Source organism: Xiphophorus maculatus, chromosome 3 (assembly GCF_002775205.1).
Source record: "Xiphophorus maculatus strain JP 163 A chromosome 3, X_maculatus-5.0-male, whole genome shotgun sequence".
Lineage (NCBI taxonomy): Eukaryota > Metazoa > Chordata > Actinopteri > Cyprinodontiformes > Poeciliidae > Xiphophorus > Xiphophorus maculatus.
Window position 1 is genome coordinate 1143789 of NC_036445.1, and position 214899 is coordinate 1358687.

The window sequence follows — 214899 nt, forward strand, 5'->3', positions numbered from 1 at the left end:
GATCCCTGACGACCCTGTGTCATCATATTATGACGTCATCTAAGCCCCGCCCCCTCAGAACAGGAAGTGTCTTTTTTTTCCTTGGAAAGCTCCGTTTATGGCTCTCTTGACCTAATCAAGGTAATTCAGATGATGAGCTCTGTCAATGCTCGCTTCTGGCTGAACCGTGTGGGCGTGGCCAAATGGCGAATATCAGTCCCTCGCCATATGCATACGTTTGGCTCTTATTCACGCATGGATCATCCGATTGGCGCCAAACTGGATATGTATGACCTTTGTTCACCTCTAAAGAGCCCGACGGATTTGAGATGTAATTTGACTCCACTGCGCCCCCTAAGTTAATACATGGGCTGTATCTCCTCGACGCATGGACCGATCTGCACCAGATTTTTTGACAGTCGTCGGGGAGCGCCGCCGAACGCATTCACGCGTGTCGCCCGGTGGACGGGCGGAGAAAATGCGCGACAGCTACTGCGGCGGCTAGCGGGCGGCGGTGCTAGAAACTGCGGCAGAGCTTCTGCGGTGGGGAGTTGGCTGCGGCTCTGGAAAACGCGCGAGAGCTTCTGCGGTGGCCGGAACCCCCGCGGTGGCCAATAGGCCGGAGCGGCGCTTGCTGCGAGGGCCGCCCGAGGCTGCTTGCAGCTTTAATTAGGCCCGAGCAGCAAAGCGCTGCGAAGGCCTATTGTATCTGTGCTGTTTATTAGGCCCGAGCAGCAAAGCGCTGCGAAGGCCTATTGTATCTGTACTGTTTATTATTATTATTATTATTATTATTCTGCCCCCCCAAAGAGGAGCCTTTTTGGGGGCTTTATCATATTCAAAAACTCACCAAACTTGGCGGAAGCGACTAGGCGGTTTAAAAATTTTGAATTTTAAGGTCGCCGCAAAAATCGCAAAAAAAATTGCTCAACGGCAGCAACTAGCAATTTTCAACAGACCCATTGCTATTCACTTACTTCATCGTAGAGACTTGAAATTCGGTACAGTTGTAGAGCTCACTAAGACGCTCAGAATTTACAAGTAATGTCATAGTGCAACTATCACAGGAAGTCGGCCATTTTGTATTGAACGTCCATTTTTTTCCTCGATTTTGACGTTTACAGCCTTCGTATTTGATCGAACTCCTCCTAGGGATTTCGATTGATCGGCTTCAAACTCGGTCAGTCTGATCATAAGGCATGTCTGATTTAAAGTTATCAAATTGGTGAGTTTTGGAGCATGTTGAAGGGGGGTTAGCAGGGGTCAAAGTTCACCTACACGCCATGAAACAGAAAACTCTTATATTTCCTATACAAAAACACATAGAGGGACCAAACTTTCAGTGATTGGTCGTCATCGGGTGTCCTAAGATACCCTGTGGTGAAATTTTTTTTTTACGTAGGCCACGCCCCCTGAGAGCAGGAAGTGTAATGTTTTACTGTGAACGGTCGCTATCTTAGCCCTTTGACCTAATCAACATGAAACTGTGTCCAGAGACAGAAGACATGTTGGTGTGTTGTGGATTCCAACCCCGACCGGCTGCGATGAAGCAGGTGGGCGTGGCGGCGTTGCGAACGCCATCGAATTTCGTTTGGCTCTAAATTCCACAGTTTCGGGGTGAGCTGCTCCAAACTCACTAGGATGGATCCTTATCCATCCCCGAACAGGAATCCATAGCGATATTTGGTGGGCGTGGCCTAATTTTTCTATAGCGACCCCTAGAGTATTTTAAATGAACAGCCCCAAGCCATGCTTAAACCTAGAATTACGAAACTTGGTACACATGTGTATCATGTCAGGACGTACAAAAAAGTCTCTTGGAGCCATGCTCTAAACCCAACAGGAAGTCGGCCATTTTGTATTGAAGGTCCATTTTGGACCTCGAGTTTGACGTTTACAGCCTTTGCATTTGATCGAACTCCTCCTAGGGATTTCGATTGATCGACTTCAAACTCGGTCAGTCTGATCATAAGGCATGTCTGATTTAAAGTTATCAAATTGGTGACTGTATGAGCTTGCTGAAGGGGGGTTACCAGGGGTCAAAGTTCAGCTACTCGCCATGAAACACGAAACTCTTATATTTCCTATATAAAAACACATAGAGGGACCAAACGTTCAGTGATTGATCGTCATCGGGTGTCCTAAAATACCCTGTGGTGAAATTATTTTTTTAAGTAGGCCACGCCCCCTGAGAACAGGAAGTGTCATGTTTTACTGTGAACGGTCGCTATCTTAGCCCTTTGACCTAATCAACATGAAACTGTGTCCAGAGACAGAAGACATGTTGGTGTGTTGTGGATTCAAGCCCTGACCGGCTGCGATGAAGCAGCTGGGTGTGGCGGCGTGGCGAAGTGACCTGTAACGCCGATGCCATACGTTTGCTTCTAGATTCCACATGTTTCGACCGAGCTGCACCAAACTTGGCCTCAGTGATGCTGTTGTGATGCCTGACAATGCTATGTCATCATATTATGACGTCATCTAAGCCCCGCCCCCTCAGAATGAATTAGAGAGATCTTCTGTGTAATTACATAATAAACAGTACATGTTCGTCGTTTGTAGGGCAATGCTGCCCTCTGCTGGCCACTGAAATAGTTTCATTATTTCAGTAATTCGACACCAGAGGGCAGCATTGCCCTGCAGATGAAATTCTTCGATTTTGTAATACACAGGAAAAAATAAAAAATTGGTATTTCTAACACAAAAAGTCACAGAGACTCCAAACTTTCAGTGATTGATCGTCATCAGGTGGCCTACAATACCATATGGTCAAATGATGACATCACGTAGGCCACGCCCCCTGAGAACAGGAAGTGTCATGTTTTACTGTGAACGGTCGCTCTCTTAGCCCTTTGACCTAATCAACATGAACCTGTGTCCAGAGACAGAAGACATGTTGGTGTGTTGAGGTTTCCAACCCTGACCGGCTTTGAGATAGCAGCTGGTCGTGGCGGCGTGGCGAAGTGACCTGTAACGCCGATGCCATACTTTTGCTTCTAGATTCCACATGTTTCGACCGAGCTGCACCAAACTTGGCTTGAGTGATGCTGGTGTGATGTCTGAAAATTCTATGTCATCAGATTATGACGTCATCTAAGCCCCGCCCCCTCAGAACAGGAAGTGCTATTTTTTTCCTTGGAAACTTTCATCTATGGCTCTCTTGACCTAATCAAGGTGATTCTGTGTTGGATGACAGATAGGAAGTTGGTCTCGCTTGCTTTAAAGTGCCAAGAGTTTTCAATGGCGGCAACGCCGTTCGTATACGTTTGCCTCTACATTCCACATATTTTGACCGAGCTGCATCAAACTTGGCCTGAGTGATCCTGGAGGCTTGCCCGTCGATCCTACGTCATCACATTGTGACGTCATCTAAGCCCCGCCCCCTCGGAACCGGAAGTGCCTTTTTTTCCTTGGAAAGCTCTGTTTATGGCTCTCTTGACCTAATCAAGATGATTCAGATGATAAACTCTGTCAATGCCCACTGCTGGCTGAACCGTGTGGGCGTGGCCAAATGGCGAATATCAGTCCCTCGCCATATACATACGTTTGGCTCTAATTCACACATGGATCATCCGATTGGCGCCAAACTGGATATGTATGACCTTTGTTCTGCTCTAAAGAGCCCAACGGGTTTGAGATGTAATTTGGGGAAAATGCGCGACAGCTTCTGCAGCGGCTAGCGGGCGGCAGTGCTGGAAACTGCGGCAGAGCTTCTGCGGTGGGGAGCGGGCTGCGGCTCTGGAAAACGCGCGAGAGCTTCTGCGGTGGCCGGAACCCCCGCGGTGGCCAATAGGCCGGAGCGGCGCTTGCTGCGAGGGCCGCCCGAGGCTGCTTGCAGCTTTAATTATTATTAGGCCCGAGCAGCAAAGCGCTGCGAAGGCCTATTGTTTCTGTACTGTTTCTTATTATTATTATTATTATTACGATTCTGCCCCCCCAAAGAGGCGCCTTTTTGGGGGCTTTATCATATTCAAAAACTCACCAAACTTGGCGGTCGCGACTAGAAAATTTAAAAATTTTGAATTTTAAGGTTGTCGCAAAAATCGCAAAAAAAATTGCTCAACGGCGGCAACTAGCAATTTTCTGTTGACACAATGGTATGAACGTATTTCATCGTAGAGACATGAAATTTGGTACACTTGTAGAGCTCACCAAAAGACTCAGAACTTACATTTAATGTTATAAGCCAACTATCACAGGAAGTCGGCCATTTTGTATTGAACGTCCATTTTTTTCCTCGATTTTGACGTTTACAGCCTTCGTATTTGATCGAACTCCTCCTAGGGATTTCGATTGATCGACTTCAAACTCGGTCAGTCTGATCATAAGGCATGTTTGATTTAAAGTTATCAAATTGGTGAGTTTTGGAGTATGTTGAAGGGGGGTTAGCAGGGGTCAAAGTTCACCTACTCGCCATGAAACACGAAACTCTTATATTTCCTATAAAAAAACACATAGAGGGACCAAACTTTCAGTGATTGATCGGCATCGGATGTCCTAAAATACCCTGTGGTGAAATGATGACATCACTTAAGCCACGCCCCCTGAGAACAGGAAGTGTCATGTTTTACTGTGAGCGGTCGCTCTCTTAGCCCTTTGACCTAATCAACATGAAACTGTGTCCAGACACAGAAGACATGTTGGTGTGTTGAGGATTCCAACCCTGACCGGCTTTGAGATAGCAGCTGGGCGTGGCGGCGTGGCGAAGTGACCTGTAACGCCGATGCCATACGTTTGCTTCTAGATTCCACATGTTTCGACCGAGCTGCACCAAACTTGGCTTGAGTGATGCTGGTGTGATACCTGAAAATTCTATGTCATCAGATTATGACGTCATCTAAGCCCCGCCCCCTCAGAACAGGAAGTGCTATTTTTTTCCTTGGAAACTTTCATCTATGGCTCTCTTGACCTAATCAAGGTGATTCTGTGTTGGATGACAGATAGGAAGTTGATCTCGCTTGCTTTAAAGTGCCAATGGCGGCAACGCCGTTCGTATACGTTTGCCTCTACATTCCACATATTTTGACCGAGCTGCATCAAACTTGGCCTGAGTGATCCTGGAGGCTTGCCCGTCAATCCTACGTCATCACATTATGACGTCATCTAAGCCCCGCCCCCTCGGAACAGGAAGTGCCGTTTTTTTCCTTGGAAAGCTCCGTTTATGGCTCTCTTGACCTAATCAAGATGATTCGGATGATAAACTCTGTCAATGCTCGCTGCTGGCTGAACCGTGTGGGCGTGGCCAAATGGCGAATATCAGTCCCTCGCCATATGCATACGTTTGGCTCTAAATCACACATGGATCATCCGATTGGCGCCAAACTGGATCTGTATGACCTTTGTTCACCTCTAAAGAGCCCGACGGGTTTGAGATGTAATTTGACTCCACTGCGCCCCCTAAGGTAATACATCGGCTGTATCTCCTCGACGCATCGACCGATCTGCACCAGATTTTTCGACAGTCGTCGGGGAGCGCCGCCGAACGCATTCACGCGTGTCGCCCGGTGGACGGGCGGGGGAAATGCGCGACAGCTACTGCGGCGGCTGGCGGGCGGCGGTGCTGGAAACTGCGGCTGAGCTTCCGCGGTGGGGAGCGGGCTGCGGCTCTGGAAATTGTGCGAGACCTTCTGCGGTGGCTGGAACCCCCGCGGTGGCCAATAGGCCGGAGCGGCGCTTGCTGCGAGGGCCGCCCGAGGCTGCTTGCAGCTTTAATTATTCTTATTATTCTTCCACCCAAATGAATTGCCTTTTTGGGGGCTTTATCATATTCAAAAACTCACCAAACTTGGCGGTCGCATAAAACGAGTTTTAAATTTAAGTACTGTAAGGTCGTCGCAAAAATCGCAAAAAAAATTGCTCAACGGCAGCAACTAGCAATTTTCAAAAGACCCATTGCTATTCACTTACTTCATCGTAGAGACTTGAAATTCGGTACAGTTGTAGAGCTCACTAAGACGCTCAGAATTTACAAGTAATGTCATAGTGCAACTATCACAGGAAGTCGGCCATGTTGGATTGAAGGTCCATTTCGGACCCTGATTTGGCCGTTTACAGCCTTCGTATTTGATCGAACTCCTCCTAGGGATTTCGATTGATCGGCTTCAAACTCGGTCAGTCTGATCATAAGGCATGTCTGATTTAAAGTTATCAAATTGGTGAGTTTTGGAGCATGTTGAAGGGGGGTTACCAGGGGTCAAAGTTCACCTACACGCCATGAAACAAAAACCTCTTATATTTCCTATACAAAAACACATAGAGGGACCAAACTTTCAGTGATTGATCGGCATCGGGTGTCCTATAATACCCTGCAGTGAAATTTTTTTTTTACGTAGGCCACGCCCCCTGAGAGCAGGAAGTGTAATGTTTTACTGTGAACGGTCGCTATCTTAGCCCTTTGACCTAATCAACATGAAACTGTGTCCAGAGACAGAAGACATGTTGGTGTGTTGTGGATTCCAACCCCGACCGGCTGCGATGAAGCAGGTGGGCGTGGCGGCGTTGCGAACGCCATCGAATTTCGTTTGGCTCTGAATTCCACAGTTTCGGGGTGAGCTGCTCCAAACTCACTAGGATGGATCCTTATCCATCCCCGAACAGGAATCCATAGCGATATTTGGTGGGCGTGGCCTAATTTTTCTATAGCGACCCCTAGAGTATTTTAAATGAACAGCCCCAAGCCATGCTTAAACCTAGAATTACGAAACTTGGTACACATGTGTATCTTGTCGGGACGTACAAAAAAGTCTCTTAGAGCCATGCTCTAAACCCAACAGGAAGTCGGCCATTTTAGATTGAAGTTCATTTGACCTCCATTTTGACGTTTACAGCCTTTGCATTTGATCGAACTCCTCCTAGGGTTTTCGATTGATCGGCTTCAAACTCGGTCAGTCTGATCATAAGGCATGTCTGATTTAAAGTTATCAAATTGGTGACTGTATGAGCTTGCTGAAGGGGGGTTACCAGGGGTCAAAGTTCAGCTACTCGCCATGAAACACGAAACTCTTATATTTCCTATAAAAAAACACATAGAGGGACCAAACTTTCAGTGATTGATCGGCATCGGATGTCCTAAAATACCCTGTGGTGAAATGATGAGATCACTTAAGCCACGCCCCCTGAGAACAGGAAGTGTCATGTTTTACTGTGAACGGTCGCTATCTTAGCCCTTTGACCTAATCAACATGAAACTGTGTCCAGAGACAGAAGACATGTTGGTGTGTTGTGGATCCAAGCCCTGACCGGCTGCGATGAAGCAGCTGGGTGTGGCGGCGTGGCGAAGTGACCTGTAACGCCGATGCCATACGTTTGCTTCTAGATTCCACATGTTTCGACCGAGCTGCACCAAACTTGGCCTGACACATCCTGGTCTGATGCCTGACAATGCTATGTCATCATATTATGACGTCATCTAAGCCCCGCCCCCTCAGAATGAATTAGAGAGATCTTCTGTGTAATTACATAATAAACAGTCCATGTTCGTTGTTTGTAGGGCAATGCTGCCCTCTGCTGCCCACTGAAATAGTTTCATTATTTCAGTAATTCGACACCAGAGGGCAGCATTGCCCTACGGAATGACAGTTCAATGTTGTAATGGAGGAAAAAATTAAATAATTAGTAATTCTAACACAAAAACTCACAGAGGCACCAAACGTTCAGTGATTGATCATAATCGAGTGTCCAATAATATCCAATGGTCAAATGATGACATCACTTAGGCCCCGCCCCCTCGGAACAGGAAGTGCTATTTTTTTACTTGGAAAGCTCTGTTTATGGCTCTCTTGACCTAATCAAGATGATTCGGATGATAAACTCTGTCAATGCTCGCTGCTGGCTGAACCGTGTGGGCGTGGCCAAATGGCGAATATCAGTCCCTCGCCATATACATACGTTTGGCTCTTATTCAGGCATAGATCATCCGATTGGCGCCAAACTGGATATGTATGACCTTTGTTCACCTCTAAAGAGCCCGACGGGTTTGAAATGTAATTTGGCTCCACTGCGCCCCCTAAGTTAATACATGGGCTGTATCTCCTCGACGCATCGACCGATCTGCACCAGATTTTTTGACAGTCGTCGGGGAGCGCTGCCGAACGCATTCACGCGTGTCGCCTGGTGGATGGGTGTGGAAAATGCGCGACAGCTTCTGCGGTGGCTAGCGGGCGGCGGTGCTGGAAACTGCGGCGGAGCTTCTGCGGTGGGGAGTTGGCTGCGGCTCTGGAAATCGTGCGAGAGCTTCTGCGGTGGCTGGAACCCCCGCGGTGGCCAATAGGCCGGAGCGGCGCTTGCTGCGAGGGCCGCCCGAGGCTGCTTGCAGCTTTAATTAGGCCCGAGCAGCAAAGCGCTGCGAAGGCCTATTGTTTCTGTACTGTTTCTTATTATTATTATTATTATTACGATTCTGCCCCCCTAAAGAGGAGCCTTTTTGGGGGCTTTATCATATTCAAAAACTCACCAAACTTGGCGGTGGCGACTAGAAAATTTAAAAATTTTGAATTTTAAGGTTGTCGCAAAAATCGCAAAAAAAATTGCTGAACGGCGGCAACTAGCAATTTTCTGTTGACACAATGGTATGAACGTACTTCATCGTAGAGACATGAAATTTGGTACACTTGTAGAGCTCACCAAAAGACTCAGAACTTACATTTAATGTTATAAGCCAACTATCACAGGAAGTCGGCCATTTTGTATTGAACGTCCATTTTTTACCTCGATTTTGACGTTTACAGCCTTCGTATTTGATCGAACTCCTCCTAGGGATTTCGATTGATCGACTTCAAACTTGGTCAGTCTGATCATAAGGCATGTTTGATTTAAAGTTATCAAATTGGTGAGTTTTGGAGCATGTTGAAGGGGGGTTAGCAGGGGTCAAAGTTCACCTACTCGCCATGAAACACGAAACTCTTATATTTCCTATACAAAAGCACATAGAGGGACCAAACTTTCAGTGATTGATCGGCATCGGGTCCCCTACAATACCATATGGTCAAATGATGACATCACTTAGGCCACGCCCCCTGAGAACAGGAAGTGTCATGTTTTACTGTGAACGGTCGCTCTCTTAGCCCTTTGACCTAATCAACATGAAACTGTGTCCAGACACAGAAGACATGTTGGTGTGTTGAGGATTCCAACCCCGACCGGCTTTGAGATAGCAGCTGGGCGTGGCGGCGTGGCGAAGTGACCTGTAACGCCGATGCCATACGTTTGCTTCTAGATTCCACATGTTTCGACCGAGCTGCATCAAACTTGGCCTGAGTGATCCTGGAGGCTTGCCCGTCAATCCTACGTCATCACATTATGACGTCATCTAAGCCCCGCCCCCTGGGAACCGGAAGTGCCGTTTTTTTCCTTGGAAAGCTCTGTTTATGGCTCTCTTGACCTAATCAAGTTGATTCTGTGTTGGATGACAGATAGGAAGTTGATCTCGCTTGCTTTAAAGTGCCAAGAGTTTTCAATGGCGGCAACGCCGTTCGTATACGTTTGCCTCTACATTCCACATATTTTGACCGAGCTGCATCAAACTTTGCCTGAGTAATCCTGGTGGTATGCCCGTCGATCCTACGTCATCACATTATGACGTCATCTAAGCCCCGCCCCCTCACAACAGGAAGTGCCATTTTTTTCCTTGGAAAGCTCTGTTTATGGCTCTCTTGACCTAATCAAGATGATTCGGATGATAAACTCTGTCAATGCTCGCTGCTGGCTGAACCGTGTGGGCGTGGCCAAATGGCGAATATCAGTCCCTCGCCATATACATACGTTTGGCTCTTATTCAGGCATAGATCATCCGATTGGCGCCAAACTGGATATGTATGACCTTTGTTCACCTCTAAAGAGCCCGACGGGTTTGAAATGTAATTTGGCTCCACTGCGCCCCCTAAGTTAATACATGGGCTGTATCTCCTCGACGCATCGACCGATCTGCACCAGATTTTTTGACAGTCGTCGGGGAGCGCTGCCGAACGCATTCACGCGTGTCGCCTGGTGGATGGGTGTGGAAAATGCGCGACAGCTTCTGCGGTGGCTAGCGGGCGGCGGTGCTGGAAACTGCGGCGGAGCTTCTGCGGTGGGGAGTTGGCTGCGGCTCTGGAAATCGTGCGAGAGCTTCTGCGGTGGCTGGAACCCCCGCGGTGGCCAATAGGCCGGAGCGGCGCTTGCTGCGAGGGCCGCCCGAGGCTGCTTGCAGCTTTAATTATTATTATTATTATTCTTATTTTTCTGCCCCCCCAAAGAGGCGCCTTTTTGGAGGCTTTAGCATATTCAAAAACTCACCAAACTTGGCGGATGCATACGGGGAGTTTAAAAATTTCGTATTTTAAGGTCGCCGCAAAAATCGCAAACAAATTGGCTCAACGGCGCCACCTAGCAATTTTCAAAAGACCCATTGCTATTCACTTACTTCATCGTAGAGACTTGAAATTCGGTACAGTTGTAGAGCTCACTAACACGCTCAGAATTTACAAGTAATGTCATAGTGCAAGTATCACAGGAAGTCGGCCATTTTGTATTGAAGGTCCATTTTGGACCTCGAGTTTGACGTTTACAGCCTTCGTATTTGATCGAACTCCTCCTAGGGATTTCGATTGATCGGCTTCAAACTCGGTCAGTCTGATCATAAGGCATGTCTGATTTAAAGTTATCAAATTGGTGAGTTTTGGAGCATGTTGAAGGGGGGTTAGCAGGGGTCAAAGTTCACCTACACGCCATGAAACAAAAACCTCTTATATTTCCTATACAAAAACACATAGAGGGACCAAACTTTCAGTGATTGATCGACATCAGGTGTCCTAAAATACCCTGCAGTGAAATTTTTTTTTTATGTAGGCCACGCCCCCTGAGAGCAGGAAGTGTAATGTTTTACTGTGAACGGTCGCTATCTTAGCCCTTTGACCTAATCAACATGAAACTGTGTCCAGAGACAGAAGACATGTTGGTGTGTTGTGGATTCCAACCCCGACCGGCTGCGATGAAGCAGGTGGGCGTGGCGGCGTTGCGAACGCCATCGAATTTCGTTTGGCTCTGAATTCCACAGTTTCGGGGTGAGCTGCTCCAAACTCACTAGGATGGATCCTTATCCATCCCCGAACAGGAATCCATAGCGATATTTGGTGGGCGTGGCCTAATTTTTCTATAGCGACCCCTAGAGTATTTTAAATGAACAGCCCCAAGCCATGCTTTATCCTAGAATTACGAAACTTGGTACACATGTGTATCTTGTCGGGACGTACAAAAAAGTCTCTTGGAGCCATGCTCTAAACCCAACAGGAAGTCGGCCATTTTGTATTGAAGGTCCATTTTGGACCTCGAGTTTGACGTTTACAGCCTTTGCATTTGATCGAACTCCTCCTAGGGATTTCGATTGACCGGCTTCAAACTCGGTCAGTCTGATCATAAGGCATGTCTGATTTAAAGTTATCAAATTGGTGACTGTATGAGCTTGCTGAAGGGGGGTTACCAGGGGTCAAAGTTCAGCTACTCGCCATGAAACACGAAACTCTTATATTTCCTATATAAAAACACATAGAGGGACCAAACGTTCAGTCATTGATCGTCATCGGGTGTCCTAAAATACCCTGTGGTGAAATTATTTTTTTAAGTAGGCCACGCCCCCTGAGAACAGGAAGTGTCATGTTTTACTGTGAACGGTCGTTATCTTAGCCCTTTGACCTAATCAACATGAAACTGTGTCCAGAGACAGAAGACATGTTGGTGTGTTGTGGATTCCAACCCCGACCGGCTGCGATGAAGCAGGTGGGCGTGGCGGCGTTGCGAACGCCATCGAATTTCGTTTGGCTCTGAATTCCACAGTTTCGGGGTGAGCTGCTCCAAACTCACTAGGATGGATCCTTATCCATCCCCGAACAGGAATCCATAGCGAAATTTGGTGGGCGTGGCCTAATTTCTCTACATCTCCCCCTGGAATATTTTAAAAAATCAGCCCCAAGCCATGCTTTATCCTAGAATTACGAAACTTGGTACACATGTGTATCTTGTCGGGACGTACAAAAAAGTCTCTTAGAGCCATGCTCTAAACCCAACAGGAAGTCGGCCATTTTAGATTGAATTTCATTTGACCTCGATTTTGACTTTTACAGCCTTCGTATTTGATCGAACTCCTCCTAGGGATTTCGATTGATCGACTTCAAACTCGGTCAGTCTGATCATAAGGCATGTCTGATTCAAAGTTATCAATATGGTGACATTTGAACATGTGGAAGGGGGGTTAGCAAGGCTCAAAGTTCCCCTGTGATCGACTGTGTAATACAAAGGGCTTTGTCATGTGTAGGGCAATGCTGCCCTCTGGTGTCGAATAACTGAAATTACTGAAATAGTTTCATTATTTCAGTAATTCGACACCAGAGGGCAGCATTGCCCTACAGAGTTCAATTTTGTAATGTAGGAAAAAATTAAAAATTTGTAATTCTACTGTGAACGGTCGATAGCTTCTGCACCAAACTTTGCACGAGTGACCCTGGCGGGATCCCTGACGACCCTATGTCATCATATTATGACGTCATCTAAGCCCCGCCCCCTCGGAACCGGAAGTGCCGTTTTTTTCCTTGGAAAGCTCCGTTTATGGCTCTCTTGACCTAATCAAGATGATTCGGATGATGAGGTCTGTCATTGCTCGCTTCAGGCTGAACCATGTGGGCGTGGCCAAATGGCGAATATCAGTCCCTCGCCATATTCATACGTTTGGCTCTAATTCACACATGGATCATCCGATTGGCTCCAAACTGGATATGTATGACCTTTGTTCACCTCTAAAGAGCCCAACGGGATTGAGATGTAATTTGGTCCACTGCGCCCCCTAAGTTAATACATCGGCTGTATCTCCTCGACGCATCGACCGATCTGCACCAGATTTTTTGACAGTCGTCGGGGATCGCCGCCGAACGCATTCACGCGTGTCGCCCGGTGGCCGGGCGGGGAAAATGCGAGACAGCTTCTGCGGCGGCTGGCGGGCGGCGGTGCTGGAGACGGCGCCGGAGCTTCCGCGCTTGCGAGCGGGCTGCGGCTCTGGAAAACGCGCGAGAGCTTCTGCGGTGGCCGGAACCCCCGCGGTGGCCAATAGGCCGGAGCGGCGCTTGCTGCGAGGGCCGCCCGAGGCTGCTTGCAGCTTTAATTATTAGGCCCGAGCAGCAAAGCGCTGCGAAGGCCTATTGTTTCTGTACTGTTTCTTATTAGGCCCGAGCAGCAAAGCGCTGCGAAGGCCTATTGTTTCTGTACTGTTTCTTATTATTATTATTATTATTACGATTCTGCCCCCCCAAAGAGGCGCCTTTTTGGGGGCTTTATCATATTCAAAAACTCACCAAACTTGGCGGTCGCGACTAGAAAATTTAAAAATTTTGAATTTTAAGGTTGTCGCAAAAATCGCAAAAAAAATTGCTCAACGGCGGCAACTAGCAATTTTCTGTTGACACAATGGTATGAACGTATTTCATCGTAGAGACATGAAATTTGGTACACTTGTAGAGCTCACCAAAAGACTCAGAACTTACATTTAATGTTATTAGCCAACTATCACAGGAAGTCGGCCATTTTGTCTTGAACGTCCATTTTTTTCCTCGATTTTGACGTTTACAGCCTTCGTATTTGATCGAACTCCTCCTAGGAATTTCGATTGATCGACTTCAAACTCGGTCAGTCTGATCATAAGGCATGTTTGATTTAAAGTTATCAAATTGGTGAGTTTTGGAGTATGTTGAAGGGGGGTTAGCAGGGGTCAAAGTTCACCTACTCGCCATGAAACACGAAACTCTTATATTTCCTATAAAAAAACACATAGAGGGACCAAACTTTCAGTGATTGATCGGCATCGGATGTCCTAAAATACCCTGTGGTGAAATGATGACATCACTTAAGCCACGCCCCCTGAGAACAGGAAGTGTCATGTTTTACTGTGAGCGGTCGCTCTCTTAGCCCTTTGACCTAATCAACATGAAACTGTGTCCAGACACAGAAGACATGTTGGTGTGTTGAGGATTCCAACCCTGACCGGCTTTGAGATAGCAGCTGGGCGTGGCGGCGTGGCGAAGTGACCTGTAACGCCGATGCCATACGTTTGCTTCTAGATTCCACATGTTTCGACCGAGCTGCACCAAACTTGGCTTGAGTGATGCTGGTGTGATGCCTGAAAATTCTATGTCATCAGATTATGACGTCATCTAAGCCCCGCCCCCTCAGAACAGGAAGTGCTATTTTTTTCCTTGGAAACTTTCATCTATGGCTCTCTTGACCTAATCAAGGTGATTCTGTGTTGGATGACAGATAGGAAGTTGGTCTCGCTTGCTTTAAAGTGCCAAGAGTTTTCAATGGCGGCAACGCCGTTCGTATACGTTTGCCTCTACATTCCACATATTTTGACCGAGCTGCATCAAACTTGGCCTGAGTGATCCTGGAGGCTTGCCCGTCAATCCTACGTCATCACATTATGACGTCATCTAAGCCCCGCCCCCTCGGAACCGGAAGTGCCGTTTTTTTCCTTGGAAAGCTCTGTTTATGGCTCTCTTGACCTAATCAAGTTGATTCTGTGTTGGATGACAGATAGGAAGTTGATCTCGCTTGCTTTAAAGTGCCAAGAGTGTTCAATGGCGGCAACGCCGTTCGTATACGTTTGCCTCTACATTCCACATATTTTGACCGAGCTGCATCAAACTTGGCCTGAGTGATCCTGGAGGCTTGCCCGTCAATCCTACGTCATCACATTATGACGTCATCTAAGCCCCGCCCCCTCGGAACCGGAAGTGCCGTTTTTTTCCTTGGAAAGCTCTGTTTATGGCTCTTTTGACCTAATCAAGATGATTCGGATGATAAACTCTGTCAATGCTTGCTGCTGGCTGAACCGTGTAGGCGTGGCCAAATGGCGAATATCAGTCCCTCGCCATATGCATACGTTTGGCTCTTATTCACGCATAGATCATCCGATTGGCGCCAAACTGGATATGTATGACCTTTGTTCACCTCTAAAGAGCCCAACGAGGTTGAAATGTAATTTGGCTCCACTGCGCCCCCTAAGTTAATACATCGGCCGTATCTCCTCGACGCATCGACCGATCTGCACCAGATTTTTCGACAGTCGTCGGGGAGCGCCGCCGAACGCATTCACGCCTGTCGCCCGGTGGACGGGCGTGGAAAATGCGCGACAGCTTCTGCGGCGGCTGGCGGGCGGCGGTGCTGGAAACTGCGGCGGAGCTTCCGCGGTGGGGAGCGGGCTGCGGCTCTGGAAACCGCGCGAGAGCTTCTGCGGTGGCTGGAACCCCCGCGGTGGCCAATAGGCCGGAGCGGCGCTTGCTGCGAGGGCCGCCCGAGGCTGCTTGCAGCTTTAATTATTATTACGATTCTGCCCCCCTAAAGAGGAGCCTTTTTGGGGGCTTTATCATATTCAAAAACTCACCAAACTTGGCGGTGGCGACTAGAAAATTTAAAAATTTTGAATTTTAATGTTGTCGCAAAAATCGCAAAAAAAATTGCTGAACGGCAGCAACTAGCAATTTTCTGTTGACACAATGGTATGAACGTACTTCATCGTAGAGACATGAAATTTGGTACACATGTAGAGCTCACCAAAAGACTCAGAACTTACATTTAATGTTATAAGCCAACTATCACAGGAAGTCGGCCATTTTGTATTGAACGTCCATTTTTTACCTCGATTTTGACGTTTACAGCCTTCGTATTTGATCGAACTCCTCCTAGGGATTTCGATTGATCGACTTCAAACTCGGTCAGTCTGATCATAAGGCATGTTTGATTTAAAGTTATCAAATTGGTGAGTTTTGGAGCATGTTGAAGGGGGGTTAGCAGGGGTCAAAGTTCACCTACTCGCCATGAAACACGAAACTCTTATATTTCCTATACAAAAGCACATAGAGGGACCAAACTTTCAGTGATTGATCGACATCAGGTGGCTTACAATACCATATGGTCAAATGATGACATCACTTAGGCCACGCCCCCTGAGAACAGGAAGTGTCATGTTTTACTGTGAACGGTCGCTCTCTTAGCCCTTTGACCTAATCAACATGAAACTGTGTCCAGACACAGAAGACATGTTGGTGTGTTGAGGATTCCAACCCCGACCGGCTTTGAGATAGCAGCTGGGCGTGGCGGCGTGGCGAAGTGACCTGTAACGCCGATGCCATACGTTTGCTTCTAGATTCCACATGTTTCGACCGAGCTGCATCAAACTTGGCCTGAGTGATCCTGGAGGCTTGCCCGTCAATCCTAAGTCATCACATTATGACGTCATCTAAGCCCCGCCCCCTGGGAACCGGAAGTGCCGTTTTTTTCCTTGGAAAGCTCTGTTTATGGCTCTCTTGACCTAATCAAGTTGATTCTGTGTTGGATGACAGATAGGAAGTTGATCTCGCTTGCTTTAAAGTGCCAAGAGTTTTCAATGGCGGCAACGCCGTTCGTATACGTTTGCCTCTACATTCCACATATTTTGACCGAGCTGCATCAAACTTGGCCTGAGTGATCCTGGAGGCTTGCCCGTCAATCCTACGTCATCACATTATGACGTCATCTAAGCCCCGCCCCCTCGGAACCGGAAGTGCCGTTTTTTTCCTTGGAAAGCTCTGTTTATGGCTCTCTTGACCTAATCAAGTTGATTCTGTGTTGGATGACAGATAGGAAGTTGGTCTCGCTTGCTTTAAAGTCCCAAGTGTTTTCAATGGCGGCAACGCCGTTCGTATACGTTTGCCTCTACATTCCACATATTTTGACCGAGCTGCATCAAACTTTGCCTGAGTAATCCTGGTGGTATGCCCGTCGATCCTACGTCATCACATTATGACGTCATCTAAGCCCCGCCCCCTCACAACAGGAAGTGCCATTTTTTTCCTTGGAAAGCTCTGTTTATGGCTCTCTTGACCTAATCACGATGATTCAGATGATAAACTCTGTCAATGCTCGCTGCTGGCTGAACCGTGTGGGCGTGGCCAAATGGCGAATATCAGTCCCTCGCCATATGCATACGTTTGGCTCTTATTCAGGCATAGATCATCCGATTGGCGCCAAACTGGATCTGTATGACCTTTGTTCACCTCTAAAGAGCCCAACGGGTTTGAAATGTAATTTGGCTCCACTGCGCCCCCTAAGTTAATACATGGGTTGTATCTCCTCGACGCATCGACCGATCTGCGCCACATTTTTTGACAGTCGTCGGGGAGCGCTGCCGAACGCATTCACGCGTGTCGCCTGGTGGACGGGCGGGGAAAATGCGCGACAGCTTCTGCGGTGGCTAGCGGGCGGCGGTGCTGAAAACTGCGGCGGAGCTTCTGCGGTCGGGAGTTGGCTGCGGCTCTGGAAATCGTGCGAGACCTTCTGCGGTGGCTGGAACCCCCGCGGTGGCCAATAGGCCGGAGCGGCGCTTGCTGCGAGGGCCGCCCGAGGCTGCTTGCAGCTTTAATTAGGCCCGAGCAGCAAAGCGCTGCGAAGGCCTATTGTATCTGTACTGTTTATTATTATTATTACGATTCTTCCCACCTCTTCGTGTGCCTTTTTGGGGGCTTTATCATATTCAAAAACTCACCAAACTTGGCGGTGGCGACTAGAAAATTTAAAAATTTTGAATTTTAAGGTTGTCGCAAAAATCGCAAAAAAAATTGCTGAACGGCGGCAACTAGCAATTTTCTGTTGACACAATGGTATGAACGTACTTCATCGTAGAGACATGAAATTTGGTACACTTGTAGAGCTCACCCAAAGACTCAGAACTTACATTGAATGTTATAAGCCAACTATCACAGAAAGTCGGCCATTTTGTATTGAACGTCCATTTTTTACCTCGAGTTTGACGTTTACAGCCTTCGTATTTGATCGAACTCCTCCTAGGGATTTCGATTGATCGACTTCAAACTCGGTCAGTCTGATCATAAGGCATGTTTGATTTAAAGTTATCAAATTGGTGAGTTTTGGAGCATGCTGAAGGGGGGTTAGCAGGGGTCAAAGTTCACCTACTCGCCATGAAACACGAAACTCTTATATTTCCTATATAAAAACACATAGAGGGACCAAACTTTCACTGATTGATCGTCATCGGGTGTCCTAAAATACCCTGTGGTGAAATGATGACATCACTTAGGCCACGCCCCCTGAGAACAGGAAGTGTCATGTTTTACTGTGAACGGTCGCTATCTTAGCCCTTTGACCTCATCAACATGAAACTGTGTCCAGAGACAGAAGACATGTTGGTGTGTTGAGGATTCCAACCCCGACCGGCTTTGACATAGCAGGTGGGCGTGGCGGCGTGGCGAAGTGACCTGTAACGCCGTTGCCATACGTTTGGCTCTGAATTCCACAATTTCGGGCCCAGCTGCTCCAAACTCACTAGGATGGATCCTTATCCACCCACCGACAGGAATTCATAACAAAATTTGGTGGGCGTGGCCTAATTTCTCTATAGCGACCCCTAGAGTATTTTAAATGAACAGCCCCAAGCCATGCTTTATCCTAGAATTACGAAACTTGGTACATATGTGTATCTTGTCGGGACGTACAAAAAAGTCTCTTAGAGCCATGCTCTAAACCCAACAGGAAGTCGGCCATTTTGTATTGAAGGTCCATTGTGGACCTCGAGTTTGACGTTTACAGCCTTTGCATTTGATCGAACTCCTCCTAGGGATTTCGGTTGATCGGCTTCAAACTCGGTCAGTCTGATCATAAGGCATGTCTGATTTAAAGTTATCAAATTGGTGACTGTATGAGCTTGCTGAAGGGGGGTTACCAGGGGTCAAAGTTCACCTACTCGCCATGAAACACCAAACTCTTATATATCCTGCACAGAAACTCACAGAGACACCAAACTTTCAGTTATTGATCATCAATAGGTGTCCTAAAATACCCTGTGGTGAAATTATGACATCGCTTAGGCGACGCCCCCTGAGAACAGGAAGTGTCATGTTTTACTGTGAACGGTCGCTATCTTAGCCCTTTGACCTAATCAACATGAAACTGTGTGCAGAGACAGAAGACATGTTGGTGTGTTGTGGATTCAAGCCCTGACCGGCTGCGATGAAGCAGCTGTGTGCGGCGGCATGGCGAAGTGACCTGTAACGCCGATGCCATACGTTTGCTTCTAGATTCCACATGTTTCGACCGAGCTGCACTAAACTTGGCTTGAGTGATGCTGGTGTGATACCTGAAAATTCTATGTCATCAGATTATGACGTCATCTAAGCCCCGCCCCCTCAGAACAGGAAGTGCTATTTTTTTCCTTGGAAACATTCATCTATGGCTCTCTTGACCTAATCAAGGTGATTCTGTGTTGGATGACAGATAGGAAGTTGGTCTCGCTTGCTTTAAAGTCCCAACAGTTTTCAATGGCGGCAACGCCGTTCGTATACGTTTGCCTCTACCTTCCACATATTTTGACCGAGCTGCATCAAACTTGGCCTGAGTGATCCTGGAGGCTTGCCCGTCAATCCTACGTCATCACATTATGACGTCATCTAAGCCCCGCCCCCTCGGAACCGGAAGTGCCGTTTTTTTCCTTGGAAAGCTCTGTTTATGGCTCTCTTGACCTAATCAAGGTGATTCTGTGTTGGATGACAGATAGGACGTTGGTCTCGCTTGCTTTAAAGTGCCAAGAGTTTTCAATGGCGGCAACGCCGTTCGTATACGTTTGCCTCTACATTCCACATATTTTGACCGAGCCGCATCAAACTTGGCCTGAGTGATCCTGGTGGGAGGCCCGTCGATCCTACGTCATCATATTATGACGTCATCTAAGCCCCGCCCCCTCGGAACAGGAAGTGCCGTTTTTTTCCTTGGAAAGCTCGCCCTAAACCATGCGAGAGCTCCTGCGGTGGCCGGAACCCCCGCGGTGGCCAATAGGCCGGAGCGGCGCTTGCTGCGAGGGCCGCCCGAGGCTGCTTGCAGCTTTAATTCTTATTATTCTTCCACCCAAATGAATTGCCTTTTTGGGGGCTTTATCATATTCAAAAACTCACCAAACTTGGCGGTCGCATAAAACGAGTTTTAAATTTAAGTACTGTAAGGTCGTCGCAAAAATCGCAAAAAAAATTGCTCAACGGCAGCAACTAGCAATTTTCAAAAGACCCATTGCTATTCACTTACTTCATCGTAGAGACTTGAAATTCGGTACAGTTGTAGGGCTCACTAAGACGCTCAGAATTTACAAGTAATGTCATAGTGCAACTATCACAGAAAGTCGGCCATGTTGGATTGAAGGTCCATTTCGGACCCTATTTTGGCCGTTTACAGCCTTCGTATTTGATCGAACTCCTCCTAGGGATTTCGATTGATCGGCTTCAAACTCGGTCAGTCTGATCATAAGGCATGTCTGATTTAAAGTTATCAAATTGGTGAGTTTTGGAGCATGTTGAAGGGGGGTTAGCAGGGGTCAAAGTTCACCTACACGCCAGGAAACAAAAACCTCTTATATTTCCTATACAAAAACACATAGAGGGACCAAACTTTCAGTGATTGATCGTCATCGGGTGTCCTATAATACCCTGCAGTGAAATTTTTTTTTTACGTAGGCCACGCCCCCTGAGAGCAGGAAGTGTAATGTTTTACTGTGAACGGTCGCTATCTTAGCCCTTTGACCTAATCAACATGAAACTGTGTCCAGAGACAGAAGACATGTTGGTGTGTTGTGGATTCCAACCCCGACCGGCTGCGATGAAGCAGGTGGGCGTGGCGGCGTTGCGAACGCCATCGAATTTCGTTTGGCTCTGAATTCCACAGTTTCGGGGTGAGCTGCTCCAAACTCACTAGGATGGATCCTTATACACCCGCCAACAGGAATCCATAGCGAAATTTGGTGGGCGTGGCCTAATTTCTCTACATCTCCCCCTAGAATATTTTGAAAAATCAGCCCCAAGCCATGCTTAATCCTAGAATTACGAAACTTGGTACACATGTGTATCTTGTCAGGACGTACAAAAAAGTCTCTTGGAGCCATGCTCTAAACCCAACAGGAAGTCGGCCATTTTGGATTGAAGGTCCATTTTGGACCTCGAGTTTGACATTTACAGCCTTTGCATTTGATCGAACTCCTCCTAGGGATTTCGATTGATCGGCTTCAAACTCGGTCAGTCTGATCATAAGGCATGTCTGATTTAAAGTTATCAAATTGGTGACTGTATGAGCTTGCTGAAGGGGGGTTACCAGGGGTCAAAGTTCAGCTACTCGCCATGAAACACGAAACTCTTATATTTCCTATACAAAAACACAGAGAGGGACCAAACTTTCATTGATTGATCGTCATCGGGTGTCCTAAAATACCCTGTGGTGAAATTATTTTTTTAAGTAGGCCACGCCCCCTGAGAACAGGAAGTGTCATGTTTTACTGTGAACGGTCGCTATCTTAGCCCTTTGACCTAATCAACATGAAACTGTGTCCAGAGACAGAAGACATGTTGGTGTGTTGTGGATTAAAGCCTTGACCAGCTGCGATGAAGCAGCTGGGTGTGGCGGCGTGGCGAAGTGACCTGTAACGCCGATGCCATACGTTTGCTTCTAGATTCCACATGTTTCGACCGAGCTGCACCAAACTTGGCCTGACTCATCCTGGTGTGATACCTGACAATGCTATGTCATCATATTATGACGTCATCTAAGCCCCGCCCCCTCAGAATGAATTAGAGAGATCTTCTGTGTAATTACATAATAAACAGTCCATGTTCGTTGTTTGTAGGGCAATGCTGCCCTCTGCTGCCCACTGAAATAGTTTCATTATTTCAGTAATTCGACACCAGAGGGCAGCATTGCCCTACGGAATGACAGTTCACTGTTGTAATGGAGGAAAAAATTAAATAATTTGTAATTCTAACACAAAAACTCACAGAGACACCAAACGTTCAGTGATTGATCATAATCGAGTGTCCAATAATATCCAATGGTCAAATGATGACATCACTTAGGCCACGCCCCCTGAGAACAGGAAGTGTCATGTTTTACTGTGAACGGTCGCTATCTTAGCCCTTTGACATAATCAATATTAAACTGTGTCCAGAGACAGAAGACATGTTGGTGTGTTGAGGATTCAAGCCCTGACTGGCTGCGATGAAGGAGCTGGCTGTGGCGGCGTGGCGAAGTGACCTGTAAGGCCGATGCCATACGTTTGCTTCTAGATTCCACATATTTCGACCGAGCTGCACCAAACTTGGCCTGACTCATCCTGGTGTGATGCCTGACAATGCTATGTCATCATATTATGACGTCATCTAAGCCCCGCCCCCTCAGAATGAATTAGAGAGATCTTCTGTGTAATTACATAATAAACAGTCCATGTTCGTTGTTTGTAGGGCAATGCTGCCCTCTGCTGCCCACTGAAATAGTTTCATTATTTCAGTAATTCGACACCAGAGGGCAGCATTGCCCTACGGAATGAAAGTTCAATGTTGTAATGGAGGAAAAAATTAAATAATTAGTAATTCTAACACAAAAACTCACAGAGACACCAAACGTTCAGTGATTGATCATAATCGAGTGTCCAATAATATCCAATGGTCAAATGATGACATCACTTAGGCCCCGCCCCCTCGGAACAGGAAGTGCTATTTTTTTACTTGGAAAGCTCTGTTTATGGCTCTCTTGACCTAATCAAGATGATTCGGATGATAAACTCTGTCAATGCTCGCTGCTGGCTGAACCGTGTGGGCGTGGCCAAATGGCGAATATCAGTCCCTCGCCATATACATACGTTTGGCTCTTATTCAGGCATAGATCATCCGATTGGCGCCAAACTGGATATGTATGACCTTTGTTCACCTCTAAAGAGCCCGACGGGTTTGAAATGTAATTTGGCTCCACTGCGCCCCCTAAGTTAATACATGGGCTGTATCTCCTCGACGCATCGACCGATCTGCGCCAGATTTTTTGACAGTCGTCGGGGAGCGCTGCCGAACGCATTCACGCGTGTCGCCTGGTGGATGGGTGTGGAAAATGCGCGACAGCTTCTGCGGTGGCTGGCGGGCGGCGGTGCTGGAAACTGCGGCGGAGCTTCTGCGGTGGGGAGTTGGCTGCGGCTCTGGAAATCGTGCGAGAGCTTCTGCGGTGGCTGGAACCCCCGCGGTGGCCAATAGGCCGGAGCGGCGCTTGCTGCGAGGGCCGCCCGAGGCTGCTTGCAGCTTTAATTTTCTAATTTTTTTTTGTATTTTGTGTTTTGTTTTTACAAATCTCTGGTAGTTGTGCCAATAAATGTGAAGGTTGACTGAACAAGACATGGAGTAGCTGTCTAAAATTGAGAAGACTGTTCCCTGAGTTTTTGAAACTCAGAAATAATTTCATATAATCAGTTTCTTTTTAAAAAGGTTGAATAAACTGTTTGCCTCTGATTAGAATGAGGGAGGGTGAGCTGTTTGGTTGCTGGTTGTCTTTTAATTTATAATTTGCTACGTTTTGATCAAACGAATCGCCCTAACAGCGTTGAAGGAACTTTTATACTGTGGGAAAGTAGCCGATCTTTATGTTAGACCGGTGCGTTGGGTGTGCTCTGCTAAACCTGGACCACATCCTCTGTAAAAACAATTAAATGACAGAGCAGGGAAAAGTAGCAAACAGCTGTGAACTTCTGAACCAAAGGAAACCACAAGTGGTGCTGTACTGCTTTTAAAACTTCAAAACACATGTTGACAGGACTGACCAAAGCAATAAAAGAAAAAAACAACCTAAAACACCAGCATGACATCCAAACACAATTCAGACCATTTTAGTAAAAACCCTCTAAATACAGCTGTATATTTTTTCTCCAAACAGATACTTTAACTTTTTTTTTTCTTTTTACTTTTTTTATGGAGACAAATTATTGTGGTGAGCATAAAGGGGTTTTCTCCAAACCTTTTTTGGAGTCTTGGTGTCTTCGGTATGGTTTCATTTAAGTGGTTCCGACCCAAGACAGGATTCTGCTCTGGATGCACACACACTATAAAGGTGTTACACTTGGGATTGGCTCCAGCATCCTTTAATACAATGAAGCTGAGGTAGGAAATTAACGAGTTTGTGCATAAAACTTGAAATCTACACTCAGCATTCACAGAACATCCATATGTTATCAGCTTGTTTACTTACTCCAGGCTTTTCTTTAAGTACTTCCAATACTTCAGTGCCAACTCAGCACAAGCCAATGGACTTACTTGAGAGATTAACTGGCCATAGTTAAACTGCTGATGCACTGATCAGATTTTTGAGTCTGATTTGCAATCGTTTTTCTATTTTTTCTTTTTGTAAAGCTTTGATTTGCACATACGGCTTTTAGCCAAACCAATTTCTTCTTAAGAACCACAAGAACATAGAAAAACAGGATTCCTTGTTTTTGTTTTCTCACCTTCATGTTGCGTGTGGTCATTATTTATTAACATCAGTATGTTTGTAAGATCGATTTTTACTCATTTAAAACAAAGAACAAAATGATATATCATCAACATTTATATTAGCAATTTGCAAAGTTAGCATGGCTGTTGTAACTAAAACGTTAGTGTCCATGTTTATAAGGAATGCAGCTCCTATCTTTGAGTTTTCCAAAAAGTTGGCAACATTTAAAATCCAGTGTTTCTGTGACAGAGGACAATTTGAAGCGAAAGGGATAAAACAACAACAGGAGCAATAGGAAGGCTGTAATACATTTAACCTTCCTGTTATCTGCTGAATGTGTTGCTCTCTCTCACCCCATTCTCAGCCTGAACAATCATGTCAAAGCATGCTGTGGAAAACATTGTTTTCTGTTAAATAGCTTCTTGCATCAGTGTTCTTCAGACTTCATATAAACACCATTGACCCTGAAGGTAGCAAAGTTTTTGTTCTCTCCTACCATCTAATTGCGGTGACTGTGACAAGGGAGCACTTCGATATGATGTGTTCACTGATCGAAAAAACTCAGTTTTTTTAACACTGTAACATTAAAATATGTTCAAGGATATTCTGTCCAGTGTAACTCCAGCTATATTCATAGTTCAGTATTCGCAGATTTGTCTGTGGAATTTAACTCAAAACTATTTGAGGATTTTATGTTATAGACCATATCTAAATATTCTAAAGAAAATGCAGCTTGGAAGCTGGAATACCTCAACACAATGCTACTGGACACACTATTAGCTGGTGCTTGGAACCAATCAAGGATCATCATTCATTTTCATTTTGATCTGCACCAAAAATGTTCTGGGTTCAAATCTAGTCCAGGGACTTTCAGCACTAAGTTTGCATGTTCTCTCCAGTAACTTAGGTTTGAACACTGTGTTTTGGGTGTTTTAATAAGCTGATTTCCTAACTTCTTGTAGCAGCTACAGTGCTAACACTAGATTGTGTATAAACAGGACCAGCAATAAGAAATCTGGTGTTATTTGTGTTATTTTTGTGTGTCTGTCCTTTATCATAACATCAGGAACTTCATTCATGTTGTCATCTCCAATAAACATGCTGTTCTTAGCTGCTGCTGGTGTGAAGTTGCATTATAAAAATTAAATCACAAGGGGGAGGAGGTCTACAGCTTTGGCATCCTTCTCTTGTCTGTGCTTATGACTTAGCAATGAGAATGAAGAATAGATTTTAAGAAATCTTTTTTAGAAAGGACTAAAGAAATGATACCACTTCCTAATTTGCACAAATGCATCTTTTCCGTGATTGTAAATTTGTGTGGTTCACATGTCCATAGCTTATTGTGTTGTTGCTCTGCCCAACGCTTTTCTTCAAAGCTTTAAGACTTCTGTAGAATTGTGGCTCATAAGGATCAGCGACCACATTTATTGTATCATTCTTCTTTGTGAAAGTACTCAACCATCTTTGTGCCCTTTTCTGTCTCTCTGCAGCTTGTCCTGTGGGCTACTTCAAGTCTGAGTCTGGCTCCACTCCCTGCTCTGTGTGTCCGTCCAACAGCAGAACCAGCCAGGAGGGATCGAGTGTGTGCGAATGTCGCAGTGGCTTTTATCGTGCAGCCAACGATGCCAACTCTACCGCCTGCACAAGTGAGCCTTGTGTGTTTGTTTGTTTATGCCCAACTCTCTTGGAGATGTGCAAGGGGCCCCCCTGGAGTAACACTGTGGAAATAATCAAGTTACAATTACCAAATCCATCTTGTTTTATGGATTGCATCTACAAAAGACAAACCTGAGAAGTATTAAAGAGCTGTTCTCGCTTAAGAAATGCTTCACCGTCAAGCTATTTTATGACCCTCTTTCCATTACTTTTATACAGGAATAAATGGCTTTGCCAGCATGAAACCTTTCTTGTGTCATAAACTTTTCACCAGACGCTTCAGTCTAAGTATCCCCTGCTTATATTATACATGCCGAACCCTCCTGCTCTCTCTGGTTTTCCTCAGCTCCTCCTTCTGCTCCAGTATCTCTGACATGGGAGTATGAAAGCGGCGATGGAGGAGTCTCCTTAAGATGGCGTCCCCCAGTGGACATGGGAGGCCGCACTGAAGTGTGGTACGGGGTAGTTTGTCGCATTTGCCCTTCGCCCACCTTCAGCAACCCAACCGCATGTTCCTGGTGTGGAGAGGGAGTCACCTTCAGTCCATCACAGACCAACCTGAAACAGACTAAAGTCACCCTCAACAATCTGCTGACCAGGGTCACTTATCTCATACAGGTACTGGCCTCTTTAGTGATTCAAGATATATCATATTAAAAAAAAGCTTTCATTTATTAATGAATAGCCAATATTGGACAATTTTCTGCCCGGAGTATGATTCCTATCAAACAATGTAAACACACACTGATTTGTTTATATTTAAATAGTTTAAATTTTAGATGAAATCAAGACGACACAAAGATTTTAATTCAGATTGCATATCAGTGTTTGTTTTTCATTGCAGATCCTGTTTTTGGAACAAATATCAAGGGAAGGAAGAAAACAAAAAATGTTTCTTTTGTGTCTGAATGTGTGCCTTATTCAACTCTCACCAGCCATTATGGCTATTAAATTGTTGCTCAGCAGTAACACACACAGCACCGTCAGGAGCGCAGATCATAGCAAAAAATTTTATGAGCTGCATCTGTCAAAAATAAATACAAGAAAGATGGCAATATGATGGGGAAACAATAAGAACTGATTATGTGCTAATGTTCGCTTTGATCCCAAGCTAGTAGCACAGCTAGCTGCCATAGGAAGTTAGAAAATAAACAGATTTCGACTCATTGCTTTGAAAAAAACTGATTTTCTATGATCAGTTTATTAAATTTTTGCCAGGTTGAAAACATTTAGCCAGAAGAAAGAAGTTCTAATAACGTCATTTGTACGAGTGAGTCTCTGTCCTTTCTAGGTCAGTCTTAAGATGAAACCAACTTGTAGACACAATTCATATTAGTCACTTAAAACCTTTCAACCACCTGGAAGCTGTTGTTTCAGCCAGACAACCCAGTGACAAGAACTAGTCAGTATTTAGTTTTTAATCTTGTGTTAACTCTAGTCACAAGATTGACTCAAAACTCTTATGGTGTTAAAGCAACTCAGGTGCCATTTGATGCATATTCAACACACAGCAAGACTTGTAAAGGAAGTGCTTTGCTGCCACCTACTGGTCAGAGTGTGGTCTACATCTCATTGATATTAATTGTATTTAAAATATTGTGACGACGTTGTGATTGAAGACCAATAATTGCACATAAGCATATGTTGTAATTAACTTTCAAAGCGACGTTAGAGCATCACACACCTAAATTTTAGTTAGATTTTGTGGACTACATTCAAATGTGCAATCTTTATTAAATCCAACTTCTGCTTGGCAGAAAAAATACAAATAAATATAGTTTTTATATATCTATTTGTAGATCAACTCAGGAATTAAAAGGTTACATATTGAATTTTTTTCCAGTTTGAACAACATGCTCTATATGTGTGCTCAACTTTTTTCTGGCCTTCTCAAAAATCCTCGCTCATTCAGCATAAGCCTCTCCTCTCCTTCAAGCTGCACATGCTCTGATTACTGAGTTTTTCTTTTTCTGGCTCTCTCTCTTCCGACTGATCAATGAAACAAGTTGTAAATTGGGCTTTAAGACCTTCATGTGAGTGCTAAGGCCTTTTCAGTGTTCACATAAGGAAGATTTAGAGCTGAATTAATTTAAAAACCCCACATCATCAAATACACACATTTATTATTTAGTTCCACACAGCTCAGTTGGAATCATGGCCTATTTCTTATTCATTATGGGGAGATATTTCCCATTCACCAGGCTGTGTTGACTTGACATGGTGAATGCTCCGTGGCTGTCTTTGTTTCTCACGCATGTCGTAAATGTCAGCGTTGGCTCTGAATGTCACATCAGAGTGTGTGTTTTCTCCATATTGACAGGTGCAAGCAATGAATGAGGTTTCATCTTTGAGTCCTTTTCCGGCTCGATACACAAGCATCAATTTCACCACCAGCCAGTCAGGTGAGAACGGGACAGAGAGGATGAAAAAGATGAGATGAAAGAAAATGAGAAGCTCTGCGCGTGTGGAACCTGTCTGTGTGTGTCTGTGTGGGGGTCTCTCCCCCTCCTCTTTTATCTCTTTTGGTGCTTCAGCCCCATCTTTTCTGTTGCCGCTCTCTAGACGAGGGGTCGCTCAATGTTTCAGCGTGCTGTCAGATCTCATTATGATCTCCGAGTGGGAAGAAAGGGACGAATGAGAGATGGCAAGACAAAGAGACAGACAGAAAGAGAGATGAAAGCAAATGAGTTGGGGGACAAAGGGAAAGCTAAGCGCTGTACAGATCAAGTGCATGATTTTTGTAGCTTTCCAAGAAGCCAATTACGAGAAACTTGAACTTTAATTGATCTAAATTATCTAACAGCCCAGTGTAGGGGCCTCAAGAGATTATTGATTAAGTAAAAGGAAAGTTTTCTGTAGCTTGAGTCGCCTTGTCATCGCAGTGGCTGTAACAAGATCCTGCTTGACGCTCCATAAAACTCCACTTTTAGACGCTCTTGAACATCCCACACAGGTTAAGTAATACTGCCCCCTTGTGGTTACTAATCTTCGGTTAGAAGATAAGGATTAATTTAGCTACAATAAAATTTGATTAGGTTGAATCATTGTAAGCAAGATTATATACTTCAATTAACTTCAGTCCAGTTCAATTTAGATCAATTGACACCAAAACAAACCACTGCTGAATTGATCTGCACAAATACAGGTGTTTCCATAACATTTTTCCTAACTCATCCCCACTGTGCGACAAATGCCATATTGAAGAAGCCACACTTCTCCATTCTTACGTTTTGTGTATTAAATTAACCCCATTTTGGTTTTCAAAACTTTATCAGATATGTTCCATACAGAGCTGAGGCTGGACCCACTTCTGATTGTACTCAGAGTTTCTTTTCAACTTTCTCAATTTAATAAATGCCAACAACAATTATTATCTCATGCCGTTATCATAGAAAAAAAGCTAGTGTTGATGTTTTGGGAAAAAATCAGAGGTTCCATCTGTTAAGTTGTGGCATGAGGATCTGGTAAGGCTCTCTCCTTTGGAAAGAATACGGTTCTCATTAGCAAATAAATTAAAACGATTTAATAAAACTTGGCAACCTCTTCGGCAATATATTGATAACTCTATTTGAAAAGGATTTGATTTGAGCCTCGGTGCGATAAGATATAAGTCCTACGGAAAGGGAGGCGGGCGGGTCATGGGAATGTTCTTGGTTATTTATGTCACTTCTGTTTTGTTTTTGTATTGTCTTTCTTATGTTTTATGTTCACATAAGAAAAAAGAGGACAAATTTGTATTGTTGACGTTTCAATTTCCATGTCTGGTCGCTCAATAAAGCTGTTGACAATAACAAATACAGGTGTTTCTTAATTAATCTGATAAACACCAAAAACTTAATGTTAGTTTAATAACTTACAAAAGAAAAATTAAACACATATATGATATGGATTGACTATACTTACAGTGATATATTTGAGCATTTATGTCTGCTTATGTTGATAATTATGGTTTGCAGCGAGTGAAAACACAAAAATTTACATCTTAGACGATAGAATGTTATGTCAGAACAGCAAAATGAGGATTTTAAATCAGAAAGGTCATCTTTCTGAAAAGTATGTCAGAGTATATACAGTATATACAGTATATACACTCAATACTTGTTCAGGCCTCCTTTTGCATGAATTACTGCATCAGTGCAGTGTAGCAAGGGGGGGGCAGGCTGTGGCTCTGCTGAGGTGTTAGTGTTGCGTAAATATTAGCCTTCAGTTCGTCGTTTTGCTCTGCCGTCTCTTATCTTCCTGTTGACAATAACATATAGCTTCACTACTAGCCATTCAAACTATGATACCACTGTCATTAAAGAAAACATCAGTGTCCCCATAAAGCTTCTCAGCAGACCACAGAGTGTTTAAAACTTTAGCTTTGCTGTTTTTTTAGACTAATAAAACACAGTTGACCAACACCAGAAACTTCACAGAGCCTCTAAGTTGGATTCTCTGCTTTTCCATTCTTCTACAATTAGTTTCAATTTTGGATTACTAAGCAACAACCATATATTTTTTTCCTCTTCCTTAACACAAGTAAGACACTACTGATTTTTCCGATTCAGGGATGGCTTAACACCACAGATGCAATAGTTGTATCCCATGTTTTAAATGTGTCTGGCTCTTACAGCACTGACTCAGCAGCAGTCTATATTTTGTGAATTTCCTCTAAACTCTTGAATTAAAGAGTTGAATTGACTTTACAACCTTCTTAAGGCCTGAGAAATCTATTCTCTGTGCATTTTTTTCTGCTGCACTTTTTTTATTATACTCATCAGTACTCTCTAAACTTCCAGCTCTGACCTTTTGTGACTTACCCTCGCTATGTGGAGGGTGTTAGTGACTATATGTGGAGTAAAACATTTTTATAACTTTTTTATTGTCTGTCATTGACTTTTATGTTGTCTTTTGCTGTAAGCCATTATCATCACACCAGATATAAACATTTATACATGAGTGATCAGAGTTGTCTCGTCCACCACAGTTCCCAGTACAGTTCCCATGTTGCACCAGTTGAGCCGAGCCCCAGACTCCATCACGCTCTCGTGGCCCCAGCCGGACCGACCCAATGGAGACATCCTGGAGTACCAGCTACGATATTACGACAAGGCATGTTTGCAAACAAACCACATTTAATAACTTTCACATACGTTTTACTTGTCTAGAGAAAATGAACAGGACTTTATTCACCTGTGTACCTCAGGGTTCAGACGTGGACAGTGCCATGACGGTGTACAGCGAGACCAACACAGTGACCGTCAACTCCTTGATTCCCGGCTCTATCTACGCCTTCCAGATCCGAGCTCGAAATGAACGAGGCTACGGCCCATACAGCAACACCATCTACTTCACAACGCTGCCGCTTGGTACCTCAACTTGTTATCACAGTAAAAAATAATAAAAATAATTTGCTATATTTGTTGGATCTTAGCTGCTGGATATCGGCACCAGGCCCCCTAGCAAACCTGCAAGGAATAGTGTGTTAGATAATGGATGGATGGATAGTGGAATTTCCTAGGAAGGAAGTATAGTAAATGTAATAATAATTAGTATTATTATGGCAATGCAATATTTAGGATTAGATCATTTATTTTGCTGTTGTTAGTTGGTTTCGTACTGGGGTTTCTCATGTCCATAATAAAAAAAAATATCCTTTCCTTTTTTTAAAAAAATATTAATTTAAAAATTAATTTAAACTTTGAAAACTAGACGAGATAATTCCATTAAACATGCTTTTGTCAAATTGAAACAAGTTGCACATCATTTATTTTTATTGTACTATACAAAGCAACTTACGTAAACAACTTATAGGATAACTAAGCGCAGGTAAATTTCAAGGGCAAATTTTTTCAGATGGAAACGCTAAAACTGGTGCATTTAAATTCAATGCGTTCAACATCAGAGGTTTGGATCTGATCCTGAACTGTCCTGTTGTGTCTCCCACAGAGGAGCATTCACAGCAGATCCAGAACCGACTTCCTCTGCTCGTTGGCTCAGTGATGGGCGGGGCAGCGTTTCTCCTCGTGGTGGCAGCAATCATTGTCGTGGTTGTATTTCGCAGGTAAGTCTTTAAGAATATGCATTCATGCTTTTATGTTCTCATTGATCTTTTTTTTTTATTTATTTACTTTTTTTTAGAAATTGACATGCTTTTTATTCATTTTGCAGCAAGAGGAGAGAGAGTCCTTACAGTGACCGGCTTCAGAGGTACATCAGTAATCGTGGTGAGTGTATTTAGTTTACTAAAACTTTATTAGTTTTATTTATATATGCATAAATATATATATAAATATATTATATATATATATATATATAATGAGACACAGACATAATAGCAAAAGGTCCAGAAATATCACCAGAATGGTTTAAAACTTTTGTAATCCATCTACAGCTGAATATTTTTTCTGAATAAATGAAATGAATATTTATTTTTGTAAAGAGTAGATCAGTGATACTCTTAAAGATCATCCCATCATTGTGATCAGAAAATCTGTGTTGGAATTTGTGTCAATAAATGGCTAAAATCCCTGATTTCTTTTCTAAGATTTGGTTTGTATTTCCAGGTGGTGTTAAGTATTATGTGGACCCTTCTACTTATGAAGACCCCAGTGAGGCTGTTAAAGAATTTGCCCGTGAAATAGAGCCTTCTCACATCAAGATTGAGGAGGTGATTGGTGCAGGTTGGTTTGATATCCTCCTAAATTTCTCCGGTAAAGTTCTCAGCTCCGGCTAACTGGTTTGGCTCTGTCCCCATTCAGCCCAGTTTGGAGAAGTGTCTCGTGGACGTTACCGTCCTGTGGGCCGCAGGGAAGTGCTGGTGGCTGTGAAGACTCTTCGCTGGGGGGCGTCTGACAGAGAGAAGGGCATGTTTCTCAGTGAAGCGGGGGTCCTGGGACAATTTGATCATCCCAATGTGCTGAAGTTGGAGGGGGTTGTCACGCGGACTCCTCCGGAGAGGATCATCACAGAGTTTATGGAGAACGGACCACTGGATGGTTTCCTCAGGGTGAGAAAACATCTCTTTTTGTTACCATCAGACTCCATGTTACAACTCAGATTTTCTGCCCTGCTTCCTCTGCAGGAAAACGAAGGTCAGTTCAGTGTCCTCCAGCTAGTTGGGATGCTCAGGGGAGTTGGTGCGGGGATGCGGTATCTCTCTGAGAGAAACTTCGTTCACAGAGACCTGGCTGCCAGAAACGTGTTGGTCAACTCCAACCTAGTGTGCAAAGTTTCTGACTTCGGCCTCTCCAGACTCATGAGGGGTCTGGATCACAACATGCCCACATACACCGCCTCTCTGGTGCGCTCTGAGACCTTTGTTTTCATTTCATTTGACTTCCTGGATCAATGATTGTCAGTCTGACTGAGTGGATCTGTCATCTCTATCAGGGCAGTAAGATTCCAGTGAGGTGGACCGCACCAGAAGCTTTTCAACATCGAAAGTTCAGCACAGCCAGTGACGTCTGGAGCTTCGGCATACTGATGTGGGAAGTGATGTCCTACGGAGAGCGCCCGTACTGGGACATGAGCAACCAAGAGGTGAGGATGGGACCGTGACCTAAGCAAGAACTTAGTGATTGGTGAGCATCCTGCATACTCATTGCAGTCCAGAAGATCTCTCCAGAACCGTGCAGAACTGCTTTCCCCCTGAAAATGTAGACCCTCTCCAGAAGGCCTAAATTTATTACATTTAAACTCATAAAGAGTTTGCCGGAATAATTTTTGTATACGTTTCTATTTTTTGCTGGTTTTTGATATTACATATACATGCTGATACAGAATAAATGTGCTCCCTTTTTCCCTGCTTCTTGAATATTTTAGTAGTTCACAAAACACCAAAGCGCTAAAATCTCCATAGTGTGCCTCCAAATGCTCTTATAAGCACACATTGACCTTTTCTGGGAGCCTCTTCTCTCTTCATCCGTGTGTAACTTGTACATTCGGTGCCTGTGTCTGCAGGTGATGAAGGCAGTAGCAGATCAGTATCGGCTCCCTCCACCTCACAACTGCCCCCCTGCTCTCCACTCCCTGATGCTTCAGTGCTGGCAGGCAGAACGGGGAGAGCGGCCAGGCTTCGACCAGCTCCTCTCCTCTTTGGATCGGCTCATCAGGCACCCTGCCTCCCTCAAGGCCGAGCCAACTCGGTGAGACAGCAGCTTCGAAACACATGCCGGGCAATCTGCGTCAGCAATAATGCATCTCAATTTCTTGTTTTTGGCGTTCACAGGAGCTGCTCGCAACCGCTGCTCAGCCCCACGCCCACAGACTTAACGGCAGTGGTGACTGTCGGCGACTGGCTGAAAGCGCTGAGGATGGAGAGATATCAGGAGGAGTTTGATCGGGCAAACATAGACACATTAGACAGAGTCAGCATACTCACTATGGAGTAAGTTCAAGAGTCATTTCTAATTTTAGGTTGAAAAATATTCAGCAGTTCTTGTGAGAAGTTTGCATGCCCTCGTGATCTATCATAAGATCAAAAGGTACTATTTTCAAGAAGAATAAGTTCTTTAATTGTTATATTTTAGCAAAAAAACAGCAGCTTCAAAAATCAGTTCTGTTTTTCTCAATAATCCATGGAAAACCATTTCAGTGGGTATCACAGTAAACAAGCTCTTTTTATAATTGCTCACCAGCTTCTTTCATGTTTCCCTTGATATTTTTAATCATTCAACTTTGGTGATGAGGTTGGAAGATCTCATTGCCATCAAACTAATCTTCAGCTCCATCTACACATGCTTAGTAGGATGGTCTGAACAGGTCAAATGTCATTTGGGAAAAAAGTTTAGGGACAGAGATTAGACTTTTTTGAAGCAAACTTGGAATAATCAAAGTGAAGAATGTCATATGAACTGTAAAGCATGGTGGTGGAAGCATCATGATGAGACTCAGTGGAAGTGGTGCATCAAAGGGGATGGAATAATGATTAAGAAGGACTTCTGACTCAATTTTCAACTTAGAACAAAATCTAAATTCTGATGGTTTGCGCCGGGAGACCATTATGAGTTCCAACAAGACAATTATCAGAAACACACACCCAAACTAGATTTACAGAGCAGGCTGATAGTAAGCGTCTGAAATTGCCGACTTAAAGCCTGGACAATGACCCACCTGAACTGATTGGTGCATGTTGCTAACTGGACTGCCCTTCTCTCTATGTCTCCTTCAGAGATGTCCAGAACCTTGGTGTGAACCTGTTGGGCCATCAAAGGAAAATCTTCAGCGCAGCCCAGCAGCTCAGGGCCCACCTGACGCAGGGCCAGGTGGAGGTCTGAGACCGAAGCCAGAGCACAATCTGTCCCAGTTTCCACCTCCCCTCACTCTTCCTTTTTATTTCATGGGGAACTTTTTAAGCAGAAATGGAAAAAGAAGCGTCTCTCTGAACTGTATATTCTTATAAAACCTGATACACCACAGTAACCGAATGCCCTCCCACTGAAAAAACAGAAGACAGGTGCACCATGGGAGCTGAAGTCCAGGTCAAACTGAGGTTTGTAAAATTGCTGAAGAGGGCTTTAACGTTTCTTTTTTCCTGTGCTTTTCACTTCTTTTCTTCATCATTCTTTGCCCTTTCTCACTGAGATTCTATCCTATTTCAACCGTTCCAAATGAAGTAAAACTACAAAAAAAAAATCTTAATATAAAAGTCAAGGAAATCTTTCCTCACAAAGAATTGCGTGAAGACAATCAAAGGTTTTGTTATTTTTTTTAGTTATTTGTAAAGCTGTATCACTTCCTCTCTACTTAAATAACCAAACTACCTAACAGCTTACAGTAGCTGAATTTTGCTTTCAGAAAAACATAAAGTTTGTTTAGTGTTAAGCAAAAGTGCGATAAACCACCAAAGTCAGTAAGTCACTGGGAAAACTCAAATCAAAATGTTTTTGTATGAATACTCTAAGCCATGTTGTGTCCTTTAAGAAGGCATATCCAGGGTCTAAAAGAAGCTCCTCTCTTACGGTCCACGCTGTCTTCGGTGACACATTAAAATTTCTCCAGAACCGTGACAGAAACAGAAGCCAGCAGCACCGTATGTGTACATTTCACACTTCACCTCTGTTTCATTCGATTGCCTGAGTAAAAGACACCCCGTCACTGGAGCATGGTGAATGTGAGAAATGGGGAAGACGGAGAAAATCTGATCTGATTTACACCTGGAGGGAGCAAGATGCTTTGTGGCGGTTTGACAGAAGCACGTGTGTGTCTGCGTGTGTGTTGTAAGGAAGACTGTGCTGTTATGTCCACCAGGATTTTTGCTGTAACATAATTTTGTGTGTGAGTGCGTGGGGTGTGTGTGTGTGTGTGTGTGTGTGTGTGTGTGTGTGTGTGTGTGTGTGTGTGTGTGTGTGTGTGTGTGTGTGTGTGTGTGTGTGTGTGCGTGTGTGTGGGTGTGTGTGCGTGTGTGTGTGTATGCGTTAGAGATGAGTGTGTCAGGCTACACACACTTCTAGCAGTTTATTTGTATGAGGGTTCACCACTATTCTGTAATTGTGCAAATTTGTAAAATAAATATGATTTTATTTAAAAAAAACATTGTTTATTCTTTCCTTTCAGGTTGTCGTTTTTAATTAAATTAACATGGTAAGTTTTTCTGATAACTTTTCAGTGTTTTTAATAATCATATTGAAATAATTTAGAATTTTCTAATGATGTACAGATGATGTATTAAAGTTTTTTATAAGTCACAGTGCCTAAATAGAGGAAAAAGTAATGAGCTATTATTCAACCATTTTCCACTGTTTCAGCTATAATACATCTTCCAAAAGTGTTCTCACCCATAAACTTTAATATATTTTACAGCAATGTATTTTTTGGGTATTAAGCGACTGATCAACATAGCACAGTGCCTAATTGTGACATAAGAAGAAACTGGTTTTAAATCTTTTGACTAAATCTATGAATTGTGGCAGGTGTTTTTATTTGTGCTTTTATTTCTCTAAATGAAAAAAACGGTGCAAGAAATTAGGGGATCGTTGCCTGTCCACTGCATGCTTATGTAAAGAAAAACAACCATGCTTACACATACTCCTAATAGGAATTTTACAAAAATGAATCTCCTTCATGTTTTTTACAGTGGGAGGAAGCTGGAGTACCCAGAGATAAAATGCAAACTCTTTGAAAACAGATTCCAGGCCAGGATTCAAACTCAGGACCTCCTTACTGCAAGGCAACAGTTCTAGCAACAGCAACCTTTATTTAGCAAAATAAATTATTATCAATAGTCAGAATACTATGGCTAAGGAAATTATATCTTCATCTTTTTTTAAACTTTTCCATTTTACATTTTGGAAACAATTTTGCATAATTCATGCAATTTCTAAATGAGCCTGGCTCAGATGAAGTCTATTTAAACCTTTTGAAACATTTAATATCATGTGTTTGAGCAGTTTTCCATAAATACCTGGGTTTAAATAATGTTCAAAGTGTTCTATATCCTGAATACAACCATCTTTGTGAGAAAAACATGGTTCTTTCTCAGTATTACAGCCACCTTGTGACATGACCTTCACAGTGTTTCAGACTGAACTTGTTGTTCCTTTTGGTCCTCAGATCAGCAGTTTTTAGCAGAATCTCAGCTTAGGATCTGTTGGGATCAGCACCAGTCCCAATGCAGACTGGTAGCCCTCATATCCCCCAGCTGCTGATGGCAGAACAGATCTAAAATGAAACCAAGATTGCATACACATCATATTACTTCACCCGCATGTCCTATTTTCATTATACATCCGGCTGTAGGGCAGTCGGTGACCCCTCTGTTAACCATCACACTTATTTTAGCACCAGGTTATGATATAACCTAAAACAATTGTAGATAATTTTTGGTTTCATTGAAATTTGGTCCCAAATGGTTCGCAGACTATATTACTCTGCATTTATACCAAATAAAATCGATGTTTTTGAGAATAAAATCTTCAGTATATCAATTAAACTTTACTTAAAACATATTTGTTATAGACTGGTAACACAAAATGTATTCGGTGAAAGTATATTGTAAATTTGTGGAAACATTTCCCAAAACAAACCTGGGTATGGGTCTGACTTACTAAATGACATGTAGAAATGAGAACCTTTCTTTCTGCAAAGTAGTTTTAGGTGGAATGCAAAACTGTCTTCAGTTTCTTTTTATTAATAAATTTAGAATTCAGTTTTTATTTAAAACAAATGACGGGGGAATGTTTCAGTATTTTGATCTCCAGCTTCATCATATCAACAATTCCGTGTGATGCCTCCTGTAAACATTTACCAGTCTATGATATCTGTCTGAGGAGATTCTGACCCATTCCTCTGTCGGATGAGCGGGTTATGACCATTTCAAGTCATCCCAAATGATCATTGTCAATGAGATCAAGATCCAGGTTTTGGCTCGGCCCAGTATCTTTTATTTCTGTTTCCCAAGGGTTTAGTTGAGGCTGCTACAGGTTCCATAATTACATCTGCGGAGTTTTTGGATGTCTGGATCTTTCCTTTAGAGACTTGACGAGATGCTCGGTCATCCACGAGGGGATCAGAGTAGAGCCGCTGCTCTTCCGCATCAAAAAGAGCCAGTTGAGGAGGCTCTAGGATCTGGTTAGGATGCCTCCTGGTGACGTGTTCCCACCAGGATGAGACTCAGAGGAAGATCCAGGATACACTTGAGGGACTGTGTCTTTGCTGGTCTTGGGATTCCTGGGGGAAGTCTGTCCTCTCTGTTTAGGCTGTGGCCTCCATGACCTGGCCCCAGATTAAGCATAAGATAATAGATGTCTGAACTTGGAGAATCTTTTCATTCTTTAAATCCCTTACTGCACTCATGAACTGCCACAGTCTTTGGTCGGAGGGCTTCAGAATGCTGTTCACTCTTACTCCACCAAAGTAATAGTCTGAGGTTTCCCAGGAATGGATTGTAAACATTTTCAAACCATGCTCACCTGACATAATGCACATAATTTCAGCCATTTTAGGTAGGAATACATGTGAGGATGTCTTGCTTTATTCCCCACCAGAAATAGAATCTTTTATCATATTTTATAATTTTAGATCATCTTTTTTGTTCTACATTTCCAGGTATGTTAGAGACACTCAGATGGAGACTCCGATTACGTGGAATTTTCCGTCGGACCAAACAGTGTCATCGGGAGAAAGAATCATATTTCATTATGATATAAAGATGTTTAAATCTAACAATACACGAAACAATCAATATTTGAAACTTTAGTAGGTTTGTTTTTTTTATTTATTATATTGCGCCTCTTACATAATAATCATGTAAGGCTTTGAATGAGTGCCAGCTGTCTTAAATATACCAGCTACAGATATAATGAATGTTTTCGGTGGCGGCCCGACTCAAATTAATAAGGCCTGGGTCCTGAAACACTTGCATGAAAACCACAAAGTCATGTTTTTTATGGTGTTATTGTTTCCCTATAAAGACATTAACAGCGTGGAAGCCGCCGGTCTTTATGACAGTGCTTAAAAATCGGTGCTCCCTGTCTGGTAAACAGCTATTATCTCCACAATATGAAATGACGGCCATTTGCGCAGTCATCACCGGGGCCTCCTATAGTGTCTGCCTAAACCCTGTTTATCCTGCGGCTAACCTCTTCACCTGAATCACGAGCTATAAGTGATACAGGAAAATACTCTTACACTACAACCTGGGTGACCAGATTGATGTATAATTCTGCTGAATCAGTAGTTTATATGTGATGTAGCAGTTTTGGAATAAAACCTGTTAAATAAAAGCTCGATTTCTTTTTGCAAATGAAACTTTTTGTTTTGTTTTTATGCTCTGTGAGGAAAGTGACAAGGCCTTATTGGAGATGACGTTGCCTTCCTCTAAATGATCATTATGGTCTTTGAACTGCAGCAATTACCGTTTTTGTGATCGTTCCTGTTGACACATGAATGGTGCCCAACATGTTAAATCACTGTGAATGAAGCCATTTGCTAAGTGTTTGCTAGAGCAAGCTGCAACACGCAGAAAAATCACGTCGTCTTCTTCTTTTCTCCAGCAATTTCTCCAACTGTTAGAGCTATTGAAAAAGGTCCTGCAGCTTGGACCAGCATGGCTTGATGCGAGGTTTAGATTACAATCCTGCATTCAAGCAATTTCCAAACCGGTTTTCCTAACCGTTCACCCGAAGCGATGACCTTTATGTAAGGACAGTCATGAAGCAGCAGAATTTTTATAGCGGCCATGCAGGTTTTGTTGGTAACTGAGAGGAATGCAGATCGGCCTGGTTATGGCCTCTATAAAGTCCACACTCTCCTTTTTGAGATGTAAAAAAAGAAGACCATGATAAATAATTCTGACCCTGGCTCAAATTTTATCTTTCGAATCATTCCTGCACAATTTTAAATCAGACTTAGACTCAGACTTTCTATGATGCTGAAATATGAAATCCCTTTTCACGTTTAGGTTTCAAACAAAAACCTCAAAGTTTTGGATGAAAGCCAGCTCATATTTGGTCATAATTTAATTTCCCCTGATAAAAACAAACCTTAAAACTGCTGCATCTCCAGAAAAGCAGCCCCAGAGCATGAAACTGGATGTCTGGATTTATTCCTTATATTTGACATAAGGAACAGTGTTTGTTTGGTGAGGCTCAATGTTGATTCTTTATCAAATGTACTCGTTGGATAATTACCCAAACGTTTATGATTAGTTTTATCAGATTACGACAGAATCACAAACAAAATTTTTGCCAGATCTGGATGATTTCCTCCTGTAGAGCCTCTTGGCAGCTTCCCTGATGAGTGTCAGTCTTGTCAGTAATTTTGAAGAGTTTTATTGATTTGTCTGACATTTTACCCAACTTAACTCAGTGTCTCATGCATCTTTATCCTGACTGATACCTTTAAAAAATGACCTTTGTAATTTCTCTGTAAATGGCTTTAGCTGAAGGATGCAAATGAGGCAAAGTAAAGAGTATTCAGTTAAGACAGCTGAATTGTTATTATTCAAGGTTAATCCAATTCAGTATACTTCATGGGAAGCGTGAATGACTGACTGCTGAAAGGAATACTTTTTTGATGATGCTCAGAAACATTTTGGTTTAAGGGTGTGCAAACTTCTGTAACGAAATTATGGCATGCTTTTTAATTCGTTTTAATCTTACTGAAGCAAAATTATCTCATATGTGTGGAAAAGGTTTACATTTTTGCTTCACAAAAAACATCTTGACAGAAATGTGCACACTTTAGAGCCCTGGGAATGTTAGGGATTGGAACCAGCATCCCTTCAGTCTCATAGTAAGTGAACTTTACTGATAATTTCAAATCATCATGATGATGGTGTTCAAAGTCAACAAGTGGACCGAAGCTTCAAACACAACTTTCTCTGTGGTATTTCTGTAACCAGCAGGTAAAGTCTACCTGCTCATTACCACCTCACTGTCCCTGCCTCACCTGTCCGCTCTCCGCCCATTCATTCCCAGTCCCACCACATGTCTCCTCCTCTTCCATGCTGGGGTCATATATAATTGCAAAGCCACTGGGATTTCTACTCAGGGACATTTTCAAGGTGCTGAGCCCAAATCTAAAGGGTTATGACTGAGGAGTTGTAAAAGAAGAGAAGCAGCACTTTGCTCTGTGAGGGTAAGATGGCCTTTCACTTTCAAATTCCTAAAGAAATTGTTTCTGCTTTTAGAATTATTCACATTATTTGCAAATATAGACCTAAATCGGGTTATGTTGACCTGTAAATAACTAAAACCCTTGTATATCCCTTTTCCAGTTGAACATCAGGACTCAATGTCTCCGTCTCTGGCTAGATCTGCTCCCAGCGAGCTCAACCACTGGTGGACCCAGCTGAGGTTTCGCCTTCAGAACAAAAAAGGATGGAGCGAAATGCTGGATGAAACATTTCTCTACTACACCAAAAAGTACTATCATACCTGAAGCCTCTGCAACTGCTTTTTTTTTTCTTGGCCAGAATGCATTAAAAGTTTACATTTTGTGGCTTTCGTATTGTTTTGCAGCATAAATGACATTCCTCTCTTCTACGCGGCTAAAAACAACAGTGTTGGTTGCATAAAGAAGCTACTGAGCTGTTCTTCCACCAACATATTTGAGAGAGGTAGGAATAACACTAATAAAAATGAAACCTTTTTGTAGTGCATTATCATTTCGGTAACATTAAAATAATTCTTGTCACTCAGGATCCCTCGGAGAGACGGCTCTTCACGTTGCTGTGATGAACGATAACCTGGACGCTGCCGTGGCTCTGATGGACGGAGCTCCTGACCTCATCAATGAGCCCATGACCTCTGAGCTTTTTCAAGGTTCAAGAGTGTTAACACGCCTAAACTTAAACAGATGCACATTATTAAAATGTCAAAGTCTTACTGTTAAAGAAGATAAACGCAACTAGATGTGCAATAAATAGAGGAAAAAAGCAAATGAACAGCAGACAGACTCTAAGATTTAAAAAAAGACGATTCTGATTCAAAGTAACAAACATGTGAAACTAGATTTCATCAAATCTTTAGACAAAGCAAAATTCGCTGATCTAATTGAACAATAAATCATCCAGATCTTAGTCATTTTAGTTCAAAGCTTCACTTTACCTCAGGTGTCCCACTGCTGTTGTCCCACTGTTGGTTCTGAGATTTCTAACATGCTTTAGTGCACCAAAACTTTCTGACTTCTTAGAAATAATTTGATTTGCTCGCAGTGTTGGGAATTAGCTGCTTATGTCAAAAGATAGTTTCAGGGATGAAATGAGCAGTTTGATTGTTAAAGTGTTCTTGTTATTTTTATTAATTGTCTGGGGAAATGCTTACTGAGACATTTCCAGTTGCACGACTTTAAAATGCCTAAAATCTCCTCATTGGTTTCTGTATGCCTGCCTTGAGCAAAATCATCACTGTTTCTCAGTATTTACACAAAACATTAGAAGAAAAAAATTCCTGATCTATCTGTCATCTTAATACCTATAACATTTAATTAAATTACTAATTTGAATTTAAGCTAACATAAGCAGCATTTCATAAACTGCTTATTGATCAGGAAATTATACTTTTGTGTTTTTTCTGCTCTTTACAGTATAACTAAAATACTGTAAAATACTTCTCAGGTTATTTGCTTGCAGCTAGCCTGCAGTCAGCTGCTTAATAGAGATGTTACTTAATGCTTTTTATCACCAGTGGTGGGCAGGTTAGTGCTGGGCAACCTGGGAAAACTTTGATTGCTCCAGTACTTTCTCTGCCATCTCAATAAAATAATTTTAAACAGTGGAGACGGTACGATCAAATATTGTAGGGGTTCTGAAACTGTAGCTTTGGTAAATAAACTGAGAATGGGAAGTTGACCAGGCTTCTCTCTTCAACAGTGGACCATTATGACCTTTCTGAGTAAACTTTTTTTCTTTATTTAGAGACTTCATTTGAAAATACAATTTGGTCCAAATTCTTTTCAAATCAATTCGATTTATTGAAATCCAATCAAATCATTTAGTCAGACTCAAATCCAATTAGACAGAGCTCAATATAATCCAGTTTTTAATGCGGTTCTGTTGAATTCAGTTGATTATTTACTGCCAGTTAAAAAATATATATTTTGAAGTTAATAATCATTAATTCTGGGAATTAATCTCTTTCTTTTAAAATTAAAGTGACGCTAGATAAATAAATCTTTATAAACTAACATGTTGCCTTTTTTTAAGACTTACCAATTAAAAAAATTGCCGTAACGTTGTTTACCTGTGCCTCAGGTGTCACTCCTCTCCACATTGCTGTAGTGAACCAGAACCTCAACCTGGTTCGTCATCTGATCAGCCGTGGAGGAGACGCCATCAACCCGCGAGTCACTGGTCTGTATTTCAAGAAGAGGATGGGAGGACATTTGTACTTCGGTAAGTCAGCACAATCTCGCAATAACAACATACCAAGGATATTGATTTGTTTCTGGTATTTTTTGGTATTTTTGTAAAATAAACTTCTGTGTTGTTTTGCAATGTGATAAAAATAATGTGGTGTAATTTTTATGCATCTGTATTTGCTCTACAGGTGAGCACACCTTGTCTTTTGCTGCTTGTACCGGTAATGAGGACATCATCACCATGCTGATCGATGCTGGGGCCAGCACCAGGATCCAAGACTATCTAGGTTTGAAATCCCAATTCAAGAATTGGAAATTACATTTTTATATATAATTCGATTGACTAACATAAAAACATGACATGTGGTTCCAACTATAACAAGCAATTTATAAATAAACTCTGTTAATATGTCTTTATTTTATTTACCTTTTATTTACATGCATCTCATCTTCTAGGAAACACACTGCTTCACATTTTAGTCCTGCAGCCCAATAAGACCACAGCGTGCCAAGCCATTGACCTAATATTAACCCGTGATGCGGAGCTGGACCAGCCGGTGCCTCTTGACATGGTGCCCAACAACAGAGGCCTCACACCTTTCAAGCTGGCTGCCAAGGAGGGAAACATCGTGGTGAGTGTAGAGCACAGGAGGAAAAGAAAGCTGGGGCAGATTATTTCACTAATCCAGCTTTTCTCCCAGGTGTTTCAGCACCTGGTTAATAAAAGGCGCGTCCTCCAGTGGAGCCTGGGCCCCTTGAGCTCCCACCTGTACGACCTGACTGAAATCGACTCATGGGCTGACAACATGTCGGTGCTGGAAGTCATAGTGGGCAGCCAGAAGAGAGAGGTAGAGATCACCTAGGAGTTAAGATTTAATATTTGATTTGATTTATTGATTCATTTGGCACCATATAGAAAAAAGAAATAAAAGCATGTCATACTCTTTAATGGGTAATATATATATATATATACTTATATGGACAAATATATACAATAAAGATGCATACAGTACAGACAACACATCGTCTAGGTTATCCTGTTAATGTTTTATATATTACTACTGTAGTTAAGACAGAAACAAAAAATGCATGTAGCTGGAAAAGGATTGGGAAGAAAACAAATTTATTTACTCCCACTCTGTATCCACACAGAAACCGTGTGGTTGCCACTGTAATTTGAGATTTGGTCATTTGTGTTATGAATAAAATTATATTTACCAATTTGAAATATTAGCAGATATTTCAAATTAGTAAATATATTTTAGTATTTTAGTAAGTATGAAGATTATGGGGGAAAAATAATATTTTGGTTGTTTTTTTAAAGGCGAGGGGGATTCTGGAGGTGACTCCTGTGAAGCAGCTGGTCAGCATGAAGTGGAATCTGTATGGGAAACATTATCTCAGGTAGTTTCATCTGTGTGTGGAGTAAAAAATAATAAAATGTAGATGGATACATTGTGTTTTTAACTGCGTTTTTTCTCCACCTGTCCTACGTCAGATTGCTTCTGGCCCTGTATCTCCTGTACATACTGACCTTCACCGTGTGCTGTATGTGCCGCCCTCTAAAGGACGCTGAGAGGAACTACACCGACACGGACCTGGACAAAACCATCCGGGTTCAGAAGACCTTCAATGTGTGTTGCACTCATGAATTCATAGCATAAATTTGAAGTTGTAGGTTTACCACATACAATTAAAACTGTTTTTGAACATAAACAAATCTCAACAGTGCATTTAAATAATGTTCAAAGCTTACTTGAGTAGATTTAACTTCATCATATAATTTGTAATAAAAAGGTAAATAATAAATTTTGATTGCATTTATCAGAGATTTCTTTTTAGAAGCATACATTTTACATTCAGACTCAATTTGACAATTAAAATCTGAAGATACAATATGACATATTATTTGGTTGAATTATTATTATTAAGTTTCTTATACAAAATAATTTCCTATTTAACTACCTCTGCTTTAAGTTTAATGAATTTAAAGGGATTTCACATCAAACATTCATCTAATCAGATTTTATATTCAGTAATTTCTTTATACCTTGAACACAGTCTTTATACTTCTTTAAAAACCATCACTGGTGAATAAATAAACTTTATATTTCAATTGCATAATCTGGAATCTATCATTTAATTAGATTACATTTATTCTTTAGAGAAAACAAAATACCACAACAAAAGTAAAATTTTGTTTTAAAAAGCAGTAGTGCCACAACTCTTAAAAAAAATCTCATAAAGGAAATATGAAGATGTTTTATTTTTAAGTTTATAGTTCTGAGGATATAATTTCACATTATGAGAATTAAGTATTTCTTGAGTCATAATCATCCAGATTAACAGACGTAAACCCATTTAATACATAACTATGGGTCTAAAGAACTTATGCCATATAGTTTTCATTTTGGAAATGATTCACTGGTATTAATTAGCTGTTCAATGATATTCCCATTTATTGTGATACACATGTGTTTGCTTTCCTGTTCCTCTGAAGATCTATAAACAAGCTAATGCCCTGAGAAACTAACCAAGATGTTGATGAACTGGTGTGAAGGCTTGTTTCCTATAATGTTCCCTTTTTTAATTAACTCATCTTCAAACTATTCAGTCGACTAAGTTTAGAGGGTTTTTTATTCCACCACATGCATGTAAACATCAAACTGAAACTGGTTGTATTTTTCTGTTCCTGCTTCAGGAGAGTTATGTGACTTATGGGGACAGTCTGCGGCTGGCTGGAGAGGTCATCAGCGTCCTGGGAGCTATACTCATACTGCTGTTGGAGGTCAGCACATGACTCATGTCCTATCTTTAAGCTTTTATGAAGCAGCTGTGTGTGTTAAAACATCCTCCTCCATGTCATTTTACCAACAGATCCCTGATATACTGAGAGTCGGAGCAAAGCGTTACTTCGGCCAGACGGCATTGGGAGGACCCTTCCATGTCATACTGTAAATAGAAAAATTTTTACAGCAGAGACACAAGAGCAAAATTTGCAGACATGTTGTTTGATGCTTCTGTTGTTGTCTGTAATGTTTTATGCAGAATAAGCTACGCGGCCTTGGTGGTGCTGCTGTGTGTGTTCAGAGCATGTGAGGTGCACAGGGAAAGGGAAGTGATGGCGCTGTGTCTGGTTCTTGGCTGGTGCAACGTCATGTTCTTCGCTCGCGGGTTTGAAATGCTCGGCCCGTACGTCATCATGATACAGAAGGTGAGAAGGAATGTCAAAGCTATGCGGTTGTTTTGCAGTACACAACATAGTACAGTTATTAATGCTACAATACAATGTGGCAATGTGATTTATGTGGCTTTTTAAAAAATATTTTTCTTTCATTTCCTCCTAGGTTATATTTGGAGACCTGACAAAGTTTATGTGGCTGAGTGCCATTGTCCTCGTCGGTTTTTCCACCGGTAAGTATTTATTCTTGGTGTTTTTACATTTTTTAAAATTGTTTCTCTCATTCACTTGTTTGTCTAATCTTCCCCTTAGCTCTTTGGACGGTATACATGACCCAAGTCCCAGGTTCTATCCCTGCATACACGTCCTTCCCCATCACTCTCTTCTCCCTGTTTGAACTCAGCGTGGGTCTGATCGACTTGCCTGTGGATCACACTTTCACAACACCCCCCATCATCCACGTGCTGCACTTCTGCTTCTCTGTGTTCTGCTACACCCTGCTGATCAACCTGCTGATCGCCATGATGAGTGACACACACTGGAGGGTGGCCCAAGAGAGAGACGAGCTCTGGAGGACTCAGGTAGCTGTTGCGCACGCTCAAGTCATCACCCTGTCAGCGTGGATTCAACACTGCTGTGTCATGCTTACAGCTGGGATATTTGTTGTTCAGGTTGTAGCCACAACTCTGATGCTGGAGAGGAGGCTTCCTCGCTGTCTGTGGCCTCGGCTCGGCGTGTGTGGGCTCAGCTACGGCCTTAAAGAGCGCTGGTATCTCAGGTAAGAGAATGTGGCTCAGATCTCAAAGAGAGATTGTGCAGATAAATAGTGTATGATAACAAGAGCCGGAAAAGACAACTACTAAAAACAAACTCTTCGAATCTGATCTTAAATCAGCTCAAAATTAAAAAAAAAAAAAAAGTATCAAGAAAATCACTGTTGCTACAAGCCATTTAACATTCAGATAGACGAAACAATTCCTGACAAAAATCTGTTAGAAGCTGCAAAAGACTTAAAAATGAGCAGGCGCTTTACCCACCAGCAGGTTAATGACCCTGAACAAACATCCAGAACTCCAAGAAATGGTGGACATTAAAGTGTCCAACAACCCAAGGGTCAGTAACGAAACCTAAAAATTGCAGTTGACAGACACTTAACGTTCACTTTTAGTTTGAGATGCTCTTTAAAGACAAATAGAAAAAAAATCTGCCTCTAGTTGTTCAAAACTGGCAGAGAATTGCCTCAGAAGACTTGTAATTGTTATTGCAGAGGGTTTTGTAAAGATGGACTGAATGTACCTGAAAATAAATTCAATCCACAATTTTCAGATCCATATTTTGTAAAAATCCTCAAAAGCATGCAGCATTTTCTATCCTCCTCATGATTGTGTAGCTTGTTTTGGTTTGTCCTTTAAAACCCAAGTGAAATATTGATGTTGGCTTAGGATAAAATGTGAAAAAAATCTGGAGGGCATGGAAACTATTACATCACAATAAATTGTGATTAAAAAAAAAGAAGAAAAGTGCAAAAGGAGGGAATTGATTGATCATGAATGTGTGAGCTCCTTGTCCTCAGTAAGTGCTGGATTCTAATCAAACCAGTGGAAATCATTCAATATGAAAGCTTGTTGTGTGTCTTATTATGTTTAACATTTCTAATGATGTTTTTTACATATTTATCATCACGTTTTTTGTTCATTGCTTTGGACTTTGATGGGAAATGTCACTGGACTATTTGTAGAAGAAACAATTCAGTATTTCATGAACTAAAGACAGAATTTTGCACATAAGACTTTGCTGTTTTGTTTTTTGTTTTTTTAACAAGCCACTCCCGAACCACATTCTTTGGTTGATAAGACAACCTTCCTGTAGAATGAAAATATTCTTAGAGATAAAATGCTTTATGCTTGACTTTATCGTGGTCCTAAAGTACTTTAACTTCCAAAGTCTCCTACTGCAGCTTAAAGTAAGGTTTAATTTAAAAAGTTACTAAAAATGTTTTTTTACACGTTATTTTTAATTGCTCTATTCTGCTTTATTTTTCATTTTAGAAAATTCATTTCAGTAGAACTAGCACAGAAAGGATCTCTGGGTAATCAGTAAAAAGTGGAAGGAACCTTCAAGGCTGGTGCTCCCCCTGGTGGTGGCTAAACTATATAGCAACTTAACAGTAAAGCACAAATAAAAGCGGAGTCCAACATTTTGTTAGCAGAAACAGTCTTATAGATGTTTCTGTTCACATAAAACCAAGCCGCTTTAGGAAGGTAATTAATCCAACCATTCAGTTCATTCATTCCAAACTTATCCTGGTTATCAAACAATGGAGTCAAGATCATTTCTTCACGTCATTATTATTCAAAGTAGTCAAAATATTTAATATCCAAGGGAATCAAATAGATTGCCATAAAGTCATAAACATACAAACTATCAAAAGGGATGAAAATGATCAGCACCATGTTTACTTTCTAATTTTACTTGGCTGCAGTGAAAGGTGACCTCCAGACCAGAGTGTATTTTGAGTTTGAACGTTGTTCATGTTCCATAAAAGTTTTCCGACTATGATTTACTGAAGCTCCTCTTCTGCAGGGTTGAAGACAGGAACGACCCAATGATGCAAAAGATGCGACGCTACGTCAAGGTCTTCTCTAGTTTGAATGAAATGGAGGGCAGTGAAAAGTCAGACTCAACAAAGGACGTCCCGGTGCGCGAACGCCAAAACACAGGCAAGAGGAAGGCACAGGCGGGGTGGGAGATGATTCGAAACAGCGCTTTAGGTTTGGAGATGGAGCAGGAGGAGCCAGTGGACATCCAGGACATCAGATACGTATAAAATGAAACTCTACCTGATCATAATCTAAACTTTTTGAAGCAACGACACGTCACTGACTTGAAGATGTATCTGTATTTTTCTTTGTAGTGAACTGTGCAGTTATTTTTGCAGTATTATGTTATAGTGAAGTATGTTATTTTTATAGCAATATATATTTTAAAAATGTATGTAACAGAAATATATCCAGAACGAACATAATATTGAAACATTCCACTTGACAGAAAGATGAATGCACACTTTTTTATGAGAATAAAGTGTTATTAAAACAAATTTACTGGTCTTTATTTGAGTCAACATGAAATGTATCATCATAAACATTATAGGTTCCTGACTAAAGTTGATGAAAGCCAAACTACTAAGGCACAAATCATATCACAGCTATAACTCAATGGCATACATTGAATTCAGACCACAAATTTAATATTTACATCATCTAAGAAGCTTGGATATGATTAGAGTGGTGTGAAAATGAGCTGTTGGTTGTGTTGCTATGGAGACGATTGTTGATGAGACAGTTTCCATCAGAACTGCAGCTGACAGATGAAGTAGGTGGTGGATTGACAGGAAGCTCTGTCCCAGTTCTTCTCAACTGGGCCGTCACTGTTCAGATAGGCACAGTCTCCGTTGTGTACAGCTTCAGTCCAATAGCTGCAAACAGAACAATTAATGTTAACAACCAAACTGAATATCCAGGATATTAAGTTCTTAGGAAAGTGAAATATTGTCTGGTGTTGTAGCTCTTTCTGAGAAAGACAAAAACCACCTGAGGTTAGCTGTGTCCTACATGTGATGAAGCTGATTTTAGCTGTTTCTTTATCTTGCCATGTCGAAAACAAAATTTGCCTCCGTTCTAAAATGGAGAAATTAACTGCATTTGTTTTTTTTATTTAGTCTCGCCCACATCTTTGATAAATGTATCACAAGTGCAGAGTGTGTGTATATGTTAATGTCAACTTTATGAAGCACTTAGCAACAAAGAAGCTGCACCAAGTCCTGCAGAGCAAAACAAAATAATTAATTGGAGTTAAACAGGAAAAACACATGGAATTCATGAATAAAGTAACTAGTTTAAAAAGATTTAAAACATGCAAAAATAGTGTTAGTTAAGATGTCAAGCTCTATTTAATTCAAAAGTGAAAAAGTAGAGGTAGGTCTTTATAAGCACCTTAAATGTTTTGAGATTGTGAGACGCTCTTATATTCATCGGTAAATTATTTCACAATTTTGGGGTTGCAGCAGTGAAGACATGATCATCTTTACTTTTCTGATTAAACCTCACAGTATCTAAGAGCCACTGGTTTGACGTTAGTATTGTTGTGGAGGTTTGGCTCTGGAAGATTCTCTAAATATAATGGAGCATGACCATGAAGACCCTTTAAAATCAGGACCAAAATGTTATAAATCAATTCAGCTTGTTGAGTGAAAGCAGAACATGAGTTATACAGTATGTTATAGTTTTTGAGGTTTTGTTAACAGAACAGGAGCAGCATTTTTTCATTTCGAAGGAATGGTGTAAAATTCACATTCAGATACTTTGTCAGGACAGAGATGATCTCCTGTGATACTGTGGGATTTTTTTTCTTTTCTCTCATTTTTCCCAACCTGATGATTAAATGACAGGTTGGTTTCTGTATACACAGCCCATGAGTGCCCCCACCTGGTCAAATATTTGAACTGAATTAATCACTATCTGATTCAAAATTCTTATTTCAGGCAAAACAAAGCAGAAAAATGAGGAGAAATTATTTAATACGATTATAAAACTGATCAATATTTAGCTGTCAGTTGTTTCATAAATCATCGTAACCATCATTGCAAGTTTCTTGCAATGTCTTGCATTATTTTTCTACATTCACCTCTGTTGGAGTTCATTGTTGTTGACCCAGTTCCATGTAGAGTCTTCATGTCTCAGTCCAATCCAGTACTTCAGATTCCCTTTCCTTGTGAGGAAATTCTAGAGCAAAAGGAGAAAAAGATTCGCACAAATTGCACTGTGCAAATAATTATAACATAACAAACTGCTATAAGTGATAATAACCAGTGTCACAGTGCAAACCTGAACAGTCTGGCTGGAAACAATAGCCAGAGATCCTCCTCCTGAGCTGCAGTTCTTCTGACTCTCGGACCAGGTCAGTCTGGTGGTGGACAAGAAAAAACAGGATGTGCCAAAGGTGAGCCAGCCGCTAGCGCACTGCCGGCAGGGAAGCTCTAAAAAATGAGACAGATCAGGTGAAAACTCTTCCTTGTAGATTGGATTAATTGGAGCCACATTTAAATTTCCCTGTGAGAGACTTATTATAGAAAATAAGTGTTCAGAGTGGGTTCAAAATGACCCAAAATTACAAATTGACCCACAGCAGATGGTTCCTACAACCTTGTAAATTACAGAAGTGAAACATAGTTTACGAGTGAAATGACCAACACCATAAAAGATCTTAACAACTTTGCTCCCACAGTTAAATAACAACTTTAAATGACTTTAACATGTTGTCTTTCTGCTGTGAGTTGCTTTCGAGGTTTGATACTTTGTTTTGTTCTTATTTGTCAGCACAATTTGCTGTCATGGTCAGATAGAGAAAATGAGACGAAAAGCCAAACACCTGCAGAAAGATTGGATAACTTCTGATCAAGACCACTTTAGACAAAAGGTCTGGTAAAGCAAAACTATCTTGAAAAATACGATAAAAGATAAAGAATCACATGTTTTTCTTCATTTGTTAAAGGTTTATTTTGTCAGTATTTTGTCAAATTTACACTTACTCTTGAATGTCATCTTTGGGAAGCGGTGCTGGCAGATTTCCAGGCTGCATGATGGAGAAGGACTTTGTTGGTCATTAAATCTGTCATTTCCTTGGCAGAGTGTGGATTCAGTTTGGACTAGAAAACAGAGGACAGGGCAAGAACAGCACCCTCAGGCTGCAGCTCTGCAGCTAGCAATGTACTGCATGGGAGATCTGTTGTTATAATGAAAGCTGGATCAAAGAATAAGATATTGCTTCCTAAAGCATGCTGGGTTTTCACTGTCTGCTATAATAACCTACTTTAAATCTGACATCTAAAGTAGCTGTGTGATTTAGTTGCACTAATGCATGGAGGCACGTACTCACGTTTCACACCGAGAACGACAACAACTACGAGAAGAATGAGGCAGATTATTGCGAGGATAAAACACAACAGACGGTAGAGTCCTGTTTTTCCTTCATCCTGTTTGCCTGAAGAGGAAAACCAAATGTCAGTGAGCACTACAAAGACCACCATCAGAGTGGAAAAAACACTTCATCCCTACCTTTCTTTCCCTCCAGCTCAACCGACAATTTTGCTTCATCTGGTTTCTCTTTTTTATCCTCAAAATAGCTGCGAAAAAATTTGATGTACATGGAGAAAGCTGTCCTACTGTGTGCCAGGCAGGGTGCTTATTCTTTTGTGTTCTAACTCAAATGCGCCTGGGGTAGAGTTTAAAGAGTCTCCCTCCCACCGCAGCACCATGACAACACACAAGTATTTCTAAATTATTCATGTAGCACAGAGCTTGTCCTTGAATGCCCCCAAGCTTTAATCTCTTTCTCTTGTAGAGACAGAGTCACAACAGAGACTTTGTACTCCAAAACAAGAGATATAATTTCATTGCAAGCCATATTAGATCCGTGTTTGGGTCACACTTATCATAACGAGCGAATGCTGGTGATTTCAGTGCAGAAAACGTGATTAGAACAAGGTCGTGTTCAAAATCATGAGTAGGAAAATAGCTCAAGAAACTTTATTACACTATGAAAACTCAGAATATTGAGAACACACCAGGTTCTCGCAAAAGTCCCAATAGAAATGATTAAAACACCTTCCTTATTTACTTTACTGTGTTGCAGTGGTATAAAATTTGATACACTTGTAGAACCTCTTGACACCTATCCAAAACTTTCCTTTCCCCATGCCCTGCAACTAACAGGTGCTTATAGCCTCTGCTTTTGATCAAACTCTGTAGATTATTTGACCAGTCGTCTTGAAATTTGGTGAGTTTGCTCATAAGGCATGGGGGACCTAAAGAGTTCAAAATCACACTTTTTATCCATGTCTAAGAAGCATGGCCAGTCTTCAAAATTTGAACAAGAAAATGAAATTACTACAGCTCTTACGAAAAAGGAAACAGAGAAAACAAAACTTTCTGTGATTCATCCACATTTGGGCCCCAAGAAAAATCAACGATGAAAAGTTGCCGACACCTAAAGCCCAACTCCTGAGAACAGGGAGAATAATGTTTTATTTCAGAAGGTCTGTATCTAAATTGTACGCTGAACAGTAACATTGCAGAGAGGCATATTTTGATATATCGCCATCTGCATAGAATTATGTCTTACCTAACTGGTAGTTTGAAAAAAAACAAACAACTATTCAATTTAGAAAACCCAGAAGAAACGTAAACTGACATGTCTACTAAATTTAGTTCCGTAAATCTGTGGATAAAAATTTAACATCTGAATTACAGATTGATTAAATACTATTCAAAATTAATAGCATTTTCTTAAAATGCATGTAGCATCTCTGGTATTTAACCAGATACAAATTTATGCTCTTTATTGAGTATTTATTTTATATATTTACATGGGGAAATGGTTATAAAATGAGGAAGAAAGATTGCTTTCTTCCTCTATTTGTAAATGAGTTGTTTGCTGAACAAAAAACTTCACACATTTCAAGTGTGACGTTTTCCACAAGTGTGCAGACCCACAGTTGTTACTGCTGCACTTTACAAAAACCATTTCAAATCTTTTAGAATGCTAAAGCCCCCACCACTAAGTGACTGGCAACCTGTTCATTTCTATGACATACTAGAGTGATCTCTTTTAAATGTAGCTTTTTTTCAATTTTAGTACTAAACATTACTCATTTTGTGAATGTTCATTTCTGATGTATTTATAACACAGCAACACTATTTTAATGCTGAGATGCAAATATGTTGGTTCGGTTTCATTAGACGTGCAGAAACATGCATAAGTAAAACTACACCTTTTTTACAGCAGTGTGAGACTACATAACATTCAAATGAACGATTTGTGTGTTCCAGCCAAGGCTAACTAATTTCTAAAATTATTGCTTTAATTGAAAATTTGATCAATACTAATTAATATTTTGCTCACCATGAGTTATCACCTCCAGTGTCAGCTCATCTGCTCCTTTTTTGGACTCTCTGCTTCTCCATGACTGTGTCTAGCCTGATTCAATCACTTTCCCAAACCTGATATTTTTTATTATTTAAATTGTGAACAATGCTAGAAAATATTACATGCAAAAATGCTAAAGAAAAAAATCTATAAAAGAAGATGCACCTTTTAATGCATCACAAAATTATCTTATCCAGACTAAGTAACATAACATGTAACATTTTACATTTTAGACGTATAGTTAATTCAGACTGAGACATTTTCCTCATTTGTCCTGTCCATTAGTCTTTGCTGTACATCCAAAAGAAAATACTCCATATCTGATTTGCAGACATACCATCTCCTGGTTTGACTGCTGGAGGAAAGGCTTCTACATAGACATCCTCTGACGGACTTTGCAGGCTTTCGTAACGAACTGGTTCTGCTTCCTCTAAAGACAAAAATACAAACACATCTGGAGCTCACTTTCAGATTTACACACAATTAATTTAAACACCTGAGCACTATCTCCTGTGCTAATCCACTAAATATCTTCCTCACCTTGAGTTATCACCTCCAGCTCACCTGTTCCCTCCTCTTCATTGCTTTGTGGGCTCTCTGTGGGGATCTCCTGCATCTCCATGGCTGCCTTTTGGTTTAATTCCCTAAATTCTTATTCACCCAGAGAGTTTAAGGTCTCTAACAATGAAGGTTATGTAACTTTTTTAATGTTTAAACACAAATGAAGAATGATGCTAAGTAGCAAATATGTACAGGTCAAATTGGTTATAAAGAAAAAGAACAGCTCCTTATGTCCAGTCAACGTTTGACTCATTTCAAAGAAGACTCATCACTTCCCCTTAGACATTTCTTTTTCTTTTATTTAATTCCGCCCTTCCCCTAAACCACATGTATAAAATGGACAAATAGCTTTTGGGGTTTGAACTTGCCTCACCTTTTAGCTCACTTGTAAGCAGTGCAATGTGTGATAATAATCTAGGTTTTTTTATTCAGAGGAAAGACTTGGAGAAGAGAAACCTTTTAAAATGCTATAAAATCATTTACCTCCTTGGGTTTTATTTTTAATTTTTACCACATAAAAAACTCAAGTTCCGGGAGATATTTTGTTATACATAATGAAGAACTGTGAAATGGAAGGCATTGTTTTTGAAATGTATTGCAATTAAATATCTGCAAAGTATTATGTGTGTCTGTTCAGCTCTTTTCTGTCCAATACCTTGAAGTAAATGTTTTTTTTTTTTTATAACATGCAAAGCAATATAAAGAAAACTGCAAATCAAGAGCCCATCTGACAATATGACATCATGACACAGAGTAAAAAATCTTTAAAAGAAATACGGTATGTCCTTCTCGTTAGGAGCAAAGTTATTAACATATTTTAACATATTAAGATGATCTAAAAGGCAATGCATATCAGCTGCTCCAGATGCACATCACAACAATCAATGCAATATAAATAATTAGTTTTGTTTAATAAAGTATCAATCCTGCAACAATTAGTGGCACCCCTTAAACATTTATATACAATAAATGTAAGGAAGCACTGCTTTTTCAATTTAAACTTTACACTGATCTGGTCTAATATTCTCAACATTGAATTTTTGTTTCTCATTAACCATAATCATCCATATTAACAGAAATAAACCCATTAAATGCATCAATTCATGTAATAAATTTACGGTATGTAACGGTTCCATTTTAAATTAAAATTTTATTTATTGGTATTACTTAATCGTTCAATGAATTTATTGTGATGCACATGTATTAGTTTTGTTCTTCCTCTAAATATTTATAGACAAGTTCATTCCTTAGGAAGCTGACTCAGAATATGTAGATGAAGTTATATGAAGCCATCATTTGCTATAATTTTCCCTTTTTTTCATTTGCTTATCTTCAAATTATTCACTGTTTTCAGTGGGGGTTTTCCGCAACTTGCATGTAAACAAACTGAGCACTGATGCTCACTGTATTTTTTTTCCCATCACTGATGCAAAAGCAAAAAATATATATATATTTTCTGCTGTTGTTTGTAATGTTTTCCCCAGAATAAACGATGGGTCCTTGGTGCTGCTACTGTGTGTGTTCAGAGCTTGCGAGATGCTAGAAGGAAGTTGAGTTGATGGCGCCATGTCTGGTTTTGGCCGGTGCAATGTCATGTTCTTCGCTTGCAGAAACCAAAACCCTCAGCTATTTGTGGTGTCTGACATTTATAAGAAGTCAAGTTTAAGAGTCGGGCCTTGATGAGAAACCCTACATGTGGCAAAAAATAAACACCCTGAACACACCATCCCAAGACTGAAACATGGTAGTGGCAGCATCGTCCTGTGGGAACATGGTAGAGATGTATTGAAGTTGAAGGTGGATTGAACAAATCTACTCACAAGTGTTGTTTTGACTTTTTTCTTTCATTTCCTCCTCGATTATATTTGGAGACCCGACAAAGTTTATGTGGCTGAGTTTCATTGTTCTCATTGGTTTTTTCCACCTGTAAGTATTTATTCTTTGCATCTTGACAGGTTATTAAAAGATTGTCTTCTTTTCACTTATTGGTTTCCTCTTTAGCCCTTTGGACAGTCTATATGACCAGGTCCCATTCCTGCATTGCAGGCCCTGCTTACATCTTGTAAAGTAAGAGGTCAGATTTGCCTATGCATAACAACTGGTAAAGAAATCTAAGTTAGTCATTTAGAACAAATTTACATAGTTGGGGAACCAGTAATGTGGCATAAACCAGCCCCTTGTTCTACACTTCACTTCATCCAACTTATTGCACATGAACATACAGAACCAGGGTTAGATACCATGTCATCTACTGAACTTTGTGTCATGTTGTAGGTTGGTTGATGAAGGACACAAATGCCGGGAGGCAGAGGCAGCTTGTTGGTGAAGAATATTTTAATAAAAAAATTATGAAAAATAATTATTAAAAACACTGGGAGCCAGAGCCAAAACAAAAACAGGAATCCAAATGGAGGAACCAGCAAGGAGTGTGAGCAGGAGAAAGGTTTAAATAGTATGATGGTGAATGCAGGAACAAAAGACCTGCGCTGATTAGCTAACGGGTTGATATGAGACTGGAGAGACCAGGAAATTAATCTAACTAAATATCACAAAGAATAAAACTAAGAGCAAACTAAGAGTTTGCAAAGCTGATCAGATGAAAATAACTGAACTAACAGAAGAAACAAGTATGGATGAAGGAAAATAAGAAATCAATACAGGAAAACAACAGAAGCAAAGAGTGCAAATAATACAGAATCTGATATTTTGTTGGAAAATAAGTTTTCCTAGGCTTCTACAGGAGCAGATCAAGCTCTATTCAGTTTCACTTTAATATGTTCAAGATTAACGATTTCATGAGGCTTCACAGCAGTCTGTATTTTTTTAATTTTTTTTCTAGAGGTAAACCCAGCAAATACAATTTTTAAAAGCTAAACCACTGAAGAACTACTCATATATTACACAATGCAGTAGTAACATTGAATTCAGTCCACAAATTTAACATATTTTTTATCTAAGAAGCGTGGATATGATTGGAGTGTGGCGTGAGAACGAGCTGCTGGTTGTGTTGCTATGGAGACGATTGTTGATGAGACAGTTTCCATCAGAACTGAAGCTGACAGATGAAGTAGGTGGTGGATTGACAGGAAGCTCTGTCCCAGTTCTTCTCAACTGGGCCGTCACTGTTCAGATAGGCACAGTCTCCGTTGTGTACAGCTTCAGTCCAATAGCTGCAAACATAAAAACAATTAATGTTAACGATTCAAGAAAATATAAAAAATACAAAGATTATTTTTAGAAAAGTGAAGTAATCTCTTTTGTTGCTCTTTTTACAGAGATTAAAAATAAAAGCCAAAGTTGAGTTGAGTTTTTTTTTCTATGGCGTTAAAGCTTATGTTTACTGTTTATTTATGTTGCAATTTTTATAAAAACTTTATAAAAATAAAGAAATTTTCTGCTCTTTGTGAACAAAAAAAAAACAAGTCCTGCCCTCTATTAGCAGAGAAGTGTGTGTGTTGGGATGAATGGTGCAAAAATTACATTGAGATACTTTGTCAGGGTGGAGATTATGACTTTTGCCGTGGTCTCTTTTTTTTTTTAAATTTTTTTTAACCTTAATAATTAACTGATCAGTTGGTACTGAATATAAATTTCTCTATAAACAGTGAATGCGTTCCCCCACCTGGTCAAATAATAATGAGCTAAATTGATTAATATCTGACTCCTAATATCAGCCATAGTAAAAACAGAAATCAACAAAAAGTGAGCAGAAATAACATAACAAAATTAAAATAATATTTAGCGATCGGTTGTTTAATAAATCATCTGAGTTGGTTATTTCTCAAGAATCACCTCTGCTGCAGCTTACTGCTGTTGACCCAGTTCCATGTGGAGTCTTCATGTTTCAGCCCAATCCAATATTTCAGTTCCCCTTTCTTTGTCAGAAAGTTCTAGAGGAAAATGTGTAGTAAGTGCTCAGATTTGCACAAAATGCACTGTGCAAAAATAATTATAACGTAACAAACTGCTAACGGTAATAATGACCATCGTCACAAAGCAAACCTGAACATTCTGGCTGGAAACAATAGCCAGAGATCCTCCACTGGAGCTGCAGTTCTTCTGACTCTCGGACCAGGTCAGTCTGGTGGTGGACAGGAAAAAACAGGATTTGCCAAAGGTGAGCCAGCCGCTAGCGCACTGCCGGCAGGGAAGCTCTAAAAAATGAGACAGATGAGTTCAAGCAAAAAACATAAAAAAGAAAACTGTTTACTAAGACAAATGTGTAAATAGGTATATAGGTTTGAAAATGTATTTGTGATTACATGATGTAAATTGGCACATATAGTACTTATATTTATTGATGTTATTAATATACTTTTAATTTGTGGTATGTGTAGGTATCGTCCAAAATATTGGAGTTGTTCGACATTTCTTAAACTCTTAAAGTTTTGATCACAGTTTGGGTCAGCTCACTCTATTGAAATGTGACAGATTATAATCCTTGATCAAGACAAAATAACTCTGAGCATACGCTTAGTAGACAGGATGAATTGGAGACAAATAACAAGAGACTGCAAGAAGATTACAGAAAATTACTTTAAGTCAGATTGTCAAAACAGGTTTGAAATGGCCCATAGCTACAAAACGTCGCATAGCAGACGGTTCCCACAAGACTGCAAACTACAAAACATAGTGAAACAACTAGTGCGCAAACAAAAAAAATCTTCAACAGCTTTGTTCCCAAATTACCAGTTGAATAAAAACTTTAAATGACATCTGAATGTTGTTCATCTGCTATGGATAATGTTCAAGGTTTGAAACTTTGTCACACTTGTCTCCTTTTTTTATTTGTCAAGCACATGCTTTGATCTTCTGAACAAGACCTCTTTAGATAAAGGTAAGGCAATATATATCAATACATCAAATAAAATAACTGGCAAAGTATCAGATGTTTTTATTTGCTTATAGAAGGTTTTATTTATTCAGTATTTAGCATCTTTACACTTACTGTTGAACTGACTCTTTGGGAAGCGGTTCTGACAGTCCTCAAAGCTGCATGTTGGATTTTGTTGGTCCCCGAATCTGCTGTTCCCTGAGCAGACTGTGGATCCAGTTTGGACTACAAAACAGAGGACAGTGGGAGGAGTTATGAGGGCAAGAACAGCACCCTCAGGCTGCAGCTCTGCAGCTAACAGCAGTCTGCTACAATCTGTTGTTACAAAACACTGGATCATCCTAAAGCATGTTAGGTTATCACTGTCTGCATAAATATAATGCCCTACATTACATCTAAGTCATCCTGAGGTGTGTGTTTTAGTTGCAGTAACGCATGGCGGTGCGTACTCACGTTTCACACCGAGGACAAAAACCAGAATGAGAAGAATGAGGCAGATTATTGTGAGGATTAAACACAGCATCCGATAGAGTCCTGTTTTTCCTTCATCCTGTTTGCCTGAAGAGGAAAACCAAATGTCAGTGAGCACTACAAAGACCACCATCAGAGTGGAAAAAAACACTTCACCCATTACCTTCCTCTCCCTCCAGCTCCACGGACAATTCTGCCTCATCTGGTTTCTCTTTTTTATCCTCAACATAGCTGCGAAAAAATTTGATGTACATGGAGAAAACTGTCCTTCTACTAAATATCAGGCACCTTGTTTAGTCTTTTCTGCTCTGGTTTCCTGCTCTGCTGACGCAAGCGTGCCCTCTGCTGAAGTTTAAAGAGACCCCCTCCCACTGCAGCACCATGACAACTCCCAGTAATTCCTTAATTATTCACATTGCACAGAGGTTGTCCTTGAATGCCCCCAAGCTTTAATCTTTATGTGTCTTCCTCTTTAAGAATGAGAATGTGCTTGTGTGTGTAAGAGAGACAGACAGTGAGAAAGTACAAAACCCAAACATGTCTCAACAAAGACGTTCTTCTCCAAAACAAGAGATAGGATTTCATTACAGGTCATATTAGATCTGTGTTCGGGTCACACTTATCATAATGAGTATATATCAATGACTTCTGTGAAGGAAAGTGATAAGAACAAGTTTGTGTTCAAAGTTTTGTATGCAGAAATTGGAAAACAGCTCAGGATGCTTTTGTTTTAGTTCTCCATTGCTTATTATGCCACTCTGCAGCCAAAAGCACTGGCTCACCCATCCAAATCCCTGAATACAAGCATTTCAATCACTTCCAAGGCCACTGGTGTATTAAACCCAGCACTTAGGTGTGCAGATTGCTTCTACAAAGAGTTGTGACAGAATGGGTCGCTCTCTGGAGCTCAGTGTATTCCAATGTGGTGCCATGATAAAATGCCACTTGTGGAATAAGTCCAGTCCTGAAATTTCCTCATCACTTCCACTGCATTATTACCACAAAGAGTCAACTGTTAGTAGTATTATAACAACACACAATAACAGTAACTCAGCTAGGAAGAGGTGGGGAATGGGTTCAGAGATACATTGACTCTGATCTTCTAAAGGTTTGTGCACAAAATCAGGTGCAAACTTGATCAAATGTGCAAAGCTGATCCAGAAACAATACGCATAAAGGATTGCGTCAGCAAAATGTGGACAGTAAATTAACGAGTTGTCTTCATGAATATGCAAAACAAATGCTGATCATCGGAAACTGCAAGGTATTGGGAGGAGGATATTAAAATGTACTGACTTACCGCCTTATTTATTAAACCAGAACCAGATTGCGGGTGCTGCTTTTGTGTCTATATTTAGTACATATAAAAAGCAGGTGTAAACGGCAGGCAAAAATCACTAACTGTACCAAGGAGGCAGCATAGTTGCAATGACAGAAGGCCTTATGGTGTTTATTTATTTTGTTATTTTTATTCATATAGTTGATTACAAAGGTAAATGGTAAGTCTTAAGAACATAACTATTATGCAACTTTTAATGTCTTAAGTGAAATCTGAAGTCATAAAATGTGAAGTCTGGGGAATTTCCTTTCTTCCTCATTTTGACAGCATTTATGCAAAGGTGTTACTCATCAGACTAAACCAAATACCTTACATTTAAAGTGCAAAGAATCCAAGTTGTCACTAATACTGCTGATTTTGCAAAAAAAAAAAAAATGCAATACCCTAGTCTTCAAGAAAACTTCCTTTTTAGCTTCTGACTGCCCACCAAGTAATTTTTGACACACTAAACAGATCTCTGATTAATCTAGATTCTTAAAAATAAAGTAATTTGATTATTATGAGAATTTTTATAATTTTTTGTGGTGCTTAGAGCACATTAGCATTGATTTAAGGCAAAGATGCAAATCTAACAGTTCAGTTTCATTAGACAAATACAACATGTGGATAAATAAAATGGCTTTATGCAGCAGTGTGAAACCACACGCTAGACACAAATGAACAAATTGTGGAGGACTACCTGGGGCTAGTACTACATTCTACAATGTATATTATTAAATAACATATATACATATATATATTAAATAACAAAAGTTAAAGTGTTAAAGAAAATGCACCTATTGATGCATCACAAAGGGTGATCTAGACTGAATAACATGCTGAAACATGAGGAGTTGTGTTGCTTCGGCAGACATTTAGCTCAAAGGATAAACTCATTTGTCCTGTTAGTCAGTTTTATCTGTGCATTTTTTTATATAAATGCATACCTGTTCTTGATTTGACTGTCGGATGTAAGGCTTCTACATAGACATTCTCCGATGGACTTTGCAGTTCTTCGTAATGGTCTGGTTCTGCTTCCTCTAAAGACAAAAATACAGACAAATCTGGAGCTTGTGGAAATTCTTGCCATACAATTAATGTAAACACTGGAGCACAAAAATGCTCTCAAAGTAATGAATTCATCCCTTGCTCACCTTGAGTTATCACCTTCAGCATCGGCTCACCTGCTCCCTCCTCTCTGCTGCTTTTTGGGCTCTCTCTGGGGATCTCCTGCATCTCCATGGCTGCCTCAGGTCTGATCCCCTAACTTTCGATTTACTCAGAACGTCTATGGTCAGTTCACAATGAAGGTTATGTAACTTTCTCAGGATGCAGAAACAAACAGCTGACACCAAGTTGCGAATATCTAGATGTCAAAATCAGTATAAAGAGAAAGAAAGAAATAGTTCCTTATGTCCAGTCAATGTGTGACTCATTTGAGTGAAGCCCCATCACTTCCCCTTCAAAGATTTCTTTCTTTTTATTTATTTTTTATTGTGCCCTTCCCCTAAATCACATGTACAAAAAGTGACAAATAGCTTTGGGGTTTGAACTTGCCTCATCTCTAAGGTCCTTTGAAACCAGTGTAACCTCAAGTGTCACTCAAAGAGTAGACTGTAAAATGTCTACTATTTTATAAATCACTGAACAGCTTAGCACCAAAATACATTAAAGACCTGCTGTTGTTGTAGCAACCATAGAAACCACTCAGGTTTTCTGGTTCTGGTCTGCTCCGCATCCCCAGAATCAAACATGGAGAAGCAACTTCCAGAAAACTGAAAAACAGCTGAAACACAGAGCTCCTTTAAATAAAGGCTAAAAGAAAAAACAATCTTTCCATTTCCTAAATGAAAACATTCTACAGAATCTAGAGCTCTGAATACATTCCTCTATGTATGGAGGGCTATGTGTGCAAACGTGGTCCTTCACATATTGTTTACTGCTTTACCTGATCAGACAGGGATTCACAAAGCATTTAACAAGACAAAAAACTATTTGGCTATTACTTCTTGAGAATCAGGTGGTGCCTCAGCATGGTAATTTTAATATAAATTGCTCATTTTGTTAATTGTCTTTGGCACTTATTCATAGCCAAACCATACCTATTGCTGGACAACAAAGCCAACAGAAAGACAACCAGTTGGAGGCTGCCAAAGATTTGCAGCCTCCAACTGGTTGAGACTAGAGACTAGTGAGGATAAGGTTCACCTTAAACCCTATAGATACAGAAAGAGCTACAATAAAAGGGTTAAGGTCGAAGTATGTTCATCTCTTAAACTTTTGGCCCAAAGTCCAGGATTTGTGAATCTATTGCAAGATTTTAAAATATTTGAGATTGAGCTATTTTGCAAAAAATCTGCAAAGATTCTTTATAGTGTACAAATATACAAATACAAATATGTTTGCGACGTTCCCCAAAAGTCATTTAGCTGCACTTGCAAAAATAATAAATAAAGCTCCTGAAGAGAAAAGGATTATACTCAGAAACAAATGCATGACACTGATATTTTTATACAAATAGTTAAACTCGTATGTCTCTTCCTTCCACTTCATTATCCATTATTTTGAGTTTCTATATTATATATAATCCAGAGAAAATCCACTGAAATTTATGAGTAATGACCAACAATGACAATGAGATAAAATGTGAAAAGATAGCAGCTGCATGAGTGGTTCCACAAGGCACTGCACCACATTTGATAAAGACACAAAGCGATATGAAGTTTTGAATTTTCTTTATTTTACGCAAAGGAAATTCTGATAATTTACAAAAAACAAAAACAATGCTATTTGCATTAAATACAGGTGACTGAGAAAGATAATGAGAGTTGTCTCAACACATTATTACATTCCCTTCAAAATGCTTTCACTCTTCTAAAACCCTCCCATCCTACCATGAAATAAATCCACATAACTAAAGTGTTTTTAAATGCATCATGCTCAGCTTGAAATACTGTCAAAAGGTAAAACCAAATCCAGAGACCCTTTCTTGTCCTTTATAAAGTCCTTCTTCCACCTTTAATTGCAGTTACTTGTCAAAGCGAATACAAAGAAGGGGTGCAAAGCTCAAACATTTGTCAACGTTTGCTCCAGTCCCAGTTTGTCTACTCTCATTCTCCCTCTGAGTCCTTTTCCAGTCTTTTGTTTTGCTTCAGGCACCGTACACGCTCTCGTTGCTGTATGTCATGTAAAGAAACAGGTCCTCCTCGTGGTGCTCCTGCAAAACAAGCACAGAATGATGCATTACTAGCATGAAAATTGGTCAAATGGGAATTCTGCAGTCAAACAAGTTGAAACAGGAACAAAGCCAAAGGAGAGCCCATTTCTAGTTAGATTAAAAGATATAAAACAATGAGAAAACATTTTAACCTTCCAGACTTCTTTGTCTGTCACATTTAAATGTGTCAGATCACCAAAACTAATTTTGAAAGCATAATTTCGTTTAGAAAGGGAAAAAAAATTTTTATTAAAACCCCGGCCTGAAACATAGTCACCTTAAATCATGAATTAACTGAATAAAATGAATTTCATAACTTTGAATAATCACTTATTTTGAAATGCTGGGTTCAGTTTTATTAATCCCAGCAGGCCTGTTGAATAAAGAACAGTCTTGACAACATGAAGGAGGCTAAAAGATCTCAAATAGCCACATGTCACGTCCCAAACCAAAGAAATGTTGGAACAGATTAGAAACGAATTCAAAAAAATCTGTCAGTTTAGAAAATGTAAAAATGTCGTTTACAAAAGGTGTAAGAATGGAGTCAACATAACACGTCTCTTATTTTCTACGAAACAACAAAAACTTGCAGCGTCTGATGCTGAAAGGCAGTGATCCATGTCAAACGTATTTTGTTCATGAGTGTCAAAGTTACTACATCCCATAGCTGCTGTTCCTCTACGCTGCTTCAGTTCACCTTCTATTGTTGTATTTTAGTGCCGTTTGTGGTCAAAGGCAGATATTTTAAAGTTGTGTAAAAGATGAACATAGTGAGCATTTTATGCTATTTGTTTTGGTTTAGAAACTAATTTATTCCTCCTTGTGGGAAAAGCCAGACATTTTTAGTGTTTTGAACTGAGGCATTGTGTGTGCAATCAACATCAGTTAAGATTCGGAAAAAGTAGAAGCAGAAATGGCTTTGGATGCATGTCACAAGGAGAACGATCACATGAAACCTAGTTTCAGTCTGAGTTACCTCGTATACAGTTGAGAGCGGACAGCTGGATGGAGGGAGAGAGTTGTTGACAAAGAAGAAGAGCGCATCTTCTGGTCTCAAAGACAAACGCTGACGAATCAGAAAGCACAACTGGCCCACTAAAGAGAAAAAAAAAAAGAGGAAGGAGACGAAGAAGACGGTCAGCGAGGGTCGCAAACGTTTGTTTCGTTTAAAGTGAGAGGAAGTGAAAGAAAAATAACGTCAAAGTCAGCAATGTGGTTTTATTCATGTAGTTTGTGATTTATGTTCTGCTCTCACCTGTTAAATCCGACGGCACCAGGTACTTCTTCTTGTCGAGCTCGGGAGCGCGTGACCTCGACGCCCTCTCCACAATGATCTGAAAATTAATGGACACAAATTAGAAAAGCAACTCGCTGTGTTTACTTTTCAATAATAATGAAAATGATACTCCTAACAACTGACATCATCCGTTCGATCAAGATTGAACGGATGCAAAGGTGATTATCAGTTTTACTCACCGGTATCTTGTCAGGATGTTTGGCTCGAACTCTCTCTCCTTCTGCTCTCCTCACCTCCAGCGGTACAGAGCGCTGATATTGACTTCCCATCTAAAAAAAAAAAAAAAAAAAAAAAGCACAGGAAAAAAAGAAGTTCACAACAATGGCTTCAGTTACTGAGCAGACAAGGGAGAAACAGCGTCGTCTGACTTCGGTGAGCTCTGACCGTGAGCGATGCTGCCAAAGTCATTATGAAAGCAGGCAAGCTTTCTGCAGAGGTCACAGCAGATGCAACATTATACAAACTACTGCAAATTACTATATTGCAATTACTCATTTTAGCATGAATTAAATTCATAACTTTATTGGATAGCTGTGGCTTGATCGCTGCTGTGTAATAGTAACAGTTTTATAATACATATTTCCATAACAGACTCGGTTCAGTTCATGGTTGCATCCATCGTATGTAGCTTTTTATTCAAACTGCTTTTTTTTTTTTTTAAATGAGACTTTAAAATTTTGTAATAGAGCATATCTCATATTTCTCATCAAGGAAATGTGATGCTAAAATTAAAACGATATTAGACATTTAGATCTTTTAAGCTGAATTGAAAATACACAGATTAAAGAAATGTTAATGTTAATAAAGGTTAACCAATGTTAGCGCCTATTTGACGAGCCATATTAACATTTTTAATAACTTCACAATGCACTGCAGCACAACAGTGCAAATTATTATGGAAACAGTTATTTAATTAATGCTCTTATTAACAGGCATATTTACATTTATTTTAAAAAAAATGTTAGGCTAGTATTTTCTGTACTAGATACTTTCAAAGGTGTATTTTATCAAATTTCTAACTTAATTACAGTTAAGAGCAACACCAATAATAACCGTCGTTAAATTAAATGTACTTTAATTTAACGACAGGATCAAATTTGCTGTTTTGCTCAGTAAATTTTAAAGGCCACAAACTGCTCCCAGCTTCTCAAATGAGGATTTGTAGCTTATATATTCATTGTTGGTTAAAAAAAAAAGAAGAAAAATATACTTGCAAAATAAAAATGATTGCGATTTAATCAAATATAGTATTTAGAACCATTTATTCCAAACTATGTCTTTAATGGCTGCCTCAAAGCCTTTTTGAAATAAACAGCAGCGCTATCTTTCTTTTAGGTTTTACTCCACAGCCGCGCATTTAAAAAGGGGTCAGTTTAAAATGTTGACTCTGCAGTGGGGCGCTTCGTACCCACAAGGGGGCACTCCGTACCTATTTGACAACTAAAGCAATTTTCTATTACATCATTAATTCAAAGAATACCTCCCAGAAGGTTTTTTTTTATTCTTGTTAAAATCAAGGTTACAAAATCTGTTAAAAGTTCTCAGATAATATAAAACAGTCAAATTAAGCTGCATGTGAAATCATCAACATTTTTATGACAACTTATGTCCATTATTCAAGTAAGCAAATAAAAAATATACTGAGATGCTATGGTCAATTTCAACCATTAAACCTCTATGTTGTCATTTGATCCCTTCTCATTTCCATTTCGTACCCATTTAGACCGTTGTTTTGTCACTTTATATATAGTTGTAAAGAAGCTGAGATAAATAGTCATGGAAATGCTTAAATTGTATATAGAACTTACTTACAATTTATATTATTTTTTGAAAACTTTGTATAAGACCCTAGTTCGATTTATTTTGGTTCTAAAAATCCAATTTTGACAAGCTGTCTTATAAAAAAAAAAACTGATTTTGAGCACTAAGAACTCTAAGCAAACCTACTGTGCGTAAATATCACTTACTGGAATCACCCAGCATCGTCTTACATCAGACTGCAAGAAGACTATATACATTTAAACGGTTTGTTGTCGAAACGGGAACGAAACGAACTGATGCACGGTCAAAACGAAATGAGCAAAACTGCAAACGTACGTGACCAACACTACATTTACACATGAATATTTAAAGATCCAAATTTGCAGGAGGGATGGACAAAATGCCAATGCAATATGCAGGAAACAGCGGTAAGTGGTGGTAAAAGGGCGAAGTGACCCAGAGACGAATAACAAATTAAAGCAAGGCACAGTTTCCAGTATTTACGCAGATTAGGGACATAAACGTGTATATGTGCCCAGCTGTTAGTCACTTCATAAGTGGGTTCTTATAATGTTGTGGAGAAGATGAAACTAGATTGTGTTTCTGATATGATCGTGAAGTGACGCCACGTCACTCTTAATAACAACAATGAGATCAGATAGCTCGCTTTCTTCATAAAGCTGGCCTACAACACAACCCCAGGCAAACAAATTACAGTATATGATTATCCATCACCAAATATCAGACAGTTGGAGGTTAAATCTTAGGGACAAAGTTAGTAAATTATGAAGTTTAAGTTGCTAGCTAGTAACAACCGTGGCTAATAATTTCACAAACATTACTGCTTACGTACCTTTAGGAAACGACCAAAAAAACAAGAATCGCTCAAATCAGTTGAAACACAGGTATTCTCCAGAGGTATTCTGGGTCGTAAAGTCCCTCAAAACAAGCACTGTGATGACTTAAAGCCACAAAGCTGTCATTGCGTACAAGTCGGAACCTGCCTTCAAAGATGTCGACTGCTCTACTTATTCTGCTGAACATAAACAACAAATACGTCAGTGCCCGCCCCTTAAAATAAAATCACCCAATCACAGATGAGATATTTGATTGACACCAATAGATCTCCAGTAGAAGGAAAGATGGAGGCGGCTTGCTCTGCATTGATTGGTTGAATCTGGTTGCTGGTCTGGAGCGGCTACAGCCCGTTTTCCGTAAGTGGCAGGACGCAGATCCAGTAGGAAATCCTGGAAAGCGAGCCAAGCCGAGCGAGGAACCAAGTTCACAGTCACGCCTAAGGCAGACTACGTGCCTGGCGTGTACCATTTTTTTTTCATTGTGTGAACTGTTCACAATTTGTTCTGACACAGCTCCTGCAGAGCTCATCCAGTTACACTGGAATTCAAAAATTACTCTTTTTCACATTTGGTAAATTTCCATATGTTTTGTTGGGATTTTATAATATAAAAAAGGCCTAATGTAAAAGGAAAATGGCATATTATTTACTATTGTACACCAAACTCCCTAAAAAAGTGTTTATCTGGATTCAGCCACTTTTACTATGTCACTCCTCTATAAAATGTTATGCAATCAACTACTTAATTTGTCCCTTTTTCTGAACAGAGTCCACCTCTGCATAATTTAAAGTCTGTATAACTGCAGTCAAATCTTATGTGAAGGCCTCAGAGGTTTGTTAGAGATACTCTTGAGCATGTTCAAGTGTTCGAATGGCCCAGTCAAAGTCCAGACCAAAATTCATTTTAGTTTGACGTAAGACTTGCTGTTCACAGTCATCCAGCTTTAGCTTATTTGCAAAAAATAAAATAAAAAATTGGACGCAGTCTTTAGACGTGCAAATATAAATCCTCTAATATCTGGTATTTCACACCGCAGCCTGTGGTTCCACAAAAAGTTGACTTGGACAGAAAAATACAAATACTAAAAAAGGTTTTCTAATCTCTGTTGAAAAAATTGAAAACCTTTCAGGTGGTATGAATAGTTTTGGAAAGCACTGTCTCTCAGTCAATAAAAAATAGTGAAAATATTTTATAAATGGTGAAGGCACACAACTCCAAATCAATGCACATCCAGGGATCAGAAGTTTCTTTATTTCATGAATTTATTTAAATGTTTTGTTCAAGCTCTGTACATAGTTGAAGTGTTATTAAGAATGCATACCTGTCTGCTCCCATGCATACATGGATTTTTTTTTTTTTTACAAAAAACACTTTTATTTCTTTGGTCATCATATACAAACAATTAGTACCTTACCAAAATATTTCTCAAAGAAAGGAAATAAAAAAAATTAAGATATCTGTGTACACTGAAATCCTCAGTGTTAGCAAGGCACTTTGTAATTCAGGTAATCATTGAGAGCATGAATGGGGAATGACTCTCAGGCCTGTTTTTTATCATTATCCCACATAGTGAAACAAGTGGGACCTAATTCTGCACTTAGCTGAATTTTTCCAACTGTTTCTTTAGCCAATGCACTGTCATGAACAGCTAACAAAGAGAAATGTCAAAATAGTTATGGTCCATTTTCAGTAGTAAAATGCACACAGCAGAGAAACTTCCATTCAGCACATCCCTCAACTCATTGCCATTCTTAATTTTGTACTCAGACAGCAGCTTTAGCCTTTGTCAGCGTGAGAGCATCCAACAGGTTGCGCTTCTTGACTTTGTCGTTGCTTATGACTTGCAAATGGGAATTGGGCACCCATCCAAAATGCTGGTCCGACAGTCTAATCCCCTCTATCCAATCTGCAGAGAAAAACAATCTAGTGTGAACAAACTAGCAAAATAATCTCACGTTACAGTTCTGTGAAGAAGCATTTGCTTGTTTATGAAACTCTTCGATTGGGATTAAACACAATGTTTGAGAAGTTGACAAGGCCTCATTACTCATTACCAACCTGTGGCATCAAGAAGTCGCTTAAGTAAAACCTGTCTGACAACTCTAAGTAGGCTAAAAGATCTCCAAAAGCAGATCGAGCCTGATCTTGAGATACAAAACAACTTACACCTGAAGAGGAAATAGAAATGTCCAGAAAGATATTTCCTACATTTTTGACTAAGATCCAAAGTAATTTTCTTAAATTAAATTTGTTTGAATTTCTGAGAAATTAAAACGTGGAAAAAACAGAAGAAATCTGAAGTTGACCAAATACTTTTTCACAGCACCGTATGCACATATCTTTTCAATCCTAAGAAATGCAATTCATCAACATGGGGAAAGAAAGCAATTGTCTTACTGTCTCCGCTGTCTTTGTGAACCAGAATAATGTCTGCTTTTTCTACAGACATCTCATCCGGCTGCTGAGCAATGTAAGCTCTGATACACTGCATCTGTGCTAAATCTGGAGGAAGAGCAAATAAATAATGTTAAATAACTTAATAATTGGGGACAAGATTACAATGAATATCCATGTTTAATTAAAATTGGTCTGTTTTTTTTTTTCTTGTTTTTGTATTTACGTTTTATGACCTCATACTATTGCATAATGAGAAAGCAGCAGAATCTACACCTTAACACATCCAGTTTTACTCAACTAACAGACTACTTTAATTATCTTACACAAAAGATCCAGGGCTCTCATAGTTTATTTCACTGTGATACCTAACAGGTAAAAAGATAAATGGAAATCTCCATTTGGGACACAAATACTATGTTTCACAGTATTATTAGCATCTGCACAATTTTAGAATTGCTCCATTGATTTATTTAATTGTTTTGCTTCCGTCTTTTTATTTTCTTTACTTAGTTTAACTCTACCCACAGTATATTACACAACCTGGGCAAAAGTGAATCCCAGTTATCCCTCTGTATTTTTGCTACACTACATACAACATACGGTTGGTTACTAATGAACTCCCTTTGGGCAACGTGCAAATTACTGACACCAACACTCATGAAAAATGGGTGTACCACATACAATGAGTAACTGTTTATCCACTAGAGGGCAGCAAAATGCAATGTCAGTTATACTGACTGAAGCAAAAGTTTGAATTTTCAATGGCATAATCCATGTTATTAAATAAGCACTATTAGTTATTATTATTCTCAATTAAAGTCATGCACAATCTAAGAGGCTTAATTAGTTGAATGTAAATATTTTTAGTTGATGAAGATACCAGTGGGTCCTTTTGTGTTTGTCAGTAGATTTTATGCCTCTTTTACAATTGGTATCAGCCTGAAAAGGGGGAAGGGACGGGGTTCTTTACATCACACGTTTCTATATTAATTCATTGTATTTACATTATGATTCATATCGAATATTCTGAAATCACATTTGAAAATCCAAAATGTTTATTCAATTCTCATAAAAATGTACTACTTCATACATCTCATTAAATTGGAATATGTGATCCAGTGAGGCTTGTTTGTCTAATTAAAAGTACCTTTTGGAAATAACATCCTTCCTGATATTAAACGAACAAATCTCTACTAAAAATGTTTTATATATTGATCTAATCCCCTAAGAAATCAGTTACTGTGTTTTCATTAGCTGTCAGAAAACAAAATCATTCAAATTAGCAGAATAAAAGGCTTGAAAGTATTAATCTGCATGTAATCAATCTATAAAATCTGCTACAGTTAGTGGACTGAGTTTCTGAAATACATAAACTTTTCAAATCTATTGAGATGTACCTGTAATTGAGGAATGAATGCAGTTGTGGATAAAACTTACTTTCTGCAGTAGAAAAATCAACTACAGGACAACTCCTGGAGAGGGCAGATATCCAGCGTAGCTTATCACTCCTGATTGGGAAAATGTAGTGAATAATGCATAAATTATCAAACTTTAATGGTGTGGAAACCAAACAGATATCCTCTGTGCAATCTTTTACTTTGTCTCAGTTCTTAGCAGCAGGGAATTCTGTGATAAGTGTAAGCGGAAGCTGTTCTTCTGCAGAGTCAGGATTTTGACACGGAAGTCTTCTGTACGCAGTTCCTCCACAGGACAGTGATCGATGACGGTAAACTTTCCCCCTCTGCGAAAGGCACACAGCAAAAATCACATAAGTAAGGCAGTGGAAGAGAAACGACGTGAACAACTAAACACATGATGAACACAAGCATCAGATATGAGGATAACAGGCTACAGTAGATGGTGATGGTGATCAAATTTGATGACAACACAAAATTATCTGTTTGCTGACTCACTCTTTTTGTATTGATACTAGCAGGTAGTCATTGAAGAGATGTAAGTAAATGGTTCTCTCTGCTTGCTTTAGAGAGTCCATCAGTTGAGTGATGGAACCTTCTTTCACCAGCCGGCGTTTTTGACTGATGAGAGGAAGAGTCTGAAACATAACCAGGAATTAAAGACAATTAGTTTGCCACTAATAGGGTCCTAATTTAAGTTAGTCAGATGTTATGTGAATTTGCAAAGTATTCATAATGCGTGGCTCGATGCTTCAAAATAAAACCTTTTTATGACAAACTGGACCAAGCAAGAAAAACATGTTCAACAACAACTGAGGAATTTGTCTAGCAGACGTAAGTGCGGTAATCTTTTCTCATGTTAAGTTGCTAACTAGCAAATAAAGTTGAACTCCCAGAAAGAGTAATGTAGTTTTCAACGAATTTGCTACAAATGCATCCTGTACTCTATAAAAAGACATTTTGCAGGGTAAACATAAATAATAAAAAATGTATTCACTACTATTTGTTTGTATATATTATTAACTATTCATCCAGGGTTAAATTCCAATAACATTTGCTAGTTTATTTTTGTAACAAATGCTATCTAAATATCTTGATTCAAATTTAACCACCATTATCATTTGTCGTCCCACCTGTCCAGCAGAGAATGGCAAGGTTAATTAGTTTTTTGTTTGTTTGTGTTATGAAGGAATAAATCAAATTTGCAAAAAAAAAAGAGGTGTTGAAAGACTTTTGATTAATATGTAGTTAATAAAAAGTAAACTGGTTGGAATTTAATACATTTAACTGAACATATTTTAGCTGTTTAACATGCGTATTTTCAATCAGAAATACTACAATATAAAAATAGGCACCAAAACTCATGTGAAGACACTTCACCTTAAGCTTCTCATAGATCTGTCTATGGGTTTATGAATGTAAAAGCTGAGTAAATGGTTGCTCACCTTGCAATCCACAAATTCCACTTTTCCACTTAGCGATACCAAAGACTCGATGGTTTTCATTTCAGCGATGCTGTCGTTGCTCTCTTGAATGATCTAAAACAGAAAGAAAAAACAAGGACGTTTGCACTTTTACTTCCTAAAGTTAAATGCAGCAACTATTAACTGTGTAAAGATACTGTGAAGGCAGGGAGGTTTTGTACCCTTTCCAAAAGTTTTAAAGCTTTGATGGTGTTTTCTGCTTCCACTGTTCCAGGGGTTGTTCTTTTTACAATATTCTACACAGAAAAGACATGTGGATCAGGTAAAAAAAAAAAGGTAAAATATTTTGATTAAATGTGCCAAATAATCACTGGTGTTTGTTTACCTGGACCAGCAGCTTAATTCTGGTGATCCTTTGGAACGGAAGCACCAAGAAGGAACGGAGAGGAAGCCTCTGACAAACATGACTCTTCTCCAAGTTGTCCACAATCCGCTTGAAGTGAGGATTGTCATTCCTAAACGCAGCACAGAAAAAATATCATTAGTTAGATTTTATGGGATATCTATCTCGAAAAGAAGAAATTAAAATCCAAACTTTTTACATGAGTCTTTGGTATGTGGCATCCTGATATGACTGGTTGGTGAGGTAGGGCACATAAACCTTTCTGAAGCGTCGACATTGCTGAGCAATAATGTCACACACTGTAAAGTGCAAAACATCAGATTCCACACGCTCTTCCAGCTTTGCTAAAAATCTGAAAAGGACATTATAAAGAAACAACCTTTACCTTTATGCTCTCATAATATTTTTTCTCATCAACAAGCGGGGGTTACACAATCAATATTATGCACACCTCATCAGTGAATGCACCATTTAACAAGAATAGATGGATGGAAAATTTGATTGACAACATTGTTCAAAAAGTCCAACCTGTGGCTGATGGCCCGAACTTCAGTCAGACGGGAGAACAGCCAGTTCTTGTCCTGAGTTGTCAGCAGCTTCTCTAGCTCTTTATTCTTGACAAAATTTCCAACAACAATGTCCAAACTTCTGCAGTATGAGGCCTCTGAGGTCAAAACTTCAAATCTCACCTTGTATGCAAAAATAAAATAAAACAGGGGAAAACATGGAACTGATTACAAGAAGTAAATGATTGCTTGTATTTATATAGCTAAAATGACTAATCAACCTTCTTTTTTTTAAATATGTACTGGTAAAAGCTGATGCAATCAAAGAAATGCAACTCCAAGTAATGCAGTGAAATTTTCTAGCACAGCTAATAAAACAGTGGATCAGTTGAGGGGTTATTCTGCAATGTGGCAAGCCAGTATGATTTGTGTGAAATCAGGAGTTTGAGGTGTGGTGCAACAAGTATGAACAAGCACAAGGAAATTAATCCTAAAAAGAAAAGAAGCAGAGTCTCCAATTACTGCCAGAGCACAAAAGTATATTAGAGTGGGAAAAATAGATAAATAAACAGCAGGGAGTAAAACAAATCAATCATATTACTATTAATACATTACGTTTTCCCAAGAACAATGTTCTTTTTGAAAACATAATGTTACTTTCCTCTAAATGACGTGTAGATCTGGTTGAAAAGGTTAAGTTTGGATAGGACATACAGAGGCATCTAAAGAAATGACAGTTTTGCAGATGTTTCTTATTTTATTTCAGTAATTTGATTCCAAAGTTGAAATATAAATATTAAATTGGCTTTCTGCAACACCAGTTAATTTGCAGTATTCCCTGTGACTGTGTAAGATACAACATGTAATATATTTCTATGTATACATGTGATATGGATACTTATGTGTCTGGATTAGAAAACTGTTATTTTCATTGACTTTTTGTAATATTCTGTTACATTTCTTCATTAGCGATGATGCACAGTCATTAATCAGACAAAAATATACAGTTGAAATATTTAACTGTGTGTATTGATAAATTAGTGACTATTTTAATAGAATTACAAAAAATAGTCCCCATAGTATTTTTATAAACAAAACCGAACATGAATTATTTGAATTGCGAGAAAATAAAAATTTTGAGAAATCAGCTTACTATTTTGAAAGAGGTCATTCTAATGTCAAAAATAAAGTTTAGTTTTTGTAATCATAAAATTTAGCTGACCAACTGAAGAGGGCAGGAGAGAAAAATAAGCTTTCTAAGTTAAAGTCCAATGATCAGACGGTAATTTAATTGTTGAAAGGCAGCTGCTGTATGAGTTAGAAAACTCACATTTTAAACATTTGTCTGGTTTGAATAATGAACATGACTTGTGAGTCTCAAGAGTCTTTATGAAAAAATGAGAGAGGCTGTTTGGAGTTTCCAGTTTCTTGAGTCAGTGGTTTCCAGTAAATTTCCAGAGATTGAAGAGCAGATTATTGTTTGCTAATACAATTCTTGAACAAGTCCAGATAAAATGTTCACATGCTAAAGAGAATGAAGGGAAAATTAAAGATTATTAGAAACTATCTTCCTAAATGTTGTGAAACATTTAGGGAGACTCATTAGACTAAAACAACGTCAAACTCAAGAGAATCAGAATTAAGAACTATTATCTGCTCTACACAAACAGACATGAACCATCAAATATGGACCATGTTCCTAATGTGTGGTTAGATATTTACCTCCTGTAGTCGCCTCTGATCTTCTGTGAGCTTCTCCAGCTCAGGGTTGTTACAGACGTTGGGCAGATCCCGCCAAAGTAAGGACGACTGCGTGAGTGAGAAGGACAGACTTGGAGAGGAGGCCCTGCGTTCGCTCTGCGATCGGTCCGGAAGAGACAAGGTTTGGGCATTGGCGTGACCACATATTGACTGGGACAGGGAATGAGGGTGTAGGCTAGCCGGTAAAGGAGGAAGCGGTCTGCGAGCGGGTGGAGGTGAAGGTAAGGGGGAGCGACTGTTTCCCTCGCCCACTATGAGGGTGTCGGAGCGAGACTGACGCAGAATCTCAATGTTCTGAGACTCCTCGTTGTACTGCTGATAGAGTTGAGGACGATCTGAAGGAAAGAGGGGAGACGTTAGACTGACATAGACAGACACTGATATGCTGAAAGTTATTCAGTAATTTAGCAAATTTAACGTAACCTTTAAGTTAACCAACTTGATTCCTCTGACTTGAATTAGAAAACAGCAACAGTCCAAAAACAGTCCAATAGTGACAAATGTCCTACTTTCTTCTCCCCCACAATATACCTTTATACACATAATTTATCGAAGATATTGGAAAGAGATCATTTGCTTTAGACTAGTCTATACCCAGTTTTTCTATCTTGCCTGTCTATATCTAAAGTTTACCTAATTCCGAAAAAAATAATTGAAATTGACCTTTCCTGAGTTTTCACAACTATAATAAAGGTTTTTGAAATCTCAAGTTGTGTCTTGTATAAACAAAATGGAAGCATGTTTTTTGGTTTGTTTGTTTGTTTTTGACTCAAGGGGCAGCCCAGGGTAGAGAGACAAATAGCCAAAATAAAAATACACCACAACAAATAATGCTTGCAAAGGTTGAACTAGACTCCTGAGAATCTATGGAGAGTGGACAAATGGACTGACCAACCTCAAAGACTTGTAATAAAAGCACTTTAATAAAAAGAAAAACCACAGGAGATATGCAAAAAGATTATGGGTTACTATGAGAAGTGCTATAATTCTAGGAAACGCTTCTGAGAAAGGTAGAAATCATTTTCAACATGACTTTTAAAAGAAAAAAAAAAGAAACTCCTCAACATTATTTTTGTGTCTTTTGGGAGTTGTCTGTGTCATTCACACTTAGATACAAACTTATTGGTTGAATAAAAAATATTGAAAAATATAGAAATCTAAATCTATGAGATCTGGAAATACTTTAAGACCAAACTGTAAGCGTTACAAAGTCAGAGAACTCTTTTACTCCTACATATTGGAATGCAAAGTCACAGCCACAGATGAACATTTGCAGAAACCTGCAGAGGCTTGCACAAACTCATTTATATACAGATCAAGCACAAACGCATTCTCGCATGAACCATGTGAGCCAGTAGACAGCAAACTGCTTCCATGTCAAATCGCTTACATCAGTTTATGAAGCTGTGTGACCTAAACAGTAAACTGACACACATTTGCCTTTGCTAGTGAAAATTTCACACTGACGTGAAGTGATTAAGTGATAAACACTCTGGGTTTGGATTTACACAGAAATGAGTCACACTGTCTGAGGGGAAATGCATAACTATGTCATGGTTTCCGTCCATGCAGCCAGATCTGATGTGATCTTCAGACCTGTCACGTCCCCTGCAATTTACTGTTATCCTAAATTTACTCTATGAATGCTTGACTGACAGAAAGTAAACTTTGAAAGTAATTACAGACCTAAGCGTTATTTTATATATTGTGCTAGACTTATTTTAAAAGTGAATAATATGAGTAAACGCAATCAAAGCTAAAACTCAAATACTCACTGTAAAAACTTTTCCTATTCCGTCTTCCGACGGAGTTTAAAGCATTCCTGTAAGTGAACGGAAGTAAAGGAAAACATGTTAATTCAGCGCATTTGTAAACCTCAGTTATAACAAAACAAACTCAAGGCTTCAGAGATAATTCATGCTAGACTAAAATGATGAATAACTAAAGTTGTTCAATGACTAGTACATTGCTTATATTTTTTGACACAAATATATTTTAAGAATCATTTAAATGTTGCTAAACTCACCTTAGTTCTGCCTCTCCGCAGCTTTGGCTGTGAAAATCATTATCATCTAGAATAAAAAAGTATACATTTGTAGTGGGATTATAAAGTAACATTTTAAATAATTTAAGACTGTTTCTAAAATCAAAATGGATAAAACTTGTAATAAATATGAAAAAAGTGAAAATAAATTTGATTAAATATAGATTTAGTTGTTTCCAGAGCTCATGCTACTCTTGTCTCTGAAAGGATCGCTGATGATTGCTCCCTTTTAAATCACACCTGTGGTTTTCCCCCACCTCTTGTAATTTCAACTGACTGTAATTACAACTATGTGACACAGTTTCCTATTCTGGTAAACACTCAAGCTCTACGTAGTTCTGGTCCTTTGACAATGACAAGATGCAGACAACAGCTTCGAGATTATGATTGCCATAAAAGAAAGTGAATGCCATTCAGACTAGAAAACAGAAGTAGCAATAAGAAGATTAGGAGATGACAATGTGCATAGTGTTCATTTGAAATTTGGATTAGGGTTTGCGTTGCGCAAGCAATCATGCCTAAGAAATGACAAGAAATAGGAAGTGATTCTGGAGCTTTCTAAAATGATTAATGGATCATTTCTAGTTTTCCCCAGTCGGTATTCTGGTTTACCTGAGAAAGAAAATATTCTCGTTCTGCGATCTCTTCCAACACCTTCTTCTCCGTCAACGTCAACATGCTCTCTGTTTCGTCTCTCTTTGGTCTTACGGATCCCCATTCTTCGTAAACGAATTTCAGGACCGGAATCTTGAAAACTGCAGGAGCTCTTCAAGGTCTCCTGTCTTATATCCACTATCTTGTCTCCTTGTCTTTCTTCTACTCTTTGCCCATTTTCATCTGGCACCTCCTGGCTCTCACCTTCTCCAGGAAGAGTCAGGAGGTCAGATTCAGATTTATAACTAAGAATGGAACAGCTTCTAGGCTTGTAAAGAAAGCCTAGAAGCTTACTCTACAAGTTCACACTTAGATACATATCCATCTCTGCCTGTTTCTTCAGCTGCTTCTTCTAACTCAGCTAAATCTGCATTCCCGGCTTCTGTACTTTGCTCCAAAATGTCATCTTCCTTCTCAATAGCGTTAAACAGTGTGTGTGTGGGTGTGTGTGTTACAACATGCATAACTGTAAACTGGTCAGCATGCTTGTTGCTTTGGGTCTGCCGCATACCTTTAAAATCAAAGTTGTCCTCATCCTCATCGTCTTCCTCCAGATCTGGCTCTGATTGTTGATCATCTGTTGTCAGAGTCACAACAGGCAAGTTCACACTCCTGCGCTCAGCCTCTTCCTGATGCTCATCATTCACAATCTGCTTGACATGCTGGTTTTCTTCTGCCCCCGAATTTGGTTCATCCTCTGTCTGTTCACCAGAGTGTCCCAGGATCTCACGAACTATACTTGTGGCCCATTTAAGGTGAGGGGCATCAGAACGCCGCTTGGTTCGCTCAGGATCCATTAATATCCCGCTCCTTCGGAGGCGAATGACCTCCAACTCCTCTGGACTCATTGCTTCAGTGGCTATCTCATTCAGGAAAGGTTGAATTTGTTCTAAGGTGCTGCAATGAGGAAGATCACCACAAGATGTTTGATCCTCTTTTCTGTTATTCTTGTCTCTCCATTGTTCTAGGAGCCTTTCGGTCTTTGAGTCTCTTTTCTTTATCCCCATATCAGTGGGCAGTGCCTCCTTTCTCATTATCTCTTCAACTTCTTTGTCTTGAAGGTCCACAGGTGCTGCATAGCCATCTCCACTGGGGTCTCCTGAAGCAAGGCTCTCTCCCCTTGGTGTGTTTAGTTGCTGATTCCTTCTGCTTGGTGTCGGGTGGTGCTGAGGTTTATGTGTATCCTCATCACTTCTCCATTGATGATCTTCTATATTTGTGTCATATATTTCCACCCCTCCCTCTTCATCTTGTGACAGTGACACCTCATGGGTTTCTGACCGGGAAACAGTTTGCCCAACTGCACAGAAGATCAACTTATTTTCTCTCCCTTGTTGCTCTGCATTAATCACTTCCTCATTCCCTGCTGACGAGTCCTCTTCTCTTTTGTTTGAGTTTCTAGGTTCACTAAATTTCTCCCTCCTCCTAAATCTCTGCTCCATCTCATGCCCATTATCTACCCCACTGGACAGAAACACTTTGCTGGACTCTAAAGACAGCATTCTGTCTCTGTTTGGATTGCAGCTGTTGACACTCCCTCCTCTACTCCCAGAACAGCTCCCACCTTCTTCCTCTGTGCCACTAGTGCTGTTTAACAAATTTTCTCCCTGAATATCCGTCCTCCAGCTTCCCTCAGTCACTCTACCACTGTTGGACAGCGGCTCCTTGTCTTCACTAAAACTGTCTCTCCAGACTTCCTCCTCCTCAAATCCATCTACACTCAACCCCTCAGAGTCCTCGTTGCGTCCTCTTATTTCTAAATGCCTTTCTCTACTCTGGGTCATGTTCCTCTCATCAGGATTCCCTTGTAATTGCCACACATCTCTTTCCCCTTCTTCCTGTGACTTTATTTCCTTTTCGTCTATTCTCCTCCCCTCTTTTTGCCTTGGTTGTGATATGCCCCTTTGTGGTCCTAACCACATCCGTGTCTTGTCTGAACCGCAAGATATGCTTTCATTTCTGTCAAACCTCTCGCCTCCTACAATTTGCCTTTGTCTTTTCTCACCCATTTGCCCTGGATCTATTTGGGGTTCTTTTCCAACACTGCCTTCTCTTGTTTGTTCTCTCTCAGACTCTCTTATGTACCTCATGTCACTACCCCCCTGGCTTCTCCACTCTCCGCTGCTTTGGCCTCGTGGTGTTACTCGAGGAGAAGAATCACTCAAGGATCTGTTGCTTAAGCCTTCCCTTCCATCTTCCTGCCTTTTTCTTCTCTCTCTGTCTCGTCTCTCACTTCTATATTGATCATCCTCCCTACTGCCATCACTTCTGATCATTTGCCTTGTTTCCCACTCTCTGTCTGCTGGTCTCATTTCTGTTCTGACATCTCTGTCCCTGTCCCAGTAATCCTTTTCTCTCCTCTTATGTCTTTCTTCATTATATCTCTCCTGGTTTCCACCTCGATCCTTTCCCCGCGCTCTTCTGCTCCTGTAGAACACCTCATTCCTGCTGAAAGGGGTCCTCTGCTCTATCTTTTTGTCCCTCATTTTTTCCCTTTTCTCCAACTCTCTCGCATCAATATCTCCTTCATTCCTGGCATCTTTCCTTGCTGTTTTCTCTATCCTTTCTGTGTACATCTTTCTTTCTGGTCTCATTTGTGGAGAACACCTTTCAGAATCCTTTGTATCCATGACAGCTCTGTACTGTTCTCTTTTTCTACCGGCATCCCTATCTCTCCTATCCCATGAATCATCCACTTCTACTTTCCTGTCTTGAAACTCAACACCAGATACTTTATATCTTTCTCTTTTTTGTGTTCTGATATCTTCTGGTGGACTTCTTCCCTCTTCTATTACCCTTCTTTGGATCTCCACTCTTTCTCTGTCCTGGCGCATATATCGTTCCATTTCCCAGTCCTCCATCTGTTCTCTTCTGGGTCTATCCCTCTGCCTCATTTCTCCTTCTGCCATCTTTCTTGTGATAGGATCTCTGTCTCCTTTTCTCTCTCTGGGAAATGTATCACCTTTCTTTGTCCCTGTTTTTACATCTGGCTCAGTCTGAGTCCTCTCTACATTTGACAGCACCCTGCATTGTTTGTCTCTGCCATCGGCTTGCCTTCGTTCTCCGTCTCTCCACTCTTTTTCTCCATCTCTGACATGGGGAGGTCTGTCTCTGTCCATCGATCGCTCCAGGCCGACCATTTCTTTATCCCTCATTTTCTGAGTTTCGCTCTCCTTCCTCCTGTTTTGTTTTTGATTGTTGTTTCCTCGATGGAAGATGCCTCTCATTCCTGACAGAGGACTTGGATCCCGAGAGACCTTTCCACTAGGGAGAAGTTTGTCCATCGTTGTTAGGTTAGAAATTGTGTCACCGGTGTTAAAGATGGCCGTTTTTGGTCTCCATTGCACCAAAATGTGAAGAGCCTAGAACAAGGTAGTAGTTGTCAGTTAAATTATTACAATTTGCATTACTACTGCAGATTAAATGCCTAAGTACAGGTCAAGTCAAGAACATACATAAGTACTTAAAATCCTTAGAAATTGCTTTTCAGTCCACTGAAATGTTGCTTTAATTTGGTTACTGTTTAAACAACATAAAATGCTGCATTCTTATTTTTCTTTAAATTTCTGCACTTCTACTTGAAGTTAAAAATCATTTGACAATCAACTTAAACGAGAACGTAAGAAGTGAGAGGGAGGACAGCCTTTAACAGTTCAGTAAGAATGCAGCACGGACCTGCAAAAAATGCAGCATACCACAAAAAGCCTTTCAGAGAGCAGAGGCCCATGACACACAGGCAAGGCATGTAGTCCTCAAACTAAAGGTGAATTAGGTCTCAAATCGGGCTTCAAATTAGAGACACTTTACAGAGGTAAAGAACTACATTAGAGTTACTCACCTGAAGGTGTGCCTTAGGGAGATGTGGTCTATCCCCTCTACTCCAGTTCAGCTCAAAAGCACTGGATTGCACAACATATTAGTTCCTTGCGCTGACATTATCCGGGTGACAGAGCAAATGGCAAACTTGTTTTTCCAAATACGCCTGAACAACTTTTTAGTCTCCTTTTTGTTTCCTGCTCACTTGTTTTTACTCTTCTGAAAGGTTCATGTTTACGCCCGAATTCTCCTTGCTTTTTCCCTCTTGCTGCCTCTCTTTGTCTCTCCCCCCCACTTCTCCTCCTTCCTCAAATTCCCAAACAAGTCTCAACAGATTGACACTTATCTCTTCCCTCCTCTTTGCCTCTGTCCCGTCCTTACAGTTGCAGTGGCATTCTGCAAGTAGATCTTTCACAAGCAAAAATCCCTCTCAGTGTGTCCACTACTACTGTCCCCTGTGTGTGTGGACCCCCACCTTCGGCAACAAAACAAAACAAGCCCAGAAAACTCTTCTCTCTTCTGCTCCACTCTTCTTTCACAGAACACAGGAAGTACACCTCCTTGGCGTGTCTCAGTGATTGGTAGAAATGAAGTGGCCGGGTGTGTCTCCTCAACATGCATAGTCAAGGTAAGGGTTGTGATAACACAAGGAGGGTCAGGGGGAGGGGAGGAAGAAAGTGAAAAGTGAAAAAGTACACACTGCCGAAAAACCTGTGGAAGACTGAAAGAGAAAAAGAAAAAAATCCCTACTTTTTGTCCAGAGATTGAGCCTGTCGGAGAGAAAAGGAAACAAAACCATTTTTCATTTTGCTTTGTAAAAAATAACAGATGAAGCAATCACAGAGGAAGAAGGGAGGGGTTGCGTGCAAGGGTGACAGTAAATGATTTGTGTAATAATGGCTGCTGTAATTATGCAGCCATGTAACTTAGATTTGAAGTGCCTAACTGCATTAATGACAATACGACCAAAAAATTATTTGCTTTAATTTTGTTGCTGTCAGGTTTGGTTTTTCCACAAAGTTCATGCAAAAGCCGTTTGACCCCATTTTCTGCCTGCTTTTTCACATTTCTTGCCAATTCTTTGCCATATAAATGAAAAATTAACTGGAATGGATGGAAAACTGCAATTTTTGAGTTGAGTTCCTACTGGGAATTATCACTGGACTTTGACTTGGCCATTCAAAAACATGACAATGCCTTTATTTACCCATTCCATTTTAGCTCCTGCTATATATTTAGGGTCACTGTCTTGCTGGAAAATGGGTTTCATGTGGACTTTTTTGAAAGTCCACATGAAGTCCATATATTCCCAGCCACATAACCTTATTCATCCATTTCATAATTAAGCACTACTTTGTGTTGTGTCTAAAATCACAAACATGATTGGTTGTAAAGTCATTAAAAAGTTCAAAAATAACTGCAATAAATATTTTTGAGAGGAACAATATTTGCAATAAAAACTTTTTATGTCAAACTAAGTTCAAAGTCCAACGTAATCATTTACATACTATGAATTTCCACACTTCAGCGAGGTTATACAGTTCAACAGCTGATTCAATATTACGGTTTTCTGTGGACCAGTTTATGGCTCTGCTGAATTGCATTGTATTTCTCATAAGGGAATTTCTTAAGCTTTGTGCAGATTTACCTTTATTCCCATCAGCCAAATATGTTCAATTCCTTGCTCAATATTATAGGGTTTAAAATTGACAAAATCAAATTAAATAAATGATTTCTAAAATATTTATATATCTGCTAAATTTAATAAAATTGTAATAGATGTATCAAAAATGTCTGCAGTAAATTAAATAATTCAAGATTGTAGTAAATGTATACTTTCCAATTGTTAGTTAATGTTTGAATTATGTAACTATTCTCATACTTAATTATATGTTTATTCCTAAATCCATTATCTGTATCAACGTAACCTTGCAGGGTTGCGGGGGGCTGGTGCATATTTCTAGCAGGCTTTGGAGGAGATGCAGGTCACACCTTGGACAGGTCAGGGTTAGTCCATCACAGAGCAACACGGTGACACACAGGACAAGCAACTATCTACACACACACTCCCATACTTAAAGGCAATTTAAATAGTTCAATTAACCTCAATTAACAGTCATGTTTGTAGATTGTGGGAGGAAGTCGGCTATTTAAAGGCCACATATATTTATCCGACTTACAAATGAAATATGTTGCTTATATGTATAAACTCTATTTTCTACATGAATGTGACACACTTCTGCAGAGTGAGCCAAAATAAAGTGTCTAGAAATTACTTACTGTCAACCTATTTACCCTTTTTTTTAATTTAATCATACAAAGTTCAGTTTTATTTGGACAAAGGACAGTGAGAGGAGTATGGCACAATGCTATCAGTGGAAGGTCTGCGTCTCTCCTCTTTAATCTTGTCATTTCTGGGTGCATGACTGAATCAGAAATAGGCGGCCATTGTTTTCACCTGATTGAAAAACAAACAGGTTAAAAGGTGGGCCTTTGGCTGAGATTTATGCTGATAAGTGGGAATCAGGAGGTACAGCTAACTAAAAAACAAGCTTTGTTTTTAACTTTGCTGATGCAATAAAAAAATGCTTAGGCAACTGGAAACAGTAAACTGGTCATACTGGTATCGGCTTTCAAAAGCTTAAAAGTAAATTCTCAAGTTGTTATTCACATAGATAGAGCCTTTCATAAGTATTCTAGACAAGGCCTGCCTGTTGTGTTCCTTGCTGTTTGTTAGTTTGTTCACTAATGTTCTCTAATAACCATCTGAGGCTGATAAGAGATATGTGTCACTTGGTTTTCTTCTGTGTTTCTGATTATTTCTTGATTTGTTATTGTTAGAAAAGGTTTTGATGTATTCTATTGCTGGTTATTGCCATTAGTGTTTGAAATATTTGTTCATTCTTTGTGTTTAATTTCTTGGTTTGTTCTCATGATTATTTCTTTTAGATCAGTGTTAGTCCCTTTCCCCTTGGTTAGCAGTTTATTTGTGTCTAGTTTGTCTTATTATTTACCTTCCCTCAGTCTACCCACTGTTCCCACTCTTGTATATCTGTCACTAACTCCCAGTTTAAAACTCTGCATTCAGTGTAATTCCACTCTTGCCTCAGTACAACAACTCACTGGCTGTCATTGTTCTTTGCAGATCCACCTGCTCTAGCCTGCTTCTGGTTTGTTTTGAAAGATTTTTTTTTTAGTTTTATTATCATCAGCTCACATTTTAGTATTTTTAAACCTTTGACTTTGTTTTTGTACGCTTGTTTTCTTCTTATTAAACATCTCTTTTTTGCTCCAGCTCTGTTTCCATTTTTGTCTTCTCATTTGTGACAGAGGACTTCAGTTGGATTTACAATGAGAATAAAGTACATTTGAACTCTTTGCTGATTAGGTGATTTCTGAGAATTGCTTGACAGATTTTTTACAAGGATAAAGGAGGTTAACTGTAAATTTATGCCACACTTTTTAACTGTAAGAAGTTTGAAAATCCATCAATCAATTTCCTTATCTGTCACTATTATGTACCAGTTTGTGTCTGTTAATCATAATCATAAAAGAATCAAAACAATTTCCCAATACATATATATTTTGGATCGAAAAATGACAAAAACGTGCTGCCTTTGTGCATAAATATTCTACCTAGAGTTGTTTTTAGTGCAGTTTTGTTCCAATTCATTTCCCAGTTAATATTGTTTGTTCATTGCATTTTGAAATCTTGATTGACGGATAGTGGGGTCAGTTTTAGGTAATGCATTTACCTAAAATACATTACAATATTGTAACCTGATATTGTAAGCCTACAATATCAGAACATATTTTAAAGAGATGATGGAATGATTGGAAAAACTATAGAAATGTGCTGAATTGTATATGTGAACATATTAAAATCCATATTCACAGTCTAGTGACCACCCTCAGAAATGGCTGACGGTGGAGCGCAGGTGGTGCGGAAACACATTTTGCAGTAGGATTTGACTCGATACATTACCTGGTTTCGTAGGAGAAAAAGACAACAAGCCAAATACGTTTTTTCTGAAGTTTTTTTTTTCACTTCCGCTCACCTGTAGCTCTCCCCTGTCAGCTGATGCGAGTGTAAGAGGACTCAGCCAACGCTGATTGGTCGGCTTCTTTTTAGGTCACATGCGCGTGTTTGTGTGTTTAGTTTCATTTCCGCATTACGCTTCTGCCTGTAGCCTGTTAGCATCTTAAAAATCACACTTCAACACGACTTGAAAGAAAACCTATTAACTCTCCAGGGCAACAATAACAGCGTCAGCAGAGGTGTCCGAAATCCAATTTAACATTTAATTTGCATTGTTTGCATGTTATAAATGCGGTTTGATGTTGGTTAAGTAAACCAGGAAGCGACGTTAGCGTGAGGAAGCTCATTGCAACTTATTCTGACTACAGTTTAAAGTATTAAGCATTAGTCAGACGGTTTTTCCTCCACTGATTTACAGCAAAGGAAGCCATGGAGGTAAGTGGACGGCATTGACAAAAACCTAGGCTTTTGAAGTGGTAACTTCTGGCAAAAATAGATTTCTCATGTGGGGAAAAGAAAAATCACATGCTTAGGTATGATGACTTGACCTTATGAGCTAATTTGCATTTACATCCAGACGATGGGGTGACATGGCTGCGTTAGTTTTATAGAAGTTTTCATCAATGTGGTACATATTAAGATTATTGTTTACTTCTTTACTTTTTTTTTTTTTGCACTTGTGGTTTGCTCTAATTTTGTGTATTCAGAATGGAGCCATATACTTCTGTTTTGGAGGATCAAAAACTGCGTAATTTGTGTCTATTTTAAGCATAATTTAACCAAATACAGGTGGATCTCGAAGAAAATCCTTTTAAAGTTAATTTTTGGGCTTTATGGTAGAACAGTTGGTAGTACTTCCTGCAAGAAGGTCCTGAGTTTGAATCTTGGCCTGGGGTCCTGCATGTTTTCTTCCTCGTGTGTGCATGCATGCATGGATTCTTTCCAGGGACTCTGGCTTCTCCCCACCGTCCAAAAACATGACTGTTTGGTCAACTGAATAGTCTAAATTGTCCAAGGGTATGCGTGTGTGTGTGTGTCTGTTGCCTTGTGGTGGACTGGCAATCCGTCCAGGGTGTACCTTGGGTTTCCCTTGAAGCCCATTGCTGTCAGGCACCATCCACCTTTTTCATCTATGAGTTGGTGTGGAGGATGGATGGGTGGATGAAGTTAACTTTGTGCAGACTGTCAGTGAACTGACCATCAGTGTGACGCAAAAGGTTCAGAAAAGGCATCAAGGTACTCTATGTGTCATAGAGCCGCAGTCTTTAACTGTGGTAACTTTAAGTATGATGAACGATTTTGGAATTTTAAAACCCTGACATCTGTAAAACCTCAGTATAATCTGTTATAAATTAATAACATGGCATGTTGTTTCAGGCTTGTTGAGATGAAATTTAATCCACCGCTTTCCATTACTTTTTGGGCTTATCAAGACACTAAAAGTTGTATAATACAGTGATTCAGAATATACTTGAGAGTTGCTTTTTCTTTCTCTTCTAGCTGTTCAGAATTCCCATGCGAGGTTCTGTCTTGTTGTGGGCCATTTTGACTCAGCTGCTGCTGTGTAGAAACGGTGTGTTCGCCGGGAATGGCACCAAGGCCTGCAAACTACAAGACGAATCTGCATCACAAAGGAAAGTCCTTGAGCGACTGGAACCTCTGGCCGGCAAAAAGTAAGTTTGGCACCATCCTGCTCATTGAAGTAAAATCTTAGTAATATTCAAGGAATATATACTTAAACCCAAAGCGTTGCATCTGACTTTGTTGTTTTTAGTGTTCGGTATTACAGTAATGGTTAATGGCTCCCAACTTCATGTTCTCATGTTGGCAGCTTCTCAGTGACGGTCAAAGAAGAAAAGGAAAACTACAGATATGTATTCCAGCTGTGTGGAGATGCAGGAGGGGTTCAAAAAGCGGGAGTTATTCAACAGACCGACTCACAAGCTAAACCCACAATCGTTGGCTCATACACCTCGACCAAGGCCATTGGCGGCAGTAAGACTTTGCGATTTATTAAACCTGATTTTAGTTTCCTTCTGTGTGTATTTAACTATTTTTGAATAGTATCGTATTAGGAGACAAACCATCAAAAATGTACATCTGAAGAATCTGAGACATTCGATTACCTTTTCTGTTTTAACTTTTTTTTTCTTACCTTTGAGGTGACTGGGTGATGCTGATCTACCATAATGGTGATAACTATGATTCCCACTGCAACAACGAAGCCAGAAAGGCCATTATCATGATCTCTTGCAACAAAAACAAAGAGGTGGTAAAAGAAACACATGAGTTGTGCTTCATGTATTTACATTTTCATATCTTGTAATTCAAAAATTTATCAAATTTTGTGTGGTGGCATGTTGTTTCAGGCTTGTTGATTTGAAATTTAATCCACCAGTTTTCATTACTTTATAATACAGTGATTCATAATTGTATCAGAGTGGAAGGATAAGAAACGTGCACTAACATGCTTTACACACGTCAGTTTGTTTTCAGAGTAAATTTCAACACTGTTTTTTTTTATCCTGGAAGTGAAGACGCATGTTTGTTTCCAATAAACTCTAAATTAAGGGTTGCATTCCAGTCACTGCCAGTGGACTTTTTCTGCCTGGAAATATTTTTTTCTGTAAATGTTTTCCAGGTGAGTGAAAGAAAACTCTAATTTACCTTGTCCTCTTGTTTTAGGGTGACTTGGAAGTTATTCTTGAAGACAGAGATAGGCAGAGTGATTGCTTTTACCTCTTTGAGCTGGACTCCAGTGCAGTGTGCCCTCCTGTTCAATCCCAGCTTAGTGCTGGCTCCATAATACTCATCATGTATGTAAAGACATGTCACAAAGGCACATAGACTTCCCAGACTTCAATAAGAAATGCTGATTGGAAGATTTGTCTTCTTCCAGTGGTTTCTGCCTTGTGGCCGTTTACCTCATTGGCGGCTTCCTCTACCAGCGGCTGATCGTTGGAGCCAAAGGGATGGAGCAATTCCCAAATTATGCTTTCTGGGTGGAAGTTGGGAACCTTTCAGCGGTAAGATTTATCTAGGTTACAAAAAAAATTTTCTTTCTACTTCACAACTATGCAGTACCTTTTTTTGTTCTGTCGCATAAATTCCCAATAAAACACTTCGAAGTTTGTTGTGATGAGAAAACTATATAAAAAGTACTTTTGCAGTGTAAGTAAACATTTATTCTTTTTTTAAGACTTAATGTGAACTTGATTGTTTTGTTACAGGATGGCTGCGACTTTGTGTGCCGTTCGAAAAACCGAGAGGAAGCTCCAGCTTACCGAGGAGTGACCGCTGATGCTTTAGATGAAGAGCCAGAAGAGAGAGATGACCACTTACTACCTATGTGACCTTAGTATGTCAGAAATATGACATACATTTTCACTGTGTGACAGGTTACGCTTTTTGAGGTTTAGATAAAATTACTGGTGCACACAAGTGTGTTTTCTTTGCCTGGAATGAGTCAGTCCCCTGTTGAAACCTTGCTTGTATTTTAGACTTGTGGCTCTGAGAAGGTTCCTAAAAGGCAGAAGGCCATGTCTCCTTTTCTACTCAAAACATTTCAGTTTCAGTTGTAATTCATCCAAAGGAGTGACTCACACATTAGGAAGACAAATCATTGACTCTTCTGTGGAAATCAGATGGAAAAAGGAAAGGATTTAATGAATTTGTAAAGCAAACTCACTGGTAATGTTTTTTGATGTTTCTACTTAACTGATGACAGTTGTTTTATGGTTGTGCAGGCAGCGCCACGCTGGTTTCTGCTTAGGTAATGCTTGCTGCAGGCTATACAAGATAACTATACTTGTGTAAAAGGTTAGTTTGACCGAATTATGAATGTAAATTTTCAGCTCTTAGCACAGTGACAGTACATACAGCCTTGCTGCACATCTAGAGAGCAGTGCAAAAACCAAAGCTTTTGCAAATCTATTACTCTGCTTTATTTTTTCCCCAGAAGTACAAAGAAAAGTTTCGACATTAGTTCAGATATTTTGTGTAGTAGTTAATGAAGGTGTCAGGTGAAAGTGTCGCATTTTTAATCTAAAAAGGTCAAAGAGGTGCAATGCATCTTTAATAAAATTTAAAACATAATTGTTTTCCTATTTAGTACTGATGGACAATTTAAAACTGCTTATTCAGCACCAACCACAGTAATTGGCACCCAATAAAGATTTGTAAAGAAACATTCAAAGAAATGTATCTTTTATTACAACAATATAATCCTAGAAATAATCAAACCTTTTTTTCTTTCAGTGCTTCTATTGACTTGAGAAATAAGTTTTCTTTAACTAAATCACCATTGGCACCATTAGAGGTAACCCAGGAAGTTTCTGTAAAACAAATGTAAACTGAAAATGAAGACTGAACCAACAGTATTCATTTACACTTTAGAAAATTGATAAGTTTCTTTGAAATATTATTTAGTAATCCTTTGCTTTTGTTTCTCTGGGTTATAAATATAATTTTTTGAAAGGTTGTGCAAGGACCCCTATTATTTATATTCCAGGCACTGTAGTGGCAGCGTTACTGTTAGACCATTAAACACTGGCTTCACTCCAGCTGGTTGTTCCAGATTCATGTCAGAGAAAAAGCCTCGTTTGTCCTGCCATCACAAATGTAAACGGGGTTTTTTTTTTTGGCCGATCTCTACTCGGAACTTAAATGGAATTGTGTCAGATTAGACCAGGATTAAACACTCCAGGTAGGTTTTTAAATGAAACAAAGGAGGACTGTGTGAAAAAAGCACCTCATACCCACTATTAAGTTAGGCAACCCTAGGCAAATTCTCATGCATTACGTTCTATATCAAAATCAGAAGAGTACTTTTCTATTGACTAGTTGTACAAAGTATTCACAGAGAGGGGACTTATAATTGTGTCACTGGTGATTTTGTTCAAAATAATCTATAATGTGAGAAATGGATGTTTAGATTATTCTAAATTTTCTTTTTCTCTTTTTTTTTACTGATCTCCATCAAAGGTGGCAATAAATATTGGAGGCACTGTCTATGTTTTTGATGATTTCTGAAATGTGATATGCTGTATACTATTGTATTTTGATAATATGAACAAACATTAACAATGTCCAATATCCAGTGTTGAAACTTTCCTGACTGCTGACATTGTAATTGTTAACCTAAGCACCAGAAATAATCGTATGTTTACCAACTTTTGCTTTCTCTTATGTTTGACCAAAACCTTCTAACTGCAGTTTTTGCTTCTATTTAAAATGTTAGAAGTGGCAGTGACATCACCTGCTGTACTCTCTATAAATATATTGAAAATGTTAGTTTTGAGGATATCATTCATAAGGTTTATAAATTTTTTACATAAATTATTGGTGAAAACAAAAGTAGAGTGTTTTGGAATTTCACTCTGTAGGTGGAAACAAATTTTCCTGCTTTGCTTTGTCACATTTTACTAATGTTGGCCTATTTTTCTTAGTTCAGTGAATTGTCTCCTGTGTTCTCTGGTAAAAATGGTATCACTTGTGTTTGAAATAAATAAAAATGCATCCAGTTTGATAACTGTTACAGTAGAGTGTGATTTAAAGGTTCAGTCTCTCATTTAGTGTTTTTCTTGAGTTGCACCACACTTTCTTGATTTTTTTTTTAAGGTGGTACTGAGAAATGCTTCAGCTTTAAAAACAACCTAAAATGAAGACAGTATAGACAGAAACGATAAGTTTGCAAAGAAATAGTGTCTTACTGCAGATACTTCATCTCATCAGCTATTTTGACTTTATAATCATCACTACTCCCAACATACTCTGTAAGTGTTTACATCCTTACTGGTATTTTCAGACTTTTTCTTATTTCAAATAACTTTACTGCTATTACAGGCACATCCCTGTTACTGCAGTTTTTTTTCATTTCTTGCAAATAGTTTATTTTTTATGAGGAAATATGCATATTTTGTACATGTTTAAATTATTCTACACATTTGCATATTTTTCTGAATCAGATAATCCTATGCTTTTTTTTTAAATAACAGCATTTTCTTTTCTTATGATACATATTTCCCCTTAGTCTGTTTATATATGTTTTTTATATATTTGTGTGGTTCTCCGTACTTCGACTTGCCTCTCACTTTGCTGCTCGTACACTTTTTCACTGAGAAACAATAAAGGTACTCTAGAATCTGTCTTTCCGTAATATGTTTGGCCAGCAGGGGCCACTGTTTATCATTTAAAGTCTCAAGAAATGATACACAGTCCAAAGTTTTCCCGCTTCTTCAGGTGGTTATTAGAAGTTTTTTCCGCCTAGTCTACAGTTTCAGGTAAAATAGGTCAACCGAGTGTCTTATGCTCTAAAAAAAACACTTTTTACTCTCGTCCACAACTTTACTTGATCCTGCCTATGATCTCTCGGTCCATGTCTAATGTCCATTCACAGGTCAGTTGAGCCACAGCGCCCTCTAGAGGCCCCCTAAAGTGTACAAACAGAAGAAAGAAGAAAAAGAGTGGCAGGGGGCGGGGCTTCACTGCAGGCAAAAATCCTCAAAGGCTCAGTCGTTGTTCCCAGTGTAAAAGACAAATCAGGTCCACTTTCATGTGTGTATGTTCTGTGAAAAGGACAGACAAGCTTCACGAAAGGTAAGCACTTGAATAAACTGAAAATTACAGACCAAAGGAACTGTTGTAAGAGCTACAGTTGTTGACTTTCTGCCTGTTGAAATCAGCTAATGTTGCTAACTGGTGTTAGCATATGAGTAACTACTAATTAACGCCAAATGTTTTCTTTCTTTGTCAGTGCTTTCCAATATTTACACCCAAAGACATTGTTTCTAATATTCGGATGCTTTCACAACATGTATCCCAATAAAAACGTTATAATTTGACGTTATAACTGAGTGGAAGAATAATAACTAAGTAGCAAGAGTTAGCCACCGATGGATGAAAAGCTTGGTTTTTCGTGATCTTATGAAGTTTCATTAAGTGCTCTTTTGCTCATATCCACCTAAAATGTTTACATCTTATTTGCTAATGAAAACGCCACAATGCCAGTTGTTTTTTTACAATTGTTTTAGTTCTGATTGTGGCGGGGAAAACGCTGTTTATTGCCTTAGGAGTTGCAGTACACAATTACACACACCATCTCTGTTAAAGCTTTAATTTACTTAATTATAAAGACGCTAGAAGCGTTTGTTCTGTAATTTCAGCACTACAATTACACTGATTGTAGCAGTTTGTGTCCGTGGTTTCTATCTACACAGTCTTGAAAGGATTGGAAAGTAAGGAGTTTGATTTATGTTTTTTTGCTAGGTCTTTATAAAAAATTGAAAACTAATAAATTACTAGGAAATATAATTGTTTATTGACTCTATTTTCTTTTACATTTTCAAAAATAGTTAGTTTTGTACACTGTTAAAACAAGCAGAGTACTTTATGGTTGTGTTTATGTGACAGTAATTATGCATCGGTTGATTACTGTTTGAGGTGTCTGCAGGTATTTTATTAGATTTGATATTAGTATCAATTTAGTATACTAATCTTTCTTTTAAAAGAAAGATTGAAACTATGACAAATGTATGAAACATTTTATTTGATTTAATTTGTTTTTGGTTTTTAATCCACGGACCATTGCTCATTGATTTGTCAGAGAAAACCAGCTGTTTTCCCTCTGTCTAGTTCTCTAACCCTAAAATGAGTGTTGGAACCCCTGAACCTTTTGGTTTGAAAACATGAATCAGAAACTATCAACTTTTTAAAACACTGATATCAGTAAACCACCTTGCCTATTTGCTATAGCGGTGTGCACAATATATTTGCTTCTGCAACTAGGCACTCCTTTAGACCCATGCAGCTGTTTTTCATTTTATTCAGGAAGTTTGAAAATACTTTTAGCTTTTTTATTGAAGTATATATGAAAGGATAACAGACCAAAATGTAAAGTACTTAAAATTAGAAAAAATAATCCTAACAATTTACTGTAAAAAGCTATATACATTTTAAGTAAAAGATGTTTAGGAACCATTTCTCAGTATTGATTGGGCCTTTCCAAACAAGGTGTCTTATTTATATTGTTACAGCTTTAAGTATACATGGGTAGAAAGAGTAAAAAACTTTTGTAATCCTTTCCAATCATTGAATTTTTGTTGTTGTTGTTTTTAGTAGCAAACATGGAATCAGGCGAAGACCAAAACACAAGCAGCACAAACGGAAACCCTCAGACGAGTGGGAACTCCCGGGCACCCCAGATTGCCCGCATGTCTTTGTATGAGAGACAAGCTGTACAGGTGAGGGATTGCTTATAAACTGTGAAAATGTCCATTATTATTTAAATTAACCCTTTGAATTAATCTTGAAGATGTTTATGTCAATGTCTTGTTTTTTTTTTGTCTAGGCTCTCCAAGCTCTGCAGAGACAGCCTAATGCAGCCCAGTACTTCCAGCAGCTCATGCTGCAGCAGCAGATCAATACGGCCCAGCTACAAAACTTTGCTGTGCAACAGGTGCAGTTATGGCAGAAATCATTGTATAAGAAAACTTCCCCATAAAAGTTTTTTATTATTATTATTTCTTCAGCTTATCTTGTTTTATGTGCTGATTATGGACGCTTTATAGCTTTTTCTTTGCACAGCATTTTGCTATTTATGTCTTTAAATTAGCTACATTACATTTAACCCGATTTTTACTTACTTAGCTTTACTTTCCCTTTTTAAACCAGGCCACACTTGCAGCTAGTCGCCAGTCCAATACACCAAGTAACAGCATTTCGCCGGCTCCCACCACTGTAAGTTTATTCGTTGAAAATTTTAAGGATTAATCTTCTACCAGGTTTCAGGATTTTATAGAAACCTATATTTTTTATGCTTCCTGCAGGTTAATTTAAGCACTACATCTGCCGGTGGGACTATGAGCAGTCCCCGTCCACACGGTCCGGCTACGTCTGCAACAACAACAGCTCTCAACCAGTCAGTGCTGTTGGGTGGAAACTCTGCAGGACAGGGACAGATGTATCTTAGGGTGAGTTTAAAATGCACACACATGTTACCAATAACTAGATTTATGTGTTCTATGTTCAGTTCGTATCTAACGGGAGAGTTAAGCCTCACTCTGACGCATAATTTTCTTCCTGCTGCTGTAAATTATGGACCTATCTTCCTGAAGACATGAGGGCAGCTGATAAAATGAAAAGTAAACAAAAAATGTTCTTGTTAAGTTTGGCTTTCAGTTTAAGTTGATAGTTTTTTTTGATACTGATAGTGATGCAACCCAGGATTGTGGGGTGTTTAACCGACGCAGAGAAACAATGTCAGCAATGTGGTCATTTTTCACAGTGTTAAAGCAGTAGGGATATTTATATATATACATATTGTATCATAATGATATGGGCAGGTGTTATTTCAATCTATGCTCTAAGCCAGAGAAAACTGGTTACTCCAGCACTTTCTATGGCATCCCATCCAAAGTAATCAGTAGGAACAGTGTGATGGAAAATTTCAGTGCTAAACTGTGAGTCCTACAAGTTCTTCATCATGTGGTTAGAAGACAGTCTGATCATATCTTCTTGTCTTTGTGTAGGTGAACCGCTCTCTAAGGAATCCGCTTACCTCTCAGCTCATCTTCATGCCTGGCGGGACGACCGCTGCCGTAGCGACGGTAGCTCAGACACAAACACAACCCCAGCAGCAGCATGACACTGCTTCCACCACTCCATGTGCCCAGGCTGACATCGACCAGGTCTGATCTATTTAAAGATAAGTTTCAAGCGCCACAGCTAAGGGAAAACGCTGTTTCACCATAACTGTCTGGTCTCTCTGCTTCTAAGGTGCAGAACCTGGCTCTACACTGTGCCTCTAACGCCAAAGCCGTCGCTGTAAAGGCTGAAACTGTAGAGAGGAAGGATGCCGGCAGTTTTCCTCTCGCTCAGCAGCAGCAGCAGACTTTCTCTCAGCAGCAGCAGATGGCTAAAGCCAGCTTTAATCAGCCGTCTGCCTCCAGCACTCTGACTGTGAAGACTGGGAACCAGGCTGCCATGACTGTGGCCCCTGCAGCCTCTGTGGCCCCGTCCTCCTCCTCCTCATCCCCAGCGCTCCCCCTCTCTCAGCTCCTCCTGGCCCCGTCTTCCCCCGTCATCCTGGTGCCCACTTCAAATGTCACTACCTCCACCCAGGGCTACCCAATCGGTTCTGTGGCCCCGAAGGCCACCATGAACCCACAGACTCTGGTGGTGCAGCCCCTTCAGCAGGCCAACGCTAACATGGAAAAGGGTCCCGTCCCGATACAACCCAAGACGGCTCAGGGACACCGCTTACCCGTTCAGCTATCGCCTCGGCAGCCGCCTCCCATACTGCCAGCGCCACCAAGCAACAGTCAGGCTAACGTCGGGGGTCATAACCCACCACACATCCCGGTCCAGCTGGTGGGAGCCAGGCAGGGCTTGGCAGGAAATGCACAAGCTGTGGCTTTGGCTCAGGCGCGGAGCAACGCGGCTCTGGAGAGTCCATCTGGTGTGGCGGTTAGCTCAGTCCCCAGCAGTGCTGCCATGGTAGGATCAGAATGAACTGCTCTGTTCAAGCTTAAAAAAGCGATAACTGGTGTCTCATAATGTATTTTTTTATTCACATGCTTTCAGACAAAGCCGTTGGTCGGCTCTCTGAAGAGAAAATCTGAGAGTGATGCGCCAAATGAGATGTTGGAAGCATCAGATTCTGCCCCCATGAAGGACGCAGCTCCTCCTTTATCTCCGGCCCCCACAAAGGACTTGGGTAATACGAGTTCACCATCTATTAATTTGAATTTCTCTCAACTTTATATCGTCCATTTATGGCTGCAACTGACAATTATTTTTGCAACTGATCAATCTGTTGATTATTCAGACGATTAATTGATTAATTGCCACATTCTGCAATTTTTTCATTGAACTACTTAAGATTTTTCTATATAATGTTTGAAATACATTTACATATGGAAATAAACAGATTATTTATTTCATTTTTTAAAATGAGAAAATAAACATTTAATTGCCTAAAATGCAAAGGAATAGCATTCCTTTAGTGTATATAAAAAATGCCTCTTGAAGACTTTGGGGTAAACATTTTAACACATAAAGGTGTTATTACCTTAAATCAAAGATAATAACAAAATTTGAAATATTTTGTTCAAATTTGGCTTAATTACTGCTCTGAATATGTTGTTTTTTTCATCAAGTGGTATTTTATTGCGTTTGTACACTTCAGTTAAGAATTAGTCGTTTGTTAAATTAGTTGAAAAATTACTTCAATAATTGATTAATCATGATTCACTTATTAATTGTTTCAGTCTTGCTTCCATTTCTCCTCAGCTCCTGCTGTTGATGCCACGTTCTCCGCACCTCCGACGTTGTCCTTGCCTCTGCCCTTGTCCAGAGGCGGTCATGGGGACAAAGTTCCTCAGGCGGTGGTCAAACCTCAAGTCCTCACTCATCTCATCGAGGGCTTTGTTATTCAAGAGGGAGCTGAGCCCTTCCCTGTAAGCGATCCCTGCCAGATCTGCATGTTAAAACTTTATGGTGAAAGGTGCAGGTTTCCGACTCAGTTCTGGAAATTATGTAAAAATCTGGAATTTGGCTTGAATGTGTTTGTATTTTCAGATTTTATTCCCTTCCTATATGTCTAAGTAGTGTGTCCTTCCTTCTATCCTCCATTTGTTTGTATTATTTTTTCATTTTTCTTATCCTTCCTATGTCCTAGCCTATTTCCTCCCTCCCTTATGTCATCTCTTTTTGTCCTTCGTTTCTACATCCCTCGTGTCTTTCCATTCTTTTTTCCTCTTGTCCCTCTTGTTTAATTCTTCATTGTGTCCTTTCTCCCTCTGTTTTTTTTCTCTTCCATACTGTTCTTTATAGTGCTCTTTCTTTTCCTTCCTCCCAATCTTCCCTGCATCCTATCTCTATTCCTTGCTTGTCTTTATTTCCAATATTTTGTCATTCCTCCCATTTGTCCTCTCTTTGTTTCTTCTTTATTAATTGCTTCCATGTGTCATCTTTCCTTGAACCTCCTCTCTCTTCTTCTACTATGTTTCCTTCTCCTTTTACCCTTGTGTCCTTGCTTTTTAATCTCCCTCCTTGTTGTTTTACCTTGATTCTTAGCAATATTTCACTGCATATCAAATTTATAGTGAAAGTTTGTATATTTTAAAACAAATGTTAGTGAGTTTTTTTGTTTGTGTTTGGTCTTTATAAAACATATGTAGGAATACTAGAAGTAAGTTTCTTGCTAACTTCTCTGTTGTTTGGCAGGTTGCTGGACTCCTCAAAGACAGAGATTTTGCTCTGGTTGGCCGCACAGAGAACGGTCCTCCATGTAAGTAAAGATTTATTTATTTACTGTGGTTTACTTTCTCCTTTTTACGGGCCGGCGCTCTGAATATTTTCTTTTTATCTCTCAGTGTTGAAATGTGAGTACTGTGGATGCTTTGCTCCTGCCAGCCAGTTCAGGGGATCAAAGAGGTTCTGTTCAAACACTTGTGCAAAGAGGTAGACTTTCATTCCTCATAAAGATACTGTTACACTGCCTTGCAAAAGTGTTCATTCCCCAAAGCTCCAGTGTGATTTACTGGAGCTGCTGCAGACTGACCCTCTTGATCTTCAGGTATAATGTAAGCTGCAGCCAGCACTACAAGTCCAGCAGAGGGAGGAGTGGTGGGGGGCCGCCGCTACCTTCGAACCCCACAGAAAGCTCTGCTAAACGCAGAGGTCCATCCCGACGGGGGAGTTCAAATAGCACCTACAGTAAAGTATCAAGCAAGCATCTTTCTGTCAAGGTAAGATTGTTTTTTTTACTACTTTTAAATAAAACAAAAGCAAAGTCATAGTTCACATTTTGAAGCACCAAATTATTTTAAAAAATCTATATATGATAGGAAAAACTTGCCATCTAGATCTATTAGAAGCTCTTTCGGTTCACTCTGAGAACCTTGTGCTAAAGAAGATTTGAACCCTGGGATTTGGATTATTCCCATATATTTAGTTAAAGCCTTTAAATTTTCAGTCTTTACATTACATTTTTTTTCAATACATTTATATAAAGTTAGAAAAACTGACTGAAAAGTCTTTAAAATCTTGAAGTTCAAAGAGGTTTGAATACTTGATATGTGAAAAGTGTGAACATACACTCTCAAGAAACATTAATTAAGCCTGTCAGTGTAAGCAATTCATCAATTATTAGTAGAATAAATTAAAAGGGGAGTGATCATTTACATTCATAGACATCATAATTTCATTTATGGTTTTGGTTTTAACAAAACATTTCTGTTTTATGTAGTTTTTGGTTGTTGTGTTTTTTGGATGTTTTCCAGTTCCATTGTGAAGTTTTCTTTACAAAATTAAAGTTTGTTGGACGTTTAGAGGTTGAACTTGCATTATTACGCCGTTATCAAAGCAATACTTCAAAATAGTCTCAAAACAATATTATCGTTTATTGTAATACATTCTGGAACAATTTATCGTTCGGCAAAATTTGTTATCATGACAGCCCTAACATTACTATTTTAATGTTTAGTTTATAGCTTTATGTTTTAACCTCTGCTGTCTCCCTCGTAGTGCCACTCAGAGTCCAGTCGCTCAGAAGACCTGTCAAGTGAGGGGGAGGAAGAGGAGGATGACTCTTCCTCGCTGTCCAGAAGCTCGTTACGCTCGTGCTCCAGAGCTGAGCACAGCGCTCCTCCCTCCGACAGCTCGGCACCTGGAAGTCTCCTGATCGAAGGGGCCAACTTCCTGTCCGCGACTCCGGCTCAGTGGAGCGTGGAAGAAGTCTGCAAGTTCATCTCCTCGCTTCAAGGTTAGCAGCCAAATCGCGGTTTGCTTCCGATTGCTTAAATACATTCAGGTCATCTGTTCTCACTCGTCTCTTTGGCTTCCTGCTGGGTTTAGGTTGCGAGGAGCTGGCGACCCAGTTTCTGTCGCAGGAAATAGATGGACAGGCTCTGCTGCTGCTGAGAGAAGACCACCTAATCTCCACCATGAACATTAAACTGGGTCCGGCTCTGAAGATCTGTGCCTCAATCAACAGTCTGCGCGAGTGATGGCTGGGCCCTCATTTCTGATGCCTCACTTGGACTCGATTGTGTGGATGTTTTGATTTACAAACAGTTGATCCCTATCAATCTGAAGGTGCTTTTCAGACCACATGAACCTTTTAATCCAGTTCCTCGTCTTTGATGTTTCTCTTGCTTTAGGGCAGGAGCTTTCTTAACAACCCATGAGTGACATAAAGGGATGTGATTGATTCAGTTCAGAGGTTGCATTGATTAACTGAGCTACAGTCAGTTTGTTCTCAGTGCGTCCTAAAGCTCTTAGGGAACCTTGCTCGGTCCCAGAACGCCCACAGTTCTTTGCTGAACTATTTCCCCCCCCTTGATTTTTTTCATATTTTGTCTCATTGCAACCACAAACTTTGAGTCTTTTTCTGGGATTTAACATCAACCAACACAAAGTCAAACAAAAGAGTGGCGTGGATTGGGATTCATGCTCCATACATCTACCTTTTGGTTGTTGGAGTATGTCTCTACCTGCTTCATCCTCTGTAGAGGACGTTGCCATGGAGATCCATTTTTCTGCAGCTGCACAGTTCTGCTGTAATGTGTGTTGGTCTATCACCATAGATGGTTGTTGTCTTAACGTGACAAAATGGGGAAAAACTTTTAGGGGTGTAATTACTTTTTTTTTTCAAGGTGCTAGATAGACAGTATTTTTCTTTACTCTGAATGTGCAGACTTATACATACTGGTATGTGTAAGCCGTTGATATCATGAACTGAAGTGTTCCTTTCATAAGTGTTCGTCTTTTTCTTTGTCTGAAACTTGGTATATTGTATGTAGACTCCTTGAAAACTCCAACTCTCGCTGCCTGTCAGGTGTTCCTGCTTAAACATCTCACTTCAAACAGTATTTTAAAAAGGTGCTTCAGTTTTCAGGTTATCTGCAATCCTATGTATATATATATATATGTTCAGTCTTTTGTTGTATTCTGCCTATGTTTTTTTGGTCATAGATGCCAAGCCCAGGCTTCAATCACATCACCGACAATGACACTCAACAAGCCTGGTGTTTTAGTAGTTTTCTTTTTTGAATAGTCATGAAGAGTTTAGTTTTGTATTTTCTCATTTTTATAGTACAATCAGAATTATTTTTTCATGGGACAATATAGTTGTAGAAGCTTTAATAAAGTACCTGGAAGTGGGTACTCACGCTCTTCTCTTTCAAGGTCTAAATGGAAGAGCTCCTGTACATGTATGCAGTACTATCAATAAACATTACTGGAACTGAGTATGTTGCTTATTGGTCATAGGTTCATTTCAACCTCACGATAATTCATATTGTCATTAACATTTTGAGTTTATGTAAACAGTCTGAGTTTGGTTCTTGCAGACATCTGTATGACCCGTCCTGCTTGAGTAAACGTAGATACGGGTATTATTAGTTACACTAACAGATCCTTTACTTTGTAATTCCTTCTGTGGTAGTTTATATATTACATTTTTTAAAAGATATTGGTCCATTTTTTTTAAAAATTTAAAAAGTTGAAAACCATAATGTTTGGACAGCATCACCTGCAGGTTCATGTGGTAAGAAAGCTGCACAAACTCATGTTTACATGTTCTCTGGTCTTATACCACAAAAACACAAGTTTTGTTTCCAACCTCAACCCCAAAAAGTTCCATAGATGAGAAACAGAAGACTTTTTGTATGATTGTTCTCCAACAATCATGAAATTTCCTCCCAAAATGAACTCACTAAGGAGTTCCCTGTTCAACCGAGTGAATCCTAAGAACAATAACTTAATAAAGATCCCATTTTATCGCCAAAAGTGCTCAAACACAGTTTGTAACACTTCAATTGCATCTTAAAGTCACTTGTATAAGTGCTCCACTAGGCTTGGAGATAGTAGTGCAAATGCACACATATATTTCTTCTTTGGCATTTGACATTGTAAATGATCATAAAACGGTGTAGCTGTTGGCTTCTCCGTATCCGGCCTCCTGCAGGTACTGTTCCAGGTTAACCGTCCCCGAGGCTTTGAGGACTTTATCAGAGGCGCCCTTTTCTCCTGAAACAAGCTTTCGGCTCAATTCAGCCAGCAGGGGTCTATCCTGCTCTTTCCACTGGCAGCAGCTTTTTATCAGCGCATATCTAAGACAAAAAAGCAGGATTTTGGTTATATTCTGCACTAAATGAACATCTTGAAGAAGGTTGCTGAATCATTTGTAGCATGCTTACAGTGAGTTGGAACAGTTGGAAGGTTTTTTCAGGTTTTTTCCTCTCTGATGAAACTGCAGAACCTCGTTAGTTGAGATTTCTGCAAATGGAGCATCGCCTAGATAAAAAGAATACAAATATTTTGAACAACCAAGTAAAGATGACCCCATTGTAACATTTACATGAAGTTAGAAGAAGACCCAAAAAGGTGCTCAAAGTTTTTTGCGATATTGAAGTTGATAGTATAGATGTGGTAGTCAGATTTCCATGCATGACAAATCTATCAAACACAGCAAAGCAGCAATGGTTGGCTGCAAGAAAATCAAACCTATATAAAAAGTCAATCTCACCTATATATTATGTGTGCATATTTCTCTACATGTTTATACTGTTATCAATACGATTTCCTCAACATATTGAGCAACAATTTACGACTTAAAATCTTCAAGTTACTCTTTAAATTTTTGTTGACAAAATCAGATTCACAACAATCAAAGTAAAGTGTTGACTGGAGTTACTTTAAAATATGCTCCAAGCTTTATTATCAACAAGTAATATCAAAACAGAAAGAAAACATGTTAGCATAAGCCTAGCACTGATCATAAAACATTCGCTGAAGGAGTCAGAAGTGAGTTACTTAAGTAAAGTAAAGTAAAGTAAGCATTTACTTTGCTTTACTTAAATTTGTGTTGAGTGAGATAAATGTTTAGAAAGCTGCGACTGTCCCGCAGAAACAAAATATCTGTTTTTGTCAACAAAAAATAATAATTGCTGAGTGAGTTAAGATAGATAATGTCTACTTTGCTATTTTACTGCACTTTAAAGATACTGAGTTTTCAAGTATAAATGACTCAGACTAGTGAAAATCAAGACAGCCCTCTCATGAAGAATCCTCTTTTTGGGAACATTTCTAACTTCCTGTAACAACCAGCTGCGCCATGGTGCTAACTTTGAGATTAATATTTAGATAAACTGAAGAAACCAGGGTAAACTCAGTTTCAGCCATATAATATGGCCTATATGGGGAGTTGCCCAGGGGGCAACAGAAAGCACATATTGCACCACATAAAAAATATTTTCTATTGCTTTAATGCATGTGCAGTCATGAGAGACTAAACATCATTTTGTCTTCCTCTAGAATTAAGATGGTTTCCTGCATTTTATTGGTAGGAGGGGCTTTTTGTGTGAGAACCCGCATTTTCTTTCAGTTTCTGTTTCTGTCATTTACGAAAGCGCTAACCAGTGTTGTAGTCAAGACCACCTAACCTGAGACCGAGACAAGACCAAGACCAGAGTGTATCGAGACCGAGACAAGACTGAGACCAGACCAAGACCAGAGTGTATCGAGACCGAGACAAGACTGAGACCAGACCAAGACCAGAGTGTATCGAGACCGAGACCAGAGTGTATCGAGACCGAGACCAGAGTGTATCGAGACCGAGACCAGAGTGTATCGAGACCGAGACCAGAGTGTATCGAGACCGAGACCAGACCAAGACCAGAGTGTATCGAGACCGAGACAAGACCGAGACCAGAGTGTATCGAGACCGAGAAAACCGAAAACCACTGCGCATGTCTGGAGGGCAGCCAATGGGGGGCAGGGAAGGGAGAGTAATGGAAACATGTAATTGGTACGTTACGTTATTGCTTGGATTTTAATCGGTGCCTTTTGCATCCAGTGGAAACAAACATGTTAACAAATAAACTGGACAGTATGCTGTAAGTTTAGTGATATTTCCGCAGTTGCGGTCTTGAAATAAAATCCCAAGTCCTCAGCGCCCGAGTCCGAGACGAGACCATCAAACAAATGGTCTCGAGTACTACAACACTGGCGCTAACAACATTTTTGTCAGCATTGCTGCTTAATTTTTTGAGAGTAAAGCTTTTAAAAAAAAAAAAAAAAATATATATATATATATATATATATATATATATATATATATATATATATATATATATATATATATATATATATATATATATATATATATATTCCTCAGCAACCACAAGGGGGCGCTAACGTCTAAGTGTTTTTAAAAGTTATTGCTGGACTTACCTAATGATGCCATCTCAAATAGCAAGATCCCAAACGACCAACTATTGGAGCAAACAGAACAAAGAATGCATGTAGTTAGTTTTCTATTCAGTTGAAGCTCTTAGAAATAAAACGTACAATATACACAAACTAGTGAATATGATCTGAACATCTCTGAAATAAAGGAAACTGGATTTGAGCAGCTTTAAGAGAATTATTACAAGACAAAAACCACTGACATGTCACTGCTCTTAGTTGCTGCCTTCCTGACCAGCAGCTCCGGTGCCTGCCACTTCTTCATGCTGGGATCGTCCCTCTGAGTGACTTTCTTGCTTTTTCTTATGTAAACTCCATGCAGACCCCAGAGCTTGGCTGTGAGCTGCTTCGTGACCAGCACGCTGCGGGCCCTAATGTTTCCGTGAAGGAGATCTTTGCTGTGGAGGAACTCCTAACAATGCAGCAAAACAAGAACTTCAGGGTTAGATAAGCCAGACCCGTTCAGGATTAGTTAAGAAAAACATTTTAATGTGTTTAGTTAACGTGGTGGACATATGAAGAAATGGCAAAATATGTGGAAAATATCTGTTATCATATTTTGTACTTTTGAAATGTTTAGGCTGAAATAAGAATGTTTTGTTATTGTACAAACCAGAGCAGAAGCAACTTGACTGCCCATAGTGAATATTCTCCTTTCAGTCATTTCACACAGAGGATCCACTTTGTCCTGAAAAAATGAGACATACTTGTTAGGCAAACTTTAATTTGAACAATAATGTAGTTTTCAGTTTGAATATTGTAGTAATTTTATACAGTACTATGAAAAGTAAATTCCCCCATGTAATCAGTGAAGTGAATATGATTAACCAAACATTTAAGACAGTTGATTTAAATTTCACTAGCACAGAAGTTTGATTACTACCAGACCTGTGGAATCAAGTAATGCCTTGAACAAAACAAGTCTGACAACATGAAGTACACATAAGATCAGCAGGTTATGCTTCAATCTAAATAAGTTTAATTATAAAGCCATTTCTTAAGCTCTGGGACGTCAGCAAACCACAGAGAGAGCTATTATCAATGTAAGGAGAAAATAAGAACTAGTGCTAAACCTGGAACTCAGTAAAGGGTAAATACTGTCTTACACCACTGTGGCCTCCAAACTTTGTGTTGCGGTGTATAAAAACTGAGCTCATTATTTTCTTTTACCTGTCTGCATTGCCACAAGTAGCTGAGCAGGTCCCTGTTTTCAAGCTCCTCCACCACTGTGACCAGGGGAGCCCGAATTGAGACCACACCAAGCAGCTCTGGCAGGAATGGATGCGGACCAAGCTGAGAGAGGAAAGATGCAAAGCCCAGGAAGTCATGTCTCTCATCGGCATCGGCTGAGTCTGTGTAGGGAAGAGATGGTAAATAACTTTTTAAAGTCTGGTCTTAAAAACTGATTTTTTAAAGAAATGTATTTAAAAGATGTAATTTTCCTTCACTGTCTCACCTTTGAGGACCCGGAGCACCACATTCCTGTTTTCCATGCGTGCCCTGTAGAGAGACACAGACGTGTCGACTCGCAGGGAGAAGGAACCCTGTAGAGGGGCAACCAGGTTGAAGGACTCTGGCAGCCTCTGGCGGGGCAGCTCTCTGGGCTGGACGATGGGAGTGAAACTGGTCTTGATGGGATCCAGTAGGGGGCGGGGTGAGGGAGCGGGATTGCTCATCGCTGCGGGAAATCTTTGAGATTGATACGTTTTTGAAGCGTCAAAGGTGGAGTAGGAAGTGGGAATATCCAACGCGATGCTTTCATGCTCAAGTACATTGAGACCAGGTGGAGCTGAAAGAAGTCAGAAGAGAATAGACACCATCAGTGTGAAGAATTAACAAGTGAATTAGTAAAACCTTTACATATGGGACCCGAATGGAAATGTTCTGAGAAGACCCAGAGGACTGCAATATGTCTGATGTGTTTGAATAGTGTTACAGAAAGGTGAGACTTGTAGCTTTTAAAGTATAGTTGTTATAACAGAGTTATGTATAATGGGTTGTAGGTGTTTTTCATTGTTCAGTAAAAATATTTACATCAATTTCAAAAGAATATTTGTCCTGTCCATGCTGTGCTTAAACACTCATTCAGCTCACCTGCCACGCCTGATTGCTTACCTGTTCCACCTGGTCCCTGCCCTACTTAAACACCTCTCAGGCTCAACAACAGCCACGAGCCAGTAGAGATCCAGTGTTTCCTTCCAAGCCTTCGGTGTTTCTACAACCCTTTTCTGTCCACGGATTGACCCCCCCCCCTGCCAAGCCCTTCACGGATCCCATCTGTTCTGGATTTCTGGACCCTGACCCAAGCTTTGCCTCACAACCATCGAGTATTGCCTGCCCCTCAAGCTAAGTTTGCTCTCTCTGTCCACCTGTGTATGACCTCTGCCAAAGTTATTATCGTCAAAGTCCCTGGGTTTTGCCTCTTGGATCTCCTTGTGGAGAGTTTCATTGCTTCCACAGTAGCCTGTTCCACCTGGTTTCTCAGCTCCACCCGTCCACTGCTCTACAGGTCAGTTAAGCTGAACATTTCTAAGATACCCCTCCTTTATCAGTGCATCATCATCCTTCTCCCCTCTCTTCTCAGTGCTGTGTTTGACGACCTGATCCTGAGCAGCAACCAGAGTCTGAAAATTTAATTAAACTTGTTTTTTCCTTTGCAAACTCCTGTGTGTGGTTGAATTCCCGGGTTCCCCACCGAGTGTCCTTACAAATATTATCATGATCACAATAAAGTTGACTTGAGATAAAGAAGAATTAATAACTCAGTTTTTTCTCAATGCTTGGGCGTGTGGACACTGTTCTCCAATAATATCCCTTTGGACAAAACTGCTTTATAAAGATGGCCACAGAGATGTGTATAAAAATACCTGTTCTGTTTTTTCTTTCTATGCATTAGGTTATTACCTTTTCTTACCAAAACTAAATCAGAATTTTCAGAAGTTTCCATCCCTTAAATACAATTTTTCAGCAATTCAGATATTTCCAGCTAGCTTCTATATGTTAACATTCACATAAACACAAATAAGACATAATGGAGTGACTATAGTCAATGGAAAAGGATGTCAAAAATTGGCTCCAATATTAATTTTAATACATTTTTAAGTTTTTGTCTCAAGTCATTCAAAAGGTTTATCTCATGTCTGCAAACATGTGGCTTTACATCACATTGAAAGTATCTTTCAACATAACATTAATTTGGAAGTGAATTCATCTCTATGGAATAAACAAAGTTAAAACCTAATTTAAATAACAAAGATGCAAGTTGAATAACAAAAAACAAGAAGAAAGATGCAATCTAATCAAATTTTCTATCAACAGGTTTTCCAAAAATACAATTCAAGGAACTACAAGGAAACTCCAAGAACTCAGATGGCTTACAAGATTATGTGACACGTGAGTGACAAACAGGTTTTGATGCCAACCCCACATAGTTCCCATTGTTTTGCTCCACTTACCATCAATGCCTTGCAGTATCCTCCTGGTGGTCATTTTCTTTCGTGGACGGATTCGGTCGACCTTCTCTGGGCAGTAGCGCAGCAGCAGAATGAAAACCAGAGTGACCAGGAAGCTGGCCAGCAGGAGGATAGGCACCACGATCACCTCCGGCTCATAAACACGGATCTCTGCAAGGTGATCAGACACAAAGTCATGTGTTAGCTTAACTGGCAACAAGTCTGAGGTTTACTTATTAAAATAAAATGTTTATTTTATTATAATTTGGACAGTGTGTGTTTTGTTCAGTTTTCGATTTAGATAGCTTTTAATTTTTTTTGTTACCATGGGAGTAAACACAAATGAGGAAATATTACAAAGGTAAGATGTTAAATTCAGAAATGCAAGATCAAAAGACGACAAAAGAGAAAGACAAATAAATAAAAATTGCATTATAAAATGTCAAATTAAAGACCTATAATCCAAACTCCAAATAGGGATTTTGCAAATACTTTCAGAAATTGCACCTGACAGCAAGGGACATTCGAGTTTGAGGTCTGTATTTAGGGAGCATGTTTATCCCCCCTTAAGGATGGATAATGTATTCTTTAAGATGATGCTGATCCGGACCAAAAAGTATCATCAAAGCTTTCTCTGTTTAGTGGTCAGAGGTTCATGGTTCTGATAAAACTCACCACAGACGGTGTCTCCATGAGTGCAGCGAGGGTCTGATCCTGACATCCTGTCAGATTGGAAGAGATTGAAGAGACACTCAGGAACAGAACCAGCAACACACATTCATCATTCCCAACCTCAATGAGTTATTAAATATGTTTCCATAAAGCTTGGTAATAACAAAAGACAAGATCATTTCACACAAATAACAGAGATCTTTAAAGACTGGCTTGAGATAAAATGCAAAGAAGTGTTTCCATTTGAGACTGAAGGTGTAACCTCAGGTACTAAATAAAACATGAACATTGACTTCTTCATAGAAGTGGAATTGAGTCATCTATGAGTCTAGAACAACAAAATAAGGCACTAGGTTTCCCTGAAAGACAGTTATGTTGTTTGTGGAGCAAAGTCTGTAACTTGACTCTCACACGTAAGCGCTAAGAAAGGCCTGAACTGTAACTGAGACCAGGAACCTCAGATGTTGTGTTAACGCTCAAAGTGTCAATGCTTTCTTCCTTCTCTCTTCTCAGTTTATTGTTTTTATCTTCTGGTTACACAACCATCATAATCTTACATATTAATTTTGCAGCAGTGGTCCAATATTTTTATTAGTTATCACCATCAACACCATTGGTGTTTTGTAATCAACACCAAAGAAGCATATATAACCAAGCAATCTGTGTGCTGTGCGCTGGATTGTCTGTGGTTTAAAAAATACACTATAAGGCAGATAGGAGGTACGCAATAAAATCTCTTCAGTCTCATCATCATCCTTTCACGTCATATCCTAGAACTCCAAACCTGTTAATCTGCATTTTTCTGTCACATTAAAGCTTGTGTTGCACCTCACACGTAGTGTTCAAACATAAAGAACGCCAGTTCTCAATACACCACCCTGAAAACAACTAAAAGTTGCATTTTCTAAGCTGTTTCTGAATCTATATAGTGGATAAATGAGCTCCTGTTGTAAAACAGATCACATTGTGTTTCAGAAACACTGTAAAGAAAGTCTTACCTCACTTGTTTGGGTGAATTTCTGAACGTCAAAGAAGATATATACTGTGTAGAATCGTATTATCGCAGGTGCATGGTTCCTTCCCTCATACTGTTTGGCACTTTGCTTGCATCCTGTCAGCTGTGCTCCTCAGCTCCTCCTTGTGTTCTTTGTCTCCGGGGATCAATTTGCTGCTCTGTTTGTCTACCTTCCCACCTTCAGTGTTTCCTTTAACTCCACCCTCATCACTTGCACCACATCCTTCACTCTTGTTTTCTCCTTCCTCCTCCGTCACTCTCCTTCCCTGCTGGAGTGATGCTGCGGACTGAAATCAGCTGTCAGGTCCCCAAAACACTTGCCTGTAGCCTTTCTTCCTCTCTCTGACAGCCGATCTTTAGTTATTTTTTTTCTTTCTTGCCCTCCCTTTCTGCTCTGTGTTCACAGAAACAGGTCCAGCCACTCCTTGTCACTTTATAGTTTCCATCTCTTTGTTCACCATGCGTGATCTAAAACTTGCATAACTGGCTTTTCTGACTCAGGGGCATTTAGTCAGCAAAAAACAAACTGCTTTTTAATTACAATGAGCGCAACACAACCACGACCCTCACTGTGCACCCCGGTTACTTAATTGCAAAGTGGAAAAAAGATGGACCAAAAAATATTTAGGATCTGACTACAAAGGCCAGATAAATATGTAGGCCAAACAAATCGAGCACCATTTTACATTTCCCTTTCTCTTTATAATCATGCGCGACTTTGTTTTCAGTCTAGCAGATGAAACATTTGACTGTAAAGCAACAAAAGATGTGCTAATATTGATATGGTATATGGTTCTGTATCACCCTAGGTATATAAAATAGTATGAATTTGATGATTTTCAAAGCAAAACAATTGAATATTCATCATTTAACAATTTTTTAAAATTATTTATTAGTACATTAATCACACATAAAGAAAACAGCTTAATATTAGGAGAATAAATCTTAAACACACCCATTGTTGTTGCATAAACACCATTTACATTAAAATTTTATTGTGTTTTTCAGATTTAGGTATCAAATGACAATGTGACCATATAAACTGAGTCCAGTTCTGTTTCAGTGTCTGAATTTAATCAAGTTGATTTGACAGCTCTTGGAGTGTGTTGACAAATCTTCTAACCACGACAGCAAATTGTGTTTTGAACAATAGTGACCACAAACCAATATCTCATGTCTCCACATTTCTACGGCTGACTGAACCAGAGAGTGGCATATCTGCTTTACTCAAATATTTCCGAACTGTTTTTACAGAAGTAATATAACGCTGCTGGGACCAGTGAAGATCGGCCATTTGTGGTCATGACTCACAAACATCAACTGGTTCTCCTGCCCGTCAGGTAAACAGATGTCCGCATCCTCAGGCTATATAAGCAAACAAAGCTGCGATTGTATCAGAAGTTAAACTTCATATGAAGGGCGTGACAACCTACCAACTGTTACTGTTTTCCTTTAAAATAAAGGTACTTGTTGTTCTTGCAGGAAAAATTACCAGTGAATCAAAATTTTAATAAGGCTTTTTTACTCTTTTCATATACTGTATATATATATATTTTTAAATAAGATCACTTGTGTGGATTATTTTCTGCATTACTCACTCTTCATATTAGATTAGTAGAATAGATAACATCTGATATTTTCTTGGCTGAATTTTTAGCTCCACCACTTATAATACAAATTTTGAAGAGAAAGATTGAAACGTTAAAAGTCGCAGAGATTAAATCCTTGATGTTTCTGTGCTCTTATGCTATATTTACTCTTCTACTTTATCACATGTACTTTTACTTGTATGGTTAATTTTGCTCTGTCCATCTTTTTAATTAATCTACCGGTAATCTACCATAATGACTGTAATGGGGAAATAACTGTGTTCAGATTTAGGGAGAGTATTTTCTAAAATCTTAAAGGTTCACAGACTTTCATCGGATCAAGAAAGGGTTTATTAAAGATTTATTTATTTATTAGAAACACAAACATCAGCTTTGTTCTGGTCTTTGACAAAAAGCCATTCATTTATTTGATTCCATTAATCCCATCCCTCTGAATCAAACCAATGGACAGACTTAAACATAAGTCACAGAGCCACATCAACAGCAGGGCTAACAATAAACATAACCTGTTAGCACCTAAATGTAGTGAAAGCTGCTGCAAGGAACATTATTTTCAGAAAAATTGTATTTTTGATTTTCTGGCTCAAACAAAAATTATGTAGACTAAATTAAATTAAACAGATTAATTTCAGAAGGCACAGCTTAGAAAATCTGTGTTGGCTGGAAGAGGGAGTTAAATGAGCTCTGATCTCAAAGCTTGGAGGCAGAGCTGCCTGGGTTAGGCCCCAACCACTTTTCTCCTGCAACAAACAAAAACAAATTACCTTTTAGAATACAATGCATGTATCTGATTCTGTAGACATATGCAAAATCAGAAACAAATGAGACCATCTTTTCAGACTCTAAACAGCTGGAGTATGGAAACACCTAATCATACAAAATCCCAAGATTTTAGTGAATGGCAAATTCATCCGGAATCTGCATTTTTTTAAATGAGTGCAATGTTAAAGTTCAGTTAATGTCCTATGGCACATTAAGTCATACTGTGTAAGTAAAGGTACCTTATGCCTCATATTTTTTCTAAATAGTTACAGTCATCCTGGCCATCATAATTTTGTGTGTTTATTAGCCGCTTTAAACCCTCCATTCTCCTGAAGTGATTACACCACAAACAATTACAGGGATTTTATGAACAAGAGTTATGTGCAAATATTGGAATTCCTTTTGGCATTGTGGGCCAAAATTAAACACACAGGCTCAACTATATACACTCCCTTTAATATATGTATATATCTGACTTAGCAAATTTTATCTCAACTACAAACATCAGTTTTAATATATTTTAAAACTGTTCTGCACAAAAAAAGCAGAGTTTGTTTAAATTGGTTGGTTTCCAGGCTCAATCCTGTATTTTAAACATAATCCATACATATTTAGCATACCGAGCTTTACAAAAAATAAATTAGCTTCGCAAAAAATTAATTTCAATGTGAAATTTATGCCTAAAAGTTGAATCCATGAATGGAAACCAAACAATTTAAAGGAGCTCCAAAATTTCTGATGAGAAATACTCAAGTAGGATTATGCCAGACGTTTGTTGTTGAATGTTAAGGGAAAGTTGCTCAGGGGCATTTAAGCAAACATTAGTGGGGTGTGTGTCTGTATATCTGATTTTATATTTATAATTTTGCACACAAACATCTCCAACCTAATACGCAATTATAGGTTCGATTTAAAAAAACGTGCTGAAGTTATGTTATCATTCCACCCTAAAAATGGTTCAAATAAATAATTCAAATCCAAAATTCCTACATTCAAGTCAATGATGATTTGACATATATACAGTATTTTCTGTGTTTCTCACCAATGCAGTTGGCCATGAGCTCAAATCTGTCAGATCCAAAAAACATCTCGGGTTTTCCATCAATATGACAAATCAGCATTGGGAAACCAAATGCCTGGGGGAAAAAAAATCACAAGTATTGTTTCTTTAAAATAAACTAATTTCTCTTCAAAATACAAAGAAAGCAAAAGCACCACCAACCCCATACTTGAGTGCCTCCTCTGTTGAGTGTTTAAGCTTATCTTTGATCTCCTGCGAGGTGCACAACTTTAGCGCTTTTTCAATCTCACTGTCACTCAGTCCTGCTTTTTTGGCTGCCTGGGGGAAAGAAAAAAAACACAACAGATAGAAATGAATGCAACTCAAAATCTAATCAGAAATGGGACCAATGCGTGTGTTTTTAAGCAACAACCTCAGAGAAGGATTCGGGTTTAGTGGCGTCTTTGTCCTCACTCCAGATCCTCCTCCACAGCTCCCTGGAAACCTGCTCCACCTGCTTGTCTCCACCTTGCTCCATATGCTGCACTGCTGTCACGAACCGCATCGCAGACAAAGTTCCTAAAAAGAAAAGAAATATTCTGTCTTATTTATCAAAAAATTCCTGATAAATCACAGATTGTTTTTACTGCACTGTTTAAATAACAGCTAGCAATTAAATCAAGTTGAGTTTTCTGGCTCTTTATTTTATCATCTTTTAGCTCTTGAAATTGGTTTTACTGCATCTCCTCACATTGCTAATGCTAATTGCTAATTTTAGAAAATAACTTCTTTTAATTTTTTGTACAACCTGGGAAAGAAATATTGACTTCATTTTGCAGCAACAGATACATTCACGTGATTGTATTTTTACTCCAATGGAACTTGGACAGGGTTTAGATACGAATCAGACACTCCTCCATTTTTATTGCTTCGAAGGTCTTTGTCAACATCCCAATGCTGAGTAAGAAATGTTGGTTTCAAACTCTCTTATATCCACAACCAATTAGGGGTCCTCATACTGGAGGACCCACTCCTTATCCTTTAAGTTTGCAGGGCTTCTGTCACACGTAGAACCATTTCATCCTCACCATTGGACTGCATAAAGCTTAAGTGATCCAGTGCTGCATTTCTTTTCCCCCACAATGATCAAAGGTATTAAAATAGGACACTGCATTTAGATAATGATAGACAGAATTAAAGTTGCCTTAAGTTACCCCTCTTGGTTACTTTGGTTTATGTTTTATTAGTTATTTATGTTTTTTACATGTGTAAAAATGGCATTTGAACATACAATGAAATTAATAAAAGTCTGAAAATGTAAATGTTTCCATCTTTTCCTTCCTTTTCCAAACCTGAAAACCAGGTTCTTCACATTCTTTACATTTGAGTGCAAAAGTAATAATCTTGACCTGAAATATGACATAATGCTGCACAATATATGGAACGGCAGTCATCACTGCAGTATTATGTGTGAATAATTGCAATCTTAAAGGAATGCTGGGATGCAATCATTTCTAGGAAATAATATTTCAAGCTTTTTGTTGCTGCGTTGTGGCTTTTGCACTTTGCTGACCTGTCTGTGCAACTGTAACTTACTAAGTCCTACTTATTTAGTTAGATACTATAACATTTGAGAGACTGACTAAATGTAAGTACCTCAGTAGCTACCTGTCTGATCAGAGCCCAACAGAGTACCCATGCTGATAGTGTTTACCTTTTTTGAACATGACCTCAAATGGGTCAGTAGGTGGGTGTAAAGGGACGTCAAAGTACTTGGACGCGCGGTGAAGATCTTTAGTCATGTAGGAAAATTTGTTGGGAACTAAACCAGGAGGCTTGTTTCCTGTCATAAAAGACACAGGTTATTTTCCAGTTCATTCCACGAGGATATAAACATGCACATGGCCTTTAATTTACACTTTCTAGGTCCTTCATGCTCACTGACCTGCTCCATGCATGATGCCTCCGAGAAACGCAGGACGAAACTTCAGGTCGATGTTCCACACCTTTCTGTAGCGACAGATGACCTGGGAATACAATGCATAGTTTTAAACACCCCAAGATACGGACTGGACCTGCAGGACGAGTGAGAAGGAAGACACAAACCTCAAACCCGAGCCAGGAGTAAGGTGAGACCACATCATAGAACAGCTCCACCACTTTCTTTGAGGTCATCTTCAGGTCTTTACCTTTGCAAATGCTAACCCTTACGTTTAGATTTACACTAACTTACTCTGTGCAGGTTAAAGTTCTTGTGCTGCTCTCTCAAGCAACCTTGGCGAATCTCCAAGTGAGTCAAAGTTGAATTAACCTGACGCAGAGCAACCTAGCATGGCGTTTGTAGTTCGGTAGAAAAATGATAAACAAACACAGCGCAAGTCCGTTAGCAATTAGCCACAGCGCTGCAACTGGTTACTCAAACTGGCTCAACAATTAGCCCCAATCCAACCATCAGAAAAAAAAACTACTACTCTAAAGTAGCATCTCTCTTTTTCTGGTTCTTAATGGCTGGCCAACAACGTTACTTTGCGATCCTGCCATCTACTGGTAGAGTGCTGCATAGGAAATATACATATATATATATACATACAGTCTATATGTATAGTTCAGAGATGTTAATGTTCGTTTATTTCCTATACAGAACTCTACCAGTAGATGGTATATAAAATAATAGAACAGAACAGATATGGATCTTTATACTAAATAAATATTCTCAAATTAAAGACTGTATTTTTCCAACTGTGCTGAGTGTGAGTTTATGCTACAGTGAGAAATTTAAGTCATTGCAGGCTATTTTAAGCATATTTAGCAGGGATCTCATTGTGCCACTATAATAGCCTCATCTCTTGTACAAAACTGTTAGATATATAGATTTCTTTTCTGTGCTTTTATAGTTGACTCTTTCCTGACTTTTTGTGCTACACATCATTCCAAATGGTAAAGACTTACTTCCTTGTTACTGTGTTAATGCTTTAATTTTATAGAGGCACTAGTGCACATTCACCTGATATAGGTCCATCCTTCTCTTAATATATTTAGTCAATCAAACTTGATTCTTTCTTTCCCTCTCTCTTTCTTTATTATGAGCAAGGACTGCCACCTACTGGTAAAAATCCTTTTTTTTTAAAGCTAGGATTTTCTTTTGTGATATTTGTAAATGCTTATTTGCTGAAATGCTACATACTAATGTTACACACAAAAATACAACATTACAAGCAAAATTATCAGTTAGTTTGGAGCGAGTTGAAATATCCAAATATCTTCAGTATTTGTAGCCATTGTCACTTTATTTAATGTAAAACTCAAACAGCTCTAAACCTTTATTCTGCTCTGCATGCCAAACAAAAACACCCAAACTCGCAAGTTTTTGCTTCATTTAAAACATGCTTTATGGGTCATTTCTGATTTACATTTGTTCATATGTTGATACTAAATGTAATCTTTAAAGTAGTGTAATATGGGCATCATAAATAACTAAAGTGACAACTTCTCCAGATTAATGGACAGTTTTATTTGTACTTTCAGATCAATCTCTAAAGCTCTATGTTATTAATTAATTACTCTCTATTGTATTAATATAAATGAATCACCAAAGTCAAACTAAATGTTAGCTGTTAAAATAACCGTAATCTTTTTTGTGGCGTTCTCAATAATTTACATTTTAAATGTTCTCATTAATCTAAAATGTCCCTATGATTGTATAATAAATATATTTTCTACAAAATCTACTTTTAAATTCTCTTTACAAACAGGTAATTCACAGGTATGACAAAGGTAAAAAGCTAGTCTAAATTGTTATGTGGATCTAGAATCTCCAATTAAAGGTTTTCTTTATGTCTCCTCTTGAGGACTTGCTTGATCTTTGAGTTCAGCTGTTCCAGAGCTGTCACTGAAAAAAAGAAGCAGTTTCATGTTTTCATCTCAGGGCACAAAGTCAGAAAACCTCTCTGACTGTTTTGGCTTACTTCTCTGCATCTTTGTCCACCTGCAAAGGAAGAAAACGCTTCAATCTTTTTCTATTAAAAATTCTAATCATTCAGTCTAATTAAATGTTGTGTAATATTGTTACCTTTGGCTTTTGTGATGAATTTCCAGTGTTCTTCCTGGGAACACCCAGAGTCTCAAATGAATGGCTTCGCACTCTGATGGCTCGCTAATGAAACAATGATTTTGGAGAAGAAAATGATCAAATATTTACAGGTAGTTCAGGGCTTTCGAGATGAGGTTTGGGTAAATGAATAGTTGCAGTTAATATTTTAACTGCAGAACATAACTCACTTAGTATAAAAACAGATTAAGTTCCCCCATGGGGCGAAAACCAAAGTGGACTTTTACCTTCTTAAACATATTTGATATTTTATGAACCTTTAAACTGTTGTCACATTCGTCTGTGTCAGCTGTTATTAAAAAAACGATGATTGTATACATGTGAAATGGAAGTAGGAGGTAGTGCATCCTAATCCTCCTGTGCAGAAGCATTTTAAGTGAGATTTACTGCTGTGGTGAACATGGAAGTATGAGATTGAACCTTTTACCTCCAAAAAATCTTTTTCCTCCAGACCCCTTCGAAATAAGCTCTGGACCTTCAGATTAATCCAAAAATAACCTCCTATTTTACACAAAATGTTTCCTGAAAAGTTTTTGTTATTTTGGCTACAGTAATAGTTTGTTCACAAATTATTTTTTTTCTTGCCTGCAGAAAGTGTCTCAGAAATGTTTTTTATTAAGCAATATGAAAATCAATAAAATAGCATTAAATCAGTATACTGCTTTTGCTTTTTACTGACATTTACTTCATAAGTTTGAAAGCTACTCTCACTGGAAATGTTTTGCATGTCTGGCCCGTAGTATGTTTCACACGGGATAATCACACATGGTGCCTCCAGCCTCCATTTCCTATTTGAATATTCAGTGACTTTTGTATTATATTCTGCTCAATGCAAAATAATCTGCCATGGAGTTACTTAGGATTATGGAAGTCTTGGTTTCTGTCAGACAAGCAGTTTTTTATTTATAATAAACCCCAAAGTGTCAACTTCTGATAGGATATTGTTAATAACCTTTGAACAGAACCTCGCTTTAAAAATCCAGAACTGTTCTTCTTAGTAAATTATGTGATTAGTTTCTTTGCAGTGCCAGTATTCACCTTAAAATTTTCAATAAAACCTCCACTTCCTTCAGGTGGGCCTCTTGTGCTCTCAGAAGGTGGGGCGGCAGCGACTGATGGATCTCCCATCATGCATCGGGAACGGCTGAAGAGTTCATTATGCAAGCTCTCCAGGAGTGACGAGCGAGTACGCAGCTTAACATGAGAGGAGCAGGCGCCAGAAAATACTTTTATAAGAGGAAAACAAATTACAGAACAGGTCTGGGTGTCATTAAAGAGTACTAATGAAAACACTTTTTTTCTCATGCTACCTCCAGTCTGCTGAACTGTTCCGCCTTATAGCAGGCGATCTCTGCATTGATGAGCTTGGTGAGAAGAAATTCCCTCAGCTGTGAATGCTTAAACACAAGAAAGGGAGAACAATTTATCATTGTGACACAGTTGCATAAATCATATGCAGAAAAGATCCAATAAAGTTAAGACTGACAGTGAAATTGAGACCATAAAAAAAACTTTAAACCACCTCTTATGTCTTTATTTTCTTTTCTAACTTACTTCTAATCATGTACTGTGGTTTTGATAAACATATTTCTTTGATATTTGGCTGATTTCTCTTTTCTTTTGTCCAGTACCTGTAGCAGTCCATTAGAGCTTGTAGTGCAGTACTTATAAAATGAGAAAAGTGAACAAGAGGAAGGAAAATTAATAGGTGTCAGGCCTAAAACAGTCATCGACAGTGTCTGAATGTAATAACTTTAAGATAAAGAAAGATCTTTAGGAAAAACTTAACACAGAACTTAGAAATCAACTGAGAAATGGCAATAAATCTGATCCTTGTGACAAACTGTCAGTACAGTAACGCTTAAATATTCAATTCACAAATGTTTCTCTGCTAAATTATAATATATGTGTTGATGTTATGGGCTTAAGGACATTTTAATACCTGAATGAGTAGAGGTAGTTGATTCAAATATTGATTCAACATTTTTACGATATAAGTAATCTGTTTTTTTACTGAATCCTGAAACTACTTCAATCTAATCCAAAGTGTGCAAAGATTTTATAATGTCTCTACTTACTTAAAAAAAGATTATGACAAAATAGAAAAGTTTTAGAACAAAAGGTTTGCCTTTATACAAACTTTTCTTTTGTTCAAAGAAAAGTTTGAACAAAACAAAACTTTTTGTTTCTTTTTCCATCCCACGTTGGACGGCTGAACTCCAAATGAGGTGAAAAGCAGCCAATACCCAAAGAAAAACGTTAAACTGTTGAGAACTATTGACCAAGACCACTTCAAAAATAAGAGGACAGTCTAATCCAGCAGATGATTAGCCAGCCCGTATGCACATCTGTGCCTGAAACGCCGAACTTCAAGAAACAAAACCCCTAAATAATAAAATAAAACAGTGAAAATGAAGTGTCTTACATCTGTGAAAAGTGGAGGATCTGGGATGACGGGACCAAAAGGAGGAACGTCTTCTCTGGCTGTAACAGACACCTGGGAAATACACCACAGGACATCATTTAAATCTTCAAGATCCTTCATTTAAATCATCATTAGATTCAATGATGATCTAATCATTGAATCTAATGATTAGATCATTAGATTTTTCTGCTGTTTCTCTAAACAGCAGAAAAATATTCATTTTCATCTACAGTAACTAGAAAAAATATCACTTTCTCTAATGATACCATCAACCAAGGTTAAACTTCCCTTCTGTCTTCAAACATTGTTTACCTCCCCTTTTCATTGGATACAGACATTGAACGCTATGCATTATTGGGAAGAAGAAACATGAAAAAAAAATACCAAAGAAAATGGAGAAGCTGTGGAAAGTTAAGGCCACAATTCTCCCACAAGTCATTGGTGAACTCTGAAACCTCTTCTGGGAACCCCTTCGAAAGAATTAATGTTCACCTCTTAAAAATGTTTCCACATTTTGTTACATTAAAACCACAAAATTTAATGTACTTTACAGGGATTGTATTTGATATTCCACAGTTTTTCTTACTTTAACTCCAAATACTCCAATCCCCTAATGATGTTACCATTAGCATGTTTAATGTTTTGTTCAGACTGTGTTGGATTCCCTCTGTGTTTGGTGTTTGGCATGTGGTAAAATTACACAGATAAACTCCGTTTACTGATTAGGACCAATTTTTTTGCACTGTATTTTATTTACGGCTGTCAGAGTAACAACATGTTCACGTGTTCCAGGCATATGCTTCGTTTTCCATTCACTTCACAATTGCGCACTACTTTGTGTTGATCCATCAAGTTAAATCTCAATAAAAGCTCTGAAGTTGGTGTAAAGTGCCAAAATGTGCCAAACTTAATAGCATTTTTTTAACTATAGACAAAACTGTAGGAAACAAGGATAAAAAGGACCATATTAGACCTCACTGTCCAAAATGTTGATCACCTTATGTGGATAAATAATTAAGCTGAAACTGGTTCACACTCACCTGGTAGGCAGCTCCGCCCTCCTTCTCCTCCTTCTGAACCCTCCGCACCACCACGAAGCAGTGCAGGAAGTGAGACTTGATGACATCACACAAAAAGGGGGTCTGTCCCTCCTGGTACACCAACGCTACAATGTCATTACCAATGTGTCTTTTTCTCTGTAACTAAGAAAGAGAGAAAAGAGGAAATATCTTCAGTCTCGGCTCTGGAAACTTTTCGTCTTCCAGTTAAATTGTCTGGAGATAATTTGGACCAAAAAGACGTGAGGTAAGACCTGCTGAGGGTCAGCCTCTGTGTAAGGCAGCTTGGTTGCAACATGAAACATGATTTCTCTGCCATTAAAGGAAGTGAAGACTGCTTCATTTCCTGTCTGGCCGTGACACACATCCAGTCCTCCTCTGAAGCTAAAAAAGACAAATAAATCACACTGTAAGACCAAAATTATGTTTTCAAAACTACAGTTTTGTGACTAATTATTTTTGTGATTTAGTCGTAATTAATAACAAAATCTAAGTGCTAAAGGCCGGGTGCAGACTCCAACTACTGTGTAGTTGCATCCAAAGAATTAAAACAAGTTCATCCATTTCAATGGTTCAATTTAAAAAGGGAAACTCATATCAATTCAAGGTGGTATGTTTAAAAATAAGTGGTTGTGCCAAATTATAATCTTAAGTTCAGCTTCTTAGAAAATAGGAAAATTGATTTTAAGACAAAAATGTTTTTTATGATCTGTAAAATCATCTGGAGGACATGCAGCCTTGAAAGATGGCAAAAGCTAAAAGCATTCCTAAGGAAGATTGTTGTTCAGAGAGTGATGTATCCAAGTGAACAATTATAAGTTGAGTGGAAGCGAAAACTATGGTAAGAGAAGACACACAAGTGAAATAGACATCCACAAGCTTGAGATGATTGTGAAGGCACATCCATGCTGCAGACTCCACAGCATGGAAAACATAAGACATTCAATAATGTATGATTTTTACTGTTGAAATTGAATTATTCCCTAAATTATTTTGTTTTGCCGCCAATCACAATTCAAAGATGTTTCTAACTTAACCTGAAAACACAGATCTAGATGACTTTGCTCTTCATGGCTAAGGTTTAGACACCCATATTCTTTTTGGTGATGAATTTAGTGAATCAGACCTTAATAATAAGACTAACATTTAAACATTTCCTCTGTTTAGCAAGAAATGCAGCATTGACTCACACCTCATAGGAATCTGATAGAAAACTTGATTGTGCAATGTGTGTACACATTACAAATCTACAGTCTCAGGAGAGACTTTTTAGTTTCTCAGACTAAAAAGAGTGTGGACGGCATTTCTTCTACAGTTTTACTGATGGACTACATACAATGCTTACCTAGTGGAAATGCATAAAATCATGTTTTAAATTGTTTTCAAATGAACTTTACCCTGTGAATCCCTGCAGCTGAATTGTGCCTCCCAGGACTGACAGGAACTCCCTGAACTTCTCACTCTCCTTGTTGTTACTCAGTATGTCCTCTTCTGTGAACTACAGAGACACAAAGCAGGTATGTGAGAGGAAGATGTGATATTGTGTCATATTTTAGCTGTTTCTGCTTTCTCTTGTTTGTTTGGGTTTTTTTTTAAGGTAACATTACCTGCCCTTCCTTTTGATACAAAACACCAAACTTGAAATTAGAAGACACTCTGTGCTCATCAAATGCTGCTATTAGGTCTGGAGCCTGAAGGATGAAGGAGGTCAAAGTCAAGCTGCCTATCTCTTTAGACAGAAACGATTTCTAAGTTTCACTTGGAAAAGTACATTTATAAAATGAGGTATCTCTGAAGTCGGCCTTTGTTATTATTACCAACAGGTCATATTACTATCATCTGTCATATTACTACGTGTGATCAAACCGGAGGATTACCTTGAGGTAGCTGACCACGTCAAACTTGGAAACCGTCACTTTATCAGACAGCCTCTGTAAAGAATATAAATGTAAATGATCTAGAAATTTACCGTTTCTGCTATTCTAAGCCTCATTTGACTTCTTTTGGGAGTTATTATTTGGCATATTGATATTCAACCTTCAGTTTGAAGGATGAATATCAATCTTCACACTGAAGGGTGATATTCAGTGTGAATATTGACACACTGAATATCACCCATGTAACTGTTATGCATCTGTTACATAACAGAAAAAATAACCTTTATAAATGAACCTTGACACAGAGCTTGATTAATTTCTATGAATAAGGAAAGCTAATGGTACAAATATAATGCCTAAGATAAGATGAGAACTTTTATTTGTAATGCATGCTACTACTTTAATAAACGTTTAGTACTGTAAATAATAAAACTATTTTATTCTTAATTGCTTATTTTTAATTCACTGTACCTTTGCTAACTCTACAGCAGACGGCATGTTGGTAAAAAGGGACAAAGAGAAAGTGCCATGCAGGGAGCACTCTTTCATCCTGGGTAAGAGAAAAAAACATTAGTTTTTATACAGTAAATGTTTTTGTGTAGAGTTGCTCATATTTAACACCACAAATAGACATTTTTAAAAATAACTTAACATCTTCACACTAAACAAGATCAGAGTAAATCATATATTACCAAAAGTACTGGGTCAGGCTTTCAAATTATTGAAAATGTACAACATTTAAATTTTGTTGTAGATGCCACAATGACAACAAAGAAACCTCAAATGTGAAACCCCCTGTCAGAAAGCTAACACCCAAAATGTGTCATCAACAAGACAATAATGCACAACGCAATACATGCATAACAGATAAAATAACCTTTATAAACACATCAAACTTTTCAATAGACTAAAATTGACCTTAGAATCACACGTAGTTTGTTCTCTTCCTCCTCCAAACATACAGAGAGAACCAGAGGCCCCAGTGATGGATCCATGGCGATGAATGAATGGTGATACTGTTGGGAGGGGAAAAGGTCGTTAAACATGAAAATCATTCTTCCAACTGTACCGTATTAAAGTTTGGCCTTAAGGCGAGGCCTTACTCACTCGAGAGCGGAAAAACTCATGGTAGATTTTGGCCTCTCCATCCCTCTCCATGATGTCGTAGCTCTCCGGATCAAAGCCATGGTGGGAAGAGGTGGGACTCACATCTCTGAGCTTTTCCAGCGGTGGGTCGATCCAGTAGCCTCCCAGTTTGGAGGGAAGAATAAGAGGCAGATCTTCACCTATGTTCAAAAGCTGAGACTAAAACGCACACAAAAGAAGCTCTGGATAAGGTGGAAAATTAGTGTTATGGGATAAACATATTATAGTGATTATGAAACACTAGTATCAACACACGCGTACCGCCATGCAGAGGGAGTCAGCTGAGTTATTCTCACTGTCATGACGACTTACCTTCAGAGGAAGTGGGAATTCACATCGCTGCTCATCGATCCTGCTGCCCTGATGGACAAGAGCACCGATGATAACAAAGCTCCTCTGTTCAGACATCAGCCGATACACACTCACTGTATAAGATCAATCACACTGAAACTCACCTGCAGCTTTGCAATGATTTCAAACAGTTCTGCGTCCTGTACACACATGCATTCAAAGAGAAAGGGAAGGAGGAACATGGAGGGGGAACAGGAACATGATTAATGCGTTAAAACACATAACTATGACTTCTCCTGCATGCACAAATGAAATTCTTACACATGTTTTACCAGAAGTAAAGGGAGAACATTATAGGGAAATCACCCTTTGGTTGTTGCTGGTAGAAAGAATAGGCTTGTTGCCAGCAGTGGTTGGAGAGTCCAGAGCCTCCAGAATGTTGTCCTCCACAGACTCAGGTCTGCAGCAACAGGTTGATTTACTCAACAAGTGTGCACAATTTGTCAACCTCTACTCCAGCTCATCCAGGACACAATGAAGTTAAAATGCTGCTGGTAAAGGGAAAAAAAAGCCTCACCTTGTCTCATCCCCACAGGTGAATCTGTCCACACTTTAACAAGAAACTTAATTGGTTAATTTACTTTTTCAAAAAAAAAAAGAAAAATCATTTTAAATTAAAAGCAATTTGACTGACTTTTTGAGAACAAAGTCCAAACATGAGCCTATACTCACCCGCCATATGCCCCAAAAGTGAAACTTCTCTTTCTAGAGAAGGACATGTCATTCCTCTTTTCTCTCTCCATGGCTTTGGTGTCACCATGAATGTTTCTACATGCCAGCTTGGAACCGAGTCAATCAGGGCTGCCTAAGGTTGAATTAATTCACTCTATCATTCTGTCTCTCCTCCTCCTGTTTCTGCTCCCCCCTGCCACTCACTCATTTAAGCCTCCCTTTCCTCCCTCCGTCCTGTTGTCAGACAAACAGGCAGCGTTAACCCGCTCATGGTCACACGTGCAGCCTCGCTCAAGCTGCCTCAGGTCATGCAGCCTCTTTACGCCACCGATCCCACAGAAACTCAAATGTGGTGGTTTATCGCAGACGGACTCTGCTTAAAGATAGAGCTGGAAATAAAGAAATGAGTGACACTTTTTTTTTTCTTTCCCTCCCGGATCCGTTACCCTTTGAGTCAGTGAGAGTCATCAATTATTGACAGCGCACACAGCGAGGGTGAGGAGGTAGACAGCAGGGGAGGGAGAGGTGGAGACTGCAGGGGAACATCAGAAAGGAAAGGGAGGGAAAGAAACTGAAAGAAAGGAAGATGTAGATAAAGGAGGTGGGACTATTCTAATAGCCTTAAAGGAGGGACATGACTGTAAATTATTGTTTGTGCAAGTTAATAGTAAAACTTCAGCAGTAATAAAATGGATAAAATTTATGTTTGACAGATTTGGCTCCAATAATCTGATAATCAATCTCTTGTACATTATTCAAATTCCTTAAATCTTTTCACAATTTGTAATGTTGCCACCACAAACGTCATTGTGTTTAAGTAGGATTTTATGTGACAGATTAACACACATTAGTTGGGAGCCTAGTGGGAAAACAGGTTACAGATTTTGTTTTCTGACTTTGCCTTTTTTTGTCACACTTCATTTTCTTAATTTTATCTGGATTAATTTTGGCCCGTTCTTCATGTGCTTGTTTTAAACGATAAACGGCATAATGTCTAATGCTTACTGTTTAAGTCGAGTCTGTGGGCCGTTCCAAATCCTGTGGTTTGTTTTCTGTTGCGCAAGAATCTTTCCTTGGTTATTTTGTGACCTCCTAGGTGACTCTGAGTAATTGGGAGAGCTCGCCACTGTTTTCCCATGTTCTCCATTTCTTTCTGTGGTTTGCTGGAGCCCTGACCTTTTCAAAACTGATATACAGTATGTCAGTGATTTTGTTTCTCAACTTTTCTTGAATCTCTTTAGGAATTAAATGTGCTACCTGTGTAGATCTTTGAACCTACTTCATCTTGTGAGACAGATTCTACTTAAGCAATTTATTCTAAGGGTTGGTCTGACTCCCACTTTGGCAATTTTTCCCATGTGAAAGAAATGATCTCAGCGGGGTTTTCTGTTCAATAAATGTACTAAATAAAATGACCCCTTCCCCCCCAAAAAAACTTCCGCTTCACCAAAAAAAAAGCGAAAGCAACTTATGCAGAGTTTTTCACTCTTGTAAGTAATAATTTTTATATATTTCATTGTATCACGAAGTAGTCCCTCTCAATTGGCTATTTGTTTACGATTCAAATTCAAAGTTGCCCTCATTACTGTAGTTTTACAGCAGGGGGTTTGGGGGACGGATTATCATTGGTTACTGAAAACGTCACTCAGAATTTCTTGCTCTGTAATTGGTCAGAATTGCTAAATATAAATATTCATCATTCTCTGTTTTTGCAGCCTGTCACCCCGCGGAAGTTAGTCGGTGGAGTGAGGAAGAAGATGTTAATGTGTGTGGTTAATTTGCATGAGGTGTGAAACGTCTCTGTTGTTTCTGCCGGACTGTTTGACATTTTGTTGCATAAACAAAGGAACGGTAAGTTCCTGGTTTCGATTGAAAGGTTTTAAAGAGAATTAAACGCAGCAAAAAGTCGGAAGTTAGCTAGTTAGCCAGCTAGCATCGGTAACAGCCTCTATCGCTCAGGTTAGCAGCAATGTCAACACTTGTTGAAATGTAATTTTTGATTACATGCGTTCTAGTTGTACCGTATTGTATCGGAAGCGTTAAAACAAACCAACCATTTATATGGTATTAATTTTTACGAGATTGAAGTGCTTTTTTTTTTTTTTACATTACTAGTGTAATTTATGTGTCATTACATGAGAAAAAACTGGTTTCATACATATGGCAACCTGCGTGATACAGTTAGAAAACTAGCACCACAAGAGGGAATGTATAGTTTATGTGCAAGTAGAAACAAGAAGCAGTTTGTCAGCGGAAGTGTGGATGGATTCTCATGGATGTCCTGTTAGCTTAGTGCAAGGAGCTGCAAGCTGAGGCTTCCGAGCGCTTTGACCCTTCAATTGTGGCTCAAAGCCAAATAACATGGTTTTAATTGTAAAGGCAATAAGAAAACGTGGTTTTGGTGATCCTTCTGTGTATTGCCATGCAATATCTGCACAGAATAACACAACAAAAAGGTACGAAAGGCTTTTAAAAGTAAGGTTTTGTCTGTGCTTAATATATGTTAGTTGGGCATTACAAAATACAGTTTTTTCTCCTAGAGATGAATCAATAACAAAAAATAAAATCAAAATAACTTCACTGTATATATGTGTAAAGAAGATCACCAACGAATTGTCTGACAAAATCATAAAGGAAAATAAACTATGATAATCAAACATTACCTTATTTTTTCTGTTGTTTTAGATGTATATTTTAATGTAAATAGTAAAAAAAGTCACAGTTTTAACTCTTCACAACAACAGATGAATCCCTCTAAGTGAAGTACAATTATTTTAAATTTTGTCCTTTTTTGGATTTTTAGATAAACTTTTCTAAATTCATACTCATTCTTTAATTTCAAGCGACGTCTCTCCAACCGAAGAGTTTATCATGAACTAGGTACAGTGTCAATGCAGTTCTGAGCTTTACTAAGTCATGAAATTTAAATTTTGTTGGTTGGACGGCAATAATCTGATGCATTTATAACTTCCATAGCTTTTTTCTGAAGAAGGTTAATGGGCTTTTAGTTGGTTTTATATCAGTTTCCCCAGATCTTTACGTGGTAATTGATGTTTGGCAGTATCAAACAAGATTCAAACATGCTAGAACATTTTTAAAATCTTTTTTGACAGTTGTATTTTGTGGCAGCAGTCGCAAAAGTGACTGTTTGAACTGGAAAAGTCAAAGGTTGCTCCCCCTTCGTGTGGTGTGTTGCAGGAAAATGTTGGAGTGCGGCATGCTGGAGCGAGACAAAAAGGCTCTCCGGAGAAACTCTGCTGTTCTGTGCAAACAGCTCGTCGTGGATGAGCTGCTCATCCAATCACTGCAAGCTGATGGCATCCTTACCGAGAACATGGCAGAAACCATCATGGTGTGTGAGCACAGATATTTTGCAACAAATTAAACAGTCAATAATCAGCCTGCTGGCACATTGAACCAGCGTTACAGTTTGAAGGTTTTTTTATGAGCCTTTGTGTTGGTCTGTTAGAACTGCTGCCTGATATGGGGTCCCCTTTTTGGGTACAGATTGATGCATGGTTAGTACCAAGTATCCTGCAAAACACAGCTTTTTTTCTTTGCATCCTACAACTACACAACTATTATGTTTATTTGATTCAATTCTCAGGCTCCAATAATTGTATCTAAACAAGTAATAAATACTTTACATTATTTCTGATTCACATGATAAAAGCCAGGACCACAGCTTTGAAATAATTACTCTTTGACTCCCAAACTTTGAGGGATAAAGTTTGGATTGCAATTATTGTTGGTTACTATGTTACGACTCACGCTTGCATGTCAAAAATATAATCGGATCAAATAACAGAGAGCTAAAGAAGTGAATTTGTGAATACTAATCTCGCCTTCTTACCTCTTTAATCCAAGGCAGAGCAAACATCTCAGAAACGTAGCTGGCGTTTGTTAATTCTCCTACCAAAACGAGGACCTGAAGCCTTCCAGAGCTTCTGCTCGGCTCTGAAGGAGACTGAGCAGCAGCACCTCTATGACTTGATAGCACAATCCCCCGAGAGGAGCAGCAGAGAGACACACGTGGATGTGAGCTGGAACCTTAATGTACATCAGCTGAAGCATTCATCTTTGCATAGTATTTATGTTGTTTTATGCTTGCAGTGTATTCAGGCTGAGAAAGTGCCAGAAGAAAAGTCACGACGACCGGAGAAGACACGAAACTACGGAGAGGTGAGCAGAGGGCATGAAATCCATAAACACCACGACTACAGACCTTTGGTGTTTTCTATAAAGACAAGCCTTTGTAAGTTCTTTCTATAGCAGCTTAAAATGTATAGAAATCCCAAAGAATGCTAAGTTTTAGTAAAGTGGTCTGTTTCAGTCATCTTTATTAGACAAAGAGGAAAGCAGTGAGGTGAGCAGCACCTCGTCACTCTCAGCCAGGCCCTCTGATAGATGCGGAGCATCCTCAGAGTCGTCTGGAGAGATCAGCCCAGTCAGAGAGGAAAACAGAGACAAAAGAAGGAAAAAGGCAAGAGGAAATTATAATCAGGGAAATGTGGGAGTTATAAATTCCACCTGTTAGTTCTCATGTACAGAGTCGGGCAGAGTTTGTCAAACAGCTTCCAGGAGAGATTCTGACATCTTGAGTAGGATTATATATTCGCCATTTAAGCTGCCGACATTTAACGTTAATTTAACTTTTTAATTCCAGAGGACTTTGAGGAGTTCTCCCCCATTTCCAACTCAGGAGGAATACGCTGCAAAGAGAGCAAGGACACACGGTGAGTATTTATTGCAGCGTGTCCTGTCTGCATTCAAAGTAAATTAGGTTATGCTGAACCCAGTGTTGTTGTCAGTGTTTGTTTCCAGGGAGACAAGAAGGTGGTGTCCTAACAAAAGGCCTTATCTGTTGTTTTATTTAAAGAAAAATGTTAAATACTTAAACAAGAATGCATTTAGGAACTACTTGCTGAAATAAGTCTTGTTTGTTTAAGGCTTCTAGTATTTTTCTGTATGTGTGAGGTGTGAAAGTCTGGTTCCTCTACCTTGCTGCTGCTACTTTCTGTACCTAAAGACACCCCACCCTAATAGTGACTCATTCACAACAATGCTGTATGATTTTAGTTGTAAAAACACTTGCAGCTGCTTGAGAGATTTTAATGAGCAGAAAAGCCAGTGACGAGCAGAGGTTTCTGTTTTTGATTGTCTGAAGCAGAGTCCATGGAGTTCAGCCTCGACGCCGACAGTCCCATCAACACTCCTGTTCTCCCGTGCGGCCCTGACTTTTACCTGTCTCACTGCAAGCAGGTACATTACCAACAACCCAACTCAGCAGATCAACAGTAGTACTATTTCATGGTTTTGTTTATGGTCTCCAAATAAGGGAAAGTCATTTTTGGTTTGTGCTGCAACACGTTTTGTTTGTCCAGCTAGTAAGTTTCAAGAGGTCATTAAAGGTCAACCAGCTCCTAACACTTACAAAAATTTAACGAAACTGATACCAGTCAACGGTGCTAGATTTGTGCTTTTATTTAGAAGCACAAACCATCACAAATGTAGCACCAATTTTGTTTGAGTTGGGTTGTGTGAAGCAGGGTGGGTTGACCTTTCACCAATGTAAATCCTTAACATCTTGCCAGCAAAAGCGGCACAAACAAAAATTTTAGCAGCTTGTAAATATATCAAAACTAATTGGTACCAATTTTGTTTGATTTTTAATGTTTGGGATCTGGTTGACCGCTGATAACCTCTGGAAACCTTTTTATTAAAATGTCTAAAATAATAGACTCAAACAAAAAAAATGCTACACAAAATAACAGTGCTACACAGAGTTGATTGACACCAATTTAGTTTCATGTAAATGAGTTTGTGGTTAGAGTGTGGATTGACCTTTGATGACCTCTGGAAACATCCATTAGTACCTTTTAAAATGATAGTGACACAAATAGAAAAATTTACTGCATAAACATTTGACACCGATTTTGTTTGAATTGAAGAAGGAGGGGCAACACTAATGTATTGGAAATGAATGTTCTTGTTACTACACGCACCAACATTGTGTGCAAAGGAGTTTTGGATTGAATAAAATCATTTAAATAGTTGGCTTCTCTTTACTTTAGAAAAGGATTAAAATGAAGTGATTTATGTGTAAAAATACACAAGATACAGGGACAAAAAACACAAATTTATGTTGCTAAATTTCAGCTCAACACACAAGTCACATTCCAGAGACATAAAACACAAATTTAAGTTAATAAAGTTGTGTTTAATTTGATTAAGCTTGTAAGTAAGTTAAAAGTCAGGTATTCAAATAAATGTAAATAATAATGACTGAAGTGGAGAATTGTTTCTGACTTGCATGGAGAAGCAATGCATCTGAACTGTGGCTAGACTGATGCAAATTCAATTATCAGTAGAAGAAGAACTGAATAGGAATATATAGTGGCTTTGAAACTTGCATTAATCCTCCTCTTTTTACTTGTAATATGTGTTATATTATTCTGTCATATTAAAAGATTTTTGTTCCCTGCTTCAGTCCTACAGAATGAACTCCTCACCGCGAGGCTTTGGCTTAGTCATCAGTAACGTGAGCTTTGACTCCTGCTCTGCTCCTGGTCTTGACCCAAGAAAAGGAGGTGAAGTGGACGATGAAGTTCTCAGGAAGGTTTTCACAGAGCTGGATTACCACGTCAGTGTCCACAGAGACCTCACTGCTCAGGTACAACTCCAAATCACTCCAAATTTAGCAGATGAGAAGTCATCTTTTCACATGATAAACCTGAACAGGAAACGTAAATCTGAGGAGCTTTGTGACATCAAATAGGTTTCCGAAATCTGCTTATTGAGCTTGTTAAGGGCCTCTTTTTAAGCAACTGGTACAGGGAAGATCATCTAGAGCAACATTTGTTTGCTTATCATAGTTTAACTGTTTTCCATCTGGTGGAAAAACACGCTTGACAAAGCAAACATATGAGTTAATATTTTAATGCGTCCTGAGAAACTGTCTCAATTTTTTAAGACAGTTTCTAAAAGAAGTAGAAATAACTTGCTCTTGTTTTACATGAGTGTTTCAACTACTTGTCTCTTAAATTTGAGCAGGGGATGAGGACGTGCATTGAGAACTTCTGCAGGCGGTCCGAACACAGGACAGTGGACAGCTGTGTGGTGTGTTTGCTCTCCCACGGAGTGGAAGGAGCAATTTATGGCACAGATGGACAACTTATCCAGGTAAATTTGTTTAGTTATTTTAAAAATGAATTTAAGATGATAAAATTGTGTTGTTGTTGTTTTTTGGGGTTTTTTTGTAGCATTTAATGTTTATCACTTGTCTGTGTTCAGCTGGACTGGGTGTTTGAGGCCTTTGACAACGCACACTGTCCTCTGCTTCAAAACAAGCCAAAGATGTTTTTCATTCAGGCCTGCAGAGGAGGTAAGATATGATAGTTCAGGTAATATGTTGAGATTTAGTTTGTAATTTCTTGGACATTTAGACATAATTTAAAGCAGCTTATGGTTAGAAAGACATTAATTAGTCATATAACAGACTCTTCCTCCACATGTCCAGATATGATCTACTTTCTCCTTTCTGGCTGATGAAATAATCAGTGTTTGGTGTTCTATCAGCCATCTTTCTGCTGCAAAGCTCCAGATGTAGATTGTGTCAAAATGTGCCACAAAACCCTATTTCGTTTAACTGTGAACTAAATAAATGCAACATTTATTTGCATTTATTTAGTGGCTTTCTACTGCATTATAGAGTGGAACTAAAATACAAGCATCACAGATTTGTCGCAGTTTCTGATCTTCAGTTTTCTGTAAAGCTTGAATCTGCCATTAGAATTTTTGTCTGTAATAATAGAAGATATAAGAATAGGGGTTAAAAAAAATACTATCTTTGCTACTACAAATATTCATTAATTATTTATAGTAGGAGATGATGTCACGCTCATAACGGCTGCTGTAAAAAAAACCCAGCATTTTGCTGCTTAAGAAACAAGAAAATTTTACATTTTAATTATGTTTTATTTTTATGGTCTTGTTACACCAGTTGCAGACTTCTTACCAAAACAGAAGCGAGTTTGTTTTAATAAACAAACTGGCTTAGATTTATCTTATCAAATATTTCCTGGATAAGAGAGATTCTTACTTTATTACTGATTGGAAATTGATCAGATTTCTTATAGTTAGGGCCTTTCGGGCTGAAAATAATCAAATTACAACAGCAGCTGATTTTTTTTTTTTTTTTTAGGAGCTCAAAAATGTATTGTACTAAAAATAGATTTTTAAATATCATGATATATACAGTATATATATAATGTGACACATTAAATTACAGCAGTAATTTGGACCTATGAATTGACTGGATGCCTCAATCTCTTTCAACACTAAAAAGGACAATAAATGCAATGAAAATGGAAACAATTTAGCTGCAGTGTAATCTTAAATCCAATGTTTCTCCTGGTCCACATGAATTCAGAGTGAATTATACTTCTTCAGTAAACTCATTGAGGACGTTTCCCTGTAATTGCTGTCATATCTTGGATAGAGGACATCTTATTTCTTCTAGAGAAGTTAATATTTCTGCTCTTTTGCAGCAGTGGAACTCTACTGGGCCCATTTCAGCTGCTGTTTTGAAATCTGGAAACCATTTCTCCTAGAAAAGTGATTACCAATTGACATAACTCTGCAATGTGAGATTAGTAGAAGGCTTGCTAGATGGAAAATCAATAGAAAATACTTTCTTTTCATCAAGGGCTCAGTAGTGATCACAGTGCGCAGTCCAGAGCTCCTCAAAGAGCTGTGAAGACCAAGATAGCAGCTTGTTTTAGTAAGGTGTTTAGATCAGAAGAGATACGTTGTTTGAGGAAATAGTGTTTTGACAGATTTCTTCACCCCTGAGATGCAGGTAAAATGGAAAAGACCTCCCTATCTGCCGGGGTGAACTTGAAAAGGCTTGATATGATCATGGATGATGTGAAACATGAATAATGGAGATTTTACACCTGTCTAGGCAGGTGGTTTCTTGTGTCAGTGATGGACATTACATCATGTTACATCCCTGTTCCAGCCGAGTTCTGCCGCCTTAATTTTATCTTAATAATGGAGAACATGTTCAGTCATCCTTATGCAATATGTAGCTGGAGTTGCTACATACCAGACAGATCGAGACAAGTCTGATAATGGAAACATCATCTCCTCGAAAGTGCTTCAGTTTTATAGCTCGCACAATGTTAAAAGCAACTAACTGGAGCCTGTTCTGTTTTAGATGAGATGGACTGTGGAGTTGAGCAGCTGGACGGGCCAGGGAGGACGTCTTCACCGAGCTGCGAGCAGCGGGACGCAGGGAGGGAGGCAGAGGGGGACGCAGACCCCAGACAGAGGCGGGACGTGGGGAGGCCCAGGATTAAACTACCTCAGCGCTCAGACATGATCTGTGGCTTTGCGTCTCTCAAAGGTCAGAGAATTTGTAAGTTTATCTTGTTTGTCTTACATTTACATTTATTTATTCATGGAAAAGTAAAAAAAAAGTGACTTCTTAATTTGTGAAATAAAGAATTCGAATTAGGGCAGCAGAGTTCTGTTTCTGTCATTTTATACATTAATTATTGAACGTTTGTGTGAATAATAAAACCTCAAAATCTAAAAACACTAAAACCATTGAACCTTAACTGGACAGAACTATATGATACTAAATATATTAATTGAATTGTTTTTATTAGTTCTGAAATGTCAACATTTACACTACCTTGAAAAATAATTGTTATCCCTTAAGTCTCTATATTTTGACAAATTACGACCACAAACTTCACTGTTATTTATTGAGATTTTATGTGACTGAATTTTGTCTTTGTTTTGCCGTTTCAGTGTTTGAGTGTTTTTTCGTTTTGTTTTGTTTTTTTCAGAATAAAATCCTAAACAGGTGTAAAGTTACCTTTTTAATAACAGGTTAAGGTACATCAAATTCTAAATGCCAGAATTATGAGAAAGAGAATATGTCAGAAATATCTTAACAATAAGTATTTCTTCTGTTTTTGGTAGCATTGCTTCTGAACTGAATGACTTGGGTCAAACGTTTTGGGTTTCTTTCCACAAGCTTCCAGCAGTAGTTTGCTGCCGTTTTGACCTGTTCTCCTGACAGAACTGGTGGAACTGGGTGAGATTTGTAGCCTCACACATTTTCAGATCTGACCACAACTTCCCCATCAGGCTGAGGTCAGGACTTTGTGATGGCCATGCCAAAACATAGATTTTCTTATCCTTAAGCCACTTTGGCTTAAGGATATTCATTTTGTTATTGTCCATCTTCAAGACCAATCTTCACCTGAGCTTTGTCTTCCTGGCTGATGTTTCTTCAATATTTCCACATAATGCTGTTTCCTCTTTATTCCATTTACTTTTGGAAGAGGACCAGTTCCTCCTGCAGCAAAACAGCCCCACAATATGAAGCTGCCACCTGCATGTTTCACAGTTAGGGTGGTACAACTGTCCCTGTTTTCCAAATGATGGTCATTATGGCCAAACGAATCCTCTCTAGTTTCATCAGACCACCAGTCATGTCCAAAGTTGAAGATCATTGTCCCTGTGTGCATTTGAAAACTGCAATTTGACTTTTTTATGTTTCGTTTGGAGTAATGGCTTCCCTTTCAGCCCATGTCAGTGCAGGACAGATTTCACTCTGGATAATAACACTGTCTTCCCAGCTGCAGGAAACTTCTTCATAAGGTCTATGGCTTTTATTCTGGGTTCAGTTTGCACATTTCAAAATAAAACAAGTTAATCTCTCGGACTCAGAACTCGTCTCTTTCTGTCTGACTTAAGTCTACACAGTGGGAAAAAAGGTGTATATATCTTTTGATTTGGTTTTAATTTCTGCTGCTGATGATTTTAGTTAAAAGCACCAGATCACATTTTCCATAATATTCATTCTTGTGACTTTTATTTGTGTAGTAAATCTCTGTTGTTTGATGTCTTTTAACTTAAGGCACAGCAGCAATGCGAAACACCAAGCGAGGGTCCTGGTTTATCCAGGAACTGAACACAGCACTCCGCCTTCATGCCAGAGACACACATCTTTCAGACATGCTGGTGCAGGTGAAAGATGCATTTTTATATAAACTCATACTGTTGTTTCCTCATAAAATGCTCATGGAGCCTGTTTTATTTCTCTGTCCAGGTAAATGCACGTATCAAGGAGAGGGAAGGTTACGCCCCAGGCACCGCCCACCATCGCTGCAAAGAGATGTCCGAGTTCACCAGCTCACTCTGCAAAGATCTCTACCTTTTCCCCAAGTACCAGCACCAGTATTGATATGCAGAAACGCACTTTAAACACACACACAGATCATTCCTTGCGTTGAAGCCTTTCCGTAAAAGCTCAACAGAACTGTCGGTTATTACCTCACGTTCCCCCCGTTACAACTTCGCATCCACTTCTGCTCAAACCAGAACACGCATTCACACCTCCCTTATGTTGTTCCACATCATCTCTGAAATAAGAAGCAAAATATTTGTGTTTATGCCAGTTGGGTTTAATTGTAAATCCTTTTCAGTCAACTCCGAAGTTCATCAAGTCTCTTCTTAAAATCTGTATTTTGTACAAAGATATATTTTTGTGGCTTCGTTTTGTATGGAATTGCTTTTATATGAATTTTTTAACCCACGCTTTTTATTTGTTCATGTTTGTTATAAGTTGTGAAGACAATTTGTTTTTAGTGTAGCGACAGGCAGAGGGCAGCACCACAGAGACAAATCATTTCATTCCATCGCCTGTTATAGATCAATAATATTCTCACCCTGTGGTTTTGCAGACAAATATAAATCAAAAGAGGTTTAAAAAGAAACAGGTTAAAAAGGTTATGTTTTTATCCACTCACAGGGCGTCTTCAGAAGGAAGTCTTTCAGTCATTTATTCTTTTCGTTTAGCTTTAAATGCTGAGTTGGAAGAATGCAGCTTTATAAATGTTTTTTTTTATGTCTTTATTCACTTATAATTTTTAAACTTCTCCTACCTACTACATGGTGATGGGCTGGATTTTGGTGCTACTCTCTTATTTATTCGTGTACAGTATAATTCCTGACCTTTATTTTTATAGTATCTTGCAAAATTATTCATACCCTTAAATGTTTTCATATTTTCTCACATTGTAACCAGTGAATTTTATTGGGATTTTAAATGAAAACAACAACACAAAGTAGAGCAAAATTGGGAAGTGGAAAGAAAATGTTTTACAAATAAACGCCTGAAAACATTAGTAAACCCCCACGTCCTGTCGCAGACACTTAATTAGATCCAGGTATGAACTTTGTCATCTAAATATGCTTTAATCTAAATTGTTTCAATGTAGCTCTGGCGTTATGTTTAGGGTTTAAGGTGAGCTTCCACGACTGTCTGTTGTTTTTTTTATTCTGCTTTGTGTTTAGCTTCAGCTACTCTGTCCCTGCAGAGGAGCAACATTTCCACAGCATGATACTACCACCACCATATTTCACCATAATGATGATGTCTACACTTAGTCAAACCTATTTTTATATTCCTTACTGTTTTATAAACTAACCCTGCTTCAAACGTTTCCACAAGTTAATCAGTGGCCTGCCTGTTGTGTTTCTTTGTAATTTTGGAAATTATATCTCCCACTTTGCAATCAAGCGTAGCTTTGCACAAAACTCAGGTGAAATAAACGGATGTTTGCAGTGATGATGTGACAAAATGTAAAAAAGATTTAATGGTTTAAGAGGTATTGATACTTTTGCAGGGCACTATAGTGTATATTTTGTAAAATTACTGTAACTGATACAGTCAGGATAAACGATGTCTTCCATAAACATGAAGGAGTTTCCTTCCAGCAGCCATGTGAGGATTTTCTGTTTGATAAACTCATGCCCATGGTGGAGGTTTTATAGTAGTTGGCCTCCACACACAGAGGAATATCTCCAAAGCCTGTGTGACAATTAAAAGCCCCCAGAGAAGCCTTGATGGGGTGAAGTATGTTCAGTTGCGTCAGTGTTGTTTTGTGGGAAAAGTATGTATCTGAAACGGTATTGGTTTGTAACTATCTGGACACGACCATGCTCCTAAAGATTACTCTGCTGTGGAGCAGAGATATTCTTTTTATATTGATATAGTGGAGATATAATCTAAAGAGAGAAGCTGGTGTGAAAAGTTTAGTGAAGAGTTTTGACGGTCAGACTTTATTGTACCACACTGTGTTAAAGGGGGGCTGAGGAGATGTTTTCACGACCAAAGACTGCCAAATGTTCATTACAATAAAAAAAAAACTTTGATTTTAAAAGTTTGTTTTGTTTTTTCTCTGTAAAAATGTGTCGGTTTAACTGGAGAATGTAGTTTCCACCAGGTGAATTCAAAGCCTCTAGGGGAACATGCACCCCGGCTGCTCCAGTGCGTGCTCCACTGTATCCGATCCTCCTTGTTGCCGTGTTTGTGCGTGTTGTTGCCTGTGTACAGCCTGTCCTCTCCGGTATAGTATAACTGGCTGCGCACTATTTTGCTGCGCTCAGGCCTCTCCATGCTGCAAACTGGGATGTAGGAACCTCTCGCTTTGCCCGCCAACACCCGCTGATAATGTTCTTGGTGTATCAGATACGGGCCCAGCCAGCTGTCCACAGTCCTTCTCCCCCTGACACACACAAACACATAGTCAGAGTAACACATTTCCTGCTGCCCTCTGATGTAGCTGTGAGATTAAGATGTTATGTGCCTGCGTGTGGACCACAAAGCAGGGCAGAGTTAGGAGGGATCTGTGTGCGTCTTTGTGGCTTTTATAATGGCCGCCTGTCTCATTAGCCCAAGCAATGAGCAACCCTCCAACGAAAGAGAGACGCCTACATAAATACTTCCAGCATCATTTGTGGGAATTTTTTTTATAGTTGTCTCAATGTGTTTTCAAAGTTTTTCTCTAAGCATTGCCCCTTTTTTATTTACAAACCCATTTTCTGTCAAGTATCTGACCTTATTTTTTTAGAGGAATGCTGTAATTTTTAAGCCCATTCACCTCTGACAGATGAATCAATTTGGTAGAAAAAAGCTGAATTCAAAGGATGAACCAGTATTGTGTTGGATAATTTTATAATGAGACACATTTGTGTGTGGTATTTTTTTAGTTAAATCTACGACAAATGCCAAAGAACAGAGTTTAGTGGATATAAAATAGTGTTTTGGCAGCAACAAAGTGATTCCTTGAGCTGGTAGGTGGAAATTTGTCATGCAGCAAATGATCAACTCAAGAATGATGAATCTACCAGGTCTTTGTTGGTCTACTTTGTACGGTAGTTGCTTCCAGATATTGTTCAAATTTCACTTGAAAGTCAAATTTTTCTACTGAAATTAAATCAAATAGAAGGCTTACTAAATTTGAAATTCCAACTAGGAAGGTTAGAGTCCCCCAGCTGCCTTTAGTTGAATTTCAGTGTGGATCCCATGTGCATAAAATGACAGTGAGAGTTGCAGAACAAACTGTTTCTTTTCACTTTGGATGCTGAGATGGAGATTAAAATGTTCCTTTGCCAAAAGAAAAATATTTAATAATTAATTATTAATGTATCATATATACTATAGTAAGATATTTGATAACTGCTCATGTTGTGATATTTACATTTATCTATCCAGCCATTGGCTTCCACTAATCCAAGACTGGGTCATGGGAGCAACAAGTCCAGGATGAAAACCCAAACATCTCTACCCAGTGACGTCATCCAGCTCATTTTGGAGGACCTTAAGGGTTCCCAGACCGGACAGGATGCATAGTCCCTCCACCAGGTTCTGGATCTTCCCTGGAGTCTTTTCCAGGGTTATGCTTGGAAAACCTCCAAAGCAAGGGGCTCAGAGGGCATCCTGATCAAATGCTCGGACCACCTCAGCTGATAAGCAGTGGTTAGATAGCTCCTCAGCCTATCTAACCACCCTCCTGAGGGAGCTCATTTGGGGCGCTTTTATGTGGAATCTCTTGGTCTTTTGGTCATCATCCACATGTCACGACCACAGGTGAAAGCGAGGACGGACCAGTAAATGGAGAGCTTTGCTTATTGGCTCAGCTCTTTCTTCACCACAAAATGGTAAATGGCTTGAACTTTAAGTTCAGAGAACCCCAAAGCGCTTCACACTACTGTCAGTCATTCACTCATTCACGCACACCCCCGCACACTGATGGTGGTAAGCTACTCAATGGTAGCCACAGGTGCCCTACGGCAGCCTGACCGATAATAGACCGAAGCAGCGCCCCCTTAACTCAGACGAAGCCCCAGTCGGTTTGTCCATCTCTGGTTCCATTCCAAAGTTTAGAGAGAGATCAGGATGTGTTTGTCTGATTGGGATGTCGTCTCTCAGGATATGAGGCCACTGAGTTTTCCATCTGGATTACCTGCGCCAGCTGCAAGGTTCAGGAACATGCAGAGGGCTTTACAGGCGGGGTTCTTCAGGTTGAGTGTTTGCTGTGTTAGGGTACATTTAAGGATGAGGGCGCTGCCCCAGCATGTGAGGGTAAGGGGGAAATGCCTCGCTGCATTGGCTGGTAAGGTGTGAGCTGTCATAGGGGGTGTCATGTGCGCCTTCTCACTCACGTTGCAGGGGCAGCCCTGTGGTGAGGGGTGCCCTTCCAGCTACCACCCCCCACCACCGCCGGTGTCCAAACAAGAACAGGCCATCCAGACACACATAAACACACACACACACACCCCTAATGGTTGGCTGGTAGGGAGGGTGCTGCAGGAGCAACAAGTTCTGTTGGGGTGTGTGTGTGTGTGTGTGTGTGTTATTAGGTGTCTGCAGTTCTAATAAAGGAAAGAGCTGTGTCCCTCTCTGCCTCATCAGATGGCTTTGCTCTGCTTTGTCTGTCCGTCTCATTTCTGTCTGTCAGTCCTGAAGTGGAGCCGGGCCGCTCACAGCCTCTGGACCATCAGGAGAGGAGCGCCTCCACCAGTCGTCTCATCCGCTTAGTGTTTCGCTCTCCTCAGCCAGGAGACTGAGAAGCAGAAGGTGTTTGTGTGCTTATTTGACCTGGTGTGAAGAGTGTACGTATAAGACTGCGCGGTGCATGGTGTTTGACAACGCCGTTGGAAATGCTGGGGTGTCCAGCGAGGTTATTTTTGGATCAGTGACAGCGCGTCAATGGCTGCAGATGCGTCGCAAAGGAAGGCTCTGAGATACCAGCAGACCCTGGTAGGTGTTTCTACCTTTACCTCCGCTCTCATCCTCACATCCTCATGGTCCGCCTCTACACCTGCTTTCTCTACAGCTTGACCCGCCAGTTTTTCCTTTTCTAGTTACTTTCATGTGACGTTTGTTGCTTTTGCTCACTTTCTTTCAATTGTCCTCCATGTTTTATCACAATAGCTACTTTTCATGGCCTCTTGTCCAAACAGTACTCCCCATCTGCTGTCTTTTTGCTTCTTTTCTAAGCAGGACTTGGTATCAAGCACATTAACAAACCCGTAGCTTTATAACGCCCACAACACCAGAGTGAAACCAGTAAATGGAAAGTCATCTCAACAATAAACAGGCGGTATATTACCATTATTTTTCTTTTTTTAAGTGCTGAGTCACTACATGAACTCTTACCTTTCCCTGGTTATATCCTGGAAAAAAAATTTATTTCTTTGTGGCACCTGTACTCCCACTCATCCTGCAGCCTTTTAAGTATTGGTGGTTATAAATACTGTATATGGGAAACCTGAGCAGACAGGTTAGCTATACATGCTGAGATGTGGCCATGTCACGATGTCATCTGTTAAAACGCTCATCCGGGGTTATTCTGTGAGGGCACTGCAGACTTTCTTATTTTCATCCAGCGTGTTGCTGCTGCAGACATAATGGGCTCACAGCTTCAAACTGTCCCTTCCTGCAGCTTTGATTGTGAATTATAAGACAAGATAATGAGCAGTCACGGCCCGGAGCAGCTGGGTGGAGAGCGAACAAATTTGTAAATGACAAAGTAAGCAGAGACACAGTTCTTCTTATTTTCCTGGCTTGTCGCCCGAAGAGAATCTCTAACCCCAGACCCGTCTCCATGAACCCCTATAAGACCCGCAAGTCAGATATAAATAAGAAATCTCAATTTGTCACGCTATTTACAAGCCGAACGTTTCAATGACGTGACACTCCTCTCTTTCTCAGGTGCAAACTCTGCTGTGGCGTCCGGAAGGAATTAAAAGCCTCGGAGGGTTTGATGTGTGGAGCTGTTAATGGGTTGTCATAATATGACTCATTTATTGATCTGGAGCAGAATGAGGTGGTGTGTGTTTTCAGGTCGACTCGCAGATTTGTTTTTGCAGCTCAGAGAAAGAGAATAAGATAAACTGTTTAAAAAAAACTTGCATTTCAGCTGCTAAATGCAGTGTTCATATTGAGATTTGGTCAATGATCACCACTGAAAGGGTTTCATTGGGACTTTCTGCATAAAGTGGTGAATAAATGTAAAGGGAGGAAAAGAGGAACTAACACGCTGTTCTTTTGAAGAACAGCAGGCAAAAATTCCAGTCTCTAGATTAGGGGGTCAAACTCATTTTCGTTTTGGGCCAAATCAAAATCGTGAATGCTCTTAAAGGGCCGGTTGTGCCGAATGTATTGATAAAATCTGTTCACAAACTGTTAAAGTATCAATGAACATATTTTCAGTCCCTCCACGACTTTGTGATTCTTTTTTGCACCAAATAGTGTTTGCGGTACTAATTTGGAAATATTTTTGATATTTGCACTTATTTATGACGGTAACTGCAACTTTTTATTACTCGCTGTAACAGATCATGGACTATAACTTAACATAAATTAAAGCTTAGACAGCTGTTTTGTACAAGTAAGAAAGTTTTTGACAATTTTTGAGAGAAATTTGCAATAAACTCCCAATTATTCGGGCAAAATAGTGCGGAAATTTGTTGATTTTGTATGAATTTCCACAACAATTCTCAAGACACTGGAGGGACTGATTGATATAGTTTGCCAGTAAACAGATTAAAAACTGCATTGATTTGATTGATAACATAATATTTAAGCACATTTAGATTTTATTCTAGAATCTACAGGGCCACACAAAAAGCTATAGTGGGCCGGATTTGGCCCACGCGCCTCAGGTTTGGTTCATGTGCTCAAAAGCTGGTAGAAACAAACACCTAAAGACTTCCTGCTGTTATTGCAGAGGATATGGGTTTCTTCAAAATATTGACAAAGTATAGGGGGTCTGAAAACAAAATAATGAGATTTTAAGATTTTTATGAGAAAATGTTGAATATTCTGTATTATTTCCCCCCCACTTCTCAATTCTTTGATACTTGTGTTTTTTTCCAAACATAAATTTGAATTTGAATAAAATTTTTTGCGGCTACAGTTGAATCGTGACAAAAAAAGAGGTTTAAAGTGTTTCACCCTCTGGAGTTATTCCAACATAACACTGTGAGGTTGAACTACTGGAATAGATAAGACACATTTATTTTATAAATATGGAGGGCCATGTGTTTAAGTGGTGGCTAACCCTTTTAATATTTGTTGAAGAAATATTTAGAGTACAGATTTTGTATGTGTGAGGAGCTTCTGCTGCAGAAATAATAAACGTTTTCTAAAGCATCTGCTAAAATGCTAAATTCAAAGCTAAAATTAAGTTATTTATGGAAGCAAAAATGTATTTCTCTCAACAAAATTTAAAATGAGCTACAATTAATAAATTGGCAGAGCAGCATCCAGTGAAGGTGTGCAATTCTAAAATGTCTCAGAGAGTCACCAACACTTTCTTTCATTGTAATTGTTGCAATTTAATTATGATTTTTTAACTTTTTTGTTAGGGAATATTTAGAGAATGGAAAGTAATAATTTGTAGTCAAGGAATTTCAACTCAAACATAAAAAAATGTTGAGTTTTTACTCAGTTTCACTTCAGTTTGGATGTCCTTTGACCTGTAAATCAGCAAATTAAAGCATGCCGTGTTGGGAGTGTTGTGTTAACTTCCACCAGGAGACACCGCTGTCATCGACCCCTGACCTTAACAAAGAGGAAGCTCCCTCTGTGGACCCTCAGGACGCTGACAGATACATTCGAGCAGGGTGGCGAGAACACAGTGCTGCTTATTGGTGCTCTCCAGACGCACATGAACTGTAGTTTTGAGCCCGACTTGATACAGCTGGTTGTGTGCTACGGTTTATGTGAATTGCTTGGTCTAAAATGAGGCTGTATGAGGAGCAGATCAGTGAAACAGATCTCACAAGTCTCCAATGATACGGGCCACTAAATGAGGGGGGATATCGCTCACCTGCCAAATGTCTCGCACACTGGAACGACTGGGATGTGGACGATTAAGCCATTAAACTTCACACGGTGTGGCTGTCACTGGATGTTTTTTTCAATTACAGACATGGTTATGATGCTATAATGACATCGTTACATCAATAGCTTCGAGATCAGACACCACATTATGAAATAGTGTCAATAACCTGCCATTGTTTGGTGCAAAGGTTAAAATGCACCACCTGTCCGGAGGAAAAGCCTCCTGGGAGAGACGGGCAGGGTAAAAAAAAAAACCCACGACAAACCGTTAGAGAGAGTGAAACAGAAGTGTGTCAGTGAACATTGGGTCACACGCTTGCTAAAATTATCAGCGAGTAAGGTTTCAGCTCGGCAGTGGGGTTGGTTGGTTGGATGGATGAAGACACAGGGTGGTGAGAGGGAAAGTTTGATGAGGGGAACAGAAGGGCAGAAAGGTGAAAGGTTGCCGGGAGAGTTCAGACGCAGGTGAGACGGCTTGGACAGAAACCACTTGTGGCATTTCAAAAATCAGGTTTCAAATGAGGGAAACCTTTAGAGAAGCGTGGTGGGTGGAAAAACAAGTGAAATGCTTCCTGTAAACTGAGACTGCAGGTTGATTTATGATGCTACTGAGGCTTAAGGGTGGAATAAAAGGAAAGTGTGGTAGAGAAAACAAATCAGACCGAACAGCTAATGTGAGATCAAATTAAAAGTTAAATCTTTAAGTTACTGATTAGAAAAAAAAAGCTCCATAAGAATTCACTTTTTAATTCAAACATCAAAGTTGTATAAATGTATCTCTAACATATTTTAAAAGTGTTCATATTGGGGATAAGATAAGAAGGTGAAACAAACATTAAAGTTACACTCAGGATATATTCTACGTGTTATGTTTTCCTGTTCTGAACAATAAAATCAACAATAAAAGAATTAAAATTTAAATAAGACATTCTCCAATCTGAATGTTTTGTCCTCAGTTTGTTTATGTAATAGTAATTCAAAATAATTTTAATCTCAACAAAATTCAAACCATCACATCCGATTTAGGTCAATTATAACAATAAAGATTTAAATTCAAATCCAGTTTGAATGAATTAATTTGAATAAATTAGTTTCATTATTAATTTTAGTTCATTCTACCAATTGACTAAAACTTTTCTGCCTATGCTGAACAGCTTTTCCTGCTGCTAACTACTGTTTGGCATCATCTATTGTTTATAAGGCACTAAATATGACTTGGCCCCAAAATATGTATTTCGGAACTTCTTGGTCCATATTCTATTTGTAGATCTCTTAGATCATCTGCTGCATTCTTCCTGAAGGTCTTTCATTAAAGATTGATCAATAAGGAAGATGCTTAAGAACAGTCTTCCACTTTAAAGCAAAACTAAAGACAGGTGCAGTATTTAACTTATAAAAAGTATTTAAATGTCACTGTGTCGTGACAATATAGAGTGAAACAGATTAAAATCCTCTTCCTTTTCCCAGTCAATCATGCCTATGTGTGTGTCACTCCCTCGCCTTGCTCTCTGCTATGATACACCTTCTCCCCGTTAGCAGAATCTTCCAGGAATGCTAAGACTAGTTAGCATGGCCACTGATAAACAGTTTTCCTGTGACGTAAATTGTTTCTCCACCATTAGCACATTTAGCGGCATGTTCACATGATTGATTGATAGCGCTAAGACCTTGCTCCTGGCTTTGATTGGTTGATACTTGGATGGTGGAGGAGCTCGATTTTTTCACAGATTATCTGTTTCATAACAAATTGTCATGACATAGTTTCAACAAATAAGTAAAAAAAAACATATTTTTTAGGTAATGTTTCACCTTTTTAATGTAATTTCTCATTTTTCTTGCAGATTTTTTAAAATAGATCTTTTGTTTGTTGTTTTTCTTGTACAGCGATTGTTTTTAAGTATGCTTTATAAGTAAAGTTGACACATACATAACATATCAGCTATTTGACGATTTGTTAGTGGGAGTGGCTGTGACTTATTGGGAAGAGTAGTTGTCTGGTGAGTCTGATGAGTTGTGATCTGAAAGTTAACCCACTTAACTTGTCTACAGATCAATGTATCCTGTATTGCAGTCCTGATTCAGGAGTACTTTCTATTGGTCACAGACTGCAGGCAGCGCATTTATCTTGCAATCTAAAAGTTGTGAGTTTGGTTCTCTCAATGTGTCGCAAGTTCACAATCAATTGGTATGAATGTGAGTGTGTTTGTAGGCATGATTGGGTGAATGTGAAGTGATTTGATTGGTTAATTTTATTAGAAAACCACTATTAAACATTTAGTCCATGTACTGTTCTTCCAACATACAGAAGTCTTAGCAATAAGTGTGAGAATCGTACAAGCAGCCTGGCACCTCTACCTTTGGTCACACTCCGTTTTCTTCAAAAAGCTTTTGTTGCACGTCAGCTAGTGTGGTTGTGTTGTTCACTCTGACAGGAGCAGCATGCCTAAGGCTAATAATCTATGTTCTCCACCCTCAGATAAACCTCTTGCAGCTCAGCTGCTGAACATGCACATGCATTTTCTTGGCAAATGTGTTCCCTAAAGAGGGGAAATAAACAGACTTTGCAACACAACAGGATTTATTGCCAAGAAAAGTTTTTACAGCAAGGAAATAATTGACCAAGTATAAATGTCCTTACTTTTGAGCCGCGTCATCAAGGTCAAAACGACCTGTCATCAGGCAAGCTTAAAGAAACTTGTGGATCAGGTTTTTGTAAGTGTTAGAAGTTACAATCAGAAGTTTTTTGGGGGTGGGGGGAATAACAAACTGTTCATTATTTCATGCTTGTGGAGATCAAGACACTTTTGGAAGCGATTCTGCTCAGTAGACATTATAAATGAGGTGAAGTGAGCTGGGTCAAGCTGGAGTCTTTAGAAACACTAAGTGTTTTTGTTTCAGTTCCTTTATAGAGTAACTGGAGCCCACCAGTATTTGCTGGATAAAAAGCAGCCAGTACCAGTGTGCTCTAAGGTTTTGCTCTCACTTTGTCCTGTGTACCCTCACTTGACTGACTCACAGAGCCTTGTATAGAGTGTATTTGGAGTCCGCTGGAGAAAAATGTTTTCTTTCAGACAGACATTGCTGGCAAGTGACAGTTTTGGTATTGCAAAAAAGACCAGCAGCCCTCAAAGATCCCTGAAAGTAAGACTTAAATAATATTTCAATCCTCATACCTCAATAAAATCACATACATTTAACCTCAGTTACATAAATTCCAGTTTTTATGACCATAACACAATGCAGCATAATGTAAAATCTACCTTGACAACATGCCATTGTGGAGGATCTGGATGTTGTTAATCCAAAACACTTATTTATCTGATCATCAGCAATTGTGATTACCTCAACAAAAGCAGGATTTTTTTTTTGCATTTTGCTGATATAGACAAGACAATACAACTTTCCAATCTCAGTAATAGTAGACATGTGAGCAACTTCACTCCAAGGTCTGACCATTTAATGCTCAGAAAAATTGTCAAACCAGAAGACATTCTCATATTCTACTGTAAAGTTTAGGACAAAACCGCTGTAAGCAGAAGCATAAAGCATCTTCTCTCAAAGTTGCATTTGTATAAACAAGATTTCTGGAAAAAAGTCAATTTGACAGAGGAGTCTAAAGTAGAGATGTTTGATTAAAACCAAACCAGCACAAACTCATCATAGTGTTGACTTCATTGACATGCATAAAAGTGGCTTACCAAGCGTTTAGTTGTGGAATATACTCAGTCACATTTGAGTAATTGTAAGCTTGGTAGGATTACATAACTTCATTACGTCCTGGTCAATAAGGCCGTAGAAGTGAAAAAGAAACTACTTTAATTTTTGCTCTGACTGCATCTGCATAAGTCTAAAAACTCCAGTTTCTTTTGCTTTTCAGAAATCCCTCAAATAAACAAATTTTGTTATGTTATTATATGAGAAAAGTTTTATCTAAGAAAAGGAAAACGCTTGACCAAACAGCAAGTTTAAAACACCAAACTTTTCAAGTAGCTCAATATTCTGTCATTTTGCATGTTTTTAGTCTGATAAAATAGAAATCAGTGCCAGAAGAGTTTAGGGAAACAAAATAAAGATCAGATGTTTATCACAGCGGAGATAAATCAAGGTTTAGGGAAACATTCCATCAATGCTGAAGGTGCTTACAGTAAAATGCAGCCAGCCCCATGCAGACTGGACACAACTGTGGTCTCCTCTCAGTCAGCAGGTATTATTTTCATACCTGCAGCTCAGATCCTGGTAACATTTATAATCTCGCTGCAGGACGCTGCTGGATCGGCCGCCTGACTCAGAGACTTCCCCTCTGAATTAAGAGCTGCTGACACTTTATTGTCAACCTTCAAGTGGCCGTATTAACCTCTGCTGCTTCCCCCTCAGTGTGTGCGTGCAGCTCTCACCATACCTGTCACTCACTGTAGTTGCAGTACAGTGCAGAGGCAGATTCGGTGTTTGTCCTCCACATGGTCAAAGACAGCAAAGGACAGATGTAAGACAGAATTCCAGACTGCTTGCTGCAAGTTGGAGAGAAGCTGGAGACTGAGCCACAGGAGCAGCTTAGAGGAAAAGCGACAGGAAAGATGAGAGAGCGTATCAACACGTTTGAGACGGTTCTGAATATAGATCAGTTTCTGGTAAGTCTGACTTTGTAATTTAACTGCTTTCCTCTTAGAGCGAGGTTGTCCAAAGTCCCACTGAGGCCCCTGGAAGCAACTCAAGAATGGTACATATGGTACCTCATCCACCAGCACAGCACAGATGAGGTTGGAAACTTCTTCTTTCATTAAAATATTAGTGACGACGCAAATGTATGTCTGTTAAAAGTCTAAACTTGCTTTCTTTTTAATTTCATAGTAAATATTACCACAAATATCCATCTGTTTTTACTCAGAAGCAGACCTGGGAGGACCCAAATCTGCACTGAATTAATTTTTAAACCTGGTTTAATATGGCAAACATTATTAAGGAAAGACAGACTGGAAAACTTTTCTTGTCTTTAAGAATAAACAAGACAATAAAAATCAGCTGAACCCCTGCAAAAGTTTGAAAACTAAATTATTTTTTCTTCTTTTTTTTATTTAATGAAGCAAAACTACAAAATCCTTTTGATGTTTTGGATCTGCAAAGATTTACAAATCCTTTCCCTCAAAAATGAGTTTCTTTGTTTCACTCAAATGTTGCATGTATAGTTTATTGTTGAGGAATATTTTTAATTTAGCAAAAATCATATTATTGTGGCCAATGACCATTTACAACTTGATGATTTGTGTCCATGTGGACTTTTTGGACATCTCTCTCTTAGAGTATAAACCTTTTAGCACAAACAGATGTGATTTTGATTTTTGAACGAATCATCAAGTTTTATTTACCTTTCTAGTGTTTAAAATTCCTCTCATGTATTTTTTTAATATGATCAAGTTAATGTGAACAGAATGATCTCTGTGGTTTAGAGTTGCTGAGTTACTCCGTGTAAAGTTGCATTGTTCGGTTTTATGTGTTTTCCCCCTTTTGGCTCCGACTTGCCTTAATTAAAACATGACAGCTTGAGCAGTGTTTGGATGAGCCATGGGATTGTTATTGTGCCGGTTAATTAGTGTATGCATATGGAGACATACACACTCTTGGAATGTGTGTGTGCTTATCTGCTGATCAGTGAGTGGGTCAGATTTTATCGTTAACCTTGTGCTACAGGACAGGGCTTTGCTCTTGTTAACCTTCAGTACACACAGATTCTTATTTACCAGTCTTATGAATACATAGAGGAAAAGTTTGCTTGTGTGTTTCTTATGAATATGCAGCTTTTCCTAATAAGAGACGCAGGAATGTACGTTTAGTTTGTCTAATTAACTCTCAATGTCATGCTGCCCTTTAAGCCTCTGCCTCTACCAGCAGCTCTGGCTGTGGTCAAAGAGTTTCTCTCTTTCACTCTGCAAAGTTTCTTTCTGGGTGCGTTAATTTTCACATTGGGTTTATTGTTTTTTTGTGAAAAGTATGATCTTGTTAAAGTGAAGAGCAGTAAGATCCTTTAGGCCTCCTGCCAGCACCAAAATGTTGAGTCATTCCTCGTTTCTTTCGGCTTGCTTTCAGTGAGTCAGACTTTAGAGCTGCACATTGTCGGCAGTATCAACGTCGGCATAATCGACATCATTTAGTATCTCGTCATATCTAAAGGGACTCACATTAATGTTCTGGGTGCAATTTATTCGCTTACATTTAGTTGGTCTTTCCTCCTCTTTATGCATAAACATGATAAAACTTTCAGTAAACAAAATGTATGAACTCACAGAAAGTAAGGGGAAAATTACAATGATGGATACGAGGATAAAAACAATCCATGTGTTCAAGATTTCCGAAGATCTCTTTAAAATTTTTGCAGCTTTTTCTCTTTTATTATCCTGTGCCTATGCATTTTTTGGTTGAAGGACTTTGATTTTTAAGCCTAACTAATTTTATCACTAAGAAAGTTATTTAATTAAGCAATTTTAAAAAAAGGATTATTTTAAGCACTTATTTGTGCTATCTTGATTATAATCACTTCCATTTAATGAGAATCCTTATTTCAGTTTTTGAAGTGTAGAATATTACATGAAATCCTTTTGAAGCACAAATTTTGTCATGTTATAAACTATAAGCAGAGGTAGGACTGTTTGACGGCAGATAGTTATTGACGCAGCAGGTCATTGCTAAGTAAGACAGTAGTTCACAGACAGTATCCAGACATGTTTGTAATAAGTTGAGTGGAAGGAAAAAGTGCAGTAGGAAAAGTTGGGGAGATAAAAGGGATAAGCTTGGCCACTGACAGACATATCCAGAACTCTGAGTCGCCAGACTATCACGTTTAACCACTCCTGAACTAATGATATTATCAGAAATATGTTGCCTAGGCCAAAGAGAAAAACTGTTGAACTGTTGCTTGTTCATCCTAAATTCTGTTTCCAGGTAAAAGTATATTTTGCATTTCAACTAGAAATCACGAAATGAGAATTTGGGGGACGAATGTAGAGCAGTGGTGGTCTCACTTATCCTGTCTGGGTATCCCTCTGTTATGTCTTGGGTTGTTTATTTCTGAGTTCATAGTTTTGATTATTTCTTTTCTGTGTTCTGCCTTACTCATTCTTAATTTGGTAAACTCAACCTGGTTTCTGTTTTACTTTAGATCAATCTGTTATTGTTATTTTAGTTCATGTTACTCGATGGCTTTGTATCCTAAGTGGAGGTCCACATTGTTCATATCAAAACCACAGAGGCACAATTCAAGTTGCACAAGGTTCAGGGTGACGTTTCTACAGTCAGTGATGAATTGGGGAGGCACAACATCTGTTAGTGTTTTATTGACTCCAATGTCAATGCTGCTGTTCATTTTAGAGAACTTCATTCTCTAAAGCTGATTTAATTTTCCAACAGCATCTCCACTCTTCCAAAAGTACCAACACCTGCTTTAAAGACCACAGTGATCAGTGGGTTTGCTGCCCAGTAATGCAGCATAGCTTACTGATCTAAACCCCACTGCAGTGTTGCAAGAGAAAGATGAGAAACATCAGAACCAGCAGCACAGGCTCATATTAAACCAACCTGGACTTCTCCAACACCCCAGTAGAGCCTCAAACTTACTGCTCTTATGAAACAATCTAGTTTTCTTAAGAACTTGACATCTATAATGCATCTACAGACGAGTTTCTGTAATTAAATCAATTAATTAAATGAACCTTTCAGTGGAAGTCTAATTTATTAATATGAACATGTAAATCTGACCCTAATAAACTTCAAAACTTAAAAAAAAACTATTTAAATTACATCATCGAACATTTGGTCTTAAGCAACATAAGCCTTTAGGCATCATTTGTGCAGTTTCTCAACTAAATCTATAGAAACGTACATGAAAATTGTATTTTTGCATAAAATACATTGGATGGTCACCACTGGGCATTTTCTGAGAAAATTAAAACAAGCATCACTTCCTGCCAGCATCCTCAGAACGTTCCATTACTGTGGTTGAAGGTGTGCCAATGTACTGCAATTTGACAGCTGGATCCTGCAGAAGACAGAGATGAGAACTGAGAACCATCAATTCCTATCGAATTGATCTGTCCAGACAGATCCTGTCTGTCCAGGATCTGTTTCAGGGGAACACAGCTCTGAAAGTTATCAGACTTCTTGTTCTCTCCATGTGTTGCTTCCATGAGGGGCATAACCACCTTCTGTTTATTTCTATCAGTTTTCTAATTTTTCCTTTAAAATAAGAAAACTCCTGTTTTGTGTATTGTATTCTCTCTGGTATACAATTAAGTGAGATAAGAACATATTTGATTGAAAAATTCGTTGTCGAACTGAAGGCTGATTTATCTGTGCATCATCTTTGCACAATGTTTTCTGTCGTTATCGTTTTTCTTCTTCGTTTTTGTTTGGTTTGTGTTTTCACCCAGCTGTTGACTTTCCTCATATTTTAAGCTCACACTGCACCATATTCTGTCATGATCAGATGCAAAGATTGACTGGAAAATCAGTGAGAAATACTTGTAATGATGTTAGGAAAATTCGATTGCTTGGCAGCAAAACAAACACTCAGAGATTGTTTCAAACTCTTCCTTTATTTATAAGTAAGCCTATGGGGAATAGTCCGTGATTCTTCATTTTCTATCACTAATTAGGCTTGCCAAAAACGCAACCAAAGCAGTTCACTTCCTATAAAAGTTTTTTTTTTTTCCCACTTTAAGCTCCTAATGAGAGGTCCAAATGTCTGAGGTGAGCAGATACGCCTGGCTGCCTTCATGTTTCCTCAGAGAAATTCAAGGGAGAAATAATTAAAACCACAAGGAGATATGAGGGAATCTTGTTGTAGTGGAACAAATAAATGAAGGAAGATGACTGAGAAGAGAGACTTCATGTTAGGGCTGGTCCGGATTTGTGAGAGCCAAAGAAAACTGTTCCAACGTCGCTGTGACGTGTGAGAACATTTAGACAAAATGGTTACTGAATCACTGATATCAACTCAGGGCTCTGTGTTTTTCACTGTGCACTGAGCCTACAAGGTCAAACGGTGACACAATGAACACACAAGGCTGAGAGAAAGCAAATGACCAGACAGGAATAAATCCTGACTGCAGCGGCCTTCTCACGCTGTCACCAGCTCATTTGTTCAACGTCTTACGCTACCTGGTAAAAGTATTCTCATTCAGTGAACTTTTTTACACTTTGCCTTGTTACAAGCACAAACTTTGGTGTATTTGAACTGGATTTTATGAGATAGATTAACACAGACGGGTCTTTTATTGTGAAAAGGACGGAAAATAACACGGTTTCAGCAGCAGGTCAGTTTTGCTTGTTGAAAAGTTGAAAGTTTTCTCCGAGCTGAGTCAGGTTGAGTTGAGAGCACATCAACGTGAATACAAGTTTTGATGCTTTGTCACAGATTCTCAATTGTATTTAGTTCTGAACTTTGACTATGCCACTCTAACACATGATTATGCTATCCTCTAATGAAGGGCTCAAAACTTGAAACACGTATAAGGGATCAGAAAGAGATCAGTAAACAGGAACAAGCATGATGTTGCATAAAGTTTTGAGAAAATAGAGCACAAGTAAACTGAATTATATGAGAGATCTCCATAATTCATCAAAAGGCTTAACTACCATGAGAAATAAACTGATTTGCAATCATTTATGTATGAAATGGCAACCCTGTGCCTTCATCATACAAGAGGAAGTGTGAATTGGTAAAGAGCTCAATGAGCCTTTATTTTTATTTTTAGAGAACAACAAACTTCTTTAAAAAGGGCCCAATTCTGTTGAGTAGATTCAAAACTAGCTGGCCATGAAGCTCCACCATAAATTACTTCCCCAATGAATACGAAACATAATGCAAGAGCATTCTGCCTGCTTTCCATTGGAGGTAAAATGTTTCGCTGGTAGTTCTTCGTCCTCCAGGTTCCTGTTGCCACTGTCCCTGGTTTCGGCGGTGCCTGGTGCCAGCAGCTGTTTGATGATGTTGATGGATTAGCGTTCCCATGTTAATGTGTAGCATATCAGTGTTGGTGGTGGTGAGCTCGTCTGCAGAATGTGATGAGAGACAGAACAGCACCAGAGCTGCTGCCACATCATGCTGAAGACAACTGATGAAGAACAGGTAAAACCGCCACGACCCAAGGCTCCCTGCAGACGGAGGCTGACTTTATTTGATTACTTTTATTCGCCCTGAAAGGGGCTAAATGGTCTTTTTACAACTCTTTTTTATTTCACTAAGGTTTAGAAATAGCTCGATACATTTCAGTTTACATTAAAATATATTTTATCTCCAAAAAACTTCCTTTTAAGAAATGTTTCTAATTTACTTGCATAAATAAAACAAAAAGTCATTTTTACATTTATCTACTGACTTTTATGTCATAAAAATTGTCTGTAGTTAAATTAGGTATTAAAATTACTTTATTATTTTTGCTGCTGACTCCTTCCTGAGATGCAAGATTATCGTTCAATTATTATTACATTTTTGATCTTAGATTTGATTTTCTTTGGTCTGCATAAAATCTGGCATTTATTGTTTCCATTTTGGACATTATAGTCAGACACTTTGGGACAGGACATGTCCAGAATCATGAAGTTATTGTGCCTGAGTGAATTCAGAAAATGTGGCTTGTGTTTTCCTTGTTGCTTTCCTCTCTGAGTGGCCTTTCAACTCATGTTGGTGTGGGACATATTTCACTTATTTTACTGTGGATAATCACTCTCTTAGTCTGACCGGCTTCAGCTAGCATCTTCACAACTTCTTTTGATTTTGTTCTGGGATTGATACTCACATTTTCTGGACATTCCCATGGTATTTACACTGCATTTAAACTGCTGAATGTGACGCCTTCACACATCTGGAAATTGTACCCAAGGATATTCAATACTGATATCTTTTTTAGATTTTATACTGGGGAACAACATGTTTGGAGCCTTAAAATACATCCACATTCGGCCTTCAGTTTATTCAAATGAAGCGAATGAATCATTAATTAATCAGAGATTACAGAGCTCTGATATCATCATCTGGATTTCCCAGATTGTTTATCAAGATTGTTTTGATATTTGTTCCAGAATGTCTCCTGATATTTCTGCCATTTCACAAACAGAAGCAACTTTCGTTATTCCTAACTAGTCTAAAATGAAGATATTTAGTCAGATTTAAAACAAGACCAAGAAACTGAAATAAAAACCAGATTAGATCCAAAATAATGAATGACTTTCTATGTTTCATTTTCTGTCCACTGAACAAACTCCTGAACTCATTTTAAATGCGTCCTTGAGAAATGTTTACCACTTTCACTCCGACAGCATCTGGACTTCAAAACGATTGAAAACATCCAAACTAAAACTGAGATTTTTAGTTTTGGGTCTTGTGTAAGTAATTTCTTTATGAGGTTGAGTTTACCATCCTGTTAGGGATGCAGCTGATGTTCCGAATTACACTTTGTGATTTGTGGTGTTTAACGAGATTTAAAATAACTCACTAGATGATTTAGAGGCTTCAAAAGCCTGCGGCAGTAACTGCATGGCCACCTGCTATGTGGTGCATTCATGTATTAATTATAAACTTCTATATTAGTCACTTTGTCATGTGGTTGTAGTGAGTCAGTTATCACATCGGGGCTGTTTGTTAAAGGAAGAAAATCTGAAAAAAAATCTTTCCTAAAAATAAAAATAATAAAAAAAAAAACAACAACTTGTCCCCGTCAGGCTGAAACGTCTCCCAGCAGATGAGCTCGCAGATTGTCCTTCATATTGTGACTTCATTGGGAAATGATGTGCTTGGAAGCTGAGAGTGCAGGGCCTCGTGCTTGGATGTGCCTGCTCTCCTTTCCTGTGTGAACATGAGACAGAAATGCGTGGCAGCCAGCCCTCCTTATGATTTTTTAGCTTGAGTGGTGGGATGCATGTGATCTGCAGGGTTTGGTTGCAGCTCGGAGCCTCTGCAGCGTTTTACGGCTCCTGCGATTTTAACGAGTACTCTGCAAACCGATCGCAAGGTGTCGTGTTTTCTGGGCCCGGCGTGTGTGCCAGGCCCTGTGGTTGTAGGCGTAAAGCAGGCGCGCAGTCGGAAGAAGAAGATGTGGCATGTGTTTTCTCCTCCAGGATCTCCTCCTTGGGCTCTTGTTCAGCCTCTTCCTCCACTCAGGGAGGGGTTTTTCCACTCTCGATGCCATATTTGTCTATTTTTGTCTGTCAAGGTATTCAGGCTGATGTGTATCCCTTTACACACAAGGCACAAATTCACATCTCTTTCTTGTAATCCCAGGTTTCACACTAGTAGATTTTCTTTTATTCCTCTCCAAAACCATTTCCCCTGGCTTGTGGATTTCACCCAACTTTTTACTGCGTCCTGTTTTCTGCAAACAGAAGGTTTTGTTGGTAGTGCTTTCTGTTTCTCAGTGACCCTCGGTGTTGCCCCTGCGTTACAGCTGTACGGGGAGTACAGGGAGCAGCTTGGAAACTTGGCCCGACGAGAGGCCGCCCGCCTGCTGACAGAGAGACAATGGAGAAGACAAGCCGGGGAAAACACCTCGGCCACGGGCCGCAGAGGCCTCGGCCGGCGGCATCACCTCCATCAGAACCCTGCCATCTTGGAGTCACATCAAAGCCACAACTCCTCCACCAAGAAGCCTCAGCCGTACTCCAAATGCCAGGGTGAGCAACACCGGCGGCTTTTCCAAACCTGCAGCCTCGTTATCGTCACTTCCATTTTGCAGTTTTGCGTCTGTCTTTAGTGAAAGCAAAATTCTTTAACGGCACAGCTCTGCCGTGACACAGAGATTATTGTACAGCATCGGTTTCTGAATGCTTTGCACATTATGATTTTACATGCCACACGATAAGCTCATAAAATGTGATACAGAACTTTAATACCAGCAGGACTTAAGGTAAAATTTTAAGCCACTGAGATCAGGATGACTGCGAGGAGCTGATACCGTCAGCAGGATGGAAAACAAAATGCACAGCTATACATCACTCAATGTACAGTTTGAATCGGTAAATTAAAATGTGCATTTGAATTCATTTCAGTTCAAATAAAATAAATACTGTACTAATCCCAAAGCAAAATTAAATATAATTGTTACTCATATTACCCAAGGTTCTTCAAAGAGTTGTTGTAGATGTTGATGGTTCCTGGCAGGAAGGATGTTCTGTACACGTCCTGGAAAATTATGACTGCACATCCTCATGAACACACCGTCTCCAGGATGAAACATGGTGGTGGCAGCATCATGCTGTGTTGATACTCTTTTTAAGAAAAAACAGAAGCTGGTCAGAGATGGTGAGAAGATAGATGGAGCTAACGATATGGAGAACAAGTCAGATTTTCATTTGGAGTGCCTCAGTTTTTTTAAACTAAAGCCGACCAGATGATGTGAACCTAAGGTCATGTTTTGGGTTTAACAAAATTAAAATTGACGCCTTAATATTAAGTTTTTTTAATCTTTATTTTGTATTGTATGCTTTCTTTAAGATTTCCTAAACTTGCAAACAACTCAAATCATTTTAGGTTGCATGTTAAAATTATCTTGGTGTCCCTTTTTGATCCAATTGCCAAAATTGTAATTTAATCAGTTTATGCTTGCAGTAGATGTGACTCAATAATTTTATCTCTCTGACCCAGACTGTTTGGCTCGAGTGAGGCGGTATATTGTGACGAAGATGGGGGAGGACTGGATATTTTTGATCCTTCTGGGTCTGACTATGGCTCTGGTCAGCTGGAGCATGGACTACGCCAGTGCCAAGAGTCTACAAGGTACCCTGGTCGCATTTACTCTGATGATTATTATTATTAAATCTGCATTTTCACAGTGGTTTCATTGTGCTGCAGCAGATATTTACCATGTTTATTCTCATATGCAGTTGTTGCTTTTCTTTTGTGTTAAAGCCTACAAATGGATACATGGAGAACTTAAGGGCAATGTGCCGCTGCAGTACCTTGCCTGGGTTACATATCCCATAATCCTCATCGTTTTTGCCTCGCTCTTCTGTCATCTGGTTTCCCCTCAGGCCATCGGTTAGCTCTCATTGTCTCTCTTCTCTGTCTCCGTTTGTTTCATCGTTTGAAGTTAGCAAAAGGTAACTTCACTTTTACTGACGTAGCTGCAATAGCTTGTTCACCGTTTGGCGTTTTCTTTGTTTTGTTGACAGGTTCTGGCATCCCAGAGCTCAAAACCATCCTGAGAGGCGTAGTCCTGAAAGAGTACCTGACCCTCAAAGCCTTCATAGCTAAAGTCATCGGCCTGACTGCTGCTCTCGGCAGCGGGATGCCAGTGGGCAAAGAGGTTAACAGACCCTCTTTTTAACCTCTTTACCTTCAAGATTGCTCTGTCACCACACATCTATTATAGATCATCCTGTAGTCATGTCTTTCTCTACCGCTCTATCTGCTCTTTCATTCCAGCCTGTGAGTAATAAATCAGCTTCTGTCATGTTTCCCCTCACTCCCTCGCCTCACGGGACCGAGGCAAATTATTCAACGGAGTACATTCATTTTCTCCATTACAGTAGCGGGACAGCTGCCACATCCAGCAATTACTCGCTGATTTATCTGTTCTGATACACGTCCCAGTCTGGATCCTTTTGTTTCACTGAAACTGGTCTGTGTGAAAATCCGTCCAGTAACTCTAATGTACTCTCTTCACCTCCAGGGTCCGTTTGTCCACATAGCCAGCATCTGTGCCGCGGTGCTGAGCCGATTCATGTCCATCTTCTCTGGAGTGTATGAGGTAAGCTGAAGCCCTGACCAAGAAACTGCACTTTGATCAGCAGGTTTGTGGAAAAGCAATCAAAATACCAAATTAGATGAAGAATGCTGGGTTTGTATGGTGCTTTGCTAAAGCATTCATACTTCTTGAACTTTTTTCTATTTTGTCAGGTTATCACCACAGACTGTATTTTGGTTTATTTGGATTTCATGTAACAGAATAAAGTAGTGTATATCTGTGAAGCAGAAGGAATACGAGAAACTTTTTTTTTTATTTGAAAAGTGTAGCAATGTTTGGTTGCCTATGTTCAACTTTTTGGCCAATACACAAGAAGCTACAAATGGAAACTACCGACATCCATCACCTTGAGCCAACCATTCCTAAACACGATGGTGCACACTTCATATTCTTTCCTCTTCACATTTATGTGCTGCTTTGTGTTGATTTACCACCAAAAATGCTAATAAAATACTATAAAGTTTAATCTTAAGTTTAATGTGACAAAATGTGCAAAGAGTTTTCAATGCTTTTGCTAGGTTCTGTAATTTCCTGTATTGTTTGTGGTATTATCATCATTAAAGTTACAGGGTTCCCACTGAAAAGTCTGTCTTTGAATCTGTAAAGAACAGTTTGTATATGCAACAAGTATATAGTTACATGTATAGGTTCAGTAAGGATGAAGCAATTGGTACAAAGACACTAACTTTCTCCTGTGGCCTGATGACATTAACCTGAAAGATTAGTCCTAATGATCATCTTTAAATTAAGGGAAAAGAGAGGGTAGCTTGCAAGCCTGGGGACAACATCCCAATGTGAATTACATGGGTAGGAGCATCATGTTGTTTGAGCTTTTTGCTGCAGGAAGAACTGGTGCACTTCACAAAATAGATGTCAACACAAGGAAAGAACATATGTAGAGATATTACAGCAATATCCCAACATATTAGCCTAAGCATCCCACTAACTACTTAAATTCAACAAAGACAATGTTTCCAAGTGACCAAAGTTGTGAACTTGTTCCCATAGAAAGTTGACCATAAATCTGACTCAGTTCCATCAGTTCTGTCAAGAAGAATGGGGGAAAATTTCCAACAAGTTATTGTGAGAAGCTTTTGCGGAAGGAAACCCGAAATGTTTGATGCAGGTCATGCAGTTTAAAGGCAATGCTACCAAATACTAATTAAATCTGTGTAAAGTTTTGAATTTGAAGTCATAAAATTTTCTAGAAATAATGGAACAGGAATAACTGCTTTTTTAAACCAACGTTTATTCCAAGAGACATCAATTTTAAGAGATTGTTACAGCTTTTGTTGCTGCTTTGAGTTTCCTTCAGATTGACCAGCTAGCTGAAAATGGGAAACCTGTAATTGATTTTCCGTGTTTGTGTGTGTTTGTCCTGCCCAGCTCCTGCTTTCCCCTTCCAGTTTGCCTTTGTTTTGATTGTCTCTCACACTTCGCCTGTGTTTGTGTCTGTATTAATAGTGTGACCATGATGTCTGGCATGTGTATTAACAGTGATCTCCCGTGTCCCCGTCTCCCTCTTCCCCCACTCTCCTGGTTCTGGCTCGCCCCTGCTTGCTTGTGTTACGCCTAACCCCAGAGTGGCATCCATAACAAGGACCTGCTGGTGTGTGCGTGTGCGGTGGGAGTGGCCACCTGTTTTGCTGCTCCTATAGGAGGCAAGTCTCACCAACCAATCAGAAACAAGTCTGCGGACAGCTTTGCTCTCCTGAAGAAACATCTGAAGCTCAGATAAGATATTTGACCTCTGTCTTCCTCTGTAAACATGGCACAGAACAAATAAAAAGTTTAGCCTCTTAATACCTCTGAACATTGGATTGTAACATTTTTAGAAGTATATGACTGGTTTTCTATTCTAACATGTAAATAAATTACTCTAAATGCATCCCACCCCATTCATAATTTGTAAACTCGTGTTTACAAACAGCTGCCAACTTAAACCCAAACTACGATCAATAGCCAGGTGTATTAATTCCTCAACTATGCACTATCACATACAATGGCGACCTCCTGATAGCAAGCACAATAGCTGTCTTTGTTTACATTTCTTCAGGCACTAGAACTGTCACTGCAGGCCTTTTGGGGCTAAGCAACTTTTGAGAATACGAGCAATAATATGATTTTGTCTGGCTTTGCTGTAGACAAAAAACAATTACCGTAATAAGGGAATTTTATGAGATTATTACTAATAACTGTAATAATAAGTAATTAATAAGAGAAAATGTATTTCTATGGCCAACAAAACTTTCATGGAAAAATCTCAGCTTGTAACAGCAATCATTTTTTCATGTTAGAGAAAACAAAACCTTTACTTTCCTAAATGATCCTTATCTTTCAGTATTTGTTTTAATCCTTACCAGGAAGCGTTTTATATTTAAGATTCTAAATGAAGCATGTAGGGCCAGAGCTTTCGGTTTCTGAGCCTTTCTGACTGTCGAATGATAAATGTCAAGTGACACTCCCAGACACTCAAGCAGTAACACTTGCTTCATTAAGTCATTGTTGATATCTTCCTGCCCTGGCATTGTGTAAACACCCAGCTGAACCCTGCAGACTAGCAAACTGCCAAAACCTCTGCTCTGATAAGAAGCTCGCAGCTGCTGGTGATCGTTTAGCTCCGCCTGTCTGATACTTAATCTCTTAAGGAAGCAGCAACAGTGTGTGTAGTTTTTCTCCTGACTGCTTTTCATGCCTAAACAATAAAAATATGAGTTTTTGTTTAATCCAATGTTGGTCACGATGATTTGAAGTGTTTCAAGTCAGCTGTTTGTTGCATGGATCCAAATCTGAAGGCGATGTGGTCATTTGACGCAGTTTTTCTAAACACTGCTCATCCTTTTCCTTATATCTTCTGTTGCTGCTTTGTTTCCTCTCCCTGTCAGTTTTTATCACACTCTAGTGAGCATTATTTATTGACTTTCTTCCATTTTGCTCCCTCACTGTCATTGTTCTCCTCCCACCCCCCCTGTGGTTCTCCATCCTGTTCTCTCCACCTTGATCTTTTATTCCTTTTTCCCTCCAACTTACTGTCCTTTCTTACTTCCAACTGTCATCCTAATTTTCTCCCCGTATCGTCTCTGGGCTTTCATCCCTGTCTCACCTCTTTACGTCCCTCCTCTCCCTCTGTTTTCTGTGTCAGTAGAACCCATATGGTTACACAGATATACTGACTGTCGGCTGTGCCGTTGGGGTGGGATGCTGTTTCGGCACTCCACTAGGAGGTACTGTACAAACTTCACTCTGTCGCTCATTCTGAACCGTCTCGCCAATCTTGTTTCGTTGTGCTGCGTATCTTCAGCTACACCTGAAACATGTCAATAAGAATAGATATAAAAATAACAAAAACTCCTTTAGATTCTGAACCCAAAGCTCGTATGCTAAAATAAAAATATATATATTTGTGTAGTTTAAAGGAAGTTAATGAAATTGTTTAGAGATTCATTAAGTATATTTTTGTTTTAAAATATGTCTTCTTATGTAGTTACCAGAAACAGTAAGAATATCTGTGTTTGGTTGGTGTGTTGCTGAAACATTGTGTCTTGGCAATAAATCCAACACAGGGGAGAACGTTTACTTTTATATATAAATAGAAATAGAAATATACACATATAATATAAGGAAATATTATTTAAAATAAGACACCTGCATCTATTTAAATTAAAATAAACAAGATCACGCAGATGCATCTTGCTTGGTGCATGTCATTGTCATTTTGAGGAATATTTGTCCAGTTTAAACCTCAGACATTTAGTTTGGTTGCTGAAGTGAGAGAAAATAAAAGTTTGAGCTCTAAAGAGCCGCATCAGGCTTTCGGAAACATGATTTTAGCAGCATTTCAATCTGGTAATGATCTCAATAGCCTCTGAAATGTTATAATACTTGAACATTTTTAAATAAAGAATTAAATATTTAATCAGGTGTGCTAATTTCCTCACATAACTGCACATTTGGCAAAATTCCAATAGTTAGATCAGATCAGTTTTTATCTATAATCACGAGTGTTAAATGTAATTTTTTTCCAGTTATTTTATTGTAAAATTTACTGAAACTTTGTGGTTTTCTAATTTGGGTAATTTGGACTCTTAAGCTTTCTTGAAATGCACAATTGCAAAAGAATTACTAAATTAGTAAAACACAAAACCTTTAGCAGAAATCCTCAGTTTTTAATAGTTTGCTCAAGCATAAATAAATGTCGCCTGTTATTCAATTTGCAAAAGTCTTCTGCAGAGCTCTGCCTCGTACTTCTTGAAGGTTGTTGGATGTGACTGTAGCTGCATATTTAAGCTCAGCGTTAGGCTGCAGAATGAATTTGGGACTGATTACATGCCTCCCTGATGGTGGATGGCAGATAAAAGTCTGTTTATCTAAAATGTATGAAACTTCTGGACACTTTCTAGGGCATAAAAAATTCAAAACCTGGCATACTCTGGTCTTTAAATATATTTTCATCCCTGTATTATGTTCAGTTGTTTTTGGTTAATTCACTGTGTCTCATTTTATTTTTCTTTTGTGTTTGTGTGCTACTCAGTGTAATTACTTGTAGGCGTGTGTTTGTTAACTCCCCACGGTTCTCTTGTTGAGTATAATTACTAGTTTCTGGACTCATTTTGCTATTTTAAACTAATCTCTGTCTTTTCTCACCTTCTCTTTCCCCTCTCCCAATTACCTCTCCATCCATCCTCATTTTCTTCCTCTCTGTAATCCCTCCTCCTTATGTCTTTCCTCCCTTCTTCTCTCCTCCCTCACCAGGAGTGCTGTTCAGTATTGAGGTCACGTCTACCTACTTTGCTGTGAGGAATTACTGGCGGGGATACTTTGCTGCCACATTCAGTGCCTTCATATTCAGGGTGCTTTCTGTTTGGAACAAGGATGCCGGTGAGAAGTTAACTCCACACGAACAGGCAATCTGCTGTGGAAAGACCGCTGAGGTTGCATTTCACACACACACAAAAAATGTTGAGCATGGCAGCTAAGTAGAATTTGCTTCTTTAGATAAAGCTTAAACTTTTGAAGTCATCACTCATACTATAAAAGCAGTTCAGCAGCACCATCCAGTATTTAAATCATGCTGTTTGTTTCTCTAAGACACAAAATGCCAACATTTAGAAAAAGTTAAGCACTCTTAACATTTCACAAACTTTAAGTCCATTTTTTGCTTTTACAAAGATGCACATATTTGAACCTCATGCAATGCCATTTGATCATTAAAGCTAATCTTGTTCATAAACTTAGACATGTTTGGGTATTTTTTTCTAAAACATTACACAGACAAAACATCGCCCTGCATTATTATTGGCACCCTTAGTAGAAGATGCATTCAAAATCCCTAAGGTTGTTTTGGAGACTTATTGACCCTCGGGTACCATTTTCTCTTCAGCTATTTAGCAACAGACTTTATATCTATAGCATTGGAAAAATATTAAGAGACCACTTAAAATGATCAGTTCTCTGATTTTACTTTTTATATGTATATGTTTGAGTAAATTGAACATTATTCTTTTATTCTATGAACTACTGACAACATGTCTCTGAAATTCCAAGCAAAAATTTAGTTTTTATTTGCAGAAAATGAGAAATGGTCAAAATAACAAAAAAGATCCAGTGCTTTCAGACCTCAATAAAACAAGTTCATACTCATTTAGAAACAACAAAACTAATGTTTTAACTCAGGAAGAGTTCAGAAATCAACATTTGGTGGAATAACCAGGAGTTTTTCAGTGGAGTTCAGTGCAGTGGGCTCTTAATTCTTTCCAGAGCTGTATATTCACTAGAATATTAGTCCTGAATTTTGGAAGCTGTTGCCTTACCACATGTCTATTTTTAATCCTCCTTGCTGCCCTATAATCAAAACTTCAAACTTCATTGTGTAAATTGTCCTCTAAATAGTGTGCAACGAGTAGAGAAGTACTGTAGCTGCTTGCTATAATTATCTCCATTGTCTTTTTTGTTATGTAATTATTTTTGTTCCACTTTTCTCAGTCACAATCACAGCTCTTTTCAAAACCAACTTCAGGATGGATTTCCCCTTTGACCTGCAGGAGTTACCAGCATTTGCAATCATAGGGTGAGGATATTGTTAGTACTTGTACATATGTGTGTGTGTGCTGCAAACACTATATTTTTGAGTATTTAACCTTAATATGTTGTTACAAAATGGACTTTGGACTCTTGGTGAACTAAACTCGAAGTTTGCTTCATGTTTCAGGATCTCCTGCGGTTTTTTGGGAGCGTTCTTTGTTTACTTAAACAGACAGGTGGTTCTCTTCATGAGAAGACCAACCGCTCTCACACGCTTTCTAACCAAACAGTAAGATCCTAACACACACACATACACATACACATAGTGTACAGATGTTGCTCTCCCAGTCGCTGCAAATGACTGCGGCGCTCGGCTCTGAAACTGCAGTGATTCTTGCAGAAACGATTTCCCTGAAATGGAAACCACTTGTGCATTTAGATCCATTTCCTCGTAATGTGTCTCAGCTCTGCTCTCTAAATTCATCAGCCTCACAAAACTGGCCAGGAGAGCAGCAAAGCCTTAACAACCTTACACCCAGTTATTCACTCAATGGGGAGATTCACTTATCCTCTGAGACTATGCAGTCAGGGAACATTAAGCTTTACCATTAGGGAGCGGTGAGCTGCAGCGCCAGGAGACTCATGCAGTCAGCGCTGGTTACAAACAGACGCTAATTTAAATGACACGCAGAGCAGTCGGTATCTGAGAATACAATGTTCCTCCTAATGAGTCTGTGTTTGTGTACGCTTGCAGTCGTTTGATCTACCCAGGGGCGGTGACGCTCATCATTGCCACCTTCACATTTCCTCCTGGGTTTGGGCAGTTCATGGCTGGAGAGGTGAGATGCAAACTCACTTTTTTCATTCTAACTTTTTTTTTTTTTCTCCGAAGAGTTTTTGCGGCGCTAGTGGCTCGTATTTTTTCGACAGGAGGGTGAGGAGAGGGGGAAGACATGCGGCAAAGGTCGTCGGGACCGGGAGTCGAATCCGCGACGTCCGCGTCGAGGACTAAGGCCTCCAAACGTGGGGCGTGCTAACCCCCTGCGCCACCACAGCATGCCCCTTTCATTCTAACTTTTAACTATGATTCTATCTAAAACAGAGACACAAAGGTGGAGTGTTGGGCTGATTAGGTGCGCATTAGAAACACAGATTGAAATGCTGAAAATGTTGGTATCCATCCATCCTTCCATCCACTCTTTTTTCCTCTCTCCCACCCTTCTGGTAGGACATCCATATTTGAAACAACTCCAAAGGAATGTGTTCAGAAGGCAGCCAGACACTGAAACCTCATCACATTCTCTAGGCTTCATAGTGTTTTAACCACTTGAAAGACTTTAAAGGGGAGCTATGATGCAAAATTCACTTTTAGCATGTTTCTCTACTTCCATTTGGATTTCTACTGTAGTTTTTAAAAAACTACATAGCCACTTTTTAGCAGTAAGTTAATGTTTACTCTTATCTGGAAATTGAGCCGTTTCAAAAAACTCCCCTTTGATGATTCATCATTGACCGGCACTGCGCCACTACCTAGCAACCACATTTGAGCCCAACCCAAGTGGAGCTCAAGCACATTTAATGATATACCATACAGCTGGTTTTACTGCTGTATGCACGGTACAATGGCTGCTGGAAAAGACAAGTGTTTTGCTGTTGACTTACAAATTAGAAACCACTTGCTGCATTCTTGTTGGTTGTTCAGGAGGCTTCACTTCTGCTTTTTAAACATGTACAGTTGTATAATCGTGCGTCTTTTTGCAGGCAAGCGTAAATGTTGAGTTGGGGGCGTGGCCAGCAGCAACTTATTTGGATTTAAAGTGACAAGAGACTTTAAAACAGCTCATTCTAACAGAAGCTCAGTAAATTCTCATTATGATTTTGTGCAAAAACTGTAATGAACATGTTTTGTATACCCCTAGACCAATCCTAACCTGTTCAAGGAAACATAATAGGTCATTTTTAAAGTAATAAAATACTTTTTGGTGATAGAATAATCAACACTGACCAGTTTTCCTGTCTTCATATCTCCGTTCTGACAGCTGATGCCCAGAGAGTGCATCAACTCTCTTTTTGATAATTTCACCTGGACCAAAATTTCTGACCCGGCTGCTGCCCCCGGCCTCGGCCGCTCCGCCGCCTGGCTGCATCCACATGTCAGCGTCTTCCTCATCCTTCTCCTCTTCTTTGTCATGAAGGTATCTTCTCCTTCCTCTTTACAGCACGTGTGGGTTGTTGCATTCAAAGGAACAGCATAAATTAAAACCAGTAAACCTGCTGGGGCTGACAGGGCTCTATCCTACCTTGATCCTGCCTTTGTCCTGTAGTTCTGGATGTCAGCAGTTTCTACCACGATGCCTATCCCCTCTGGCGCCTTCATGCCAGTCTTCATTTTAGGTAGGAGGATTTCGTAACTCGAGTGCAGTATCTGACGCTGAGCTTCTGTTCAGTTTGTCTTTACCAGCGTGCCTTATCTCTCTCCACAAGGAGCTGCTTTCGGCCGCCTCGTCGGGGAGATCATGGCCACTCTTTTCCCGAACGGGATACTGTTCGATGGAATAGTTTACCGCATCCTGCCAGGAGGCTACGCTGTGATTGGTTAGCCTCTTACTCCTCACATTTACGCACTGAGATTTGCAGATCTCAAGAGGTTTTATGGTAGATTTGGCAAAAGTTACAGTTTTCTTTAAATAACCTGGAATGTATGCACTTTATTTGGATAATATTTATATTATAGTGATATGAGCAGTTTAGAAACCTTTTAGCATTTTATCTAAAAATACAAAGCCTCACAATAAATTAATTCAGCTGGGTCTAAAAAAATATTTTAAAAAAACCTTAAAGGTTGCCATTAAGACAGTCAACAGATTTCACTTCGACTAATAAATATAACTTTTTGATCATCAAATAAATTGCTGAAATGTGCTGCACAAATACTCTTCACTTGACATAAAGCAAGGTTTGGCTTGGATAGTTTTTCCCCTTTATAAATTAATTTATTCAATGACCTGAACTATTTAAAATGTGCAAAGATGCAAAAATAAGGAGAACAAACTTTTTCAAGACACTGCATTTACTTGTATTTGTACCGCTAAAAAATGTTGTAGATTTCCATTTTGTCTGTATTTTTTCCTAAAATCTTTCAAAGTTTGCACCGTTTAACTATCTCTGGTGCACCTTGTTAAAAATTGGAGATAAAAATGTGAACCTCTGAATGAATGTTTTTAAATGATTTGAACAAATGTTACTGATGTGTAATTCCTTCACAATCTAAATGTGAAGTTTCTTTGGATTGATCATGGTTTGGTCTGGTTTGTGATAGGAGCTGCAGCCATGACGGGCGCCGTCACTCACACGGTTTCCACGGCGGTAATCTGCTTCGAGCTGACTGGTCAAATCTCCCATATCTTACCTATGATGGTGGCAGTCATCCTGGCTAACATGGTGGCCCAGGGTCTGCAGCCATCTCTGTACGACTCCATCATCCAGGTCAAGAAGCTGCCCTACCTGCCTGAGCTGGCTCTCGGGCACATCAGGTGAAGTTAAAGGCCTTTATTTCTACATTGTCAGGCTTTGAAAGAAGCATTTTGTTTACTATGGTGTTGCTGCTTTTCTTTTCGCAGCAAGTATAACATCTTTGTGGAGGACATCATGGTGCGCAAAGTGAAATTCTTGTCCTCCCAATCCACTTTTCGGGAATTAAACCACCTGTTGGAAAGCACAACGTTGAAAACGATCCCGCTAGTTGACTCTAAAGGTAAGGCGACCCACATCAGCACATTGGCTGTTAAGCTCCTGATTTTCCTTTTAGTGTTAAAGTATTAGACAAGCCATAATCTGTGTTCTTTCCATAAAGCTCAGTTTGATTCACCTTTAGTCAATTTCCAGGCTTTATGCTCAGCCAAGGAAACTTCCCTCTCACAGCCATGAGAGTAAAGTCAATACTTTTCTAAAAAAATGTTTTGCTTTCCTGCAGAATCCATGATCCTCCTTGGCTCGATTGAGAGGACGGAGCTTCAGGCTGTCTTAGACTGGTGGCTCTCTCCAGAAAGACGAGTCTTTGAAAGAGGTCCCAGTTCACCGGGGCAAGGCTCCAAACTCAGCTGGGAGTCCTTCAGTTTTGTAGATGAGGAGGGAGAAGAAAGCAGTGACAAGGTCTAAGGAATACATTGCTTGTGCAAAACTTTTAAACCTTAAGTTATTTATATTCTGAGACAAGGAGCCAGAAATTCTTGTAATCTTTTAAAGTGCTCTTGGCTGCCTATCTGATTAAAGTTATCTTGTCAGACCTGGCAATTTATGTGAAGGGCCATGTCTATGTATGGTTTCAGTTTGGGCATGTTGAGGGCGTATTGAGGGTGTGTCAAACACGTCAAAGTCTCTCTAGTCGTTGTTGTCCTATTTGTCGGATATGTTGGACGCTCTTGACCCTTCAAACGGTTCAAATTGCACCACGCTAAACACAAGAAACGCGCCGCAATGGCCCTTAATGCACCTCCACATAGACTTTGAATGTAGACCAGTCGCGCATGATGCTCTAAACGTGTTTGGTGTGAACGCACCATTAATGTTCTACATTCTGTACAATGGCTGCTGGAAAAGACAAGTGTTTTGCTGTTAACTTACCATCCAGAAAACACTTGTTGCATTCTTGTTGGTTGTGCATAAAGCTCTGCTTCTGCTTTCTAAAGCTGTTTGACTGTATAATTGCGTGTGTGTTTTCAGCCATTTTCATGTGAAAATGTAAACGTTGAGTTGGGGGGCGTGGCCAGGAACAGCTTATTTGGATTTAAAGGGACAAGATGCTCAAAAACAGCTCATTCTGAATAGGTAGAACTGAGCTGACTAAAATCTCATTATCTAAGAATGACTTTCGTCAAAAAATGCAATGAACATGCATCTAACATTAATTAGACAACTTCTTATGGTAATTTTATTTAGGGGTATCAGTGAAATGGGGTTGAATGCAAATGCGTGCCAAACCATGCATTGTTTTCCATCAACTTCACAACTTTGGACTACTTCGAGGCAGTGTAATGCTTTAGGAAATACTTTGAAATCTGTGGTTGTGAGGGGACAAAATGTGAAAAATACATTTACAATGCCTAATTAGAGAATTACACAATGTTGAACGTCAAACGTCACCTGATTTGGACCCTAAATTGACCAAACATAAACTAATCATGTTGCAACCCTCAGGCTGTCTCTCCTGTGCAAGAAGGATGCAACGGACCCATCCCGGCCCCAAATCCCCAGGAGCCAGCCACCAACCACACAGGATCAGGTAAAACAGCATTTCCACCAGTTTGTCCATCACACGTCAGTCTGTCCTCTCTGACACGTGTCTCCCTCTCGTGTTCTCAGACAAACGCAAGCTGTCGTCTGTCAGGAGGACTCTTCAGAGACTCTTCTCCTCGTCGTCCTCGTCAGGCCAGACTGAAACTCAGGTTCCTTGAGATCAGCGGACACACACATCACTTTGACGTTAACAGCTCCAAGCAGCAGGGCATCGGTGATCTGCTGTCAAGCTGGCAGCGGAAGAAAAGACCGGGTTATCAGTCCAGCCTGGCAGCATGAGCCAGCCTCACTAATGTGAGAAGAGCACAGCATGAAGCATGTAAAACAGGACTGACATCATCGCATCAGCTGAAACCTTGAAACCACCAGGGGTATCTCATTATGTGCTCAAACTGCTCACTGGCCAGTCCATCATCTGTTCCTCCTTTCTCTTTCAGGAAGACGTGCCTCCTCCACTTACTGACACCATGTCCCCCGAGGAGGTGCTGTTTAACACTGATTCACCAGCCACACAGCTAGCAAAGAGCCAACAAACCAGTGTCCTGATCAATAATCTGAGTGTGTCTCTCTGCTCTGTGATTGGCTGGTTCAGATCAAAGCTTGGGAAGAAGAAGAACTGGACAAACCAGTCGATATGGAGGAGATACGTATAGATCCCTCCCCGTTTCAGCTGGTGGAAAGGACGTCGTTGCACAAGGCAAGAGCTGCAAAAACTCCATGCATGAAGGAAAGCTGTGCGTTTTCATACCAACAGTTAAGACACAAAAGTAAACTCATTTAGGCAACAAAAACCCTTAAAGCTCCTTTTTTTTGTCAATTGAAACAGTTTAATTGAGAGAAAACTGACACGTTAAAAAATAAAACATTTCTTAATCACAAATAAGAATCAGAAGACATTAAAGACAATGGCGAATTGGACCTGTTCAGAACTCTGAGGTTAAACAAGTTGCTCTGGATACAATTCGCATTACTACCTGCAAAAATCAAACATATTTTTAGATTGTAATAGAAGATTTCAAGGAAATTTAAAGAACCAAACTTAAAGTACATTTTTCATGACTTTGTACACAGTGCCTTACATAAATAAGTATTCATACCCCTAGAATATTTCCCCTTTTTGTCAAACTACATAACGGAATCTACATTACTGAGATTTTATGATAATAACACAAAATCGTACATAATACAAAGGAAGGAAACGCATAAGTGATTTTTAGAAATCTTGAATGAGAGCCAATAGCAGTTTGCTGCATGCCATGCAGTCAAAAAACAAACATGTGAAAGATGCAGCTCTGGTCAGAACTGAACATTTTGACCTACATGCAAAATACACCCACTTCCCCACGGTGAACAAATGGTGGTAGCAGCATCAGGCTGTTGGAATGTTTTTCTTCACAAGGGGAATGGCAATTTATCAGAGTTGATGGAAGTTCGAATGCATTGAAGTAATAGAAGAAAACATGTTAGAGACTGCAAAATATTACGGCAGAGTTACACCTTTCCAGCAAAGCAATAATCTTAAATATTTAGTTAGGGTTACAGGGAATGGTCTAGTCAAAGCATAATCACATGTTAGGATGATCTAGTTAGAGTTCACACCTAAATCATGTTGAGAATATATGGTAGGAGTTGAAAACTAATGTTCACAGAAGCTCTTCATCTAATCTGAGTAAATTTTATCTATTTTATACAAAGTAATGAGCCACACTTAGACTTAAGATTTGCAAGTATTATGTTGGAGAAAACTGGGTTTATCAAATCAGAGTTTATGAAAATAAACCTATGTCACATTATAAACTTGTAAGCTCACTAATTTAGCTGTAGAAAAAAAAAGAAACCAACAAAAACATTGAGAATCAATCATTCTCTGTCTACTTTATAAATATGTGCTGCTTTGTGTTGGTCTTTCAGATAAAATTGCAATAAAACTGGCTGAAACCGGTGGTTACAAAATGTGAAAAATAATAATATGAATACATTTCCATTGGACAATTTTTTAGCATAAAATTACTGAAAAAGTGACAAAAGTTTAATTAAAACCAAAGAACATTTGCATGGAAAACAACTGATCACACCATTTCTATATTACAAAATGATACAAAACAAACATTTGCACAGAGCTGGAAACTTTAAGGTTTTTGATTTAAAAATATGAAGCTTGTAAAATGAGTCAATCTTTTTCAAGATCTACAAGAAATATGAAACAAATTATTGTTAACAAAACTGAAAATTAAGTATCAAAGATAGAGACGACAAGGTGAGTGCATGCCTCTTTTTTCCTGACGGTTTTATGAAGGTGGAGGAAAACGAAGGAAGACATTTGGTCCCACAGGCTGTTCACTGAAAATTCTGTCAGGAGAACGTTAAATGAACTTAACGCTGTCATATAATGTGTTTTACCTGTAAACAAATTGTGTAACAGTTCAGTCATGCAGGGTGAAAACTGTCATATTTATCAGCGCCTGGATCGTGTCCTCCTCCCTGTCATTACTCAGACACACACTTTGTTCTCCCTGCTGGGTCTCAGTCACGCCTACGTCACCAGCATCGGGAAGCTGGTGGGAGTCGTGGCACTCAAAGAGGTAAAGTAACTCCATTTTGCTTATCTGCATCAATTTTTGTCACCATCCATGGTAGTATGGCATCGGAGTGAGCTCTGGTGATTTTTGGGCAGCTGTGGTGCCTCATGCTTTACAAGTACATATCATGTGAGTGAGAATATGATCAAAAAGGTAGTTTATTTGAGTAATTTAGTTTAAAGGGGATCTATTAGGCAAAATACATATTGTGCATGTTTTTATTTTTCCTTTTTTACTTCTAATCTCTTGTATATGACATATGACTTTCACTTTTTGAGTCAAGTTACTGAAATACATAAAATTCTCACCCGTCATCAGTTTAGATGCTCGCTTTTCTGATCACATATTTTCACTTTTACGAGCCTGTTGCGTCCTGATTCTCCTCCATAGGGATTCAGACTCTTATTTTTCTCTTCTTACAGCTGCAGAAGGCCATAGAGGGCTCGACTCGCAGTGGTGTGCGGCTTCGTCCCCCTCTGGCAAGCTTCAGAGACGCCAGCAGGAAAACCAAGAAGCACCAGCCTCCCTCGTCCTCAGCCGCTTCCTCACCCACACGGGACAGAGACCTGTGGGGAGAGGGGAGCCGAAGAGAGAGCGAGTTGCTGAGGAGGGAGTCCAGGGATAATTCCTGGGGAAAGTCTCCGTCTCTTAGAGGAACTCCTGGGTCTGAAACAGTCCCCTCGCCTCCCAGCAGTGTGGGGAGCAGCAGCAGGAGCTCCACCAAGGGAAGAGGAGCAGAAGGAGTGTCTCAGGAGGCTGCGTCCCCTTCAACCTCCTCCTCCTCATCCTCCCCTTCGCCTCCCATGTCCCCCGTGTCACATACTAGCCCGGTCCTCACACTGTCCTCCCTGCAGGAGGAGAGGGAGAGCGAGGAGTCTGATGAACAATTGTAAGAGAACCAGGGAGGAAACATGGAGAAGGAACTCTACTTTTTTTGTGATTTCACTCCTTCTTTTCAGAGACAGAACAGTCTGAACGGAGGAGTCAAGCTTCCTGCAGCCCTTAATGACTCTCAGCCACCGGGATGAACTGGTCTACACAAACCCATCTTGAAACATTTAGTCCTGGATAGTTTTTATTTTGTTCTATTTTCACAGAAATCTCACTTTTTCACTTCTGAATCTCAGGTGTCTTCCTGTTTGACCTGCAAACAGCCACAAATCATGGATGTTTCACCTCCGTCCAAATCCAAGGTGGATGGAGATGAATCTGTTCGGTTCATTATGTACATGTGAGCTACTGACAGCTATGAACTGTGCAATAATGAATGAATTAAAAACTGAATTAATTTGGTCAAATGGTCAAGAGATTGTGCATTTAAAGTTAATTAATAAAAAAAACACATTTATAAAGCTAAAGTAAATTAATCTTATACGCTAAATATTCAAATCATTGTTACAAGTTTCTAATTTGTATAAAATAATAAATTGTTATATTGTCTATTAACTAATTTGAGTTATTTACAGCTGAGTTGGTGCGCTGCAAATTGCAAATATTTAGTGACACTTCTTCTGCTGTCCACCGTTGTTTTTTATCTGCTTTTCTGAAAAGATAAAAATCTACTCCTGAAAAGAAGATGAAGATTTCCAAGCCATGATGGCTGCTGCTGTGGATGGAGAAGAAGACGCAAATGATGCTGGTTCTCAGAATTGAAAATGCCGCATTTCGTCACCCACAAGAGAGTCTGTGTGTGCTCTCAGAGCTTGCAGATGGGATTGTGGAACCAAAGGGGGTGTGGCTTACAACTACAAGTGTTCACAAGAGCAATCCCTCTGTCTGACTGAACTTTTCATTATCGTGCTCAAGCAAAAGTCATTATTCTCTAACCTCCTCATGTCATTATCTGCATCTGCAATGCCGTCTCACTCTTACGGCTCACTGTGGGTCTGTGACTTACGGCCTCCTGCGGAGGATCAGGGGTGTAAAATAGGTTGGCTGACCTCAACACCCTCAATCTGTGGCAGGAGCTTTCAGTCTGCCGTTAGATGTAAGGAACACATGCAGATTACAAAACAAAACAAAATATCTTAAAGGGGTCATTTAATTCTTGTTCCACATTCATGTTTCACTCTTACAGCCCATAGAGGTTACAGTGTTTGTAACTTCCTCTTAAGGTGGGTCAAAGGTGTAAAGTTCAACCCTCAATTCACCGCCCCCTACTGGAATATTTCAGAACAAACCATAAAAATTGAAAGGAGGACTTAGCCGTCTGAACGGTTTCTGTCAGTGTTCATAAATGCCATCTTGCCACCTCAGTCCGTTACAGGAAATGTGAGGTTAGCATTAGGGAAACATGACATTACTAAATATCACAAAACCGATGAGGATTAACCCAAACTATACTCTCTTTACGACTGTCCTTCATCTTTAGGATCCTCTTTAGATGCACGAGTGCTTGGAAAGGAAACCCTCACCTCTATTAAGTTTTCAACAAAAAAAGCAAAACAAACAAAAAATTATTTTGAAAAGTTCTATATTTGATAGCCTAGAGCAATGTAAACTCATTAACCAACTTGATGGACCTCCAACAGTCAATGAGGTAAGTAAATACCACCACATCACTTCCAGCTTTCGAGTATATAAACAGTTCTGTGTTGTGAAGGTCAACAATGTGTTTCAGGCGCTGAGTCCTCTGTGAGCTTCAACAAATAAGCAGTTTATCCCAATGGAGGGCATTTGTTGTTTATATTCTCCTGGCACACAATTCCTGATAAGGACGGGAGAGGAGGGCTTTTGGAGAAGCACAGATTACACTGCTGCCTATTGCTTGTCGACTTCTTTTCTGGTGTGTCTGTCAGTCACAAATAAGACGCAGAGAGACAGAAAACAGATAAACAACAGAAATGTGTTAAAGCTCAAGAGGATACAGGAAACCCCTGAGATTGTAATTATTTAAAGCCTGTGAAAAGAGACACACACATATCCGCAGAAAAAGACAATTTGTTTGGTCTGTTTATTTGCTCTTTCTCCACCAGAAGGAAAATAAAAGGAGACAGGTAGAAGAGCCAGAGAAGGTGAAGGAGGCTGCGTCGTGCAGGGGGAAGAAAGAGAGAGCTGTGGACAGAAGAGAGAGGGGAAACCACATGGAAGAGCCGACCTGTGAGAACCGTCCTACAAGCATGCATAGTTGTGTTATCAGTCACACTGCCTCAGTTAAGACAAATCCAGTTTTATGCAGACGTTTTACAGAAGTCATCAGATTTTATACAGAGGGGGTTTTTTTATACAGCCGTTCTCACCACACAACTCCAAATTTTATGCATCAAGGGCTTCAAAACCCTCTTTGACTGATGTGAAAAGTTTATTGTTCCAGGCAGTGAATTTTTCCAGAAAGACAGTGGACGTTTTTTTTTTTAACTGTACACATACAGACATACACACGGATACAAGTATACAGAACGGACAGAGAGGAAGAGAGGGGGAAAGGCAGAGGGTCGGAGGCAGATATTTGACCATCCTGCCTGCAGAAAAGTAACTGAAACTCCTCAGAGACGGCAGTGGCGATTACACAAAAACAGGAGGAAACCAAATGAAGTTAATAACAAAGACATGATCAGTAAACCTTTAACATCCACAGAAGTATATTTGGTTTCATGTTATCTCTTTATTCATTCATCGAGATCAACAAATGTTTTGTTTTATTAAAAAAATGGGAAAAAAGCAACAAAACTCAAAGAGAAGCAGTGTCTTTCTCTATGAAATATCTGTTTTTAAAAGCAAACAGTCGAGCCCAAATAAGCTGTGAGGCTTTCGTCTCAAACAAAAGCATCAATCTTTCAACTTTATTATATCTTAAACTAAAAGACAAAAAAAGATACCGCTCCTAAATGAGTTATCTACATGAAGTAACAGCCTCTGTACAGCATCAAGGTGTTTCTCCCTACCAAGTAATTGTTCAATAAATAAATTAATGTGTCATGGTGTAAAGATGTTCTGTTAGTGGGTTTGAGTTTTCTTAATACGTTCTTACAACTTTTCAAACTAGGTTTCAGTCTACGAGGCCTTGCAAAAGTATTCAGCACCCATGTCAATATGGGTTTTCTTTTTATTTTATGGAAAAAATCAACTCAAACTAGTGCATGGTTGAACATGATACATTTCAAAGTGTGGCATGCAATGCTTTGTAGAACCATTTTTTGCTTCAATTACAGCACCAAATTTTTCAGGATTTGTCTCTACCAGCTTTGCGCATCTACAGACAGAAAATAAGTGTAGCAACTGCTTGCTTCGCCTTTCAGCTTCTAGTATGTTCAAAGTTTGTGAAATTCATTTTCTGTTTTTGTTCCACATCACTATTATGCACTACTCAGTGTTGATTTTTGACATAAAACCCCGCTAAAATACACAGAAGTGATGTAAACTGTGAAAAACTTCAAGGGTCATAAATATTTTTGCAAGGCAGTGTTCAATTATTTCACATTGGGAGCTGCCAACCTATCAGTCTCTTCTCTCTGTGCAGAAAGGAGCTCAAAACCAGAACAAAACAAGTCTGAGTTACAGCCCTGACACCTGTCCTAACTATTACTGGAAGGGATCTCAACAAGGCAGTAGAAAAATAAATATTGTCCCTTGACATTGCATAAAGAAGCACTCAATAAATAAATTCATTCAAGTCAATAAACTGCTGATTTTGTCTTCAAAGTGTCTTGCACAGTCCTCAAAGTGGGAGAAGGTGTTTCCCAGAAGGTAAAAAGACGCAAGTAGACGTGCGCAGAGAGTTCGCCACCGCTGTTCAGCTCCCACTCCTGCTGGGAAACATACACTCTTTCTTAATTGCAAAAAAATGAAATCACTGAAGAAAATAAAAAAATTCTCCTCACACATCACAACCACACTCCCAGGCAGCTGCTTCACAGTAGTAACGATGAGCAGGAAGACACCAGTCTTGTTTCACCTCGAGTCTTCAGTCCTGTTACCTGATTGAGCTCAACCAACTGGTTTCCAGTCTGATCGATTGCACGGTCCATTTCACATTTAATTGTGCAGCAGTAAACAAAACCAACAAAACAAAAAACTGAGCAAGCTTGAGCGCAGTCCCCAAAAAATAAATTAGGACCAGAGAGGTGTAGAAAAATAAAGAAATCATACTGCAAAAGAACAGCCGTGACTGTGACTGAGAGGCAATTTACTACATATTGTATTTACATCTTAACGACAGAGCTGGACTGGTCTTTTTTGTGTCGTTTTTTTTTTTTTTGGAAGGCCAGTGTTTCCTCTGCCTATTGCTGGTTACAATTTAGATATTCCCGTGTCCGTGTGTACGGAGTGGCTCTGAGTGACCCAGCGGCGCCTCCTCCCAGTCGTCCAGTACATTCAGAATAGTGGTCGACATCCTCTGTGTGTCAGGATCTGTGTGAAAAACAAAGCAGCTGAGTGTTCCTGCATCGTGAAGCGGCTCGGGTGGTTTTGGTTTGTCAGAGGGGGGAACGAGCCAACAGTCCAAAGGCAAACTCTGATCTGCTGGATTGCTTTAGTGCAAAAAAACCCAAAAAAACCCCACATATTTCACAACGACAAAAAACCCAACTAAAGTCGCGTATGCAGCCGTCTCCTTCGGGGACTCCCTCCTGGGATTGGAACTGTTCAGTGCAAAGTCTTTTACAGTGCTTTATAGTTACAGGTACTCTGTGGTACTCTGAAGGACATGCATACAGAGAGACAGAGTAGGAAGCACGCTATCTTAGTACAGTACAATCCTTATCTGTGCAGGGTTGGGTGTGTGCAGTCAGCCAAGCAGGCTCGCCCCAGGTTGTGCCACAAAGTTACAGGAGAATAGATTTCAGACGAGTTAAACTGCATTTCACCGAAATGCTGAGACTTCTTAAAGCATCTGTGAAATTGCTTGGGTTGCTTTTTGTAGTATTAGGGTGAACGTGTTTGATCCAAGAGAAAGAAATAAAGAATGTGTTAAGTAAGGGCTGTAAACAGAGCAGCTCTCCCTTAGGAAACCTGTGAGATCTCATCACACACTTATACATCGCTTGCTGTTTTTTTTTCTTGTTTTTTTTTTTTTTTTGCTTTATTACAAAAATTGTTCCTCTTATTATGCTAATGTAAGTTAGATTTTTATTTTCATCATAAGACAAAGACAGGTTTGAGTTGTTGGTCTTCAAAGAAAAAGCATGCATGTTTCCATTCCCCTCCTCTTCATCACAGTCTGGTTTCTTTCCCCCCTTTGGAAATGCTCTTCCTCCTCCTCCTCCTTCTCTGCTCTGTTTTAACTCTATTTTTCAAACCTTCAGGGTGTAAGGCTTACAAAGACAGAGGTGTCCTTTGTTGCATGAGCTCCTGTCTGGCTGTAAGTCATTTTAAGGAATTCATCTTTACAACAAAAAGTTTTTGATACCTGAAAAGGAACGGATTAATAGATATATATTGTTGTATGTTGCTCGTCCCTCGCCGACTCCCAGGTTAGTTTGTGTTCGGGAGTCTTAACGATCAGGAGCTCAGTTGGTGGCCATGGAGGCAGGTGGCCTAGCCTCCTCTTCCTCCTCTTCCTCTTCCTTTTCCTCCAGCATCTGAATGAGACCAGAGGTGACATCGGAGGCCTTCCGCTCTGTGATTGGCTCAGCTGGCGGTTGCCCCGGACTACTGCCTCCAGAGGCATCTCCTTGTTGCGTGGGCGGAGTCAACATGGCCGACTCCTGATCCAGGGCCAGCGTTATATCTTCTTCCTGATCGGGACAGAGGCGAAGGAGTCAGTGTGGTCAGATCCAAACCAGCAACTGTTGTGCCACAGATTATTTGAACAGGTGCACATTTTGTTTTCATACTGCAGAGAGGAGCCTCACTGTCATTTTTAAAATTTAAACAATAGAACAGACAAAGTCGAGCTTAATTGTGAAGAGAAAAAAAAGTAGCTACAAGCATTTTAGAGACATCTTGAGATGTCAAAAAGAATTTTGTCCATTCTGTCCTGCAAAACAGCTCCAGCTCAGACAGATTGGATGGAGAGAATCAATGCTGCAGCCTTGCTGCAGATTTTATCTGTACTTTGACTAGGTCATTCTCTCTCTTGAATATGCTTAAACCATTTAATTGTCTTTTAAAGCCTCTAATTGATTCGCTTTTAGGATTGCCCTGTATTTAGCTCCAGACATATTCCTATAAACTCTGACCAGTTTCAGCTTCCCCGTTGATGACGAGCACTCCCACAGCATGATGCTGCCACCATCATGTTTCACAATGATAACGTTTAGCATGTGAATCTAAAGGCTGCATCTTGGTCACATGAATTGGACATTGCTGTATGAAGCATTCTGAGAGTGAGATGTTTTGTAACTCAGCCATGATTTAACAATGTTTTTATCCTCCATGATGCTGTTTGTTCACTAAAGTTCTTGAAGAAACATCCAAAACCTTCACAGAACAGTTACATACCAGTTGGAAAACTTGTCAACATGGCAATTTTCTTTGTGATTAAATTAACTCAAATTTTCATTTTTAACATTTTCAGTCTGAGATTGCAGTAGTGTGATAAGAATAATAACATTTTAAGTAGTTTTTAATTAAACTGGCTGGTATTATGTCTAAAAAACTATCTTGCAACAACTCACAATCTATTTAAACAATGTAATGAACTGATCATCCTAAAAAATTATTCTAGGAAGCAATTTTGTGAGTACATCATTTTTAAACCCCCCGCTGGTACAGCAGAAACAAATGTTACTGGAAATGAAATTATCTAGAGAAAAATTTGAACCTTTTTGTCTAATTAATAAAAGAACAGTATGACTAAGAATAAAAAGGGCATCTTGGAGCGGTTTAATCTTTAAAAGAAGAAACAGGCAGCAGTTCACTGTACCCCAGATTAAAACAATTAAATTAAACATTTATAAATATGATTTATGGATATAAAATACAAAAATGCTAGAACTTAAGGCCCTTAGGCTTGGCTGAAAACAGAAAACCTCTGCAAGTTGTGAACAAACGAATCAACCTTCTCACATTCAACATTCAATTTGTTCTTTCTACAGTTGTTACAATAGAATAATAGGTGAGCAATTAGTGCTTATCCTTGATCACTGGCAAACATTTCAACTGCAAATTCCTAGAATATTGTAATGAAGTGATTAGATTAACTAATTAAGCTGAACTTAGAGTTAACTGAATAAACTCTCTGTGTGGTCACGCCCAGCCTCGGCTCAGATAAAGTCAGGCATCAATTCCTGAGAAGAAAATCGTCCAGTAAAGCCACATTTTGTCCTCACCTTGAGCTGCTCCTCCTCCTGCTGCTCCAGTAGCGGGGAGTGCTCGGTTCCCACCACCTCCTCCGCCGCCGGCACACACAGGCCCGCCTCCACCACCGCTGCCACGCCCATGTAGCCTCCGGCCTCCGACTGATAGGCCTCCATCTGCCCCGTGTTCCACAGATCAACCAGCGGAGGGTGGACCTGATGAACCAGACTGTGGATGGTGCTGTTGGGTGTCGCCTGCAGAGAGTGGTTGGCACTGTGCAGCCGGTGCTCCAGAGCCTGGAAACACACAGATGTGATGATGATCAGGAAATTTAATGTCTGAGAAGCAAAGGGAATTAGATTAGCTGCTTATTGTCATCTAAAAGAGTAATATATTCATTAAACTTAGTAAAACGTTTCGATTTACAGCACGTATCTAACCCGCAAGACGTTTTTATGTGGCCCTGTAAACTCTGGAAATAGAAACTTCAACATTGCAGTTGTGGGCTTAAATATTATGTTGTCAATCAAATCAACAGTTTTACTTGTGTATTCATGTGTTAGAGTTAAGACTAATACAGCTCTGGAGAAACAATGAAGAGAGCACTTCACTGACCCCCATTGAAAACCTCCTGGTTATTCCACCAAATATTGATTTCTGAATTTTTCCTGAGTTAAAACATTAATATTGTTGTCTCTAAATAAATATGATCTTTTTTTCTTTGGATTATTTGAGTTCTGAAAGCACTGCATCTTTTTCATTATTTTGACCATTTCTCATTTTCTGAAAATTAATACTAAATTTTTGCTTGGGATTTCAGACATGATGTCAGTAGTTCATAGAATAAAAGAACAAGGTTCATTTTACTCACATATATGCCTATAAAGGGTAAAATCAGAGAACTGATCATTTTGCAGTGGTCTGTTAAATTTTTCCAGAGCTGTATCTAACTGATGATCATAAAATCTTCTCATCCGACCCAACTGAGATTGAATTTTAAAAAGTGCACAGTTAATAGAGACAAACCTGAAAATACCAAGAGCGACAGGTGGCTCTGTAAAGTTTTGTCTCAGGAGGGCCAAACATAAAAGCACAAATTATTTTTGTTTTAAAACCATAATTTTTCTTCCACTTTTCAGCTACGTATCACTTTGTGTCAGATAATCGGACAAAAGTCTATATCAAATGGTTGCAACATCACAAGTTGTGCAAAAGTTCATTGGATGTGAATACATTAGCAATGTACTGAATCTGTTCAAAATAACTCCCACTGTCCCCGAAAAATTTCCCTATTTTGAAGACTTAGGGAAGTCCAGACATCCAATTGTCTGCTTCTATTTTCTTAGCTGACTCAATTTGAACATTTTTAAGATGAGGTCAGATCTGATCAGAAAACTGCACAAATATTTGCACCACTCCTTCAATCAGGGCCTGATGCACTTCTTTCATGCGTCATAATCGTGACTTGGACTAAACCCAAGCCACATATAGTCTCTCCCCGGTAAATGTTCCTCCTGGCAGCGCCGTGCGCTCACCGCTGAGAGTCCACCTGCTCTGCATCAATCACCTGTTGTTGTTGATACTGCAGGAGCTGCTGTTGCTGGTACTGCTGGATCTGCTGGAGCTGCTGCAGCTGCTGGAGGTGGTTCTGCTGCTGGAGGTTGTACTGCTGCTGCTGCTGCTGCTGGGACAGGAAGTGAGCCGCCGCCTGCCCATCGTAGCCGTCCGTCCCCATGATGTAGGAACCAGCTGGGGGAGACGTCACGCCCGAAGGGTCGCTGTTGGTCGGTTCCCAGGCGTCGGAGGACGAGAGGCAGTAGTGGCCCTGGGAGACGTACGTGTGAGGCCACACCTCTGCTGAGGACTGGTGTAATATCTGATCTGGAAAGATTTAAAAATGCAGCAGCTGTTACTGGAGCTCCAAGAACAGATGTGAGAAGGAATAGGAACCACATCGTGAGAAGGATGTCTTTACGTCATGCTGCAGGTTTCTAGTTCCAGCAAAGATTCCTAATTATTGAGATTTAAGCCACTGAACAAGGGTTTGTAAAGATTGAGCAGAAATGCTTCCAAGTGGAGTGCTACGACAAAAGCTCCCAGTTGCTACTGAAGCAGTCAGTCAAACTGCAGAATTTTACATAAAGCACTTTTTTTTCTCTCATACTCTCAGGAGAAGATACGTGTTAACGCTGAGGAGTTAAAACAGCAAAGTAGAGACATGTTTTACAACAAAAAAAAACCTCCTGAATGATCTGAGGCAAATGCAATAATCCTTCAAGCCTTGGGATGGTTTAAAAACTTTAATCTCAAATTTCACTCACAAATGCATGGCTAGAGGGAGAGAAATTTTCAGATAAAAAAAAAAACACTTGGAAGGATTGAAGACTCCACAACCTTATCAGTGGTGCAGGGAGAGATTTAAAGTTTGAAGTTTGAAGCAAGATTTCACCTGTTTCTTTCTCTCTTTTTTGGGGGATGTAAAGGTAAAGAAAGTTTTTATTTCAGCTGCACATTTGAAGATGAATGTCACAGAAGCCTTCACTGAAAAAGAAAATAACTAAAACCAAACAAAGAATTAACCAAAATAAAATTTATAGACGTTAAAATACTTCTGTTAGTTTTTAAATCACTGAAATACATTAAAGATTTGCTGTTGCTGTTCTTGTATCAACCTTTCAGACTTCTCAGGTCTCCTGGTTCTGGTTCTGGTTCTGGTCTGCTCTGAAGAACCAGAACTAGAACCAAACATGGAGAAGCAGCATCCAGCTTCTATGCACCACAAATTAGGAACAAACTTCCTTAAAATTGCAGCTGAAACCCTGAGTTCCTCTAAATAAAGCCTAAAAGTTCACCTGTTCAGGGTTGCCTTTGATTAGTAAAGTCAATCATTGATCAATATATTTGACATGTACTTGCTTGATGATTTTGATGATGTCATTATTGCTTCTGCATGATGCTTTTCTGATGCGAAGCCCTTTGAACTCTTGTTGCTTTACTTGTTTACTTGACTTTTATTAGATCCATTTCTTTTCCAGAGACCAACAACAAAACATCATACAGATATTTTTGCGGTATTTTTATTTTTATTTTCCCGACAGCGGCAGGTCTGAACATGGTTTTGTGTGTCCTGGCACGTTTATCTCGACCTGCCTGTCCTACCAGCTGCTTTCTGCTGCCTCTGCTGAGTTTTACCTCGACTGGTGATGCTCTCCTGGTTGACCTCGCTCAGGTGAGCCACGCTGCCCTGGTTTGAACCCGACCGAGGGCTCTCCCCGTCCATCGACGACCACGCCAAGAGCGTTGCCTCTGAGATAGCAAACTGCTGCAGGACGCCTGAGGTCAGAGGTCAAAGAACAGACCCAGGTCAGAATTAAGACATGCATCATATTTAATTGGCTAAACGTTTTCCTAATGAGCACATAATGCTGCTGATAACAGCCAACAAGCCCTAGACTGTGTCTGCCCTCTGGCTGTGTGCTTGCATCTCACCTGCAGCAAACCGAGCCTCCTTTTCTCCGTCGCTGAGGTCGCTGTAGGCGTCGTTCTCCGCCCGCCGCTCTTTTTCCCGTTCTTGGGTGCTGATGCGGGACTGGGGGATTCCTCCTGCACCAACCGTCTGCATGCCCCAGTTTTGCCATTCGATCATGTGAGCAACACGGCCCTGGGCCATCGCTGTGGGCTTGGTTACTCTTTCCTTCATGGTGCGGGTGACTCCTGATGGATTAGGAAAAAAGAATACATGCAACACAGGAGAAAGCACAGAGAAGGATGATGGTTTGAAAGAAGGTAGGACAGAGCATGATGAAGAGATTAGAGATGTAGAGGTGAAAAGATGGATAGACAAAAAACAGGGAAGGAGAGGGAAGAGAGAAATAATAGTTAAGTTATTATCATGTTTATATTTCTGCTGAGTGATGGAAACTGTGATGATGAGTGAAAGTATTGATGTCTTGCAGGATTGGACTGATAAGCTGCTTTGAAAACGAGATAGATGACCAGTGTCGAGCTTTTTTAATATTACCAGAAGATAAAGTCCAGTGGAAAAATCTTTTGACACCCTCAATTTATCTTCTTTCTAAGAAGTCAAACTTCCTGCCACAGTAGCCTCTATCAGTTTTTTGTTTATTTTTTTGTTTTTGAAAATGCTCTTAGTCTTGTTTGGGGATTATCAGCTCATTTTCAATCAAGCACATGACAGTTTTCAAAAATTAAAAAAAAATTATGGATTTTTTTTTTAGCCATTTATGTCATTATCCTTAGGTGTTACAACTTTTGCTTTCATTTAGGTTCATGTTTTGATAATTTCTTCATTGTTTACTTGTTTAGGTCTTGTTTGCTCCTTGTGTTTGTTCATTTATTCGTAGCATTTATGAGATTTATTCCTTAGATTAATGTTTCTTTCTGTTACTGTTTATATCTTTCTCCAGCTTTGCTTATTGTCCCCCTCTCTGCACAGCTGTTGCACATCTCCTAATTTTCCTCTTCCTTTTCTCTTCCCCAGCTGTCCCCACTCACCTGTGATTAGCTCTTTCACGTCTCCACTGCCTAATCAGTGTATTTATAGCTTCCTGTCTGCATTGTTCTCCACTGGTCCTCCCTCTATTTTCCGTTGCTACTGCCATTATTTTCCAGTCATATCTCTGTCTGAGCCTCATTACTTTGTTAATAAATGTCTGGAACTTCACCTGCTCCCATGAATTGCCAGCATTTGGACCCTTCCTATTTAAGCACATTATGACAATTTAACTTTGACCTACGAATCCCTGGGGCATAAAAAGACTAATAAAGCTAAGAAATTAAACTTTAGTGTGTCTTAAAAAAGTAGAACTGATTTCAAATCAAATCTTTAGGCATGTTTTATTAAGTCTGTCACAAATACTCACAGTGAAAGAGAGACTATATTGGCTGTGGCTGTCTGTGTCATGTGATCTTCTCTGATAGCTGCACCCAGAAAACTGTCAGCATGGGGGAAAAAATTTAAAAGTGCTTACATTTTTGCATTAAAAGCAAAGTGAGAAATTATGAAATAGAAAAACAACTTTGTTCTTAGCATCATCTGCATTTAATTCACTGGAAATGTATTTAAATATGGTTTGAGCTGAATTATCAACAAGTAAATTATCAGAAAGTGAAAATGCTAGCATTAGCCTACCACTTCAGCATATTATCTGTCATTCACTGAAGACTGCAACAACTGCGGCAGTGTGTATGAAGTCACAAAAAATCTTTAGAAACAGTACTGTCTTGCAGAAACTGCTGTTGGCACAAAATATGAGATGCTTTCAGAAAAAACAGAGACTGCAGCGTCCGGGGAATGAGTTACTCGCAATATTAATCCAGAATATGTAATTCCAATGTTTTACTTCACAGGCATAACATTTAGTTTAATGATATGCATAGGAACTCGGTATCTGTAAATATCTTATTCTTAAAGAACTTGCATTTGCATAGTGGACAAAAAATCCAGATCAGATTAGGGATCAGGATTCCCAAAGAACTGAAGGATGAAACTTCTAGTAGGTTTTTCCTAGTTATGTCTTATTTCTCAAAGATATGAGTTTCATTTGCTGTTAATCTGCTGCAGTTTAGCTGGTCAGGTACATTGACAGAAAATAGGTGCAAAGAGCAGTAAGAAGCACTGTGAAAATATTTTCAAAACGTCAGGAATACTGAAAGAAAAAACATCACAAAGACTAACATGTTATCTGTTCACTTGGAAGAGAAAATTACTGATGGCTTCAAACTTTTGCACTGTATGTTGTCCTAATTAATTGGTTTGTTATTATGGTAATTATACTCTGATCCCAGCACCAAACAAATGCAGAACAACTGAACACCTTCAGGCATGAAAATGAATAAATGAGCAAATAAATGGTGGGAGCCTGAGCTGAACTACACCAGAATACAATAATAAAAAAAAATGTAATAAATCAGTCCAATCCTGTTGATCAGATGTGTGTGGGTAAATGAGGGCGGTCATTAGCATGGATTTTGAGAACCGCTGAATATTGGTCGCTGTAGCAGCGACAGCTTAATGAGACTTCACCCGGTCACGGTGCATGGAGGAGAGGAGGTAGTGCATGAATCTTTCCTGACACAGGTGTAGCTTGGGATGGAACGGGTTAATTGGGGTGAGGCGTCTGCGTGGCGTGAATGATGAGAGGTTGGCTTGTTGACATACACCTCTGCTATGCTGCGCTGGGTAAGCAGAAAATTGCTCCCTGTTCTCTCTGCTGTTTGTACCAGAACTCGACTCGACGCTGCTGAACATACATTTTTTTCCCCCTCGAAGAAAGAAATTAATTTCCCGCTGCTGTGTTCCAACTGGCCCCTACTTGCTTTGCTCCACATTTCATGTGACCAACATATGACGACATGAACTGTAACTCCCTCTGATGCCGGTGTGTGGGGGTGGGGTGAGTTTTATGAATAAATTATTGAACAAATCAGCGCCACAACGCACGATACAACAGCTGCACTCCACTACGCTGAACTGCAACTTCCAAATGATACCGCACGAAGACAGCCGGGGACAACCAGAAACACTGCAATAAGAGAAAACACTGCACTGAACACCACAACCACCACTTTACGAAGGAAAACAAAAGTTGGTCACCACAACCAACTTGAGCATTTGACTGTTTTCTTCAAGAACCCTGAAAATATCCTTGAAGTAAGTTTTAAACGAGCATAAAAACAACCTCCTATGCAGTAGCATCAGTACTGCATAGGATGCTACTATGCAGTAGTAGCATCCTACTGCACAGTAGGATGCTACTACTGCAGACGTCCTCACACGTTATGTGAGGACGTCCCTGTTATGACCCTGAAGAGTTGTACTCAAAATTAGTCTTTTCTGAATTTCTAAGTAGCTCTCCAATGTATGATCTTAATTTAAAATTAAAAAAGCTTTTTTGAAATAATCCATAATTAACCTTAAATATTAATTAAAGAGTTAAACTCACAAGCCCCTACAGTACAAGATTTGAAGTAGCCCCCATTTTATGGTGGCTCAAGAGGCTGGAGTTTGATGGTTTGATGGTTCTCTGTTATTGTGTCCTTGAGCAACACAATTCACCCGCCTGGGCCCAGCCTACCTCTGTCATTTTGCCCCAGGGCAGCTGTGGCTACAATGTAGTAGCTTACCACCATGAGTGCATGAATGACTGAAAGTAGTGTAAAATGCTTTGGGGCCCTCTGGACTTGAAAAGTACGTACAGGTCATTTACCATTTTAATAAATGAATGAAATGCAACCCTCATTTTTTTTTGCTCAGCAAAAAAAATTACATGTTGGAAACAGATTTAGAACAGAGATTGTGTTTTATCTACAAAGACAGATTGTTTACATTCCTGAATTTTTTTTTCTGAGTTTAAAGAAATGTGGTAGAAAAAAAAATAACAGATTCTAATGTTGAAACCTGAAACACCACTTGTTTCCCCAAAGTCTGTTTCTGATTGGTTGATCAGCACCTGGTGATGCCTCCTTACCCCCAACAAGAAACACAGACAATGCTTTTCCAAACTAAACCTGCTCATCTTGCCAGATTTAGTTACATTTAATATTTTTATTTGTGTTTGATGACTTTCTATAGAGTTTCTACAAAGTTTGTTTTTGTTGTTTCATTTTGTCTTTTCAACTCTTCTTGTTCAGGAAGCTCCCGGCTTAGATTGTAATCAAAGACAATTTGTTTGAGCCTTTTTTCAACAAATAACTCATCATGAATTAGACTTCGGTGTGATTAACAATCAATTTTGTCCTTGATTTAGTATCGTTAAAGCAACTGATAAAATAAAACTTAATTTTGATAAATGTCTAGAATCTCTCTGCTTTGTTCTCTGGGATAGGTGAAGGATTTATCCATCAGACAAATTTCAGATAATTGAGACCAACGATTTACATGTATTACTATAAAATAACACAGAAAACAATCCGCTACAAAATGAACACATCCTGCCCTCCTTACCTTAGAGAAATAAGCTGCATGACGATGCAATGTGTGTGCGCGTTGTGTGTTTTATGCTGGATTTATTCCGTCAATGCCTTTTGAGGAGTCATTGACGGCAGATGTCAGTGTGAAGAGGAAGTGATAGAAAGGGAACCCTTTGAAGGGTACCATGCTGACTCCTGAGCCCACTAAGGAGCGGAACCAGCATGGGGTCGTTTACCAGAACCAGCACAGACACACACCTGACACACCTGACAGAGAAGACTTAGCCAAAGCCCCGATGCCATAGGCATTTGAGTTCCTCTTGAGTCGAGGCAGGATTGATGTGGTGTCCTCCATGGACAGCTGGAGGGAGAGAAGAGAGAGGAATGGAAGAGGAGGAAGGGGGGAGGAAAAAGAGAGCGTGGATGGTGTGACGGGAGACACAAAGACATCAACACAGTGTGTGTTATAGAGAAGGTGAGTGAAGAGGAGAGGTGATGGAGATGTTGGGTTAATACAAAAGACAACATCTGTATTACCCAAATCTTCAGTCCAAGTAAACTTAAAAAAATTGTGCTCACTACTGTGCACCACTACGGTAAACTATAGGGTCTACTATAAAGCTGAGGAGGTGAGAGCAGGTCATGAGGGAGCGAGAGCTTGTAGCTACAGGGTGATACAAATCAAAAACAAGTAGAGAGAAAAGTCATAGATGGAGGGACGATGCCACAACACTTACATTGATTCCTTCCCATGAAAACTCTGAACGTCCATGCTGAAGAAGAGAAACGGGAGGAGGGAGAGATGGGGGAAAGAAGGAGCAGCAAAGAGTAAGAGAGAGTGACAGAACATTGACATGCGTTGAGGAGGAGCGAGGCACCGAGTTGGTTTAAAAGTCAGACGTGAGGATGAGGAGGACGAAATTAAAGGAGGTGAGCAGGAAAAGAAATGAGAGATGGATACGTGTGAGTTTCCAAAGGAACAGAATGACAGGGAGAAGGGTGGGGATTAAACAGGGATCAGTTTATATTTGCTTAGTTATGTTTAGCAGAGTGAATACTCCATGGTTAAACGAGCTTCCTCTTCGGAGGCATGTGCTGCCAAAACCCATGAAACCCGGCAGAATATTGTGTGAGTGCTTGAGAGAAATGTCAGTGGTGTACTGATCAGTATCTGATGCTGCAGATAGACGAGGGGCCGAGGCTAACAGGAAGGGGGGGAGGGGGGCCCGCGTGCGGGGGTGGGCATGTGTGTGTGTGTGTGTGTGTGTGTTGTGCAGGGAGGAGGCGGACTCAGATGATGAGGACAAAGAAGATAAGCAGCAGCTTCTGCGACACTATTTCCCTCTGTCAGCTGAGAGTGGAGCACTTGTGGCCTGCCGGCTTAAGCATTTTCACCCTACTGTCGATGTGAACAGACACAGTGTGGCAGTAAAAACTCAACTGCAGCACACCTATTTTTTCTTGAACTGCATTTTCATATGGATAATATTTTTTGTCTGGACTGGTACACGGATTAAAGCTATTTTTGCAAATATTTGGACACCCATGCTGTAAACTGCAGTGGTTCGCAGATACTGTGGCGTTCTGGAAAACACATTGCTTTGCAAAATATGCTGCTCTTGAGCTTTTTCACATTTTGTAACATCACAATCACAAACTGCAATACATTTAATTTCAATTTTATGTGGCAGATTAACACAGAATGATGCATAATTGTGATGAATCCATCCATCCATCCATCCATCCATCTTCTTCCGCTTATCCGGAGGAAGGATGGATGGATGCATATGTTATCTGGAGGAAAACATATGCATGATGAATCATGCATATGATCGAGCCTTAATACATCGAGCCTTTTGAGGTCACCTTAGTAGTAAATAGTGGCTAATTTTATTCTAAGTATAAATGTAGCTGTCCTGTGAAGATCTCAGATGTTTCTTGGAAAAGATGTGAAAACAAAAAGCACCATAATAACCAAGGAATGCAGCAGAGAGGTCAGGAATGAATCTGTGAAGAAATGTAAAGCTATATTAGGTCTTAAAACAATATTACAAGCTTTGAACATCTCAGAGCGCCCTGGTTAAGTCATCATCTGAAAGTGGAAAGAGTATGGCAAAACTGCAAACCTACCAAAACACAGTCATCCATACAAAATGAGAGGAGAACATTAATTAAAAATGATCATTGTACAAGAGCATGAAGTCGCTTTCTCCACAGTGAAACATGGTGGTGATAGCATCATGCTAAAAATTAATGTTCATGGATGCACTCCATTAAATCTGACTGAGTTGGAGCTAGATTAACTTGCAGCAAAAAAAAGTTTCTGCTGCAAAGCTTCTTCACAAGGAGGATGAATACAAATCCACACCACACTTTAACATTTTCTTATTTAAAATGTGTGCGAACCATGTATCAGATTTCTTTCACTAATTAGTGTTGGTCTGTCACATAAAATTAAATAAAACATACAATAAAGTTCGTAGTAATAATGAAACATAACATGCACAAATGTATGAAAACACTGTCTAAAAATGTTTCACACCAAATGAAGAGCATGGTGGTGCAAAGATTTAAAGTCACCCTTCAATCTTTTTAGTTTATGTCCAAGCAGTCAGGTGTCTCTTTCTTTAAAGGCTCTTAGTCAATATTTCTCCAGTCTGTCTGAAGGTCATTAAACTCATTCTTTGGATGTTGCCGACTTTGTTATTCATTTTCTGCTGATTTCCTGAAGATCTTCAAAAGAGGTCAGCTGACACTGACCTTTATGAATCGACCCTCTGGGGTCTTTCCTAATTATCCTGACTCTCCTGTCAGACCTCAGTTTCTCCAAACTGAGAGCACACTGACTACTTCATACTGCCTAAAAACTTATAAATATTTCACATAACTTCTTCAAACTAACAAAACTTAAACATTCTTTTACTTCTTTTGAGATCTGATCACAAGAAGACCTTTACTGGAACAAACAGGAATGGAAAGAGCCACATGTGGCCAACGTTATTAACCGAGTGAATGAAAATACATTCAGGACCACACTGAAGAACTACAGAATCAACATCTGACAGATTCCAGCACTCGATGTACTGCAAAGGGTGGGCCAACTGCTGCTGTTATTGTGCATTAATATTGCAAAAGGCTGCTACACAAGTAAAAATAAAGTACTTTAAAAAGAGAGAGAGGCTCTGTAGCTCAGAACATGCAGCTAAGTTTAACATATTACAGCTAGAGAGCCTGCAGTAGAGATTCTCACATGACCAAACCCATCTTCGTGCCTCTTTCAAAACAGTTAAAATGCTGCAAAATTATCCAAATTATTCTGGGTGCAGTGCAGTTCTGCAGAAAGCAGCTTTGTCTCCCTGTTATCAGCAGGAAGCAGGGGATTCCCACTCAACAGACGAGGTACCACCTTCCTGTTGACCGCACATGCATAAAGGCAATACTTAATATTTTATTATGAGATCCTCATGCAGCCCCTTCTAATGCCACCCTGGGCAACCACCAACATGCCAAAATTATGGCAAGACGAGAGTTAGATTGGACAAGAGCATATTAGCCATTCCAGTTGTAACTCAACAGAAACAATGAGAGTGTTAATTAAAGGTGCCAATGCATAAGACCACTGACTTAAATGGAGCTTACTGAATGACATATTATTGACTATTATCAAAAATTAGCTAATTAGCAAAAATTAGCTCTTTGGCTGAAAGGTGCTATATAAATAAAGTTACTTTGCCTAATAAGAAACTGCTGCTAAGTTTTGATTGCTTGATAAGAAATCAGAGAACTGTGTTACTGTTGTTAGTGAACGTGTTGCTCACATTATTTGAATGTGCAAAATCTTCAAAGATAATGACATTATAATTATTATTGGCCAGTGACGGTTTTTAGCCTGGTCACTGAGCAAACCAGTGAGAAAGAAAGCAAAACTGGAATGCACCGTATGCCATCACTGCTGCATCTGATAAATGGAGTGGCTTAGACTGGAGCATCCATGTGTCCTGACCTCAATTCAACTGAGAATATGTGGAAAGATATTACTAAGGAAGGATGAATACAGATTTACACCACACTTTTTAATTTTACAAATTAAAAAACATGTAAATCCATGCATCATTTTTTCTTCTACTTACATATAACCTCCCAGTAACGTACATTGCAGTTTATGATTGCAGCATGACAAAATGTGAAAAAGCTCAAGGAGTTCGAAAAGGTCTGCAGGCTCCTGTAGTTAACTTTAATGTTTAAAAGTGAAAGTAATTGAAATTTTAATGTCAAATCTTGATTACAGTTTTTGGTCAGAATCGCCTGCTGAGTTCAGTGACTGGAGTCGGGCCTGTCAGCTGGATACAGCGGGTATCCCGACTGTAGTTATGATTCGATATGAGCGCCCTCCTGTCTAATTCATGCTTTTCTTGTAATTCTATTCTTTGCTCCCATTCCCTTCCACTCTTTCTCTCTTCCTTTCTCTCCTCCCTTCCTTTCACAGGAGTAGAAGTGATGAGAGATTTAACACACTTGAGTGGTAGAGCTGAGCCCCTTGAAGCAGCTTTGCCATCTTTTTTCCAATAGCTGACCATGCTGCCAACAGGGGTGTGTGGGCGTGTGAGTGTGTGTGTGAAGGGGTGTGCGCGGGCAGCTGCTTTTTCTTTCCAAAGGGTATTCTGGGACACAACACATAAATAAATGATGCAATCAGTCCACAGTGCATTTGGTGGAAAAGTAGAAGTCTCTACACTTTAGTTCAAAATGGTTTCCTCTCCGGTGTCCTGTCTCATGAGATCAGTGTTGGAGGAGAGAGGAGAGAAAAGGATACAAAGCAATGGGAATGTGTAAACGCTGGAGAAAGAGGGAAGGTGATGTCTCTGCTGTTCTTATTTGAAACACCTTTGCTTTTTGCAGTCAGATTGGTGACAAACATCTGACTTCTTGACATTAAAACCAGCGATCGCTGATTCTTTAAGATACGAGGGAAGAGCAGTGAGCGTTGAACTGATATTTCTAAACTGCTAGTATGAGCACAGTGAGCCGGTGGAGTCATCATCATGTGGAAGCTAAACAGTTTGTAGCCATGTTGATTCCTCAGGTGGAGAAGCAAAATCCACAGTGAAAGGAGTCAACAAGACGACTAAGTGAGATGGAAAGCTGAAGACTTACTTGCTCCCCATCCTTCTGGACTGGCACCCCATCTGCCGCTGTGAGCACATTACAGGAAGAGAGACAAAAAGAGGAGAAAATATTATTATTTATCTGTGACATAACAGTTCATACAGAATGTTAAACAAAATCTTCAGCTTTTAATGAAATGTCACCCAAAAATCTTTTTTGCACATTTTACTTCTTTGCCAATCCCAATTTAATAATAAAAGAAATTTCACAAGAGTAATATGTCAGTGCACAAAGGTCCCATATCACCATAGCAACAATATAGACACTTATTTTACAGCCTGATATTTTCCAAGTGCTTACAAGTCAAATACCCCAACACTATTGAATGTTATACATATTCCTGATTTCATGTAGCCCTAATGCAGAATCTTCTTGCTTCATTTAATGTGTGACGATAATGATTTAATGGGATTAAATAAGTAATGTATTCTTTAGACACTTTTTGATAGATAGATTCACAGACTGAGACCAACCATTTGTAATTCATCAATCTGCTACAGAACTGATGGTTTAATAAAAACATGAGCAAAGCAACAAAACCCATTGGTTCTTGGTAGTAACCTTTTTTACATTTTGTTTACATTGCTGTATATTGATGTATTTCGCCTAACAACTGATTAGATAATTTATTGGGAGATTGTTCTCGAATTAAACACTTAGCCGTACATGAGACTCATTTGAAATCCACGCTCTGTGCTGGATAAAGGAACGTTATTATCCCTCCTCATTCGGCTGTCCAAATCCTAATTAAAACATTGGTTTAATTAGAGAGTCTCTGCTCCTGATGGAGTTTAAACACAGCCTCAGTCTCTAGGTGCTCTTCTGTATCAGAGGGTCTGTTCTCTGTGTGCATGCAACTCTCAGAGGGGCTCCCTCCTCTGCGGGTCTCTCGGTTCACCGCCGTGTTTCACGCAGCTACAATTGGCAATCGCGAGCAAATTCTCGGGAGCTTTGAGAGCCGCACCGAGTTGTTGGATCCGTGGATGTCCAGCGACGTCTGTGACCCACTGACCCAGTGATTCAGAGACATCAGCTATGCTCCGTCTCTGCTGGGCTCTTGGATATTAGCCTTCCCTCTGAACTCCACTCAGTCACATCAGATAACTGCAAGGGCAAGTGACAAGGGACGGATTTCATTCCAGAAATCCTGTCCTTGCTTCTGTGAGAAAAGGGCTGTCAAACTGCGAATATGACCGCTTTGTCACATTCGCACATGATCTGCAGAGTTGGAGTTTCTAAAGAGGATACTTCTAGTCAACTCACCGGGAACAATCAAAGTCTGTGATTCACACCTCATGAAGTTTAATCCCACTTAATTATTAAAGACACTTTAAAATAATTTCTATTATTTCCAATGTCTATGTCAGTCTCGTTAGGGAAACTGTAGTTTATCACAGTTTTGTTGGTGTAACATCTGCTATAATAATTATTAGGTCTAGAATATTTATTGCTTAAAATGCAGTTTTTAGCTTTTCTGGAGATTGTGTGCAAGTTTTATTTAACGATAATGTGTCACAGTGCTGTAATCCTCTAACAAACTAGAACAAACGCGGTTCCTAAAAGTAAAACTCTTAAAATGAAGACATGTCTTTACATCACAGTTTTTACTGAACACATTTATGCTCAAGAGCCACAAATAGACGTGAACTTTGTGTGGCCTCAGAGGAATTGCAAACATGTTTGTCTGTTGGCTCTGAGAGTTGTAATGTGAGCAGCTCATTTATTGGCTGCTATTAGTTCGACAGAAAAGCAGTGCAGTGAAAAGTGAAAGGTTTACATATTCCCACCATGACCAAGACTCTCGTGTTGATTGTGAGCCTTTTTCTAGTATTTACTCTTCCAGGGAGGAATGATAATAAAACATACACAGTTAAAGATTTTTTTTAACAAGTGTGGACAGGTTTGAGTTAATTGTAAATATTATATTGCAATCCAGAAATGATTAAAATTAGAAATATAGACTCAAACATACACACACACTCAACTTAGGCCAAATATCTGGTTTTGTTGTCATCAATAAGCTTTTGGCTTGATTCAGGTAGGATATTTGTTCATTCTTCTTAGCAGAACTGGTTCAGTTTGTTGAAATTGTTTGACGCAGAGCCAAACAAATTTTCTACATTGTTGATGTTTGCTCCATTCACAAAGATTTATCTATTCAAATGCAAACTTTGTTTTGCGTTAAAAATAATAAGTCTTCCGTTTTTATTGCTCTATCCACTTTGCACCAGCATCACTGGTAGCAAAAGCAGCCCCACAGTATCATACTGCCAACACCGTACATGACAGTTGGTCAGGTTTTCTGTGGCTTGAGTTCTCTAAGCATTCTTCTTCTCAGATTAGCCAAATAGCTCAGTCTTTGCCTTCAACATTAGACTTCTCTGTAAGGCTTTCTTCACTGTGGACTGTGGAAGCCAATAAAGAATCATCAAAACTAGATTTCAAATAGATAAATCAGGCTGAATCCTGAACATCCTTCCTAAAATCTCAACTTCAGTTGTGTTGAAAATTTGTGTATTATGCCTGAAATCCAGATTGGGGGCAGAAAAATAACAAATTAAAAATGTTTTTTGCCAATATAATACTCTGAGAATGACATCAGAAGCTTATTGATGGTAGCAATAAGTTGCAGGAACAACTTGCTAATGGACATTTAACAAAATTGTATGCATGTATTTATGCCTGCATTTATAATTTGGAACCGTTGTTGATTAGAGAAAATAATAAATTTATTTGTTGCATAACTATCCCATCATTGAAAAATAACAATATAAACACAATTCAAATAATAAACAATACAATGACACTCACATCTACAATAAGGGTATGTAAACTTTTGACCACAACTGTATATCATGTACAGTATTTGCAGCCGAGGCAGAGGAAGAGCACCCTAGATTTTTAACCCATCTGGATTACAATTCTGCCCTAAAAACACAAACTACACATCAACATACCCATCCACATGCATGTAGCTGCCAGCATCATATAGTCTAATTATGCACTCACACCGCTTGCCCCCTCCTCCTGCTTCTGTCCTCTTCTTGAGTTTTCACAGCCTCTCTCCTCCCTCCATCCATCAGCCTCATTCGGCCAATTAGCAAATTAGCAATCACTCTCTGTGCACATAAATCACAACATGGCCCAAGAGTTCTCTGAACTGCAGCAGAGCACACAGCTACTGAGAAGCCACTCAGCCGTGATACAGAATCATCACAGCGTGTTGTATTGACAACAGTCACTTTCTAGCATCTTTCAGTTTCAACCTTATTGACAGTCACTTTAAGGGATTTTTTTGTGAAACGAGACAGTTTGCAAAAGTATTCATGCCTCTTGAACTTTTCCCCACTATTTTGCAGCAACTTGTATATGTCAAACACAAGGGTTTCATGAGATGGACTAGCAAATTTGCATTTATTGTAAAGGGGAAGCAATATTTCATTTATAAATGTTTTAAAAGGGTGCTGTCCACATGTTCACCCGACTTTATTCCAAAAGAGAACAAACATAAACAAACAAACAGCAAACATAAAAGTAAAGTTAAGGAGAAATTTAAAGCAGAGTGAAATCATAAAAATTATATCTCACGAACATCTAACCTAGCTCAGTTCAGTCTATAATCTGAAAATAGAAAACGTCTATCAATCGATATACTGTATGTCGATCCACCTAAATCAGATCAGCCAAGGAGAGTGTTAATCAGAGAGGCAACCAAGAAGGCAACAGTAAGTCTGCAGGAGCAAAAATTAGCTGTGAACTTAATAAATCTGGTCACTGTAGAAAAGTAGTCAAGTTAAGATTATTTGCAGAGCACATTTCATCAACAAGGCGATTCAAAGTCATCTACATAATAAAAATGTAACACAATAAGCAAACAAAAGAAATTACATAGCAGAGGAAAAATGAAGAGAAGTAATGAAAAGTTGTAATTCAGGCTAAAATTAACTATGATCCAGTTACTGTTAATCAAAGGCAGCTCAAACAAATCAAATTTTAGTTTTGGTTTAAAATAACTCAGTGTTTCAACAACTTTGCAGTTTTCCGGAAGTTTGTTCCAGAATAAAAACTGAATGCTGCTTCTCCGTTTACCAGAACCAGAAGACCTGAGAGGTTTGAAAGACTCCTACAACAACAACAGATCTTTAATGTATTTTGGTGCTAAGCAACATAGTGATTTATATACTAACAAAAGTATTTAAAAGTATATCCTCTGAGCTACGTGGAGCCAGTGTAAAGACTTCAACCCAAATGGATTTCTGACCTATATGCAAAATGCAATGAGTGGCATACATCACCCTGAACACATCCTCCTGACAGACAGTGAAATATAGTGTTGGCAGCATAATGCTGTGGCGACCAGGTAAGGTGGTCAGAGTTAATGGGAAGGTTGATGCACCTAGATACAGAGCAATTCATCCAGAGGATGAACTGGTAGAGGCTAAAACTATAAGTCTAGGGTGGAGATTCACCTTCCAGCAGGCCAACAACCATAAACATAGAGTCAGAGACACAAAAAACATGTATGCATGAAAGCAGGTCTAAATCCCTGCTGCAGTCTTTTATTTGAAAGAAAAAAATAGAAACCACCAATTGTTTCCACTTCCGCTGCACTACTTGTTTTGTCTGGCACAGAATATCCAAATGTTAGAGATCAAAGTTAAAGAATATGAAAAATTTTAAGGTTATGAATACAGCGCAGTGCATCTGGTGACCAGCAGTAATTATAATCATTTCAGAAGATTTTTGAAGCCTCCTCTGCCTGTGGACAGGTGATGCTCTCAGCAGCGCAGTAAGTGTTATTCTGCCCCAGAGAAAGCAGGCAGAATCCCTCCTTGAGGAAACAACAAGAGAGCACATGACCGCAGCTCTGAGCCAGCTTCCCTTCCCCTGGTGCGTGCTCCCTCCTCCACCACACATACAGCAGTGCAGAGCTGGATACCCCCCTGCGGTCATGGTGGAGCCAGGCTTAGTTCAGGTGAAGAGAAGGAGCAAGGGAGAGCAAAAGAAAAACGAGGGAGCGATGTGATGGTCCACAGCGAACAAAGAGATGCTCGGCGTCTGCACTGTCAACTCTGGCTCCAGCTGTAGTGCTGTGACGGCTCCCGCTGAAGTGAGAAACATTTGAGCTTCATCAGTCATTTTTACTCCAAGTGCCCTGCAGCAACAACAGCGAGAAACCAGGGGGGGCTTGGTGCTTGTTTACCGTGACAGCTGCAGCAAGGCTGGTTGCCACGGCGGAGCAGTGGCTTTGGATAGCAGCCCTCTTGCAGCGCCGTGTGCAGATGCCGACTTAGTAAGGCACAGAGTTCAGCGAAAACACAGCTGATGTCCTCAGCCCAGATGGTCGGAAGAGTTTGGTGGACGAAACTGAGCGAAAAGAGCCTCAAGACACAGTCCGCTCAGAAAAACCATTATGCATTTACTGAGCCACTCAAACACAACATGAGACCACCACCAACACTGAAAGATGTTCCGGGGCAGCAATCCTGATTCTGGTGCTCAGTACTGCAGTTACAAAGTTACAACCTGTGCTACATCACAACGTTCTTATAGAGCCTTGCAAAAGTAGCAGAGGCAAGACCGACTTAAGATTATATTCCTATGTGTTGTGGTATTTGTTTAATTAAGGACTAAAATTACAATAAAAATATTTTAAAAAGCTTCACAGTCTTTTTGGCAGTTCATCTGTCTCTGCATGCAGTCAGTGAAGCCACAGATGCAAACTTTGCTCTAAAAATAAAACTCGCCTCTCTTTTACTGGGCTACCATGGAGACTGCACCACCCTACAGCAACCAGTAACTGCATTAAGTCTTTATTTATAAATCTATTGATGATTATTCATGCTCTGATTGATTGAAAAGTGAAAAGACATAGCTCAAACAGTAACAAACTGTGTTGTCAGTTGCCGGAGGTTGCAAAGCATCATTTCCAAACTCGGTATCAAAGTGATAAGTCCCTGATTTATCATGATCATATGCAAACTTATACAGTTTATTGACATCCGACTAAACTGACAAGATATGAAGAATGTTAATTAGAGAAAAAGCCAAAGAAAACATGGCTATTCTGGAGGAGTTGCAGAGACGCAGCTCAGGTTGAATAATCTGTTGACAACTATTACTTGTTTACTCTAAAAAGCTGGGCTTTAAGACTGACGATTTCCGTTGTTAAAAAAAAATCTTAAGCAGTCCCATTTTCAGTGTCACTTAAGTTGTATTGAGGACATGAAAGAAAGTTCACTGGCCAGATGAGCGAACTAGATATAGCTTAGACCTGAGTCAATGTGGGTCACATCCACCTCTTAAGATTAAGAGCTGGCTTGTATAAAAACTAGAAATCAAACATGTTTTATGTCCCATAAATCCAATATGCCTCTTTTACTTTGTAAACACAGCTTTTATTCCTAAGCTCAGGTCTTTATTTTACTATATCAGCATGAATTTATCAACAGAAGCTGAATTTAAGCCGATGTGCTACCGTAAAACTGTAAGAAAAAAAACTGCTTCAGGCTTGTTCTCAGAAAAACAGAAACTGGATGATCAACATATATGAGGCTGTGCTAATTCAACAATTGTTTTTGTAAAAACAGTTATTTAATTTAACTCAAAATAAAGTTTAAGCAGTCAGACATATGGATCACATTAGATTTTTTTCACTTTCAATGTGTGCTGTTACCAAAGAAGTTAAGAATTTCATTTACAGCTTGTCATCAAAGATACAATTGGGAAATTGTGTTCAGCCACTGGTCTAGACTTCAACAACAGTGACAGTTGCTTATGTGACCCTCTAGGAAAATTAATTGCACATCCCTGATGCGAATAGATACAGGAAAACAATCATCAGAAGCAGGACTATTATTATCAAAAGACATGATAATATTCACAAATTTGACTGCAATAGAGACATTTTCCAAAGAAGAAAGACCAAAAGTTTCTGTCTATAGATGCACAAAGCTTATTTTTCTCTTTGACATTCAGAAAGAGATTACCCATCACTGAGAACATAAGCGTTCTGTTTAATCGGCCGTAAAGTGGTTAGCGGTTGCAGATATTCCAGAAACAATAAGTGCTGGTCACACACTGAAGGCACACAAATGCATATAACTACACACACCATGCTTTTACGCACAGATCAAATAGTAGAGATGAAATTTCTACATGACAGCATTATGTTTCAAATTTCATAACTCACTCAGAACCTGAGTCACAGTGTTTACAGAACGCCTGCCATCGTGTGCCCACACACAGGCCTCTCATTTCTGATCCGAAGCACAAAATGATACATGCAAGGGTGTGTGCAGTCCTCTCACAACCACACACAATTTGCTCCACCCCCCACATACAGTGGTATCTGGTTAGAGGACAGCAGATGCATCTCCTGGAGTCCTTGAGCAATGTTTGATTGCACGTACACACATGCCAGCGTGCGATAAGGGTCATCAGGTCCAGCCTTGCTCCTGGGATACTACATCTCCGAGTCGTTTTGCCTCGGCGCATTCCTTCTCACAAGGCTTTTCCAAACTGGAGAGAAGCCTGTCAATTAGCCTACGCCTCCACCAGATCTTCCAGTTTACAGGCGGACTCGGAAATGGCAAATGCTGTCCATCAAGTTGAGCGTGTGAGATGGCAAAGGTGTGTGTTTTGCTTCTTAATTTAATGGCAGGGAATCCCTCTCTGAAATGCTGAGACAAAAAAAAAAAAGCAGAGCGAGGTAGTTGAAGCTGTTAAAGCAGCAGGGACGCTTTTGCTAGATTCACACCCACACGAAGCATAAATATATCAGCAAGTGGGCTGTCCCAGGAGAGATGTAAAGTAGAGGTCATTCGCTGGTCCATGCATCAATACATGAATACACATGAGCAAACAGACTCGGGATGGAAACTGCTAGTTAATATGGACAAGAATAATCAAAACTCTGAGAGAAAGAAAATGATTTTCTTGAATCTTTTATGTATTAAAGAACTTTAGCTACAACATTTCTATGGTATTTCAATTCTTGAATCAGTTGTGAGCATCTTGTATTTTCATTTATTTATACTCTGTCTTCACAGTCTCATTTAAACCTCTGTTGACAAAATAACTGAGGGGGCTTTCCTTTGTGATTAACTAGGTTCTCAGATCTTGATTTCTTTTATGGAGCTGGTGCATTTCCAAGCACGTAGGTGAGGACAGATAATCGTCCACTTAAAGGATTCCACAGATATCTTGTCTATCTACGACATCAACCCTACAGCCTAAAACAACTCAGTTACAGTCATTCTACACACAGTAAACCCAAATTAAACAATGATTAATGTTTCAAGCACTCACAGGTGTAGCGCCAATAAGCAGGAGCAGAGAAAACGCTTCTGATGTGGAGCTTTTTTGCACAACGATCACTAATAGAATTAACGGCTCCAGATCTCAGAAATGCAATAATTGCTACGTGGTTGTGACAGTCTTAAACTGATGCTGCTGTATTCCCATGCAGGGGTGTAATCTGACAGATACAAGTAGAATCAATGTAATGCAGTCTTCCTGGTTCATATAGGTGGTAATTACTGTATTGATTCGACAAGTTTATGAAAAACGTTCAGCTCTGTCTGCTGCATCTCAAGGCCTTCACCTTGTGATGGATTGATGCAGGCTCTTTCATGCACTGATGACAAAGCAAAAGAAAAAACAAAGGATTTTATTGCTAACAACATGGATCATGGTTGGATCCATGTTTGGATCCATCTTTGTTGTATCTGCTGTGGTATTGGTGGGTCATACTTCCTGAAGATGTAAAAAATCCCATCAGATTGGTGTCTGGGGGACTTTAAAGTACAATTGAGGAAATTTTGACTTTTTCTGGACCTGTCTGAGTCATTCAAGCGGGTTTTTGTTGCTCTACCACTGTAGGGGCAGTCATACTACTAAGCTGGAGAAGTAATTGTTCAGCGGTAAATGTAAGTAGTAAAAAGAAGTGGCAACTTCAAGAACTCCCAGGGCACCTGAAACAAGTGACGTTGGCTTCCATTTGTCTCTGAATTACCTTTCACTCAGTTTGTTGGAATATGTTCCATACCCTAAATTTGATAATCAATGGGATGCTAATTGATGTACTGTCTGACCAGGCTAACTGTTAAAAACACAAGCCATCCACATCTATTTCCTTATGTTGTACTCATATACAGTAGCAACATGTTTACTGGTGGACGTTGTATATTGTGTGAATGAAAGACTTAATTGATTGCATATTTTAGGAAGCACAAATAAACTTTCGTTTTTTTTCTCCACAGCTGTTAATATATTTGACATGCAAGGCAGCCATGTTGGATTTCAAAATTGATTGTCACTTTTGATTCTGTGGACCTTTCTGGTAAAGTCCATCCATCCATCCATTTTCTGTTCACCCTTGTCCCTAATGGGGTCGGGAGGGTAGCTGGTGCCCATCTCCAGCTACGTTCCGGGCGAGAGGCGGGGTACACCCTGGACAGGTCGCCAGTCTGTCGCAGGGCAACACAGAGACATACAGGACAAACAACCATGCACACACACACTCACACCTAGGGAGAATTTAGAGAAACCAATTAACCTGACAGTCATGTTTTTGGACTGTGGGAGGAAGCTGGAGTACCCGGAGAGAACCCACGCATGCACAGGGAGAACATGCAAACTCCATGCAGAAAGACCCTGGCCGGGAATCGAACCCAGGACCTTCTTGCTGCAAGGCAACAGTGCTACCAACTGCGCCACTGTGCAGCCCGTCCTTTCTGGTAAAGTTATGTTACTATTTTGCTTCTATAACATAATCAATGGGAAAAGTAGGAGGACTTACAGGGAATTTTAACATGGAGTCATTTTATAGTAGCTGGAAACCATCATATTCAACCCACCACATGTAGATGCCGACCGGTGTTGTTTCATAACCACTACCTTAGATATGAATGCCAAAAGAAGAGCAGAGTGTCGTGGTAAAATACTCACAGCTGCAGTTCTGGCCAACTGATGTATCTCATTGGCCGTATGTAATCACATAATTTGTTCCCTACTGGTTTGAAACTTCTCATACTTTCTGGAGGTCCCTGTTACTACGACACACATTTATTTTACAAATTCTGACCCTGGAAGGTGAACACAGTGCATGGTATGACGAAGCTGGACAGACAGATAGACATCAGGGCGATACGTTCCGGCACAAAGGCAGGGCCAGTCCTGCTGCCTGCTGCTGCTCCTGTTGATCTCCGCTTGGCAGCGTGGACTGCAGTTGAGAAGGCCGATCAATAGAGCACACTAAAGCCATTCTCACTCAGGATAAACACAGCCACGCCTGCAGACTGGCAGGACTGCTGCTGATTCCGCTGCTTCACAGGGAATCAGGGACCTAAGCGGCTTGATAACAGCGGATTGTTGTTCTCTTAAGTGCTGTTTGTTTACATAGTCATGCTACGCTGTGGTGCATTACAGTGCTTGGAATATTTATTGAAAACTGAGGGCTACAAACCAAGCAGATGCACAGACACAGTGGGATGGTGTTCTGGAACAATGCAGCAGTTGCAAATGATCACTTATGCATAACCTAAAAAACAGTGGTCATTATTTGTGAACATCCTCTGTGCTTTTATAAGAAAAACACAAGAACATATGTAAAAGTGTCTTTCAGTCACATTATTTCCTTCAGCTGGAGTCACTCTGGTCTGACCTGTGTTTTGATAGAAGATCCCAGCTTCCTCCGGTCCTTTGAAAGGCGCCACATAAAGCTTTCTGGATAACCCAGGCTGCTGTGATGTTTTTTTTTTTTTATTTATCATTTTCTGCTGTTTTTGCTGTATTCGGTTCACACCTGGTTTCCTAACTGTGTCATGCAGTCCTCTCGCTGTTTTCTGAACTTGCAAATCCAGGTTATTTTTAAGATCCTCTTCATCACATTTAGTTAGGAATGAATAAATAAACCCCACTGTCTATTACCTAGTTCTGACAAAATGCTGAATTGTATTTTTTTTTTTTTTTGCTGTAAATATAGTAGGAAAAATAAGTATTGATCACTTAAATGTTGGTGGCTACTGACACTAAATACACAGAATACATCGGTAACTATTCAAGTCCTTCAAACATACAAAGAAATCAAACAATCTAGCTTGTGAATTAAGTTTTTATGTAAGAGGAATACATAGGAAAAAGCCGTTTTTGGTGGTGACAACTTTAAGGTGTCTCCTCTGTTGATCAGTGACCCTGATTTCTTACCTGCATTTTTGATCTCCTGTTCTACACAAAATGTTTTAAAAATTTTAAAGCTTTTAAAGTCTACTTTTCAGTTATTTATTTCTTTTAAATTCAAGTTGGGTGGCTGTGATGTTTCAGCAGCTTTATTTTCTTTCTTGAGTTGACTGCTTTCTGTGCTGCATGCTTGAGATCATTTTCTTGCCACAATTGTTTCATTTTGCAGAATCTTATCTGACGTGCTCTGGTACATTTCTCTGGTCATCCTTCCTGCAGCTAAATCAAAACAGCTGCAGACCAAAATCGTCTTCCGAAAACTTTAAATGCGCTTCGGCATGCTTTTTCTTCAGCAGTGAAGTCTTGTGCAGCGTAGGCATGAAAGCCATTATATTTGAGTTCATTAGCTGTTATTTTCAAGGAAAACCTCCACCTGCTGACGTCTTTCTAAAGCTTTGAGAAATGGGAAAACTCTCCTGATTCTTCTCTTGACTTCTGTAAGAGATCTTTCAAGGAGAACCTGGTTCTGGCTGGTTTGTAATGAAACATTAAGGCCTCAGTAGAATATTCAGAAGCTTAGAAATGCCATCAGTTTGTTTTACAAAAAAAAAAATCTTTAGAGAGTTATATCCTTTTAGCGCCACCTTTTCAACTGCCCCATTGTAAGTGTATTTATTGTAAAACAAGGTTCCATGTTTTGGTTCCTGGAAGTGCTGACTGAAGCATTAATGTACAACAGTGAAGGGATTTTTTTTTCTTTTTCTCTCTTTTAACTGTGATTCAGGTTTCACAGTTACGGTGGATCTGGAAGTGCAACGTAAGGGAACCATTTGCATGTAAACAATGACTGTTTACCTGCAATGACACCTTCACACTTCATCCTCTGTTAGCAGCAGCCTTGTTGTTGCTTTGCTGTACTTAACGTGGGTTTGTCCAGGACTGTCCTCACCTGAAAAATCCCATCAGCACCACATACACTCCCCTGCATGCATTTGCCCCTCCCTCTTCCACCTCTTCTACATCACCATCCGCCTGTCTCCTCCCCCCTCCTCCCTGCACGCCTGCCTCTCCTTTCTTTACCTCCTTCTCATCCGTCCCGATTATTTGCATAAATAACAACAAACAGTGTTGTTGCATTGCCCCGTTTTCTCTTTTCTCTCCCTCCAAGCCATATCTATCTATAAATAAGCACTACCACAGCTTTCCCCTCGCCTTTCTCCGCTTTCCGTCCCTCTGCCTCCTACTCACACACATATACATACTGCCAAACAGCATCATAAATCAAGGGTTGAGTGAGGATGGAGGCAGGGAAGAGAGGGGATGCAGGGAGATGCGGGGATGCACCCACACACACGCACGCACGCACGCCCACATACTCCAACACACAGACAGATTTTAATAAATATTGTCAGTGACACCTTTGCCAGTATACTATGTGCACCGCTTCCATGGGCACAGCTTTCCAAAACAAGCTGCTTTCTCACAAACACACGCATACACCCGCACACCAATAATGAAAAAAAGCACGCAGAACCCCCTGCATTCTTCTGCAGGACCCCCCTCTGTCTCCGCTCTCTACTCCTCCTCCCCCATCATCACCCCGGCCACCCCCTCTATTCTATCCCGCAGTAAGAGAGAGGAAAGAAGAGCTGCTTACTCAGTCTCCTGGAGCCGATGCATCCCATGGTGTATTCACAAAGGCCCTGGACACAAGCGTGAAAGTGTTGCCCAGACGCCGAGCATTCTCCTCCTCCTTCCTCCTGCGACTTTCTCCTTCTCTCTGCTTCTTCTTCTTCTCCCTCTGTTTTTTTCCTCTTTTTACTCTGCTGTGCTCTCTCTGTTCCTCTCCCCTCCTCTTGCGCTTGCTCGATGGCTCTCTCCCTCACTTGTGCTCTCCGTCTCCAGTGTGGTGTCTTAGAAGAGATCCGGTTAGTAAGTCAGTGTGCCTGCGGGAAGCAGATTAAGACTAAATTAAGGATGCAAGACATCACCACAATGATTTAAAACACACAATTTTTCACAGATTTCTGCTGTTATGATCACCAACAGTTTCTTACCTGCACCACTGAGCGTGTTCAGTGAGAATTTCTGCAGATTTTCCCCCCTCAATTTCATATGAGAACTATATGCAAAATAATGAATAAAATAAAATAAAAATCAGAGAGCGTGCGCATGTATTGGGTATCCACTGCTTGGATCGATAGCACAATGCTGAGAGTGCCAGACTGCCATTGTTGTAGATATCGCTGCACTGCTGTAATATTGTTGAGCTAAAATGGGGGATTCTCTCGCTGTCTCCCTCTCCTGCGTGCGCTCAGCCTGACAATGCACCGCAGCGGCTGTCTCCACACACTCCACCTCCCTCTCCCCCTCTTTCCCTGCCTCCCACGTCCCCACTCAAAAAAACTGCACGTATACCCACAAGCAAAAAAAAAGCAGCATAGGATTCTCCTTTACAGTCAGACTGATGCAGAGTCTCTTTTATTATCATCTGAGTCATCTCTGCACCTGTCTCTCACTTTGGAGTATCTCTTCATCATTCACGCCTCCCTTCCCTCTTTATTTGACCTATCTCAAGGCAACCACGCCTAACATCCCCCATTATTACCCCTTTTGTCTCTTTCTGGTCATTTCCCTTCTCTCTTGCTGATTACAAATTAGCACTAGCTGTTTATGAGCCTTCTGCAGCCTGAAAGCTGCAGGCACAGTCTGGACAGTGAGAAAGGAGCAGAACATACCGTGGCTCTCAAAAGTGTATCCATCCGTTGTTAAAATGTAATGTGTCTGCAATGGGGAAAAAAAATATTAAACTCATCCGGTAATCAGCTGGATGTTATTACGGATTCAGCTTCAGTGCCTGATTGTCCACTTTAATTGCAAGTTGGTCTTGTTATGTGTCAACTTGTTGGGTCTCTGTGAGCTCCTCAGCTGTTCTGGGAATCACCTTACATCCAGTTAAACTTCTTCCCTGGAAACAGTAATCTCAAAAATCCTGAAAACATGTTATCATCTGAAGCATATAATGGACTAAAACTTTTGGTTTGTTTGGCAATAAAAAAAAATAACACTGCAAAATAATAAGAGAAAAACATACACACAGTAAAATATGGTGATGGCAGCATCATGCTCTGGGGTTATTTTCCTTCAGATGGATCAAAGGTTTGAAAAGGTTGAACAAGAGAAACACCGAGCATCAGTTATGTTTGGTCCTAAATCTTCTGTTTTCTACTTTAAAGTTTAAGATGAAAATTTATTTTATTTTTCTGTATTACAGTGAGACAATGCATACATTCAAATATGCAAAAAATTTATTCATGTGAGTAAAATTAGTGTTTTGGATTAAGTGAGCAAGAGCTCAGCAGTGAATCTGACAGATAATGTTTGTGTTTGGATGTGGTCATCTGAGTCAATCACAATCTTTTACTGTGAAACGTGAGCAAATATTCCCAAATCAAACTGATGAAACTCAAACCAAAGAAATCTGAATGCTCTTTATCTATCATCTATCTATCTATCTATCTATCTATCTATCTATCTATCTATCTATCTATCTATCTATCTATCTATCTATCTATCTATCTATCTATCTATCTATCTATCTATCTATCTATCTATCTATCTATCTATCTATCTATCTATCTATCTATCTATCTATCTTAGGTAGGATGTGGATGTTGCATGTGTGGTCAAGTCTGTCATGTTTTGTTGATTAATGTCGGCAGAGACGAGGGAAAGGAGAAAGACCAGGACAGATGGGAGGAAGAGCAGAAGACGTTGGCAGATTGGGGGTGGGGAGTGAGTGGGGGGGACTGATCTGACGGGAAGGAATGCAGAGAACAGTGAAGTCATGTGGCAGGAGAGGTGTGTGACATAAATTAGCACTCCAGAATGGACGGAGGCATCTGACAGATAAAGGGAGAGTCACTTTGGGGATATAGAAATGAGACGAAAGGGGGCATCTCTCTCTCTATCTCTCTTTTTTTGTTTTTTGGCTTGAGTTGAATGTGTGACTTGTCAGAAATAACAAGTCATCCAAAATCTAGCTTCTCTACGCATGCACATTTGGTTTTTATTTATTTATATACCATCTACCATTTCTGTTTAAAAAAATAAAATTGCAGATTCTTCATTGATAGGTATAGTTGCTGCTGACAAACTGACAATTGTTATTAACCTCTACTTCACTCTATAACTCTATTCTCCGTCCATCTGCTCGTCATTCTGAGTCAGTCAGTGTCCGATGGGCTCTAAGACATTTAAGTGAGTCACCGTCTTTCCACTCAGATGTGGTTACCAATGCTTCATGCTGGCATTCTGGTGTTTTCATCCTGATCCTCATGTTTTCTACTTGTGAAGAAAAGTGAACTTACAGAACTTACTCACTTATAAAAGTGAAGTTGAACTTCTTTCCAGGGAAGACGTTCAACTGGATGTAAGGTGATTCCCAGAACAGCTGAGGAGCTCACAGAGACAACATTTTTATTTATATTTTGGCAAGTTATTGAATATAATTTACCGAGGTGAGGACAATCACATTGAAATCTAAAAATCCCCAATTTCTTTTTGTAAAGTTATTCAGACTGAATCAGGTTGAATGGAGAACATCTATAGATCAATCAGACTTTCAAGGGGATTTAGGTCTGGCCTTTGACTGGGCCATTCTAACATTTAAATGTGTTTTGATCAATCAATAAATCAATCCATCAATCAATTTTATTTATAAAACACCCTTCATACTGAAAGCAGCTCAAAGTTTTGTACAGATCAATAAAAAACAAACCCACAAAAACAATTACCCACCACACATGGAAAAACTCGTCCTTTTGCAGCAACAGTTTAAAGTTTTTTTTGCAGCTTCCAATAGTTTTTTCAACTCTGACCGACTTTAATAAAAAGCACATCAACAAAATAAAATTGCCACCACCATGTTTTACAATTTGGAAGATTTGTTCAGGGTGATTTGCATTATTTCTGCCACACAAAGCGTTTTTTCATGAATGTCAAGTTTATTGGCGTTCTCATGTGACTGCTGTACAACCTGGATTATTATGAATATCTAAACAAGGACAATAATTTATTTAATCAATTATTATTTAAAAGCATGAAATACTTTAAGGAACTTAATTCATAAGAACACACTTACTGCCTTAAAATGACTAAAATGTGTATCCAGGTACTGAATTTTGTACATGCGTCTCTAATCTAAAATCTATAAATTTATCCTAAACCTTGAAAGCAGGAAAGAAATAACTTTAATAAAAAGCAAATAAACTAACAAAGAGTAGACACCTTAGGGTGCAGATTAACTCAAAACTCTTCAAGCAAAATAAAATCAGTTCAAATAGTTTTTCTTTTTGTTTTTTTAATAAAAACTGAGAAAGATTAACACAAATTTGCATCAAATTTATAGCATTGGTTAAAATGCCAGTTGTCCTTAGCTGATAATATCATTAAATATCATATCACCACAGATTGCTCTCTCTGCTGGCTTCTGGAAAGAGGAATCGAAGCATCCAAAGCAGAACAGCGATAAATTCTGCAGCAGATTTCCCCCTCTGGCTGTCAGGCTGCTGTATGATTTCTTCACATCGAGCAGAGAATACAAAATGATTCAATAAAATTCAGTTCGTGTGTATTTACTCATGCAGTCAAATACTCATGTGGGAATTTCTGTGTCATTCCCACAGAAATTGGGAATGACAAACTGGTTACTATTTATTTTATATTTTTGAAAGATTAGTTGATCTGTGACTGTGTTTTTGTACTATATTCATATAAACTTTATTCCAGTTCTTCTTCTGCTTTCACTTTTGTTTGGTTTGGTAACCTGCCAAGTGGATTTGTTCAGTATATGCAGCGATGTATCTGCAAGCTTCTGTCACCATCTTATTTTAATGTTTTTGTTCCATTTTGTTAATTTATTTTAATTAATTTTAGTGGCACTCTGTGACAGGCTAAAGAGCCTAACAACAGACCTCAATGTAATCTATGTAATGTAATGGACTGATATAAAGTAGTGGTTTAGATCAAAGCATATCCAAAGTCCAAACCTGAAGCCAAATGAGTTTGAGATATCTATTTGAAAAGCATTGTATTTCTTCCTTTAACAACAAAAATATATATTTTTTAATTTCAAAATGAACACTTTTACAAACCGTCCCACATGTCTGTCATGAAATTCAACCCAGCAGTTCCCTCCCCTCCTAATCCTGCTGACAAAAACAACGATCAACCCAGCGTGCTTAAAACATACCTTCACAGATGATCTCTGCCTTCGCGGAGGAATAATGACAACAGCGGTCAGCTGCAGCCTTGTCAAACACACACCCACATGCTTGCAACACAATCCGTGTGTGACAACATGTTTGATTTATGACACGGCCTGCCAACGCGAGACAAGGTCAAATGCAAAGGGAAGAGATTCTTGACACTAATCTCTCTCTTGATACATCGACCGCTCGCAAAGACGGCTGCCCCTCACCGTCTTCGTCATCTGCTTCCTAACACTTACACACACTCGCGCCCGCAAACAAAGCAAATTCAGTAGCATGAAACAGCCTTTCAACACATGGCACAGACGACTTCTATCATGTTCCCGTCAGCACGTCTGTTGCTTTTCTATCTGCAGTGATGATGCGGAGCTGAATTAAAATGCAGCAGATTCTGTTTAATGTTATCTTGGAGACACAGACATAATTTCTGGTATCAGCCACTTTTCTTGTACCTGTCGCTATCTGTGTATCAGCTCCTGGGTTCTGTGTAAATCGCAGAATAACAGTGTTAAGGCAGTCTCTTTTCAAGCCATTTAAAAGTGGCTTTTAAATTGTAATATTTCCCTTCAGTATTACCCTTTTTACAATTTGAGTTCATAATATAAAGATATATATGAGTGCAGTAGCTTAGAGTCTTAACAATCAACACACTAGCGCTCTATCTTGAGGTCAGTCTATTTGCAATTTATGAAATTTAGGCGACAAATGACTGCTTTTCAAATTTCAAGCAAATTTCAGAGACACCTTGTACTTTTTGGTCCATTCTAAACCAGTGATGTTACTCCCATTCCCATTTCTCCCAACAACTGTGTCACCAGAGTATCCAACAATATATTAACTAACTGTGCAGCTGTTGTCTCACTTTTCTCCACATAAGAAGTCTGTGCTTTACTCTGTGTAACACTGCTCTGCAACATAAAAGTCTAAACATTATCTGAGAAAAGGAATGTATGTGAAGTTAAAATACTGATTTTTGTTACTCTGTAACATTTGCACATTTTTCTATTCACAGAAGAAAAGAAACATCTTCAGTAAAAGAAGCAATTATCTGACCTGAATAACTTTAGGTTCACCGACAACCCTCAGCCTGTTGACTGCCTTCCCGAGCCATCGGTCCAGCTGTGGTATATACTCTGCTGAGTCCTTTTGTTTCAGGTTTGGGTTGTTCCTTCCATTACATATAAAACTCTAATTGCTTCATGATTCTGATGTAAAAGTGTTTACAACAGAAAACCTGTGATTCAAACCCTTCAATTTGAAGAGGACCTTTAACTGCACTTAGCCCAGAATGGTGTGGGCTGTCTTAACTACATTTAAGAGGCATTATAATATAACTCCTGCCCTATCATTTCTCCAGTTCTTTATCGGATTTATTACTCAGTCTTAAGGTTTCTGTAATTCTCTATAGACACATACCTGATAGAGAATTAAGGTCGAGTAACCAGAAGGTGTGAGACTAAAGTGGAGCGCTGTCCTAGCTAGTACACATTTTTAAAATTGCTTTTTAAGACTCATTTACTTTCTATGGCGCCTGATTTTACTTTTTGATGACTTCAGTTTATGTTTTACTTTGTTTTTAATAGTTGATGCACATTGCGATATTTTTTTAGTTTACTTTAAATATATTACAGCACTTTGGTCAAAGTATTTTGTTTTAAACATATTTGACCTTGACCTTTGTAACAAAATCTCTCACTCACTTTTTGATGTCGTTTTATGTCATTAAAAGCAGCCAGACATCCAATCAACATATTCCAATTAAAAAGGCATATTTCTCTTTTTTATGAAAACAATCCATTTTCTGTTTAGAGCCTTGGACAGTGACAAGTTGCATATCTTGTCTCAAAAACGTGACTAAAAATAAAAATGCCCTTTAAAATTTGTTATTTAAAAAAACAAAATGCACACAATTTATTTTGGTTGTGGTTATAAATGGTCTTTAATCGTTTTCAGCTTCTAAAATGACATTTGGCTTATTTCAAAAAGCAGTTCAAGCACAGATGCAGATAACTGCTTTAAAGGGGGATTTTCCTCTTCAGTTCGTCACAGTTCATTGCTTCTTTTAAACTGTTGTCTTCATTTTGTGCTCTGCTGAAGCCAACTGCTGCTGGAGTGTGTTTCTGTCTGTGGTAATTGAAACCACATGTTACAAAGCTACCCGTTAGAGTGAGGGAGAAAGAAAGAGTGAAAGAAAAGAAAAGAGTAATGGTTCATAATACAGCTGACTTGACGAGGGACTGGAAGTGTGAAGAGAAGTCAGGGAAATGAAAGAGAGACAGAAAAA

General features: G+C 39.6%; 14 protein-coding genes across 31 annotated transcripts; 6 read left to right on the top strand and 8 right to left on the bottom strand.

Annotated features, from left to right (window-relative positions):
• Positions 1–23296: 23296 nt before the first annotated feature.
• On the top strand, positions 23297–36247 carry ephb6 (EPH receptor B6). Its single transcript, XM_023330583.1, has 15 exons — positions 23297–23306; positions 25758–25913; positions 26270–26541; positions 28244–28325; positions 30893–31017; positions 31112–31274; positions 31855–31969; positions 32077–32132; positions 32472–32588; positions 32667–32914; positions 32990–33208; positions 33298–33447; positions 33868–34052; positions 34136–34294; positions 35078–36247. The coding sequence occupies exons 1-15, from the start codon at positions 23297–23299 to the stop codon at positions 35181–35183; spliced, it is 2163 nt and encodes a 720-aa protein (XP_023186351.1). The 3' UTR covers positions 35184–36247.
• Positions 36248–41409: 5162 nt separating this feature from the next.
• trpv5 (transient receptor potential cation channel subfamily V member 5) lies at positions 41410–49896 on the top strand. The gene is made up of 17 exons (XM_005798780.2): positions 41410–41484; positions 41624–41771; positions 41868–41965; positions 42048–42170; positions 43601–43741; positions 43896–43994; positions 44164–44339; positions 44409–44555; positions 45032–45111; positions 45206–45341; positions 46409–46495; positions 46585–46661; positions 46756–46921; positions 47055–47121; positions 47201–47469; positions 47560–47666; positions 49472–49896. The coding sequence occupies exons 2-17, from the start codon at positions 41641–41643 to the stop codon at positions 49713–49715; spliced, it is 2148 nt and encodes a 715-aa protein (XP_005798837.2). The 5' UTR covers positions 41410–41484; positions 41624–41640; the 3' UTR covers positions 49716–49896.
• Positions 49897–49975: 79 nt separating this feature from the next.
• On the bottom strand, positions 49976–55655 carry LOC102219303 (natural killer cells antigen CD94-like). Of its 3 annotated transcripts, none has more exons than XM_023330012.1 (7): positions 55412–55655; positions 55209–55301; positions 52823–52927; positions 52476–52592; positions 51772–51923; positions 51572–51669; positions 49976–50363 (listed from the first exon to the last, which is right to left on the bottom strand). In XM_023330012.1, exons 1-7 carry the CDS (start codon positions 55491–55493, stop codon positions 50237–50239), a joined length of 774 nt encoding a protein of 257 aa, XP_023185780.1. In that variant the 5' UTR covers positions 55494–55655; the 3' UTR covers positions 49976–50236. The 3 variants fall into 3 exon arrangements, with proteins under 3 accessions (XP_023185780.1, XP_023185781.1, XP_005798835.1); XM_023330013.1 differs by having other exon boundaries at positions 55436–55654; XM_005798778.2 differs by lacking the exons at positions 55209–55301; positions 55412–55655 and adding an exon at positions 53002–53201.
• A 2584-nt stretch (positions 55656–58239) lies between these two features.
• On the bottom strand, positions 58240–63448 carry LOC102218859 (early activation antigen CD69-like). 3 transcript variants are annotated; one of them, XM_023330217.1, is made up of 7 exons: positions 63210–63448; positions 63003–63095; positions 60720–60824; positions 60381–60491; positions 59435–59586; positions 59225–59307; positions 58240–58602 (listed from the first exon to the last, which is right to left on the bottom strand). In XM_023330217.1, the coding sequence occupies exons 1-7, from the start codon at positions 63295–63297 to the stop codon at positions 58476–58478; spliced, it is 759 nt and encodes a 252-aa protein (XP_023185985.1). In that variant the 5' UTR covers positions 63298–63448; the 3' UTR covers positions 58240–58475. The 3 variants fall into 3 exon arrangements, with proteins under 3 accessions (XP_023185985.1, XP_005798833.1, XP_005798834.1); XM_005798776.2 differs by having other exon boundaries at positions 59225–59322; positions 63210–63444; XM_005798777.2 differs by lacking the exons at positions 63003–63095; positions 63210–63448 and adding an exon at positions 60901–61115 and having other exon boundaries at positions 59225–59322.
• Positions 63449–64775: 1327 nt separating this feature from the next.
• Positions 64776–69364, bottom strand: LOC102218600 (gamma-aminobutyric acid receptor-associated protein-like 1). Its single transcript, XM_005798775.3, has 5 exons — positions 69184–69364; positions 66749–66838; positions 66528–66606; positions 66249–66367; positions 64776–65272 (listed from the first exon to the last, which is right to left on the bottom strand). Exons 2-5 carry the CDS (start codon positions 66836–66838, stop codon positions 65207–65209), a joined length of 354 nt encoding a protein of 117 aa, XP_005798832.1. The 5' UTR covers positions 69184–69364; the 3' UTR covers positions 64776–65206.
• Positions 69365–70418: 1054 nt separating this feature from the next.
• On the bottom strand, positions 70419–84360 carry LOC106699614 (zinc finger CCCH domain-containing protein 13-like). The gene is made up of 15 exons (XM_023331065.1): positions 83630–84360; positions 80303–83153; positions 79120–79165; positions 78869–78915; positions 77055–77428; positions 75355–75515; positions 75026–75178; positions 74809–74938; positions 74645–74719; positions 74445–74537; positions 73498–73637; positions 73182–73325; positions 73022–73092; positions 71585–71689; positions 70419–71093 (listed from the first exon to the last, which is right to left on the bottom strand). Exons 2-15 carry the CDS (start codon positions 83073–83075, stop codon positions 70951–70953), a joined length of 4455 nt encoding a protein of 1484 aa, XP_023186833.1. The 5' UTR covers positions 83076–83153; positions 83630–84360; the 3' UTR covers positions 70419–70950.
• Positions 84361–87760: 3400 nt separating this feature from the next.
• On the top strand, positions 87761–93173 carry m6pr (mannose-6-phosphate receptor, cation dependent). The gene is made up of 7 exons (XM_005798773.2): positions 87761–88081; positions 89147–89319; positions 89478–89641; positions 89809–89915; positions 90332–90462; positions 90546–90672; positions 90877–93173. Exons 1-7 carry the CDS (start codon positions 88076–88078, stop codon positions 90997–90999), a joined length of 831 nt encoding a protein of 276 aa, XP_005798830.1. The 5' UTR covers positions 87761–88075; the 3' UTR covers positions 91000–93173.
• Positions 93174–94122: 949 nt separating this feature from the next.
• phc1 (polyhomeotic homolog 1) lies at positions 94123–102900 on the top strand. The gene is made up of 14 exons (XM_014468704.2): positions 94123–94243; positions 95762–95886; positions 95994–96101; positions 96317–96382; positions 96472–96615; positions 97174–97332; positions 97421–98140; positions 98228–98360; positions 98936–99102; positions 99872–99935; positions 100021–100108; positions 100224–100395; positions 101174–101411; positions 101504–102900. The coding sequence occupies exons 2-14, from the start codon at positions 95770–95772 to the stop codon at positions 101653–101655; spliced, it is 2328 nt and encodes a 775-aa protein (XP_014324190.1). The 5' UTR covers positions 94123–94243; positions 95762–95769; the 3' UTR covers positions 101656–102900.
• A 509-nt stretch (positions 102901–103409) lies between these two features.
• Positions 103410–111370, bottom strand: LOC106699613 (tyrosine-protein kinase STYK1-like). 2 transcript variants are annotated; one of them, XM_023331458.1, is made up of 10 exons: positions 111021–111370; positions 110026–110072; positions 109354–109521; positions 107355–107687; positions 107069–107250; positions 106512–106586; positions 106102–106310; positions 105884–105924; positions 103849–103945; positions 103410–103761 (listed from the first exon to the last, which is right to left on the bottom strand). In XM_023331458.1, the coding sequence occupies exons 2-10, from the start codon at positions 110069–110071 to the stop codon at positions 103569–103571; spliced, it is 1344 nt and encodes a 447-aa protein (XP_023187226.1). In that variant the 5' UTR covers position 110072; positions 111021–111370; the 3' UTR covers positions 103410–103568. The 2 variants fall into 2 exon arrangements, with proteins under 2 accessions (XP_023187226.1, XP_014324156.1); XM_014468670.2 differs by lacking the exon at positions 111021–111370 and having other exon boundaries at positions 110026–110128.
• Positions 111371–112970: 1600 nt separating this feature from the next.
• Positions 112971–116923, bottom strand: gstk1 (glutathione S-transferase kappa 1). Of its 2 annotated transcripts, none has more exons than XR_002752494.1 (7): positions 116516–116923; positions 116355–116436; positions 116124–116252; positions 114843–114988; positions 114639–114748; positions 114452–114545; positions 112971–113387 (listed from the first exon to the last, which is right to left on the bottom strand). XR_002752494.1 is itself a non-coding variant. In XM_005798772.3 (7 exons), exons 1-7 carry the CDS (start codon positions 116582–116584, stop codon positions 113338–113340), a joined length of 687 nt encoding a protein of 228 aa, XP_005798829.1. In that variant the 5' UTR covers positions 116585–116923; the 3' UTR covers positions 112971–113337. The 2 variants fall into 2 exon arrangements, 1 of the variants encoding a protein (XP_005798829.1); XM_005798772.3 differs by having other exon boundaries at positions 114632–114748.
• A 680-nt stretch (positions 116924–117603) lies between these two features.
• LOC102217005 (rap1 GTPase-activating protein 2-like) lies at positions 117604–126524 on the bottom strand. Of its 2 annotated transcripts, XM_005798856.3 has the most exons (19): positions 126047–126524; positions 125892–125924; positions 125681–125774; positions 125479–125514; positions 125336–125383; positions 124985–125182; positions 124796–124893; positions 124349–124427; positions 123878–123931; positions 123608–123691; positions 123398–123498; positions 122255–122384; positions 121983–122144; positions 120943–121014; positions 119828–119914; positions 119556–119711; positions 118479–118562; positions 118375–118394; positions 117604–118298 (listed from the first exon to the last, which is right to left on the bottom strand). In XM_005798856.3, the coding sequence occupies exons 1-19, from the start codon at positions 126115–126117 to the stop codon at positions 118241–118243; spliced, it is 1665 nt and encodes a 554-aa protein (XP_005798913.2). In that variant the 5' UTR covers positions 126118–126524; the 3' UTR covers positions 117604–118240. The 2 variants fall into 2 exon arrangements, with proteins under 2 accessions (XP_005798913.2, XP_023186115.1); XM_023330347.1 differs by lacking the exons at positions 117604–118298; positions 118375–118394; positions 118479–118562 and having other exon boundaries at positions 119562–119743.
• A 1216-nt stretch (positions 126525–127740) lies between these two features.
• Positions 127741–138155, top strand: casp2 (caspase 2). Of its 5 annotated transcripts, none has more exons than XM_023331441.1 (12): positions 127742–127897; positions 129245–129398; positions 129914–130084; positions 130160–130228; positions 130713–130782; positions 131214–131308; positions 132537–132719; positions 133100–133228; positions 133340–133430; positions 135267–135467; positions 136983–137092; positions 137175–138155. In XM_023331441.1, the coding sequence occupies exons 2-12, from the start codon at positions 129249–129251 to the stop codon at positions 137307–137309; spliced, it is 1404 nt and encodes a 467-aa protein (XP_023187209.1). In that variant the 5' UTR covers positions 127742–127897; positions 129245–129248; the 3' UTR covers positions 137310–138155. The 5 variants fall into 5 exon arrangements, 4 of the variants coding, with proteins under 4 accessions (XP_023187209.1, XP_023187212.1, XP_023187210.1 ...); XM_023331444.1 differs by having other exon boundaries at positions 135267–135455; XM_023331442.1 differs by having other exon boundaries at positions 131217–131308.
• Positions 138156–141790: 3635 nt separating this feature from the next.
• clcn1 (chloride voltage-gated channel 1) lies at positions 141791–175179 on the top strand. Of its 3 annotated transcripts, none has more exons than XM_023331340.1 (23): positions 141791–142172; positions 157694–157919; positions 158890–159021; positions 159154–159282; positions 159417–159550; positions 159917–159994; positions 161574–161652; positions 164744–164869; positions 165974–166058; positions 166200–166301; positions 166767–166851; positions 168052–168207; positions 168337–168406; positions 168497–168607; positions 169332–169545; positions 169633–169766; positions 169986–170164; positions 171209–171293; positions 171374–171456; positions 171745–171789; positions 171900–172004; positions 173803–173889; positions 174309–175179. In XM_023331340.1, the coding sequence occupies exons 1-23, from the start codon at positions 142122–142124 to the stop codon at positions 174777–174779; spliced, it is 2967 nt and encodes a 988-aa protein (XP_023187108.1). In that variant the 5' UTR covers positions 141791–142121; the 3' UTR covers positions 174780–175179. The 3 variants fall into 3 exon arrangements, with proteins under 3 accessions (XP_023187108.1, XP_005798911.1, XP_023187109.1); XM_005798854.3 differs by lacking the exon at positions 161574–161652 and adding an exon at positions 163137–163215; XM_023331341.1 differs by lacking the exons at positions 141791–142172; positions 161574–161652 and adding exons at positions 155165–155379; positions 163137–163215.
• A 1645-nt stretch (positions 175180–176824) lies between these two features.
• fam131b (family with sequence similarity 131 member B) lies at positions 176825–208683 on the bottom strand. 5 transcript variants are annotated; one of them, XM_023331184.1, is made up of 10 exons: positions 208401–208683; positions 208001–208289; positions 195151–195202; positions 190734–190769; positions 190264–190357; positions 185554–185778; positions 185257–185397; positions 183632–183945; positions 182097–182360; positions 176825–180560 (listed from the first exon to the last, which is right to left on the bottom strand). In XM_023331184.1, exons 2-10 carry the CDS (start codon positions 208021–208023, stop codon positions 180333–180335), a joined length of 1377 nt encoding a protein of 458 aa, XP_023186952.1. In that variant the 5' UTR covers positions 208024–208289; positions 208401–208683; the 3' UTR covers positions 176825–180332. The 5 variants fall into 5 exon arrangements, with proteins under 5 accessions (XP_023186952.1, XP_023186950.1, XP_023186949.1 ...); XM_023331182.1 differs by having other exon boundaries at positions 190255–190357; positions 195151–195188; positions 208401–208681; XM_023331181.1 differs by having other exon boundaries at positions 190255–190357; positions 208401–208681.
• Positions 208684–214899: the final 6216 nt, after the last annotated feature.

Bases quoted from the DNA above. Each gene is read 5' to 3' on its own strand.
- trpv5 (XM_005798780.2), top strand. From the start codon at position 41,641: ATGTCTCCGTCTCTGGCTAGATCTGCTCCCAGCGAGCTCAACCACTGG. The intron at 42,171-43,600 runs GTTCAAGAGTGT...CCTGTGCCTCAG, and splicing joins GACCTCTGAGCTTTTTCAAG to GTGTCACTCCTCTCCACATT. The intron at 46,662-46,755 runs GTAAATAGAAAA...TGTTTTATGCAG, and splicing joins GGACCCTTCCATGTCATACT to AATAAGCTACGCGGCCTTGG.
- ephb6 (XM_023330583.1), top strand. The intron at 26,542-28,243 runs GTACTGGCCTCT...CCATATTGACAG, and splicing joins GGGTCACTTATCTCATACAG to GTGCAAGCAATGAATGAGGT. The intron at 31,970-32,076 runs GTAAGTCTTTAA...TTCATTTTGCAG, and splicing joins GTCGTGGTTGTATTTCGCAG to CAAGAGGAGAGAGAGTCCTT.
- LOC102219303 (XM_023330012.1), bottom strand. From the start codon at position 55,493: ATGGAGATGCAGGAGATCCCCACAGAGAGCCCACAAAGCAATGAAGAG. The intron at 55,302-55,411 runs GTGAGGAAGATA...TTTTGTCTTTAG, and splicing joins GCTGGAGGTGATAACTCAAG to AGGAAGCAGAACCAGTTCGT. The intron at 52,593-52,822 runs GTGAGTACGTGC...TCTGTTTTCTAG, and splicing joins TGTCGTTCTCGGTGTGAAAC to TCCAAACTGAATCCACACTC.
- casp2 (XM_023331441.1), top strand. From the start codon at position 129,249: ATGTTGGAGTGCGGCATGCTGGAGCGAGACAAAAAGGCTCTCCGGAGA. The intron at 130,229-130,712 runs GTGAGCAGAGGG...TTTTAATTCCAG, and splicing joins AGACACGAAACTACGGAGAG to AGGACTTTGAGGAGTTCTCC. The intron at 130,783-131,213 runs GTGAGTATTTAT...GATTGTCTGAAG, and splicing joins AAAGAGAGCAAGGACACACG to CAGAGTCCATGGAGTTCAGC.
- LOC106699613 (XM_014468670.2), bottom strand. From the start codon at position 110,128: ATGTGTGTTGCTGGTTCTGTTCCTGAGTGTCTCTTCAATCTCTTCCAA. The intron at 107,688-109,353 runs GTAAGTGGAGCA...GACTTCTTTCAG, and splicing joins GATACTGCAAGGCATTGATG to CTCCACCTGGTCTCAATGTA. The intron at 106,587-107,068 runs GTAAAAGAAAAT...TCATTTTTTCAG, and splicing joins ACTTGTGGCAATGCAGACAG to GACAAAGTGGATCCTCTGTG.
- LOC102218600 (XM_005798775.3), bottom strand. From the start codon at position 66,838: ATGGGAAGTCAATATCAGCGCTCTGTACCGCTGGAGGTGAGGAGAGCA. The intron at 66,607-66,748 runs GTGAGTAAAACT...ATTAATTTTCAG, and splicing joins AACATCCTGACAAGATACCG to ATCATTGTGGAGAGGGCGTC. The intron at 65,273-66,248 runs GTAACTCAGACT...CTTGTTTTGCAG, and splicing joins CGCTCTCAACTGTATACGAG to GAGCACCACGAGGAGGACCT.
- clcn1 (XM_023331340.1), top strand. From the start codon at position 142,122: ATGGCTGCAGATGCGTCGCAAAGGAAGGCTCTGAGATACCAGCAGACC. The intron at 157,920-158,889 runs GTGAGCAACACC...TCTCTGACCCAG, and splicing joins GCCGTACTCCAAATGCCAGG to ACTGTTTGGCTCGAGTGAGG. The intron at 168,407-168,496 runs GTAGGAGGATTT...TCTCTCCACAAG, and splicing joins CATGCCAGTCTTCATTTTAG to GAGCTGCTTTCGGCCGCCTC.
- LOC106699614 (XM_023331065.1), bottom strand. From the start codon at position 83,075: ATGGACAAACTTCTCCCTAGTGGAAAGGTCTCTCGGGATCCAAGTCCT. The intron at 74,720-74,808 runs GTAAACAAACAC...TTTTCTGTGTAG, and splicing joins GAATTAAGCTGCTGGTCCAG to AATATTGTAAAAAGAACAAC. The intron at 71,690-73,021 runs GTAAGTTTTATC...CTCTTCCTCCAG, and splicing joins TGATTTTTCTACTGCAGAAA to ATTTAGCACAGATGCAGTGT.
- LOC102218859 (XM_005798776.2), bottom strand. From the start codon at position 63,297: ATGGAGATGCAGGAGATCCCCAGAGAGAGCCCAAAAAGCAGCAGAGAG. The intron at 60,825-63,002 runs GTATGCATTTAT...TTTCCTCTTCAG, and splicing joins GACAGTCAAATCAAGAACAG to GCAAACAGGATGAAGGAAAA. The intron at 59,587-60,380 runs GTAAGTGTAAAG...CTCATTTTTTAG, and splicing joins CCCAAAGAGTCAGTTCAACA to AGCTTCCCTGCCGGCAGTGC.
- gstk1 (XM_005798772.3), bottom strand. From the start codon at position 116,584: ATGACCTCAAAGAAAGTGGTGGAGCTGTTCTATGATGTGGTCTCACCT. The intron at 116,253-116,354 runs GTCAGTGAGCAT...CTTTTATGACAG, and splicing joins AGGCATCATGCATGGAGCAG to GAAACAAGCCTCCTGGTTTA. The intron at 113,388-114,451 runs GTGAGAAACACA...TGTTTGTTGCAG, and splicing joins GCTCATGGCCAACTGCATTG to GAGAAAAGTGGTTGGGGCCT.
- fam131b (XM_023331181.1), bottom strand. From the start codon at position 208,023: ATGCATCGGCTCCAGGAGACTGA. The intron at 190,358-190,733 runs GTAAGTGTTGTG...CTCTCCCTCCAG, and splicing joins TTTCATGGGAAGGAATCAAT to CTGTCCATGGAGGACACCAC. The intron at 183,946-185,256 runs GTAAAACTCAGC...AAATCTTTCCAG, and splicing joins GGAGAGCATCACCAGTCGAG to ATCAGATATTACACCAGTCC.
- m6pr (XM_005798773.2), top strand. The intron at 89,916-90,331 runs GTGGTAAAAGAA...CTCTTGTTTTAG, and splicing joins CTTGCAACAAAAACAAAGAG to GGTGACTTGGAAGTTATTCT. The intron at 90,673-90,876 runs GTAAGATTTATC...GTTTTGTTACAG, and splicing joins AAGTTGGGAACCTTTCAGCG to GATGGCTGCGACTTTGTGTG.
- phc1 (XM_014468704.2), top strand. From the start codon at position 95,770: ATGGAATCAGGCGAAGACCAAAACACAAGCAGCACAAACGGAAACCCT. The intron at 95,887-95,993 runs GTGAGGGATTGC...TTTTTTGTCTAG, and splicing joins ATGAGAGACAAGCTGTACAG to GCTCTCCAAGCTCTGCAGAG. The intron at 96,616-97,173 runs GTGAGTTTAAAA...GTCTTTGTGTAG, and splicing joins AGGGACAGATGTATCTTAGG to GTGAACCGCTCTCTAAGGAA.
- LOC102217005 (XM_005798856.3), bottom strand. From the start codon at position 126,117: ATGGAGAGAGAAAAGAGGAATGACATGTCCTTCTCTAGAAAGAGAAGT. The intron at 125,775-125,891 runs GTGAGGCTTTTT...CTGTTGCTGCAG, and splicing joins ACCTGTGGGGATGAGACAAG to ACCTGAGTCTGTGGAGGACA. The intron at 118,395-118,478 runs GTAACAATATTA...CTTCCTTTGCAG, and splicing joins ATTCATCACAAAAGCCAAAG to GTGGACAAAGATGCAGAGAA.